The sequence below is a fragment of the Mobula birostris genome, chromosome 6 (assembly GCF_030028105.1).
Source record: "Mobula birostris isolate sMobBir1 chromosome 6, sMobBir1.hap1, whole genome shotgun sequence".
In the NCBI taxonomy this organism is placed as follows: Eukaryota; Metazoa; Chordata; class Chondrichthyes; order Myliobatiformes; family Myliobatidae; genus Mobula; species Mobula birostris.
The window spans coordinates 156,160,910-156,449,267 of NC_092375.1; the positions used below are offsets into that span (position 1 = coordinate 156,160,910).

Consider the following 288,358-nt stretch of genomic DNA (forward strand, 5'->3'; position numbering starts at 1 on the left):
CTTTGTTGCCAAGTTTGCAGATGATATGAAGATTGGTGGAGGGGCAAGTAGTGTTGAGGAAACAGGTAAGCTGCAGAAGGACTGAGACAGATTAGGAGAATGGGCAAGAAAATGGCAAATTAAATACAATGTTGAAAAATGCATGGTCATACACTTAGGTAGTCTTGTGCAGAACCACCTGAAGGTTAACTTGCAGGTTGTGTTGGTGGTGAGGAAGGCAAAAGCCTTGTTATCATTCATTTCAGGAGGTCTAGAATGCAAGAGCAAGGAGGTGATGCTGAGGCTTTATAAGGCACTAGTGGGGCCTCACCTTGAATATTGTGAACAGTTTTGGACCCCTCATCTTAGAAAAGATGTGCTGGCATTGGAGAGGGTTCAGAGGAGGTTGACAAGGATGATTCCAGGAATGAAAGGGTTATCATATGAGGAACGTTTGATGGCTCTGGGTCTGTACTCACGGAAATTCAGAAGGATGAGGGGGGATCTCATTGAAACTTTTCGAATGTTGAAAGGCCTAGACAGAGTAGATGTGGAAGGGATGTTTCCCATGTTGGGAGAGTCTATGACAAGAAGGCACAGCCGCAGGATAGAGGGGAGCCCTTTCAAAACGGAGATGTAGAGAAATTTCTTTAGCCAAAGGTGGTGAATTTGTGGAATTTGTTGCTACATGCAGCTGTGGAGGCCAGGTCATTTGGTGTATTTAAGGCAGAGTTTGATAGGTTCTTGATTGGACATGGCATCAAAGGTTACGGGGAGAAGGCCAGGAACTGGAGCTGAGGAGGAGATAGTAAAAAAGGAGCAGCTGTGATTGAATGGCAGAACAGACTCGATGGGCCAGATGGCCTAATTCTGCTCCTACGTCTTATGGTCTTATGCTATGAATGCATGTCAGGATTTTGTACTTTTCACAAAAATTCTCTAAAATTCAATGGATACAAGCTTTGCATCCCCAATCTTTCCTCATTAGAAAGCCTCATGATTCCAGATAACAATATATAAAACTTTCTGAACTGCTTCCAACATGTTATATTATCCTTAAATAGAGAGAACAGTTCTGTACACACTACTCCAAATTTAGACATGCCAATGGTAAATTGTTTTATTATTCTACTAGTCAGATCTTCTCGTCAAATCAGCGCATCAGGGTAGTACAAGGGAAAAGCAATTACAATATAGTGTTAAACAGAAAGAGGAGACAGAAAGGTGCAAGGCCATGATGGTACTAATTGTGAGGTCAAGAGCCCATCTTATTGTACAAGAGCTTTCCTAATCATTTGCTTTACTGGACACCCCATTTTTGCAAATCCTATACTCGACAACCAGATTTTTCTGTGTCACAAATCTCTTCAATCTCACATCTTTCAGATAATATGCTTTCTTCTCATATTTTCCTGTCAAAATGGGTAACTTCACACTTGTCAGATCCACGTAGAATCACATAATCTTTCTTCTTAATCATTCAAGAGATGTGGGTTTTACAGCCTGAGCCATCATTTAAATACCCATACCTATTGCTCTTGAGGAGGTAGTGGTGAGCTGCCTTATTGAACCACTGCGATCGTTTAGGCTATTAGGGAGGGACTTCCAGGATTTTGACAGAAAGAAACAGCAACATATTTCCAAGTTAAGATGATGTAAGAGATACTTTCCGGGTGTGGCCTTCCCATGCTTTTGCTGCCTTTGTCTTTATAGCTGGTATAGGTCATTGAAGCTGCTGTCTCAGGAGACTTGCTGAATTACTGTACATAGAACATAGAATAGTACGGTACAGTACAGGTTCTTCGGCCAAACTGCCGAAGATAGGACAAACTGCTGTTAAAGATTAGTTTTATTTGTTACGTGTACATTGGCACTTCAAAACATACAGTGAAATGCACCGTTTGCATTGAGAATGTTGCCAGGCTTCCGGTACAAACATAGCATGCTCACAACTTACTAACCCTAGGTACTGTGCATCATTGGTAGAGCGAGTGAATGGTTGTGGATGGGTTGCTTATCAAGTAGGTTGCTATGTCCTACACGGTGTCGAGTTTCTTGAATGTTGTTGAAGCTGCACTCATCCAGGCAAGTGGAATACTAACTTGAGTCTTAGAGATCATGGACAGGCCTGGGGTGTTAGGAGTTGAGTTACTTGCTGCAGGATTCCTAGCCTCTGACTTTCTCTTATATATAGCTGCTCCAGGTCAGTTTCTGGTCAATAGTAACTCCTACGATATTGATAGTGGAGGATTCAGAGATGGCAATGCTATTGAAGGTCAGAGGTTGAAAGCTAGATTTTCTCTTGTTGGGTAATTGTCAATAATTGCTCTTTGTGTGGTGTAATATAACCCATCTGATTTCCTTTGTAAACAAGAAAAAATCTGCAGGTTCTGGAAATCCAAGCGACGCACACAAAATGCTGGAGGAACTCAGCAGGCCAGGCAGCATCTATGGAAAACTGTACAGTCGACGTTTCAAGCCGAAATCCTTTGGCAGGATGCGTTCCTTTGTAACCTCCTTGTGTCCTTTTTATAACTTACATTCCAACTGAACATTGTATCATCAGCAATCTTAGCTTCAAAACCTGCAGTGTATTCATATTAATTGTAAAATGTTGAGGCACTCTACTTGTTATGTTTTGCCAACCAGAAAATGACTCATTTATGCCTGCTCTCTCTTTATTCTGTTAACCAGCCAATCTTCCATCCAAACCAATATATTATCTCCTACAACATGATCTTTCATTTTCTACAACAGCTGTCAGCATTTTTATAAGTGCCATATGGAAATTCAAATATAGTATATTTACCAGTTGCCCCCTTAGCACAGTGCCGGTTACATCAAATAATTGCAATTATTCATTCACACATGAATTCACTTTCCTAAAAGCATGTTGACAGCCTGATTACCTTAAATTCGTCCAAGCACTTCTTAGCTTCTAACATTTGATAACAGCTTCTAACATGATGGATAATAAACTGATTGATCTGAGTTTCCTGTCTTCTGTCTCTCTTTTTTTTCCTTCAAATAAGTTATACATAAGTAACATAAGAAATAGGAGCAGGAGTAGGCCATCCGGCCCATCGAGCCTGCCCCGCCATTCAATAAGATCATGGCTGATCTATCCGTAAACTCGGTTTCATCTATCTGCCTTTTCCCCATAACCCTAAATTCCCTTACTATGTAAAAACCTATCTTAAATATATTTAGTGAAGAAGCCTCAACTGCTTCCCTGGGCAGAGAATTCCACAGATTCACCACTCTCTGGGAAAAACAGTTTCTCCTCATCTCCATCCTAAATCTTCTCCCCTGAATCTTGAGGCAATGTCCCCTAGTTCTAGTTTCACCTACCAATGGAAACAACTTTCCTACTTCTATCTTATCTATCCCTTTCAAAATTTTGTATGTTTCTATAAGTTCCCCTCTCATTCTTCTGAATTCCAGAGAGTATAGTCCCAGGCGACTCAATCTCTCCTCATAAGTTAACCCCTTCATCCCTGGAATCAACCTGGTGAACCTCCTCTGCACTGCCTCCAAAGCCGGTATATCCTTCCTTAAGTATGGAGACCAGAAATGCACACAGTACTCCAGGTGCAGCCTCACCAGTACCCTGTATAGTTGCAGCATGACCTCCCTGCTCTTGAATTCAATACCTCTAGCAATGAAGGCCAACATTCTGTTTGCCTTCTGAATAACCTGTTGTACCTGCAAGCCAACTTTTTGCGATTCATGAACAAGCACTCCCAAGTTCCTCTGCACAACAGCATGCTGCAATCTTTCATCATTTAAATAATAACCTGCTCTTCTATTATTTCTTCCAAAGTGGATGATCTCACATTTACCAACGTTGTATTCCATGTGCCAGACCTTGGCCTACTCACTTAACCTATCTATATCCCTCTGCAGACTCTCCACATCCTCTGTACAATTTGCTTTTCCACTCAGTTTAATGTCATCAGCAAATTTTGCTATGATACGCTCAGTCCCCTCTTCAAAATCATCAATGTAAATAGTAAACGGCTGTTGGCCCAGCACCGACCCCTGCGGCACCCCACTCACCACTGACTGCCAAACGGAGAAACACCAATTTATACCAACTCTCTGCCTTCTATTGGTTAACTAATCCACTATTCATGCCAATGCACTTCCTCCGACTCCATGCATCCGTATCTTATTTATAAGTCTCTTGTGCGGCACCTTATCAAATGCCTTCTGGAAATCCTAGTACTGTATATGATATCCACCTGTTCCCCTCTATCCACTGCACTCATTATGTTCTCAAAGGACTCCAGTAAGTTTGTCAAACACGACCTGCCCTTTCTGAATCCATGCTGTGTCTGTCTAATGGAACCACTCCTTTCTAAATGTTTCACTATTTCTTCCTTAATGACAGAATCATGCATTTTCCCGACTACAGATGTTAAGCTAACTGGCCTATAGTTGACTGTCTTTTGCTTACATTCTTATTTCAAAAGTGGTGTGACGTTTGCTGTCTTCCAATCTGCTGGGACCTGCCCAGAGTCTAGAGAGTTTTGATAAATGATTACCAATGCATTTACTATAACCTCCACCAATTCCCTCAGCACCCTGGGATGCATCCCATCAGGACCAGGGGACTTATCTATCTTCAGGCCCTCTAGTTTGCTCATCCATCTCTTTAGTGACAGTGATTTTATCAAGGTCCTCACCTCCCATTTTGTCCATAACATCCTTCTTTGTCATATTAGACGTGTCCTCCACTGTGAAGACCGACACAAAATAGTCGTTCAATGCCTCAGCCGTTTCCTTATCACCCAATATCAATTTCCCCTTTTCGTCTTCCAAGGGACCTACATTGACTTTAGCCACCCCCTTCCACTTTATATATTTATAAAAACTTTTGCTATCTGTTTTTATATTTTGTGTTAATTTACTTTCATACTCTATCTTACCCTTCCTTATTTCTTGTTTAGTTGTTCTCTGTTGCTTTTTAAAGTTTTCCCAATCCTCCAGTCTCCCACTACTCTTTGTGACTTTGTATACGAGCTCTTAATTTGACGCTATCTTTTATTTCCTTAGTTATCTAAGGCTGGCTCTCCCCACACTTACTGTCCTTACTTTTGACTGGAATATACTTTTGTTGAGCACTGTGAAAAATCTCTTTGGAAGTATTCCACTGTTCCTCAACTGTCCTACCAAATAGCCTGTGCTCCCAATCCACATTAGCCAACTCCTCCCTCATCCCGTTGTAGACTCTCTGGTTCCATCAGCTGAGTAAGTCTACGGAAGACAATCTCCGGCCCTGCCAAATGTGTGAGATTGAGGTACAAGCCCATCCCAAGCCCCTTGTTTGTGGGGATAGCTGTGTGATTTGTTACCCTGCTACAAATATGTGCCATGAAATAATAGAAAGTACATAGCTTACAATTAGAAGATTTAGCTTTATAATTCTTAATTTGACTGAAAGGGATAGTAAAGAAAGAACAAAAAAGAAAAGGGTCTATTTTGATGAAACAGTCTAATCTGCTCACGGTTTCCTCTTCGCCGATTCTCCTTCGATCTCATCCCGGGCTTCATCGAATCACAGCCCCGCTCCGGATTGAATCACAGCCCCGGGATCGTACGACCTCTTCCCTCTGGTGTCTTCTCTCTTCATCTCCTTAACAAAAGACCCCAAGCCCCACTTTAGTGTTCCTCACCATAGAAACCTCCCCTTAATCCGGCCTTCCTAATTAGATGGCACACAATTCTCCCGTCTCTTGTCTTCAACAGTAACCCAAACAAGCAGCTTGCAGAGAACAGCACGAAAGTCAAATACAGAACAGCATATAGTAAAAAATGTGAATCAGGGCATTATGGTTACATTTGCTATTTTTCATTCTAGGAGGCTTTCTCAGCCATGACCTCAACGTGGTTGGACCAGGACAGGCTCTAGGTGATGTTCATACCTAGGAACTTGAAACTATCAATCTCAAAGACCTTTGAGCTAGACAGGAACATATCCACCACCAAACTTCCTGAAGTTAATGACCAGCTTTTTTGTTTTGCTGACACTGAGGGAAAGATCACTGTCATGACACCATGTCATTAAGCTCTCTGTCCCTTTCCTGTCCTTTAGTTGTTTGAAATGTAGCCTACTACGGTGATATCATCTGCTAGCTTTGGGTGAGACAGAAGCTGGCCATGCAGTGATGAGTGTACAGTTTTTAGAGTGGGGCGCTGAGGCTGCAACCTGGTGGAACAACAGTGTTTAGAATAATCGTGGCAGAGCTGGAAATCTGGTGTGTCAAATGGCTGATGACACTGGACAACAAATATTTTGCTCCCTGAATACTTTTGGGTGCATTTATGTATTTTAGGCTGCTGATCATGAGAATCGCCATGACATTTCCATATCCTGTACCATTTTTAAAAATTGCCCACAATGTAAGCTGAAAAGTTTTCTATCTTGTCCAGGCATGCCTGGGCATGCTTAGACAGGATGGATACTGCATGGCTGGACAGGTTTTAGAAAGGCTATAAAAACATAAGACAATAGACCATAAGACAAAGGAGCAGAATTAGGCCATTCAGTCTGCTCTGCCATTCCATCATGGCTGATTCTGAATCCCACTCAGTCCCTTCTCACCATAGTCTTTGATGCTCTGCCCGATCAGGAAAAGGTCTACTTCTGCCCTAAGTTTACCCACAGACTTAGCCTCCACTGCAGTCTGTGGCAAAGCATTCCTCAGATTCACTACTCCCCTGCTAAAAAAATTCCTCGTTACCTCTGTTCTAAGGGGTCACCCCTCAATGTTGAGGCTGTACCTTTTAGTTCTGGATAGCCCCACCAGAGGAAACATCCTCTCAACATCCACCCTATCGAGTCCTTTCAACATTTGGTAGGTTTCAATGAAATCCCCACGCATTCTTCTAAATTCCAGTGAGTACAGACCCAAAGCTGCTAAACGCTCCTCATATGTTAACCCCTTCATTCCTAGAATCATCCTCGTGATCCTCCTTTGGACTCTCTCCAATGATAACACATCCTTTCTGGGATATGGTGCCAGAAACTGTTGACAGTACACTAAGTGTGGCCTGACTAGTTTATTTTTCTAAATTCAAATTTTTATTATTATTTATTCTTATTTTACAAAGCAGCACAGCATATCACAGAGCAGATACAGTACAGCATACTTACACAGCCATGCCATGTCAGGAAAACAAATAAAACTTAGAGACAGAAAGAAGTTCCAATTTAAGTTTAAATTAACATACAACCAAAATTGATCCCATGCGTCTTGCGCTTTTCCCTCACTGTTAGTTCTTCCCAACATGTGTTCATGTGATGAAATCTTAATCATTTCCTCAGTCCATTCCTTCACAGTGGGACATCTGGGTTTTTTCCAGTTTTGCAACATAATTCTTGCAACTGTGATGAGACCCACCTTTAAAATAGTAAATTTGTTTACTATTGTTTACATTAGGTATCATTGATCTACCACCCAAGAGACAACCCCTGGGCACAAGGGCAGTGTGGAACCCGACCAATTCCCTAACAAATCGAGAATTTTACACCAAAATGGATGAACCATGGTAGACTCCCAAATCATGTGAAAATATGTGCCCACCTCATTTTTACATTTCCAGCATAATTATCAACTATCCCCATTTTGTACAGTCCAGTTGGTGTCCAATAATATCTGTGTACTATCTTATACTGAATAAATTTCCCTCTCGCTTCCCTAATATGTCTACCCACATTTGATAATATATTTGACCACTCATTGTCTTCAAAGCGCTTCCAAGATCCTTCTGCCACACTGCTTTGAGATTGTTACACGATTCACCCACAGAGTGCTTGATCACTGATGCTTTATGAACTTCCAGTGGTAATGTGAAGTATTCAGTTAAAGAGTTACCTTGTGGGTCATTGTTCTTAAATATGCTACTGATGCAATGTCTTATTTGTAAATACTTCTAAAAATTCCCTTTATCTACAAAGTTATACTTCCTCTGCAAATCCACATATGACATAAAAATCCCATTCTCATAGAGATCACCTTCTGTATTTATGCCTTTAATCTTCCATTCTTTCCAGTACCCCATTCTTTTCCCAATGCATATCTCAGGGTTATTCCAGAGTGAGGAGTATAACTGGTTTAAATGTGACATTCTACAGGCTTTATGAATTGTACTCCACACACTCCTTGAGTGAATTAGTGTAGGATTTAGATTTGTCTTGTTTTCCACATGTTGTGAGAGGATGTTAAGGGGTGAATGTGGTGAAGCCAGGCTCCGTTCTATAATTACCCAATCTAAATCAACATCAGCCCTGTCCCAATGTTTAGCTAATTTGGTCATTTCAAAGGATAATTTATATGCCCTGACATCTGGTAGACTGAGCCCACCCATGTCCCTGGACATACACATCCTACTCATTTTAATTCTCGGCTTCTTCTTATCCCATAGAAAATCACTGATCATTTTGTTGTATTGCTTGTAGATCAAATCTGATATATTTAAAGGAAGCATCATAGAAAGATAGTTAAACTGAGGTGCTATGACCATTTTAACTACATTGACTTTACCCCAGAGTGACAGTCTCAGTGCCCCCCACTTATCCAGATTACTCCTTATCCTACTCAATAATGGATCGTAATTTAAAGTGATTATTTCTTCCAAATTATGACTGAGTTTGACCCCTAGATATTTCAGTCCAACTGGCACCCATCTGAAATTAAACTGAGATATTGAATTTGAATAACACAATTTTGACATTGGCATAGCCTCAGATTTATTGCAGTTGATTTTATAACCAGATACCTCAGAATTTAATTGAATTGTTTCCATTAGTGGGGATAAGGAATTAGGAGGGTCACTAATCAGTAATAAAATATCGTCAGCATATAGCATCAGCCTCCCTTCGCCCCTCTAATATTTGGATCTGCTCTAATCATGATTGCCAACAGTTCCAAAACTATCGTAAATAACAGTGCGGCCTGACTAGTGTCTTATAAAGACTCAGCATTATCTCCTTACTTTTATATTCTATTTCCCTTGAAATAAGTGCCAACATTGATTTGCCTTCTTTACCAGAGAAACAACCTGTAAATTACCTCTGGGAGTCTTGCACGAGGACTCCTAAGTCCCTCTGCACCTCTGATATTTGAATCTTCTCCCCATTTAGATAATATTCTGCACTACTGTTCCTTTTACCAATTGCATTGTTATGCATTCCCAACACTGTATTCCACCTGCTACTTGATTTTACCCTCATATTTAATCTTTTCCCTTCTTATAGTTTTTTTAGTTGCCTTTTGTTGGATTTTAAAAGCTTCCCAATCATCCAATTTTCCGCTCACTCTCGTACCTTATATGCCCTTTCCTTGGCTTTTATGCAGTCCTTAATTTCCCTTGTCACCTACAGTTGCCTAACCCTGCCATTTGAGAACAACTTATTCTGTAGGACATAACTATCCTGTGCCTTGTGAACTATTCCCAGAATCTTCAGCCACCTCTGTGCTGCCATCCTCCTCAAGTCCACCTGGACAAGGTCCTCTCTCATGCTTCTGTAGTTCCCTCTATTCCATTGTGATACTAATACATATGACTTATGCTTCTCCCTCACAAATTGCAGTATGAAGTCAATCTTATTATGATCATTACCTTCTTAGGGTTCCTTTATGTTAAGCTCCCTAATAAGTTCTGGGTTATTACCACAAAACCCATCTAAGATAGCCTTTCCCCGACTAGGCTCAAACACAAACTGCCCTAAAAAGCCATCTTGTAGGCATCCAACAAATCCCCTCTCTTGCAATACAGCACCAACCTGATTTTCCCAATCCCCTCGCATATTGAAGTCCCCCATTAGAATTGTGTCATTACCCTTATTACATGCCTTTTCCAGCTCCCTTTGCAATCTCAACCCCACACCTTGGCAAGTATTTGGAGGCCTATATATGATTTTCATAATTTTTTTTAACCCTTGCAGTTTCTTAGCTCCACCCACAAAGCTTCAACATACTTTGACCCTATGTCACCTGTTTCTAAAGATGTAATTCCATCTCTTGCCAACAGAGCCACACCACCAGCTATGCCTTTCTGCCTGTCCTTTCGACGTAAAGTATATCCTTTGATTAAGCTCCCGACTATGGCCTTCTTTCAGCCACAAATCAGTGATGCCCACAATGTCATATTGACAAATCTCTAATTGTGCCATGAGTTTGTCCACCTTATTCTGAAAGCTACATGCATTTAAATACAGCACCTTCAGTCCCGCATTCTTCACCCTTTTGAAGTTTGTCTCTGTGGTACAATTTAACTCTTTGCTCTGTCTGCTTTTGTACCCAATCATTGGCTTGTTCTTCCTTACATTCATGTTACACCCACCATCTACTTGTAAACTTGCTGTCTCATCCTCAGCTCTATCATCCTGTTTCCCATCCCCCTGCCATATTATTTTAAGCCACTCCCAACAGCTCTGGTAAATCTGCCCACAAGAATATTGGTTCCCCTCGGATTCAAGTACAACCTGTCTCTTTTGTACAGGTCCCACTTGACCCAGAAGAGGTACCAATTATGCAGAAATCTGAATCCCTGTCCCCACTCCAATTCTTCAGCCATGCATTTATCTGCCACCCCATTCTATTACAGACACACCGTTCTATGCATTACAATAACATGGGGCATAGTTTTAAGGTGCTTGAAAATAGGTACAGAGGGGATGTCAGGGGTACGTTTTTCACACAGAGAGTGTTGGGTGTGTGGAATGCACTGCTGGTGGCACTGGTGGAAGCAAATACAATAGGGTCTTTTAAGAGCCTCTTAGATAGGCACAAGACCAGCTGGTGGCGCAGTGACATCAGCGCCGGACTCCGGAGCGAAGGTTCTCGGGTTCGAATCCAGTCAGGCCACTCCTGGGCACATTTTCCATCCATGCTGGGTTGAGTGTCGAGCTCACAACTCAACCTCGTAAAAAAAAAAACTGCGCTCTGAGAAGGACGTGGGGGACCACGCACAGAATCTTTCCTCCAAGACAACCATTTGAAAAGTGGTCACCGAGGCTCTGGCAGAGTATGGCACACAAAAAAAAGATAGGTACATGGACCTTAGAAAAATAGAGGGCTATGTGCTGGGGAAATTCTAGGCAGTTTCTAGAGTAGGTTACATGGTCAGTACAACATTGTGGGCCGAAGGGCCTGTAATGTGCTATTGATTTCTATGTTCAATGCTCTGTGTTCTATATATATTGGTTTGGAATCACGTTGATGCACATGCGTGGTGCACATGTATATGGAGGAATTTAACACGATGCACGTGTATATGGAGGAATTTAAGGTGGGGGCTTATATGGGAGGCAGGGTTTGAGGGTTGGCACAACATTGTGGGCCGAAGAGCCTGTACTGTGCTGTACTATTCTATTCTATTCTCTATGCGCATAGCATATTGTGTGTATGCATTATAATAAAGTAACTGTATTTTCAAGAGTGTTTGTCATGCCAATGTTGCAAAAGCCGTGACAGTTTCTGTTATATTTGTGACGAGTATACACTTAAATCTCAAAAATGGACCCTGATTCCTCTTATTAAGAAAGCTAATGAGCTCTAGTTTGGGTGTAAAGTAGGTGACCAAGACAGAGCCTAGTCTCCTCACATTTCTTGCACAACATGCGCTATCGATCTTAGAACTTGGCCCAAAGGTACGCAGAAGTCAATGCTGTTTGCTGTCCCGATCATATGGTGAGAGCAGAAGGATCATGTGACAGACTACCACTTCTGTCTGCACAGTTTGTCTGGTTTCTCTGCTAAAAAAAAGAAATTCATTGAATACCCCAATCTCCCTTCAGCCATGAGACCTGTGCTGCATAACGATAGCCTTCCAGTACCTAAGCCACCAGAGACTTGGACTCTGGAAGAGGCAGACGAAAATGCCATGGTGCACAAGCCAGGAATGGAAAACCACACTGATACTGATACAGATTTTGAACCCTTTATGTCAAGTGGGCCTCATTTGCTAACACAATCTGAGTTAAATGACCTGGTCAGAGACTTGGGTTTGTCAAAGGCAAAGACAGAATAACTGGGTTCAAGACTGTAAGGATGGAATCTGCTGTCACCAGGCACAAAAACTTACATCTTTCGCAGCTGCCAAGGAGATTTGATGCAATTCTTTGGTCAGGTTGATAATTGGTGTTTTTGCATCGATATTAATGGGCTTTTGACTGCTTTGGGTTTCCAGCGTGACCCACAACAATGGTGTATTTTTATTGATTCTTCAGTGTTAAGTCTAAAAGCCCTGCTGCAACACTATGGCAATGTCCACCCTTCAATATCAGTTGACTGTGCATTACACATGAAAGTAAACTACCGGAATTTGGAAGTCTTGTTGAAACACAAGCAGTACAGCAACTACAACTGGAACACCTGTGGTGATCTGATAGTAGTGCTGGTACTTGGAATGCTGCTCGGATACACCAAGCACTGTCGTTTCATCTGTGAATGGGACAGCCGTGCTAGAGAATCTCATCACTTTAAAAAGGATTGGCCACTAAGCAGAAGAATGTGGCTCATATTGTCAACCCAACAAAAATATTTTTGCCTCATCTTAGGAAGGTTCAATTGTAAGGCACTAATATCGAAGTAGTAAAATGGATTCAGCAGTGGCTGGATGGGAGATGCCAGAGAGTAGCGGTAGATAACTGTGTGTCAGATTGGAGGACGGTGTGTAGAGTTTGCCTCAGGGGTCGGTACAGGGTCCAATGTTGTTTGTCATATATATTAATGATCTGGATGATGGGGTGGTAAATTGGATTAGTAAGTATGCAGATGATACTAAGATAGGTGGCGTTGTGGATAACGAAGTAGGTTTTCAAAACTTGCAGAGAGATTTAGGCCAGTTAGAAGAGTGGGCTGAAAGATGGCAGATGGGGTTTAATGCTGAAAAATGTGAGGTGCTACATTTTGGTAGGACTAATCAAAATAGGACATACATGGTAAATGGGAGGGCATTGAAGAATGCTGTAGAACAGAGGGACCTAGGAATAATGGTGCATAGTTCCCTGAAGGTGAAAAGCTTTTGGTATGCTTGCCTTTATTAATCAGAGCATTGAGTATAGGAGTTGGGATGTAATGTTGAAATTGTATAAGGCATTGGTAAGGCCAAATCTGGAGTATTGCATACAGTTCTGGTCACCAAATTATAGGAAAGATGTCAATAAAATTGAGAGAGTATAGAGGAGATTTATTAAAATGTTACCTGGGTTTCATCTCCTAAGTTACAGAGAAAGGTTGAACAAGTTAGGTCTTTATTCTTTGGAGCGTAGAAGGTTGAGGGGGGGACTTGATAGAGGTGTTTAAAATTATGAGCGGAATTGATAGAGTTGATGTGGATAGGCTTTTTCCATTGAGAATGGGGGAGATTCAAACAAGAAGACATGAGTTGAGAGTTAAAGGGCAAAAGTTTAGGGGTAACATGAGGGGGAACTTCTTTACTCAGAGAGTGGTAGCTGTGTGGAACGAGCTTCCAGCAGAAGTGGTTGAGGCAGGTTCGATGTTGTTGTTTAAAGTTAAATTGGACAGATATATGGACAGAAAAGGAATGGAGGGTTATGGGCTGAGTGCAGGTCAGTGGGACTAGTTGAGAGTAAGAGTTCAGCAAGGACTAGAAGGGCCGAGATGGCTATTTCCGTGCTATAATTGTTATATAGTTATCTTGATATAAAATTGGGGTATATGAAACATTTTGTGAAAGCACTGAACAAAGAAGGTGAAGGATTTCAAGACAGATGTTTCCCAAAATAACTGATGCCAAGATTAAGGAAGGCATTTTTTGTTGGTCCACAGATCAAACAGGTCACCAATGACAACAATTCGAAGAACTTCTAGTGGGACTGGAGAAAATTGCATGGAAGGCATTCAAGGATGTTGTTGAAAATTGTTGGCAACTAGAGAGTACCAAATTATGTGCAACTAGTTGACAACATGCTTCAAGCATACAAAGCTATAAAGTTGTTTCCCATGATGGGGGAGTCTAGTACAAGAGGGCATGACTTAAGGATTGAAGGGCGCCCATTCAGAACAGAAATGTGAAGAAATTTTTTTAGTCAGAGGGTGGTGAATCTATGGAATTTGTTGCCATGGGCAGCAGTGGAGGCCAAGTCATTGAGTGTATTTAAGGCAGAGATTGATAGGTATCTGAGTAGCCAGGGCATCAAAGGTTATGGTGAGAAGGTGGGGGAGTGGGACTAAATAGGAGAATGGATCAGCTCATGATAAAATGGTGGAGCAGACTCGATGGGCCAAATGGCTTACTTCTGCTCCTTTGTCTTATGGTCTTATGTAATATGTCACTAAAGATTCATTTTCTAAATTCCCATTTAGAGTTCTTTTCTGTGAATCTTGGCACTGTGGTCATGGAGAAATGGTATCAGGGCAAATGAAATCCATCGATGCTGATTGATTATTGTTGGACACATAAGCAAGAAGCCTCTGGCACTGAGTATAAATGAAAATCATCAACAAAATATTTTAGCTCAATTGAACTACTGCAAAATGTCAGCACTGTAATCCAATTAACCGCATTATATTCAATAAAAGTTCATTATTTGTTTCTCCAAATTCCTATGTGATATAAGTAGTCTGAAATTATATTTGTGTTCAGCTTCAAGCAGTCTATCATAACCAAAAAAAAACATTCTGAGGAAGCAACACTTTTGGAAAAATTTGCTGTCCAGTATGATTTACTTCCATTTCATTCAGCAACTAATGTTCGACTGGTTCTTTCAGTTAACATATCACCACTATCCAGTGGAAAACTGTTTGTAGGAAAACATGGAAGTTAGTAATGTGGCATCTATCATGCACTTTTCCATTCCGAAGCTGCTCATATCCATAATTGCAATGACAGGGAAAGCCAGAGGTGGAAAATTTCATCCCACTGAGTTCTGGCATTGAGCTTTTTGTCTCTTTTGTAGATAGAACTTACAGTACTTGCTAACTGAACCTTTTCTACTGTCTCTGGATCAATGGTTTGAACTCCAGCTGATAACCCAGTAAGTCAACCAACATTCTCACAGGCAACCTAGGCAAGAAGAGCTGCAATTTCACTTAATGGTTTTACAAGATACTACATTTATAATACCATCAGTTTAAACATATTCTTTTTCAGTCTATTACCCATATTGGATAAGTGGAGTTAACTATTTTCCATTAGAATTAATTGTAAAGTTGATGTTTCGAGCTGAGACACTTTTTTTGGGTTATGGGCTTTGTAGTAGAGAAGTTGATTGTGGAGCATAACATCGTGAGATGAAGGGCCTGTACTGTGCTGTTCAAAAAGTTTCAAAAGGTTCATTTTATTGTCAAAGTATGCAAGTACAATACAACTCTGATATTTGTCTTCTCCAATTAGCAATGAAATACAGAAAGACCATACATCAACTCCACCCTCTGCATGAAAAAGGAAAGGAAACAAAGCTTGCAAACTCCAAAATCCCCCACCCGCTTCCCACAGAAAAAAAAGTGACAATAACATCAAAATCCCCCCACCCGCAGGAAAACAAACAGCAACAATTGCAGCAAATTTCCACCCCATCACTGCAGAAAAAAATTGACCATAATAATCCCCAACCCCCTCATCTGCAAAAAAGAACAGCCTCTGATCTACCCCCAAATTACAAACAGATCACCTACTCACCAATCAACCACAAAGAAACATTGAAAAACCAAAGAAGACCATTATAAAGTACAGTCTAATCACATAAATCTCAGAATATCAAACAGTCCTTCTGTGACTCAGATCTCATGCCTGGTCCAAACGTGCCAGTGGCCTCTGTAGGAAGCAATTACTGACCGGGTCTGAATGCTGGTAACCCAGCAGCTGACCATCGTCACCTGGTGGAACCATTGGGGGTACATGTCCACAGATCCCTGAAAGTTGCCTCACAGGTGGATAGGGTAGTTAAGAAAGCTTATGGGGTGTTAGCTTTCATAAATCAAGGGATAGAGTTTAAAGGTCGCGATGTAATGATGCAGCTCTATAAAACTCTGGTTAGGTCACACTTGGAGTACTGTGTCCAGTTCTGGTCGCCTCAATATAGGAAGGATGTAGAATCATTGGAAAAGGTACAGAGGAGATTTTCCAGGATGCTGCCTGGTTTAGAGAGTATGCATTATGATCAGAGATTAAGGGAGCTAGGGCTTTACTCTTTGGAGAGGAGGAGGATGAGAGGAGACATGATAGAGGTGTACAAGATAATAAGAGGAATAGATAGAATGGATAGCCAGCGCCTCTTCCCCAGGGCACCACTGCTCAATACAAGAGGACATGGCTTTAAGGTAAGTGGTGGGAAGTTCAAGGGAGATATTAGAGGAAGGTGTTTTACTCAGAGAGTGGTTGGTGCGTGGAATTGGTGCAGTCAATGGTGGAGGCAGATACACTAGTGAAGTTTAAGAGACTACTAGACAGGTATATGGAGGAATTTAAGGTGGGGGCTTATATGGGAGGAAGGATTTGAGGGTCGGCACAACATTGTGGGCTGAAGGGCCTGTACTGTGCTGTACTATTCTATGTTCTATATCACTGATGCCCTCTGCATTCATTTCAATACTTCAGTCTTCCTCACACTTCAATATGGAGTCGTTCATGACCCCGTGTCCCCTCTCTGGTCTTTTCCACAAGTCAGCTCATGCTCTCGTCTCTGAGGTCCATGTGGCAGCTCTCTGGACACAGCAGAGTGCTAGGTCATTGGATCAAGTTCCAAACTTCACATCACAGACTCCAACAATTTCTGTAACACAGACAAGTCAAAAAGAACAAGCAGAAGGTGTAGAAAACATGAAATAATTTAAGAGATTTGCCATCTGGAGGATGTTCTATGAAGTACCTAGAGCTGATGTATCTGTTCCTTATTTGCAGCTTGTAACATGAATAGTCTCAGGGTCAGCTCCTTTTCAGACATATTCCCAATCTTCCCCCACTTGTCAAATACATTAAAATCTTAGATATTCCCAACGTCTTGGCTTCTTAATCAAAATCATCAATGCCATCTTACATGTCAATAAAATTTAGTTCCTCCTTGTTATCTTACAGCGGGACCTCCATTGGTGAGTTTCCAGTCAATTTCATTACTTCTTGTTATCCATTTCAGGAGAAATGCCCTTTTATGATGTGGTGGCCAGCTTCCTGTTTAATGCCATCTAATCCCTGGGCATCTGTAGTTTCCCTTGCGGTCTCATCAATTCAGTGTTTCCTCTCTAATGTTCTTTCCTTTAAACATGCTGCCTTTCAAAGACATCATCTGCTTCCATTGGATCAATCTCCTGACAACTTATGCATTAGACAAGTACCAGCCTCTGCTGGGATGGCCAACTAAGCAAGAAATTACAGTTCTCCTACCAACCTTTGGCAAAATTGGTCATTCATTCTTTTTTCACTGCAGTATTGCACCTTATCATTCTTACTAAATTCTGATCAAAATTAATTCTGGAACAAAGACCAAGAGCACACCAGAGTAGTAAAACAGAGACACAAGTGTACTATGGAGTAGGAAAGACTTTTCCGAAAATCTGAGCACTTACTCAGTTAAATAAATTTGCCAGGGGTTCCTTAAGGTTGTCATAGCCGGGGAGGGGGAGTGTATTGGGGATGAGCTCACACTACCTATTAAATGCTCCCAAATAGCCTCTGGCAACCAAGTCCAGCTCCTGGTTTTTATATGTGGCTTAGCTACTAGGCCCAGCAGAACTGCTTCTACTGAAAGGAGGAGCAAAGGTGGGTTACTGGCACCTTAAAACCAGTCGCTCTGAGAAAATGGAGTTTGTCAGCCATGGCTGCAGTTCATCCAGGAGAAGGAAAACTTTGATGTCAAACCAACACTGCTTTGTGGCTAATCCAATGTTTCCTCTAATTTGTAATGACCAGTGTATGCAAAAATCTTGAGCTGTGCAATTTTTTTGCCCAGTTACAACATGTGTGCACTGAATAATTTTCTCAATAAAAACAGTATAAGCAAACCATTTCCAAAATCTGCAGACAAGTCATTGCAAATTCCACATTGTCAACACCGTCTGTATCAGAAACTGGAAAAGGAAATGTGATTGTGTACAATGGTGAAATGTACTTAACATGCCAAGGAGATAGAGGGTGACAATCTTTTGTGCACAGTTTAAAATTCCTTTGTGCACTAGTAGCAAAGGATGTGTACGTGCACACACTTTAGAAGGAACATTGCTCATGGCGATACCCATTCACCCCGAGAAAAATCCAGAGCTGGAGTCCCTGAGGCAGTCCTACATTGAGCTTACTGCAGACTGGCAACTCTTGTGATGCAGCTAGCGCCAAACTGTGTCAGTCTCGGCTGTTCCTTTGGATTCTTCAGCTGCATGGAGAGGGAGAGCCTGTTGTATGGGCAACAGCTTGCTCACTGCCCTGGCTTGCGTATCCACATGTAAACAGCTAGGATGCAACATCCAAGGTCTACCCTGACCAGTGGAGGGCCTCCAAATTTGTCAGAATTTATAGTTTTTACCTTGGCTTCTTTATCCCACTGTCAAAGAAACTCATGTGCATCTCTAGTCTTGCAGAGTTATCCTTTCCTAAAGTTTTCTCAGTAACTTTCTGAGCTCAGCCTTTGCAAGATTGTTAATAGTTCAGAATGATGCTGCCTGCATCCTTGCCTGTGTTGTGCAAATCTAACTCATCGATCCAAGTCTTACCAGCTTCATTGGCTATCCATTCTCTAAAGCGCTGATCCAAGATTTTCTACTTTCATACCAGCTCCACATCTCATATTAGGACCATAGGTTCATAAAGCATGGAAACAGGTCCTTCAGCTCATGGTGCATTCTAACAAACAAACACAGTTACACTAAACACACAAGATGCTGGAGGAACTCAGCAGGCCAGGCAGCATCATTTCTACAGATGCTGCTTGACCTGCTGAGTTCCTCCACCATTTTGTGAGTTTTGCCTTGGATTTCCTGCATCTGCAGATTTTCTCATGTTTGTGATGTTTACACTAACCCTATTTTATTCTTCGCATATTCTACTCAGCTCCTCAAAGATTCTACCATTAATTTATACCTTAGCAATAAAATTGGCCAACTAACTTACCAGTCCTTAACATTTTTTTTTTGGAGGTTGAAGCACCCACTGGAACCCTATCCAATCAGCAGGAGAACATTCAGCACCTAGATGAGGATTGAACCTGAATCCTTGGAGCTTTGGTGCAGCAGCTCTCCTATCTGTGCACCAGTAGCAAAACACATTGTCTGCTCTTTTGAACAAGGAGGTTCAGACATTCCTCAAACACCTCACTTCAATATTTGGACATCATAGTCCTAACCATTAGAAGTTCTGTTTCTAAGTATTCTGCCTTGTTTCAAAATTGCTATTTTGTGACCTTCCTTCCAACTACTTTCAGTGTCAATCTAGCAGACAATGATAAAGTAATTACCCCTTGCTGGCTATTAATACGGGGTACCCTCTAAATGATGGTCTGATTACATTTTCACAGGGCAAGAGCCAAAAGAGGACAAGGAGACAGGGCTGAAACAGGTACTTACCCCACAAATACAGGACTTTGTGTGTATCTGACCTGACCCAGATTCCATAACTAAGTTACCCAACAAAGCCAGAACATCTTCACACCAAACTTTGGCAAAACTGGTCAATAGTTTGTTTCTCACAAGTGACATGGAACTTCATCATTCGCACTAGAAGCTTACTAAAATCAATTATTGAGTCAAGTTCTCTGAATGACTGAAGTGGTTATTCAGAAGTTAAATTCACCAAGGTTTATCACAAACAAAATTCACATGTATCTATTTTTATCCATTATTATTATTTTTTATCTATTGTAGTCACTCAATATTTGTGTACGGTGCATTGGAGATGTTGCTCAAGACCAGATATTAAAGTTTTCACTAACAATTAGTGAGGGATGAGTGAGTGACTTATTTAGTTCCTCAATTAAACTTAATGATATTTTCAGGTAAATGCTACGATGCATTTGGTGTAATGTTGGCATTGTTGGCAGAAATGTTGGTTTCAGCATAAATGCTCCATTTGTTTTGCTGGTGAAGCAGGACAAGAAATTTAAAGATGAAGAATCAACAATATTTGATAAATAATTTCTTAAACAATTAAAATATAACTTTTACTCAATATGAAAAATATAATTAATAACTTACTATATGAGAACATAATCCAAACAGGTTGATTAGAAATACAGGAAACATTCTCTGATGGTTTGAAAATGAGTATCGTATTGAATTGTCAGAAGTGGAATCCACAGCCTACTTCACAAATACAAAGCATGTTACTGATCAGTCTCACCTTTCACCAGGTAAATTAGAATCAGACTTCTGAGCTCCATTAGTCAATGACTAAATTTATTCAGGAGTGAAGAGATTAAACTAGAAAGCTGTCACCTCAAAGTATAATGTACTAGGGGGGATAAATTTTGTCAAAATGAGTATGCCCTACATCATGTGTGGTACTACCACCATGCCCATCAAAACCTCCGTGAGATGTAAGACATAAGAAAGAGGAGTGGAATTAGGCTATTCGGCTCATTGAGTCTGCCTCGCCATTCCACCAAGGCTGATTTATTATCTCTCTTAACCTCATTCTCCTACCTTCTCCCTGTAACCTTTGACACCGTTATTAATCAAGAACCTATCAACCTCCACTTTCAATATACCCAATGACTTGGTGTCCACAGCCTTAAGTGGCAATAAATTCCATAGATACATCACGCTCTGGCTAAAGAGCAATCCTCCTTGTTTCTGTTCCAGAGGGACCTTCTTCTGTTCTGAGGTTGTGCCCTTTAGTCTTAGACTCCCCCACTATAGGAAACATCTTCTCCACATCCAATCTAAGCCTTTCAATATTCAAATGGTTTCAATGAGATCACCCCTCATTCTTCTAAACTACAGTACAGGCCCAGAGCCATCAAATGCTTCACATATGTTAATTCGCTCATTTCTAGAATTGTTCTTGTGAACCTCCTCTGAAAGCTCTTCAATGTCAGCACATCGTTTCTTAGATAAGGAGCCTGAAACTGCTCATGATTCTCCAAGTGCATTCTGACCAATGCCTTATAAAGTATCAGCATTTACATCTTTGCTTTAATATTCTCGTCCTGTCAAAATGACTTACATTTTCCTTCCTTACCACTGGCTCAACCTGTAAGGTAATCTTTAGGGAATCCTCCATGAAGACTCCCAAGTCCTTCTGCACTCTGATTTCTGAATGTTCTCCCTGTTTAGAAAATAGTCTATGCCTTCTACCAAAGTGCATTGACCATACAGTTCCCTACAATGTATTTCATCTGCTACTTCTTTGCTCATTCTCCTAATCTGTCTAAATCCTTCTGCAGGCTCCATGCTTCTTCACCACTACCTGCCACTCCACTTATCTTCTGATCATCTGCAAACTTGGCCACAAAGCCATCAATTCTGTCATCCAAAGTATTGATGTATAACGTGAAAAGAAACAATCCCAACACCAAACCCTGTGCAGCCAACCAGAAAAGGCCCCCTTTATTCCCACTCTTTGCCTCTTTCCAGTCAGCCAATCATCTATCCATGCTAGTATCTTTCCTTTCATACCATGGTCTCTTAACCAGCCTCAAGGGTTTAGCAGTTATGGGTCACCAGCAGCAGCTCTCAGCACAGCTGATACGATGGAAAATCCATTATGTTTCTTAATCATGCAAGATACTATTTTGATTTCCATGAACTCATTTCTGTCCCTAAAGATTTGTAATAACATATTAACATTTAATCTTGCAAATTTTACTAATGGTAACTTACACCTCACTGAACCATACAATTTGGGGAGAATTCATAATAGTACTGACTGTACATAAATGGGTGGCCAAAGCAGGTTTGCTATACTGAAAAGCCTTTCCACATATCCCATGTCTTAATTTGCAATTTGCAAAGACTGTTCAATGGTAGTATTCTATTAATGAGGATATTCTTTTACAGTCAGCTCATGATGTGACAAATTTCTTATAAAGTAGCAGTGTTATATTTATGACAGAATAAAAATATTCTACAGTAAATTGAGACTTTAAAGTTGTCTCTAAGTTCTCATTCATCTTATCACAATTGATTTATTTTTATTGCTTCCATGATTAATCTCTGCCACATTAGAAGGATAAAAATATTGACATTGGAGTAGCTTAAAATGAGTCACTGGGTAAAGTTTTAAAGTTGGCAACACATCACTGCTGTTTTTCCATGTGGGCATGTAGTTAGACTTATTTATTTTTGGAGAACAGTTTTATTTATTTTGGAGTGGGATTTCTTTATTTAATCCCAAATTGATAATGCTGAAGATCTAGTGTGAAACAAAAATCAGGACAAATAATGAAAGAAAGGTAAAATGTGTGAAATAAAAATCTAGAATGGAACTAAGATGTAAAATTTTGCATCCTCTGTAAGATTATCAGTTCTGTTTAACACTTTCACCATCAACATTTACTGACACAGAACTATAAACACAATGGAAGCACAAAATACAAAATATACTGAAGCTTATGGAGTGGATGACCCACGTGTTAGTTGAAATAAGATAGTCTGTAAATCCTGATGACTCTCAAACTATCCCTATGAAGTTCATGGAATTGAAGAAGTTCAGCTTTGATATTGATTTAGTTCCACAATCACTAAAATTCACAAAATGGGAAGGCTATTGATGTCTATTTGCAGAAGGGTTCTCCATCTTTGGATAATTCTCCAGGTCAAGACAGACATTTAAGTCAACAAGATGTGTAAGCTGAACAAGCATACATATATTTCAAGAGCTTGCTGTTTGTACTGCAAGAAAGCTTTGCCAATTCCTTCTCTTCTCATAATGCTGTCTTTCCTAGAATGGTGTGCTATCTTATCCATTGTTCCTTTTGTTTGGAGGTTCAGATCCACTGTCAAATGGTATTATAAGCTCCTAAGACAAGTAACGTGTGTACTGGTTGCTCAAGGGGTTAGATGTTTCAGTTTTATGCTTTTTAAATGCACATAAAAGAATGTTTAATGCTAAACCCCAGCTAAAGTTCTTAGCCTATTAGAAGCAGACTTACTGAATTATATTGACAGATAGCTTTGTGCCTAAGAAAATCAGCAAGTCAAGGATTCAGTTATAGTAAATAGTCACTGGAATCTTATAAGTGTTTCTTTCTCCGTAATTATTCAACTCTTTAATTCAAACAAAGTGCTGCATTTTCTACCTTTTCAGGTTGCCTGCCCTAAAACTCAATAAATGCTATTCAAGAAGATTGTAATTCAGACCCAATTCAAGTTCAGCTGTAAAAAACGAACATATTTGAAAGTAAAATTAAGAAAATCATTGTACAAAACTTAATTCCATTATGGATGGAGGCAGCAGTTTCTATTGATCTGTGACATGCCTTTCACTGCTCTGTGTGGACTCAACAATGGGAGATTTTTACCCCAGTTTTTATGGCAACAACAGCTTCATTCATTTTGGTTGTATAAGCAAATTGGGATAGAAAAGAAGTTCCATTATATTATTTTAAATGAATTACTTTACTACTGCTACATCTTATTTCTGGTAATGCTATTAAACACTAGCTGACACAGCTATAAAATAATTTCTGACCTAAGTTGGTGTAACAATTTTCAGAAAGAATATTGTGATATCTGGACTTCAGATTTTTCATTCAATATAGGGGAACAATTTATCAACAAGGAAAAGTCCAAACAAGCATATGTACTTGTTGTAACAGCACAAAGTCATCTTAAAAACTTAAGCCAATTCAAAACTCAAAGTATTTGCAATGGCATCCTGAAGCTGAGGTCCATGTTCTCCAGACTATAAATTTAACGGTTTTTAAAGAAAATTGCTAATTATCATTTCTTTGCTTTTGAATTAGCCTTGCCAATATTCTTTTTGTACAAATGGCTGTCTAACTACCCAGTTAAAGAAAAACGGCCAATTGCCGAGACAGTAGCACTTGCACAGATCTGCCCTTACCTGTTCTCATTATTTTTACAAGCAAATTGTAATTTGGTATAATTCAGGGATTTTCTAGTATGGATAGTGCTACAGTCTGTTTGTAGATTGTTATCCTTCTGATCAGATATCTTTGTTGTGATGTCAAATTTTAGCAGAAATACCCATAAACAGTGAGCATTTTATTTGTAAATGCTAAATAACTCTTTGATTCACAGTGAAACTCAAAATGAAATTACCGTTCGAGCGAACGCTGACAATTTGTTACATCCTAAGTAATTGTAAAGCAGAATGGGACAAAAAAAGGCGAAAAAAACACAACAAACCGGTGCATCCCCCAGGATCATTTCAGCAGGACAGTGTTACAGCTGTTTCTTTAATCGCTAAACAGCAAAGGAGATTTGTGGAATTAATAGTATAACTTTTCCACTTCAGCCCACACTTCACAAGAGGGCTAGATGTCTTCTTTTGCTTTTCTCCTGCACCATTCTTTCCTTTCTTCTGCTTCATGGCAAACTGCAGCTAATGGAATATTTCTAATACAGACAACAGTGGAAAATCAGCACAGTAGAAAACAGATACTATTTACAGATAAAAATCCTAGCCAAATGCTAAAGATGGGGTTGTATGAAAATGATGAGTGAATGGGGAAAAATATAACATAATGAAGGCTTGATTGAAACCAAGAGGCAGCATAAAAAATTAATTAGAGCTGAAGGGTTCAAAAGGGAGATTGATTTTTCTAATTATTGGGAATGATTTAAGCATCGGTCAAATAATAGAACCATCCTGGAAATAAGATTTATTGCAACTTATTTTCATTAACATTTCCAAAAGCAACAATAGGGAATTACTTTTGGAAAATTACCCTGTACCACCTCATTAAAGTAACCCAATGTGGATGAAAATATTTGAACAAAAAAGGAATTCAAAAAAAGTTAATAGTGCTTGCCAACTAAGTGATCCTGAAATAATTAGGAACATTTTAGGCCTTCATGCAAAGAAACATTGGCAGATGCTGGCATGACTGTTTCCCAATAATAACATGCACATAGATAAGATGTTGCACTTAATACAAGGCAGAAGGAAATATTTAGGTATGAGCTATCAGATTAATAATGACTGATTTAATAGCATAAACTACACAAAAATATTAGGGCAAGAGGAAGGAAATTTGTTACGAGCATATATGGTACATCAGAAAGAGTGCTGAAAAACACAGAGTCTTAGAACAATACAGCACTGAAACAGGCCCTTTGGCCCATCTAGTCCATGCTGAACCATTTAAGCTGCCTACTCCCATCGACTGCACCCAGATCATACCCCCTGCCATCCGTATACCTTTCTAAGCTTCTCTTAAATGTTGAAATGGAGCTTGCATGCATCACATGCACTGGCAGCTTGTTCCACACTTTTTTGACCTTCTGAGTGAAGAAGTTTCCCCTCATGTTCCCCTTAAACTTTTCACCTTTCACCTATGACCTCTAGTTGTAGTCCCACCCAACCTCAGTGGAAAAAGCCTGCTTGCATTTACCCTATCTATACCCTCATAATTTTGTACACCGTCGTCAGATCTCCTCTCAATCTTCTACATTCCAATGAATAAAGTCCTAACCTATTCACCCCTTCCTTTATAACTCAGGTCCTCCAGAACCAGCAACATCTTTGTAAATTCTGTCTGTACTTTCAACCTTACTTACATTTTTCCTGTAGATAGGTTACCAAAACTGTGCACAGTACTCAAAATTAGGCCTCACCAATGTCTTACACAACTTCAATATAACATCCCATCTTCTGTACTCAGCACTTTGATTTATGAAGGCCAATGTGCCAAAAGCTTTCTTTACCACCCTATCCACCCGTGCTACCACTTCCAATTAATTATGGACCTGTATTTGCAGATCCCTTTGTTCTACCACATTCTTCATTGCCCTACCGTTCTCTGTGTAAGACCTACCCTGTTTGGTCCAACCGAAGTACAACACCTTAAATTCCATCTGCCATTTTACAACCCATTTTTCCAGGCAGTCCAGATCCTGCAACAAGCTTTTATAGTCTTCCCTGCTGTCCACTACATCCCCAATCTTGGTGTCATCCGCAAATTCCCTCATCCACTTAATCATATTATCATCCACATCATTGATATCCGGTCCCTTAGTCAATGACATGGTTGATAGAATTGATCGCTCTGTGGCAAAGTTTGCAGATGAATGAAGATAGGTGGAGGAGCAGGTAGTTTTGAGAAAGTGGAGAGGCTACAGAAGGACTTCGACAGATTAAGAGAATGGGCAAACAAATCAGGAAGTGTATGGTCATGCACTTTGGTAGAAGAAATATAAGTGTAGACTATTTTCTAAATGGAGAGAACATTCAAAAATCTGAGGTGCAAAGGGACTTGGGAGTCCTTGTGCAGGATTCCCTGAAGATTAATTTGCAGGTTGAATCAGTGGTGAGGAAGGCAATTGTGATGTTAGCATCCATTTCAAGAAGAATATAAAAGCATGGATGTAACATTGACTTTTTATAAAGCACTGATGAAGCCTCACTTGGAGTATTGCAGTTCTGGGGGCCTTATCTAAGAAAGGATTTGCTGACATTAGAGAGAGAGTTCAAAGAGGTTCACGAAAATGATTCCAAAATTAAAAGGCTTGTCATATGAAGTGTCTGATGGTTCTGGTCCTGTACTTACTGGAATTCAGAAGAATGAGGGTGACCGCATTGAAACCTATTGAATGTTGAAAGGTCTTGACAGAGTGGATGTGGAGAGAACCTTTCCTATGGTGGGGGAGTCCAAGACCAGAGGACACAGCCTCAGAATAGAGGGGCATCCTTTTAGAATGGAAGTGAGGAGGAATTTCTTCAGCCAGAGAATGGTGAATCTGTGGAATCCATTGCCACAGGTGTCTGTGGAGGTTAAGTCATTGGGTATATTTAAAGCAGAGGTTGAAGGATTATTGATTAGTCAGGGCAGGAAGGGATACGGGGAAAAGGTAGGAGATTGGGGCTGAGAGGGAAGATCGATGAGCCATGATGAAATGCCTGAGTGGACTCGGTGGGCCAAATAGGCCTAATTCTGCTCCTATATCTTATGGTCTTAAAACACTGACATTACTGATGTCAGGCTCACCGGCCTATAATTTTCTAGTTCATTTTTAGAGTCTTTCTTAAACAGCGGAAGAACATTGGCTACCTTCCAATTCTCCGGTACCTCACCTGTCGCTAAGCATGATTTAAATATCTCTGTTGGGCCCTTGCAATTTCTGCACTTGCCCCCCCCACAGGGTCTAAGGGAACACCTTGTCAGGCCCTGGGGATTTCTTCATCCTAATCTGCCTCAAGACAGCAAACAGCTGCTCCTCTGTAATTTGTATAGAGTCCATGAAGTTGATGCTGCTTTGCTTCACTTCTATAGACCCTGTACCTGTCTCCTGAGTAAATACAGATGCAAAAAATTAATTTAAGATCCTCCCCCATCTTTTTTGGCTCCATGCATAGACTACCGTTCTGTAGCATAAAAGTCAGCCTGTGGTCAAGAAATGTCAATGCATGCAGTAACAGTGAGGCATGTACAACAACTTACTTTATAAAAAGATCCCAAGAGGAGTGTAATCAGACAAATATTCATTCCATGCCAAGGAGGGGAATGATTAGCTGCATCACAACAGTATGTTTAAAAGGAAGGTTTAAAAAGTGACAGAGCTGAAAGAAAGTAGTGGAGTTAAGGAGAGAATTCTCAAACATGGCCAATTTGTAGGAATGTAAGAAATCAGAGCAGGCGTAGGCCATCTGCTCTGCAATTCAGTAAGATCATGGCTGATCTAGCCGTGAACTCAGCTCCATCTACCTGCCTTTTCCCCCATAACCTTAATTCCTCCGCTATGATAAAATCTATCCAACTGTGTCTTAAATATATTTATTGGGGTAGTCTCTACTGCTTCCCTGGGCAGGTAATTCCACAAATTCATCACTGTCTGGAAAAAGCAGTTCCTCCTTGTCTCCATCCTAAATCATTTTCCCCAAATCTTGATCTTGTGCCCTCTATTTCTAGTCTCATTTACCAGTGAAAACAAATTTCCTGCCCCTATCTTACCTAGCTCTTTAATAATTTTATATGTTCCTATAAGATCCCCTCTTGTTCTTCTGAATTCTAGTGAGTATAGTCCTGGGGAACTATAAATAATTTTGTCCTTAAAGTCCAGGGATCATACCCTGGAGTGATGGTGAGGTAAGCCCCACAAGAATTTCTATTCCCAACCCTCTGCTCTCAGTGGGAGTATATTGAAATAGATGTCAGAATATGGTATCTCTTGGACTCAGCTGCTCCTGCTGGTGTATGCGTGTTAGTTCTCACAACACGCTGAAGGAACTCAGCAGGTCGGGCAGCATCGGTGGAAACGATGAGTCAATGTTTCGGGCCGGAACCCTTCTTCAAGACTTGCTTTGACCCCAGCATCTGCAGAGTATTTTACGTGTGTTAGTTCTCTTAGTTCATGAGCCTTCGGAACACTTCCTCCAAGGGCAGTGGAAGCAGAGATTATATATTTTTTCTTAAGAGCAATTACTGACAGTATATTGAATAAGCAAGAGGTTAAAGGTTAATGGGAAAGGTGGATAGAGGAAAATGATGATGTGAACAAATCTAATATGATTAAATGATTTGATTAAACCTCCAAGAATATATCAAACCAGAGTTTGCAACAAAAATTAGAATGGATAATGCACTATGTGTGAGAATTGGACTGGAGATTTTTTTTTTAAAATGTGTGATGTTAAGGTCATGAAGAAATTGTTTATAATCTTAAAATTGTAGGTGTGGAGATCAGGAGTCAATGCGGGTCAACAAGAATATGAGTAATGGTTAGAATAAAACCAGGAAGATTTTACAAAATCACAGAATGAATACCTCAAGGAAGAAGGCCATTTAGTCTGAGTGCAAAAGAAATCGAGCTGGTCCCAAACTCTCACTTGTTCCTTCAGTCCTGCAAATTCTTCCTATTCATTTACCTATCCAGATCTCTTCTGAATGCTGCAATTAAATGTGCTTTCATTACACTCCCTAGCAGTGCATTTTTTTTCCCCAAACCTTAAACACTTACTGTGTACAATTTTTCTCATGTCATCCTTGGTACCTTTTGCCAAATACTTTAATTCTGTCTATTAGTCTCAACCCTTCTGTGAATCATTTCTATTTACCTGCTCTGTCTGTAACCTTTATGATTTAAAAAAAATTCAGTCAGGTCCCTACAAAACCTCCTGAACTCAAAGAATAACAATCCCAGCTTCTCCATTTTATTCACATATTTAAAATGCCTCATCTGGAACATATTGATAAAACTCTTTGATGTCCTTGAAATTAAATTCTATGCATTATGCATTCCACCAGCCAGTTTATATCTCCTTTAATTCTATTAATATCTCCCTCACAGATTATCTCAGTAGCCAATTTAGAGATGACAAAGGAATGGCTGACAGTTATGTGGAATGGTTGTGGGAGATGATGTGATAGAGGGTAGGAAAATAGGCAATTTCAGTGAGAAGAGGACAAGATGAGGAGCTCAGTTTCAAATAAAATGCTGAGATTACAAACAGCATGTTTCACTTTGCAGGTAGAATTTTTTTGTGCTGCATATAGTTCAAAGAAAGGTTCATACTATGTCAGATTTTTTTTTTAAGGATTAGAAATTGCAATCATGGTTATAGTTGGACATTTGTAGATTGGACCAAATGGACGTACAATTAGGATTACGCTTGATCAATTATAGAAAGTCATGAAATTGTATTCTAGATATTTAAATATATGAAATAGAAAACAAAAAAAACCGAAGTATTTAGAAATGTAGATTAGTCCAGAGAACCTTGGTTAAGCCATCAGTGAAGGAATACCAATGATCCAAGGTGCAAAATGATGCGACCAATGAAAAGTATAATCACTTAATGCAAGTAGTAAAAAAGAAATACAAGTTTGAAAGTTATAGCTCATTTGCCAAAATAACACATTCCAGTCATACAGGTATAAATGTACAATTTTATGTGAAAGACTTGGGGAAGACAATACATCCAATTTTAGTTCTGAGTACTCCTTAGAAGTATCACATACATATTTGGAAATATTGTATGTAAATTTGTTATTACCTCCAAGAATGTAGATGACACAAAATGAAATAGGAGTACCTGTAATAATGATGTCTCCTCTCTTAAAACATTTGTGTATTACTGACAAATTTAGCATTCATTTCCAGGGGACTACAATATAAAAGCAAGGATATAATGAGCAGTTTTGGGCACTTTATCCAAGAAAGGATGTGCTGACATTGGAGAGAGTTCAAAGGAGGGGGTTCACGAAAATTATTCTAGGATTGAAAGGCTTGTCATATGAAGAGCATCTGATGGCTCTAGGCCTGTACTCGCTGGAATTTAGAAGAATGAGGGGTTACTTCATTGAAGCCTATCGAATGTTGGAAAGCCTCAATAGAATGGATGTAGAGAGGATGTTTCCTATGGTGGGAGTGTCTACGACCAGTGGACACAGCCTCAAAATAGAGGGGTGTCCTTTTAGAACGGAGATAAGGAGGAATTTCTTTAGCCAGAGAACAGTGAATCTGTGGAATTCGCTGTCACAGACTGCTGTGGAGGCCAAGTCATTGGGTATATTTAAGGCAGAGGTTGATGGATTATTGGTTAGTCAGGGCAGGAAGGGATATGGGGAGAAGGCAGGAGATTGGGGCTGACAGTGAAAATCGATCAGCCATGATGAAATTGTGGAGCAGACTCAATGGGCCAAGTGGCCTAATTCTGCTCCTGTATCTTATGGCATTTTGCAGTGGTTCACTAGAGGGATGTCAAGAACCACAAACACTGGGTGTTGTTGAGGTATTATCAAAAACCTATGTAAATTATGCTGGACAGATCTTCATAGAACCTTCATTGATTGTGGCCCAACATTTCACTTTTAACGCAGATGGATTACCAATGAATTTTCCACTTTAGTTGGGAGGATACAATGCATGTTGCATTTGTAGCAGAGTGCATTCCTTAAGCTAAGTCATGAGGCTGCATCAAATAGGTCCCAAAATAATTATTTTAGGGATAAGGGTAAAATCCAAAACAACATGGATATTAGAAATAGAAATGAAAAATGCTGGGAAGGGTCAGCTTGTAACTGGGTTAATGGTGGAGTTCAATAACCATTCATTAAAACCTACAACAAAATATAATTTTTGTCTCCAGAGATACTGCCCAACCTACTGAAATTTTTTCCCCCTTCTGCTTTGGCTTCAGATGTAATAATAAAACGTTTCAGTTACAAATATCTATTAATGAAGAAACATGAAAAATAATAAACTAGAATATAACAAGACAAAGATCCCCCTTCCATTCTGTATTCATGCAATCAAGGAAATAATATAATTTTTTAAACAAACATCTCAATTATTGATTAAAATTATTCAGATTTTTTTTAAACAGTAGAAATAATATTTTATTTATAAATGTGCAAAATACATTTCTTCTCTTTTAATAATCCATGGTCTTTAAGTATAGGCAGGCTAAAAATTCTCTACTATTGAATTTCTGATCTTAGCTTGCTCACCGACTTCCCACGTGTAGAAGAATGAGACACAACCAAACTGGTCCATGACACACTTGTTCTTAAATTAGTTGCTCATTTAGAGCAATGTGATTCAGGAAAAGATGGGGGTGCTCATTTTTTCTATTGAGCAAGGTAAAATGAGAAGGAAGAAAGAAGGAATAAATTCTTCAACTTTTATTGACTGTGAGAAAGCAAAGACACAAGGATTGAAATATGGATCTGCTGATACTGCTTACTTAATTATCTTATGTTCCATAGTTCAAACAACATGCTGGAAATATGCTTTAAGAGTAGGGCATTCTATCAGATACATGTGCTGTATTTTACCATAGACTACCATGTTCAAAAAACAATATAATTTCAGACGGAATTCATCTTGTCCTGAAACTAGTTGTATTTAGAAAATGGAATATTAAAAATTTCACAGTATTTGAATTCAAAAATTCAGATTCAAGACATCAGGATTACGTTTCCATAATTTTGTTTGCATGGACTGAAAAATTATTATTGCTGCATGTCCTTATTTTATTCTCAGTTGCAACAATTGTGTTGCATAATGCTAAATGTTATGTCTGGTCAGTTCGTTTCTGGAATGCTTGCTAAATGATGCAAAAATGGACGACCATGAATACAACTGTTACAGTCTTTTCCCAGTTGTTGCTGCATTCTTAACAATGTATCTTCTATGTCTTCCCTTGAAAATCTGAGCGGCAACTGTCGAGCCAGGCGAACAGCCTCTCCCTTCAGGAGAAAATGCATCAATACACTTGAATAAATATTTAAGCAAAATTGTAATAATGTGCTCTCAGATATATTACATAACTGGTTGCATTTTGCAACATATAATAATTTCACCCCATCCATTTCTTTCCCCGTATACAGGCCCCTCACACAAGGTATTAGAGTAGGAAATTGTGCAAATAGGTTTATGAATTCTCCCATTGAATTTTCTTCACTATGGGTAGCTTCAAAGCACAGCAGTGATATGCAGTCAGTAATGCCAAAGAACAGTTCAGGTTGTCGCCATATCAGGGAATTACTGATATTAAATATATACCTATTACCCATTATTAAGATAAATCGTGAGATTAACAATCTGTGAGCCACTTTGCTTAAACAGTTAAGGTGCTCCAGCGTTGTCAGGAAATAATGTAATTGTGCTTCCCTGGTCTGATGGTGCACTCAGGACAGTTATTTCTTTGCTTTATCTATTATGAAAATATGTTGAACAAACGGCTGTGTATACATGTCACTGGACTCTGCTCTTTGCCCTTAGGTTCTGGCCCTGTAACTGGCAGAAATGAAGGGGCAAAGGACAAAGGTCAAGAGCACAAGTGGACAAACCAGGCATTCCTGAAACTGACCCTAGTTTTGAAAGCTTGAGTACCTTCATAAAAGATCTGGTAAGTTGCATATGAAAACTGAAGGGTAAGTATGAAAGTCTTTGGCTAGCTTGAAACTTTAAAGTTGCTTTCTATAATAGAAAGGTAGTATAGTAAAACAAATTGCACTTTGTGCTGACATAAGAAAATCAACAATGAATTAGTGGGGTTCTGACGGTGATTGGAGGTTTTATTTAGTGTAGGGGGACGGTTTAAATCATCAAACCATAATTCTGCCTTATTCAGATTTCTGAAGGCAAATTAAAACTTGCACACAGCTGAATAGGTGATGATATTCACCAGGAGCAAGTGTATTTATTCCCCAGACTCAGTGTGCGCTTTCTATTGAGTTAGCTAGCTGTGGTTTATCTCACCTGAAGTTACTTTTTCTTCCTCCTCCCCAACTTTTAATCCTGTCCTTATTTTTCAGAGATAACATTCTGCTACATCAGCCAAGTGACCATTTCTCATATGAACCTGGATTATGAATATCAATATCCAAAGAGCCTCACCCAACCTGATCCAGTTGCAACTTGACATCCATCAGCACCGGCTCCCATTTCAGCAAATGCTAATGAGTGGGGAGAGGTAGGAACTTTGCCCTTTCACAGGCTGACAGCTAATGTACTGGCTGAGATTAGCCGATCTGGCAGAGACCAAGGGTCAAACCTTCAGTTATCTTTCACACAAAGGCAAGGTTTAAACAAAATAACAGTGTGCACTAATTGCCATCTTTAGCTCTTTACACATCCATAAAGTAAGCCATCTTGCGGTAGAACTGGAAATCGAGGATGAGGGAAGGAGATCCGAAAACAAAATAGAAGTTTGAATTAATATACAAAAAAAAATGGAAATTCCCAGCAGGTCAGCCAGCATCTTTGGAGACAGAAACAATTACATTGATCATTCCTTTGATTATGACTGAAATATTGACTTTGTTGCTTTCCTCAAATATGCTTCCCAACCTGTTGAGCATTTCCTGCATTCTCTGTTTATTTTAGAAAAAAAAGTGAAGAAATGACAGCTGAAGAGATAAGAAATCTCATATCTGGAAAATGGTACAGCTTACATAAACTGTGAGCTGCTGCCTGTTCTTTTAAGGAATACAGTCAAGGCTGCATTCAAGCTTGCTGATCCTAGCTACAGCTGGCCTGGCTACCAGCTGCCTTCAAATGAGTTTAACTTTGAGAAGCAAGCCTCAAGCAGATATTATGATGTCAATTTGCAACCAGTAAAAAACATCACCGCCTTTCTTTAGGTGTAGTCTATGAAAGGGAGCAGCAGAAATACTTTCCTTCTAAAAGGCACTATAAAAACTTTGTGATTTTTGTGCCAATTCCAAATAACTACTACAGCATTAATAAAAATAATTTACATCAGACTAATTCTATCAAGTATCCGCAACACCCCCACCTATTATTTCAACTCAATTAATCTCAGATGTCTACAGTACAGAATAGAGGCCATCAGTCCATTATGACCATCTTGCTCCTTAGGCTCCTCCCACTGCCCTTCTCATTGTCCACACCTTGTGCTCCAAGTGCTCACTTGTTTCTTTCCCAAATATTAGTAGGTCTCCTGCCTCTACCATTCATTCATATAGCAAATTCCAGACCTTCATCAATCTTTGACGATTTTTAAACATCCTCTTTTTACCCTCCTCAATAACCCTTCTATAAATTTGTGAATTTATACTGTCATATCCCAATTTCAAACCAGTTCAGATGTAATCGCTTGAAACTAATGGCTGGGGAATGAGGCCTGTTGTTTAAGATGGCTTTAAGGTACTGAAAACTTTGTCTTTTTTTTAAAGAAACAAAGAAGTATCTTCATGAATGAACCAATATGTTGTACCATAATATTATTGTGGTTAGATTTGTACCCACAATTCCCTATATTGCTTAATTTCACTTGGAGCTATCAACAGCAGAGTAGAGGGAATGAATTTCCTCTGAGCAAGGAAGCAAAAATAGAGTGAGGAAGACATTCCATCGCTTACAAGCATTCCCAAGCTGTCAAGTTACAGAGCTCCATTGCAAGGAGCATATCGACACCCCTTCCCCCAATCTTGGATAAAGAACAACATACATACAATAATTAATATTAAAAAGTGAAACATAGTATTTGCTAATATTGTACAGTCCCAATTAATTAACTTGACGAGTGAAGATCAAAGCAAATCAAACAAGGAAAGCTACTTTAATGACACTTTTATCCTTTTCATTCCTAAAATATTTAGACCTCCACTAGAATCACCTGCCAACTTGATGTATTAATTTTTGGGGTACTTTCCATAAGTGTCTTACCTCCAAATAATTTACAATCTTTAAAGGTCTGCACTGGTGCAAATGCTGAGCATTTTTATTTAAAATTGCAATCAGGATCTCTCGTAAATCTGATATACCGTAGAAAGGTAAACACCGAGTCATCGCTTGAATTTCCAAATGATGCTCTCCTGTTGCGTTATCTAATCATGAAGAAAGGAAGTTATGTTGTAGACTTGACATTATTTTTTAAATTTTATGCAGCACATATAATTCTTAACTTCTAAGTCAATATTGGTTATATTTGGTTTAGTGATTTAAAAGTTAAATATAGTTACTAACTTAAGAAACTTTCCTGCTGTACCACAATGAAGTGACAAGTATAAATGAGTTATGTTTTGAAATTGAAGTGCTATAGCTATTTCAGCTTAAGTTAACTACAGCTGCAAACCTTTGCAAGGTTTATCAAAAGTTGCCTCAGGCTCTGACTTGCTCCTTGTGTTAACAATTCCCACATGGCCTGAGTGACATTTGGCAACCTCTCGGGGATGGCCATACTAAGCAGATTTAAACAAGGCAGCGTGTCTTTCCCCAAGAAAAGGAATCAGTTGTCAAATATGTTTAATAACAAATTTCATCCAGGGTCAGTGCCTGCATCACCCTGCACAAGGAGCAAGCCCCAGTGGAATGTGTGAGTGACGTACTGCTGAATTGCACATATATGTTAGAAGATCTTCCTAGCAGGGACACTTAAAAACTATCATCTCAGCAAGAGGAAAATAAATCTTCACTTGGTGACCTTTCTTGGAAATAACCATTCTGTTTTAAAGAGTCTCAAGTGGAAATATTCTCCTGTTCCATCCGCTGAGAATCTACTCCCATTAGTAAGATTTATAACCCAGTCAGCAGCTTTTTATTTCAGTTTTTTCCCTCTTTTTTTCCTACTACAGAGAGACTTCTGTTGGGTTTCAGTGTTTCATTATAAAAGCAAAACACTTGTTCAAAAAAAAATTCTATTTTTCAAACACCAAGGATTAATAATTTAACTCATGGCTACAATTGATATAATGGAATCAGCTATATTTGTTTCTTTTTTTTAAAACAGAAACTAAACATATCTTCATAATTCAGGTAATAATTAAGTTCCATCACTTCCCCACATTCTTTCCTTTTCACTAATAACCCCCTGAAGTAAAAAGAGAGATGGTGCAGTCCACTCTGTAGTTATTGCCAATGGATAGAGGTAGCAACATTCCTTTTCAATGCAGCGGCAGGCACACTGAAGTGTCTTTTCCATCCCTACCACTGGATTTATTCAAGATTAATCAAAATTAAGAGCATTATAGCAGTTAAGTGACACATAGTAAATGCTGGAGAAATCGAGCAGGTCAGGGAGCATCTGTGGATCAGTGTTTTGGCCTGGATCCTTCATCAAGACTGGAAAGGAAGGGGCCAGGAGCCGGAATAAAAAGGGAGGACAGGGAGGAGCATGAGAGGGCAGGTAATAGCTGAGTCTAGGTGAGTGTGGCATGAAAGAGCATGTTATAAGAAGCTAGGATGTGGTAGGCAGAAGAAATAAAGGGCTGAAAAAGGAATAGGTTAGGAGAGGGCTGTCGACCACGGAATAAAGAGGAGGAGGTGTGGACCAGAATATAGATGATGGTCAAGTCATGAAGGTGAGGGAGGAGTAGGGGAAAGGGTGAGGAAGGTGATGAGGAATGAAAAATTCCTCATTCCTGTGGCCTCCTCATGACCTGCCCAGCATCACTCTGTGGTTCCTTATCTCCTTCCATTTGTTCCATGATCTACTAGATAGATAAATGGATGCTTCACTGATCCAAAAGGAAATTGCAGTGTCACAATAGCATTACAAGTGCACAAATATACAAATATTAGAGAAGAAGTAAGAAAGAATAATATAAGATGTACAAGATTTACAAGTCAAAGATTACAAGGTCACTTCCCTAGCTATAGGTTGGCTCATTATAAGCCTGGTGGCTGAGGGTAAGGATAATCTCATATAGCGCTCTTTGGAGCAGCACAGTTGTCTTAGTCTATTACTTTAAGTGCCTCTCTGTTCAGCCAAGGTGGCATGCAGAGGGATGAGAAGCATTGTCCAGAATTGCCAGGATTTTTCGGAAGGTCATTTGTTCTACCACAGCCTCCAGTATCTCCAGTTTGACTCCTATGGCAGAGAAAGCCTTGCTAATCCTCTCCTATCACATTCTTCCTTCTTCAGCTCTTTGCTTCTTCCACCTATCACCTGCCAGCTTCTCACATCATTCCTTTTCATCAACCCCTTCAACCCACCTCCCTTCCACTTCTCACCTGGACTCATCTATTTCCTGTCAGCTTCTGCTCCTCCCCTTCCCCTTTCTTTCCAGTCCTGCTGAAGGGTCTCGGCCCTTCATTTCCCTCCATACGTGCTGCCTGACCTGCTGAGTTCCTCCAGTATTTTTGTGTGTTGCTCAAGATTTCCAGCAGAATCTCAGATCTACAGCTGCTAATTGGCATTTTTATAAGAAAAAAAAATCTAAGTTGTTTTAACTCCCAATTGAGATTTAATTGACTGAGTTAAATACACAAAAAGGTGATGATAAAGAAATTATACTACTGATGATCATAGCTTCTTCCGAGGATGGGGATAGTGTTACATCTTATCATGGAGAAGAAACTGTCTGTAGAACACTAATGGAATCCTTGGTACTGTCTTCTGGTGACTTGTGCATACCAGATCAGGTATCCATTGCTGTATTCATTTAAAATATTAGTTTCATAGTATGTCAGTAAACAACAATTGCTAAAGATGTTTTTGCAAAAATCTTAAACACACTGTTATAAAATTCATAAGTTGGGAAAACTGAATCTTTCAGCATTTGTTAATGGGAGATTAATGCAATGCAGTTCTGTCAATGGATATGTTTGTGCTTGTGCCAAAGGCCAAAATTCAACTTTTCCCCCCCAGGTGCACTGCATTGGTTTGATGTGCTGTCACTGGAAATCTGCTGCAAAGGTTAGACCCCTAAAATTTTTTCCATGTGAGGAAGGTGTGCCTGCAAAAACCCTCATGCTCTTTCTTGCACTGACCAGTTACTGACACAGCAATTCTGTCAGAATAATTTATTGCTATTATTGGGTGGAACGCCTTATCTCTGACACATTTTGTATGTTTTATGGATGATTATGTAAAGTATAGATTGCTGGTGACCCAAAAACTGCATTTAGCAGCAAGGAGGTCATGACAGCGGGTGCCTTTACACCTCAAAGCTCATTTTACACCATATGGCTTAAATATAGTTTAATAGGCTGAAGTAACCTTCTCATTTCACCAGCTGGTGGAAAATACACAAAGGACTGAGGGTTATAGTGAAAAATAACCCGATAAAGAATCCCACCCTTGCCATCATTGAGAGGAATTGTGTATGCAATGCTTTGGCTCAATGTTAATGGATCTGGAAAGAGTGTAAATATAATTTACAAGTAACTTGAGAGATGCCCCAGGCCATTTGTAATTAGGTACCAGTTAACTAAATCAATAAAAAAAAGAGTAGAGAAAAAATAAGAATAGCAAGCTCAAAACATGTATAAAGTTGCCCCTAGGAGAAAATAGCAAACTCCCTGCAAAGACTTTAAGAATTCATCCATTTCAATTGTTTGAACAACAGCTAAGCTCTGAATCAAATATTCAAATTAACCAGAAATTTGAAAAATCTGCAACTGTATATTTAGAAATGAGTGCACTGCACATAAAATTCTTAGCACTTAATAAAACTGCACATTGTGACACAATTTCAAATTCTGCAGAATTGGTAGGATACTATATTTTAAGGAATATAACCATTCATCTACAACATACCTGTGATTAGTTGTACCTTGAATCCATTACAGACAAGTCTGGGATCTGTAAGATAAATTATCCTATTCACAGCAGAATTTTCTTTCTGCATATTATAGAGGCAATCTACATACTGGGGTCCTCCAAGCTGGCTGAAATAAATCAAACAACAGGTTAGTCTTGTCAATGATGAATAGCAGATGACAGCAGATAGCTTATACATCAATTCACGTGTCCTCAGACATCCTAATAAGTGTTTCAATCACCAGATATCATAATCATCACTGCTTAATTCTTCCTTAATAAATCTTTAGAAAGAACCAACTCTGATGGGGGGTGAGGGGGGGGGGGGAAACTCTTGAAAAATGCAAAACTAATCTTTTGAAATTATGCTAGGGTTTAGAGCTAAATATTTATTCGGAGTTCTGATGAAGGGTCTCAGCCCAAAGCTTTGACTGTTTACTCATTTCCCTCGATGCTGCCTGACCTGCTGAGTTCCTCCAGCATTTTGTGTATATTGCTTTGGATTTCAAGTATCTGCACATTTTCTCGTGTCTGTGTTCTAAATATCTGTTACTGGTTTCAATTAAAAGTGTACACTGTATTTAATACATTCACAATATGGAAAATAGCAAGAGAATATGTTTAAAAATTTTGTACAATCACTCATCTGAGCTGAAACATGAATGGGAGCACACTAGATTGTTAAAATGAAATACGTGATATTTTCAGAGACATAATATCAAAATTACACTGGTGATGAACTTTAAAAAGTGTAAATCTATACACTTAAGTGCTAATACATTTTCATTGCATTTATTTTACCTGCTAGTTAGCGATATTGGTGTATCAAGGATTTCTGTTGGAAAAATATGATTCTCCATCAGTCTTTTAAATAGCAGAGCCTCCTCCACTCGAAAAGGGTTTAGTAACATCAGCTTCCTTTCAGAGGCAACAACCCATCCACTGGGGGAAGTCAAGGAATTAATGAGATGAAGTCTTTCACCACCTGCTTCATTGTTTTTGGACAGTTGCTCAAGTTGTTTTTTTAAAACACTTAAAGAAAATGGAACATCAATCACCTTACAAGGATTTTCCAAACTGGTTTTGTTATGGATTTGTGACTGAAAAAGTTTATCCAATATTTGCTGATTTGAAAGTGGTGCATTTTGTTTGTGCATCATAGTAACTTTAGATGATTGGGCCAATTTTGGCTGTTTCACTTCTTTGTGAGGAGGATTTTCTTCCATGGCTTTCTTCAGCTGTAAATTGTATCTGTTCAGGTCCTTTGCTGCTTTGTCCTCGAACCTAAAGAAATATAGTCTTATTGAAATACTTGCTGATTAAAAGACATGCAGAGCTAAATCAGGTTTGTTATTTCACATATTTTTGTACACTCAACTACACTACACTTACTCAAAGTGTGTAGAAACTGGGATTTGACCAGTGGCAGCAGGCTAACCCCATCAATGGCATCAAACCTCTTCACTGAGATAAGGGCAGATATTGAACATTTTCTATTAAATGCAGGTTCCACAAAGCAGCAAAACTATTATGAATAGCAAATAATTTTGAGATTTAGCATTCTAACATTAAAAATTGATTTAGCAAGGACCTATCCTTTAAGGTCAAGCTGTCCTATGTATTCATGGGTTATTAATATTTTATAATATGCATTAATTCATATCTGTATGCACAAACTGAAAATAAAAATAACAAACTCTTGTATTAAAGCAAATCTGGACCACTATAGTGAACAATATCTCCTCCATATGTTAGTCAAGTCAATTTATTTATAAAGCACATTTAAAAACAACACATGTTGACCAAAGTGCTGTACAAACCATTACAGGTAGCTAAAATCACAAATACAAGAAACACAGATATAAACCATAGAACCATTACAGCACAGAAACAGGCCTTTTGGCCCTTCTTGGCAGTGCCAAACTATTTTTCTGCCTAGTCCCACTGACCTGCACCTGGACCATATCCCTCCATACACCTCTCATCCATGTATCTGTCCAATTTATTCTTAAATGTTAAAAGTGAGCCCGCATTTACCACTTCATCTGGCAGCTCTTTCCACACCCCCATCACTCTCTGTGTGAAGAAGCCCCCCCCCCGTTCCTTTTAAACTTTTCCCCCTTCACCCTTAACCCATGTCCTCTGGGTTTTTTCTCCCCTAGCCTCAGTGGAAAAAGCCTGCTAACAGCTTATAGGCATAAAATAAACACATGAGCCTAGGCACAAGCCAAAAATCAGCCACATCAGGAAGATTCAAACGCTAGTGAATAAAGGTGTTTTGAGCCTGGACTTAAAAGAGTCAATGGAGGGGGCAGATCTGATAGGGAAGGGAATGCTGTTCCACAGTCTAGGGGCTACAACAGCAAAGGCACGGCCACCCCTGAACTTAAATTTAGATCGCAGGACAGCCAGAAGCCCCAAGTCAGCCGACCTGAGGGACCTGGAAGTAGAATAAGGGGTTAGGAGTTCTGCGATATAGGAGGGGGCCAGCCCATTTAGGGCTTTATAAACAAACAGGAGAACCTTAAAATCAATTCTAAACTGTACTGATAGCCAGTGGAGAGAGGCCAGGATGAAAGTAATATGGTCCCTCTTCCGGGCACCTGTCAGGAACCTGGCTGCGGCGTTCCTGGACCAGTTGCAGGAGGGACAGGGACGACTGACTAATCCCAGGATACAGGGAGTTGGAGTAGTCCAAGCGGGAGGATATAAGGGCGTAGATGACTTTCTCGAGATCTTTGAAAGAGAGAAATGACTTAATTTTGGCAATAGTACGAAACTGGAAAAAACTGGCTTTTACTACTGCATTACTGCATTAGTATGCAAACTAATGCACCTTCACACATAACGATTTGTAAGAAAGCTGGGTCACCAAAGCTCAATTTCACTAAACACAAAGGCCCTTCAGCCCAAGTCTGTGCCAGCCATGATGCTAAATTAAACTAACTCTATCTACCCACAAAGGATCTATATCCCTCTGTTCATTGTCTGTCGAAATGTCTTTAAACATTGCTATTGTATCCACTTCTCACTTCTCCCCTGACAGCACATTCCAGGCACCTACTGCTCTGTGTAAAAGATATTGCCTTGCAACTCTCCTTTAAACCTTCCCCTTTTCACCTTAAAACTATGCACTCTGGTATTTGGCATTTACATCCAGGGTAAAAGATTCTGACTATCTACCCCATCCCTAATTTTATATACTTTTATCAAGCCGCCCCCTCAGCCTCCAATAACAAAGAGAAAACTATCCAAGTTTGTCCAACTTTTCCCTGAAACTAATAGAGTTCAATTCGAACAACATCCTGGTGATCCTATTCTGCAGCCGCTCCAAAGCCTCCACATCCTTCCTATGTTGTGGTGACAAGAACTGCATATAGAACTCAAATGTGACCCAATCAAGTTTTTATAAGGCTGCAACACAACTTCCCTACTTTTATAGTCAATACTCCAACTGATTAAAGGCAAATATGCTATTCATCTCCTGTTCTTAGTGGTGATGCTCACTCAAGTTTCTCTTCACCTGTGTTGAGCCACATGATGCATTGGCCTGTGAAGCATTATTGAGATCAGGAACACTAATGCAATGCACACAGGTTGCAGGGGTCACAGGGACAACAATTTCACTGCAGTTCAAATGGTTTTTCTAATGAAAACTCATAGGAACTGTATTCAGAAACCTAGAAAAACTCTTTCCCAACATTGACGTTTGGATTTAAAGCTATTACATCCCTCACACACTCTTACACATTATAAAGTTTCCCTGTTAGAGGTGTAGAATGATACAGCTCAGATACAGGACATTCTATCCAATGAGCCTGTGTCAACTACACTGCCCACCCAATTTCCTGCATTTGGCCCATACATGCCCTACCCCTCCATGTATCTATCCATGTGACTCTTAAATAACACTATTGTACCTGCCTCAATCACTTTCTCTGGCATTTACTCCATATACTCATCACCCTCTACGTGAAAACAATGTTCCTCAGGTCTTTCCCATAACAGGGTGACCAAAACTGCACACAGCACCCCAAGTGCAATATACCCATTGATAGAATGTGCCTGTGGAAATACTGCTCACTACAAAAAGCATTTTTTGTAACATGTAGCTAAAGCAGATGATAAATTAAAAATTCTGCCAGAAAAGGAGTCAATTATCTTGCAGTAATTGCAGAAGTAGATTTGGGAAGAAGCTGGCACCAGTATATTTCAGAAGAAGATGGCGCCAGTGAACAACGCATCCAAGGGCAGCATCCTCCAGACGGGTCACAACAACAACTTCTTTTAAATCTTCCTTTTCTTTCAAATGTGGCTCTGCTATTGTTGGGGCCTGTGATCTACATTTTGGTGGCGTTCTTTCAGGCCGATTGCGTGATCTGGTACTTTGCTGTCTCCAAGAAGGTTCCGTGAGTCCTCGAGGCCAAGAAGCCTGGAGTCCATGATCAACTCCATTTCTCGCCCACCTAAATGCCTAGGGAGACTGAAATCATCAAGCTGAGAGCAGGAGTCGAGTGGGTATTCAGAACCACCTACTAGCCTCTGACTCACTGCTGGCGGAAGGTGGTGTCTGATGGGCGCTCTCTCCCTCTCACTTGCTACTCCCAAAAGATGGTCCTTGTGGTCAAATGCTCTCTCTCCCTCGATACTGTTGGAGGATGGTGCCAGAGTTCTGGACTTTGGACAGTTTAATTGACGTGGTGGGTGGATTAATCTCTGTAATTCACATTACGATGTGTTTCTGGTTTCTGGTCGTTCCTTTATTTAGTTGCTATTTTGGGTGATTTTCATTTGAACGGCCTGCAGATAGCAAACATTGATCTGACTGAATATCCTTGGACTCTTTTGATTTTGTGTTTTATATTCTATGTTTTTCATTCTTTTTTTTAATTGCCATTTGCCTGATCTGCTTTTTTTGGAAGTGGTGGTGAGGGGTGGGTTGATGTTTTTCTTTGAACGGGTTCCATGGTTTTGTTTGTTTCGTGGCTGTCTGTGGGAAAGACAAATCTCAGGGTTGTATACTGCGGACATAATTTGATAATAAGGGTACTTGGAATCTTTGAATCTTGAATCTTAAAGTGACATTTTCAAGTTAGTACTGAAATCAAGAATTATGCTTGCTCTTTCTAAACTTGGTACAAAAAAGCTAAACACTTTTTTTAGTGTTGGGATGTGTAAATTAAGTTCACATTGTTTAAAACTGTTTGAAATCACAATCCAGAAAACTTTGTGTCACTGTTGTGCTAACGTTTTGAAGTGGGAACATGCATGTATCATTTTAATGCAGTGGACCCCAACCACCAGGCCACAAAGCATGTGCTACCGGGCCACGAGGAAACAATATGATTTGACGATATGAGTCAGCTGCACCTTTCCTCATTCCCTGTCACACCCACTGTTGAACTTGAACGCATGCGAGGTCATCACCCACGCGAGGTCATCAGTGACCCAAGACGTGCAAAGGAATGGGTCCGTGACCCATTTGTAAATGTCCCCGGTGAATCATCCATGTCAGTGCGGGAAAAAGATCAACTCCTTGAGCTTGCAAATGAGGGTGGGCTGAAAAGTATGTTTGACATAACATCTCTGCTGACATTCTGGATCAAAGTCAAGACTGAATATCCTCAGATAGCCACGAAAGCACTGAAAACGTTGCTTCCATTTCCAACATCATATAGCTGTGAAGCGGAATTTTCTGAAATGAACGCAACGAAAACTAATTTGTGGAATAGACAGGACATAAGGAACCCCCTTCACTATCTCCCATCACCCCTCGATGGGACAGTCTTGTTGCAGGAAAACAAGCCCAGGGCTCCACTGATTCAGCGATATTGGTGTCTTGCAATGATTTTATATGTTCATATGAGGAAAAAATGCGCTGTGTGTTTAATATCCAAACGTTACTTAAATTGTTATGATGCTATTGACTTATAAGTGACTTATAATTGACTTATCACCATATTCATGCGAGGAAAATAGGCACTGTGTGTTTAATATTAAATTTGTTAGTTAAACCCTTTTAGAAACGAAATTGAGTGTATTAGCCACTTATAAACGACTTACAGTTGATTTATCACCTATATTCCGGTTGTGTTTAACAGGGACCGCCCCCCCACGGTCAGCCGGTCCGCAAGAATATTGTCAATATTAAACTGGTCCGCGGTGCAAAAAAGGGTGGGGACCCGTTTTAATGAACTAAATTAAAACTCTATCTGATTCAGGATGCATTCTTCACAATAGATCCAAAAATATACACATTTTAAAATCACATCTTTGCATTATTTACTGTTGAAAAAAATACTCACATAGCTGGCATTTCAACATGTTAAGCTCACTTTTTATAAGGAGGTTTGACTCTCAGGAACATGTCTGTGCCTACCATGATGCCAATTTAAACTAATCCCATCTGCCCGTGCATGTACTGTATCTAAGTATTAAGAAGAATGGCTTTTCCCCTACTTTGTGTTATGAGATGAATCTCGTTCATAAAATGCCTAAAATGGGACTCTCCATTTTATACATGTAAAGAAATTTGCTTTCACTGTAAAGCTCAAGAACAATTTTAAAATGTGTTCCTGTTTCTAGTGCAGGGAGAAAGGAAACAATAACTCGCATCTCTGCAATTACTTAAAAATAAAGTAACAATTTCCAACATGCTTTAAAAAAATATAATCAAATATCCAACTTGCTTAAGCAAGTATAATCAAAAGGCTGATAATAATATAATACCTCTCCCTGTAAGCCAAGAATCAATGCAAAATACAGTTTTTAATGACAAACGTTTTACTGCTATTTTCACAGAGCTAAGATAATAGAATGAAAACATTATCTGGCTTTATTGCAATGAGGGGATACCTGGATTACTATGTATATCTTTATTGATGAAACAGGAAATAGATATCTTTCAGTTTGCCATTTAAAGTAAAAAATATTCATATGATTATAATTACAAGCTGCTCCATTAGTAGCTGTATCTTCTTTGCATGTTAAAAATTTTCTTTTACAACAATGATAAACTTCGATTTTGGTAAATTCTGCTGTTCTTCTACCACTAAGTATTCACATTCTCCAATCAATACACTGAACCTGAAGAGAACACTTGCCAAAAAATCCACAAACGCTGGCTAATGATGTTTACAGCTGGAATTCATTAACCTGGCATAAAATTTAGCATCTATATTGTAAATTATAAATATACAACACTATTACATGGCAAATTTGATCATAAGACATTATCTCTCATATTAAGGAAATATCTTAATGTGAATTATATTTTACTGTTTCCTGTTAAGCATTGACAGATACTAACATTTGAATATTCAGTCAATTAGCTTAAAATTGAGAAATATGGACCTTTTATTCAACAGTTGTAACTAATTATGATTTACCCTACTCACATATGGTGCCTTTATTCTGTTCAACCTATTGAATCTAAGTGGGTTCCTGGGACAAGCAATAAATCATATTCAAGAAGTAGAGGAGAGACTGCCTCAACAATAACTATTGAGATAGAAACCATCTGCTACCTGTACAGCTGGAGGGGAAAAATCTCTTCAACAGAAACATAATCCTTTAACAGAGTTACAGCCTTGACCTGACCACTGAGTTATGTACTGTTACCAATTAAAAACTCTGCTTCTTTTTGGATTATGCAAGTCTTTGGTGTGGTCACCTCTAGGCCTTTTACTAATTATCCTCCAAACCCCCATTCATTTTCTTCCACCAGAGGTACAGCTCAAGGTACAACAGAATCCATCTACAATCACCATGATAAGGTAACATTTGGCACAGTAGGATTCAATAATTAAGATTGCACTAAGTGCTTCAATCAAGGAACCATGATCACTTTACTTATGCACCAGGTTATCTACCTTCCTCTTCAATAGCTCAAAGAAAACAAAGCAAAAGATTTTACATGACATACAGTACTTGTTTAATGGAGAAGAATTACAGTTAATAAGGAAGGAGAGAATGAGCTGATTTTAGAAAACTTAAGGTCAATGAGATATCAAAAGGTAGCCAATGGCCAATGTAGCAGTAAACCAGATACTCTGGCTTGTGTGACCTTTTGCTCATCAGTCATAGTCTGTAATGCAGCCAACGTCCTGGTAATTCTCCTCTGCACCCTCTCTAAAGGCTTCCACATCCTTCCTATAATGAGATGACCAAAACTTTACACAATACTCCAAGTGTGGTCTAACCAAAATTTTGTAGAGCTGCAACATTACTTCATAGCTCTTGAAGGCCAACACACCATGCACCTTCTTAATCACCCCATCAACTTGTGCAGCAACTTTAAAGGACCTCAAGATCTCTCTGTTCCTCCACACTTCTCCAGACTGAACTCCATTTACCACTTCTTAGGATTTGAATCCTATCAATTGGCGAGTGCTGTATTGCATGGAGGGAAGGACGATAGGCTGATGAGGAGGGGGAAGTGCATTTTCTGATCATTGAATGGATTCGCCCAACTCGGGTTATGACATCAGCCTCTTCCTCTCGAATTACCTCTCCCAACCTCCCCTGTGTGAAAACCAGAACAAAGAGCACACCAATCTCCTGTTACATACAGAAATCTGGTAGCCTAGCAGAGGAAGAGTTCTCAACAGGGTATTTGAACTGAATGGTGAATTGCAGGAATATTTTTAAGAAAATAGTGGGCCAGATTTTGCTGAGTGCTTTGAAGATGAAGAATGGCTGCAGAAACTACCCTACTTAGCAGATATTTTTCATCATATGAACCAGTTGAACAAGTCTGTGTAAGGCCCTGGAGAAAATGCTTTAACTTCAAGTAACAAGATTCTTGGATTTAAAAGCAAATTGAATCTTTGGAAAAATCATGTTGCAAAAGGAAATCTTGAAATATTTCCACTGCTGCTTGGGCTTGAGAGTGAGAAAGGATATCAGAAAATCTCCAGTCTTATTGAAAACCACCCGGAAGAATTGTAGAACAAAATTGAACACTATTATTCCTCCCTTTCAACACAAGAGTATGACTAGGTGAGGGACCCCTTCTCTGAATCTTCTGCTCAGGCTCAGAACTTGACTTTGAGAGAAGAGGAAGATCTTGATGAGCTGCACTCTGATCATGCACTCAAGGTGAGATTTACTGACCTGCCCCAGGACACGTTCTGGATTTCTGAGAAAGAAGAGTATCCTGCCATTCACTGGAAAGCACTGAACATTTTGCTGCAGTTTTTAACTTCTTACATGTACGAGCAAGCTTTTTCTTGTTTAACAAGCATCAAGAGCAAGGATAGAAATTGTCTTATTTCAGTTGAAGGTGAAATCCGTGTGTGTTGATCTGAAATTCAATGCAGAATTGAGTACTTCTGCAGCAAAAAAAAACAAGCACAGGTTTCACTTGCTAGGCCTATATTTGAGCTTGATAATGTCACAGAAAATGTTTTTTCAAAGTCTTGTATAAAATTGTGACTTAGGCTATATTCGTATTCATATTGCTCTGGCTTATGGTTTTTAGTAACTTTATTATTCAACATTGTCAATAAATTTTCATGTTGTAAATAACACTAATTAAAATCAATTTACAACCTTAATTCAAATTAAATCCACCGAGCCTACCTTCAGAAAAATTAAATCCTATTTTGGCTTAAACCTGTTATTCAACAGAAATTTATTATGTTTACCTTATTTTTAAAACTTATAAAAGGGAAAGAGAGAGATTAATTTCAAGGTAAGCTAAGCTTAACTACCTGCTTTTCTTCCAAGAAATGTTGGCTAAAAATTCATTCTCTACTCAAAAGAACATTGATAATTATTTTTGGATTATTATAGCGACAACTTACTGATCACGCTAACGTACCACGAGGTGTCGATATAATAATTTTTACACAGTTGTTCTCTGCGTCCTGAGAATTATTTCAAGGGTTCCTCCAGGGCAAAAAGGTTGAGAAAGGCTGCTCTACACTATCCACAACACCACTAACCTTTGAGTCTTTGCAAATTTACTAACCCACCCTTCCACTTCCCCATTTAAGTTATTTATAAAAATCACAAAGAGTAAGAGTCCCAGAACAGATTCCAGTGGAACCCAACCAAGCTTCAGGCGAAATACTCTCCATCTACTACCAACTCTCTGCCTTCTGTAAGCAAGGCAATTCTAAATCCATGCAGCTAAGTTTCCTGGATCTCATGCCTCCTGGTTTTCTGAATGAGCTACTTTGGGGTAACTTGGTGAACACCTTACTGAAATCCATATACACTACATCCACTGTTCTGCCTTCTTCAATTTGTTTTGTGACTTCCTCAAATAATTCAATCAGGCTCATGAGGCATGACCTGCCCCTCATAAAGCCATGCTGACAATCCCTAATCAGACAATGCTTCTCCAAATGCTTATAAATTGTGTCTCTAAGAATCCTCTCCAATAGTTTATCCACCACTCTGTAAAACTCACCTCGTCTATAATTCCCAGGATTATCCCCATTACCTTCCTTGAACAAAGGAATAACATTTGCCACTCTCCAGACTTCTGGTACTACTCCTTTAGCCAGTGAGGATGCAAAGATCATTGCCAAAGGTACAGTAATCACTTCCCGTAGTAACCTGAGGTATGTGCCTTCTAGCCCTGGGGACTTATCTACCCTTGTGTTTTCCAAATGTTCCAGCACATCCTCTTTTTTAATATCAACATGTTCCAGCCTGTTTCTAGGCTGTCCACACATTTGTCAAGGTCTCTATCACTGGTGAATACCGAAGCGAAGTATTCATTAAGGACCTCCCCTACGACCTCTGACTCCAGGTACGTTTCCACTTTTATGCCTGTTTGGTCCTACCCTCACTCTAGTTATCCTCCTGTTCTTCTTATACCTGAAAAACACCTTGGGGATTTCCTTAATCCTACTTGCCAAGACCTTCTTATGTCCGCTTCTAGCTCAACTTTCTTAAGATCCTTCTGGCTACCTTATATCTGATCCTTGCATCCTAAACATTAAGTATGTTTCCTTCTCCCTCTTGAATAGATATCCTACTTAGGTGTTGGGGCGTGGCCAAGTGGTTAAGGTGTTGGACTAGTGATTCTGAAGGTCGCGTGTTCGCAGCGTGTTGTGTTCTTGAGCAAGGCACTTAACCACACATTGCTCCTGCACATTTATAGCCCAGCTGTGGCAGTTGGTGCAGTATGGACAAGACAAGACTATTGTCAACCATGGTTCCTTCACCCTACTCCCTTTCCCTGCCTCAATGGGACAAACCTCTCTAGAAACCCATGCAACTCCGGAACATCTCAGATTCAATTCTAGATCCACACTGAGATTCACAATTTAAACAAGTATTTGATCATTAATCACTGTCTCCAAGCGAAGGAAAATTTCTTTATGTAGCCAAATGACCTCCTACCACAGAAAAGTCAACAGACACCTTTTCTTGCAATGTGTTGCCAACTCAGCACAGTAAAGGATTTTTCCACTTACACACAGGATAGGCTCAACTGACTTACTTGAGGGAGATCTGTAAAATAGCTAACTGTGTGGAATATAGACACAAAGCTTCTTCACTAATACATTTTATACATAATAGTCAGGGAACACTAAAATGCATATCTAATCCTCAGGAAGATAAACATTACTATAAATTATTGTTTTAAATTGACAAAATATTTGCCATTTGCTTCAATTGATTGACTAAATTCAAGGAGGAGGAGGAGAAGATGGCAGCGCGATGCAGTGCACGCGGCCACTTCGGTGGTGATGTCTGTTACTTGTCAAGTAGGGGACCGTGCACAATTCTGATTTGACGGAGACAGACGTGAGAGTACGGAGGAACATCTGGAGAAACTTCTGAAATGTCCCCTTCGCTGCTGCTGTTATTGTGTGGTCCAGAATCTCTGGAGGAGAAGGCCCTGAATCCTCGGCTTTGCTTGTTTCGGCAGCCAGGCGAGGTCAAAGGCGCTCGGTAGAGGATGGCGCTCCGGAGGCTGTATCGGAAAGGCTCGAAGTTTTCAGATGGACGGACTCAGTGTCGGCTGTGGTCGGGTGCTTCCAATGCATTGGCAGTTGTCGATGCCTGGAGGTTTATGGCAGGGAGTTGCTCCCTTTGCCGCCTGCTATTGGGGACTCGGGAGTCGATCGACTCAGGACTTCCAGACTTTTTTTTTTAACCGTGCCCATGGTCTGTTTTTATCAAATTATGGTATTGTTTTACACTGCTGTAACTATATGTTATAATTATGTGGTTCTGTCAGCGTTAGTCTTTGGTTTGTCCTGTTTTTCTGTGATATCACTCTGGAGGAACATTGTATCATTTCTTAATGCATGTATGTCTAAATGACAATAAACAAGGACTGAGTGTTCTCATAATCTAAAAAAAATTCCCTATAATATCTCTCATTCCACTTCAGCTGGCTGTCAACAACCACACCTAATTTCTTGACCAAAGGGACCAGTAAGTAGCAAGTGAAATATGTGTGGGCAAAATTCCTTCTCTCAGTATCACAGAGTATGGCAAAAAAAACTCTTAGAAAGAAAACAGGACTTTACTGGGCAACGAATGGTCTTGCATGAATGCGACAACGGAATCATACCGATCCTTGCACTCAATGACACTTTCCCATATTAACATCATATCCCTTCATTCTTTCGTGACCAAAATTATATTGATCAGTTATAAAAAGGGGTCAACTTTTGCTTGTTTCAATCAAGGAATAGTCTCCAATTGTACTGGTCCTAGTGCAGGCAAGCATATTCTGGAAGAATTAAAGATTAACTCTGGAACCTTAGTCTTTATGGCTCAACAGCGCAGCTTCCCATTAAGCCACAAGGGTGATCTGATTTTGGATCCTTAAAGCCAAATCCAGCATCTGAGCATTCTCACATTTTGCATGTCTTTCACTTCCATTTTTTCCACTATAATTTTCTCAGTTCCTTAGTTTATTGGTGTTATTGGTTGAATCACAGTGCCCATCCAGGTGATTACAGCTATAAAACCAAATCCCATTTTCTAGCTCTTGCTTCACGGCCTTGCAGGTTACTGTGACTCAAATGTGAGGATTCTACACCTTCTCAGGCACTAAAATTCTAATCCCCACCAGACTGCAGTGAAAAATAAATATTCTACTTCTTCTCTTTCTCTCTCTAAAGTGGCTGCAGTAATAGAACATAAAGTGTATTTGAGTTGCAATAGATTTTATTTTTATTTAAAATTAACAAGCAAATTGCTGTCAAGAAGGCAACTCAATACCTTCTTTTCAAATACAATTAAGGATGGACAATAAATGCTAGTCTTGGCTGAGACATCTACATGAAGGAAAGAAAATGCTTGGCTTCACGATTTATCCTGCCACAAAATGTGGCATTAAAAAGAACATAAATAATAACATCTCCTGTTGAGGGTGTTGTGTCTCCAAAGGACAACAGATTACACTCAACATTTGCTCAAAAGCCCTTAAAGTTTATAATCACTTCATTATAAAGAAGCATGCTTGAAGGGGAAAAGTGAAAGGCAAATGTAAAACTAAAATAATTTGTTGCTGTGTATTAAGCATTCATAAGCACAAGCAGCTGCTCTTGATAAAAGAATTTTTTGGAAATTCTCCAGTCCATGTATAATTGACATTAAAGAGGGAAACATGGTTGACAATGCAACAATGGAATAAATGGGGTACCCATTGCCTTTTAAAGAACAAAGAATTGAAATGTCAAACAAATGTTACAAAGATCTACAAATTTGTTTTCATTCTTGGAAAGAGAACAATATTGGTAAAGTTCTATTTATATTGTCTGCAAAAATCCAGAATTATATTTTATATGATGTACTTGTTCCAACCAAACTTAATAAAAAGCTAATATATATATAGCCCCTTTTTTCTGAAGAAAACCTAACAGATAACATATCCCAAAAATATTTCAGAACATTTTTTTATTCATTCTATAAAGTGCCAAAGTTGTTAGTGCTCTGAAAACCCCTAACTATATTGCAGAATGATTCTTCAACACTTAATTATGAATTCAGTGAACATACACTCAGTGGCCATTTTATTAGGTACAGGAGGTACCTAATACAGGAGTATTTGTTTATTTATTTATTGAGATACAGCACAGAATAGGCTCAGCTGCATTTCAAAATGCACTGTCCATCAGTCCCCTGACGTAATCCTAGCCTAAACGTGGGACAATTTACAACGACCAATTAACCTACCAACCAGTATGTCTTTGGACTGTGGGAGGAAACCGAGATCTTTTGCTGCTGTAGCCCATCCACTTAAAGGTTCTACGTGTTCTGTGTTCAGAGATGCTCTTCTGCACACCACTACTGTAATGTGTGGTTATTTGAATTAATGTCCCCTTCCTGTCAGCTTGAACCAGTCTGGCCATTCTCCTCTGACCTCTCTCATTAGCAAGGCGTTTTCACCCACAGAACTCTCACTCACTGTATTTTTTTTTGTTATTCGCACCATTCTCTATAACTTTAGAGACAAAATCCCAGGAGATCAGCAGTTTGTGAAATACTCACACCACCCCGTCTAGCATCAACAATCATTCCATGGTCAAAGTCACTTAAATCACATTTCCTCTCCATTCTGATGGTTAATCTGAAAAACTAAACTACTTGACATGCGTGCAATGCTTTATGTATTGAATTGCTGCTACATGATTAGCTAATTAAATATTTGCATTAATGAACATTGTATACAGGTGTGCCGAATAAAGTGGCCACAGAGTGTATACGCAGTGAATTAAAGCTGGTAAATGCAATTACAATTTATAAGATGGCCATGATCTTACTGAATAACAGAGCAGGAACAACGGGCTCAATGGTTTACTCCCACATCCATTCCTTATACACGATTCCTAAATCCTGGGAGCTTATTCAGGACCCAGGCTGTAAAAATAGGGGACAAGCTCTCCTCTACAATCACTCTGAGCACTGGTGCCCTACAAGGCTGTGTACTCAGCCCCCTGCTGTACTCACTGTACACCCATGATTGTGTAGCCAAGTTTCCATTAAACTCAATATATAAGTTTGCTGATGACACAACAATTCTAGGCCATATCTCGGGTAATGATGAGTTTGAGTACAGAGAGGAAATTAAGAACTTGGTGGCATGGTGCGAAGACAATAACCTATCCCTCAACGTCAGCAAGATGAAGGAATTGGTTGTTGACTTCAGAAGGAGTAGCAGACCACACAACCCAATTTCCATCAGTGGTGCGCAAGTGGAATAGGTCAAAAGCTTTAAGTTCCTCGGGGTCAATATCACAAATGACCTGACTTGGTCCAACCAAGCAGAGTTCACTGTCAAGAAGGCCCACCAGCACCTTTACTTCCTGAGAAAACTAAAGAAATTTGGCCTGTTCCCTAAAACCCTCACTAATTTTTATAGATGCACCGTAGAAAGCATTCTTCTAGGGTGCATCACAACCTGGTATGGAAGTTGTCCTGTCCAAGACCGAAAGAAGCTGCAGAAGATCGTGAACACGGTGCAGCACATCACACAAACCAATCTTCCGTCCTTGGACTCACTTTACACCACACGCCATCGGAGCAGTGCTGCCAGGATAATCAAGGACTCGACCCACCCAGCCAACACACTTTTCGTCCCTCTTCCCTCCGGGAGAAGGCTCAGGAGCTTGAAGACTCGTACGGCCAGATTTGGGAACAGCTTCTTTCCAACTGTGATAAGACTGCTGTACGGATCCTGACCCGGATCTGGGCCGTACCCTCCAAATATCCGGACCTGCCTCTCGGTTTTTTTGCACTACCTTACTTCCCATTTTTCTATTTTCTATTTATGATTTATAATTTAAATTGTTAATATTTACTAATTTTAACTATTTTTAATATTTGTAATCCAGGGAGTGGGAAGTGCAGAATCAAATATCGCTGTGATGATTGTACATTCTAGTATCAATTGTTTGGCGACAATAAAGTATAAAGTATAAGAACAACATTTAGACTCTCATCATCAGCCAGTCCTGCCAAAGGGTTTCGGCCCAAAACGTCGACTGTACTTTTTTCCATAGATGCTGCCTGGCCTGCTGAGTTCCTCCAGCATTTTCTGTGTGTTGCTTGGATATCCAGCACCTTCAGATTTTCAGCAGGGAAACTTTTTCATTACTACTTGTTGATGTTCACTTGTACAAAGATTTAGTAAGAGTGAAAGAGAAACAAATGTTTATAGGAGTGCTAGGACTTGCCATTCTGATACCTGTAAGTCCAAGGTTTCTCAGATTGCTAGCCCCCTTCTTAACTACCTCCAGCAGTCTTGTCATGAAACCTTGATGCTTTTGCCTCAGACCTGTTAGGACTGAATCCTGATGTTTCTGCCTTCGATGTTTTCAGTTTTACAGATGAGGACAGGGCAAGGCAGGCAGAAGCAAAACAGCAAGTAAGTTCGAAAAGGCAAAACAGCAGGAAAGAAACAGAAAAAGAACGCTTGAGAGAGAAAAATACAAGTGTTAGAATAGTAAATACGAAGAAAGATAGATTAAAAAATTGAGAATTGAAGACAGTATTTACCTTCTAAATCAAGCAAAGTTTGCTTTCTGATTGTATCAGATGAATCCTACCCACTACTCCAAACATTTACAGCAGACAGCTGGAATATTCAGCCCAACAAATCATTGCCAGTTTTTGTGCTCCACACAAGTCTGCCCCTTACCTTGTAAAAATTATCATTATCTTGATGAGTTTGCTATTTCCAACTGAAAATGTAACAGATGTAATCAATGAAGGGTCTGCTTTGAAGAAGTAGGATTAGCTTTATTTTATATTCTGGCTGATAGTTTTTATCCCCAGTCACAGAAAGCAATTTTTGATTGCCATTTGTTCAGTAAATTGTAAACATGGTTACTTCTCACACTTCCCTTCCCCCAGTTTCTGTTTCTGAAAAGCACCAAGTATTGTGTCATGGTAAAATAACTTCACGGGTCAGAAGCCCAGTGAGAATGAAGAACAATCAGTGAATGACATCAGGAATAGCAGCATAATAGACATTTAACTGAAGGGTAGCAGAAAATTATTTGCATGATCTAATGTGACAAGGGATTATGTTTCAGAAAATATGTGGTGAGTAGATAATATGTCATAAACATAGTATAATAATCAAAAGCATCTATAAGTATTCAGGTTTACAAAATTGGTCACATTTAGGTGCTTTAATTAAAATGTAATTCCACATAGTTACAAAAGTGTGCCCGCAAACCAAATGATTGAAAGCCATCTTGTGGCAAACAACAGTATTGCAAACTTTTGCCATTCACAATTCACCGAAATGTGTTTACTCGGAGCTAGAAAAGCAGCAAAGATCAGAAATGAGCAAGTGGTTGAGATGCCGGCAGGGTACAGCAGCTACAGATCCAAATTCGCCACAGAGAGCATGAAGAGCTAACAATACTTTCCTGTGCGTGGATGAATCTTCCTTCCACAGGAATTCTCTATGGTGTCTTGCGAACATTATAAATCACCCGAAACATTGAGAAGTATTTAGTACCCAGCAGTGCAGCAACCTATCCCAATTCATTATAAAAATGGCCAGATCCATACTGTATCTCAGAACAAGGTGTACTTTTGGGATGCAAGGATGAGAAGTAAAACCATAAGACACAGAAGCAGAATTAGACCATTCGGCCCATTGAGTCCGTTTCATCATTCTATCATGGCTGATTTATTTTCCCTCTCAACCCCACTTTCCTGCCTTCCCTCCCATAACCCTTCATGTCCTTACTAATCAAGAACCTATCAATCTCTGTTTTAAATACCTAATTTGGCCTGCACAGATTCACCATCCTCTAACAAATGAAATTCCTTCTCATCTGTTTTAAAGGAATGTATTTCTATTCTGAAGCTGTGCCCTCTGGTCCTAGACTCTCCTCACTATTGAAAACATTCTTTCCAAGTACACACTATATTTGGTAGGTTTCAACAAAATCCTCCCTCATTCTTCTGAACTCCAGTGAGCACAGGCTCAGGGCCATCAAATGCTCCTCATACATTAACTCTTTCATTCCCAGGATCATTCTTGTAAACCTCCTCTGGACCTTCACTAATGCCAACACATCCTTTCTTTGATAAGGGGCCCAAAACTACTCACGATACTCCTGATGTGGTCTGTCAGGATAATTGGAATTAAGGTGAGAAATATATCCCCTCCTTTTCCAGTATACAAATCTTTTGACTGGTAATATTTATGGATTTAGATGCCTATCTCTTCACCCTTCAGAGTAATTACTGAGGCAGATCCATGGCTTTTGGGAGGTGGGTGAGATCACACACACATTGCCTTAAGGCTTTAACTGATCATGCTCTTCTGTGGAAACACTGGTGGCAGAGTTGTTTGTCATGAAAAGGTTTCTTTTTAGTACAGGCTATGGGGCAAAGTCTTCTGCCCACTTACTCTGGACACCCAGTTTCTCTCTGTTCCACTTTCAGCATTGCCATGAATGACAGCTTTGTGACTGGGACAAAGGTACTATATCTCACACTGTTCTTGACTCATCTGCAATCTATGACGAGGTGACCACATCATCTTTTCCACTAGCCGTGTCCTCCGTTGATGTGAAACTACATTTGCCCAGAAATGATCTTTAATCGCTGGAATTCATTCAGAAGAATGAGAGATCTTAGAGAAACATACAAAATTATGGAAGAGATAGATAAGATAGAGGCAGGAAAGTTGTTTCCACTGGTAGGTGAGAATAGAACTAGGGGGCATAGCCTCAAGATTCGGGGAGTAGACTTAGGATGGAGATGAGGAGGAACTGCTTTTCCCAGAGTGTGGTGGATCTGTGGAATTCTCTACCCAATGAAGCAACAAAGGCTACCTCAGTAAATATATTTAAGGCAAGGTTGGATAGATTGTAGGGAAATTAAGGGTTTTAGGGAAAAGGCAGGTAGGTGGAAATGAGTCCGTGGCTAGATCAGCCGTGATCTTATTGAATGGTGGAGCATGCTAAATGAGCCAGATGGCCTACACCTGTCCCTACTTCTTATGTCCCCACCAAGGACATGTCAGAAATACAATAACAAAATGTTAGGAATATGACATTGATGGCATCACAGAGATAAAGTTGAGAGAGGGGCAAGACAAGAAACCGAACATCCTGGGGCATAGAATCTTAAGGCATGATTTAGGTGGGGGGGGGGTGAAGTAGGGGCAGGTAGAGATCTAGAAGAGGAGGTGATTAAGGAACCAATTACTGCTGTAATGAGGAGAATATACAAGAAGGCATTTCAAAGAAATCCATATGGGTTGAGCTTAGGAACAAAAAAGGGATAGGCCATGGGCTCACCTAACAGTTCAGAATCAGAATCAGGTTTATTATCACCGGCATGTGACGTGACATTTGTTAACTTAGCTGCAGCAGTTCAATGCAATACATAATCTAGCAGAGGGAACTAATAATAATAATAATAGTAATAATAAACAAGTAAATCAATTATGTATATTGAATAGGTTTGAAGAACCGTGCAAAAACAGAAATACCGTATATTAAAAAATAAAGTGAGGTAGTGTCCAAAGATTCAATGTCCATTTAGGAATCGGATGGCAGAGGGGAAGAAGCTGTTCCTGAGTCACTGAGTGTGTGCCTTCAGGCTTCTGTATCTCCTACCTGATGGTAACAGTGAGAAAAGGGCATGTCCTGGGTGCTGGACGTCCTTAATAATGGATGCTGCCTTTCTGAGACACTGCTCCCTAAAGGTGTCAGCTATGTAGAGAAATCACAGAGAGATGCAAGAGTAATAGAGTTATAGCAGATAGTAATTTTCCCAGTATTGCCAATGATCACCTTAGTGCAGGAAGAGTAGAGAGGGTGAACTTTTTAAAGTTTGTTCAGGATAGCCTTTTGAGACAGTACGTGGATATAGAGAAGAAGCAGTGCTGGACCTGATGTTAGGGAATGTAGCTAGGCTGAAGTGTCAATGGGAGAGAATTTCACAGATAGTAACCATAACTTCGTAAATTTCAGAGAGATGAGAATAATACCCCGAATAGGGAGGAAGGCAGACTTCAATATCACATTTGACCTGGCAGAAGTAGACTCAGATAACTACTTTAGCATTGTCTCCATACATCTTACCGGAGTCATTCAGAAGTGATAGTTCATGGTCAAAGTGCTCCCATAAGGGTGAAAGGCAAGGACAGCAAGTTGAATAGCATGGGTTGGACAAAGAAATCAATGTAAGCATACAGCTGGCGTGGAGAACTTGAAACAGCGAGACCTTGCAGGAGTATATAAATTGTAGGGAGTACTTAAAGTTTTTAAAGTTGGGGAGTATTTTAAATTTAGGAGGGCAAAGGGGAATCACAGGATATCACTGCAGTACAGTATATGATTAAGGATAATCCCGAAGTATTTTATGAGTACAGATTCAGATTCATTTATTTAACTACGGGTCAAGATGGTGCTGAGCTGCGATCTCTGTCGAGGCCATGCCTCAGACTTAATTTTTTTTTTTAGGTCTGTAGGGATGATTTTGGGGGCAGGGAGGAATTAGAGATCAGGTTAGGGTTCAGCGACAGGGATGTGGAGGGAATTAGCAGTCAGGCCAGAGTGCAAAGGTCAACGTGACTAGCTGGATTGATCTTATATTGAGCCAGTAGACTCAACAGGGCACATTGCCTCCTTCTGTATGAAAATCTTGTGACACAAGGAAATCTACTGAAGAAGGTCTATTGGAAGCCTTGGGCTTGCTTTACCATCTTGCTGGCATTTTCTTAGTTCACTCCATCCTCACTATTTTACTAAACTTTGAATTTGTGTGAAAAATGAAGTGTTGCTATTGTTTAATATGGATATATTTTTGAGCATTTGTAATTGCTGTTGACACAGGTATGATGCAGTTGTATATCTTACTGGAAAGCAATAAATAGAAAATATGAACTACAATGTTCTTACAGCCTCATTACAATTGCAAGAAGTCTTAAACTTAAATTATGCTCACTGATCCAGACTATTCTTAATGGAACTAAAAATACAATTTATTGTAAATGCCAGCAAATCTCACGCCACTTTGCCAAAAACCTGGATGCACGGCAAAGTAGCTGAGCACAGTATGAGATTTTTGTGGCTACTTCACTAGACAAAAAACATTTTAAACTTGTCAATACTACCCCCTTTTTTAAAATAACCTGTCCTACAGTTTCATTGACCATTCCCTCCACCCCGAAGGTGAATTTTCAAACTACAATGTACCTCTCCTTAGTGAATGCAGATGAGAAGTATTCACTGAAGAAATTGCTACATCCTTTGGTTCCACACGCAGATCGCTTACTTGATCCTTAATGGTCTCTACTCTTTCCCTCTTCGGCTTATGTCCCACTGTTATAGGACAACGGAATGGTTCCTGTGATAAGATGGACTCTGATCCTCCCGGTCTCCCTTGTTGTGGCCTTGTACCTTACTGTCTATCTACACCGTATTTTCCTTGCTCTGCATTCTGCTGTTTTACTTTGTACTACCTGTTATAATTAATTGATCTGTACAGACAGTTGCAAGGCAAGTTTTTCACTGTACCGAGGCAAGCTAATATACCAATTTAATATATTGTAGTTATGTCATATTGGCTCCAGAATGCTTTACGACAATTGCAGGTTGCCATAGGAGATCAGATTCAATTACTTATCACATGTACATTGAAACATACAGTGTCATATGTGTTAATAACCAACATAACCTAAGGATATGTTGGGGGCAGCCCATAAGTGTGGGCACACATTACAACACCAACATTACACGCCCAGCATGTTCACAGATCAACAGAAGAAATAACAGAACACCAGCAACAAAACGACAACAGGAAAACAAGCTCCTTACCTTCCTCCCACCCACACAGACAATACTCCAGCACAGGCCTTCTCTGGGTGTCTAGCCTCTGTACACTCACAGACATTATCCAGGCCTCCTCAGTGGACTTGCAGACTCACAGACCCAGGGGCTTCAGCCATCTGTCTTCGACTTCTGGATTGACCTTTGAGTTTCAGGCTTTGATCTTCAGTATTGAACCCAGGACTCATTAATGACGACGAACGAGACCTTGGATGAGGACCCCGAACTCTAGGGTCTCGAACTCCTGATTCACTGATGATGGAACCCTGAACACTAGGCCTTGAACTCTGGTCTCTCCATCTCGCGTACATATGGGGCCTCCACAAAGGACAGCCATCTTCCTCTGTGAGTTACAACTTCAGCCAGAAGAAGCTTCTCCCTTATCTACACTGACAGGGTCTCCTCGTTTCCACTGCGAGTGAATGCTCCTCAATTTGACAGCTAATGGTATCTTCAACGTAATTAAACATCTCATTTACCATATAGCAGTGGGAGTTAGATTGATAAGGATGGTAGTTTATATTATAAGGAAGGAACAAATGTCTTGTAAAGGACAGAATGTTTGTTAAAGTTCTTATTCAGAACATAGGAGTGAAAAGGAGTAGTAAATGGAGGCAGTGGAAAACAGGACAATCTGCAATTTTTGAAGGGTGGAATCTGAAAGGCATGCAGACAGCATAGCAGTAATCAACCCAGAAACCAGGACTTTCAGTACCAGCAATGAGCTGGATCTGAGACAGCTTCAAAAAAAATCAACAGTAGGAAGTGACAGGCTGAAGCATGGTAGGAATGAAAAAAAAAGGGTAAAATGGGGAGACAGTTATAATTATGAGTAGTTGAAGATATTTATATGTTTCTGCTATAGGAGTGCTACATGTTTTTGCTTGTGATGTTTCCAAGCTTCAGGGTAAAAAGCAACAGCTCCATTGCGAAGAACATCATTTCTCCCTGAAAATGCTGATAATACATCAACCGGTGTGGAACAGAGCCAAACAGATTTGATGGAATCTGAGGTAACTTACAGATTTCAACCAGCTTGATTGTTCAAGACATCGCAAGTAGCCACAGGGTCCAGGCAGGCAGATGGCAGGGGTGGGTGGGGGGGGGGATAGGGGGAGGGGAACACTGGAGATTCCTGCCAGAAGGTATATTGTGGATATCAGGTAATGGTTGACTGCAAAGCACTGCAATACTTATTACAGCATGAAAATAAGCTGATCAGCCCATCAAGTCCAGTGGAACAACTATAGTTGTCCTTTAGGCTTAACTCTGCAACTTATTTGTTCACCATCCGCATCAACTCCCCTTTGATTTTTTGTCACTTAGCTACTCCAGTGATGATTTACAGCAGTTAATTAAGCAGGTGCTTTTTGGGATGCAAGAGGAGCTGACAGTAACAACGAAAACATGCAAACTCACACTGATAACCTGTGTCAGTCTCCAAGTATATTGTTGACTGTCTGACAGTCACCGTGCAAGGCTCATAAATGATAAAGTAATTTGCGCAAAGATACAGGAGACAACAGGTGTGTATGTGTGTGTGTATGTACACGCAATCAAACACAAGATACTGCCTTTAAGGGAGAAGTGAAGAAAATTATAGGTTCTCCTATCTTAGACACTCAATAATATATTGATTATGGCATCCAACAATAATTGATCACATACCTAAATTTTAAATGAAGTGTCAGGGCTTTAATTTACAGGTGGCAACAAGTAAATGTCAAAGCTGAGGGGTGGTATCAGCAAGGGGGCCAAGACTAGTTATTTTAATTTGTGCATGTCAGTGCCCTAACTAACTGCAAATGATTTACTCACTTAGATCCTGCATTCCTGTGCACAATCCATGTTGTGGTTTTGAATCTACAACCATGGGCAGAAAGTCATTAAAGAAATTCATTGGGGGGATGTTTTGCCAAGTTGCCCAGCTCTGGAATTTAACCTTCTGGCTACACCTCTGCCCTGTCAAGGATATCCAACATTGCACACCAATTTGATGCATGACTTACACCACAGACTTAGAGGTGTAGAAAAGGGGTGAATTGATGACAGTGAGAGAAAGGTGGTATCAAAGAAAGTGCAATTAATAATCTTTTTTAAAAGACTAAGCCTTTTAATTTTAATGTGCAGATGCTATTTGTTCTATTTTACAGTGGTAGGGGTTGCAGGAAACTGCTCCAACTAACCGGTGTTCTAACACTTATCAGCTCTCATGGCATCAATACCCAATCCTGTTCATATTGGACAAATGCACACAATGCAACAGTATAGTTACGAGAACATAACAAATAGAAGGCGTAGACCATTTGGCTTTCACGCCCACTTCACTACTCAAAGTTCAAAGTACATTTATTATCAAAGTACGTACACAGAACATAATTCTGATAGTCATCCTCCAGCAGGCAGCCACAAAACAAAAACACCACAGAACTCTTTCAAGACCCAATGCACAAAAAAAGGAAAAAATTGCACAACCAGCAAAAAGCAAGTGAACAACACGTGGAATATCAAAGATCAGACCAGGAGTCCGGTGATATTCAGCTTAGTTTAGTTCAGCCCCGCTAGCCCACGGCAGGCCCGTACCCCATTACGCATTGATTGTTTCGATCAAACCGCTCAGATACAGCAAAAGAAGAATAACCGGAATCTAGTAACAAGTGCAACATGAACCTCAAAGTCCCCCAAAACGAGTCCGTAGCCTCACCAATCAATCCTTGCAGAGTGCATCCCAAGACTCCTGCACTTCCTCCGATATCAGCTAGCGAGAGGGAGAGAAAGACCAGCCAAACGCAGGCAGTTGGCGCCCAATGTCTGCCCATCCTCTACTCTCATCAACTTCAACCTTGATCGATGCCTCAATCGGAGAGAAGCAGTGGAGTCGATCATGGGCTCGCGCCCCATCTCCAGGCTTTTAGCCATCCAAGCCGCACACTCAGCTCCCAGCCTCACTGAACTCACTCGGAGACAAAAAAAGACCCCAGATTGCCCAAAATCACACCAACAAAAATATAAATCACAGGTTCCAACTGCACACAGCTTAGTAGTAGAATCGTATTTGAAAGAAGTAGTTTCATAAACCGTCACCCTTGGTCATTGGCACCATCTTGATTAATCATTAATAAGATGATTATACTTTCTTATACTAATCGCAACTTCCCAATATTCCACTAATATTCAAATGTCTATTGCTCAATAACCAAAAGCGTTTGATTGTTCCCTCTGAATCGTATTGGTCTCAGTGCAGACTGGTATATTCTGAAAGGACTGGGATTAAATCTGGGGCAAGCTTCGTCTTTGCGATATGATACTACACTGGGGCATAAGAGTGACTTGATTTTGGAGCTCAAGAAAATGAAACAGGAGTATTCCACCTATCTTCTCAAGCCTGTCTTGTCATTTAATACGATTATGGCTGATCTACCCACCCTCCTCTGTGCTAGATCCCTGCAGGGCGTATTCTGGAGTTGGGGTATATAGCAAATATTAATTTCAGCAACAGTCTGTCTTCAGACCAGAATGTGGATTGCAGACTGAATCTAAAATGCAGCTCTATACAATGGTTGTAATTCAAAGGAAGCATTGTAGATACATTGTAAATATAGAATTGTCCTGCAGTTACCATTGATCTTTATTTAGCATATAAAAATGTCAAGTAATATTGGATCAGGGAGGCCTCTTCTTCCAAGAGTGTCCCCTGTATGGTTCCTGCTAGTTTGGCTGAATAAAGACTTATATATCCACCAGTTTGACTGTGAACGAAGTCACCAGAGACCTCCATAGCTCCCATTTCCCCTAAACCTTTCAAAAATTTATCTAGTTCCACTTTAAATATTTCTATTGAGTTAGCCTCCATGAATGCAGAGGAAATGGAAGGAAAGGGACACGAGTCGGCAGAAGGAATTAATTTAGTTGGGCATCCGATTACTAATGAATTCGTAACAACAAAATGGGCTGAAGGACCTGTTCCTGTACTATATTCCATGTAACTCTCTGGGGGCATAAACTGCAGCATCTTAGCATTTTATATAATTTTCAGCATTTCTTTGTTCAACTTATTTTTACATGAAATCACAGCTATCCACCCTAATCCCAGTTTCCAGTTCTCAGTCCACAGCCTTGTAGGGTTACTGTAATCCAACTGCACGTTCAACTATTTTAATGCAGGGACTTTACCACCCTTTCAGACACCGAGTTCCAGTCCCCCACCAGATCATGGGTAGAAAAAATAACTTACTTCTCTTCACGTCCCTAAACAGATTTCTGAAATAGCAAAAATGTACTTGATATGAAAATTGTTTTAGCCCAGTAAAAAAAAATAGCAAAGCAACAGTCTCACCACCACATACTAATGTACAATTAGGAATGCACAGTAAATGAGACCCTTGATAGAGACATCCATATCCCATAGATGAACAAATAAAAAAAGCTTTAAAATTAATTACTTTACATCATAAATTACCACACAATATAATCTGTTTATATGAAAATCATAATGAAAAACATCTCCGTCTCGCAAAAGGACAACAGGTCATTAATTTATAATAAAAATTCATTCAAAAATACTGGAAAATCTATAATCACTTCATTATAAAGAAATATGCTTGAAGAAAAAAAAGTGAATGGAAAATGTAAGACATATACTAAAACAATTAACTGCAGAGATCTGGAGAAGATGCACAGAATATATTTTAACAATACCTCCTGCATGGCATCTCAAACATGCCAAAAGAATTTTCCGCTTTATATTTTAAATAGTAATGGGATTTACTCTCTGCGTCCAATGAGTCACAGAGAATGGAAACTATTGGGTTATGAGGTCAAAAGGTTTAATGCGGAAACTTACTTCTTTTTCTCATCCTCATTCAGATTTTTCCACATCTCTTCAAGTTTCATGCTAACATCTTGCAGATTAGCTTTTGGGTTCTCCGCTAACAGTTTGGGTCGAATTTCTTGCATGAAAAGGGCAGGGGCTGGCAGAGACTTTTTGACAGTGCGATTGCTGATCAAGTCGTATAATGTGATCTGCCCAATTTTATCCTGCACCACATTAGAAGAATTTGTAGTTGGGTTGTTGTTTGAATTGAGATTGCTTGGGCTGCGTGGCTTTGTTTCATCACAGGCTAATTGATCTTGACTAGATGCATTGTTAGGTACCAAAAGCTTTACAGGTGAAAATGCCTGCTCCATGGAATCTTTCATCACACCCTTACTCCAATCATCAGCAGTTAGTTCACCGGAATCCTTTGCAGTGGTGATCTCTTCACTTAATGTCAAAGGTACCAAGGACGAATGACCAGCATTTTCATTGTTAATATCAGGTTGACTTTTGGAAAGAATGCAGTCATCGTCTAATGCCAATGCCACATCAAATTCTGGCACAAAAGTTGATTGCACAATCTCAGCAGGAGGTGGCTCTTTGGACTTGGTCTCAAGCATATTTCTGTCAGAACCCTCCTTTTCATCAACCACTACCTCAAAGGTATTGTTAGGAAAAGTGACGTTTTCAGCGCCAGCTTTCACAGTGTCAGCAACCAGGGAAGCTTCTCTTGTTGTTGAGGTGCCAGTGTCATTTACTTCGCCACTTCCACTAAGTCCAGTTTCTGGTAAACATTCAGGGGCTGGTTTATCAGGTTGAGGAAGTTGCCCATAGACTGAAATCAACACCTTCTCAATTACAAATAAGATGGCTTCCTGGTGAGAGGGAACATACCGTAAGGTTTTGAATAGAGAATCACTTACATTATGAATATAGATTAGAACATAATAGCACAGCACAGTATGGGTCCTCCGGCCCACAATGTTGTGATGACTTATATAAACCTACTCCACAATCAACCTAATCCTTCCCTCCTACACAGCCCATAGTCACCATTTTCCTCCCATCCTTGTACTTAGCTGAGAGACTTTTAAATGTCCTTATTGTATCATCCTCTATCACCACCCTCAGTACTGTATTCCAGACACCCATCGCTGTGTGGACAACCTACCTCTGACATCTCCCCTAAACTTTCCTCCGCAACTAGGCTTTAATTAGTCCCAAAATTAGAATAAAACAGCAGCTCCAATATGCAGAGAGATCTGGGTGTTCTAGACCAGGATTCAGAAATGCAGGAAGAGCCAATAAGTAAGGAAGTTGACAGATTGTTATTTCTTTATTGCCAGGGGCTTTCATACAAAAGTAGTGCGGTTCTGCTTTAGTTAGATGGAATACTGGTGGGACTATGAATGAAGTAGTGTGTCTAGCACTTAGCTCCTTATGTGAGGAAGTACATGCATCAAAGCAGTTGAGTGAAATCTTATTACACCAGTGCAACACACAAGATGCTGGAGGAACTCAGCAGGTCAGGCAGCACCTATGGAGACGAGTCAATGGAGTCAATGCTGCGGGCTGAGGCACTTCATCAGGTCTCTCCGAGTGCTGATGGAGGGCCTTGGCCCAAAATGTTGACTGGCATTGGAGAAGGTCCAGAGGAGATTCACAAGAATGATCCCAGGAATCAAAGCGTTAACCACTAGGTTACAGGAGACAGGAAACCGGGTGACCATCAGGAGGAGGAGGGTAATGCACACCCAGTGCAGAGTACACCTGTGGCCGTTCCCCACAACTTTAGATACTATTGAGGGGGACAACCCTCCAGGGGGAACCACACTGAGTGTGCTGCTGTGGCTCAGAACAGCAAAGGGGTGAAGAGGATTGCAGTGTTGATAGGTGATTCCTTAGTCAGAGGAACAGAGACGAAGTTCTGTTCATGCGATAGAGACATCCAGATGGTATGTTGCCTCCCTGGTGCCAGGATCAGGAATGTCTCAGATCGGGCCCATGGTATTCTCAAGGGCGAGGGTGAGCAGCCAGAAGTCTTGGTATATTTTGACACCAAGGTGAGGAGGTCCTGAAGAAATATTTTGAGGAGCCATGTGGAAAGCTGAGAAACAGGACCTGTAGGGTAGTAATCTTTCGATTGCCGCCTGTGCCACATGCTAGTGAGGGTAAAAAAAGAATGATTTGGCAGGTGAATGTGCGGCTGAGGAACTAGTGCAGGGGGCAGGGGTTCAGGTTTATGGATCATTGGGATCTCTTCCGGTATGACCTGTACAAAAGGGACAGGTCACACCTGAACCCAAGGGGGTTCAATATCCTTACTCAATATCTTTAGAGTTGTTTGGGTGGACTTATTTGGCAAGGGAATGGGAACTGGAGTGATAGTGCTGAAGGTGAGATAGTTGGTTTACCCACAGTGGCAATGTGTAGTAATACTCCAAGCAAGGAGAGGCTGATGATAGGGCAAAATTGCATTCAACAGGATGAGTTGCAATGTAAAAGGTGGACAAATTCGAAAAGGGTAAATACTTGAATGTGTGCAATATATGTAATAAGGTAGGTGAACTAGTAGCACAGTTACAGATTGGCATGCATGATGTTGTGGGCATCACGGAATCATGGCTGAAAGAAGATTATAGCTGGGAGCTGAATGTCCAAGGATACACATTGTATCAAAAGGACAGTTAGGAAGGCAGAGGGGTGGAGTTGCTCTGCTGGTAAAAAATGAAATCGAATCATCAGAAAGAAGCGACATAGTGAAAGCTGGTGAATCATTGTGGGTAGAGTTAAGGAACTGCAAGGGTAAAAAGACCCTGTTGGGAGTAGTATACAGACCCCCAAACAGTAGTAAGGATGTGATCTACAAATTACAATGGGAGGTGGAAAACGCATGCCAGAAGGGCAATGTTACAATAGTCATGGGGGATTTCAAAACACAGACAGATTGGAAAAATCAGGTTGGTGTGGGATTCCAAGAAGGAGAATGTCTAGAATGCCTACGAGATAGCTTTTTAGAGCAGCCTATGGTTGAGCCTACTAAGGATCAACGATCCTGGATTGGGTGTTGTGCAAAGAACTGGAATTGATCAGAGAGCTTAAGGTAAAAGAACCTTAGGGGCAAGTGAACATAATATGAATGAATTCACCCTGATTTTTGGGAAAGAGAAGATAAAAGTCAGACGTATCAGTATTACAGAGGAGTAAAGGGAATTACAGAGACACGAGAGAGGAGTTGGCCAGAATTGATTAGAAAGGAATACTGGCAGGGATGATGGCTGAGCAGCAATGGCTGGAATTTCTGGAAGCAATTTGGAAGGCACATGATCACAAGATCACAAGACAAAGGAGCAGGAGTAGGCCACTCGGCCCATTGAGTCTGCTCCGCAGCTCCCCCATGAGCTAAACTATTCACCCATCTAGTTCCAATTTATGGCTCTTTTCCCATATCCCTTGAAACCCTGACTAATTAGATACCTGTCAATCTCCTCCTTAAACACCCTCAATGATCGGGCCTCCACAGCTGTATGTAGCAACGAATTCCACAAATCCACGATCCCCTGGCTAAAAAAATTTCTCCTCGTCTCTGTTTTAACTGGGTACCCTCTAATTCTAAGACTATGGCCTCTTGTCCTGGACTCGCCCACCAAGGGAAACAACCTTTCCACATCTACTCTGTCCAACCCTTTCAACATTCGAAATGTTTCTATGAGATCCCCTCTCATTCTTCTATACTCTAATGAATACAGTCCAAGAGCCAACAAACGCTCCTCATATGTTAGCCCCTGCATTCCAGAAATCATCCTCGTAAATCTTCCCTGAACTCTCCCCAACATCAGTGCATCCTTTCTAAGATAAGGGGCTCAAAACTGCACACGGTATTCCAAATGAGGCTCACTAATGCCCCATAGAGCCTCATAAACACCTCCTTACTCTTATACACTATTCCTCCTGAAATGAATGCCAACATAGATACAGTACACCCCAAAGAGAAAAAATTATTGTAAAGGCAAGATGACAGAACTGTAAATAACAAGAGAAGTCAAAACCAACATAAAAGCCAAAGAGAGGGCATATAATAAAAACAAAATACTGGGAAGTTAGAGGATTGGGAAGTTTTCAAATACTACCAGAAAGCAACTAAAAAAGTCATTAAGAAGGTAAAGATGGATTACTAAAGTAAGCTCGCCAATAACATTAAAGAAGATACCAAAAGTTTCTTCAGATACATACAGTGTAAAAGAGAGGTAAGAGTAAATATCAAACCACTGGAAAATGATGCTGGAAAGGTAGTAATAGGGAAGAAGGAAATGGTGGTCAAATCGTATCAGTATTTTGCATCATTCTTCACTGTGGACGACACTAGCAGTATGCTGGAGGTTTGAGAGCATCAGGGGGCAGAAGTGTGTGAAATTATTACTAAGGAGAGGTTCTTGGGAAACTGAAAGGTTTGAAGGAAAGCCAGTTGCCTGGACCAGATGGTATACACACCAGGGTTCTGAAAAGGTGGCTGAAGAGAATGTAGAGGCATTAGTAATGATCTTTCACAAAGTTGATTCTGGCATGGTTCTGGAGGAATGGAAAATTGCAAATGTCATACCACTCTTCAGGAATGGAGAGAGGCAGAAGAAAGAAAATTGCAGGCCAGTTAGTCTGACCTCAGTGGTTGGAAAGATGTTGGAGTCAATTGGGGCTGAGAGAAAAAAAAATGGGACAGGAAAAGTGGAGCAGACTTAATCGGCCAAATAGCCTAATTCTGCTCCTATGTCTTATGGTCTTATACGAGGAGCGTTTGGTGGCTCTGGGCCTGTACTCACTGGAGTATAAAAAAATAAGGGGACTTTCATTAAAACCTATCAAATATTCAAAGGCCTAGATAGAGTAGATGCGGAGAGGATGTTTTCTATAGTGGGGGAGTCTAGGCCCAGAAAGTGCATAATTTCTTCAATAACTCACTGGTGAATCAAAGATAAATTTTGCTCTATTTATTTGTCTGCCTCTCTTTCTAGAACACATGCATTCCTCATCAGTAGTCACTGATGCTCATTAACTCTAGATGATATGCAAAAACCATAACAGGATGAAGGATGCTTGAGGTTTTGGTCCAGTGGAGGCAGGGTCTGGAATAATGACAGAGGTGAAAATGAGAAACATGGTTTAAACTTGTGTGCATTGAATTTATGGACATTGAACTGAATATCTGGCAACCATGTATACCCCTCACCAATGACTAGAAAACACACAGCCTACTTTACTGACACCAGAGATTCTGCAGATGCTGAAGATCTAGAGAAACACGCACAAAGTGCTGCAGGAACTCAGCAAGTCAGACAGCATCTATGAAAATGAATAAACAGTCGACACTTTGGGCCAAGACCCTTTGCTAGGACTGGAAAGGAAGGGGGAAGACTCCAGTATAATAAGAGGGAGGGAGGGAAAGGAGGACAAGCTAGAAGGCAATAGGTAACACCAGCTGGGTGGGAAAGGTAAAGGGTTTGACAAAAAGGAATCTGATAGGAGAGGAGAATGGATCTTGGGAGAAAGGGAAAAAGGAGGGTCACCTACCACCAAACACATCTTTACTCCCCTCGCACTCCCACCCCCGATCTCCCTCCTGGTACATATCCCTGCTATTGAAAGAAATGTTACACCTGCCCTTTCACCTCTTGCTTCACCTTCATTCAGGGCCCTAAACAGTCCTTCAAGACGAAAATGTTGGGGTCATCTATTGCATCTGGTACTTCCATTGTGGCCTCCGCTACAATGGCAAAAGCCAATATAAATGGGGAACCACTTTGTTGAGCGCCTCTGCTCCATCCGCCAAAAGTGGAATTTCCCAGTAGCCAATCATTTTAATTCCTATCCCATTCCTGTTTTGACATGTTGGTCCCTGGCTTCCTCTTCTGCCGCAATAAAGCTACACTGAGGCAGCCTCCAAGTTGATGGCATAAATATTGATTTCTCCTTCCAGTATTTTTGTTTCCCTACCCTTCCATCTTCTTCTATCCCCCAGCCTGGCCTCTTACCACTTCTGCTAACCTGTCTATCACCGCCCCCCGTGCCTCTCCTTCTTCCCTTTCTCCCAAGGTCCATTCTCCTCTCCTATCAGATTCCTTCTTTTCCAGCCCTTTACCTTTCCCATCCACTTGGCTTCACCCATCGCCTTCTAGCTTGCCCTCCTTCCCCTCCCAGCATCTGTTCATTCTGGTTTCTTCTCACTTCTTTTCCATTCCGGATTATAGGTCCTGGCCCAAAACATCGACTTTTTATTCATCTTCATAGAAGCTGCCTGACCTGCTGAGTTCCTCCAGGATTTTGTACGAGTTGCCTACTTTACTATGCTATTACACTGAGGTATACATCTTCTGCAACTGTGCAATCTGCTTGCAAGAACCTAACTTAAGTCCCACTTTTCTAGATCATAGAATGAGGTATAGGGGTCAGCATGTGGTAATGAAACAGGCACAAGTACATAGGGATAAGGAGGAATATTGGTGGTCACCTAAATAGTTTGACCATTCTCACTTGCACAATGCCTGAACAGCAGCTGAACCAGCTGGCCAATAAAAGAAAGGAGTGTGGCAATAGCACAGGCGTAGGTGGAGGCAGAAGCATAGAGAATGCTCCACATGATTGTACATTATAACAGCACTCTTCCCCATTTTCCCATGATCTCTGGTACTCTGAAACAATGTGAGAAAGTTGTTACAGTGATATGGTTGACAAGATAAATGCAGTCAAGGAAAAACAGAGTTATAAAACTCAATAGCTCAACTAGTAAAGCAATTCTGGCTCCTGACTGGCACTCAGTGCTATCCACTACTATACAAATAGAACCGCATGCCAATTCCCTGTACTCTTGGCATCAAAACCAATCTGTTGGTGCCTTGTAAAAACTATATAATCTGAACAATTTTTCTAACCTAAAATTGCAAAAGTGTGCAAATTTTATGTTTGTTTATTCTACATATTATCAAATCTTAGGGACTAACATTGTTGGGAACGTGAGCATGATATTTTTGTTGCAAAAAGTTCCATTTCAACAAATATCTCAAGTATTTATGACAATTTAATGAGACATGTTTTAAATTGTCTTACCTTGTTTTGAAACATTATTTGAGTCTTATCTGGTGTTAAATTGACATCTATAACTGAGGCTGGAACCAAGATATTTAAGAAGAAAATTGGATAACGAGTATGTGAAGTATCCTTCTGGCATTGAGAGCTGTAATACTGTCGGACTAACTGCAAAATTAAAGCAAACAGAAATTTAAGTAGTATTTTTCCAGGACAAGCCATTAATAATAAAGTTGGACTGCAGTAGTGAAAGCTATTAAGTTGAAGTAGATTTGTAACTATATTAAAATGCTACCCTCACCTTCATCTTTATTGACACTAAACACTCAGCAAAGAAATTTTCAAATCCTTGCCTGTTCAATATGTTACAGCAAGATGTTCCAACAAATAGAACAGAGAAAAGATTTTGAAACTTAGTCTAATGTTGTCATCCTTGTGCAGATGAGGTTGGGTGAAGTCTAATCCATCCATACATAAAACATTGCAAGATTAATTTGTGAATGTTGGATTCTCAGTTTTAAGATCTGGTCTATATTTCATAAAACCAGCAAATATCTCACAATCCATTTATTTCTTGAGATAGTGTGGAATAGGCCCTTCCTAACCTTTGAGCTGCACCTCCCAGCAATCCCCCAATTTAATCCTAGCTGAAGCATGGGACAATTTACAAAGATAATTAACCTACCAACTGGTATGATGTCTTTGGACTACTGGAGGAAACCCACGCAATCATGGGGAGAATGCACAAACTCCTTACAGGATACGGTGGAAATTGAACCCGGGTTGCTTATACTGCAATGCGCTGTGCTAACCACTATGCTACCATGCCACGATGCCACCTAATCTGTTTACCAACCAATTATTACACCTAAATGATAAAAGCCAAATCAGTTCACCTCACAGTAAATGAAATGGATCCTGAAACATTAGAAGATTAGTTGAATTTTCACCCCGAATGTCATGCTATAGCTTTAAACAATTAGACATATCGTTAGAAATAATAAGGATCATATAATACGCGGAGTAATTCACAAACAGCTAAGTATTGACCAACTTTTACTTATTGACCAACAATTACTTCAGCACAAAATGAAGCAATACTTTACAAAAAAAAAATTGCAACTCTGTTAAAATCCTCCTTATCCAATCAGTTTAGCCTCACATCTGTGCTTGATTATAGTATTACATGGCCAGTTTACTGTTTTCCAGTAGTAAGCTACAAAAAAATCTGTTCAAATTTTACTGGATCCACATTGCACCACCAATACCTGATGCAGATATAATTAGCAACATCATACTTTACTGAGTTGTTGTTTTCTTAATCAGACACATTTGAATTAGTCTTCAGGATAAATACAGAAACGACAGGCCAAGATTTTAAACCTGGGACTTCTGCAACATCAAAAAAATCTAACAAGATACATGCAGTAGACTGTGTGCCTATTTTTGTGTATTACCAATTCACTGAGTTTTGATTCCGGAAAGAAAAGCAATTGCAGTAGCATCCATTAGGTAAATACTGAGGTGATGTCGGCATTTGAGAAATTGGAAATCTTGATAACAGTAAGAAGAATCACTAATAATACCATAGCACAATCTACAGAAGATTACTGAACTGCACTATATTATATATTCTTAAAGTACATTTATTACATATACCAAGGTTGTTAATTTACTTTTAATATTTCCTTGTGATGAACAGGTCTGGAGTTTACAGAGATAAGACTTCTGTCAGGGCTCGTGAGACTCATCGAAGAAGGATTAGATCCAAGTTTGGGAAGAAAGCCACTAAGGAAAATCTGTAAACATTGGAGAAAAAGAATACACACACAAATTTAGAAAATACTCTACTATCACAACATAATGTTTCAGAACAGAAACTCATTTTGCAGTGATTGTTCACCAAGAGTCATCTGATTTACACATATTACAGTGAGGACTCAGCAAAGGTCCAGACCCTTCATTTGGTGAAAACAAAAACAAATCACAAGAGGAACCAATTATCGAATTCTCTCTCTGGGATACCAGCTGGCAAGCAAGTTCAGAATGGTAAGGTGAAATAGGAGCATCTTCTCCCATATATAGAAAATGTGCATTCTGCCAAAGAAAAAAGAAAACAAAGTCTAAGTATTTTATTCATTTAATTTTAATTATCCTGACATGCTGGTGGTTCTATAGCAATTTAAAGAATTATAAATCTAATGATGAATAAATTTCATACATACCGGCATTATAATTTTAAATTTCAACAAGGTACCACTCATCAGCCTCTATCCCAATATTTTCTTTTCTCCAATATTATTATGCACAAGGTTACCATTATCTGAGAATTTTCCTAATTGTGCAAATCAGTATTTGTCTACATTAGTAGCAATTACCACCATGTGATTGAATGCTGGAATGTATGCGAGGCAAAGGGTAAAGGCGAAAACTATTTACTGAGTAAACATGCAGGTCAGAATGAAAACATCTGTCAGAAATGATAAATTAGATTTTATGAACCAATGGTTTACAATGTGGCTGACACATTCATCGCGAAAGATTTTTAAAAAATAACAGTACAAATAACGACAATAATGGACAGCCATTTTCTGGCCCACACAACATGAGTCTGATCAAAATGACTTTCCCCTCTGCTCTTCATCTTCCTTTTTGAGAGCAACTCTGCCTTTAGACATCCTACACACTTTACGTAAAAAGTAAACAATGTTTCACTAAGTATAACTACAGGTTGCCATAACCATGGAATTTCCATTATATTTAAATAAAACAAATTAAACTGCTACTAAAGTTACTGTAAAATGTCATACATTACAAACTGAAGCTAATGGCCAACATCCATATACAAATCTGGATGAAAAGAAGTGGACAAGTCTGGCTGATCCCAGAACATGGTACAAACTCACTTTGGCAGAGAGTGTAAATGACAATTGATAGAACTGGCTTGAGTTGTTGGACTTGCCAAATACAAACCTGGAGCAAATAATAACAAAGTAATACAGGCAATTGGTATGGAGACTTTAATCTTTGCCAAACAAAAGACTGCCATGACGACCAGATTGATGAACAGAGTGAAGTGTTAGTGTTTCAGGTAGGCTACTGACTGAAGACATCTGTGAATATTAACACCCACGTCAACTTCTCTGCAATCTTTCTCCGTGTCCACTGCAAGCTTATCTTGTCACTGAGACAGCCTACATATCAGCAGTGAGTTACTAAGGTCTCAGGCTCCTTTCCTGGCACCCACACAAGCTGCTATTACAAATGCCCCCTTTGCCTTGAATATTGCCCCTCTCTTTTCAAATCTGCTGTCATCACCAAAAAGTAGCCAACACCATTCTCCCACCCCAACCCATCCCCTGCAAGAAGTACACCAACATTCACAGGTCTATCACTTGACCTATTGATGTACTCTTTTAGGCTCCACTGGGAAAGCATGATCCCATCAGAATCAGATGTAGTATCACTGACATACAGTATGTCATGAAATTTGTTCTGACTGCTGGGGTCTTCAATGACAGATGCTGCCTTTTTGAGGCATCACTTTTTGAATGTGTCCTCGTGATGGTGCTGGCTGAGTTTGCAACTCTCTGCAGCTTTTCCTGATCCACGCCACGCCTGTGTGGTGGCTGATCCTGCTTCAGTCTAATATCTGAGCCACTACACACCAGCACTGAGGATGTTGCCCACTGACATTTAAATGAAGCTAAATATTAAAACAGCCTCTCACTCTGCTGCAGCAGGTGAGAACTTAAGTCTCCAGCACAGAAACTTGCTGGCAGTCCAATTTAGGCCTTTATCTTTATACAGTTTAACGAATTATTTAAAACTAATACAATATTACTAATTATACTGATGAGCTAGTTTTGGTACGCATCTAATACCGATGTCCTTTAGGGATGTGTACCCATCTGATGGGATGTGTGCATTTTGTACCAAATGCAATGCAATTGCCATTACCGTTTTTCCTGTTACTGTGCATTACCTGTCTAGACCTTGATGTTTCTTTTTTCCAATTTATGTACTCAAAGAACATGGACATCATCAGAAAATCCAACATTTATTATTCACCTGTAACTACTCCTAAAAAGAGGCAAACTTGAAGTCCTGAACAGACCTGAGCAGGTAAAGAAGGCAGATTTTTCTCCCTGAAAATTAGTGAACTGGGTTAGTTTTTAATTCGCAGTTCACTAGTTAATCCTCTTGAAACCCACTGCTAAGTTCCAAGACCTGGGCTTCAATACCTCCCTGTGCAACTGGATCCTCAATTTCCTCACTGGCAGACCCCAAATGATATGGATTAGCAACAACATCTCTTCCACAATCACCATCAGCACTGGTGCGTCACAGGACAATGTGCTTAGCCCCTGCTCTACTCACTTTATACTTATGATTGTGAGGCTAAGTACAGCTCCAATGCTGTATTTAAGTTTGCTGACGACCCATTGCTGCTGGCCAAGTCTAAACTGGTGACAAATTGGCGTACAAAGAGGGAGAATGAAAATCTGATTGAATACTGCCTGAACAACAACTCACTCAAAGGCTGCAAACCCGAAGAGTTGATTATCGACAAGGAGGAAGAAGCTGAAGTTCCTGAGCCAGGCTTCATGAGGGGATCAGAGGAGAAGAGGGTCAGAAACTTGAAATTTTTTGATGTTATCATATCAGATAATCTATTTTTTTGGAACAGCACAGAGAAGTGCCATCACAATGAAGACGTAACAGTACTTCTACTTTCTTAGAAGTTTGCGTAGACTTGGCATGTCACCAAAACTTTGACAAACTTCTACAGATGCACATTGGAGAGTATCCTAACTGGCTGCATAGTGGTTTAGTATGGAAACATCAATGCCCAGGAATGGAACAGAAAGTGGTTGGTACAACCTAGTCCTTTACAGGCAAAGAACTCCCTGACATTGAGCTCATTTACCAGGAGTACCGCCACAAAAAAGAAGTGTCCATCATCAAGGACTCACACCATGCTCTTTTCCCGCTACTACCATCAGGAAGGAAGTAAAGGAGCCTCACGTCCCACACCATCATGTCCTGGAACAGCTGTCACCCTACGACTAACAGGCTCCTGAACCAGTGTGGATAACTTCACTCACAACAACTCTAAACTGATTAACAGAATCCACAGACACACTCTCACTCTATAACTCACGTTCTCAATGTTACTTTTTTTTATTTGCACCATTTATCTTCTTTTGCACATTGGCTGTTTGTCAGTCTCTACGTATTCACTTCGTAAATTTTACTGAAATTATTTTTCTGCAGGAAAATGAATCTCAGGGTAGTACGAGGTAATATATAAGTACTTTGAAAATAAATCTACTCTTACAAGTTTCACGGTTACTGTTACTGGGACTTGCTTTAATTCAAGATTTACTTAATTCAATGGTGAGATGTCAACCAAAACCACTGAACCAATAGCCCCAAATTCCATGTGTGAGTCCAGTAACTTCACCATTGGGCTACTGTACCATATTTTGGTGAGTTATCTTGCTACAATGTAAAATCTACTTATGGTTTTAACTAATTTTCAAGAGGCTATATAAGTTCTTGTTGATTTAATAAAGTGCTGCTATGATATTTACCGAGTTTTCTCTCCACTTTCAAAGCAAAGAAAAATGTCAGCAGTGTTGAGTTTTGTTGAAAGAAACCTGGGGGGAAAATGTATAAACCGACAGTACTGCAGGCTAGAGGGCAGTGCCAAAGGTTTCCCAACAGGGATAAGCACTTTTGTTTGAAACAAACTCCATGCTAAGCTTTAAATTTATGCTGTTTCAAACCAATGAAGAGAATATAAAACAATGTTTGAATGAAGTGGTGTCAGACGATTGAACAAATTAGCATCATAATGAGACTGAGTGCATTGATTTAAGATTATACCTGTAAAAGAAATCAATTGGAAGAAAAATCAGGCTTTATTAAACTAAAATTAAAACTGTATATTTAAGTGGAATGGAGTGCAATTGAATTCACAATTATCCAACCACTCAGAGAAGAGAAAAACAGAGATATATTTTCCATAATGCACTATATCTTACAAAACCCTTATTAAAAATAAAACTATCATTAGCAGTTGAAAAATCATTTGCTTACACACTATGTATAAGCAACTTGCCATTGTTCATTATATATTTTTGGAAATAATTATCAAATTAAAAAATAAATGACAGGCTTCCATGTTTTCATAGTTATTTCTGCAATTAGTAAGGGTTCCATGTTGAAGTCAGAACACATTTGTCAATTCCTAATAATTTGCTTTCCAAGCTGCTGGGGAGCAGTTGGAATGCTGTGTAAGGATATGTACATTGGCAGCTTAAGAGCAAGATTTCTGATTGGTGAAAGGGTTGAAGCTGTAGATTTGTGAACAATGTTCATCGTCCATAAAAGCCATCATGAACAGCCATTGCACAACTTCACCAGATACAAGTAGATTCCAACTTAGGCCAGCAATGATCAAACTGTGTTTACTGTCCCTGCACTGCTAATAGACCTCACATTCTGGGCTTTTGGGTGTCAACTTAGTTGTTGGAGTTCGAAGCACTGCAATTTCTGGGGCATGTATTAACAGTTCAAGCAACAGCGCATTTTATCAATCAATCTGACTTAAGGACCCTTACTGAAGCACACAGTCTAAATCAGGAAGTGCAAGCTATTCAGTGCAAAAACTGTGTACAGAAAGCAGAGAGAAAGAAGTATACTAGAGGAAATAGACAATTGGTAGAAGAACTAAAAGCAGTGACTGGGGATTCACGGGTATTTCTCAGGTTGGCCAGATGTTATCATTGAAATTCCAGAGATCGTTACTGGGCATACATTTTTTTAAAAAATGAATGCAACGTATCCAGGCTAGCTGATAACACAGAAATAGGAAGCGAACTGTTAAACAAGTCCGCATGAAATCAATCGATAGAGTGCAATGTGGCAAACTGAGAGGACGTGCATTTCTGTGAGAGAATAGACAGCAGGAATTTTAAACAGTGAGAAATTTACAAGCTCTTCTGCAGAGGGGAATCTGGGTGCTCCCGAGATATGGAGACCCCTTGTGCAGATACAGCAAATAATTAGGAAGACAAGTTTGGATAGATGCTGGAGTACAAAAGTCAGCAAGTCTTACTGGGATTTTACGGGTTTTTGGTAAACTAGATCCAGTTTTGACCTATGGATATACATGGACCTGAGAAGATGATATCAGACGGATGAGGGATACAGAAGAAGTTGGAGATAAAACAACGCCTACTCTTGGTGGATTACTAAAATAAATAAACATGGTTTCAGGAACTATCCAGGATTGAAAGGAGGAGTAGTTTCTTTATGCAGAGTATTGTAAACCTTGGAAGCTTTATCTCCAAAGACTATGAATGATCAGTTATTAAGTATAGTCAAGTAAGAGATTGACAGATTCCTGGACAACATTGAAGTCAAGAGACACATAGACTGGGCAAAAACGTCCACTTGAGTCACAGCGTCAGTCATGATTCTATTGAATGGCAGAGTAAGCTCCTAGCCCTTGTTCTTATGATAGTACAGTGGATTCCAGTTAATTGGGCCATCGGTTAACTGGGGCATCCGCTTATTTGGAACAACTCTTAAAGAACAAAAACTAATTAAGAAAATAACTGAGATTCTTTTCATTTATTTGGAACTCTATGCCACTTAATTGGGACAGGAAACTGTTGCCGAACAGTTTCTAACCAGTGTCATTCGCATGCACGTGTGTGGCCGTTTACACCACATCATGCTTAGAGCGAACAGTTTTAAAATAGTATCAGTTGGTGAGCTTGTGTTCAAAAAGCAGTGATTTTTGTCACTGATAGTTGATGAGAAATAACCAGTAAAATATTTCAGAGCTGTTTTGCTCACTGCAGTTTCAAGCATTCAGGCTTGATGATGCTAGAAATAGCCAGGGGAGTGAAATTGAAACAGTTTTGCTAATTCAACAAATTAGGTACTATGAGGAATTTAAAGGTATTGATAATCATCTTGAATGTTATAGTGAAAATTACAATTTGGAGGATGCAATCGGCAAGAGCATTGTATGAAGGCTGTTGATTATCTGCACTGGGTGTACGCGCTGATTTCATTAATTTACTGTCATCAAAAAAGCGTTCTTCTATTGATGACTGTTAGGACTTAATACACTGTTTTATAGTACTGTAGTAGGTTTGGTAGTGTTATTTGTTTGGTATTTTATTTAAATACTTAATTTGTTACTCAGTTAAATGGTAGTTTGTCATTTTTATACTTTTTTAACTATTCCATGAAACTGGCTACTTGGGTTAAAAGGTACTGGTCCTGATGTGCCCCAATTAACCAGAATCTGCTGTATATGAAATAAAAAGCAAAGCTGTTATATTTTACATTTATAGATTAATAATCTTAAGGAATAAGGCTCCATCATCATTGTTTCTGTTAAAGGAGCATTATTATTTTACATATTTAATGTACATCTTGAGATCCAGAAAGTGAGTGCTGCCACGTCCCACACACTCCACTGCATTTGAATGGCGGAACACTTTCAGTAAGGATCCTATGTAGCAAAACTTATGTAGTTCAGTTACAATATGGAGACTAATTTCCACTTTTCCTCAAACCGCAAACTAATTTCCACTTTTCCAAAAATCCCGCTTTATTTTATTCTGTGGAAACTCACAACCATGGTAAAATTGGTCAGCTAGTTGTTCTGATTAGTAAAGTCAAATGGCTACTATTTTCTGTTCTATTGCTATCAAGATATGGAACATGGAGGCACAAGAGACTGCAGATGTTGGAATCCTTACCCTCCACCTTTTCTCCATCCACCTCCCCACCTCTTTATACTGGCCATCCCCCTCAACTCTTGCAGTCCAGATGAAGGGTCTCGACACAAAACGTTGATTGTCCATTTCTCTCCACAGATGCTATCTGACAAACTGAGTTCCTCCAAGACATGAAATGTATTCATTTAAAAACAAAAAGGATGCCACTCCGCTCATCAAGGGACTTGCGTCCTTTAAAGCAGGGGTCCCAACCTTTTCTTATGCCGTGGACCAATACCATTAAGTAAGGGGTCCGTGTACAGTGTAAAGGCTATTGTGATAAGAGCAAAATGGTAACAAAGGAGTAAATGAACAATCCTAGCACATTCAAACATGTGGTCTGTATTTGGAATTTATATTGGGATCTCTGATCAGCATAGGAGTAGCATATTTCAACACAGACATAAAGGGGTTTAATAGCAAAATCTGTTAACAGACATCAAATTATCTGAATCATAGACTGCTGGTAGAAAGCAGCAGAAAGAAGGGAGGGAATTGCTTTGTCATTTGATGTGGTCTACGTTGTTCTGCTGAGCATGGAAGGTATGCCATGTTGGCACTGGAATGTGTAGCTTCTTCAGCACAACCTTGGCTGTGATGTTGTTAACGCAAATGACTCATTTCGACATGTATGTGATAAATCAGAACCTGAACCGGAAGATATAAGGCAAGTGACAGAAATGGACAGATACATGGCAAGTGAAGTATATAAAAATGGAATAGGGAATAGAATGAACAAAGATGTAACCTGGAGACAAAATGTATCAGTATAGCTCCATAGATCTCTCAAGCGATTTCAAAGCCATTTTAAAAGGCAAAACAGCATGCCGATTAAATGAAGGCACATCAGCAAAGAAATAAGGAGATATTAATGAAATGGTTAAATCATTTTGTTACTTTTTGTGGATCCAAAGTACATTGGATGCAGAAATAGTAACAAATTGATTTAGTAATATATCAAGCGCGAGGGGGTGGTTTATAAAAGGAAAGCTTGGGAAATTAAGGCTTTGTGATAGAAGGAAACAGGAGGAGAAAGGAAGATCTGTTAAAAGGCGGAGTAATTAAAATATCTCAAACAGCTGTTGAATCATAACAATCATAACCACTGGATCAGTAAGTAAAAATGAAACATTGGGATAAATGTTTTCGAATAAAGAGCCACTTTTCTTTTGAAGTTATCACAACATATGGCTCTCAAGTCCATGTTAAGCATGATATATAAAAGGGACAAAGATAAACTATTGAAGGGCATCAATTCATACATTTGATGAAGTAGTGAAATCATCTTGTTTTCACTCCTGAAAACACAGTGAGCAAAGGGTCTTGGCCTTACACGTCAACTATCTATTCGCTCCCCTAGATGCTGCCTGACCTGCTGAGCTCCTCCAGCATTTTATGCGTGTGTTGCTCTGAATTGTCTAACCTTATTTCTCACCAACTAGCAGTTGAGAAGACTCATTGCTTTTCGAACACAGACACACACAACTGACACTATTTAAAAACCGTTATCTCTAAGCACGTGCAGGTCTAACAGTCAACAAGTGCACACGACTGACACTAGCTAGAATTTGTTTTGCAAGCTTTTTGCCCCAATTAAGCTGCATATTGTCCCAAATAAATGAAAGACATCCTGGTTTTTACTCGATTCGTTTTCATTCTCAAAGAGTTGTCCCAAGTAAGCGGCTGCTCCGATTAACCGATGGCCCATTTAACCAGAATCCACTGCATATCACCAGCCCTTCATCATTGATTGGACTAAACCACGTAACTCCTTATCCAACATCATCAGAAGAATATCAGGGTTCAATTGTCAAAGTTCAAAATTGCAAAGTAAATTTATTATCAAAGTATACTTGTCACCATATACAACCCTGAAATTCATTTTCTTGCAAGCATAGGAACATAGAAAACCTACAGCACAATACAGAGCCAAACATGTACTTACTTAGAAATCACGTAGGGTTACCCATAGCCCTCTATTTTTCTGAGCTCCATGTACCTATCCAGGAGTCTCTTAGAAGACCCTATCGTATCCGCCTCCACCACCGTCGCCGGCAGCCCATTCCACGCACTCACCACTCTCTGCGTAAAAAAACTTACCCCTGACATCTGCTCTGTACCTACTTCCAAGCACCTTAAAACTGTGCCCTCTCATGGTAGCCATCTCAGCTCTGGGAAAAAGCCACTGACTATCCACATGATCAATGCCTCTCATCATCTTATACACCTCTATCAGGTCACTTCTCATCCTCTGCCACTCTAAGCAGAAAAGGCTGAGTTCCCTCAACCTATTCTTATAAGGCATGCTCCCCAATCCAGGCAACATCCTTATAAATCTCCTCTGCACCCATTTTATAGTTTCCACATCCTTCCTGTAGTGAGGTGACCAGAACTGAGCACAGTACTCCAAGTGGGGCCTGACCAGGGTCCTATATAGCTGTAACATTACCTCTTGGCTCTTAAACTCAATACCACGGTTGATGAAGCCAATGCACCGTACGCCTTCTTAATGCACAGAGTCAACCTGCGGAGCACCTTTGAGTGTCCTATGGGCACGGACCCCAAGGTCCCTCTGATCCTCCACACTGTCAAGAGTCTTACCATTAATACTATATTCTGCCATCATACTTGGCCTACCAAAATGAACCACTTCACACTTATCTGGATTGAACTCCATCTGCTACTTCTCAGCCCAGTTTTGCATCCTATCAATGTCTCGCTGTAAACTCTGAAAACCCTTCACACTAGCCACGACACCTCCAACCTTTGTGTCATCAGTAAATTCACTAACCCATCCCTCCACTTCCTCATCCAGGTCATTTATAAAAATCACGAAGAGAAGGGGTCCCAGAACAGATCCCTGAGACACACCACTGGTCACCGACCTCCATGCAGACCCATCTACAACCGCTCTTTGCCTTCTACGGGCAAGCCTACTCTGGATCCACAAAGCACGATCCCCTTGGATCCCATGCCTCCTTACTTTCTCAATAAGCCTTGCATGGGGTACCTTATCAAATGCCTTGCTGAAATCCATGCATGCACAGTAAATTCAAAAAACACAATAGAATCAATGAAACACCACCACCAACAGGAAGGACAAACAACCAATGTGCATAAGACAACAAACTATGCAAATACAAATGAAAATAATAATAATAAATAAACAAGCAATAAGAATCATGAGCGTGAGGTGAAGAGTCCTTGAAAGTGAACCCATAGGTTGTGGGAACAGTTCAGTGATGGGGCAAGTAAGTTGTGTGAAGTTATCCCCACTGGTTCAAGTCTGATGATTGAGGGGTAATAACTGTTCCTGAACCTGGTAGTGTGAGTCCAGAGACTCCTATATTTTATCCCTGATGGCAGCAGTGAGAAAACAGTATGGCCTCGGAGGTGGGGTTCTTGATGATGGATGCTGCTTTCCTGTGACAGCACTTCGCACAGATGTGCTCAATGGTGGGGAGGGCTTTACCCATGATTTTCCTTTCAAAGGCAAAGGTGTTTTCATAGTCTCCACCACACACCCATAGAAGTTTGTCAAAGTTCCAGATGTCATGTCAAATCTTCACAAACTTCTAAGGAAGTAGAGGCACTGCTGTGCTTTCTTCATAATTGCACTTGCGTGTTGGGCCCAGGACAGACCCTATGAAATGATAATACCAAGGAATCTTAAGTTGCTGACCCTCTCCACTTCTGATCTTCCAATGAGGACTGGCTCATGGACCCCTGATTTCCTCCTCCTGAAGTCAATAACTAGCTCCTCGGTCTTGCTGACATTGAATAAGAGGTTGTTGTCGTGATACCGCCCAGCCAGATTTCCAGTCTCCCTCCTATATGTTGATCCATCACCACATTTGATTCGGCTAATGACAGAGGTTTTGTCAGCAAACATAAATATGGCATTGGAGCTGTGTTTGGACTCTCAGTTATAAGTATAAAACATGTAGAACAGGGGCTAAGCACACAGCCTTGCGGTGCTGACGGAGATTGTGAAGATGATGTTATGCCAATCCAAACTGACTGGTGTCTGCATGTGCAGAAATAGAGGATCCAATTGCACAAGGACACAAGGAGGTATTGAGGTGATGGTCTTGAAGCTTATTGATTAGTTTTGAGGGGATGATAGTATTGAATGCCAAGCTCTAGTTGATCCTGATGTATGCATCTCATCTGTCCAGATGTTCCAGGGCTGAATGAACTGCCAATGAAATGGCATCTGCTGTGGACCTGTTGTACTCGTAGGCAAATTGGATCCAAGTCATTTCAAAGGCAGGAGATGATATGCTTCATCATCAACCTCTGAAACACTTCATGACTGTGGATATAAGTGCTACTGGACCATAGTCATTGAGGCAGTTTATCATGTTCTTCTTAGGCACTGGTATAATCCAAACCTGCTTGAAGCAGATGGGTATCTCAGAATTCTGAAGAGAAAGATTAAAGACATTGGTGAAAACTGCAGCCAGTTGATCAGTACAGGTCTAATATTCAGTGAGGTACCCAATCCGGACAGATGCTTTCCCTGGGAACACCCTCCAGAAGAATGCCTCGGAGATCGAAATCACAGGGTCATCAGAGGCTGCAGGAATTCAAAGGTGTTTTAATAGTCAAATCGAGCATAGAAGGCATTGAGCTCATCTGGAGTGAAGCCCTGTTGTCACCTATGTCGTTTGGTTTCCCTTGTAAGAGGTGACAGCATTCAAGCCTGGCACAGCTGTAAAGTATCCTCCAGTGATTCAAGTTTGATCCAGAATTGCCACTTCACATGTGAAATGGCTTTCCGGAGATTGTACCTGGACCTCGTGTAACGTACTTGGTTGGCAGACCTGAGTGCCACAGATCTGGCCCTTAACAGACTGTGGATTTTATGGTTCATTCAGGTCTTCTGGTTGGGGAAGACTGAATGATTCTGTGGGGACACACTTGTCTATGACTGCTTTTATAAAGTCCATGACAATGGTAGTGTATTCATTCAGATCTCGATGAGTGCCGGAAAAGGGCCCAGTCCACCAACACAAAGCAATCCTGCAGCTGCTCTTCTACCTCCTCCAACCACCTCTTTGTTGTCCTTACCTCTGCAGGCTTGTTCCTTCGCCTTGGCCTGTATGCAGGCAGGAGGACAGCCAAGTGATCAGATTTACCTAAATACACTCTAGGCATGGTATGGGAGCCATCCATTATTGTAGTATAGCAGTGGTTGAGTGTGCTGGGGTCTCTATTGCTGCAGATTATATGCTGATGATAACTGGGCAAAGATTCCTTCAAGCAAGCCTGACTGAAGTCCCGGAATATGTTTGGGAATGCATTGGGGTGGGCTGTTTCTTGTCCAGTGATGGTAGCATTCAATATCTCAAATGCCTAATTAATGTTGGCTTTTGGAAGTATATAAACTTCAGTCAGGATCACAGAAGAGAATTCTCCTGGTAAGTACAATGGTAGTCACTTAATCATTAAATGTTCCAGGTGAATAAGAGCAAGACACAACCGCTACATCCAAACACCACATAAAGTTTATTATGACCCACAAACCCCCACCTTTTGGCTTCTCCATACCAGCAGTTCAATCCATCTTGTGTATCGAGAAGCCTTTGGGTCTTACTGACACATTTGGTGCGTAAAGAGTGAGCTATGTCTCCATCAAGCATAGCACACAGCAATTGCTCATTTCCCTCCAAAACAACAATCTTGCCCTTAGGTCCTCAGCTCGTTCTCCAGCGACTGTACATTTGCTAACACGATGTTGTGTAGAGGGTGTTCCATTCCTCTGTCTCAGCCTGGCTTGGAGCCGACCCCTCCTCCCTCTCTCTCAACCATGCTGATGTCTGCTTTTAAGGTGCAGCTCCTTCATGCTTGAGAGTTAAATCAGCTGAGTCCTTCCAAAGATGGTGAAATTGCTAGTTCATTAAGACAGTTCAAAAGTATGTTGCTTAGAGGGAAATTATTGGCTGTAGATTACAGAGAGAGTAATTCATAAGAGGTATAATTATAAATTTTATAAGCAGTCTGCAACACGCCGCCATGGTTTACCAGAGCCATTTGCAAAACTGTTGGCTAGCAGGGTGGTAGAAGAAATGGGTAACAAACGTTGATCTTGCAACAATGCCCTCCTGAACCCATTTGCCATCTATGTTGAAATTAATACAGTGCTACAGAAAATTGTGCTTTCATTTCTTTAAGACTTTCTTCTGTCCATTTTTCTTTCTTGGTTGGGAGACCTGAACATTTCAACCATGCAGACATCCTTTAGCAACCTCCACCACTGAACCAGTCTTGCATTTCTACTCTCAACCCCCTCTCTCACCAATCTTCACTTGAAACGTTTAAAGGAAACATTGTGAACTTAATGGACAATGAGTGTCTTCCACAAATCTCAAGTACACAGGACAATACAGCACAGGAACAGGTCCTTCAGCCCATAATGTCAGTCTTAATTAACTAAGCTAATGAGACCTAATTAATCTTTCTGCCTACACACGTGCACTGGCAAAGCCAGGATCAAGCGATTTGAAGGAAGTGATATTGCTACTTTAATATTGGGATGAAGAATGAAAATTATAAGACAGTATGAAATGGGAGTTCCTAAATTTACTGAATAGCAACAGTTGTTAGAACAGAAGATCATAGAGGACCCTGGGTCCCTCACCTGAATTTGTTTGAAGTATACCAGTAAATTTCTATTCAGTACTGACTCTCTATACATTTAGTTTTACTTTCTACTAACAGTTAAGACATTTATTTTTGTCGTGTGCATGGTGGAAATATAATTCCACACACAACAGTGGAACATTTTGCCAGTTAAGAGCAGATATTAGGAATGCAGCCATATATTGAGCACAATTTCCTAGTCACCTCCTCAGTAATTCTGAGAGTGCAAATCTGTTCTAAATTCCAGTCCCAGTAAGGGAATGCAACATCATAATACCATTTCTTATGTACTTGATAATTTCAGGAAAATCTTCTTTCTCAAAACAATAAGAATCACAAAAAGTTCCAGGCTCATAGATGTACGTAAATGTAAAATGGAATATCTGGGAATAAAGGTCAATCTAGCACAGTGGTAGAATTTTAAGAAGTTTTAAAATTCCCTGAAGTACTTGGCATTGAGCATTTTCCATATTTGTAAATAAGATCAAATGCTTAAGGAAATGTCATTTTACATATTCCTCAACATTCTCAAACAATTAAATTTAATAGACAAAGGGCAAAGTTGTTGATAAGAAAAACTAATTGCATCAAATTGCTGAGCATTGATTTTTTTGCCCTTCCTCCCCCACCCGTCCAGTATAATCAGTGTAACCTTATACTAACCTCAGGTTCTTGCTCATGATGTTGGATAGGTACCATGCTGACCATCACAGCAGTTCCCAGAACTGTTAACAGGGCCATTTTGTGATCCGACACCTTGGCTTTTTGCCATACAACTGCCTGAAATATAATGGCTGAGAATCAAATTCTGTCACTAAATTTAGGTCTGTTTAGGTCAAGTTATCCGCAGTTTTATAAAACTGAAGGTTCTACAAAGGCATTTTGTGCTCAACGTAAGTATGCATTTCATCATACACTGCAAATGTACATACCCATATACACCCAGGTAGCTTATCCCAACAATATGAACAACAGCAGTTAAGAAGAAAATCTGCATTAACTACAAGATGGGTCTTCAACAGCAGCAGCACCCTCTCTGCTTGTTGACCTATACCGGCTCCCAATCCAGCAACACTTCAATTATCTGCAAATGCTTCCATAGTTTTGCCTCTCCTTCACCCTGTGACCCCTTCTAGCCCTACAAATGTTCCTCGGACTCTGACCTCATGCCCATTCCCAATTTAAACTGATTCACCACTAGAGGCTTAGCTCAGCTGCCAGGGGCACTAACACTGGAATTCCCTCCCGAAATCATTCCATCTCCTTTGTCCATCCAAACATCATCTTATGCAGTACTGCGTAGGACAGTATTTTGTTTGCTATTGCTCCCAATTAGCACCTTTGAATATTTCACTGTGTTGCACAAGTAAAGCAGTAAAATTCCAATAATCTACCATTTGACCACTTAATAATCCCAATGGTTTGTTTCCACCTCTCCTTCTACTCACTAGGGCTCCAGTTCCCATTTTAACTTCAATTCACTGGGGCCCAATTCCCGCCTGCTCTTCCACTCACTAGGGCCCCAGTTCCCACCTCTTCTTCCACTCACTGGGGCCCAATTCCCACCTCTTCTTCCACTCACTAGGGCCCCAGTTCCCACCTCTTCTTCCACTCACTGGGGCCCAATTCCCACTTCTTCTTCTTCCACTCACTGGGACCCAATTCCCACCACTTCTTCCACTCACTGGGGCCCAATTCCCACCTGCCCTTCCACTCACTGGGGCCCAATTCCCACCTCTTCTTCCACTCACTGGGGCCTCGGTTCCCACCTCTTCTTCCACTCACTGGGGCCCAATTTCCTCTTCTTCCACTCACTGGGGCCCAATTTCCTCTTCTTCCACTCACTGGGGCCTTGGTTCCCACCTGCCCTTCCACTCACTGGGGCCCAATTCCCACCTGCCCTTCCACTCACTGGGGCCCTTTTTCTGCACTCTCTTTAAACTCACTTGCTTCTCTTTCCAACAGTCTCTTTAAATTTATTGCATTGACTAGAAAATGCATTATTCTACCACATAAAAGTCTTTACATAAATATGAATTAAAATCTATTGAGTGGGCTGCATTAATGGAGTTTTACTGTATTTTGATTGTGAACTATGTGCATTATGAATATTAAATTATTGCATCTTATGCTCCAAACATCTAAGGCAAATCATAAAAATATTGCCCTTCACTCTACATATAGTTAAATTGGCCTTGTGTATACAGTTTCATTATACGATATCATGTATTCATCTGATATATTTACTGAGTCATTTGGACTTCAGGAAATAAAAATAGCACTTCAATAAATACAGCTCAAATAACTTAAAATATACTTAAAAATTCAACAACAGTTTACTCAGAAGGTTCCTCAGATTTTAAAATAAAAGCAGTCCTTGCACATTCTCTGCCTATTGCAATATAAACAGTATTATGACAGTCTGTAATGCCTGGACTAAAAGGAATAATGTCATTCATACACTGTGACATTTACATACCACCCTGGATCACATGACATTCACTCAGTGTATGGGTCTCTATTGAGGAAAACAGAACCGGAAAGCACAAGTAAATAGTTTTGATATGAAACCATATTCTAATTATCCAGGATATCAGCATTAGGTTACTGGCGCAATGCAGAATTTGAATTACAGTGTAAACTGGGACTTTCAGGAACTTTTACAAAACTAAGTGCTGTCCTTCTCATTCTTCATTCACCTTCCCAAAATATTTGCAAGGTAAGACACACAGTAGAACTATTTGATTGTTCAAATTACATCCATGTATAAAGGGAAGGGAAAATTAACATTCTAAGCTAGATTTTAATAAATTTACTCAAAACAGTAACCTCTGGAACAATATAGTTCATGGTAGAACTATCTTGCCTTGGAATGCACCAAAAGAAATGTACAGGTATCCTGAATTGCAGTTTCTCTGTGGAAACCATACTTAATGTTATGAAGTGAGCCTTACTCCTGGCTCACTCAAATGATTTTAATCAGATTCTGCAACACAAATGTAAAAAGACTGCACATGTGCACCCATACACCAAGCACAGCCACAAAGGGAGTAACTTTGTTAAAAGATAAATCAGTGGAAATCATTGGATTTAGTTTGACAATGATCCAAATATTAATTTGCAACTTTGAAACCTGATCATCAAAACACATGAAACAAGATCTGACTAGGGCTACTGAATGACAGCTTTGGTATGAAATAAGGATTTCTAATTAAATGTTCACTGTATTAATATTCTCTCTCTAATCTCTAGAGAAAATTCCACGAAAGTGTTGGTGTTTTTAAAATATTTTGTACATTCATAAGATGAAGGGCAAAGCATATTACCAGTGTTTCAGAGAATCATTTGAAACTTACCTCAAACAGCACTTACTACCAGTGGATACTTGTGCAGTGTCACTATGTTAGAATTAATGATTTATTTCTCACCAAGATCAATTTGTTTCTAATGCTTGCAACTGGCCATTATAAGTGTTTGTTGACTTTATGCTCATTACAGATTTTTGTTGTTTTTCATTATCAGTACACTGTAAGAAAAACAACCTTCAAGTTAGCAGATCAATTTTATTTCATGAAAACTTGAGTTTCTTATGAAGAAAGAAGTTAAAAAATACAACTCAAAAGGTTGATGTTGATGGAGACTTCAAGAACGGCATTGGTAATTGTTCTTTCGTTCATTAACCTAAGGTTCTTGAATGTTCCGTTTTGGAATATGCATCCAATTTATAAGAGAAGTCGGTCTACTTTTAGCAACATCGCTGTAAAGATGTTCTCACTTTGCTTTCTCAGTACCACTAACAGAACAGTGTAACTTAGTAGTGATCTCCCCATGTGACTTGAGTGGAGAACAGCACATGCTCTTGGAATGCTTGACTAGACACTAAATTGGCTTTCACTTCTGGAAGCATACTGCTCTGGCATTTTAACAAATTAATCAAACAATCCAAGATTGTGCAATACTGCAGACGAAAATAAATGAACAGAATACATCCTACAATTAATTTCAAATAATAACTGCAAATAGTATTGATTACTTTTCTTCATATATACATGATCACACTAAATTTACAACACAGAAACATGACATTTAGCCTATATGGTATCAGTTTTGGTTTACAGTCCATACAAGCTTCAACACACTGTGATTTCAACCTGTCAGCATATTCACGTACTGCTTTCTCTCATATGGTTATCTAATTTTCCCTTAAATACAATTATTTATGCAAGCAACTTCCACAGTTTTTAGGTAATAAAGACCCACCAATCCATTGGGGAGAAACATCATTCACGTGAGCAGATTTGACATGCTGTCAACTGAACTTCTTCGGCATTCCAATCTTAGATGGAATGCATCTAAGATTCCACACATGCTAACTAACAAGTTAAAATTTTGTAATTCAATGATGTAAATGTACAAGAAGTGAAAAAATGCTAATAATACTTTGCATACCAGGCAGCATCTGAGCAGAGAGAAACTGAGTTAATGTTTATAGGCAATGATCTTACACTGCTTCCTTTCATGGGTACTTCAAGAATTTTGCTTTTATTTTAGATTTCCATCATTTGCAAAATTTTGCTTTGTCTTACACTTACAGCTTTCATAGTTTTGAATAAAATATGCCAAAAGTATTCTGTTCTGGTCTAAACCAGAGAAATCTGATTACTTGGACAATGTATTAATTGATAACCGCTTGTTTTTTTAAGTTTCCAGCAAGTTTCTTAGAAAAAAGTTTTCCAATTCACAAAAGTAATTGCACTGAAGTATTGCTGCCACCTACAGTATTTCAGTGAAATTTCACAGAAAAACATGAAATAATAAGATGCTGGTTCTCATTTAGATAAATTAATCTTTAGAATTCAGTGGCACAACCCAAAGTATATAAAATAAATTTTGTGAATTTAGGAACAAAGCACTACCTCTCTTTTCTGTCCCATCCCCAAGTCTCAGGCTACTCTAATAGAGGACTGAAAACTTCCTCCAAATTAAGTAACAGAAAAAAAAACGCAGACACCATCTTCAGTTTGCATTACAAGTTCTGTTCTCCAGCAACCAATCTTCATCTTGCACTATAATAACATCTGAAACCACACCATCCACAACTCTGGCATCATACTTGCCTGAATTAACTTTCACGCCGCACCTCATCATCAATAAAACTGCCTTTTTTTTTGTAGCATATCAAGATTTGGGCCTTGCCTCAGCTCATCATCCACTGAGACCCTCATCTATGACTTCTTTTTAAACGTAGAAAACCTCTAGATGTGACTACTCTGACAAACCCGACCATGTGCAAATTTAAAGTTGTCCACAGCCTGCATCCAGACCCTGTTCACCCGTTACCCCTTACCCCTGTGCCTGTGGTCCTACAATGGCTCTAGTTAAGGAACATCTTGACTTTAAAATTTTCATCCTTGTATTTCAAATTTTCCACCAGCCCTATGTCAACAACCAATTGCACAACAACTGAGCTATCAAATTCCGGCCTCTTCAACAACCTTAAATTTAACCCACGCTCTTGGCTGCTAAGCCCACAAAATCTGGAATTCCCTTTCAGTACTCCACCTCTCTTTCTTTCTTTCAGACACTCACTAAACATTAGGTCACATGCTCAAATATCTTTCTAAGCAGCTCCAAATCTATCTCTTGAATGCTGGACAGATCACTGGTTGCAGAATACCAGCACTGCAAGACTTGCAAGTGTCCAGGACAAAGGAGCCAAAAAAGCAGGAAAATCATGGTGGACACTACCCACCTTGCAAGCTGCCTTTTCCAAAAGCTTCCTTCGGGAAAGTGCTAAAGGACTATTCCAACAAAAACTTCCATTTTAAACTTCACTCAAAAATTTCTTCCCCCAGCCAGTTAATCTGATCAATCCTTCTAGTTAGCTCACCCCTACACCTCTGTCTATTATCCCTGTCACGTTACTTCACCATAAACACTTTAAACTACTTTTTACAATCCTGTTTACACTGTAAATACATGCTGGTATTTATGCATGTTTTACTCTATATCTATAACCTCTAAACATCATTTTTAATATAGTTCTTTATAATTGTTGTATGTTGTTTCTTGTTGCATGTCGCACCCTGTCCAACACACAACAAATTCTAAATAATGCAAATGTATATGCAAAATAAAGTTGATCATTTATCCTTGTAATGTTCCTGTGAGGAATCCTGCAAATCTTATGCCAGCAAAGGATGTTCTATCAATGAGAGCTGTTGCCTAGGTTGTAAAATATTGTGATAATAGTCATAGTTAGATAACAGATTAGTTACATCATTAATTTAGCTCCAGGACTGGGTTCTGAATTCATTCCTCACTATAAGGATAAACATTTCATTAGGTTTCTCAATCTTAGGATGATCCTCCTGTAAAAAGTACCAGGAATTTTGAATTTCATCCAAACTGTGTTTTTGCCACTCTGACCAGATACTTTTTCTGCTCGTCTAAATTTTGTTTTCCAATTTACTTCAATTATATTTGAATTACGTACTCTTCTCTATTAATTGCAAATATGCACATGCTTACTCCTGCTTTGATCCACAATGGATTGAAAGCAAGACTGACTGAGCTCTGTCCCACTCTGTTCCGGGAACCACTAAGTTTGTTTGTGGAACATTCCTACCATAATTTTTAAGCTTTTAGAATTCAAATTTGTTGCCTTTTATATTGTTCCCTCTGGATTTACCTCATTCTTATTCTTTTCAGTTGTGTGGCGTTTTTGCCCTTACTTTCAAGTTGGTGCAGGCCCATAGTAGAAGTGATTGCCCAATGTGACACAGACATAATTTTTTAGGAAGATAAGGATGAGGGATAGTGTAGAAGGCAGAACAATCATCATCAAGTAGAGGGGCTTGTGATATAGAATTTTGATATATCCTTTGAAATCACATCACTTAATGCCTATTTTTTCATGCAAAAAAAAAACAAATCAGATCTTTACAGAGTGAAACAAAATAATCTCCATTTTGGGTGATTCCCATTGTTCGTATCCTTCACAGAGAGGTGGGTATACCGAAGGAGCTTTCAGAATTACAAGGTTGAAAAGGTATTTCGATAGGTACATGGATAGGAAAGGTTTAGAGCATTAACAAGTTGGGCCAGAGCACCTGTTTCCACTCTGTACCATTCTACGACTAAAATGTTCAAACGCAGACTTCAGTAAGGTAAGTAGCAGTCTCTTATCATTCTCCTCTGCCCTCATCCCTTCTCTCCCCCCAGCCGTCCACTCCTTCTCTCCTACAATCCAAGGTCTGGGCCCCGAGCAACATCTCCAATCTACAATGACAACAAGAAAAGTTCTTCAATGGTCTCAAGCCTCTGATTCTCCTGGACTAGTGACTTCAAGGTCACCAATAACTAAATCCATCATTCCTGTCATTGCCAATGAGCTGATCACCAGCCTTGCCAAAATGTACTCTGATATCTTCTCTTTCCATTCACTCCCCATTTCCACCACAGCAAAGTTCCCAACTGTGCTTCCCCAATTCTCCTCTCCTTGACCATAGCACAAACCCAAATTGTTCTTCCTCATTTCATACCACAGAACAGGTGTCACTTATTCTTCTTCTTCTCCGGTCCCCCTCATTCGAACCTAAGTTGACCCTGCTCAGGTTCCAATCATGTCTACAGCTATGGGACTGGATTCGCCTTCAATAGCCCAACACTGGACCCAGTGCCTCTCTGCAATATCAGTCCAGTGCAGACTGAGTGCTTAGGACTCTAAAGATTTCTGTTTCTGGCACTGATTTCTTTTGTGCAAAGCAATAAATAAATATTAATCTATTGCACCTACATTTGTTTTTAAAATGCCAGAACTAAATAATGCCAGAACAGAATAAATTTATCAAGTCTAAGAAGACAGATTTATGAAAAAGTCAAGTTTTTCTTACATTGCTTTGCTGGTAACAAAAAATATATTTAGGCATTTTAACAATCTCTTGGCAGCAGAACTCCTTAAAAATGTGTTGTCAGAAATAGATTAACTGCTTCAAGAAATGATCTGTATGGAATGTCAACAAACTGAAGACAGTGATTTATGAATGGAAATTGAGCATAAACTTGTTGAAAAGCTCTTTAAATATCTGTTGACTAAATTCTTGCTCAGAGAGCACAAACCATTCTTTCTTGACAACATTTTATTTAATTGCATTGTGACTCTAGTTGGGGGGGGGAGAAGGAGGTTTCTACCCTGCTGAAAGAAGTGCCTTGACAAATTACGAAAACACTAGTAGTGTTTCTATAAAGTTCTAATTAGTGACATGCTAACTCTCCAGAATTAGATTAATAAAAAGTCATGACTGGATGGTCAAGTGTTTTAAATATCTTCTTATCACATATCCCATTCAGTGCAATTCACAGGAACACAAGAGGCTACAGAGTGTGGTGGACTCAAGCAGCTCTGTTACAGGTACAGCTCTCCCCACCATTGAACACATCTACAAGAGGAGATGTCTCAGAAGGAAACAGCCATCACCAAGGACCTACACCTTCCAGACCATGCCCTGTTCTCATTGCTGCCCTCAGGTAGGAGGTTCAGGGGCCTTAAAGAGCCAACAACAAACCTTCCCCAATGCCATCAGGTTCTAGACTTGACCCAAAAGACCCTTACACTACCTCAGACTATTTCCCTTAACTTAAACAAACGTTATGTTATTTTTTTAATTGTGTAAGTCTCATATAATTTATGATAAGTTTAACTTACGCTTACAATGCTTGTAATGTACTGTGCTGCTGCTGCAAAAGCCAATTTTCATGCACTTATACCCTGAGTATGTATGCCCATGACAATAAGCTTCTGTTTTTACCTCATTTCTTTCCTTGCCGTGCCCCCACTTCTCACAATTCTCTTGGTGTTTTCTTGACTTTCAATTTTATTGGTATCAAGTGGAAGGAAGGTGAGGATGGCCACCTCAGTCAAACTTACTGCATCCAGGCAGGGCGCGGCCACTACTGTCAAAACTCTATTAGGCCACCTCCTGAAAACAGGTAGAGATAGAGGACCACAGCACCAGTGGTGAGGATGACGAAGGTATGATCAAGGGAGGCAGAGGACTGCTTGCAGACCGGTGAAGTGGACAATATTCAGAGATTCATACTCGAATCTGAATGAATATGCCACAATTGTCACCGCCATCAAGACCTGTGTGGATGAGTGCATGCCTTCGAGATCATATTGGACATACCCCAACCAAAAGCTAAGGGTTAACCAAGAGATTCACAGTCTACTGAGGACTAGATCTGTGGCATTCAAAACCGGTGAATCAGACCTATACAAGGCATCCAGGTATGCCCTACAGAAGAGCAGAATAAGAATTCTCATTGAAATTAGAGATGGAATCAGATGCCCTTCAGTCTGGCAGAGTTTGCAAGCCATTACTTCCTACAGGGTGAACCCTACCATCATGAATGATCATGATGTTTCACTCACGGATGAGGTCAATGCCTTTTATTCAAGTTTCGAAAGGGAAAATAAAATTACACCTGTGCACAACCTTGCAACATCTGGTGACTCTGTGATCTGTATCTCAGATGTCTGACCATCTTTCAAGCAGCTGAGCCCTTGCAAGGCCCAAGGTGTACCTGGCAGGGCACTGAAAACCTGCGCCAACCAACTGGCGGGAGTTCAGTTTTCATCTCTCACTGCTGCAATCAGAAGTTCCCACCTGCTTCAAAAGGGTTACAGTCATGCCAGTGCCAAAGAAGAGCAGGCTGAGCTGCCTCAATGACCGCAAAAACATAGAAAACCTACAGCACAATACAGGCCCTTCGGCCCACAAAGTTGAACCGAACATGTCCCAATCTTAGAAATTACCAGGCTTACCCACAGCGCTCTATTTTATTAAGCTCCATGTACCTATCTAAAAGTCTCTTAAAAGACCCTATCGTATCCACCTCCACCACCATTGCCGGCAGCCCATTCCACTCACTCACCACTCCCTGAGTAAAAAACTTACCCCTGACATCTCCTCTGTACCTACTCCTCAGCACCTTAAACCTGTGCCCTCTTGTGGCAACCATTTCAGCCCTGGGAAAAAGCCTCTGACTATCCACACGATCAATGCCTCTCATCATCTTATACACCTCTATCAAGTCACCTCTCATCCTCCGTCACTCCAAGGAAAAAAGACCGAGTTCACTCAACCTATTCTCATAAGGCATGCTCCCCAATCCAGACAATATCCTTGTAAATCTCCTCTGCACCCTTTCTATGGCTTCCACATCCTTCCTGCAGAGAGGTGACCAGAACCGAGCACAGTAGTCCAAGTGGGGTCTGACCAGGGTCCTATATAGCTGCAACATTACCTCTCGGCTTCTAAATTCAATTCCACAATTGATGAAGGCCAATACACCGTACGCCTTCTTAACCACAGAGTCAATCTGCGCAGTTGCTTTCAGCGTCCTATGTACTTGGACCCCAAGATCCCTCTGATCCTCCACACTACCAACTCTTACTATTAATATTATATTCTGCCATCATATTTGACCTACCAAAATGAACCACTTCACACTTATCTGGGTTGAACTCCATCTGCCATTTCTCAGCCCAGTCTTGCATCCTATCAATGTCCTGCTGTATCCTCTGACAGCCCTCCACACTATCCACAACACTTCCAACCTTTGTGTCATCAGCAAACTTACTAACCCATCCGTCCACTTCCTCATCCAGGTCATTTATAAAAATCACAAAGAATAAGGGTCCCAGAACAGATTCCTGAGGCACACCACTGGTGACCAACCTCCTCGCAGAATATGATCTGTCTACAACCACTCTTTGCCTTCTGTGGGCAAGCCAGTTCTGGATCCACAAAGCAATGTCCCCTTGGATCCCATGCCTCTTTACTTTCTCAATAAGCCTTGCATGGGGTACCTTATCAAATGCCTTGCTGAAATCCAGAAACACTACATCTACTGCTCTTCCTTCATCAACGTGTTTTGTCACATCCTCAAAAAATTCAATCAGGCTCATAAGGCACGACCTGCCCTTGACAAAGCCATGCTGACTACTCCTAACCATATTATACCTCTCCAAATGTTCATAAATCTTGCCTCACAGGATCTTCTCCATCAACTTACCAACCACTGAGGTAAGAGTCACTGGTCTATAATTTCCTGGGCTATCTCTACTCCCTTTCTTGAATAAAGGAACAACATTCGCAACCCTCCAATCCTCCGGAACCTCTCCCATTCCTATTGATGATGCAAAGATCATTGCCAGAGGCTCAGCAATCTCTTCCCTCGCCTCCCACAGGGAGGCACAGGGAGGCCTGGGGCACATCTCATCCAGTCCCAGTGACTTATCCAACTTGATGCTTTCCAAAAGCTCCAGCACATCCTCTTTCTTAGTATCTACATGCTCAAGCTTTTCAGTCTGCTGAAAGTCATCACTACAATCACCAAGATCCTTTTCCATAGTGAATACTGAAGTAAAGTAATCATTAAGTACCTCTGCTATTTCCTCCGGTTCCATACACACTTTCCCACTGTCACACTTCATAGGTCCTATTCTTTCACATCTTATCCTCCTGCTCTTCACATACTTGTAGAATGCCTTGGGGTTTTCCTTAATTCTGCCCGCCAAGTCCTTCTCATGGCCCCTTCTGGCTCTCCTAATTTCCTTCTTAAGCTCCCTCCTATTAGCCTTATAATCTTCTAAATCGCAAACTCTCTGATCCTTTTGTAAGTTTTTCTTTTCTTCTTGACTAGATTTGTTACAGTATTTGTACGGTTCCTGTACCCTACCATAACTTCCGTCTCATTGGAACGTACCTATACAGAACTCCACGCAAATATCCTCTGAATATTTGCCATATTTCTTCCGTACTTTTCTCTGAGAACATCTGTTTCCAATTTAAGCCTCCAATTTCCTGCCTGATAGCCTCATAATTCCCCTTACTCCAATTAAATGCTTTTCTAACTTGTCTGTTCCTATCTCTCTCCAGTGCTATTGTAAAGGAGATAGAATTATGATCACTATCTCCAAAATGCTCTCCCACTGAGAGATCTGACACCTGAGCAGGTTCATTTCCCAATACCAAACCTTCCTGAACACTCCTAACAAACTCCACCCCATCTAAACCCCTTGCTCTAGGGAGGTGCCAGTTGATATTTGAGAAATTAAAATCTCCCATCACGACAACTGTTATTATTACACCTTTCCGGGATCTATTTCCTTATCTGCTCCTCAATATCCCTGTTATTATTGGGCAGCCTATAAAAAACACCCAGTAAAGTTACTGACCCCTTCCTGTTCCTAATCTCCACCCACAGAGACTCCGTAGACAATCCCTCCATGGTGTCCATCTTTTCTGCAGCCGTGACACTATCTCTGATCAGCAGTGCCACGCCCCCACCTCTTTTGCCACCCTCCCTGTCCTTCTGAAACATCTAAAACCCAGCACATGAAGTAACCATTCCTGTCCCTGAGCCAACCAATTCTCCGTAATGGCCACCACACCATATCTCCAAGTACTGATCCACGCTCTAAGCTCATCCGCTTTGTTCACAAGACTCCTTGCGTTAAAATAGACACATCTCAAACCTTCGGTCTGAGCGCGTCCCTTCTCTATCACCTGCCTATCCTCCGTCTCGCACTGTCTACAAGCTTTCTCTATTTGTGAGCCATCCTCCTCTTCCCCAGTCTCTTCAGTTCGGTTCCCACCCCCCAACAATTCTAGTTTAAACTCTCCCCAGTAGCCTTAGCAAACCTCCCCGCCAGGATATTGGCCCCCCTGGGATTCAAGTGCAACCCGTCCTTTTTGTACAAGTCACACCTGCCCCAAAAGAGGTCCCAATGATCCAGAAATCTGAATCCCTGCCCCCTGCTCCAATCTCTCTGCCACGCATTTTATCCTCCACCTCATCCTATTCCTATATTCGCTGTCGCATGGCACAGGCAGTAATCCCAAGATTATTACCTTTGAGGTCCTGCTTCTCTACTGCCTTCCTAACTCCCTGTAGTCTTTTTTCAGGACCTCTTCCCTTTTCCTACCTATGTCATTGGTATCAATATGTACCACGACCTCTGGCTGTTCTCCCTCCCACTGCAGGATATCTTGGACGTAATCCGAAACGTCCCGGATCCTGGCATCTGGGAGGCAAACTACCATCTGAGTTTATTTCTTGCATCCACAGAATCGCCTGTCTGACCCCCTAACTATAGAGTCCCCTATCACTACTGCCTTCCTCTTCCCTTCCCTACCCTTCTGAGCTACAGGGCCAGACCCTGTGCCAGAGGCACGGCCACTGCCACTTCCTCCAGGTAGGCTCCCCCCCATCCCCCAACAACAGTACTCAAACAGGAGTACTTATTGTCAAGGGGTACAGCCACAGGGGTACTCTCTAGTACCTGACTCATCCCCATCCCTTTCCCCTTCCTGACTGTGACCCACTTGTCTGTCTCCCTTGGTGCCGGTGTGACAACCTGCCTATAACTCCTCTCTATCACCTCCTCACTTTCCCTGACCATGTGAAGGTCATCAAGCTGCATCTCCATTTCCCTAACTCGGTCCCTCAGGAGCTTCAGCTCGACACACCTGGTGCAGATATGGCCTTCCGGGAGGCTGGGAGAGTCCAGGACCCCCCACATCTGACACAGAGTACAGAAAACTGGCCTCACACTCATATTAGCCCCTTTCCGCAATTAACACTGGTAAACCTACCTCACCTTGTCCCATTAACGCCTCAGCCCGTTGAGCCAAAGCCCTATCACTCTGCTGCCTCTCACTCCGCTGCCCGCTCGATACAGCGGTCACCTTTTTAAACCTTTCGCGCGCTATTGACTGACATCACATGCTTGCACAGTCTCGCCTCTCCTTTAGCCCGAGTAGTAAAAAACTCCCTTCGCCCCGAAAAATCAGCCGTTCGCTCGCAGCCTTCTTGCTCCGAATTGTCCAGTTGCACTCACATCTACTCTGATAAAATGCATTGAGCGGTTGGTTGTGTCCTGTATCAACTCTTGCCTAAGCAGGGAGCTGGACTCCCTGCAATTTGCCTAAAGCCACAATATGTCTGAAGCAGATGTAATCTCTCTGTCTCTCCACTCTGCCTTGCACCGCCTGGGCAGGCTGCTGTTTACTGATTACAGCTTAGTGTCAAATGCCATCATATCCTCAACAAGCAGCTCCAAAACCTGGGCTTCTGTACCTCCCTCTGCAACTAGATTCTTGACTTCCTCATTAGGAGACAACAGTCAGCATGGATCAGAAATAACATCTCCTCGCTGACCTCGAGGATGCGTGCTTAATCCACTGCTCTTCTCCACCCATGACTAATGTGGCAAGGCACAGCTCAAACACCATCTATAAATTTGCCAATGATACAATTAATGCTGGAAGAATTTCAAATGATGACGAGGAGGCATACAGAAGTGAGACAGATCAGCTGGTTGAGTGGTGTTGCAACAGCCACCTTGTACTCAACACCAATAAGACCAGGAATTGATTGTGGATTGTAGAAAGGGGAGGTTGAGGGAACAGCAGTGGAAAGAGTAAGCAGTTTCAAGTTCCTGGGTGTCAACATCTCTGAAGATCTATCCTGAGACCAACATAATGATGTAATTACAAAGGAGGCACGACAGTGGCTATATTTCATTAGGAGTGTGAAGAGATTTGGTATGTCACCGAAGACACTCGCAAGTTTCTACAGGTGTACCGTGGAGAGCATTCTAAATGGTTGCATCACTGTCTGGTATGGAAGGTCCTCTGCACAGGGTAGGAAAAAGCTGCAAACTCAGCCAGCTCCATTGTGGGCACTCGCCTCCCCAGCACCAAGGACGTCCTCAAAAGGCGATGCCTCAAATAAAGCAGGATCTATCATAAAGAACCCCCATCATCGAGGATATGCCCTCCTCTCATTGCTGTTATCAAGGAGGTGGTACAGGAGCTAGGGCTTTACTCTTTGGAGAGAAGGAGGATGAGAGGAGACATGATAGAGGTGTACAAGATAATAAGAGGAATAGATAGAGTGGAAAGCCAGTGCCCCTTCCCCAGGGCACCACTGCTCAATACAAGAGGACATGGCTTTAAGGTAAGGGGTGGGAAGTTCAAGGGGGATATTAGAGGAAGGTTTTTTTACTCAGAGAGTGGTTGGTGCGTGGAATGCACTGCCTGAGTCAGTGGTGGAAGCAGATACACTAGTGAAGTTTAAGAGACTACTAGACAGGTATATGGAGGAATTTAAGGTCGGGGCTTATATGGGAGGCAGGGTTTGAGGGTCGGCACAACACTGTGGGTCAAAGGGCCTATACTGTGCTGTACAATTCTATGAATACACACACTCAACATTTTAGGAACAGCTTCTTCCCTGCCGTCATCAGGTTTCTGAACAGGCAATGAATTCACGTTCACTTCCTCACTATATGATTACGAAGACACGTAGTCCTCTTTTATTGTCATTTAGTAATGCATGCATTAAGAAATGATACATTATTTCCTCCGGTGTGATATCACAAAACACAGGACAAATCAAGACTGAAAAAACTAACAATATCACATAATTATAGTATATAGTTACAAACAGTGTAACAATACCATAACTTGATGAAGAAGTCCGTGAGCACAATAAAGTTCAAAATTTCTCAAATGTCCCACATCTCACGCAGACGGGAGAGGGAAGAAAAACTCTCCCTGCCATGCCGACCACAATCCGGCTCTGAGTCATCCAAAAACTTCGAGCTCTGATCAGCTCTCCGACACCGAGTACTGAGCGCCATCTCTGTCCGAATGATTCGACCTCCTTCTCGGTCGCCAAAAGCAGGCAAGGCCGGGGATTTTGAGGCCTACCCTCCAAAAGATTCCCGACCACACAGTAACGACAGCAGCTAACGGGCGTTTCAGAAACTTCTCCAGATGTTCCTCTGTGCTTTCACGTCCATTCTCCACCAAATCAGAATTGTCCACAGCCCCTATATTTTTCTCTTTCTGCACTACTATTTAAATGTATATATTTCATACTGTAGTTTATAGCTTTTTAATTATATATTGCACTATATTTCTGCCGCAAAGCAACGAATTTCATAACTTATGCCAGCAATATTAAACCCAATTCTGGCTTGAGGAAAGTTAGCACATTATTTAAACCAATATCTTGCTCCAGCAAAAAGGCTGCCCCTCTTCTAGGGCTAACTGTGAAAGCAGTTGAAACACCCTAGTTTCTTTGGCTGCGCAAGTCTAGGCAACAGACTCTCATGTCCTGCCAAATTTGTGAGATTGAGATGGGTTCGTCCCACCCCAAACCCCTGTTCGTGTGGATGCTATGTAATTTGCTACCCTGTTAGTTATAAAAGAATATTTATGAATTTTAACTTAACTAAAGGGTTAATAAAGAATAACAAAAAGAAAAGGACCCATTCTAATTAAACAGTCAAACGTGCACAAGTTGGCGCTCATCTTGAACTTCTCTGTCACTCACGTGCCAGGCCCTCGGTCAACGTGAAAGCGCACACCACCTTCCGAACGCTGCTCCAAATCCATCTCAAACAAACGGGTCTCCCACCAGATCGTATCCTACGACCGGTTTTCCCCAGCATCCTTTCTGTCCATCTCCCGCCGAACAAGAGCCCCAAGCCCAACCTTAGTGCCCCTCACCAGAGAAACCTCCCCTAATTTGACCATCCTAATTGGATGTCACACATTTCTCCTCAGTCCTCATCTCCTATCTTCAACAATAACCAAACAAGCTGAAAGCAGAACATACTACTCTTCCAGAACTGCTAAATGAAATACTACAGCATAACAGTAAAAATATGAACCAGGGAATTACACTGTTTATTTGTAACACAAATCAAGCCCCGAAGCTTTCCAAGCTGGTCGTCCAGCAACACTGGGTTCACTAACAGAAATCTTAATGTTCCAGCAGAAGATTTTATAGAATAAGAATAAAGAGAGCTGCTCTACAGAAGGATCAAAGAATTGTCTGCATTGTTGATGAGTTTTTAAAAATATTTTAAGAGAGGCAGAAGAGGGATCATGGAGTTGCCATGAAATCCAAAGATTATTCTATAATGCAAAGATGAACCTGGATTCTGTCGGCTGTATACCCATGAACTTTAAGCCCTTTCTTCTCTGCTCTGTCCTCACCTCTAATAGTAAGTATGGTAAGTATGAGGAGTTCCCAAAATAAGATAATCTTCTTGTCTTGGATTTACTCATTCTACAGTTTTCTTCTATTCCTGAGCTTGCAGTTTCCTCTCTGATCTCCTGATGACCATTCGAAAATTTTTTTAACCCACATATAAATCCCTGCTCGCACATCTATTTTTCACTGAACCATCCAAATCAAAGTAATCTATCCTTCCTTCAGGCTTCCTGATCTCTCTGCAATCCTTAAACCCACCATCTCAACACCAGCTGCTCTCCACGTATCCCCTGTTATGTGGGACCACTCATCTGGTTCCATTCTCATCTTTCCAGTCACTCGAAAGAAACTTCTGTAGTGGGCTTACTTTCCTGAAGCCCCACCATTATCTCTGGTATCCCCCAAGAATCCCTCCTCAATTCTTCTGTAATTCTCAACTACCTGGCAACATCATCTAAAAACCAGGATCCAGCTTCCCGGTGTATACTGGTAACACACAACTTTGCCTCACCACTACCATCCCTAATCTCTCCACTATCCCCCAGTCATACCAGTCTCCCATGTCCATATTCAGGTAAGCATAAATTTATTTTTGGAATCCTAAAAAATTTAGTTTCCAGCACAAATTCTGTTTCCATAAGACATACGACACAGGAGCAGAATTAGGCTATTTGACCCATCAAGTCTGCTCTGCCATTTCATCATGGCTGATCCATTTTTCCACTCAGCCCCAATCTCCTACCTCTCCCACATCCCCCCCCCACACCGCTGTATTCCTTCATGCCTTGACCAATCAAAAATCTGTCAACCTCTGCCTTAAATGCACATAAAGGCTTGTTCTTCACTGCTGCCTGTGGCAAAGAATTTCACAGATTCACCACACTCTGGCTAAAGAAATTCCTCCTTATGTCCGTTCTAAAAAGACTCCCCATATCCTCTGGTCTTAGACTTCCCCAACATAGGAAACATCTTCTCCACATCCATTCTATCGAGTTCTTTCACCATTCAATAGGTTTCAATTAGGTCACCCCTCATTCTTACGAATTCTAATGAACACAGGCCCAGATAGGACAAGCCATTCAATCCTGGAATCATTTTTTGTGAACCTCCTTTTAATCCAGTTTCAACACATCCTTTCTAAGATAAGGGGCTCAAACCTGCTCACAATACTCCAAGGCCACTTTATAAAGTTTCAACATTACATCCTTGCTTTTATATTCTAGTCCCCTTGAAATGAATGCTAACATCACATTTGCCTTCCTCACCAGACTCAACCTACAAATTAACCTTTAGGGAATCCTGCAAAAGGACTTCTAAGTCCCTTTGCGCCTCATTTTTTCAGTTTCTCTCCATTTAGAAAATAGTCAACCCCTTCACTTCTACCAAAATGCATGACCATACACCTCCTGACACTGTGTTCTATCTGCCATTCCTTTCCCTATTCTCCACATCTGTTTCAGTACTTCTGTAACCTCTCTACTTCCTCAAAACCACCTGCCCCTTCACCTATCTTCATATCGTCTGCAAACTTTGCAACAAAGCCATTAATTCCATCATCCAAGCCATTGACATATAACGTAAAAAGAATTGGTCCCGACACAGATCCCTGTGGAACACCACCAGTCACCGGCAGCCAGCCAGCCAGAAAAGGTTCCTTTTATTCCCACTGTTTGTCTGCTGCCAGTCAGCCACTGCTTTATCCATGATAGAATCCAAGCCCCTGGGGAAAATGAACCAAAGTGTCTGCTATTTTGGTGTTACATTGGTACCTGAGTGGACTTCAGACCACACATCGATGCCATCACAGGACTGCTTATTACCACCGAAGCAACAGTGTCCACTGCATTCCTGTCTGAGCTCATCTGCAACACATACCAAAACCTGTTATCTGAATGATGACAGTCTCTTCCAGATACTGCCTGACCTGCTGAATATTGCCAAGATTCGCTTTTATTTTTGATTTCTAGCAACTGATGAGGTTTATATCTAATGATGCTAATATTACTTATCCTTCCCTCCATTCTCTTTATCCCTCTCTATTCTATCACAAGACAGAAATAATTCAAAGGCCTCTAAATCTCTCTTCCAGTTGATACTAAAGCCATCTGTGTCATCTGGATTCCCGTAGCCTGAATCCTAATACAGACATGTCCTTTGTTCTCTCCACTGCTGCATGTGTTGTTCCCCCTAACCCCCACTGGTTCTCTGCAACTTAAAACACAACTGTTTTCTTACTTTTCCCATCTCAAGTGTCAGATAAACAACATGGAATGCTAACTCTGCTTCTCTTTCTACAGATACTTTTTTAAAAAAAACTTTTTGCTTCTGAATGCCAATTAAGTTTCGGAAGATCTTGTAATGCATCACTGATCTTCACCAATCTGCTTGGTGGGGTGTTGAGGTGGCAGCCTTGGTGTTGGATGATGTTACAAATCATGAGAGTAGGGCAACCAATCACATGGCCACTATTTTTCACCTGCTGCAGCCCTCAAACAGCCTCAAATAGTGCTGAAGAGAAACAATAATTTCTAACACAATAGAATAACAGACAACAGCAACTTTGAAAAAAGCAACAGATTTGTTTTTAACCCACATGATATGTTTTCCTGCCCAGGAGAAAAGGAAACTTCAATAGTCTAAATGTGGCAAGTTACGCCAACAAATTTGTATCACGCTCTTATTCAGAATTATAGAGGATGGACCATTGTCTGCTAGCCATGATATCACAGTACTCACCAGTGTAAGTACCAATGAAGGCAACCATTCAGCCCACCAAAACAAAGTACTCGCTGAGCTTCAATTTCATGAAAACATTATGTCTAACTGGACTTTCAAAAAAAGACAGCTAATATGATTCTAATGTTCTCAATCATAACCCATCGTTTGGGGATGTGCCATGAAAACCCAACCAAATATGCACTTCAAAAGCATCTTCAATAGCAAACTAGCCAAGAAGGACAAAGCAAAGCAATTCAAACAAAAACTTTATGTCCTCCACAGATAAACATAACAGTATAATACAGAGCTGAATATGTATAATCAGTCATGTAAGCTCAGAAATACAAATAAGTAGATGGCTTCTTGAATATCTGGGGAATTGTTATATACTATATATTAGGGCAAACAACTAACAGACATTTTTCAATCAGTGCACAACAATAATACGACCATAAGCAATAGAAGTAGAATTAGGCCATCTGGCCCATTGAGTCTGCTCCGCCAAGCTCCGTTACGGATGATCCATTTTTCTTCTCAGCCCCAATCTCTTGGCTTCTCCCTGTATCCCTTCATGACCTGACCAATCAAGAATCTGGCCACCTCTGCCTTAAATTAAGTATAATATAGGTAGAGAGCTTGTGAAGTCATGTCAATATGGCTGCTATGGGCTGTTATGTTTAAATGATGAAGATCTAATACCACACACACACACACACACACACACACACACACACACAGGGAGTTACCATCAATATACCTTTTCTGTTTATCCACCAAATAATACGTGAGTGACAATGGGAAGATTTAGCACCAATGAGGAAAAGGTACCTACTGATCTGGTTTCAATCATAGATTATAGCTTTTCTGGGCACCAATTCAAGTCATCAAAGATGACTGGGAAGATGTGTGAAATTACAAGGGAGTTGAATCAGGCAGACAAGAGATCCAAACTGGCACCAGAACCAATGCATAAATTAGCATCTGTAAATTAAATTACTAAAGTCAGAAACACTGTGGGCATCCAAGAAACTGAAAGGACTCATTTAAATTACACACAGATTTAAATTAATGTAGATGTTTAAAATACATGTATTTAATTTATAAAGAGAACATGATTTAATCGCAGAATGTTCGAGTAAATATCTTCTAAAATGTAGTGCATCTTGAGATCAAAGAATTTGTGAAAAACAAATAGGGCAAAATTTTAGAATGAAATTTCTTATTTAGCAAACATGTTCTCAACTTGCTTGTTTGGACGAGATCCCAGTACTATCTAGGAATGAAATACCTAAATGCTCTCGTGTTCCTTTACCGTTAGTTGAGTGGAACACAAACAGCACCCTACACACAATCCTGACTATGCAGTAAGATTTCAAGCATCAACCAACTGGTTTTTTCAAGGGAAGGAAAACAAAATGGGGGAACTTAAAAAAAAAAAGGAAATTGAAAACTTGAGTTTCAAAAATTGCCATAATAGGGCCAAATAACTAAAGCTCATCAGTCATTTTAAAATATAAAATATTCTTCCTACCTTATTGTGTGTGAAAATAATCCGAACATCTGGTTTTATTATGCCATATGCCATTAGGAGGTCATGAACTTTTTTCAGCTCATCCTTGCATTTTTTGACAGTTGAGTAAAACTGCTTTCTCACAGGGATATTCTTAAAAAGTTTGAGTACAGTCACAGTCGTTCCTAGGGATGCGACAGTAAATTGAAATTAGCAAGAGAGAAAAGTGAGGAAAAGGCAACAAAAGGATATTAATTATTAAAACATTTCAAATGACTTGAACCCTTCAGTATGTTTTCCTTTCGAGTATAACAAGTACATGTATTGAGGAGCATCATCTGATTTACAATTCATTAACAAATTGAGGGCCTACATTCTGACAGAAGTAACAAAGGGAGCTAATAGAAATACTCCCCATTATCTTGTGATATTAAATATCATTCAAGACTGAGGCACCGTGAAGGTAACACCTTTGCTGAAAAGGGAGAAAATGAAATAAGCTGACATGACATCAGAACTAGCAGTGGTAAACAAACTTCCAACTGGCCATAGTACTAAATAAAATTAATAAGCAGTAGAAATAAGTGGGCCAGCTAAGGACAGAGAGCATAGATTTGTCAAAAGCAAGCCAGGCTGACATCTATGAGTTCATTGAGAAGAAGCAAGTAGAAATGATTGTGAAATGAATTCTTGAAAAGGAAATGCAATTTTCAAACAGTCAATTCCTAACATACAAAAAATATAATTTACACCATTTTTGGGAGACCTACTTTAAAAAGTCAAAAATACTAATGGAACAAGAGACTGCAGATACTGGAATCTAGAGCAACATGCAAAATGCTGGCGGAACTCAGCAGATCCAGCACACCTACAGAGGGAAATAGGCAATTGGTTCCATAGACCCCCCCCCCTCCCGCCATCCCCGGTTAATGGTAGGGGTCTATGGCATAAAATAGGTTGGGAACCCCTAGACTAGAAGAAGAGTTTCAACACAAAATGTTGACTGTCCATTTCCACCATAAATGATTTCCGACTTGCTGAGTTCCTCCAACCTTTTGCATCTAGCTGTAAAAAAATATTACCAGCTCCCTAACGTCAACCATAAATAGAAAGCACAGCATGAAACAGGTCTCAGTCACATGGTTTTTGGGGGGCTATGTGATGGCTTGGGGTTCCAAATGACATACACAGTGCTGATGAACAATTTTAATACGAAGTCTATAGGTGCCACTTTGGTAAAAGTTGTACATGCAATCAACCTCTACCAAGAATCAGAATCAGGTTTAATATCACCGGCACATGTCATGAAATTTGCTGTTATTGTGACAGCAGTACAATGCAATACATAATAATAGTTCCCTTTTGAGAACTGTCTGAGTTTTGTGTGCAACAACAAGCACTCAAACTGCTCATCATTCTCAAAACAAAACTTTCGAAATAGTTAAGAATTGAGAATGTGGGAGTTGACTTTACTTACTGCTCTTATAACAGTATTTAATGATTTGCGTAGCAGATCACTTGGGTTTTTTTGCAACAAAACGTTGTCTATGAATTACACAATCCTGTCATTGATAGTGTCCCATCTATTAAACAAGCAAAAATGTTGGTGAGCAGAATGTCCTACTCTTTGAAAAATTGCACAAGTCTGAAATATTGACTCCCCGTTCAAATCCGTTTCTAGTCCCCTTGCAAATAACAACTCTCCAACCATGCTTTCATCTTTTATGAAGTGAACAAGAAGCAAAGATTCATTGCCTGGAAAAATGATTCATCCAATTGCAGAGCAAATTCTGTTGTTTCAAGTATGTTGCAAAATGTGTCTTCCACATTCTCAGACCTTATTTGTCTGAGTTGTTGCTGAGCGGAATCACTTGGATTATTTGGCCTGGTGACTTATGCAAAACCATACTCAGACCCTCCTTTACTGCTGGCAGAATCAGTATTTCACCAATCGTATGGGGCTTTCCAGATAAAGTAATGATCAACGAAATGCTGTACGAAGCACAGAAACCATCACTGTTTTGTTTGGAAGTGTTGGCAAACATCTTTTGAAGTGTTTTTCATTTCTGAAAGTTTTCACGAAGTGACTGAAAATAAGCCAAGTTCTTGTTTGCTTTACCAGAGTGTGTTCTCTTCAAATGTTCAAGGAGCCTGGATGGTGTCATTGCTTCATTTGTAAAGGAACTGTTTCACATAACAAACACATTGGTTGTTGTTGGCTGTTTGGTGCTGGTATAAATCCATATATCAGACATTCCACACTGTAATGTCCACATTTATTTTTTTATTTGGTCTGCTTCTGCCATTTTTGTTATGGATTAACACCCGTAGTAAATCGCCTATTGTTTAAGTCCAATCTGAAGTCCTGCGATCAATAAAAGGGAAAGTTATCACATCATCATATCTGAGGCAAAGCCTGACTCTCTACCTGAAGGCACATAGCGTGGGGTAGTGATTTTCTCATTTGGGCTGTGGGCTAGAGAAATGTGATAAGATGACTCGCCATACCCTAGTTCACAGGAATTGTGTCACTGTGTGATTGGAGTATGGGAATCACACTACCTAACACTGCAGTGGGTTAGCAAGAGATGATGTAATTACATGATCACTGTAATCAGTTATGAGGCACTGAGGATCAAATGCTTAGAGCAAGTAATTCCTTAAATTAAGCCTGTAATCCCTCAGCTACCCTTCCTTACTACTGATCACCCCCTGCCTTCTCCTTAGAAACTCCCACCACCTGGGGGGGGGGGGGGGGGCGGTGACATTGCCTACTTTGAGAACTACTGTTCTAGACTTTGAGAGACTCCATCTAGTGATCAAAATGGGAAGTGGCAACATGGCTGAAACAGACTGATGATCTTCAACCAAGTACCACACAAAATGAAAGCAGCAACATAAGACCAAATAGAAATGTTTAAAAATTCCAGGGTTCAGCATCCAAAAGAGTGAATGCACAGACGTTGAAGAGTAACTAGCCTATTAATTCTATTATAATTTAGCTACTAAATTCTTGTGCATACGACTGCCATGTCACCTTTCAATTCCTTTAGAATAGTTAATGATCTTTTAATTTATGTCTGGGTGGCAGGGTGGAGAAACCTCTCTACCAAAGGAGGTGTAAGGCATTCCTTCCCTCTGCTTGCTTGCAGCTCACCCACGGGCAAGGTATAGCACCAGCTTAGCCCACCAATCAGAGTCACGTGAAACCACAGGAGCAGGTGGTAGATGGTCGTATGAGCAACTACTGCATATCTCAAGTCCAGGTTGTGCAACTACTGATGCCAGACAGACAATCTCTGAAGAGTATCGATGATGGCTAAGCTCACCCATCTTATATAACCATATAACAATTACAGCATGGAAACAGGTCATCTCAGCCCTTCCAGTCCGTGCCGAACTCTTACTCTCACCTAGTCCCACCGACCTGTACTCAGCCCATAACCCTCCATTCCTTTCCTGTCCATATAGCTATCCAATTTAACTTTAAATGACAACATCGAACCTGCCTCAACCACTTCTGCTGGAAGCTCGTTCCACACAGCTACCACTCTCTGAGTAAAGATGTTCTCCCTCATGCTACCCCTAAACTTTTGACTTTTAACTCTCAACTCATGTCCTCTTGTTTGAATCTACCCCACTCTCAATGGAAAAAGCCTATCCACGTCAACTCTATCTATCCCCCTCATAATTTTAAATACCTCTATCAAGTCCCCCCTCATCCATCTACGCTCCAAAGAATAAAGACCCAACTTTTTCAAACTTTCTCTGTAACTTAGGAGAGATCTTATAAAGACACTGCCCAGAAGAAGGCAATGGCAAACCATTTCTGTAAAAATTTGCCAAGAACAATCATGGTCATCAGATGGAAGACCATGATCACCCATGCCACACAACACAGCACATAGTGATGATGATATTTATGCCAGTATTGGATCAACCTGGCTGGATTTTCCGGGTGGTGGCTGATGGAGTAACAGCAATCTGCTGTTGCTCCAACTCTAATTATCTTACTATTTCCAACCTGTCTTGAAACTTCCTTTTTATGTGTGATATTCTTTCATTATGACTGGGAGGAGGGTCAGAGGTACTAAAAAGGATGATCTCCCTGCTTCTTTGGATTCTATTATGGATTTGCTGCAAAGTCACACACGAGAAACCTCCGAGGAGTTTCAACAATTCAGTTCTGAATTTAAACAAATAGATGGTAAATTGGATTCTATTCAACAAACTCTTAATGAACATGATAAATATATAAAAACTAATGAAGCAATTTTGCCGTCTCTGGAAACGGAAGTGGGTCAATTGCAAAAGCTTTGTGAAAAGCAATCTAAGTCCAACAAAAAGTTAAGACAGAAGATGATCAACCTAGAAAATAGAAGTAGAAGAAACAACCTACGGGTTCTGGGTCTCGAAGAATTAATCAAAGGTAATCATCCTATGGAATTTTTTGCGAACTTTTTTGCAAGAATTATTTCCGGAAATTTTGACATCTTTGCCTATGATTAATCAAGATCACAGATCTCCCGTGTTTAGACCTAAGTGAGATAGACCAAGATCAGTAATAAACTGTTTTCATGAATTTGAAACAAAGGAACTGTTAATTCGCGAATCTCGTCGAAGAGGCATGATTGACCATAATGGTCGTAAGATGAGAATTGTCGAAGATTACTCGCCTGAGGTTATGCAGAATCGTGCTAAGTTCAAAGAAGTTATGTCCATGTTTTTTAACAAGGGTTTCAAGCCTTCCCTTCGCTACCCAGCCCGACTCAGAATCACACTTAAAAATGGATCTTTCCAATGGTTTCATTCGACTGTTGAAGCACAAAGTTTTTTAAAATCCGAAGGCTAGCTGTTTAATTTGTCTCTACATGAAGACACAAGATTAAATGAGAAACTTCTAATTTGCGGATCCCGTCAAAGGGGCATGATTGGTTATAGGTTGGAATATTAAGATTCTCGAAGATTATTCATTTGAGATTATGCAGGAAGGTACTAAATTTAGACAAGCTTTGCTGGATTTTTTTTTAACAAGGGTTTCAAGCCGTCCTCTGGCTACCCAGTTTGACTCAGAATCTCATTAAAGATGGATCCTTCGAATGGTTTTGTTTGAATGCTGAAGCACAAAGAATTTTTAAATTTGAAGGCTAACTGCTTAGTTTGTTTTTTCATGAAGATACAAGATTAATGTTTAATGTCTTTCTGTATGATTAATTGCATCTTCTACTTTTGGTAAGCCTTTGTAACTAATTTCCTTTTGTATTTTTTAATACTGTATTTTTGATATAGAGAATTGATTTTCTTGTTTGGATATTGTTTTGTCTAGGTTGGAATATAAATAACCTTGAAACTAATTGGAGCGATCACCAGGTTTTTTGGGGGTTGTCCATAGTTGTAGATGCCAACTTCCTATTGGTCGGCCTTCTTTCTTTGGGAGGTGGGCGGGGGAATTTTTTTTCTCTCAGAAGCTGTTTTCGAATTTTTAGCCAACTTGTTGCTTGGTATCCATTTCCGAAGGTTTATGGGTTGATTTTAACTTACATTTTAACCCTTCCTTTAAATAATATTAAAAATGGATCAAACTATTAATTTACTCAGTTTTAACATGAAAGGGTTAAATCACCCTGTTAAACGTAATAAGATTTTTGCTTATATTAAGAAATTTAAGGTCTCTAGTATTCTCTTACAAGAAACTCACATACGCAAATGTGATCATTTACGGTTTCTTAGCCGCTGGAATGGACTTCGTTTTCATTCTTCTTTTCAGGCCAAATCTAGAGGAGTTTTGATTCTTACAGATAATACACTTTGTCCAACATAAAGTAGTGGCGGATACCAATGGACGTTTTGTTATAGTTTCAGGAAAACTAGATAATAAATTAATAGTATTTGCCAATGTGTATGCCCCAAATGTAGATGATCCAGGATTCTTTTGAGCATTTTTTTTTTCATTTTTACCAGATCTGAGTCTTTATTCTCTGGTGACGGTAGGAGATTTTAACTGTCGGCTAGACCCAATTTTAGACTGATCATCTTCTAAACCAGTGTCTCTTAATAAATCAGCTTTGTTTATTCAATCTTTTTTTATTGAAGTGTGGTATTGTTGATGTTTGGCATTTTTTACTTCCTTTAGATAGGGAGTACTCGTTTTTTTCCCCATGTCCATCATACATATTCCAGGATTGATTATTTTTTTTATCGATAGTCAAATGATTCCATCAGTTCATTCTTGTGAATATAAAGAGATCGCTGTCTCAGATCATGCTCCTGTATTTCTATGTTTAAATCTCCCTGGTCTTCCTCAAACAAACATTTTGGTGTTTTAATACAACTTTGTCGTCTGATGAGGAATTTTAAAAATTTCTAGAGAGGCATATTGTTTTGTTTTTCTGAAGAGAATCAAAAGGAAGAGACTTCTAATCTTATTGTATGGGATACTTTCAAGGCAAATTATTTCTTATACTGCAAGTGTTAAGAATAAAGCTAATAAAGAAAGAACTGAATCAGCCAATCAATTGAAACAATTAGATCAAAAATATGCTATAGCTCCAGATCCTGTTTTATATAAAAGACTTGTTGAAGTTCAAACTAAATATGATCTTCTGTTAACATATCCAATTGAAACTCAATTTCTTAAAGATAAAACTCAATTTTACATTCATGGAGATAAATCAGGCAAAGTATTGGCCAATCAATTAAAAACTTCTGTATTTAAACGACAAATTAAAGAAATTTGTAAAACTATGAAATAAATTATACCTTTGGAGAATTTTATTCTAAACTTTATAGTTCTGATTCCCTTAAAGATATTACTGTAATGAATAATTCTCTAGATTAATTAAATCTCCCTACACTTTCTGCAGATAATTGCAAACAGATGGATCAACCCATTTCTTATGAGGAAATTGCCGAGGCTATACGTTCATTACACTCAGGGAAGGCTCCAGGACCAGATGGATTTTCTAGAGAATTTTAGAAGGCTTTTTCCTCATTAATTATACCGTAGTTACACTTAGTCTTTTTGGATTCTTTCAAATTGGGTAGCTTGCCTCAATCTTTCTATGAAGCTTCTATTTCACTTATCCTAAAAAAGAACAAGGACCCAACTGAATGCTCTTCATATAGACCAATTTCATTACTCAGTGTTGATACTAAAATCCTTTCTAAAGTTCTGGCTCGTAGGATTGAAAATATCCTACCTTCTATTATCTCTGACGATCAGACTGGATTTATTAAAAACTGATATTCCTATTTTAATGTACGCTGTGTATTAAATGTTATTTACTCTCCTTCTCCGGAGATATCGGAATGTGCGATATCCTTAGATGCTGAGAAGGCCTTCGGTCAGGTTGAATGGAATTATTTATTTAAAACCTTAGAAAAATTTAATTTTAGACTAGATTATATTCAATGGATTACTTTATCTATCATCTTCTGCTCGGGTTCTTACTAATTTTCAAAATTCCAAACCATTTAAACTTCACTGCTGAACTCGACAAGGTTGTCCGTTGAGTCCTTCGCTCTTTGATTTAGCTTTATAACCCCTTGCCATTGCTTTTCGAGAATTTAATGATAATTGTGGTATTTTAAGGAGAGGTATTACTCACAAAATCTCGCTTTACGCTGATGATATATTGCTTTTTATCTCTAATGTTGAGACCTCGTTACCTTGTGTACTTTCTTTACTCTCCCGTTTTAGCCAGTTTTCAGGATATAAATTGAATCTACATAAGAGTGAAATATTTCCTTTAAATAATTTGGTATCAATTAATACTAATCTCCCTTTTAAAATTGTAACGAATCAATTTACTCATGTGGGTGTAACTGTCACTAAGAATTACAAACACCTGTTTAAAAAAACTTTCTTACTTTATTGAACCATGTCAAAAGGATATCATTAAGTTGGTCACCTCTTTCAATATTGTTGATTGGACAAATTAATTCTTTTGAAATGAATATTCTACCTAAATTTATATATCTTTTTCAGGCTTTACCCGTTTTTATTGCTAAATCCTTTTTTGACTCTCTTGATTCTATTTTGTCCTCCTATATATACAAAGATAAACTTCCTCGATTAAATAAAGTTCATCTTCAAAAATCTAAAAAGTCTGGAGGTTTAGCCTTACCTAATTTTAGGTTTTATCACTGGGCAGTTAATATACAATATCTTACATTTTGGTGATATTATATTAATTGTGTAGACTGTCCAGTATGGGTTTCTTTAGAAGCTAGCTCTGTTAATAAATTTCCTATTATTTCTCTTCTTGGATCCTCACTTCCTTTATCTGTAAGTAAACTAACTGATAATTTAATAGATAAACATACTCTGAGGATCTGGATACAATTTAGAAAACACTTTGGTTTATTGAGATTTTCCCTTTCAAGTCCCACTAATTCTAACCTTTTTTTTTAAACCCTCCATGACTGATTTAGTTTTTAAAGAATGGGACAGGTTGGGTATTAAATGTTTTCGGGATCTGTTTGTTGGAGGAAATTTTTTTTCATTTAAGCAATTGTCAGCTAAATATAGCATACCCAAAACTCACTTTTTTAGATACTTACAAGTCAGAGACTTACTAAGATCTCATTTATGCACATTTCCTATAAGATCAGCTAAGAACTTGCTAGACGTAATTTTCAATTTGACACATTTTCATAATGGTTCAATACTTAATATTTATGGCATGTTACTGGAGATGAGAGATGTTCCTTTAGACAAAAGTAAGAATCTCTGGGAACAAGATTTACAGACATCAATATCTGAGGAAACTTGGAATAAAATTTTTAAACTGATTAATACTTTATTGTTATGTGCTCGCCATTCCCTCATACAATTCAAGGTGGTACATAGAGCTCATATGACTAAGGATAAGCTATCTCATTCTTATTCAGATATATCTCCCTACTGTGACAGATGTAATAATGGAGAAGCTTCATTAATTCATATGTTTTGGACTTGTCCGAGTCTTGAAAAGTATTGGAAGGAAGTTTTTCAAACCATTTCTTTACTTTTCAAAGTCAATTTTAAGCCTAATCCTCTGACGGCTCTATTTGGTATTATTGCAGGACAAGATATCAAGCTGAAGACATTTGATTTACATATTTTGGCCTTTAGCTCTCTTATAGCTAGGAGGGCGCTTCTGTTTAAATGGAAAGATGTTTTTCCTCCTACTCATGCTCAATGGTTATACGACGTTATGTCATGTTTAGATTTAGAGAAAATTCGTTGTTCAATTTTTAATTCTCGTCAAGACTTTCAAACATTGTGGGGACCTTTTCTGAATTATTTTCAAAATCTTCAATTCGTTCTTCAAATTCAGATGTTGGCTATTATTATTTTTTATTATATGAGAAGGTATTTTACCTTTTTTCTCCTTAATAAACAGCTTCGGTCTTGGTAGGGGTTAGATTCTTTTTTTTTGTAATAAATTAGTATACTTCAATATAACTATTGATTAACTCACATGAATATGGGGTAATGAGATTATTATTATAAATAGATATAATGTAATTGGTAGTTTTTAAAATCTTTTTTGACCTTTTATATATACTTTCTTGTACTCTGTATTCTTCTAGGTAGAAACTAATAAAACATTTTGGAAAGGATCAACCTGGCAAAATAGGTCAGAAGAGTGTTATATTCCAGAGCCACGAGTATATTATTTAGTATCTAGTGGTAGAATGCTGCATTCATGAGAGACCGGTCTCTCCAGAGAATGCAAAGAAATTCAGTGACACCATTTAAAATAAGATCATGGGAGCTCTTCCCGTATGTCATCATGTGCAAATCACTCAGATTATTTTTGTACCAAATATACTTAAGTGCCCTTTGGAAGTGATTTGAGGCTGTATGAGTTGTTCAAAGTTCAAGTCAATTTATTATCAAAGTACATATATGTCACCACATACAACCCCAGGATTTGTTTTCTTGCGGGCATGCACAGTAAATCCAAGAACCATAATAGATTCATGGAGAAAAACCGCACCCAACAGGGACGACAATCAACCACTATGCAAAAGATAACAAACAGAAAATACAAAATAAATCAATAAGCAATAAATATTGAGAACGTGAGATGAAGAGTCCTTGAAAAAGAACCCATAAGTTGTGAGAACAGTTCAGTGATGGGGCAAGTGAAGTTATCCCCTCAGATTCTAGAGCCTAATGGTTGGGGTGTATTAACTGGTTTTGAACCTGGTGGTGAGTATTATTTTTAAATAACTGTTTTAAATGGCTGCTTAAGAAAACTGAATCTCTGGCTTCAGATGAAATTAGTTCTCAATATTATTGTCGAGAGTTCTGAAATCTGATCATAAATCCAACTTCCACTGTAAACTCCAATTACAAATTTGACTTAGTTCGTTGAAAGTTCTCTGGATATCTTTATCTGTTAGTTTTACCTCTTAATTATTTACCTCCAACTTGAATTTTTGACATGAGATTTGGAGATCTATTAAAGAGACCTTAGCTCTTCCTTACCTAGCCATGAACAGAGGAACATACATTAGTAGAACTTAGAATACCTTGTCCCATGTGAGAAGGCTTCTGTGAAATGATATGACCGGCACTGTCCAAGGTATACTGGGTGCTCACGTCATCAACAGTGGTCTTAGTGGTGATAATAACCTGTGTAAAAGTGGATGCAGAAAGCATTTAACACAGTGAAACGTTTGGAGATGTACAGATGACAATGTGGAATGACTCAATGCTTCAATGTAAGCTTTGTTGTATAAATCATAACAATTCCAGGTTAATGATGGGATGATGCACTGAAATTAACCTTAGGATAGGATTAACAGTTTATTTATTTTTCCTGGGATTCAGAAACCAAAATTAGCAGTCTCATTCTGTTCACTATTGTGAATAAGCCTAGATACTGCAAGAGACAAAATGCTACTTGTTGTGTGTCATCATCTCAGACAAGCAGTCAACCAACATTCATTGCCTAATCCCTTTAGAGAATAATGCTGTCTTTAAAAAATGCATGAACAGTATGCCTATCTGCAGCATAAGCCAGTTACAGAGACATAAGGCAATACAGTATGGATACAAACCCTTTGGCCCAGTGAGTCCACACTGACCACAGTGCCCACCCAGCTAGGTCTAACTTGGCCTTATCCCACTAAACCTAGTATCTCCATTTACCTGTCCAAGTGTTTCTTAAATGATGCTTTGAACCTAGCTCAACCACTTCCTCTAGCAGCTCAATCTTTATAATCACCATAGCCTAAATGAAAAAAGCTGCCCCTCAGGCCTCAGCTCTCTCACCCTAAACCTATGTCACACAGTTCTGGTTTCCCCTACCCTGGGAAAAGTCTGTTACTGCCCACCTTATCAATGACTCTCATTTTTATAAAGTTGCCCCCTCATTCTCCTACATACCACGGAATAAAGACTTCGCTCGGCCAGCCTCTACCTATAACTCAGGACCCCTAGTCCCAGGAACATCCTCATAGATCTTCTCAACAGTTTAACCACATCTTTCCTATAACAGGGTAATCAAAACTGTACACAGTACTCCCAGTGTAGCCTCACCAACGATTTGTACAACTGCACCATAATGTTCCAACTTCTATACTCAATGCCCTGAATGACAAAGTCTGGCTCGCTAAATGTGTTTTTCACCATTATTTCTACTGTGATGCTGCTTTCAATGGAAACAATGTACTTATACTCCTACATCCCTCCGTCTCATGATACTACCCAGGGCCCTCCCATTCATAGTATAAGTTTGACACTGGTTTGACTTTCCAGAATGCACCACCTTACACTCATCTATATTGAAATGCGTTTGCCACTCCTCAGCTCACTGCCCTAACTGATCAAGATCTCTTTGTAATCTACAATAACCTTCTTCACGGTCAACACTTCCTAATTTAATGTCATCCACAAAGATACTGATGAAGCTTTGTGTATTTGCATCCAAACTATTGATATAAATAATGAATAACAAGGGTCCTACATCACAACACTAGTCACTGGCCTCCATCATCCCAAGAAGCAACCTTCAATCACCATGCTCTGCTTCCTACCACTGAACCAAGAATGAATTAGCTCTCCTTGGTTCCATGGGGATCTAATCTTCCCAACCAGCCTGACATTTAGGACCTTGAAGGCCTTTTTACAGTCCAAATTGACAACATCTACTGTCCTATTATCACCCACGTTCTTAGTTTCTTCTTCAAAAAAACTCTTAAAAAGTCTGTCAAGTTGTCCGCAGCTGGTGTACACGTGATACACCACTTTGTGGTGTCAGCATCTGTACATGCATGCTACAAACAGAAAACCAGACAGAGGAATGGATAGAAAAATCCAAAACACAAAAATGCTTTCATCTGTTAGCAATACACCCAGAAAAATGTCAAATAATCATGAAATAATGACATGATTCAAAAATGTGAAAATTCAAAGAAGTTGTGACACAATTGCTTCTTTACTTTTTGCAAAATTTCCAAGATTCATGTCACTAAAGCTGCTCACATCGAAAAAGGAAAGTGATGTGTTCATTGGCTGTGCATGTCAAACATCACAGGAAAATGTTGCTCAACCATCTGCCTTTCATGGAATCTGTTGGTAAAGCTACTGACATAATCAAAGACCTCTCCCATCCCAGACATTCCCCCTTCTAAAAGCTTTAAAACAGGCACCACAGGCTCAAGGACAACCCCTATCCCACCGTTATAAAACTTCTGAGAGGACCGCTTGTACTTTACAGATGAACTCACAATCTAGCTTGTCATGGCCCTAGTACCCCACTGACCACTCCGCTGTACTTTCTCTGTAACTGTAAAACTATATTCTGTATTATGCTATTACCTTTCCCTTGTACTACCTTGACGTACTCATGCTTTTAAATGATCTGGATGATGGCTTGCAAAATTCAGTTTTCTACTGTGTCTCTGAGTGACATCGTTACCAGAGGAAGTGTAAGGTGCTCCTTCCCTCCATTAGCCTACAGGTCACCTTTAGGCAACCTGCAGCACCTGCTTAGCCTCCCCTCCCTGGATCAGGGTCACGAAGCCATGGGGGCAGATGGTGGACAGCCGGTGCATCTCACAACTCCTGGTAATGCGACAACTGTCACCAGGCAGAGAATCTCTGAAGTACTGATAATGGCTGGGGTCACATGTCTTGTAAAGACGCTGCCCAGAAGGAGGCAATGGCAAACCGCTACTATAGAATAGTTTCCCAAGAACAATCATGGTCATGGACATTGATCGCCCATGTCATACGACACGGCACATAATGACTATGATGACTGTATCTCAGTACAGGTGACAATAATAAAACAATTCCAATACTTTGATTCAAGTTCTGAATTTATGGTAACATTTTTTATCCTTAATTAAAATTTTATTTTTTGGAACTATTAACTAAATGTGGCTAACGTTTGGAAGTAACAATCCTAGGTTGAGTAGTTGTGTCACGAGCTAATGTTTAGAACAGGGGCTCCCAACCTTTATTATGCCACAGGGCCTTATCATTAACCAAAGGGTATATGGACCCCAGGTTGGGAACCCGTAGTTTAGAAGAATGAGGGACGAATTCACTAGGAATTCTGTAACTGAATGCCAAGAAGCTTTTTTTTTTCCCACACTCAGGTCTGTCTTGTAAACTGTATTTAAAAGCAACCTTGATTCCTTTCTCACTCTCCACACTAGAATGCAATTCTTTACATAATGGAACTAGTGATTTAGTTGCTGTGGTTCCACAGTCACAGTGGTGGTCTTAAAGGTGCCAGATAAATACGAGTCTCTTACCTCAGACACGGCACAGATAGAAGCCAAAGCTTCACCACGAAACCCATATGTTTCTAGAGCTTCCAGGTCCTCGTGATGAGTAATTTTAGATGTGTAATGCTTCAGCCCCATGACAGGGGTATCGACAGCTTTGATTCCATCACCGTTATCTCTCACTTCGATCCTGTCAAATCCATTGTTCTCCTATTTCATAGGCAGAAGGCTATAACTAGTGATATTCATTTAAGCAAATTTAAATCATCTAAAACACATGCATAGCCTCCACCAAATGAGCTTTTTTTAAAAAGTACCCAACAAGCAAACATTTGACCAACAGTTGGTATGTTTATTTTCAACAAAAAGTTTGCACTGTAATGCAAAATGCTGCTGGACCAGTGTCACAAATCTATAGCTTTATCTCATGTGAGAAGAGAGCCACCTGCCAGGACCTCAGATTCACCATCTTTCAATAAAAGAGACAAATCCAATGGTGTTAACTAAAGAGAAGTCTCCGTGCTGTCTGTCACAGGGAAGTCATTACCAGGTCTTTCTCAACTGGTCCCCAAATAACTTTGTCCAGAGGCACAATGGAGGTGACCATCACTGGACACAATTCCAAGTGAATGCAAGAAGCAGCATTGATATTAAGTATGGACTATTATGATCTCGAGTCACAATGAACTACTCGGCATCCTTCTACACCTGCAGAAATTTGTTACCATCTTACATCTGCTGTATGCAAGCTGTGATCCTAACCAATGGGACCATCACAGACCTAATCTTGGACCACAGGACGTGAAGCAAGATTGCATAATCACCCCAAAACCTTACTCAACCTTTCTTGCTGCAAAACTGCATCTCACCTCCAACAGGAGTGGAGTTAATCTACAAGATTAAGAGAAAACTATTTAACCTATTGTCTCCAGTCCAAAACAAAAGGAACTCTAGATTCACTCTGATCTACAGTATGCATGCAGTATTACACATGTGTACACTGAAAGATGAAATTCCAGGTCTTTGTCATCATGTTTAGTGAGGACCAGGAGAGAAGGGCCTTTACATGTAACAGCTACAAAATAGATCCCACACCAACTTGCGTCTGCTGCAAAACACTGTCTCTCTGCAATAAAGATTGACTGTGAGACCCCGCAAAACTTCCTATACCTTGGTAGCCACTTGTCAACAACAGCAGGTGGCAACAAAGAAATTCACCATCACCTCCACTGCAGGGTCTTTGGCCATCAGAGGAATAAAGCATTTGAAGACGAACAGCCCTGACCAGAACTTCTAAACCACAATAATCCCTCCCTTTTGGACACTTCTGGGTCAAGGACCACTTATGAAGCACCTCGACAGACTGTAGAGATGCCATCAATGCCACCAGTGCAAATGCTCCAAATCCACAGGCAGTGTTAGTGAATCAAAATTAGCATCCTCTCTCAACCAATACTCCCAACACAGAGACATGGCCAATCTGATGGGCAGGCCAAACCATTTGCGTGCCACTCACTGGATTCCCAAAACAGAAACTCTCGTCTAAGCTTCTCCATGGCATGAAATTACTAAGTGAACAATGGAAATGATTCCGGGTACCTTCAAGGTAAAATGTAACATCTTGAAGACATATGGCAATCCTTCTTCGATCAACACTCAAAATAAGGAAGAAACTTCTGGATTCATGTCTATTTGTTGAGATCTAATAGTATATAGCAGAATCACTGAAACATCATTTATGAGGTTAGATGAAATATTTACAACTTCTGAGACCAGACAATCAGTCAGAAATAGTTGCTTCCAATCCTCTATAGTCCTAACGAAATAGGATAAACTCAAGATGGGGGGGGGGGGGAGCTTATGCCTGCCTACGAAGATATTTTGAATCATGCTGCAATTAAAGTAAGTGACTGAGCTCTCACAGTTGGTAATTTCCATTAAACTTCCTCCAAAAGTCAACATTCTAAATATAAATATTACAAAATCTGATATTCACTCCAGAGTTCCACTTAAGTTCTTACTTCAAAAAATGGGATTTTGAGAGCACAGTGTTTGTATGCTCCTGTCAGAATAAAAGACAAAGATAACAGGCTTGACAACCTTACTTTTCGAGAGACATTGAGGCCCTGGTTAGGGAGGAGAAGGAAATGCACAGCAGGTATAGGAAGCAAAGAATAAATGAGGTACTCGAACAGTATCAGAAATGCAAGAGAACACCCAAGGACACCAGGAGGGCTGAAAGAAGGCATGAGGTTGCTCTAGTAAACAAGGTGAAGGAGAATCCTATGGGCTTCTACAGATATAGTAAAAACAAAAGGATAGCAAGGGGCACAACTGATCCTCTTGATGATCAGCATGGTCATCTATGCATGGAGTCATAAGAGATGGGGGAAGTCTTAAATAGGTATTCTGTATTTATTCAGGAGATGGATACAGAGTATATAGAAGTGAGGCAAAACAGCAGCAAGGTCATACGGATTATGGAGGAGGAGGTGCTTGCTGTCTTGAGGCAAATTAGGGTGGATAAATCCTCACAAGGTGTTCTCTTGGATCTTGTGGGAGGCTAGTGCAGAAACTGCAGGGGCATTAACAGAGGTGCTTAAGATGCCCTCAGCCAGGGGTGAGGTGCCAGAGGATTGAAGGATAGCTAACGTTGTTCCATTGTTGAAGAAAAGCTCTAAGAATGAACTGTAAAGTTATTGACCAGTGAGCCTGACATCATTAGTGAATAAATCCTTCAGTCTTCCCTAACCAGAAACCCCGAATGAACCAAGAGATCTGCAACCTGCTGAGCGCCATATCAGTGGTGTTCAGGTCTGGCGATCACGGGAAGTACAAAAGGTCCAGGTACGATCTCCAGAAAGACATTTCACATGCTAAGCAGCAATTCCAGACCAAATATGAGTCTCAGAAGGACGCTTGACAGTTGTGACAGGGCTTGAATGCTATCACCACCCACAAAGAAGAAACAAATGACATATGTGACAACAAGGTTTTGCTCCCAGATTAGCTCAATGCCTTTTATGCTTGCTTTAACTGAAAGAACATGCAGGCACCTTTACAAACTCCCACAGCAGCCGAAAACCCTGTGACTTCAGTCTCTGAAGACAACGTAAGAGTATCCTTCAGGAGAGTGAACCTGGCTGAGTAGTGAAGACCTGTGCTAATCAATGGGCTGGAGTGCTTGCTGATAACATTAACCTCTCGCTACAGCAGTCTGAGGTACCCACCTGTTTCAAACAGGTTTCAATCATGCCAGTGTCCAAGAAGAATGTGGTAACCTGCCCCTATAACTATTGCCCAGTACCACTTACATCTACTGTGATGAAGTGCTTTGAGAGATTGGTGATGAAACCATATCAACTCCTGTCTGAGGAGCGACTCGGATCCTCTCCAACTTGCTTACCATCGCAATAGATCAACATGAGATACCTTTTTATTGGCTCTTCACTCAACTCCGGAACATCTGAACAGGGAAGGTGAATACATCAGGATGCTCTTCATTGACTACAGCTCAGCATTCAAAACTATTATCCCCTCAAAACTAATCAACAGTCTCCATCACCGAGGCCTCAATACCTCCTCAATTTCCTCACTTGCAGACCGCAGTCAGTTCAGAGCAACAACAGCTCCTCCACAATCACCATCAGCACAGCTGCACCACAAGGCTCTGTGCTTAGCCCCCTGCTCTACTGGTTTTATATTTATGATGGTGAGGCCAAGTACAGCTCCATTACCATATTTAAGTTTGCTGATGATACCATTGCTGTCGGCCAAAACAAAGGTAGTGACGTATCAGCATACAGGAGGGAGATTTAAAATCTGGCTGAATGGTGCCACAATAAGAACCTCTCACTCAATGTCAACAAAACCAAAAAGCTGATTATTGATTACAGGAGGAGGAAACAGGTGGTCCATCAGAGGATCGGAGGTGGAGGTCAGTAACTTCAAATTCATCTGTGTTATCATTTCAGTAGATCTGCCCTGGGTCCAGCACGCAAGTGCCATTACAAAGAAGGCATGGCAGCACCTCTACTTACTTAGAAGTTTGCGAAGATTCGGCATGTCAACTAAAACTTTTGACAAACTTCTATAGATGCACAGTGGAGAGAAACAGACTGCTCCCATCCTAGCCTAGAATGGAAACACCAGAGGCTTTTTTCTGGGGCTGAAATGGCTAGCACAAGAGGGCACAGTTTTAAGTTGCTTGGAAGTAGGTACAGAGGAGATGGCAGGGTAAGTCTTTTCACACAGAGAGTGGTGAGTGTGTGGAATGGGCTGTCGGTGACTGTGGTGGAGGTGGATAAGATAGGGTCTTTTAATAGACTCTTGGACAGGTACATGGAGCTTAGAAAAATAAGAGGGCTATGGGTAACCCTAGGTAGTTTCTAAGGACATGTTTGGCACAGCTTTGTGGGCCGAAAGGCCTGTATTGTACTGTAGGTTTTCTATGTTCTATGACACTAACATTGGAGCCATTGTGGACAGTGAGGAAGGCTATCAAAGCATGCTGCGGGATCTGGACCAGCGGGAAAATGGACTGAAAGAAGGCAGATGGAATTTAATAAAATAATAATAATAATTTAGTTATTGAGCACTTTTCATACAGGTGATGTAGTTCAAAGTGCTTTACAATGGGAAAAAATGCAAACTTGAAAATAAAATATAAAAAGATGCTAGTTAAAAGCAAGGTTAAATAAATTGGCTTTGCGCTGGCGTTTAAAATCGTCCTTTTATAGTTTTAGGTATTGAATTCCACAGTTTAGGATCGTAGTTCAAAAAAGCTGTCCTGCCAATTATCTTTTGAGGAAGATTGTTTAACTTTAAGAGACTGGTGGAAGAAGACCTGAAAGCTCGAGCAGGATTATAAAAGGAAAGCGGTTCTGCAATGTACTCTGGTCCCAGACTATTGAGAGCTTTAAAAACAACTAAGAAAACTTTAAAATCAAAACAGGAATTATATGCTCCGTCATTCTGGTTTAGGTTTAAAGTCTAGCAGCAGTATTCTGAATGACTTGAAGTTTGTCAATAGATTACTCTGGAAGTCTAGTAAAAAGTACATTGCAGTAATCTAGTCTCTTCAAGATAAAGGCACGAATTAGCTTTTTAGCATCATTATGTGACATAAACAGGCGTACTATTGCAATATGTCTTAAATGTAGAAATACTGCTCCGGTCTCTGCCTTTTTTTGCATGATTTAAGATTCACATCTGAATCAAGCATAACACCCAGGCTCGTTACCTCTGATTTTATAAAGGGAGCCAAGTTTCCAAGTTTATCTCTTTTGGTTTTGGGACTAAGTTTTAGGAAATTATTGGTCATCCATTTGTTTATTGCAGTAATACCGGAAATCAGAGACGTATTGGTGTTATCATCATCAGGCTCAACCAAGATACATGAAATATATATTTGCATAACTATGGAAATCAGGGTTATGCCTTCTAATGATGTCTCCTAAGGAGAGCATGTATAAGGAGAAGAGCAGGGGTCCAAGACAGCTTCCCTGAGCAATATCAGAAGGTACATTTTATCTCCTAGAAACCTGGTCTCCAACATAGACAAAAATAGCTTCTAATATATATAAGCAAAACCAATTAAGGACACTACCAGAGAGGCCAGCCCGGTTCTCAGGGCCACCTAGTGAATGCTTCGGTCAAAGGCAGCACTTAGATCCAGGAGGATTAGAACTGAGACCCAGTTGGCATCAGTGCTGAGCCTAAGGTTGCTGACAATTTTGGCAAGGGTCGTCCCTGTGCTGTAGTTGGCTGTAAAACTTGACTGAAACGTTTCAAGAATACCGTACTCCAACCTTTCTTGCATTGCGGACTGGTTTAATATTGACAATATTCTTGCGGATCGGCTGACCGGGGGGGGGGGGGGGGGGGGGGGGTAGGGTTGCCAACGGACGAGAATAGCAGTCAAATGCCAGCAACACACATCAAAGTTGCTGGTGAACGCAGCAGGCCAGGCAGCATCTCTAGGAAGAGGTGCAGTCGACGTTTCAGGCCGAGACCCTTCGTCAGGACTAACTGAAGGAAGAGTGAGTAAGGGATTTAAAAGTTGGAAGGGGAGGGGGAGATCCAAAATGATAGGAGAAGACAGGAGGGGGAGGGATGGAGCCAAGAGCTGGACAGGTGATTGGCAAAAAGGATACGAGAGGATCATGGGACAGGAGGTCCGGGAAGAAAGACAAGTGGGGGGGGGGGGGACCCAGAGGATGGGCAAGAGGTATATTCAGAGGGACAGAGGAAGAAAAAGGAGAGTGAGAAAAAGAATGTGTGCATAAAAATAAGTAACAGATGGGGTACGAGGGGGAGGTGGGGCCTAGCGGAAGTTAGAGAAGTCGATGTCCATGCCATCAGGTTGGAGGCTACCCAGACGGAATATAAGGTGTTGTTCCTCCAACCTGGGTGTGGCTTCATCTTTACAGTAGAGGAGGCTGTGGTTAGACATGTCAGAATGGGAATGGGATGTGGAATTAAGATGTGTGGCCACTGGGAGATCCTGCTTTCTTTGGCGGACAGAGCGTAGATGTTCAGCAAAGCGGTCTCCCAGTCTGCGTCGGGTTTCGCCAACATATAAAAGGCCATATCGGGAGCACCGGACACAGCATATCACCCCAGTCGACTCACAGGTGAAGTGTTGCCTCACCTGGAAGGACTGTTTGGGGCCCTGAATGGTGGTAAGGGAGGAAGTGTAAAGGCATGTGTAGCACTTGTTCCGCTTACACGGATAAGTGCCAGGAGGGAGATCAATGGGGAGGGATGGGGGGGACGAATGGACAAGGGAGTTGTGTAGGGAGCAATCCCTGCGGAATGCAGAGAGAGGGGGGGAGGGAAAGATGTGCTTAGTGGTGGGATCCCGTTGGAGGTGGCGGAAGTTACGGAGAATAATATGTTGGACCCGGAGGCTGGTGGGGTGGTAGGTGAGGACCAGGGGAACCCTATTCCTAGTGGGGTGGCGGGAGGATGAAGTGAGAGCAGATGTACGTGAAATGGGGGAGATGCGTTTAAGAGCAGAGTTGATAGTGGAGGAAGGGAAGCCCCTTTCTTTAAAAAATGAAGACATCTCCCTCGTCCTAGGATGAAAAGCCTCATCCTGAGAGCAGATGTGGCGGAGACGGAGGAATTGCAAGAAGGGGATGGCGTTTTTGCAAGAGACAGGGTGAGAAGAGGAATAGTCCAGATAGCTGTGAGAGTCAGTAGGCTTATAGTAGACATCAGTGGATAAGCTGTCTCCAGAGACAGAGACAAAAAGATCTAGAAAGGGGAGGGAAGTGTCGGAAATGGACCAGGTAAACTTGAGGGCAGGGTGAAAGTTGGAGGCAAAGTTAATAAAGTCAACGAGTTCTGCATGCGTGCAGGAAGCAGCGCCAATGCAGTCGTCGATGTAGCGAAGGAAAAGTGGGGGACAGATACCAGAATAGGCACGGAACATAGATTGTTCCACAAAGCCAACAAAAAGGCAGGCATATCTAGGACCCATACGGGTGCCCATAGCTACACCTTTAGTTTGGAGGAAGTGGGAGGAGCCAAAGGAGAAATTATTAAGAGTAAGGACTAATTCCGCTAGACGGAGCAGAGTGGTGGTAGAGGGGAACTGATTAGGTCTGGAATCCAAAAAGAAGCGTAGAGCTTTGAGACCTTCCTGATGGGGGATGGAAGTATATAAGGAAGTACAGCAGTCAAATGCGTTGTTTACCCAGAAAGACTACAATGACCATGAAGCCTTGCGCGTGCACCCCAGTGCACATGCGCGTCGTGACCTGCCGATGGGAGACAGCGATACTCGAAGGGGGTTCCTTATGTCCAGTGTATTCCGCAGTTTAGTTTTCGTTGCATTCATTGCAGAAAACTTCGCTTCACAGAAAAATGTTGGAAATGAAAGCAACATTTTCAGCGCTTTTGTGGCTATCTCAGGATATTTAGCCTTGACTTTGATCCAAAATGCCAACAGAGATGTTATGTCAAACATACTTTTCAGCCTGCCATCATTTGCAAACTCGAGGAGTTGATCTCTTTCCCACCCTGACACGGATGACGCGCGGGTCTGACCTCGCATGCGTAATGGCTGATCAGTGGCCGTGACAGGGAATGAGGAAAGGTGAAGCTGACTCATATCGCCAAATCATATCGCTTCCTCGCGGCCCAGTAGCACATGTTCTGCGGGCCAGTGGTTGAGGACCACTGCTGTGCTCATTCAAAAAGTTACTGAGTTGGTTGAAAATAAACTTACTCAAGAATCATGCCCAGGAAGGGAAGACTTGATTTAGGCCTGTAGTTAGCTATAGGCCTATCAGGGTTTGTTTTTTTTAAACTAGGGTTTTGACAACCGCACTTTTAAAGGCATCTAGGAAAAACTCCAATTTCAAGGGATGTGTTAATAAATTTCCTAACATAATTGAAAACACTATTAAAAGATTCCTTTAAAAGGGACAACCACAAAAGTGAGAAGTTTAAAGTAAACATGAGGGGAGACTTCCTCACTCCCTGGGTTGTGAGAGTGTGAAGTAAGCTGCTAGCACAAGTTGCGGAAGCGAACTCAATTTTAACTTATAAGAGCGTTTTAGAAAAGTACTTGGATGGTAGGGGCATGGAGGGCGACAGTGCCAGAGCAGTCGATGGGAGTAGGCAGTTTAAGTGGTTTGGCATGGACTAGATGGGCTGAAGGGCCTGCTTCTATGCTATGATTCTATGACAGGGTTGAGATAGCAAGCAGACGTTCTACTCCTTGTTACAATCTTGCTGAATTCTGAATTTGAAATACCTGTAAATTACAATGTAGTTCTGTCATTTTACGAAGTTGGCTACAGAGGTTACCAGTTTCTGTAGTTATAATTTCCTTAATGGACATAATTGTGTTGATAAAAAAAATATTGTGAATTCATCACGTTTTGTAGCAGATGCTTGACTGAGGACCTTGCAGGCTGGGTGAAACTAGAGATAGAGGTCATGGGTTTGGGGTGAAATTTGAAATGTTTAAGGGGAACATGAAGGGGAACTTCTTTACTCAGAGAGTGGTGAGAGTGCCAGCTGGTACGCTGCCAGTGGAAGAGGAGGATGTGGGTTTCAAGAGAAATTTAGATAGGTATTTGGATGGGAGGTACAGTATATGGAGGACTATGGTCCAGGTGCAGGTTGATGGAGGTAAAACAATAGTTTGGCAAGGACTAGATGAGCCAAAGGGCCTGTTTCTGAGGGGTAGTGTTCTATGACTATGATTTTATGCACCTTTCACATGACTATACATGAACTAATTTGAGGGCGCACACTGAAAGAACCAAAATAATTTATCCAACATCTGTAGAATCTCGTGTTTGTAATTTATTTGAAAAGTGCTCTTAATTTTCAGTTTGTGATTATCATGGAATGCTAAGGTAACCATTTATCTCCTTATACCCTTCTGCTCTCATCAGTATCATATATGCGGAACTCATGGACCTCTTTGTCACTAAGATCAGGACAATTTGGTCTAGTCTTTGCCCTTTACTTCACCCATCAATTCAAATTTCCAGTAGTCCTCCCTGGTCCAAAGTCCTTCACTTGCATCTTTCCCTCATATCTGCAATCCAAAATAATCTTATATAAAATTAATCAGATGACCAAACAGTTTTGCTTCCTGGCCCCCAAATAGATGTTATTATAATATCCATTATCTCCGTTTCCTTCTCTCCTGTCCTCAAAGAAAGAAATCCCTTATTATGTCAACGTTCTCAAGAATATCTTGGACCCAGTTAAAGACAGGTCCATCTTTTCTCCACCAATGCAGTTCTAGCCTGTCTACCTTGTTCTACTCTCCATAACATAGAGCCCTGCTGCCTGACCAAAATTCTAGTAAATGCATTTCACGCAAGTCAGCTCTTCATTGAATAGCACCGCAAATATAAAATAAGCACCCTCAATTCCAAATCCTCCCATATACGTGCACCCTTTCTATCACTGCAAGAGAAAATATGCAGATTCTGGAAAGCTGAGCAGCTCACACAAGATGCTGGAGGAACTCAGCAGGCCAGGCAGCATCTATGGAAAAAAAGTACAGTTGATGTTTCAGCCCGTCCTTACATGACTTAGCATCAATCGTACCTAATCCATCCGAGAGGTCTCTAAGGATCCTTTGCAGTGTTGAAGACAATGATAAGGAAAACAACAGCAGTGTGTCACTTACCAATTTGACCTCAATGCTTGTTGCATTCGCATCCAATGAATTCTCCACAAGTTCCTTCACAACATTAACAACAGAGGATACTGACTGAGCGCTTGAAAGAAGTCGAATGGTGCTGGGCGGTAGCTGTTTCATGATGGCTCAGTGGATGAACTTATATCTGTAATAAGATGCACGAGTTACAAGAAAATAAGGTCTTCCTTCTAATTACCAATAGAAAACAAACAGCAATATGCAATAAAAGTAGAAAGTGCTGGAAATACTTATCAGGTCAAGCTGTATTTACAACAACTTCGATCTGCATTTCACCACTTGTACACATGGTTTTGCCTACTTTTTCCTCTCTCCAACTGTTGTCATTAAGATATCAGTCAGATAAGAGTTGCTTCGGCAACTGCTTATCACCATGGAAATCCTGGCCTTACCCAATTAGAGATATTTTCTTTCCCACTCTCGTACACCCTTTCTGGAACTTAAAAGTAACTTGCTTTATCACTTCTCCAGAGATGACTGAGGATCGAACCTGAAACAGTAATTCTTTTTCTCTTCCCACAGACACTGCCTGACTTACTGAGTGTTACTAGCTTCATCTGCTCTTACTACTTATGGAACTTTTCCCCATCTAGCAGTTGAGCTTTGGTCAAAGGAACATTTCAAATACTGTATTAGACTCTGATTTTGTTACATGAAGGGATAAAGGCTCAGAGAACCCACTGGATAGATTGGGTTTAAATGGTTATAGCTGTCATCCAACTGAAAGGGAGAACTAACTTGAAGGACTGAATAGCCTGCTCCCATCCCGATATTCTTTTATGTCTCTCTAGTTATAGATTGGGAAAGTTATAGATCAGTTTAATGCTTGTTTTAATTAGAGCATAAGTTTTCAAATTGATCCTTGTCAGTGCAACAACAACTTCAGTGACAGCTCCTTTACAAGTAGCAAAAAGTCGACACAAAACTTCAAAAGAATGAAAAATTGATGTAATGCTGCACAAGGAAATGTTAAAATGTACAGCTTGGTTAAAGAGAATCTTACATGCAGAAACTAAGGTAAAGAACTGGATAACTTGCAGGAAAGAACATCAAAGCTTTGGAAGTTGAAGGTAGAACAACTATGGTGTGCAATTATATTTATGGCTACTTAAATAATATAGGAGAGGCCATTTCAAAGAATTATAGAACTAGAGGAGAATGAAGAAACAACAAGGAGTGAGACCTCAGAAAGAAAACAAAAACAAGGAATGCAATTTTAAAATCAAGAAATTGCTTAACCGAACAGAATTTAAAACAACAGCAAACATTGTCAAATGTTGACAAGGTCAAAGGTGAGCCAACTCATCACAACCTGCCGAGGGCATCACTATTGCCACCAGGTGTGCTGACTTCAATATGCCTCAGAAACTGATAGAAAAGTTACCGACAAAGAAGAACTTCCATTATGACAGAACTTTCTGGGAAAAAATAAAGACACTTAACAGTCAGAAGGATGACAATGAACACGAACCCAGAAAATAAACTTGGTGCTGTTAGTGTCATGAAGGATTTAAGCTCTGAAGAAGGCCACTCTAAACGATTGACTGGAGTAGAATATTACAAACAGTTCTTCATGTGGGACTTAGAAAGTTACATCTTGCTTAATATTACTTAAAAGAATCAAATCTATAGCATTTATGTGACATATTTGTTTGTATGAGATTTATGATGCAGACTGGATACGTTCTAGACCACTTGTCTGATGTAAAGAAATACAGTGGATTACAGTTAATTGGAACACAGTTAAGGACCAGTACATTTTGGCCCAACTAAGCAGCTGCCCCAATTAGCTGAAGTTTCATGGAAATAGTTATAAAGGTATAAAATAAAAACACAAACTCAGCACTTAAATAAAATACAAAACAAATTTAAAAGCTATCAATAGTACCACAGCATTGTAAAACTATGTTCCTAATAGTTCTCAATGGAGGAGTTCAACGCAGACCCCTCGTGCAGATAATGGACTGCTTTATTACAATGCTATCAATGATTGAATCCTCCAAATCTTCATTTTCATTGTAACATTCAAGATGATTGTTGATACCTTCAAATTCTTCATAGTTCCTAACTGTTGAAATATCGCTTCACTTTCACTCCCAGCCATTTTTGGCAACTCCAAGCCTGAATGCTTGAAACCGCAGTGAGCAAAAGAGTTCTGAATTGTCTTACTGCTTATTTCTCAAACATCAGTGACAAAAATCACTGCTTTTTGAACACAAACTCACACGCTATTTAAAAACTGTTCACTCTAAAAACTGTGTAGTGTTGCACGGTCATACAAGTGCACGTGTCTGGCATTAGTTAGAAACTGTTCGGCAGCAGTCTCCTGCCCCAATTATGTGGCAGAGTGTCCCAAATAAACAAAGGTAATCCTGATTATTTTATCAATTTGTTTTTGTTCTTTTAAGGGTTGTCCCAAATAAGCAGCTGCCCCAATTAACCAGAATCCATTATATTTGGGTCAGAAAGTAGTCAATAAGATAAACCAAAGGCGAGGTAATATTTCTACCTAAGATTTTGATTTAGGATGACTAGAGTGCTCTTCAAACAATAAAACAAGAATTGCGATACAACAAATAATTACACACGCACTAATGTCTATCACAAAGAGACAGCTAATGGGACAATTAACCTGTAACTAGATACAAGTAGTAAACTGCTCATCATTCATAAAGGGCAACTCAGCCAAGGCATACAGGGACACGAGAAGAGCAAGATTTCAGTTAAGTAACTTCACAGTGAAACCTAAGGATTAAGTTGAAATTTAGATGGGAAACTGTTGCCAACTAAAAAGGTACCTTGATCTGAAGTTGTTGGAGGGTTGAGCTTTGGAAATGTGTTGGACACTGATATGGAGCACTACAAGATAACACTATCTGAGGAATCATTTATGGTGCAAAGTGACTCAATTAACTTTACACTGGATGGATCAAAACCACAAAAGTAAATAGGAGCAGGAAAAGGAACTGGTTTCTCAAGCTTGTCTCATCTTTTAATATGATTGTGTCTGAACTGCCCAGGCCTCTTCTTTGCCAGTTCCACATAATGCTTAATTTTCTAATCTTCCAAAACAAAAATGTGCATACCCATTCCTTAGCCACATCCAGTCATCTAGCCTCCAAAATCTTTCACTGCAGACAATTACTGGGATTCAACAGCTTCTGTGAGAAGAAATTCCAATATACCTTAGCTTTGTTCTGTTGTTGTGTCTGTTCCCTTATCTCCCACTGGTAGAATCATCTTAACATGTACCTCATCATGCTACCTCAGGATCTCTTAATCAGATCATCCCTTATTCTCTAAATTCCAAAAGAAAACTTAACTAACTACCTTTAGATGTTCATGATACGACAACCCTCTCATTTCAGGAATAAGCTTAGTGAATCTTTTCCAGACCACCACTAATGTCTCATTCTTTCACTGTAGTACATAATTTGCAATTCCCTATCAAAATGATTAGCTGGCAGTAGGATGGGATGAATAAAGCACATCATAGTTCTTCTGGAAAACAAAGACAACTTGGAAAGGTGTTGTTATACTGGAAACACAGGTGATGATCAGGTAAACAAGTGAGAATATTTGAGAATGCAGGAAGAGTGATATAAATATAGCCAGATGTCTCCTCTAGCAGAGAAAACTGAGCAGCAGTTCCTCTTGTGGAATAATGATGCTGAACGCAATCAGCAGAACCCATGCAACAGATATGAAAACAGAGCTTTCAGAAAGAGGCTGGGAAGAAACAAAATGCAAAAGATTACTTTAAACTACTTATTATAAAGACACTGCTAAAACCTAAAGGCATTGAATTTGTACAGCAAATTTGAATGTTAAGTTCATATTGCAAGTAAAAGCAAATTTCTGGCATTAAAACATTCAGAGGACAGTAGAAAAAGAGTGAAATCTGCAACTTAAAGAAACTATGCAACCAGCTCTACAATGAAGGGCTCGCAGCACCAAATTAAACTGTGTATTCCTACTTTGTAATCGCCTCTGCCAAATCTGTAGCCACAACTACAAATTTGCACTTTTATTATATCGCGTTAAAACAAACGAAAATCTATTAAAATGCTCTTCGGCGTTCTTAGAGCTAATTGCAAATTGACACATTTCTCCAATTTCCAACCAAATAAATAATAAATTCTAATCCCTCCCCACCTTCCCATACACAGGAAGAAAATCCTTTCTAATAGTTCTCTGTAGCACAGCTAAACTGGTGTAGCTCTGAACGCCCAAACATGATGCAACTTTTCAGTTTACGTTCAAGTGGGCGATATCCGTGCCTCCTGCTGTCAGTCTGCCCCCAAAACACTACCAGCTCTTTCGGTGAACAGGACACGCTCGCGCCACTCTCCACGCTGCCCCCGCGCCGCATCAACGACGTTGCGGCCCGGGCAATGTGCGCGCACGCGCCCAGCGGCCGGAACGTCCGCCCGGCCTGCTCGTGGAAATCCCGCCCACCCGCCCGGCAGCCGGGGCTCGCAATTGGGTGAACCGGTCCGCTGCGGCTGTCGCTCAATTTGCGTCACAATGCTTCCTTTCTAGGGGGGGGGTTGGGGGTTGGGGGTTGGCGGAGTCTGTACTGGGGATCCGGCGGACGGTGATTCAGGTGTGGAGCTGGCGTGTGTCTCCCTCGGTTGAAATCAGTCCTCCTCCGGACTTGGTAAGATCATCACTGGGCTGGGTATGCTTCTGCTGTTTGTTGCAAAGCACCAGATGAGAACTGCGTATTCTGTGGTTTTCCCTGCGTACGTAGAGTAGTTCACTGAGTAAAGGGCTGGACGTTTCTTGTTTTCCTTTGTGGCCTACTGCAAGGAATCTAGCGCTTTTAACGTTGGCTATTCGTAAGGTATTGTGGACTTATTAAACATTCTTGATGGTTTTCGACATGCTCTGTCGAGTTAAGTCGATATTTGTTCGGAGAAATGAGATACGGTCGCAGCTCCCCTGTAGACGCTGTTGGCATTGTCGATTCGAATAGAAATGGTAAAAAGCTTTGTCCCTGCAAAACAAAAGGACTGTAACTTCAGTTATAAGTTGTCAGGTCAGCAATACACCTTGGCCAAGGGTAAGATGTAAAGCATTTTCTTTTTTTTTAAAGTAAAAATGTAAGTGCCATCAATAAAACTGACGCTGTTTTTTTTCCCCAGTGTTTACTGCCGCAATGATTCAACCTGCTAAAATCCATTTAAACTTGTACGCTGCACTGGCACTTAAGACGTACATTTAAAAAGTAGCCCAACCTTTAAAACTGACCAGAATTTGAAATCTAAGACACATTTCATGGAAAATGCGGGGTCTGCATGCATATTTTGTCATAAAGTGGCACCTTGGGGTTCAGATATGAATATACAAAATTTGACGTGAGATTGGATAATTTGAGGTATTAATAAGTCACGGAGGTAACATTAGAACATAAAAAAAGTTTCAAGTTAAATCTTAGGTAGAAATGAGAAAATATGATAACACTGACATCATTGTATAGGCACTTATGCTTTAAAAATAAGATTTATTTGAATAACAATAGAGAAGAGAGTGGGGTGTTTAGACTGGTACATTTCTTGATCTATATTGTATGCAACCAGACCTTGGAAATGTGACTTAAAAGTAAAATTTGTAGCTACTGGAACAGTAAAGTGGAAATTGATTCTGAACTACCATCCACCTGGGATGGTAATTGCTTCTCTTTTGGCAGATGTTATCTGATATTGTCTATTTCTATTGAAGATGTGATACAGGGGAGCTTGTAGTTATATAGTGGCCTTCACAATTCCATTCTAAAACAATTTTCTGGATGATCCTGAAATCCAGCTCTGAGGATTAATTACTCAAGTTTTTATGGTTGAACTTGTTCCACAATCTTCTGATGTCAGATGATGGTTCTACTGAGCATTTAAGACATGAGAGCAAAATTAGGCCATTCAGCCCATTGTGTTTGCTCTACTCATCATGGCTGATTTATTATCCCTCTCAATCCCATTCTCCTGCCTTCTCCCTATGAACTTTAACATATTTACTGAACCTATCAAGCTCTGCTTTAAATATACACAATGAGATGATGAACATTAAAGTTAAGACAAATTATAAAAGATAAATGTGGAATGATGAAATAATAACATATATATTTAAAATTATGTTTATTTTTTAAAATGTAGTTAAAATTCTACTTCAGCTACAAGAAAAAAATTTTTTAATGAGTAAGTAGAACTTTTGCTGCATGAACCTGCAGGCCTTAATCACTAGCTATTTAATATCCGCCCAGATGAAGTAATGGAAGCTCTGGGCATAGTACACATATGCACTGGCATTGATAAGTTCTTGAACCCCTTCAGGAAGTGGGATATAAATAGCAATTGGACAGAAATTAATCCAATGAGTCTGTGGTTAACTCTTCCTCTTTACCTTTGTACGCATGAGACCACATTATTTTGTATTAGAATAATTTGAATTAATTAAAAATTGTTGCTGTAGAAGATTTGGACAGGTCTGGCTATTAACAGTGAATCTGATCTGAACCCTTCCCTGTATAAATGTTGTCTAAGGCACTGAGTTCCTCTGGCACCTTTTTTTTTAAACAGTTATTGCCCTCGGTTTTATGCTTGTAATGATGGCAGGAATGTTTAGTGTCCATGTCAATATACTGAAACATCTGGAGTTCAAAAACCTCCAAAAAAAAAAGTGCAATTGCTGATTCTCTGCAACTATATGGAGTATGTTGTTTTGCTGCACCTTCAGTATGTAGGCCCTGAATTTACAAGAATACCAGAGCTAAAATACACTTGCCTTTTGCTGGTAAAGCTTGTGGAACTGCCAAAGATGCTCTTTCCACGGGTCCACTTGTCTGACATTCTTACCTGTAGAGATTTGGAGACAAACAGTAGATTAGATCTCTTGCTTTACCACCGCACCCAATGGGAGTGTCTGGAGCAGAAGGACCAAACTTCAGTTCTAGATTAGCATGTTTATCTTCCATCTGTATTTGCTGCAGACGACAAAATCCAGACTCCAGGTTATTCAGTTCAGATTGGGTGGTGGGATGAGGAAACCCATTTAAAAAAGTGTTCAATAAAATATCCAAAAAGATGAAGCTTGCTGAGAAAATTTAATTGGTATATATGGTGGAAAGGGAAAAAGAAACACTAAGATAACTAATATGCAGAAGCAGAGGGTTGGGGAAAGTGACCCACTTAATGTAGTGGTGAAAGTACGGAATGGTTAAGGACTTAAAGCCCAACGTATTGGGGATCGTAAATGGGAATGTATTTGAAGCATAGATAAAGGCAAGTCTACACTAAAGACTGGTTAAACCAGTTGGATCACTGTTAGCAATTTTCTATAGCCAATTATAGAAATGATATTTAAGTTAAAAACTTACTATAGTGACATAAAGGTTGTGAAAATGGAGTAATGAAGAGGAATATTTTACTAAGAGTCGTTATTTGCATCACAACATTTCAAGGTTGAGCTGCTTTTTCACCAATTTCTCCCCCACCCTGTCTGATTTGTCCATTGAATGCTTCCTGACTGACGGTCAGCACCAGTGCACCTCCAGGATGTGTAGTGAACCTACTGTTTTACCCTCTCTACACGTGACTGTGTGGCTCTGATATTGTGTATAAACTTGCTGATGGCACTGTCGTAAGGAAAGTCTTGGATGGCAACAAGGAGGCGTACAGGAGTGAGATAAATCACCTGGCTGAGTGGTGTTGCAACAACAACCTCACCGTCAATGTCAGCAAGACCAAAGAATTGATTGTGGACTTCAGGAAGGGGAAGTCAGGAGAACACACGCCAGTCTCATTGAGGGGGTCTGTGGTAGAAAATGTGAACAGTTTCAAGTTCCTAGGTGACAACCTCTCTGAGATGGGTCCTGGACCCACCATATTAACGTAGTCATGAAGTTGGCTGCTTCATTAGAGTTTGAAGTGGTTTGGTATGTCACCAAACATTTGCAGATTTCTGTAGATCAAAGTGAATTTATTATCAATGTACAAATATGACACCATATACCACCCTGAGATTCATTTTCTTACAGGCATTCACAATAATTACAAAGAAACTGTGCACAACAACAATGGACAAACAATCAATATGCATAAGAAAACAAATTATGCAAATATAAGAAAAGAGAAAATAAGTAAATTTAAAAAAAAAATTCAGAACATGAGTTGTAGAGTCCTTGAAAATAAGTCGGTAGGTTATGGAATAGTTGAGTGTTGAAGTTATCCCCTCTGGAGTCTGAGGAGTAAGAACTGTTCCTGAGCCTGGTGGAATGGGACATGAGGCTCCTGTACTTCCTTCCTAATGGCAGCAGTGAGAAGAGAGCATGGCCTGGATGATAGCTGTCCTTGAAGATGGTTGCTGCTTTCCTGCAACAGCACTCCATGTAGATATGCTCAGTGGTGGGAAGGGCATTACCTGTGATGGACTGGGCCGTATCCACTACTCTTTGTAGGTTTCTCCATTCAAGGGCTGTGATGTTTCCATAGGATGCAATCAATCGTGTACTCTCCACTGTGCATCTTTAGAAGTTCGTCAACATTTTAGATGACATGCTGAAACAGCAAACTTCAAAGAAAGTAGAGGTGCTGCCATGCCTTCTTTAAGAAGCTGATAGTCACATCTGATATGATCGACTGACTACTGAACATCAGGATGACAACATTTACCCACAACGAGCCACATTTTCTACACTGTGAACTCCTGCTTGCGGGATCCATAGGAGACTCATTAATTACACCGGCTCTACCTTGGAACTGGTGCTCGAGGCGAGGGAGAAGGGCCGGCATCCTGGTGAGGTTGGGATGGTGTGCTCCCTAGCATACACCTGGCTAACGTTCAGTCCCTGGCCAATAAGCTGTACGAACTGAGAACCAGAATCTCCAATCAGCAGGAGACAAAGGAATGTAACGTTTTGTGCTTTGTGGAAACCTGGCTGACGGAGGAGATACTGGATCACACCATAGAGCCCTTTGGGTTCTCCCTGTTCTGGATGGACAGGTCTGAAAGCCTCTCTGGGAAGAGTTAAGGAGGTAGGCGATGCTTCATGGTCAATAATGCTTGGTGCGACCCCCAGAATGTACATGCCCTCAAATTCTTTTGTTCACCAGAAGTGGGTACTTTGTGCTGCTGTGTTGACCTTTCTGGCTGTATAGGGAGTTCGCAGCTGTGTGTATTCTGCTGCAGGCTGATACTGACCTGGCTCTCGAACTGTACCCTGGAGACTGTACACCCAGAGGCTGCCTTCATTCTCACTGGAGACTTAAATAGAGTGTCGCTGACTAAAGTCTCCCTTAAATTTTGTCAACACATCCATGTGAGCACACTGGGAGATAGCATACTTGGTCACTGCTACTCTCCCTTTTGCAACACTTACAAAGCGCTCCTCCGTCCGCCATTTGGGAAGTCGGATCACTCCTCCATCTTGCTTCTGCCGATGTACAGGCCGAAGGTGAAACGAGGCAGCCATGGTTAAAACCAACCACTGTTGGTCCGACCAGTCGGTCTCCATGCTACTGGACTGCTTTGATGACATAATCTGGAATGTCTTTTGTGATGAGGATGTCTCTGAGTTCACGGATGGGGTCACGAGCTTCATCTGGAAGTGTATCGAGGATGTTGTCCCCCAAAAATCAGTCAGGGTCTATCCAAACCAGAGACCCTTGATCAACAGTTCCGTGCGAGCAGTACTAACCACATAAGACAGCTTACATTGCCAGTAACCAACAGAAACTCAAGAAATGCAGCTACGATTTACGCAAGGTCATCAAGGCAGTGAAACAACAATACAGGGACAAGATCCAGACACGACTCACCACGAACAACACACACAGCTTATGGCAAGGTCTGCACACCATCGCAGACTTCAAAGCTAAGCACAGTAATGCTGCCAACATCGTTGCCTCTCCCCCAGATGAGCTAGGTCTTTTTTACGCTCGGTTCGATATCGCCGACACCGAGCCCCCGAAGCAACCTGCACCTTGGTCATCTCTGAGGCTGAAGCAAGCAGGTGGTGTGAGTGGACAGTCACAAGGCTGCAGGACCGGACGGCATCCCAGGGCGGGTACTCCGTGTGCGTGGCACAACTGGCAGCTGTGTTTACAGACATTTTTAATCTCTCCCTCTCCAGTATAGAGTGCCCTCCTCTTTAAAACGTCCACCATTATTCCTGTACCCAAAAAGACCAACATGTCTGAACAACTGGAGTCCTGTCACACTCACCTCAATAATCAGCAAGTATTTTGAGAGGCTGGTCAAGAACTACATCTGCAGGATGCTACCATCTACACTGGACCCCCTACAATTTGCCTACTGACACAACTGATCAACAGATGATGCAATAGGCACAGCTGTACGCACTGTCCTTACACATCTGGAGAAGAGGAATGCTGTTCTTGGATTACAGTTCAGCATTCAACACCATAATTCCCTCCAGGCTTCACAAGAAGTTTAGAGACTTTGGCCTTTACCCTGCCTTGTGCAACAGGATCCTGGATTTCCTGTCAAATTGTCAGCAGGTGGAAGAGTGGGCTCCCTCATCTCTGCCCCTCTGACCCTCAATACAGGAGCCAGGGCTGTGCCCTAAGCCCCCTCCTTTACTCTCTGTATACCCATGACTGTGTCACCACCTATTGCTCCAATCTGCTAATTAAATTTGCTGAAGATTCTATATTGATTGGGCTTATCCCAAATAATAATGAGGCAGCCTACAGAGAGGAAGTCATCACCCTGACACAGTGGTATCAAGAAAATCTCTCCCTCAGTGTTGCAAAAGTAAAGGAGCTGGTTGTGGACTGCAGGAGGAATGGAGACAGGCTAACCCCTATTGACATCAATGGAACTGGGGTTGAAAGGGTGAACAGCTGTAATACACATCACTGAGGATCTCACGTGGTCTGTACATACTGGCTGTGTGGTGAGAAAAGCACAACAGTGCCTCTTTTACCTCAGTTTGGTATGGGTCCCCAAATCCTAAGGACTTTCTACAGGGGCACAATTGAGAGCATCCTGACTGGCGGAATCACTGCCTGGTATGGGAATTGTATTTCCCTCAATTGCAGGACTCTGCAGACAGCCCGGTGCATCTGTAGATGTGATCTTCCCAGTATTTGGGACATTTACAGAGACAGGTGCGTAAAAAGGATGATTGGGGACCCTAATTGCCCCACCACAAACTGTTCCAGCTGCCACCATCTGGGAAACGGTACCAACAGGCGTTGGGACAGCTTCTTCCACTAGGCCATCAGAGTGATTAATTCATGCTGATGCAATTGTATTTCTATGTTGTATTGACTGCCCTGTTGTTTTACTATTTATTACAATTACTATAAATTGCACATTTCGACAGAGACGTAACATTTGTACTCGTGTATGTGAAGGATGTAAGAAATAAAGTCAATTCGATTTATAATAGCACGTGTGGACTCAGGACAGATTGTCTGAAATGATAACGCTGGGGAATTAGGTTACTGACCCTCTCCACTTCTGATCTACTGATGAAGCCGGCTCATGAACCTCGGGTTTCCTCCTGTAGTCAATAATCAGCTCTGTGGTTTTATTGATGTTGAGTGAGAGGTTGTTGTGGCACCATTCAGCCAGATTTTCAGACACTGTCCTATGTGATGATTCAGCTAACAACAATGGTGTCATCAGCAAACTTCAGTGTGCCATCGGAGCTGTACTTGGCCTCATAGTCATAAGCCTATATATGGAAACATAGACATAGAAACATAGAAAATAGGTGCAGGAGTAGGCCATTCAGCCCTTCGAGCCTGCACCGCCATTTATTATGATCATGGCTGATCATCCAACTCAGAACACCGCCCCAGCCTTCCCTCCATACCCCCTGACCCCCGTAGCCACAAGGGCCATATCTAACTCCCTCTTAAATATAGCCAATGAACTGGCCTCAACTGTTTCCTGTGGCAGAGAATTCCACAGATTCACCACTCTCTGTGTGAAGAAGTTTTTCCTAATCTCGGTCCTAAAAGGCTTCCCCTCTATCCTCAAACTGTGACCCCTCGTTCTGGACTTCCCCAACATCGGGAACAATCTTCCTACATCTAGCCTGTCCAATCCCTTAAGGATCTTATACGTTTCGATCAGATCCCCCCTCAATCTTCTAAATTCCAACGAGTACAAGCCCAGTTCATCCATTCTTTCTTCATATGAAAGTCCTGCCATCCCAGGAATCAATCTGGTGAACCTTCTCTATACTCCCTCTATGGCAAGGATGTCTTTTCTCAGATTAGGGGACCAAAACTGCACACAATACTCCAGGTGCGGTCTTACCAAGGCCTTGTACAACTGCAGTAGTACCTCCCTGCTCCTGTACTCAAATCCTCTCGCTATAAATGCCAGCATACCATTCGCCTTTTTCACCGCCTGCTGTACCTGCATGCCCACTTTCAATGACTGGTGTATAATGACACCCAGGTCACGTTGCACCTCCCCTTTTCCTAATCGGCCACCATTCAGATAATAATCTGTTTTCCTATTTTTGCCACCAAAGTGCTTAACTTCACATTTATCCACATTAAATTGCATCTGCCATGAATTTGCCCACTCACCCAACCTATCCAAGTCACCCTGCATCCTCTTAGCATCCTCCTCACAGCTAACACTGCCACCCAGCTTCGTGTCATCCGCAAACTTGGAGATGCTGCATTTAATTCCCTCATCCAAGTCATTAATATATATTGTAAACAACTGGGGTCCCAGCACTGAGCCTTGCGGTACCCCACTAGTCACCGCCTGCCATTCTGAAAAGATCCCGTTTATTCCCACTCTTTGCTTCCTGTCTGCTAACCAACTCTCCACCCACACCAATACCTTACCCCCAATACCGTGTGCTTTAAGTTTGCACACTAATCTCCTGTGTGGGACCTTGTCAAAAGCCTTCTGAAAATCCAAATATACCACATCCACTGGTTCTCCCCTATCCACTCTACTAGTTACATCCTCAAAAAATTCTGAGATTCGTCAGACATGATTTTCCCTTCACAAATCCATGTTGACTTTGTCCGATGATTTCACCGCTTTCCAAATGTGCTGTTATCACATCCTTGATAACTGACTCCAGCAGTTTCCCCACCACCGACGTTAGGCTAACCGGTCTATAATTCCCCGGTTTCCCTCTCCCTCCTTTTTTAAAAAGGGGAGTTACATTAGCCAGCCTCCAATCCTCAGGAACTAGTCCAGAATCTAACGAGTTATGAAAAATTATCACTAATGCATCCACTATTTCTTGGGCTACTTCCTTACGCACCCTGGGATGCAGACCATCTGGCCCTGGGGATTTATCTGCCTTCAATCCCTTCAATTTACCTAACACCACTTCCCTACTAACATGTATTTCGCTCAGTTCCTCCATCTCACCAGACCCTCTGTCCCCTACTATTTCTGGAAGATTATTTATGTCCTCCTTAGTGAAGACAGAACCAAAGTAATTATTCAATTGGTCTGCCATGTCCTTGCTCCCCATAATCAACTCACCTGTTTCTGCCTGCAGGGGACCTACATTTGTCTTTACCAGTCTTTTCCTTTTTACATACCTATAAAAGCTTTTACAGTCCGTTTTTATGTTGCCTGCCAGTTTTCTGTTATATATATATAAAAAAAAATTCACCACCCTTGGAAGTTTCATGTTTTATTGTTCTACAACATTGAAATCACAGTGGATTTAATCTGGCTTTTTTGACGCTGATCAAAAGAATCGGACTGTTTCATGTCAAAGTGAAAACTGATCTTTAAAATGACCTAAAATTAATTACAAATATAAAACACAAAACAACTGATTGTATAAGTATTCATCCCTTTAATATGACACACCAAATCGTCACTGGTGCAGCCAGTTGGTTTTGGAGGTTACATAGATCTGTTTTTGGAGACCTGTGTGCAGTCAAGGTGTTTCAATTGATTGTGGTAAAAATACACCTGCATCCAGAAGGTCCACCTGCTTGTGAGTCATTATCCTGCCAAAAACTATACCATGAAGACAAAAGAACATGCCAAACAACTTCATGAAATGGTTATTGAAAAATACAAGTCAGGAGACGGATGCAAGAAAATTTCTAAGTCACTGAACCTTTGGAGTACAGTTAAGTCAATTATCAAGAAATGGAAAGAATATGGCACAGCTGTAAATCTGCCTAGAGCAGGCTGTCCCCAAAAACTGAGTGACCGTGCAAGAAGGGGACCAGTGAGGGAGGCCCCCAAGAGACCTATGTCAACTCTGGAGGAGTTGCAAGCTTCAGTGGCTGAGATGGGAGTGACTGCGCGGACAACAACTGCTGTCCAGGTGTTTCACTGGTCACAGCTTTATGGGAGAGTGGCGAAGAGAAAGCCACTGTTGGGGGGGAAAAATCTCACCTGAAATCTCAGCTGGAGTTTGCCAGAAGGCATGTGGGAGACTCTGAAGTCAGCTGGAAGAAGGTTCTATGGTCTGATGAAACCAAAATTGAAACCAAAAATACACCATCTCTACCATGAAGCATGGTGGTGGCTGCTTCATGCTGTGGGGATGTTTCACTGCAGCAGGCCCTGGAAGGCTTGTGAAGGTAGAGGGTAAAATGAATGCAGCAAAATATATGGAAATCCTGGAAGATTTGTTTTTCAGGAAGACAATGATTCCAAACATAAAGCCAAGGCCACACAGGAATGGCTTAAAAACAACAAAGTTAATGTCCTGAAGTGGCCAAGTCAGAGTTCAGACCTCAATCCAATTGAGAATTTGTGGCTGGACTTGAAAAGGGCTGTTCACTAAAGATGGCCATGCAATCTGACAGAGCTTAAGCAGTTTTGTAAAGAAGAATTGGGAAAAATTGCAGTTTCCAGGTGTGCAAAGTTGATGGAGACCTATCCACACAGACTTAAATGCCAAAGGTGCATCCACTAATAAATACTGACTTGAAGGGAGTGAATACTTGTGTGACGAATTATTTTGTGTTTTATATTTGTAATTTATTTAGATCACTTTGTAGAGATCTGTTTTCACTTTGGCATAAAAGTTTTCTGTTTATCAGTGTCCAAAAAAAAAGCCAAATTAAATCCACTGTGGTTCAATGTTGTAAAACAATAAAACATGAAAACTTCCAAGGGGGTGAATACATTTTATAGGCACTGTAGAATATGCATAAGAGGCACAGTGGAGAGCATTCTGACTGGTTGTGTCACACCCCAGTATGATGGCTCCAATACAATGGTATGGAGGATCACAAGGTGCTGCAGAGGATTGTAGACATAGAAACATAGAAAATAGGTGCAGGTATAGGCCATTCGGCCCTTTGAGCCTGCACCGCCATTCAGTACGATGATGGCTGATCATCCAATTCAGAACCCTATACCAGCCTTCCCTCCATACCCCCGATCCCTTTAGCCACAATGGCCATATCTAACTCCCTCTTAAATATAGCCAATGAACTGGCTTCAACTGTTTCCTGTGGCAGAGAATTCCACAGATTCACCACTCTCTGTGTGAAGTAGTTTTTCTTCATCTCAGTCCTAAAAGGCTTCCCCTTTATCCTCAAACTGTGACCTCTCATTCTTCTCCATCAGCTCGGCCTTCTCCATCAAAGGCATAATCCACCCCACCATCGAGGACATTTTCAAGAGGCAGTGTCTCAAGAAGGCGGCATTCATCACTAAGAACCCTCGTCTTCTGAGATAAGCCCTCTTATTACCTCTCTTAGCTTCTGTTCTCTGCCATCAGATTTCTGAACAGTGCAAGAATGCTACTTCATTGTTCCTCTCCTTTCTTTCTCTTTAAATCTTTTTATTAATTTTCCAAAATTATAAACAGAATAACAATGTTGACACAGAGAGATTGGAACCATCATATTGTTAATAAGCATATACAAAAAAGATTTCAAATAATACAAGTATAATAGACATCCAAACTCATGATATAATTAAACATAGAGAAAAAAGAAATAAAAAGAAAAAAGTACAAAGAAAAACCCCAGAAAGAAACAAAAGAAAACTAAATACTAAACCCAGAAAAACGGGGGAAAAAAACAAGGCTAAACCATTATCTTAAATCAAACACGTTCAATAATGTTGTCAACTCTGCTCCTCTATTCATATATTTTAAGTTAATAAGAAGGATTCGGAAAGGTCAAATTACATCATATGAAAATGTTGAAGTTCCTCTCCTTTTGCATGCTTTGTTTGTATAGAAATTTATTGTAATTTGCCTTTGCACAGCCATAAGACAAATTGCATACTGCTGCCATAAGACAAATTGCGCATCATATAAGACAGTGTTAATAACCCTGCTTCTGATCTGTATTAATTCTTGATGTGCTCCATTGCTAATCAACATTTTTGATTATAAATTTGAAGTGCCTTTCTATTAAGTTACTTTTCCTCTTCCACCTTCTGTTTGGTTTTCATTCCTCAACCACCCTACCCCCACCACCCTCCTTCCAAAACTGTGAAGTGACTTTGGAGTAAACATGTTGATAGGCCTGAGTTCAGGAGTTTAATTTGGTCACTAACTGATGACAATTGAAATTGGGATGGGCAATAAGGGAGGGGAAGAGGAAAGAAAGTAAGTTGTTTTTTTTTTTGCAGCCAGTTGTTGGAGTATGGAATTTTATACCATTGGGTGGAAAAGTGAACAGTTTCATACTACAGATCATAAGACATAGAAGCAGAATTAGGCCGTTTGGCCCATTGAGTCTGCTCCACCATTCATGCTCAACCATTCAATCATGGCTGATCCTTTTATCCCCTCTTCAACCCCATTCCCTGGCCTTCTGCCTGTAACCATTGATGCTGTGTCCAATCAAGAACCTATCTGCCTTAAATACACCCAATGACCTGGCCTCCACAGCTGCCAGTGGTAATAAATACCACAAATTTAACACCCCCTGGCTAAAAAATCTCTCTGCATCTCTGTTTTAAATGGATTCCCCTCTATCCTGAAGCTGTGCCCTCTTGTCCTAAGCTCCCCACTATGCCAAACATCCTTTCCCCATCGACTGTCTAGGCCTTCTTAACATTCGAAAGGTTTCAATGACATTCCCCCCCCCCCCCCACCTCATCCTTCTAAATTCCAGCGAGTACAGACCCAGAGCCATCAAACATCCTTTCAGTCCCGGAATCATCCTTGTGAACTGCCTCTGGACCCCCCCCCCTCCCGCAATGTCAGCACATCCTTTCTAAGATGAGGAGCCCAAAACTTTCACAGTACTCAAGGTGCGGCTTTACCAGTGCCTTATAAAGCCTCAGCATCACAACCCTGCTCTTGTATTCAAGACCTCTTGAAATGAATGCTAACACTGGATTTGCCTTCCTCACCACTGACTCAACCTGCAAGTTAACCTTTTAGGGTGTTCTGCACAAGGATTCCCAAGTCCTTTTGCATCTCAGATTTTTGGATTTTCTCCCTATTTAGAAAATATTTATTTCTACTGCCGAAGTGCATGTCCATGCATTTTCCAACATTGTATTTCATTTGCCACTCTCCTGCCCATTCTCCTAATCTAAGTCCTTCTGCAGCCTACCTGCTTCCTCAACACTATAGCAATAAGACCATAAGATATAGGGGGCAGAAGTAGGCCATTCAGCCCATTGAGTTTGCTCTGCCCTTCAATCATGGGCTGATCCAATTCTTCCAGTCATTCCCACTCCGCTGCCTTCACCCCAAACCCTTTGATGCTCTGGCTAATCAAGAACCTATGTATTTCTACCTTAAATACACCCAGTGACTTGGCCTCCACAGCTGCCCATGGCAACAAATTCCACAGATTTACCACCCTCTGACAAAAGTAATTTCTCCGCATCTCAGTTCTAAATGGACATCATTCAATCCTGAAGTCGTGCCCTCTTGTTGTAGAATCTCTTACCATGGGAAATAACTTTGCTATTTCTAATCTGTTCAGGCCTTTTAACATTCAGAATGTTTCTGAGATCCCCACTTATTCTCCTGAACTCCAGGGAATACTGCCCAAGAGCTGCCAGATGTTCCTCATATGGTAACACTTTCATTCCTGGAATCATTCTTGTGAATCTTCTATGAACCCCCTCCAGTGTCAGTATATCCTTTCTAAACTAAGGAGCCCAAAACTGCACACAATACTCCAAGTGTGGTCTCATGAGTGCCTTTTAGAGCCTCAACATCACATCCCTGCTCCTATATTCTGTACCTCTAGAAATGAATGCCAACATTGCATTCGCCACATTCACAACCGACTCAACCTGGTGGTTAACCTTTTGGGGTATCTTGCACAATGACTCCCAAGTCCCTTTGCATCTCTGCATTTTGAATTCTCTCCCCCATCTAAATAATAGTCTGCTCATTTATTTCTTCCACCAAAGTGCATGACCATACACTTTCCAACATTGTATTTCATTTGCCACTTCTTTGCCCATTCCCTGAAACTACCCAAGTCTCTCTGCAGGTTCTCGGTTTCTTCAACACTACCTGATCCTCCACCTATCTTTGTATCATCAGCAAACTTAGCCACAAATCCATTAATATCATAGTCCAAATCATTGACATACATCATAAAAAGCAGTGGTCCCAACACCGACCCATGTGAAACTCCACTGGTAACCGGCAGCCAGCCAGAATAGGATCCCTTTATTCCCACTCTGTTTTCTGCCCATCAGCCAGTGCTCCACCCATGCTAGTAACTTCCCTGTAATTCCATGGGCTCTTATCTTACTAAGCAGCCTTATGTGTGGCACCTTATCAAAGGCCTTCTGAAAATCCAAGTACACCACGTCTACTGCATCTCCTTTGTCTACCCTGCTTGTAATTTCCACAAAGAATTGCAGTAAGTTTGTCAGGTAGGATTTTCCTTTCAGGAAACCATGCTGGCTTTGACCTATCTTGTCATGTGCCTCCAGGTACGTCGTAATCTCATTCCTAAGAATCGATTCCAGCAACTTCCCAACCACTGATGTCAGGCTAACAGGTCTATAGTTTCCTTTCTGCTGCTTCCCACCCTTCTTAAATAGTGGAGTAATATTTGCAATTTTCCAGTCTTCCAGTACAATGCCAGAATCTATCAATTCTTGAAAGATCATCATTAATGCATCCATAATCTCTCTCAACTACTTCCTTCAGAACCCAAGGGTGCATTCCATCAGGTCCAGGAGATTTATCCACCCTCAGACCAATAAGCTTCCTGCGCAGCTTCTCAGTCGTAATTTTCACTGCACATGCTTCAGTTCCCTGACACTCTTGAATGTCTGGCATACTGCAGATGTCTTCCACTGTGAAGACTGATGCAAAATATGCATTCAGTTCCTCTGCCATCTCTGCATCTCTCATTACAATATCTCCAGTGTCATTTTGTATTGGTCCTATATCTACCCTCGAACTCTGTTTTACCCTTTGGATACTTAAAAAAGCTTTTAATATCTTCTTTGATATTAGTTGCCAACTTCCTTTCATAATTCATCTTTTCCTTCCTAATGACCTTCTTAGTTTCCTTCTGCAAGTTTTTAAAAGCTTCCCAATCCTCTATCTTCCCACTAGCTCTGGCTTCCTTGTATGCCATCTCTTTTGCTTTTGCTTTTACTTTGGCTCTGACTTCACTTGTCAGCCACGGTAGTGGCCTTCTTCCCTTTGAAAATTTCTTCTTATTTGGAATAAATCTGTCTTGCACTTCCTTCATTTTTCACGGAAACTCCAGCCATTGCTGCTTGCTGCCAGTTCCCCTCTCGTGCCATTGTAATCTCCTTTTATTCCACTGAAATACTGACACAATAGGATTTTATTTTTTCTCTCTTAAATTTCAATGTAAACTCGATCATATTGTGATCACTGTTCCCTAAGGGTTCCTTAACCCTAAGCTCTCTTATCACCTCCAGATCATTGAACAACCCCCAATCCAGTACAGCCGATCCCCTAGTGGGCTCCACAACAAGCTGTTCTAAAAAGCCATCCCTTAGACATTCTACAACTTCACTTTCTGGAGGTCCTGTTCTGACCTGGTTTTCCCAGTCCACTTTCATGTTAAAATCCACAACGATTATCATGATATTGCCTTCCTGACACTCCTTTTCAATCTCCTGCTGTAATTTGTAATCCATATCCCAGCTGCTGTTTGGAGGCCTGTATACAACTGCCATTAGGTTCCTTTTACCCTTGCCATTTCTTAACTCAACCCATAGCGACTCTACACCTTCAATCCGATGTTATCTCTTTCTAATGATTTAATATTACTTCTTATACACAGAGCCACACCACCCCCTCTGCCTACTAACCTATCTTTCCGATACACCGTATATCCCTGGATATTCAGCTCCTAATGGCAGCTATCCTTTAGCCAAGTTTGAGATGGTCACAACGTCATATTTGCCAATCTGTAGCTGAATTTCAGGATTGTCCGCTTTATTCCTTAGGCTGCATGCATTCAAATATAACACTTGCAGTCCAGTATTTGTTGCTTTCTGTTGTAACTGCACTATGCCTCTATTGCCCTGTAACTCATCCCACTGGTTGTGATTATGCCTCATCTCCTGCCTGTCCTTTCTATCATCTCTGTTGCATGCTATCTCTGAATTATTTCTGTTTTCCCCTTCCTCAGCCCGATCACTCCGGTTCCCATCTCCCTGACAAATTAGTTTAAACCCTCCCGAACAGCTCTATTAAATGTGTCCGCTAGGATATTGGACCCCTTTGGGCGCAGGTATAACCCATCCTTTCTGTGCAGGTCATACTTCCTCCAGAAGACGCCCCAGTGATCCAGGAATCTGAAGTCCTGTCCCCTGCATCAGTCTCTCAGCCGCACATTAATCCGCATGATCATGCTATTCTTGTACCCGCAAGTATGTGGCATAGGCAGCAATCCTGAGATTACTACCCTAGAGGTCCAGCTTTTCAGCCTCCTACCTAACCCCCTGAATTCTCTCTTCAGGACCTCCTCCCTTTTTCTACCTATTACATTGGTACCAACATGTACCAAGACTTAGAAACATAGAAAACCTGCAGCACGATACAGGCCCTTCGGCCCACAATGCCGTGCCAAGCATGTCCTTACCTTTAGAAATTATGTAGGGTTATCCATAGCCCTCTATTTTTGTAAGCTCCATGTACCTATCCAGGAGTCTATTAAAAGATCCTATCGTATTTGTCTCCACCACCATCGCCAGCAGCCCATTCCATGCACTCACCACTCTACACAAAAAAAAACTTACCCCTGACATCTCCTCTGTACCTGCTTCCAAGCACCTTAAAACTGTGCCCTCTCGTGCTTGCTTCTGACTATCCGTACGATCAATGCCTCCCATCGGGTCACCTTTCAGCCTCCGTCAGATGTTCACCCTCTCCCTTCAGAATACTCCGCACCCGATCCGAGACATCCCGTACCTTGGGAGGCAGCACACCATGCGGGTATCTCTATCAGGCTGACAGATCCTGGCTGTTTCCCTCACTATGGAATCCCCTATGACTACCGCATTCCTCATCTTCCTCTTTCCCTTCTGCACCAAGGAAACCAGGCTCAGTGCCAGAGACCAGATCGCTGTGGTCGTCCTCTGTCAGGTCATCCCCCTCAACCGCATCCAAAATGAGATAACGATTACTGAGGGGTTGGCCACAGGGCTGCTGTCTACAATCTGAGCTCTTCCCCTTGCTTCTCTGACCATCACCCATTTATCTAACTCCTGCAGCCTCGGGGTGACTAACTTCCTGTAGCTCCTCTCTGTCTCCTGTTCACTCCCTTAATAAGCTGTAGCTCATCGAGCCGCAGCTCCAGATCCCTAACACCGTCTCTCAGGAGCTGCATCTCATTTCACCTGGCGCAGATGTGGCCATATGGGAGACTGGGAGATTCCCACGATTCCCACATCCAACACCCAGAGCAAAACCGACATGCTCTCTATTCCTCAAAAAAAAATGCAAAGAAAAACCAAACACGAAGTCCACCTACCCAGTTACCTCACTGAAGCATACTTCCACCGAAGCCTGAACGAGCCAAAGCCTATCGCTTCTACTCTTGCCACTGACCTTCTCCTGACAATGGCCACTCCGCTTATCTCTTCTGTACCCTGATCCACAGTTGCTGCCACTGACAGGCCCCGCACAATGGACTTATGCCCGTGAAGCTCTCGTTTTAAGTAACCGCCTCTGACCTGTGAGAAGCACTCCTTTGTCGAGCTCAGTTGCCGCCACTGGTAGGCGTTGCACAATCTTCATATCATCTGCAAACTTGGCAACAAAGCCATCTATTCCATCATCTAAGTCATTGATATACAGCATAAAAAGAAGCTGTCCCAACACCGACCCATGCGGAACACCACTAGTCTTTGGCAGCCAACCAGAAACTAATCCTTTTATTCCCACTCGCTGCCTCCAACCAATCAGCCAATGTTCTAACCATGCTGGTAACTTTCCTGTAATTACATGGGCTCTTAACTTGGTAAGTAGCCACATGTGTGGCACTTTGTCAAAGGCATTCTGAAAGTCCAAATATACAACATCTGCTGCATCTCCTTTACCTTTAGTATTTGTAATCTCCTCAAAGAATTCCAATAGGTTTGTCATACAAGATTTTCCCTTTAAGAATATCATGCTGATTTTGTCCTATCTTGTCCTGTGTCACCAAGTACTCCATAACATCGTCCTTAACAATTGACTCCAACATCTTCCCAACCACTCAGGTCAGGCTAACTGGTCTATCATTTCCCTTCTGCTGCCTTCTTTTCTTAGAGTGAAGTGACATCTGCAATTTTCCAGTCCTCATGCACCATGCCGGAGTCCAGTGATTTTTGAAAGATCGTTGCTAATGCCTCCACAATCTCTACCACTACCTCTTTCAGAACCCTAGGGTGCAGTTCATCTGGTCTGGGTGACTTGTGCACCCTTGGATCTTTCAGCTTTTTGAGCATCTTCGCCCTTGTAATAGTAACTTCTCTTCCTTCACACACTACAATATCTGGCACACTGCTAGTGTCTTCCATAAATGAAGACACATACAAAATACCCAAAGGAATATGGGTAAATATTGAATATTGAACTGTCATTTCATAAATCTCATGGTGACATCCACAAACTTGCAGTGTAGAAGTGATCACCTGTGTACATCACTATTGTGCCTTAAACCTCCAGGTTCACTGCTCTGAATCAGCTAATTTCAGAACCCCATTGATATGATTCTGCAATTCTATCATGACTTCAGGAAAGTAAAGGTGTATTTTTGCCTTGCAGGTTAAAAAGATGAACGTTGGTGTGGCACACAGTGAGGTGAATCCAAACACGAGGGTAATGAACAGCCGTGGAATATGGTTGACCTATGCACTTGGAGTTGGAATGCTTCATATCGTGCTCTTGAGCATCCCCTTCTTCACCGTCCCTGTAGTGTGGACGTTAACTAATGTAATCCACAACCTGGTGAGTAACTGATGATGGTTTTCATGTTAAATTTTGGTATAATGATTTTCAAATTTGTACTTATTAAGCTTATAGATGTTCTTTTAAAAATCTGGAGAGTTGTATTCAATCTCATTCATCCAGATTTGCCATTCAGATTACTGTGTTCATTTTATTTGTTCTGTTGCTGTGGAGGAAATTTAATTATGTGTAAATGATTAATGTGAAAATAGGGTTAGAGAGGTTTGATTTTTATTTATTGAGATACAGCTGCTACTGCGCAGGTTGACTCTGTGATTAAGAAGGAATACGGTTCATTGGCCTTCATCAACCATAGGATTGAGTTTAAGAGCTAAGAGGTAATGTTACAGCTTTATAGGACCCTGGTCAGACCCTACTTGGAGTACTGTGCTCAGTTCTGGTCGCCTCACTACAAGAAGGATGTGGAAACTATAGAAAGGGTGCAGAGGAGATTTACAGGGATGTTTCCTGGATTGGGGAGCATGCCTTATGAGAGAATAGGTTGAGTGAACTCGGTCTTTTCTCCTTGGAGTGACGGAGGATGAGAGGTGACCTGATGGAGGTGTATAAGATAATGAGAGGCATTGATCATGTGGATAGTCAGAGGCTTTTTCCCAGGGCTGAAATGGCTAGCACGAGAGGGCATAGTTTTAAGGTGCTTGGAAGTAGGTACAGAGGAGATGCCAGGGGTAAGTTTATGCAGAGAGTGGTGAGTGCATAGAATGATGTTGGAGGCGGATATGATAGGATCTTTTAAGAGACTCCTGTATAGGTACATCGAGGGCTATGGGTAACCTGAGATAATTTCTAAAGTAAGTACATGTTCAGCATAGCATTGTGGGCCGAAGGGCCTGTATTGTACTGTAATTTTTCTATGTTTCCATGGAATAGGCCCTTCTAGCCCTTCAAGCGTGCTGCCCAGCAATCCCCTGATTTAATTCTAGCCAAAGCATAGGACAAGTTACAAAGACCAATTAACCTACCAACTGGTAGAACTTGGGACTGTGGGAGGAAACGGAGTGCCTGGGAAGAAACCCACGCGGTGACGGAGAGAATGTACAGACTCTTTACAGACAGCGGTACGAATTGAACCTGGATCACTGATGCTGCAAAGCGTTGTACAGCCACTATGCTATTGTCCTGCTGTTACAGTATCTGTAATAGCAGATATGATCTCCCCATGACAGCATGGGTTTCCTCTGGGTGCCCTGGTTTTCTCCCACTGTCCACAGACATTAGAGTTGGTAAGTTCATTGGTCATTGTAAATTGTCCTGTGATTTGGCTGGGGTGAAATCGGGAGTTGCTGAGTGGCACGGCTCGAAGGGCCTATTCCATGCTGTATCCTGATGAATTTGACTAAGTTTATTTTCTAGAGTACTTGCTGAGGTTTTACATTCTGATATGTTTGTATCAAAGCATGTACTTTCACAATCAAGTTATGAAAATACATCAATATTTTCTGATTATAGATTGGTATGAGGTAGAAACATCAATATATTTTAATAAAGAATATGAATATTATTACTTCAACATCCAAGTGCAGAATCTGGTTGTTTGCGTGATTAACACTTGATCAAGAAAAGGAGATAATACAATCTGCAGCAACATGCTGGAGGAACTCAGCTGACACAATCTGCATTTTGTGTAGCAGATTTATCACATCAGTGTTTAGTGTTGATGAAAGCAGCTCCTTTCTGTATGTTACAATGGTTTAATGACCATGAAGTTGAGGAGGAGTATGCTTGAAGGCAGTGCCCTAAGGTTCTGCTTCTAGCTGGTGAACCTTGTATCCCCCATTGAGCAGGTTAAGTTAGTGTTGAGGAAATGGAATGCTTGCCATTTTGGACATCACATGTAGGTACTAAGCACATTGGTCTTCGCGTTGTGCCTGTATCTCCTCGGAATGTCAATCCATGGATATATACGGGATATGTTTCACTCTGTCGTTGCTGTATCGCTTCCATTATTGGATATTACTTGATTGTCAACTCACATGTACTAAAAGTGGGTTAGTTCTGAAAGTTTAAAGCTTGCAATCCTATGTATTTATCTTGACTTGGTCTGTTTTAAATATTATTCTTTAAAATTTATTCTCCAAGAACTCAGACACAGTGTAACCAAAAAAAATTATGAAGTATAAGGCCATTTGGCCCATTGATTCTGTGGTAGGTCCTAGTAGAACAAACCAGTCAGTCCCATTTTTTTCCCCCATTACACTGTCATTGTAGGAAGTGTTAATTTAAATTCAAAGGTAATTAGATTTTATTTTTCCTTCCTGGGGAAATTATTACACTGCAATGAATCTCAGAACTTCTTTCTGATCTTTTGTTTGGGGTGGAATGATTTTTAAGTATTAACATAACTGATGTTCACTTGTTGCAGGGAATGTATGTCTTCTTGCATGCAGTCAAGGGGACACCCTTTGAAACACCAGACCAAGGGAAAGCTAGACTTCTGACACACTGGGAACAATTGGATTATGGAGTACAGTTCACATCTTCCAGAAAATTCCTCACTATATCACCAATCATTCTGTAAGAACATGTTTCTTTTATGTGCTCTGTTCTGGTGACTTTTGATGAGCTTTAAACCTTTGCACGGTGTTCTTGATGCTTGAGCTTGGACATTGCTCTGGTAGCAATTTCAAAAGGCACCCTCCTCAATACGTGGATTGTGAATGCACTGAAAATGAATGTAAACTTGATTCTTTGACCAATTGATCCTGCACTTTCTCTGAGTGAATTAATTCCATTATACTGTGAGGAGAGAGCACAGTTATATTAATTAGCTCTTCGAAAATCAGTCTGTATTGAACATCCTAAATTTTAAATTTCTTAGCGAATACCATAAGGAAATGTCATAGGTTACTGTTTCCAATCATGTCCTTGCTCCTTTCCTGTTAATAGGATGGCTTCACGTGAGGTTGGAAGCCTATTCTAAGCATTGCATTTGTACTGGTGTATGTACACCGAAATAGGAATTTGGTGAGGCGTCTACCTTGGAGTTGCTCCTGCATTGTTGGCTGAGGAGTTTGATGTAGCAGTATCAGATATTGGGCTGGGGAGCCATTGGACAGGGGTGATGCAGTAGGGGTGGTAATTGTCAGCTGTGGAACAATAAAAGACAAGAATGAGGACTAAATCTTGGAGATCATGGAAACAGATAAGAGGAAAGGCCAGCAGAATTCGATACAAGACAGCAAATGAGTACCAAGGTTTAGACAAAGAAAAAGTTGTGGAGACTGAAGGATTAATAACAGTGAAACATTGAGAAGTTAAGTGGGCACATGATAATGTCATGTTTTAAATGATTCATCTGAAACGTTGACAAACTTCTGTAGAGCATATTGATTGGTTGCATTACAGCCTGGTATAGAAACACCAATGCCCTTGAAACCCTTACAAAAAGTAATGGATATGGCCCTGTTCATCACGGGTAAAGCCCTCCCCACCATTCAGCATGTCTACACAGAGCAGGTCCCCACTACCCATCCCATGCTTTCTTCTCACTGCTGCCATCAGTAAGAAGGTATAGGAGCCTCAGGACCCATACCACCAGGTTTAGGAATAGTTATTACCCCTCAACCATCAGGCTCTTGAGCCAAAGGGGACAACTTCATTGCACCATCACTGAACTTCCCACGACCTGTGGACTCGCGTTCAAGGACTCTTCATCTCGTGTTCTTGATGCTCATTGCTTGTTTAATTTTTTTTAATTTTTCATTTGTATTTGCAGTTTGTCATCTTTTACAATTTGGTTGTTTGTCCATCATGTTGGGTGTGGTCTTTCACTGATTATATTGTGCTTCCTCAAAATGGTTCTCAGGATTGTATATGGTGACATGAATGTACTTTGGTAATAAATTTACTTTGATTCTACATTGATGGGAGCTGTGGTGGGAATTGTATATTGTCTGTGACTTGAGCATGGTTGTGTAGGAAGATGTGGTTAGTGTTAAAACCACAACCAAGATTGCATCAGCCAGTCTGCTGCATTGGTGCATTCACATCAATTAGGAGCTGCCACTACTTTCAGTTGACCTAATTTTGAAGGACGTCCAAGTGCTTTCCGTGGAGGAAATTGAAAATTGATAAGATCTTACAGCACATTTCCATTGAAGGCCAGGCCAACTATACACCCTCACTAAATTTGTAGATGATGGATATATTGAAGAATAATGCTTAAATATTAAACTAAAAAAAAATATATTCTCTCTCCATATCCATGTATCCTGTTAGAGTTGGAGGTGGGGGGGGGGGTGCAGAGGAGATCCACAAATTTTGCAGACTTTTTTTTAAAAGTAATTTAAATACACATTCCAATCAACAAGTATTTTTGAGGTATTGGTTAAGGAACTTAATTACACTGCGTGCATTTTTGTAAAGAAAGATGTTTAGTACTGCATTTGATTCTGATGTTCATTTTGCTGTCTTATTCTTTTCTAGGTACTTTCTGGCCAGCTTTTATACGAAGTATGACCCAACACATTGTTTTGTCAATACAGTATCTCTTTTAACAGTGTTGATTCCTAAGCTGCCTCAACTACATGGAGTTCGGATCTTTGGAATAAATAAATACTGAATTCGAAGTCACCATCTCTGCTCTAATTAGCTTGTTACATTCACTGGGAAGACTTAAAACTGGTTGTCTGCTGTACTGTTAACTGTTATTAGGATGTACTGAGCAGTCCCTATAGGTCTCTATACCATTTTCATTGTTTGTATCCATTTCAAAATGACTTGTATCTTGGTTTTGTAATAGGATAAACAACAAATGAAATCTAGTAATTAGAACAGGTATAATTAATCCTGTAAAAAGCTTCCCAGGAAATAAAAAATCTGGGCGGGCCCAGCTCTGAAATGGGAAGGAACGTAATTATACTTGTTGTCACAGCTTTACAAAGTTGACCAAGTGTATTAGAGAGGAGTTGCATGGAATTACTGCAACTTTGGACGCAGAGTGCAAGCAAAGCTTATTTACTGAGGTACAGAAGATTGGGGCACTGCCACATATGGGTGGCAGTTTTTGAATTTTATGATTATTGTCATTTTTGATTAAGAGCATACTGTTTCTTTGAAGATTCAGCAAATAATGGTACAGAACAAGATTGTTAATTATAAATAGCAAATTCATTAATGTATGTGATATGGATTCACTTTTATCAAATTAATCCAGTTAGTGAAACACCTTTACATGGTATGGTATTTCCAAGATGTCAGAGTTCAGTTATTTCCATATGATCAATTTTGTATTCCAGTGTGCTTATGGGTGCCAGAATTACAAGATAGTATTTTGGAGTGGGGGTGGGGGGGGGGGAATCTTGATGTGGTATGTAATGATTATGTGGTTATTTTGGCTAATATTTTAAGAGGTTCTTTGATACCAAAGGTTCCTCAACTCTTCTGTACCACTGATCTACTTGATTTTAGTGTTGGTAATAAGATTAAAAATGCCATTGGTCATGTACTTAGAACTGCCATGGCAACTTCTTAATGTCTTGCATGCTTTCAGGAAAATTGTATTAAGCAGGAGCTAACTGCATATGTATAAAGAGGATATTAGACCTGTCACCTAGCTGCTATTGCACAGTTCTTCGCAGATGGCTCAATAGTAAACACTTGGGGGATAACTTTTGTTCACCCTCTCAAACATGTATTTTCCCTTGCATCTTCGTGACTCTTGCAGCTAATTTAAGGGCCTGCATAAGTAGCCCAAGTATTGACTCATCTTGTTTGAAGCCCCAGCAAGCTTCTGGAGATAATCAACAGCACAGATGTCAATTGACCTTGGTTTACCATTCTGTATTGTAAGTGCTTACAGAAAAGACTAAGTATGTCATTATCAGAAACTACAAATCTAGTCTATTTCTTTGAATGTATGATTTATATTAAAAAGAACTGGTAAAACATATATTTTTTATTTTTAAATGCTTGAAGAATTGCTCTTCCTGTTAGTATTTCCAGAACTGAAACCATCTGTATGTTCTATGCAACTTTGTCATTGGTGGAGAAATTGATTCTTAAACAAATAAAACAGTTTTGAACCTGCAGAATTATGGCCCATTTTTATTTTATAAAGGTTGTATGATTGACTTAGAAACGTAATGCTTCTGTTTTGAATAGTTGCCTCCTTTTGACATTTGAAGAAGCAGCAACAACTCTACACAACGTAATACGAAATGTGTATATATTTTTGTTGTCCATTTTAATTAAATTCAAAATAAATTTATGTATTGTTTTGGGTTGCTGTTTCCTAATCTGTCATAGGATGTGCATGATGTAAGTAGAAGACTAAAATAAAACAGTACCTATGGAAGCATGGGATTGGAGGCAATGTTCCCTCTATGATGCGCACACACGTTTTATGCTACCAGCGCTCAAAAGAATTTCAACTGCACGATAAATGTTGTCACCCTCTAGCTCATTGGCGTGTTAAGTAAATTTCACGATTGTACACAATCATATTTCCTTTTCGGTTTCTGATCACCATGGTGCTGACAACATGGAATTTGCAATGATTTGTCTGCAGATTATAGAACTGGCTTCTTTATACTGTTTTTATTAAAGAAATTATTCAGTGCCCACGTGTTGCCACTTGGCAAAAAAAATTGCACAGTACAAGATTTTTGTGCACACTGATTGTTATAAATTAGAGGAAACATTGATTGGAGGAAGCATGACGAGAGAATCTTCAATCAGGATGTCTTTTTTTCAACAATGGTTTAAGAATTCAAAAAATGTTTTTGTTTTGAATGTTGGAAGCATATTTAATTTTTCTTAAAGCAGAGAAAAAGTTGATCAAAGCTGTGTAAGGAACAATGATCTTAATGAATGCATGCTTCAAATATAGGATAGTACAACACACAGGCCCTTCAGCCCATTAAATCTGTACTGACCATGATGAAACACTCTATATGGAAAAATTCCCTATTCCTTCATGTTTACATGTCTTTTTAAAAGAAGTCCTTCAATACTTCTATCATATCTGCCACTACCATTCCTGTTCCAAGCATCTACATTTTATTTTTAAATTTTAAGAAACCAAAAAAAAACATCCTGCACATCTCCCTTAAACTCTATCCCTCTTGCTTTAGGGCTCTGCCCTGCAGTATTGGACATATCTGACTACCAATCATATCTGTATCTCATTCCCGCACTAATGTGATCATCAGCAATACTGGGAAAATTGCAATCCCCTACTGCTATAGCTCTGTAACTCTTGCATCTCTGTGATTTCTCTACATACCTGCTAACTGTTAGATGGCCTGGGGTATACCCTTTTTTTTTGTTGTTCCTAAGCTCTTAACTATATGGATTTATTTGAAATGCCTTATTTATCCTTATTACAGCAGTAATTACTTCTTAATCAATATTGTAATGTTCTCTTCTACATCTCTACATGTCCCTACTTCACTCCCCCCCCCCCCCCCACTGCAAGTCATGGTTTAAGATTCTATGCCCCAGGATGTTCCGTTGCCTGTCTGCCCTTCTTTCAACTTTATCTCTGTGATGCCATCAATGTCATCATGTTTTGTAATTGTGTTATCATATTTCTGATATATCCTTGGTAGGGACTAAAGATCATTTCTGGGCAAGTGTTTCACATCAATAGAGGTTGCGGTTAGTGGAAAAGATGATGTGGTCAACCACGTCATACACTACAGATAAGTCAAGAACAATATGAGATAAAGTGCCTTTGTCCCAATCACAAAAATATCCATGGCAATGCAGAAAGTGGAATGGAAGGAAATTAGGTGCTCAGGGGAAATGAGCAGAAGACTTTGCCCCATAGCCTGTACTGAAAGGAAACTTTCATGACAAGCAACTCTGCCTCCAGTGTTTCCACATAAGAGAATGACCAGTTAAGGCCTTGAGGTATTGTGTGTGTGATCTCACCTACCTCCCAACAGGCATGGATCTGCCTCAGTAATTACTCCAAAGAGTGAAGAAATGGGCATCTGAATCCATAAATATCACCAGTCAAAAGATTTGTAAACTGGAAAAGGAGAGGATGTATTCCTCATCTTAACTCAGTTTATCCAGTTAAATCATTGGACAGCCCACGTCTGAAGTATTGTGAGCAGATTTAAGAAAGGATATTCTGGTTTTGGAAAACATCCAAAGAATGTTTATGAGAATGATCGTGGGAATGAAAGGGTTAATATATGAGAAGCATTCAATGGCTCTTGTACTCGCTGGAATTTAGAAGAATGGGCTTGGGGGAGAAAGAACCTCATTGAAAACTACTGAAAATTGAAAGGCCTAGATAGAGTGGACCTAGGGTGTTTTCAGTAGTGGAGAGATGCTAGGACCAAAGAGCACAGCCTCAGAATAAAGGATGTTCTTTAAATAGAGTTGAGGGGGAATTTCTTTAGTCAAGAGGGTGATAAATCTGTGGAATTCATTACCACAGGCTCCTGTGAGGGTCAAGTCATGGGTACCTAAAGGAGTTGATAGGCTCTTCATTACTAAGGGTGTCAAAGGTTACAGGGGAGAAGGCAAGAGAATGGGGCTGAGATGGAAAATAAATCAGCCAGATTCAAATGCAAAGCAGACTTGGTGGGTTAGACAACCTAATTCTTACACTTTATTATATTATAAACTTCCATCAGGTCACCTTTCTGCCTCCAGACAAACAATACGATGTCCAGCTTCTCTCTCTGTAGCTAACACTCTCTTATTCAGCAACAACCTTGCACTCAATGTCAGAAAGACGAAAGAGCTGACTGTGGACTTCAGGAAGGTTAAGATGCGAGCACACAAACCAATCCCTATAGAGGAATCAGAAGTGGAGAAAGTGAGCAATTTCAAGTTCCTGGGTGTCAAAATCTCTGAGGACCTAACCAGGTCCTGACATATTGATACAGCTATAAAGAAGGCAAGACAGTGGCTATATCTCATTAGGAGTTTCAAGAGATTTTGTTTGTCAACTAAAACACTCAAAAACTTCTTTAGATGTACCATGGAGAGCTTTCTGAAAGATTGCATTACTGACTGGCATAGGGCCGGGGGTGAAGTTACTGCACAGGACCCAAAGAAACAACAGAAAGTTGTAAAATTAGTCAGCTCCATCTTGGGTACTAGCCTTCCTACTATCCAAAACATCTTCAAGGAGCAGTGCCTCAGCAAGGCTACGTCCATTGTTAAAGATCCCTATTACCCAGGACATGGCCTCTTATCATCCTTACTGTTTGGAAGGAGATACGCGAAGCCTCAAGGCACACATACAGCAATTCAGGAACAGCTTCTTCCCTGTGTCATCCGATTCCTAAATGGACATTGAACCCATAAACACTACCTCACTATTTTTTTAATATTATTTCAGTTTTGTACTTTTTAAAAATCTATTTGATATACATATATATACTTACTGTAACTGATTTACTTATTTATTTTTTTCTCTTTCTATATTATCATGTATTGTGTTGTACTGCTGCTGCTAAGTTAACAAATTTCACGACCTATGAAGATGATAATAAGCCTGATTCTGATTATCCAGGCAGCATCTTAGTGCATCTAGCGCACAGGTCTGAGTAGAGCCTAAATCCACAACCTTCTGATTTAAAGGGGTGATTCTTAATCAACTAAATCACAATTTCACCCTCGGTTAAATAATGAATAGAAGGGGTGGGGGAAGAAAAGGGCATTTTAAAAACCATTAGGTTTATTTTACATTTAAAATAATATCAAATTGCCTTAAGAAACTTCGGGTTCTTGTCGTGAAATGGTGTATGTGGCACTTAAGCAGCACAGATGTTGAAATAAAGAAAACAATCTTTGCAGCTACTTTTTTCAGTAGCAAAGCAGCTGGCACGAATACTACTTAAAGTGAGGAAAAAGACATGGATCTTTTCTTGGTCTGTGTTGTGTTGTAATGGAGAAAGGGAATGAAGAGACTTGAAAAGGGAGCAGTCATTCAGTAACCCACTGGAATAGCTTCAGCAAAATCATTTGGGCTCGTGAATGGTTAAATCAAAATTGAACAGCTTTCCTGTTGCTTTTCAGATTACAGCAATAGGCAAGAAATTGAGATGTCCTGCAGGCACCTGTGGGCTTAAACTGGATACCCCTAGAAAATGTTTGGATGTGTCAAGTGCAATACAGTGTAATAAACAAGCGAACAGTAAATTTGTAAGAGCAAATGCTTTCAGAAATATTGCCTATAGTCAGGGCTATCTACAGTCCTCATTAGCTACCTTCTTCCACCGGTATCCCTGTCACCGGGTACCACAGCAACAGCCAGTCATGATTTAAATATCTCTCAGTGCACCAACAACCTCCTCTTCTCCCATAGTAATATCTAACACGAGAGATTTATCTACCTTTATGGCTGATCCTAATCTAATCTAACACCTCCAAATACCTCCTTTTTAAAAGATAACTTGTTCTAGAATTCCACAATTCCACCCGCTCCCACCAAATTTCTAGCTACACCGTCCTTGATGGATGCAGAATTATTTACTCAAGGCCTCACTCCAAGCACATATTGCTCCTTTGGTCCCGAATAAGATCTACACTTTCCCTCGTAGTAAACTTGCCATTAATACAGGTATGAAATGCTTTGGGATTATCAAATGGAATGTATTGTGCCATTTTGTTTCCATATTTCCTACTCTACAATAGTATTTATAGCCAGTTAAGAGCATGAGGTACTTCTGAATGCCTTTAGATAAAAAGTCCTACATAAAAGACTTACTAAAAACTAACATGATATACCTAATATGGAAATAGGCACACAGTTCTGTAGCATAGTGGTGGATAGGTTTGAAAACCCTGGTCCTAGGTTTAATAAACTTCAATAGGTGAGCTATTTACTCTTGTAATGGCCCTTAATTCAGAAGTGATGAAATGGAAAAGCCAGCCATACTGTATGGCAGATTCTCTCTTGATTTGTTAGTGATTATCTTTCTCATCAATTAAATCCTGCCCACATTTTGGTACTGTCCCACTTCCATCCATTACCTAATTTCTCCAACACTCACTGATGGTTTCATCCATTTCTGCCCTGCATTCATTTTCACCTTAACCATCCCCTACATTTCCATGCTTTAACGTCTTCTCACAAGTTTCAGTTCCATGTTTGTGCCTTCAGTTGCACAAAATATTTCTTCCCTGCAGTGCCTTGAAACAGGCAGCTTTCTGTTTCCTTTTTGCTGACTCTTTCAACCTCCACATTTCCATTCTCTTTGATACTCGCCTTCCTTCCCACCTCATTTTGCACTTTACTTTCAAAGGTCCCTTAACATTCCTTCCCCTGGACTCCCCTGGGTGGAATTGTCTCCACTGAGTCTTCAAACACTGCCCTATAAAGCCAATAACATATTTTCTATGCAAAGGTCCTGCAGACATTATAAATCATTTTTAAAGTCAGTTCTTACTACAGTACATAAGATTTGTTGCTGTCCAGATCTATTGCTTACAATAGTGATCGTTGTCCACCGTGTCCGACGATAGAAAACCTGCGTGGGAGAGCTTTTAAAGTGGAAAAGCTGTTGCACTGGGGTGGCTCCACTCTCTCAACCTCAGCAGTCGAGGTCCAGTGGTACAAACCTCGGGTGCAGTGGATGACCACCGTGCCTTGCCATGTCCTTCGCTCCCCATGGAGCATTGCAGTACCCCCTTTCTAATCATTGGCTCTCACTGTAGATCTCATCCAGTCTGCAATCCCTACCTCATCAGAGTATGAGGCTGCTGGCTACCCTCACCTTGTTTAGCCTGCCTGTTGAAGTGGTGTACCAGCATATGTGCAACTGCTGTCACATATAGACAGCCCTTGGAGCCACAGGAGAGAGCTGAGTGTCCCTTGGGGGACTAAAGCAGAGTGCGCTGCCCCAGAATGGACATGACAAGCCCCCTCACCCCTCTCTGGACATCCCATATATTCCATTTTAAGAACAGCTCTGCTTTTGCTTTCAGAATGAGTCCTAGATGGGATTTGTACATTAATAGGTTTAGAGTCAACACAACACAATAAAAAACTGTTTAATAAAAGTAATAAAATTCCATAAGGTGTAAAGCTAGTAAGATTAAAATGTAAGTGAAAAAATAATTTCCTCTTTATTTAAGTAAATCTGAAATGATTCCGATACTATGAGAGAAGTTGACATTCCTTTTCCATTAATCCTTTAAAGACAGCGTAATGGTGATTCAGATCTTTTTTTGTATGTACTTTATATTTAGTTCCCAAAGCTCCATCTGGAGAGGAGGTTGCATAAAAAACTCTGTGTATTCTGGAATGTACCAGTGCCATTGCACACATTACGCAGGGTTCTCTGGTAACATATAAATCATACCCAGTACATATATAAGGCAATCCATCTGCCACAGTTCCTTTGGGAATGTGGTCATCCGATAAAAGCAAAGGTTTGGCAGTGTTGACTGCATCATCACCAAGAATAGGTTCTGCAGAGGTAAAATAACACTTAGGGTACTTATCATGATTAAAAGCACCACCGCCTTGGGCATGAGCAACCTGATCAATACACACCATAACTGCATGAAGCAAAGGATTTGGTCCATTTCTGCAGTCATGACTTACAGCAATGATCCTGTCAGACACTGGATCCACCATCACAGCACCAACTGCTTCCATCCCCAGTTCCCTTCCCACTTTTGCAGCTTCGATGGCTTTCTCCATATAAGTCTGCATCTTTGCTTTCTCTTCGCTATTAAACAGCTGGCCTCGGAGGGCTTCTGTCGTTTGCTTGTTTTCATGGAATGATGTAGGCCAGTGCTGGCTTGCTACTTCAAACTGTGGTCTAGTCAATGGTTGGTGTGCTGGGATTTTGACTTGAAAAGGTTCTCCAAGGCCAGTAACATCAACATTTCCTTCAGGAAAGAGATCACGGAGAGACACTTCTCCATTTAGTGCATCTGTACTATTCAAGTCACTGTGTAAGCAAATAATGATTTCTAAAGGATGATCACTTTTCTTGTCCCTGCAAGACCGTACTCTCTTGATATGTGGAAGATTAGTCAGTGGATAGACATCAGCCAGGTATTTAATAAGTGCAGATGTTTGCTTCTTATTAATAATGGAGGCTGCATATGCTTCTATAAGTTCAATCTCACCAGATTTCTCGTCTGAAAGTACAGGCAGCAGCTCCCAAGTGGAAGTCTCAAATGCTTTAGTTTTTCTCTTTTTGCACAGCGGCTCCATTGTATCTTCGACCTCAGAACTGGGGAAACAATTAATCGTTGGTTAAAGTTCAGAAGCCCCGGTTATGACCTGAAACATTAACTGACTCTGGAGTCTAGCATTTTATGTTTCGAAAGCAGACACAGCCAGTCCCGAGAATTACTCTTCAACCAATCATCTATACCTGGAACCATGTCTATGGTACGCAGTCAGTGTGCAACCCGAGGTCCAGCGGGTAACCGAGGGAATCCCGGCGACGGAGCCGGCACTGAATCTGCCGCAACGAGAGCTTCTCTAAATAGTTCCTCTTCCCGTCCCGCTTCGACCTTCTGCACTTCCGGTGTGCCGCCCCTAATTGAATCCCCGCTCCACGACACACTTCGCAGTCACCACTGACAGTTCCGGGGGTCAAGGCTGTCACTATTTTTGTTGGGAAGTGAACGTTGTGTCTGGGCTGAAATATTTTGTATAAATTCGTAATTCTAGACCAAATTTTCCATATGAGCTTTTCGCTATCCTTTATGTAGTTAACTACTTCTTATATAACCAGATCTCATAAACTTTTCAAAAAGTGGAAAGAATATTATATTAATATCTATTAAATTTTGAAATACTGTATTTATCTAAGGGAATTATCCACACACTATTTCTGATTTTCACAGAACAAAAAAAAAATCCAACCCGTAATGGAATGAGAATTGAAAGGCTTTCAGTGGTGAGAAAAGTAGGAAACTATTAAAATGTATTAAGGATATACCCAGAATTGGTCCAAGAGTGGAGGATATTCCAAGAATTTCTGATTTCCAAGAAGTCGGCGGGTCAGTGAACATCTGTAGAAATTGTGCATATCGAGACCAAAGGGAATATAGCTCGCGTAAAGACGTGAGAGAGGAAAGGGTAAAACAGGAGCTGGTGGAACCAATGTCTCAACCTCACACCTTCCTCTCACTGGCTGTTTTCCTTCTATACTGTCAATTTAATGCTACCAACTGAACCGCGGATTAAAGAAAAATATGAATACGCAAATATGATAGCTCGAAATTACGAACAATAAATCAACTGGAAGACGGAATATTTCACGTGCCGGAACTACAGTTGTACTCCTGCAGAGTGGGGAACCGCTAGTTGTGACACAAAAGTGTACTTCCTTTGTGGGGGAGTCCAGCCTGCTGTGCTCTCCTGCGTGGTTGTTGATCTGTTGGGCATTTCGATGAACAGTGCCCGGTGAACCTGGGGTGCAAGTAGACAGTGCGGTAGACGCAGGGAACTCACCTTCAGCGATCGCTGCTGCCGCTCTCCATGTGGTTGGGCTCGGAAGCAGACCGTTGCGCGGGTTTGCGTTGCCATGGCAATACATCTCCTGCGTGTCCGAGGCCTGAGCCGGGTCGCTGCCCGCGGGCTCCTCGCTCAGCCCAGGCTGGTGCTGGGCATAGAAACCAGCTGCGATGACACTGCCGCGGCCGTCGTGGACGAAACAGGGAGAGTCTTAGGAGAAGCCTTACACTCCCAGAAAGAAACTCACCTGAAGTAGGTATTCTCATGAAAATGCTTCCTCCGGTTATTAAATCCTAGAACTTCTATTTGCTAAATACGTAATGCATTTATTACACATGTAATAATCAAGATCATATTTGTTGCGCCCAGTGCACTTACTTAGAAATTCAAGCTTTTGTTTTCCTGCACAGTAAAGACCGCTGGAAACATTCAGCAGGCGGGGCAGTATCTATAAGAAATGCCTGACCTGAAAGTTTTCAGCATTTCCTGTTTTTGTGTTAGATTTCAGCATCTGCATTTTGACAAGTATTTAATACCTATAATATTAATCACAATGTATTTCCTTTGATACAATGACTACTGTCCCTGATGACATTAAAATCAGCCGTAATGAAGTACCTTGAGAGATTGGTTATAGTGCAGTCAACTCCTGCCTCAGAAGCGATCTGGATCCACTCTGTCACAACAGGTTTACAGCAGGTGTTATTTCTCTGGCTCTTCACATACTCCTACATTTATTGACTATATTTTGGAGTTCAACACAATCATTCCATCCAAACTCATCATCGTGCTTCAAGACCTCAGCCTCCAATCTTTGACTTTCTCAGTGACAGACTTCAATCAGTGTTTCCTCCTTGCTGATCTTCAACACAGGAGCACCTCAAGGCTGTGTGCTTAGCCCCCTGCTCTACTCTTCACACACACATAACCGTGTAGCTAAGCACAGCTCCATTGCCATCTTCAAGTTCACAGTTGCTGGATGATTTAGAGGTAGTGATGAGTCAGCCTACCAGAGCAAGATAGGATGCCTGCTGGAGTGGTGTTACAACAACAATCTCTTGCTTGATGTCAGTTAGACTAAAGAGCTGATTGTTGACTTCAAAAAGGGAAAGGAGAGCAAACATATGCTTATCTACATTCGGGGATTGGTGATGGAAAGAGTCAGTAGCTTTACATTCTGTGCGTTAATATATTAGGAACCTGTCCTGTGCCCAGTACATTGATGCAATCATAAGGAAAGCACACCAGTGTTTTTACTTTCTTCGGAGGTTAGGGAAGTTTGGCTTGTCATTAATCACTCTAACAAACTTCTACGGCCATACTATTGAATGTATCCTGACTGGTTGTATTATGGTCTCTCACAGCATCTCCAATACGCAGAAACATAAGAAGCTGCAGAGAGCAGTGGATTTGCCTAACACTTCGCGGGCATATCCCTCCCCTTTTGTGGTCGTATCTACACAAGGAGCTACCACAAAAAGGCAACATCCATCGTTAAAGATCCCCATCGTCCAGGCCATGCCAACTTGTCATAGCTACCACTGGGCAGGAGATATGGAAACCCTGACCCACACTGCCAGTTTGAGAACAGCTGCTTCTCTTCAACCATTCAGTTCTTGAAACAACCAGGAAACCCTCATCACGACAGCTTACCAAAACTATGACCACGTTTATCACTGCAATAAATGGACTTGGTTTTTCTTGTATTCTAATTGTGCTTTTTATAAATATCGTGTATAATTTATTATTCATTTATCATTTTCTAGTGAATGCAGTTTACCGTGTGGTGCTGCTCAATTTGTGTTTCATTGCACTTGCACGTACATTCGACTATAAACATGACTGTGAATTTGATATTTGTAAGTCAGTGCTAAGTTGCTTTAAAATAAACCAGCACTTCTCTGAAAAGTAATTCCCAGGAACATTTCACTTGCACTTCTGTGGCTTGTTACCTTTTTAATAATTCCCTATTTCCTTAAAACAATTATTTTGAAGTGCAAATTTATATTGATGCTAGAGTATTTTATAAATAAATAAATTAAAACATACCTGTAAGTGAATAAACTAAAAAAAATGTTCGTAAGGCATGTGAATATGGAAATAATTTCTCATCAAAAGGAAACAATTATATCTCTGACTAACACAGTTGGGGCCACTGACTTCCTGATATGCTTCATGAGCAGAAGGTATACACAAAGCAGTTTTTTTTGGTGAAATGTAAACAGTTTATTTTTGGAACTGCAGCACAGAACTCAGTCACACAACATGTTTGAATTAAAATACTCAGATGTTACTACTCTGTTTATAAATAATAACTTATGTGCCAGTGACTTCTGTATCTTGTGACTAATCAAAAATGCAAACAAAATTCTTTGGCATGTGTCTTCACTACAAAAAGGAAGAATAATATTTTTGGATTTTTTTTATCAACTTTAAAATCAGACAGAATGAGTGATTTCTTTTGTTTTGTTTCAGGGCAGGTGGAATAATTCCACCAGTAGCACAGAGGCTACACAGAGAGCACCTGGGTAGAGTGGTGCAGGAAGCTATAGATAAGAGTGGAGTCTCCCTCAATGAACTAACAGCAATAGCAACCACCATAAAGCCAGGACTTGCATTAAGCCTACAAGTGGGCTTAGAGTACAGCTTGAAATTAATAGAACAATATAAGAAACCTTTTATTCCTATTCATCATATGGAGGCCCATGCTCTGACCATTAGAATGCTACAGTCAGTGGAATTCCCCTTCCTGGTCTTGTTGATCTCTGGTGGTCACAGTTTGCTTGCCGTTGCTCGTGGAGTAGATGACTTTCTTCTTCTCGGACAGACGATGGATGAAGCCCCAGGAGACACATTTGACAAGGTGTGTACAGTGTGAAATTTTAAAATCAGCAGAATTTTAACAATAGTCTAAAAGTCTTTAAAAAGCCTTTAAGAATTTAAGGATCGCGAACAATGCTTACATTTTAAGATTCAGTTTAAAACAAATAATCAACTGACTTTAATAATAGCACATAATCAATTGATTATTATACAGAAAATGTTTTGAATTATCCAGTCAATTAGATTTAGTATTGCAAACCCCAAAATTCAAAGAATGAATTTTGATTATAAAAAGAGCTGTCAGTTAATAGAATTGTGTAATTTTAAATTAGAAAGTGTATACTGTGCATGAAATTTGTTAGTTTGAATGTATCATTAGGATTTTCAATCACAATTGGCATGGTTGCAGGCTTGTTGACCCTGGTGTCCACCCAGTTAGTCCCAATTTCCGGTGTTTAGCTTATACTCATCCAAATCCTACCCAGACATATATATATCAAAGTACTTATTAAGTGATACTGTTGTACCTGCTTCAATTACTTTATCTGGCAGCTCATTCCATATCCTTTGTATCCCCACATGGAAAGTTGCCTCATGTCTTAAACATTCCATGAGTTACTGCACTGAATAAAATCTGGCTATTTAAAGTTTTTCAACACTATAAAAGAGCGGCAAGCCGAAAACTTTTTATCTAATTGTTAGACTCCTTGTACAAAGAATTGCAGTTTTAGTCATTATAAAAATGTTGTTTCATCTACTTATATTCAATTTGATGTATTATGGGCAAAATCGCTATAGAGCAGTAATTAATAAGTTACAAGTAGCATTATGTAAACACAAGGAATTCTGCAGATGTTGGAAATTCAAGCAGCACACATCAAATTTGCTGGTGAACGCAGCAGGCCAGGCAGCATCTCTAGGAAGAGGTACAGTCGACGTTTCGGGCCAAGACCCTTCGGTAGGATCTCGGCCGGAAACGTCGACTGTACCTCTTCCTAGAGATGCTGCCTGGCCTGCTGTGTTCACCAGCAAATTTGATGTGTGCTACAAGTAGAATTATATCCATCTTACTGAAATCTAAATACAGTTAAATTTCCTGGCAATAAAAAATAGGATAATATGTAAAAATGGTTGTAAATCTGCATGACAAGGGAGAGTCCTCCAGCAGATTGATTGATTGTTGTAATTCTGTATGAACTGTGCAAGTTCCCAGTGGTGACAGAATCGATGTAGTTTCATGCTAAAGGGAGGACTGTTTAGGATTGAGGAGAGAAAGGATTTCTTTTCTACAGATTTCTATGAATCTTTCGTAATTCTCTGCCCTGGTGCACTTACTGAATCTTTATGATTTAGAATGTGAATGATTGGTCAATGGAACCAAGAACCAGATTGGATTCTTTGAGGATGCAACAAAACATATTGATGAAGATACAGCAGTGGATGTGAATTTCAGTAAGGCCTTTGGTAGGGTTCCCCACGCAAGGCTCATTCAGAAAGTAAGAAGGCCTGGGATCCAAGGAGACCTTGTTAAGTGTATCCAGAGTTGGCTTGCCCACAGGAGGCAAAGGGTGGTTGTAGATGGGTTGTATTCTGCATTTCTGCATGAAGGTCGGTGACCAGTGGTGTTCTGCAGGGATCTGTTCTGGGGCTCCTCCTCTTTGTGATTTTTATAAATGACCTCGATGAGGAAGTAGAAGGGTGGGTTAGTAAGTTTGCTGATGACACAAGAGTTGGGGGTGTTGTGGATGATCTGGAGGGTTGCCAGAAGTTACAGTGGGACATTGATAGGATGCAGAACTGGGTTGAGAAGTGGCAGATGGAGTTCAACCAAGATAAGGGTGAAATGATTCATTTTGGTAGGTCAAATTTGAAGTCAGAATATAATATTAATGGTAAGGCTGTTGGCAGTGTGGAGGATCGGAGAGATCTTAGGGTCCATGTCAATAGGACACTCAAAACTGCTGCACAGGTTGACAGTGTTGTTAAGAAGACGTATGCTGTGTTGGCCTTTGTCAACTGTGGGATTGAGCTCAAGAGCCGTGAAGTAATGTTACAGCTGTATAAGACCTTAGTTAAACCCTACTTGGAGTACTGTGTTCAGTTCTAGTCACCTCACTACAGGAAGGATGTGGATACTACAGAGAGAGTACAGAGGAGAGTACAGTGATGTTGCCTGGATTGGAGAGTGTATCTTATGAGAATAGGTTGAGTGAACTTGGCCTTTTCTCCTTGGAGCGATGGAGGATGAAAGGTGAGGTGTATAAGATGATGAGAGGCATTGATCATGTGGATAGCCAGAGGCTTTTTCCCAGGCCTGAAAGGGTTAATACAAGGGGGCATCATTTTAATGCAAACACGAGGAAATCTGCAGATGCTGGAAATTCAAGCAACACACATAAAAGTTGCTGGTGAACACAGCAGGCCAGGCAGCATCTCTAGGAAGAGGTACAGTCGACGTTTCGGGCCGAGTGTTGTTTGGGGCATAATTTTAAGGTGCTTGGAAGTAGGTACAGTGGGGATGTCAGAGGTAAGTTTTTCACAGAGAGAATGGTAGGTGCATGGAATGTACTGCCAGTGGTGATGGTGGAGGCGGATACAATAGGGTCTTTTAGATAGGTACATGGAGCTTAGAAAGATAGAGGGCTATGCAGTAGGGAAATTCTAGGCAGTTTCTAGAGTAGGTTACATGGTCAGCACAACATTGTGGGCCGAGGGGCCTGTAATGTGCTGTAGATTTCTATGTGCTATATAATAAGGGGATCAGGCAGAAAGGTGGAGGTGTGGCCAGGGTCTCATTAGTTATGATTGTATTGGTTGGAAGATCAAGGCTTGAAGTAGAGCCCAGTTTTACTCCAATTTTTTTATGTTCTTATGTAAACACAGTTTTTTCCTGCCATCCAATCATCTCTCACTCACTGTGGGCATGGCATATATAAGAATTTGCAATGGGGAAAAATTAGGCCTTTTGTCCGAGATATTGATGTCCTAAAAATGTGTTCAAGGAGGTGGAAGATATAGTAGAAGTTTAAGGCAGAAGAAAAACACACACAAAAAAAAAAAATCAATGAAAATCAACTTTGTGTCCTGCTACATCTGAGTTTTTGGGTGAGGATTTCCAGATATTTTAGCAGGAGGTTCACAGAAAGCTAGTGTAGGCTTTTCTAGCAATGAGCTGATGTGCACTTGAATGCAGAGAAAAATAATGAGGAGATTTAAGTAAACTCGTTTGTTGAGTTGCAGTTGCGTTTCAATGATTTTCTACACTGGGTATTAGTAATCTTTTTTTAATGAAATATTTAATTATCAGTAGTCTACAAATACTTAAATATTTTTAACCATTTTTAAATGTTCCTACTCATTTGAAATGTTTAGAAATAATTCATAGGTCTTTTGACATAATAAGTGAAAACACTTTCTGATGATAGCCAATTTAAACTATGATGCTGTTTCTTTGTAGGTGGCAAGAAGACTGTCACTGAGAAATCACCCAGCGTGCTGCACCATGAGCGGGGGTGAAGCCATTGAATACTTGGCCAGAAGTGGGAATCGATTGCATATTGAATTAACACAACCTATGAGGCATCACTTAGACTGTGACTTTTCCTTCTCTGGTCTGCGCAATCATGTCAATCAAATAATTACAAAAAAGGAAAAGGAAGAAGGTTAATTGGTCTTTTACATTCTTACTTAATGTGGCTCCGTTCTGATTCACTGTCGTCCTCTCTTGTGTATTGTAAGTTAGGTATATTTCTCAAGCAGGTATCCAGAATGGGCAGCTGCTCTCGTGTGCGAATGACATTGCTGCTGCCGTACAACATACAGTGGCAGTTCACTTGGCAAAGCGTACACATCGAGCCATTCTCTTCTGTAAGATGGAAGACCTCTTGCCTCAATCAAACCCAACCTTGGTTAGTATCTCATTCTGTACCTAAAATATGTGTTGAGCAAGGTGGCGGGAAAAGATCAAGTATGGATTGGTGCTAAAATGGAGCAGTAATGGTGGAAGGAAGGTGCTTTGGAAAAGCAAATAAACACTAACTGGAATTTACAAAGAATACATTGCATAGTAAAAAACCACCAGTCCCTGTAATGTGCAGATACTTATGCTTCACAGGAGTCTCCTCCCATTCAGTCTGCGTGCCTCGGCTGAGCCTTGTGGCATGTTAGTTGATTCTCATGTAAACTTCCTGTTTTGTTCAGTTATGAGAATCTTCTGTGGCTCTGTTGGAAGATGTTGATGAACTGAATCATTTCTTTACTGTTAGATGGAGAGTCATCGAGTCTGCTATTTATATCTGTTAGTGGCTAGTTTGATCCGACCATTTTGTTTCCTCCACTTTCTAAAAGTTGATGACCAACTCCACTTGAAGGGCTAATTAAGGGCAAAAGTAGCCTTTCATTATCAGAGAATGATTGACTAATGTGACCTACACAGTGGGGGGGGGGGTGCAAATTGGGTTCAGAAGGAAAGGTAACAAGATTTGCAGATATTTGAATATGTTGATTTCTTACTCGTTTTATATTCATTAATTTGCAGAGGATACATATGTGCACCCTCCAGGGTTACTAATGAAAACAGTATTGCATTTTTATTCATTGACCTTCTCCCACAGAAGGCAGCAAAAAGAGAGCCTCGTGATTTTGTACACCTCTTTAAGGTCACAAAAAAAAAACATGGGGATCTTAATCAGCTGGGTAAGTGGGCCAAGGAATAGCAAATGGTGTCTGATCCGAATAAGTGCGAGGTGCTGCATTTTGAGAAGTTTCCAGTGAATAGGGCCTGGGGAGGATTGTAGGACAGAGACAAGAGGAACCCAGGAGGACAAGTACATAATTTCCTGAATGTAGTGTCACCGATAGACAGGTAGCGAAGGTGGTGTGTGGCACACTGGCCTTCATCAGTCTGGAGACTGACTGCAGGAGTTGGAACATCAGGCCGCGCTGAGAGTAACATGTACAGTGCTGGTGACCCTGTTGAGGAAAGCTGTAATTAAGCTGGAAAGAATGCGAAGTAGAATGTTGCCAGGATTCCAGGATCTGAGTTAGAGGGAGAAGTTGGTTAGGCTGGGAGTTTATACATTGGAGCTTAGGAGGCCGAGCAGTGACCTTACGCAGGTGTATGAAATCATGAGGGACATAGATGGGGTGAATGTACCCAGTCTTTCTCCATAGGAAAGGGATTTCCAGCATCTGCAAAATCTCTTGTGTTCAAAAATTAGGAGGCAAAGGGTTAAGGTGAGCAAGGAAAGATGTAAAAGGGACCTGAGAAGCAATGTCTTCATCAGAGGGTGGTACATATATAGAATGAGCTACCAGAATAAGTGGATAAAGCAGGTGCAATAACAACATTTAAAATACATTTGGATGGGTACATGGTAGGAAAGGTTTAGAGGGATATGAGCCAAATGTGGCCAAATGGGATTAGCTTAGGTGGGCATCTTAGTCAGTATGGACAATTTGGGCTGAAGGATCTGTTCCATGCTACATTGCTCTATAACTCTCTTGTTAAATAATTAACATTTTATTTTTTAATTTACATAACATCTATTCACATGTATTCCTTCAGGTGGTGTCAGGTGGAGTGGCCAGCAATAAATACATCATAAAAGTTCTGCAGATAGTAGCTGAAGCATATGGGTTCTCACTGAATTGTCCTCCTCCTAAACTCTGCACAGACAATGGCATCATGATTGCATGGTGAGAGGGATATTAACAGTGCTTTTCTTAATCTGAAGTGTTATTTCATACAAAATCACTCCCAATTCCCCTGTACAACAGCAACTACAATCTTTCACCAGTTAAATAAAAATCTGTTCTTCTGTTTTCCCTTCCAAAGTGGATGATCTCACATTTACCAGTGTTGTACTCCATTTGCTAAACCCTTGACCATTCATTTCACTTATCTATATCTCTCTGTAGACTCTCCTTATCCTCTACACAACTTGCTTTTCCACTCAATTTAGTGTCATCACACCACTTAGTCCCCTCTTCCAAATTGTTAATGCATATTATGAACAGTAATGGGCCCAGCACTGATCCCTGCAGCATCCATTCTTACTACTGACTGCCAAACATCCATTTGTCCCAACTCTCTGCCTTCTTTTGGTTAGCCAACAATCCACCATGTTAATTCATACCCCCAACTCCACGCATCGTTATGTTATGGATAAGTCTTTTATGCATCACGTCATCAAGCGCCTTCCAGAAATCCAAGTATACAACATCCACCTGTTTCCATCTATCCACTGAGCTCATTATATTCTCATTGAGGTCCAGAAAGTTTTTCAAATAGGTCCTGCCCTTCATGCTGCGTCTGCCCGATCAAACCACTACCATCCAGGTGTCTCGCTATATTTTCCTTAACAATAGCCTCAAGCATTTTCCCGATTACAGGTATTAAGCTAACTGGCATAAAGTTACTGTCTTTTGCCTGCACCCTTTTTTAAACAGTGCTGTGACATTCAGTGCCTTCCAATCCACCAAGACCTGCTAAGAGTACAAAGAATTTTGATTAATTATCATAAATGCATCTATTATAAGTTCCAGCATTTTTGTCAGTATCCTCGATACATCCCATCAGGCCAGGGGACTTGTCTACCTTTAGGCCCTTTAGTTTTCTCTTCTATCTTCTTTAGTGACAGCGATTGTGTTGAAATCCCCACTTCCCATCATATCCATAACATCTCTCTTTGACTTGTTCTGCAAAATGACTTTCAATATCATGATTAAAAACTTACTCTATCACATTCTCATGATTAGTCTCAGCAGCCTTCGAGCTTGAGTGTGTTGTACAAGTTTTTCATCATTGCACCCCACACTCAAGAACTGAATATAAGATTCAATTATGTGATTGGACAGTTTAAACATTTTGTCCTGTTACTTGTACTCTACCGCATTGCCTGTGTAGATTACTATTTACTTCCTACTTTGATCATTTTTATTCCACACCATTCACCTTGTTTAATGGGAAGTTATAAATGCAGAATGGATAGACCTTTTCCTTTGTGTTTCCATTATTTTTAATTCAATATGCACTTCTTATTAGCTGCCCATTTCCTGATATTAAAACAGGTTCTAAAAATGTCTGTCATTTATCAGGTGACATACAGCAGTTAAAGTGATCTCCTCTGCTGTCAGATTTCTAAACTGTCCGTGAGCCCATGAACACTACCTTGGTTTTTTGTCTCTTGCACTATTGCTTTATTTTTGTAACTTAAGGTAATATTTATGTCTTGCACTGTACCGTTGCCACAAAACAACAAATTTCACTGTATATATCAATGATAATAACACTGATTTGATGTTTATGTGCACAATATGTTTGTTTTTTAGGAATGGTATTGAGAGACTTAGAGCAGGAATTGGTGTTCTGCAGAATCCAAAAGCAATTCGTTATGAGCCAAAGTAAGTAATAGATTTTTGGTTTTTCTTAAAAATCACAGATTAAGTAGCTTTGAGTAAGCATAGATTTTACATTTTTTACTTGTGCTTTTTAAGAATAATGTTCAAACCTATGGAAGACCCATGAATGAATAGTAAGAACATTTTTAAAGAGAGCAGATACAGAATTAGTTAAAAGAAGAATACACTGTTGTTCTTACTTAATGTTTCCCTTTTTGTTTTGTAGAGCCCCTCTCGGAATTAGCTTATCAGAACAAGTCAAGAAAGCAGCATTGAAGGTCCCTCGTCTGAAACTGAAGATATAATTAATAAAATGGGACTCCACTGGGTGGTCGGCTTTTTAAGAATTAATTCTAATAAGCCTGATTTTTCAATGAAATGTGTACAAATTAGATGCTGCCAATTATAACTTGCTATATTAAAATGTGTACAGTATATTTGAAATGATAAACATCAAATGAGTTGAATTGAATGACTGGGTGAATTTCTGTTCTGAAGGAATCTTGCAAAGTTACCACCATTCAAAAGGATCAATGACACCAATCAAAATCAGAAAATGTATGATCTTTCCATGTTTTAATAAAGTATTTTAATGCCTTTTTTTATTGGATTATATAAATCCATTAATTTGATATGTTAGATTGAGTCTTGATCTTTCTGGATTTATGAATCCAAACTATATTGAGAAGAACATTACTCATTCAGAAATCAGAAAAACATTTTACTTAAAATAAGTATTTATTAGCTATGTAAAGGAGAGGGAACTAGTCTGCATTGTCCATAATTACTTTTATATCCAAAAATTCAAAGATTCACCATTTCCTGAGTGAAGGTATTGCTTCTGACCTCAGCCTTAAATAACCTCCATTTCATGTGAGACTATTATCTCTGGTTCAGGACTCCTCAGCCAGGAGAACCTTCTTTCCTGTGTCCTCCCTGATGAGTCTGGTAAAGATACTCTTAAGTTCAATCAGATCTTGACTTGGTCGAATAAACTCTAGAAAATAAATGCATTGTTTCTGTTCATGGATGATGATCAAAATTATTTTTCCGTAACTTCCATTTGTAAAATAATGTGGATTGGTCAAAAAAAATCTTGTAAAGTATTCCTTTAAAATTCCTGGTTACATTCTTAATATTTTGAACCATCTAAAACAATTATAATATCAGCTTACATCAGCTGCAAATATCTCAGACCAGTTTGTGTACAAATTATGTTTTGTACTCCCCTTTATTACATGATGGTAATTGCTCTGATCTTTGAATGCCATTTCTCAAGTCAAAAGATTGATAGATGGCAAACAAATTTGAATAAAATGTTGGCTGCACGTTGAGGTAAATACTTTATTCTTTCTGGTCAAAACATGAGAAATTTATGGTGGGGGCAAATTGCCAACACAAGCTCATATTTCTCATGTTTTGAGTCTCAGTTCTTACATTGCATGGAAGGAGGCCCTTTGACCCAACTCATCCATGCTGACCAAGATGCCTTCCTGTCCCATTTACCCACATTTGCTCCTTTCCCCTCTAAAATGTTCCTATCTATATGCTGATCGTACTTGCCTCTAGCACCTGCTGTTTGGTGGTGTCCCATGAGGACAGTTGGTTGTATTTCTGTTTTTCACTAATTATATAAGTAATCTGGAATCTGAAAATCACAAATTTACTGTACTTACCTTACATATTCATAGTGCATCTGATGCATTAACACAAAGAAATATGCAGATTTGAGGATGGTGTCAAATTGGGAGACTTGTAGAAACTGAAAGATAGAAGACTAATTTTTTTTTTAAATGGGCATGTACCTGGATATTGAGTGAACTGACACATATTTGAATAGAGAGATTAAGGTGGCTTTAGGTGGATGGTTCTAAACTGGAGAAGGGGTAAAACCTATAGGGATCTAATACAATGACAAGGCTGTTAAGCGAAATATATGCAGGTTTAGTAGTGTATATCTTCTCTGCCTATCTGTTCTAATAGAATTGACAAGCAGAGAAGATAGACATCTGTGTATATTTGTTAAACCAAGGCCAATTAAAGAAACTAGATCTATTACAAAAATAAGCATTAAGTTAGTTTTTTTTCCAACCTATTTTAAAAAATAGATATGTTCTTTCAAACTAGAAAAGAGAAAGTTTGGGTGACATATTGGAAATTTTTTAAAATGCAGAAGTATTTGGTGAAGCAATTGTCCTGGAAGGGAGACTCAACTAAGTGCTGGAAAATACATAACTACAACTAAAACATAGTGAATCTAGTTGAGGATTCAGGAGAAACTTATTTATCCAGAATATCTGAGTCTAATTCCCTATCACAAACAATGGCTATCTTAGTTGGCCTAGATGTTTTCAAGAGGATACGTGATGAAGCAGAAAGGAAAAGTATGACAGAGGAGTGGTACCAGTTAAGCTAAATTATGATTTTCTATCCTGCACAATGTTCATAATGTCATTCTTACAGTAATGTGGTGTACAAAAGCTTAGATATTCAAATCACTACTACGCTTGTGTTTTTAGGTACTTGGCAAGTAGCTTTTCAATTAAAAAATAAATTCATAATTCAATTGTTAAAATATTCTAGCTAAATTTTCTCAATCCTTTTTAATTTCATTGATAGTGAGATGCATTACTAAAGGTATTTCCATTCTATACCTTGACTATGAAGGAAGATAGTATTTCCATTTGCTATCAGAAGTTGTGAAAATGCTTTGACTCTGCCAAATGTAAATTAATTGGCTGTCATCATGACACACTGGTAAAACAGAATTGAGGTCCCTACATGTTGTCTTATCCCAGGAACTACCATCTACCAAAATAAACAAACAGACACATTTGTGGCATAACCATTTTAGAGAAGACAACAGGAAACTCACAACAGTACTATCATTCTGCCTGATATTTACCACAATTTAAAAATAGAAATAAAAGAAAATTGAACATCAGTAAGATTCTACATTCTATTTATATTCTAAAGCAAGAAATATATTGCCTGGTCAGAGTTCCAGTAAGAATACCTTTGATTTCATTATCAACATGAATGGATTTTGTTGCAGAACCACGAGTAATATCTTACTCTGAGATTCACCTGTCATAACTGTTTCATCTGGGAGTAGACCTTGTTTGTAAAGCCAAAGCTTTCATCTTTGCATATGGACATGTGGTTATTTTTGTTCTCTCTGATTAAAACAAGAAGATAGATTAATTAAACAATTTAGAACTTGCCTTTATTTAGCTGTCATTTAAAAGGTAAAGAGAATGTACAGTTGAAGTCAGAAGTTTACATACACCTTAGCCAAATACATTTAAACTCAGTTTTTCACAATTCCTGACATTTAATCCTGGAAAACATTCCCTGTCTTAGGTCAGTTACGATCAGTACCTTATTTTAAGAATGTGAAATGTCAGAATAATAGTAGAATAATTTATTTCAACTTTTATTTCTTTCATCACTTTCCCAGTGGGTCAGAAGTTTACATACACCTCGTTAGTATTTGGTAGCATTGCCTTTAAATTGCTTAACTTGGGTCAAATGTTTTGGATAGCCTTCCACAAGCTTCTCACAGTAAGTTACTGGAATTTTGTTCCATTCCTCCAGACAGAACTGGTGTAACTGAGTCAGGTTTGTAGGCCTCCTTGCTAGCATGCGCTTTTTCAGTTCTGCCCACAAATTTTCTATCGGATTGAGGTCAGGGCTTTGTGATGGCCACACCAGTACCTAGACTTTGTTGGCCTTATGCAATTTTGCCACAACTTTGGAGATATGCTTGGGGTCATTGTCCATTAGGAAGACCCATTTGCGACCGAGCTTTAACTGCCTGACTGATGCCTTGAGATGTTGCTTCAATATATCCACATAATTTTCCTTCCTTGTGATGCCATCTATTTTGTGAAGTGCACCAGTCCCTCCTGCAGCAAAGCACCTCCACAACATGATGCTGCCACCCCCATGCTTCACGGTTGGGATGGTGTTCTTCGGCTTGCAAGCCTCACCCTTTTTCCTCCAAACATAACGATGGTCATTATGGACAAACAGTTCAATTTTTGTTTCATCAGACCAGAGGACATTTCTCCAAAAAGTACGATCTTTGTCCCCATGTGCACTTGCAAACTGTAGTCTGGCTTTTTTATGGCGGTTTTGGAGCAGTGGCTTCTTCCTTGCTGAGCAGCCTTTCAGGTAATGTCGATATAGGACTCATTTAACTGTGGATATAGATACTTGTCTACCTGTTTCCTCCAGCATCTTCACAAGGTCCTTTGCTGTTGTTCTGGGATTGATTTGCACCTTTCGCGCCAAAGTACGTTCATCTCCAGGAGACAGAATGCGTCTCCTTCCTGAGTGGTATGACAGCTGCGTGGTCCCATGGTGTTTAAACTTGCATACTATTGTTTGTACAGATGAACGTGGTACCTTCAGGCGTTTGGAAATTGCTCCCAAGGATGAACCACACTTGACATCATTTTCTGAACTCAATCCGATAGACTATTTGTGGGCAGAACTGAAAAAGCATGTGTGAGCAAGAGGCCTACAAACCTGACTCAGTTACATCTGTCTGGAGGAATGGAAAAAAATTCCAGTAACTTACTGTTAGAAGCTTGTGGGAGGCTATCCAAAATGTTTGACCCAAGATAAACAATTTAAAAGCAATGCTACCAAATACTAACAAAGTGTATGTAAACTTCTGACCCACTGGGAAAGTGATGAAAGAAATAAAAGCTGAAATAAATCATTCTCTCTACTATTATTTTGACATTTCACATTCTTAAAATAAAGTAGTGATCCGAACTAGCCTAAGAGAGGGAATGTTTTCCAGGATTAAATGTCAGGAATTGTGAAAAACTGAGTGTAAGTGTATTTGGATAAGGTGTATATTTAGTATTGGTTGAGAGAAACATTTAAAAAAATATCTGGTAGATATAGAATTGATTTAAGTGTTAGAACTTTGTTCTTTGATTTTGAGGTTAATTGACATTGTCAGATAAGATTTGGTGAAATATTTCATTCTTGGGACAATACTTCCATTGATAAAACCTCAGTGTTACAGTGGACTGTGTGCTCTGATACTGAGCTTAAATTCTGACTGAAGAGGAGAGAAGCTTTTAAAAAGAGCTAATTTGATACAAGTGCCTTGGTGTAACTTTGATTTCAATATCTTTCCACCTAACCACTTGTGGATAGTTTGATTAATGTTTCATGAAATGTTTGTCCTCTATTTTTTTCTCAATGGTGATAAAATTATTGATTCATAATTATATAATTTATAAACTTGGAACAAATTTGGTCCTTTGATTTAAATGGAGGTGTAAATTACCTTATAGAAATCACCATTGAATTGAAGAATATGGATAGGATTTACCTTTCTCTTCTGCTCTGACCACAACCAGTTGTCCTTCGATTAATTGCAATCTGGATTTTTTAAAAAAACAGCATATCAGGAGTTTACTAATCCTAGTGAAGCTGTTTTTAAGAAAAGCTGTTCAATTTTTAATTTTTCTCAACAACAGAATGTTATACCTCTCTGATGGCAAGCCAACTAGTTTTTGCACATCGAATTCATCTATAAACTCTTGGCAAATTTTGCCATCGGGACTTATGTTAGATATTAAAAGGTCAAATAATTCTGGATGATTCCTGCATTCCACCAATAGGCGACGATGAGCAGCTCGATTAAAACTCAAGTATCCTAAAGCTGTAGCACAAGACTCACGGACCTGAAGCAACCAAACATTTATATTAAAGCTTATCAAAGTGAAAGACAGTGTAAACATAACTATAAAAATTCTATTTATAGCTGATCATACTGCATCTGAAAAGGAAGGAGAAAGCTGGAGATACTGATGCAGGTTCATCGCAAGAACTGAATGAAAAATCACTGGTCACAATATGGTAGGCTGCAACTAAGTGAATATGAGGGAGAAGCAGGAAGATGGATCAAGTAGCAGGAAGTAGATTCGTACTTAGGGAGCAAGAATAGTAAGCCAGGAGTTGTGCATGAGCTGTAGGCCACAAAGTGGTACACAATAGCTCGAGATAGAGGCATTTCCAAGTAAGCTTCTTTAACATGAAACAGGTTCCAGTTATCAGATTCCAGAGTCTGAAACCTGCAAAGGTAGATATCTTTAAATCTTGCTGAAGAAAACCACAAGAAAACTATGAATGCCAACTTCTGCTTGAATGGCCGTTCCTCCTACCAGTCACACACATGTATGTAATCCAAAAACCCAGAAGCACATGCCTGTGTTCCTTTGAATTAATGCATCAGATACACAGAGAATATATAAGGAAATTAAGCCCATGATTTTCCTTTCCAAGTAATTGTTCGTTGAATTGAAACACACATACTAAACTGTACAAACCAACAATAACATTTCAATATTTTGGGCAACAATTGAAAGTTAAAAATATTACTAATGAATAGAGAATTCAAGAGAAACCACTCCGATTATGATATAAATGTAGGTCATGAATTACTGGGTAAGCAGGTTGGGAGATTTAGGGAAAATCTAGATAGGTGCAGGAGAAAGAAGTGAATAGAAAATAAAGAGCAAACAAGAAAAAAATTGCAGATGCTGGAAATCTGAGCAACACATACAAAATGTTGCAGGGACTCAGCAGACCAGACAGCATCTATGGAAGAAAGTACAGCTGACGTTTCGGCCTGGAACATCGATTGTACTTTTTTCCATAGGTGCTGCCTGGCCTACTGAGTTCCTCCAGCATTTTGTGTGTGTTGTTCAGAAAATAAAGAATGTGCAGAGTGTGTGAAGAAAGATGTGTGAACTGCATTGTAAGTTGGTATGAAGGGTGTTCTGTGTTGGTTTAAGAAGGCAGAGTGTTGGACTTTAGGATGTAGGTACAATGAAAACCGTTCCCATTGAGCATATAAAATGGCAAGTGTTGTGTATAAAGATGGACCAATAGATGTACTCCATTTAGATTTCCAGGAGGTATTTAATAATATGTTGCATTAAAGAATACTGGGAAAAATAAATGCTTATCATGTGGGTTATAACATGTTGGTGTTTGTGATATGAGATAGGTGTGGATCAAAGAGTGGCTGGCTGACAGAAAGCAGGAAAGGCTTAAATGCTGTTTCTCTGGTAGGTAGGTAAGGTAATGGTATGTTACAGGGAGTGGTTCTAGGTCCTTAACTTTTATGATTTATATAGATGATTTGAATGAAAGCAAAAAAAAGGATTGTTTCTAAATTTGCTAATACAAATATGGATAAGAAAATAAGTAGTGAAGAGGAGGTAAGGAGACAGAAGAATATATATTGGTTAACTGAAGCCAATACAGTATCTGACAAACAAAGAAGTAATGTGGGAAAATATGAAATACTTTATTCTGGCAGGGAAAAAACAAAATAAAAGAAGCTAAATTGTGAGAAATAGCAAAGCTCTGAGATGCAGGGATATCAAATTTGCAGAAGGTTTATATGCAATTACAGGAAATAATTTGGAAAGCTATCAGCATGTTACTGTTTATTGCAAGGGGAATTGAATAAAATAAACTTTGGATGTTTTGCTTTAGTTGTATTTTCCAGACAGACATTCATGATTCTGTATGCGTCATAGAGTCATGAGACCGGGAACAGACCTTTTATCCGACAAAGCCCATATCAACCACCCATTTAAATTAATCCTACATTAATCTCTTTCTTTTTCTCCCCCGCAATTTCATCATCTCATCATGACTTGTATCCACTATGGACTTGTGGATTCAGAGGTGGCAGAAAATACCACTGTGAGAACTGCAATTATTTCCACCAATTGAGTACAAAATCTTGTAGGAAGGATGTTTCCAGGGTTGGAGGTTTTGAGTTACAAAAAGATACTAGGTAGGCTGAGACTGTTTTCCCTGGAGGGAGGGAGCTGAAGAATGACCTTATAGAGGTTTATAAAATTATGAAGGTCATATATAGGGTAGACAGTCAGTCATTGCCTTTTTCCCTGGGTAGAGGAGTCTAAACCCATAGGATACAGATTTAAAGTGAGAGAGGGAACATTTAAATGGGGCCCTGAAGAGCAATTTTTTTTTTTTTTTTAAACACAGAGGGTGGTGGGCATATGGAATGAGCTATGAGAGGAAGTGGTAGAAGCAGTTACTATTAGAAATTTTAAAAGACATTTGTAAAGGTTTGGATGGATAAGAGTCAAATGCAGTCGAATGGGACTAGCTCAGGAAGGTACGTAGATTGGCATGTCTGTTGAGCTGAAGGGCATGTCTTTGTGCTAAATAACACTACATTCCCTATAAACGTGTAGGACATAAGGATCATTGCTGCCTGAAAGAACATATGTTTTGTGTCTGAAGTCTTGATCTTCAAATACCCTAGTTCACAATCAATGATGGCCAGTGTTAACACTTTAAATGCAGTGATGATTTTTTTATGAATGGTATCTGCCTTTGCTGACTGGTGGCTTCTGAGAAATGGCAAATGATCCATTTTTCCTTGGTCTTTCCATGAATTTTTATGAATGGAGGGCACAAAGACTTATGCAGTCTAAACTGCTGAAATTAAATACAGGTATCAATGCAATTTCTGCTGAAATTTCACCTCCAAGTCAGATTCAAAACCACATGCTCCCTGGAACAAAATAATATATTCTTTAATTGCCAATGATCAAAGTCAGAAATGTCATTAAGTCCATGTTTAATTGTCACTTCTACATATTGTAGAAGATGAGGATGTCTTCCTATGCATCAATACTATGAATAGTAACGTGAACAAATCAACTTATTCTTTGTAACATTAATGTTTCAATGGAGGCAAAGACTGATTCACTAAGTCTTTACTTCCATTTGTGTTTCCTTTACCTGTTCCCTCTCAGCATATAAATGTGGACAAAGGTTCTCTACTGCTCCCATGGTAATCATGGCATCAGTAATACCTGCTCGAGTTTGTGTAAGAGAAGTCAGCAATTGACCTGCAAGGAGAAAAATTGTATACCAGAGTATATTCAGTCATTTAAAAGACAAGTATACCATGTTCAAAAGTAAAACATTTTGGGAAAAACAGTTTGGATGAACTAATGGGCTAATCAAGAATTAATGACTACAATTATGTCAGGTACTGGTGAGAAATCTGAATGTTCTCTGCCTCCTAAAAGGATATAGTTGTGACAAAGGGAGCACAACAATGGTTCACTATATTGATTCCGTGGGGTAGAGTGGAGAGTTGGGTTTGTTTCTGTTTTGGGGAGAGATTAAACAGACTGGGATTATAACTGCTAGATAAGCAAGTAATTTAAATAAAGAAGGGAGCAGTGTTTCAAAACTGGGATGGGAAGGATTTTCTTCACTCAAGGTTTTTTTTTTGACATTTTTGCTATTCTGTTTATTTTTTTCTTTATCTAGTATTGGACCTGCCCTGTAAGGAGGGGAGTGGGTGGCATTTAAGTCCAGTACTGACAAATCATGTTTTTATTCAGTTTAAGGATAGAAACAAAAACTGATTTTAAATTGTGTAATACTGAAGAAAGTTTAATATCTAGAAGACAGTGAAGATGAGCACTGATAGAAAAAGTATTTAAATCTATTCCTGATGGGCAATATTTTTTATTTGTCTTTTGTCTACTGTTTAGCTCTTAATTAATTTACTCATCTGTCATTTCTTTCTACAAAATAAAACAGTAAAAATATCTAATCAATATTCAGTACATGCTTTTTTGAAACTTTTCAGCAAACAAAGTTCTTCCCACTTCTAAAATGAACTTAAGGAATAGGGCAAACAAAGGAACACATTTAGTAAGGCACTTTAACCCTAGAAAAACGACCAGCATAAAGTAATGATGTAGGGGGATGGAATTTTCACTTATTTCTTCCACGGGATGTGAGGGTCACAAACAAGACATTAGCTATTTAGATCATTGATAATTTTGGTACACAATTAGCACCATGAATTTAGTATCAACCAACCTGCAATTAGATAGCAGTGAATGCCTAATGCAGAGGGTAGATGGATTTCCACTGGTCTAAATTCTATTGGGTTAATAAATTGGTTCATAAGTGTTACGTTGTTAAAAAAAATTATATACAGTGTATAGAGGTTAGTCACTTTGTTGAAAAAAGTTGGGATAACAAATATTTTACCTACTACAATAATCGTGAATGACTTTTCCGACTTAAGAAGATTAACTAAAGTTACAATGCCTGTGGCTGTTAGTGTGACCTCATCCATACCTACGATCACCTTCGCTAGTATTATCATCTGTATCAATTTGAAAAGAAAGAAACTATTATCAGGTCTTTTGGCATGCATTTCACATATCAATAGACTAACAGACATTTCTCATTTTAGGCACACTTTTATTCTTTAGGATTTTGCAAGTTTTATTTACATACAGACTTACACCTATATAAGGCTCTTCGTCATATATTACGTACCTTCACTGAATCATGATTTTATCACTGTAAATATGTAATTATTTTGACACATATGGTAGTTGGTTCCAGACAGCATGTTAAATCATTATGCTAGAAATTAAACTTATCGTGGAGAGTTTTAAATTTAGAAAATAAATTCTATTATAAAGATAGAGGGTAGTGACTTAATCTTCTTTAATGAGAATGCTTTTTTTGAATACATACTTTTTTTCATTTCTGGTTATGCTACCATAAATATTATAATTTTTAATAAAAGACACTGTCAGATAAACCATTCACTAATGGTAACACAAATTCCTACAAGAATGGGGATAAAACAAGACAATGTGGATACAGAATGATTACATCCTTCACTCAGGAGAAGCCCATCAGGGGAGTAAAACCTAGTAACCCCTAGCTCTGGTTTGAACTGAGTGTGTTCTATATAATGTAGTTAATCACTACATTGATTGTCCTTATCTCAAACAATAATGAGGTGCCCTACAGGGAAGAAGTCATCTCTTTGACACAGTAGTGTAAAGAAAACAACCTCTCCCTCAATCCTCTCCCTGGATTACAGGAGGAATGGAGATGGGCTAGCCCCTATTGACATCAATGGATCTGGGGTTGAGAGGGTAAACAGCTTCAAGTTCCTTGGCATCCACATCACCGAGAACCTCACGTGGTCTGTACACACCAGCTGTGTGGTGAAAAAGGCACAATAGCACCTCTTTCACCTCAAACGGTTGAGGAAGTTTGGTATGGGCCCCCAAATTCTAAGAACTTTCAACAGGGGCACAATTGAGAGCATCCTGACTGGCTGCATCACTACCTGGTATGGGAACTGTACCTCCCTTAATTGCAGGACTCTGCAGAGAGTTGTGCGGACAACCCAGCACATCTGTAGTTGTGAACTTCCCATGATTCAGTACGTTTACATGGACAGGTAAAAAGGGCCTGTAGGATCACTGGGGACCCAAGTCACCCCAACCACAGACTATTCTAGCTGCTACCATCTGAGAAGCGGTAACGGAGCATAAAAGCCAAGACTAACCAGCTCCGAGCCAGCTTCTTCTACCAGGCCATCAGACTGATGAACTCACACTGATTTGAGTGTACTCTATATTATATTGACTGCTCTATTTGTTATAAATGACCATGATTGCACATTTAGATGGAGACGTAATGTAAAGATTTTTACTCAAGTGTGTGAAGGATGTAAGAAATAAAGTCAATTCAATTGGACAGAGGGTCTTGGTGATTTTAATAATGTGACAGACTGCAAACTATAACACATCATTAATATAACCTTATTGAAAAGAGTTTGCCACATTAAGGATCATGATTTTATTGACCTTCTTTAGTTGTGAGTATAACAGGTGACATAGCTTGCTGAACAAAAGCACCTCAGACATCACTTCTCAGTAAAATTAATAAAGTATTCCTGTTCCCTGACAAACTGCTAAAATGACAAACTGTAAAATATGGCTCATCCCTCCCACTTCCTCCCCACCCCTAATTATAGCTGCTCCTGCTATACTTCTTTGTTGCATTCTTTGTTGGTCTCTCACTTCCTTCAGAATATGAATCAGGTTAATTATCAGTGTCTTATATGATGTGAATGTGTTGTTTTGTGGCTGTAATACAGTGCTAAGACATACAAATTAATGTTGCAAAATAAATAAATAGTGCATGAAAGGGAATACTAACATTGTGTTCATGGACCATTCAGAATTCTGATTTTGGAGGGGAAGAAACTGTTCTTGCTCATTGAGTGTGGGTCTTCAGGCTCCTGTACCCTCTCCCTGATGAGAAGAGTGCAAGTCCTGGGTGGTGGAAGTCCTTAATGATGGATGCTTCCTTCTTAAGGCACAGCCTCTTGAAGATATCCTCAGCTGTAGGGAGGGTTGAGCCTGTGGTGAAGCTGGCTGAGTCTACAACCCTCTGTAGCCTCTTGTGATCCTGTATATTGGAACCTCCATTCTGTATTGTGAGGCAACTAGTCAGAATGCTCTCCAGCATACATCTATAGAAATTTGCAAGTGTCTTATCAAATCTCATGAAATTCCTAATGAAGCAGATCCTCAGTGATGTTCAAACTTGGAACTTAAAGCTGTTCACCTTTTCCACTACAGGTCGCTCAATGAGGACTTACATGTCTGCTGTTCCAATTTCTCTTTCCTGAGGTCCACAATCAGTTCCTTGGTCTTGTTGATATTGAGTGAAAGATTGCTGTTTCAATACCACTCAACCAGCCAATCTATCTATCTCTTGTATGGCTCCTTGTCACCATCTGAGATATTACCAACATCAGTGGTAACATCAACAATTTATAGATAGCATCTGAGCTATGACTGGCCATACAGTAATGAGTGTAGAGACAGCAGAGCAATGGTCTAAGCACATACCCATAAGGTGTGCTTATGTTGATTCTCGTTGAGTAGGAGATCCTACCATTTCACCCATGAATGGATTCAGATTCAAAGTTCAAAATAAATATATTATCAAAGGACATATATGTCACCATATACAATCCTGAGAATCATATTCTTGCAGGCATTCGTAGTAAATACAAGAAACACAAATGAGTCAATGAAAGACCACGCCCAATGAACAAACAACTAATATGCAAAAGACAACAAACTGTGCAAATACAAAAAGAAAGAATAATAAATAAGCAATACATATAAATGAAGAGTACTTGAAAGTGAGTCCATATGTTGTGGGAAAAGTTCAGTGATGGGGTGAGTGAAGCTGAGTGAAGTTATCCCATCTAGATCAAGAGCCTGATGGTTGAGGGGTAATAACTATTCCTGAGCCTGGTAATGTAGGTCCTGAGGCTCCTGTACCTTCTTGTTGATGGCAGCAGTGAGAAGAGAGCATGACCGAGATGGTGGGGGTACTTGATGATGGATGCTGCTTTCCTGCAACAGGACTCTGTGTAGATATGCTTAATGTTACCAGTAATGTACTGGGCTGTAGCTAGTACTTTTTGTATGCTTTTCCATTCAAGGGCATGGGTGTTTCCATATCAGGTCGTGATGCAACCATTCAATATATTCTCCACCACACATCTATAGAACTTCATCTAAGTTTTAGATAATATGTCAAATCTTTGCAAACTTCTAAGAAGGTAAAGGCTCTTCTGTGCTTTCTCTGTAATGTTTTACATGCTGGATTATTAATGAAGCAGCCAGAAATACCTGCAAAATATTGTTCTCTGGAGAGAAGTGAATTTCCATGTGTTTTAAAAGTCAAGAGAGAAAGGTCCTTACATTAAACAGTAATCTATAAAAAAAAAATGTAAAATCTGTAAATTTTTGATGATGAATAGTCCGGATGAGAAGGGTTCCTTTACCTTTCAGTTCATTGCACAATACCTAATCCAGAATAGCTGATGCCCTAGTGGGTTCAACCATGAGCTGCTCTAAAAAAACATCTTGTAGGCATTCTACAAATTTCCCCCTCTTGGGATCCAGCAACAACCTGATTTTTCCAATCTACCTGCATATTGAAATCTTCATGACTATCGGAACATTGCTTTTTTGACATGCATTTTCTATCTCCTGTTGTACGTTATAGCCCACATCTTTGCTACCATTTGAAGGTCTGTATATAACTCTCATCAGGGTATTTTTACCCTTGCAGTTTCTTAGCTTCACCCAGAATGATTCTACACCTTCCGATCCTATGTCTTCTCTTTCTAATGATTTGATTTCATTTTTTTAACCAATAGAGCCATGTCATCCCCACCCCCACCCCACCTACATGCCTGTCCTTTTGATACAATGTGTATCCTTGGATGCTAAACTGCCAGCTATAATCTCCTTTTAGCCACGATTCCGTGATGCCCACAATATACCTGCCAATCTGTAAATGTGCTACAAGTTCATCTACCTTATTCTGTATACTGCATGCATTCAAATATAACACCTTCAGTTCTATATTTAGCACCCTTTTTGATTTTGTCCACCTTTTACATTACAATTTATCCCATTGACAGCAACTCCGCCCTCTCATCAGCCTGTCCTTGCTAGCAGTCTCACTACACACTAGTTCTGTTTGTAAACCAACTACTCCTTCCTTAGCCCTATCACTCTGGTTGCCATTCCCCTGTCAAATTAGTTTAAACCCTCCCAAGCGGCTCTAACAAATCTGCCTGCAAACTTATTAGTACCCCATAGGTTCAGGTGTAACCCTTCCCTTTTGGACAGGCTGTACCTTCCACAGAAGGGGTCCCAATGATCCAGACGTCTGAACCCTTGCCCCCTGCAGTAGTTCCTCAGCCACGGCAAATCTATCACATGCTCCTATTGTAACCCTCACCGGTGTGTGGCACAGGCAGAAATCCAGAGATTCCGACCTTGGAGCTCCCGCTTTTCAGCTTTCTGGCTTGCTCCCTAAAATCTCTCATGTAGGGTTGTACTGTGTACAGAAATATATCCTGTAAGTCTTTATTTCACTAACTCACCCCAATTCTATCTTCAACTTTCATACACTATCACCAAATAAACAACTAATAATGATCTGGACCAAAGCCAGGTACCCAGGACCGACCATGACCTGGACCCTCAAAAATCAGAAGGGTATGTACCTAATTTGGACACGGGATTATAATAGGTAGGTACGACAGACAGCATGAACATGGTGAGCCAAAGGACCTTTTCAGAGCTGGACAACTCCATGACACTAAGGCTGGAGGTGCATTCTGGATATAAGTTTTTAGAATGTAAAGATGATTGGATTCATTTATCAGCAAACAACAGGAATTCTGCAGATGCTGGAAATTCAAGCAACACACATCAAAGTTGCTGGTGAACGCAGCAGGCCAGGCAGCATCTGTAGGAAGAGGTGCAGTCGACGTTTCAGGCGGAGACCCTTCGTCAGGACTAACTGAAGGAAGAGTGAGTAAGGGATTTGAAAGTTGGAGGGGGAGGGGGAGATCCAAAATGATAGGAGAAGACAGGAGGGGGAGGGATAGAGCCAAGAGCTGGACAGTTGATTGACAAAAGGGGATACGAGAGGATCATGGGACAGGAGGTCCGGGAAGAAAGACAAGGGGGGGGGGGAACCCAGAGGATGGGCAAGAGGTATATTCAGAGGGACAGAGGGAGAAAAAGGAGTGTGAGAGAAAGAATGTGTGCATAAAAATAAGTAACAGATGGGGTACGAGGGGGAGATGGGGCCTTAGCGGAAGTTAGAGAAGTCTATATTCATGCCATCAGGTTGGAGGCTACCCAGACGGAATATAAGGTGTTGTTCTTCCAACCTGAGTTGGCTTCATCTTTACAGTAGAGGAGGCCGTGGATAGACATGTCAGGATGGGAATGGGATGTGGAATTAAAATATGTGGCCACTGGGAGATCCTGCTTTCTCTGGCGGACAGAGCATAGATGTTCAGCAAAGCGGTCTCCCAGTCTGCATCGGGTCTCGCCAATATATAAAAGGCCACGTCGGGAGCACCGGACGCAGTATATCACCCCAGTCGACTCACAGGTGAAGTGTTGCCTCACCTGGAAGGACTGTTTGGGGCCCTGAATGGTGGTAAGGGAGGAAGTGTAAGGGCATGTGTAGCACTTGTTCCGCTTACACGGATAAGTGCCAGGAGGGAGATCAGTGGGGAGGGATGGGGGGGACGAATGGACAAGGGAGTTGCGTAGGGAGCGATCCCTGCGGAATACAGAGGGAGGGGGGAGGGAAAGATGTGCTTAGTGGTGGAATCCCGTTGGAGGTGGCGGAAGTTACGGAGAATAATATGTTGGACCCGGAGGCTGGTGGGGTGGTAGGTGAGGACCAGGGGAACCCTATTCCTAGTGGGGTGGCGGGAGGATGGAGTGAGAGCAGATGTACGTGAAATGGGGGAGATGCGTTTAAGAGCAGAGTTGATAGTAGAGGAAGGGAAGCCCCTTTCTTTAAAAAAGGAAGACATCTCCCTCGTCCTAGAATGAAAAGCCTCATCCTGAGAGCAGATGCGGCGGAGATGGAGGAATTGTGAGAAGGGGATGGCGTTTTTGCAAGAGACAGGGTGAGAAGAGGAATAGTCCAGATAGCTGTGAGAGTCAGTAGGCTTATAGTGAGGCAACACTTCACCTGTGAGTCGACTGGGGTGATATACTGCGTCCGGTGCTCCCGATGTGGCCTTTTATATATTGGCGAGACCCGACGCAGACTGGGAGACCGCTTTGCTGAACGTCTACGCTCTGTCCGCCAGAGAAAGCAGGATCTCCCAGTGGCCACACATTTTAATTCCACATCCCATTCCCATTCTGACATGTCTATCCACGGTCTCCTCTACTGTAAAGATGAAGCCACACTCAGGTTGGAGGAACAACACCTTATATTCCATCTGGGTAGCCTCCAACCTGATGGCATGAACATCGACTTCTCTAACTTCCGCTAAGGCCCCACCTCCCCCTCGTACCCCATCTGTTACTCATTTTTATGCACACATTCTTTCTCTCACTCTCCTTTTTCTCCCTCTGTCCCTCTGAATATACCTCTGGCCCATCCTCTGGGTCCCCCCCCCCCCGTCTTTCTTCCCGGACCTCCTGTCCCATGATCCTCTCGTATCCCCTTTTGCCTATCACCTGTCCAGCTCTTGGCTCTATCCCTCCCCCTCCTGTCTTCTCCTATCATTCCGGATCTCTCCCTCCCCCTCCAACTTTCAAATCCCTTACTCACTCTTCCTTCAGTTAGTCCTGACGAAGGGTCTCGGCCTGAAACGTCGACTGCACCTCTTCCTAGAGATGCTGCCTGGCCTGCTGCGTTCACCAGCAACTTTGATGTGTGTTGCTTCATTTATCAGGTTAGCTTTAGAGATAATTCCCCTGGAAGAATACCTGAAATGCAGCATTGGCCCGATCCACTTCTTTTCCAGATTGCAAAAAATTCTGGTATATTGATGCAGGAATGCCTCCAGATTCATGTATCAGAAGTTGCTGCTTTGGACTGTTGAATGCACAGAGGGCTAAAGCTCCACCTACTCTTAAAATACCATCCTGAAACATGACAGATAAATAATAACCACAATGAATTTAATTGATTATTGAAAAATATATTAACAGAAATGAATAATAAGCAATTTTAGCTACTGTATATTATGGTCATGGAAATAAGTAATACCAAATTTTATCTACTGTACATGAAGTATACATCTGAAATCAATTTATTTGGTTACAAAAGGTGTACCTTTAGTATAGATTTTTAAAATTATACATGACTGTCTTTGAAATATGCACATCTCCATTAAAATGCTGCACATTCCTTTTCATCTTGAGTCATGGCTGATGAACAAGTATAGAAGTGCTCTCTACTTTCATGTGTTTTTTTTTCCCCATGGATGCTTTTACAGCAAATAGTTAACCTGGGATCATCCGGACTCTATGGTTCAGTTTCTGAGGTTCATGTCACTATCGGTTAATGTTTTGTTTATTTGCAGTCACATTTAACATTATATAAAGAAGATTTATTGTTACAGGGATTTTACACAACAAAATATAACAACATAACTACAATATTTAATGAATGAGATAATTCATTTTAATTTACAAAACATTGTGGAATGTCCATTCCATTCACACTTAAGAATGGTCCACCAAAATATTCACAAGATATTCTGATACCTAAAAAGACCAAGGTAACATGTCTGAACGCCTGGCATCCTGTCGCACTCACCTCAATAATAAAATGCTTTGAGAGGCTGGTCAAGGACGGCATCTGCAGCATACTATCACCCACACTGGATCCCCTACAATTTGCCTACTGACACAACCGATCGACAGATGACGCAATAGCCACAGCTCTACACACCGTCCTTACACACCTGGAGAAGAGGGATGCTTATGTGAGAATGCTGTTCTTGGACCACAGTTCAGCATTCAACACCATAATTCCCTCCAGGCTCGGCAAGAAGCTCACAGACCTCGGCCTTCAACTTTCCTTGTGTAGTTGGATCCTGGACTTCCTGTCAGATCGCAGGCAGGTAGTAAGGATGGGTTCCTTCACTTCTGCCCCTCTGACCCTCAACACAGGTGCCCCTCAAGGCTGTGGACTAAGCCCCCTCCTTTACTCTCTGTATACCCATAACCGTGTCGCCACCCACAGCTCCAATCTGCTAATTAAATTTGCTGATGACACTACACTGATTGGCTAAATCTCAAATAATTATGAGGCAGCCTACAGAGAAGAAATCATCACCCTGACACAGTGGTATCAAGAAAACAACCTCTCCCTCAATGTCGCAAAAACAAAGGAGCTGATTGTCAACTACAGGAGGAATGCAGACAGGTTAGCCCCTGTTGACATCAATGGATCTGGGGTTGAGAGGGTGAACAGCTTTAAGTTCCTCAGCATCCACATCACCGAGGATCTCACGTGGTCTGTACATACAGGCTGTGTGGTGAAAAAGGCACAACAGCACCTCCTTCAACTCAGACGATTGAGGAAGTTTGATATGGGCCCCCAGATCCTAGGAACTTTCTACAGGGGCACAATTGAGAGCATCCTGACTGGCTGCATCACTGCCTGGTATGGGAACTGTACTTCTCTCAATCGCAGGACTCTGCAGAGAGTGGTGTGGACAGCCCAGCACATCTATAGACGTGAACTTCCCACTATTGAGGACATTTACAGAGACAGGTGTGTAAAAAGGGCCTGAAGGATCATTGGGGACCCGGTTCACCCCAACCACAAACTGTTCCAGCTGCTACCATCCGGGAAACAGTACCACAGCATAAAAGCCAGGACCAACAGGCTCTGGGACAGTTTCTTGCACCAGGCCATAAGTCTCCTTAATTCATGCTGACACATCTGTATTTCTATGTTATATTGACTATCCTGTTGTACACATATTATAAATTATTATAAATTGCACACTGCACATTTAGATGGAGATGTAACAAAGATTTTGACTCCTCATGTATATGAAGAATGTAAATAATAAAGTCAATTCAATTCAATCTTATAAAATTATTTACATTGTACCAATTAACAGCTGCTTACTTCATCATCATATTTAAGGTGATTCAATACAGTCTTGTAGTTAAAGCCTTTTTTCTCCTTTAACAACTTCTGTAGTTCACTATTTCCCAACATAATGCAAGCCAAGCTGTAGATTACTTCTACCTACAGTATATACAAAAATAAATTGATAAATTATTGGTAGTTACTGTAATTGAGAAATACTTCAGTTTTGTTTTTATTATTCCACGTAATTTCTCACGATGAGTACATTTATGGAAAGTTTTCCTGGCATATTTTTTATTTTTAATTAAATTGCTGACTAAAAACCAAAAAGAATTGCACTACTTGCCATACGAACCCTAATAGAGTTTTGAAAAAAAAACAATTGCTAATATTGCTTTTTATGTGTAAATGAGGGACTTGCTTGATGTTCACTGGAGATCTATGTAAATTATTTGTTAGACTTGAAAGTGTAAATCACTATTCAGTACAGATCCACATGTGAAATTCCAACTTCCTTTCTTATCAACAAGGTGTGATCCTTACATCTCCCTATACACTAATATGAAGTTTTCCCATACCTTGCAAAATACCAAAGAAATCACAGTTAGCTATATGAAAATAAACTGAGAAAGAGATCTCAAAATATTACAAAGCAGAAGAAGATACGTGAACTAACACACAAAATAGGGCAGCTGTCTGCCTCAAGCATCATACCTGAAGCATCAAATCTTAGATGTGGGAATTTTATGACCTCTTATAATGAAAAACATCAAATTTCCATTCCAAATATACTATTTGAATTCATGACTGTTTTATGTACAGTATGTAGCTATAGCAGTCCTCAAGTAAAATCAGATCATCGTTTCATGCAGACAATGTATCCCAAGATAGTGGCTGCACTAATTTTGAAGAAAATAAATCCTTGTCACATGATAACAATTGATCATGGTTCATCCACTCCTCCTTTTGGTGCTAACTGTTCAATAAACTTAGATGATTTGTGTATTTTAGATATCTTTGTGGAGAATGAACCTTGTCATGATCTGTTTTGGGATGATCAGTTTCCATGTTTCTGAATTCATGCTCTGATTTCATATTATAGCCCTCAGAAAGGTGAGGGTGAAGGGCTGGCTAAATTATTTGTGTTTCAAAATACATACAACAAGCTTACAGCTTGGTGCAAAACAAATAAACAAGTTGATTTGCCAGTCAAGATACCATTAGAATGTTTGCCTGACAGGCTAAATGAATTTCAGGCAATTCAGAGGCCCAGAGATATGACCACAACTGATAAGGATGCTCTGAAGGGAGTACTCAGGCCTGTAGCAGTATGTAAGTGTTCTTTCAGTGCTTTCTAGTTCTACCTCCTCAAAATGCTGAACATCTTCCAAGTTCCTGGCTCTTTTTGAGCTTGTAGAATAGGTTGGACCCTTTGCATCATTTCTGAGTTAAACTAACATGTGAGGAACATTGCTTCTAATTGATTTCAAGGTTTACCAGATTGCTGTTCAAGACTGAAAAGTACCAATTGGAGGTTTATATCACAATTTTTAAACCAAGCTATTTGGGATTCCGGGCCTGAAATGAACATAAATGTCTCACTTTAACATTGAAATGAAGTCCAACATTTATTTCAAGAAGCTCCTGGAACTCCTAAATAAAATGCATTGGCAGATCAGGTGTCTGCAGCCACTGCTAAATTACTTTAACCCTGTAAAATTTGACCCTTTTTATTCTAATTGCCTCTGATACCTTTACTCTTCTCCTTATACAATCTTTTGTTTTAGTTCAAACAACTGATATTTTTCTCCTGATACAATAAAGTATAATTAAACGTTAAAGCAGCATTAGTTTAAGTATCTGAAGGCTGCCATGTATACAATGATCTAAGCACTGCAGGCACATGGGTACATGAGACAGGCACATGAGACTTCTTTTCCCCTAATACAAATTGCTCCAATTCTCACAAGTGTATGCAGTTTTACAACTGTAATAATCCATCCAGTGTTACCTGCACTTGGGGAGAATGTGTTGAAAAAAGCAAATAGCGAAGTACACTTATGCCGCCCTCTTCCACAATCTTCTGTTGACTAATTGGATTATTTTTATGTGCAACACCTACACAAAGAAACATATAATTGTTTAAATACATGATATACAGAAATAATTATTTATATTAATAACTTTATTTCTTCTCCGGAAACTGAAGTAAGCGTTGGAGTTCATCATATCCAGGGAAAGGCAAGGTGGAATTTGGCTCTTCCTTTCTCTGTCTGAATCATGCCAGCTCTATCTCAGGGGAAAGGTGAGTCATAAATATTTATTACTGACTCTCACAGTCACCTCAACCATATTTTCTCCTGTCCTTCTTCCTGAAAGAACTACAGTATTCCATTTCCTCAGTTCCTCTATTACCACTGCATTTGCTTTAGCGTTCAGATTTTCCACATGGGTGCATCTGACTCATCTTCCTTCTCTCTGAAATATGGCTTCATCTCTATGAATGCTGACAAAGGCTTTTCTACATTAATTCTTCATCCCACTCCCATGTTGACCTATCTCTCTCTGTGGCTTCCTCTACTATTACAATAAGGCTCAGCAAAAGCTTTAGGAGAGACATCCTTCAGCTGAGCATGTCACCGTGTTTTAGACTCAATGTTGAATTTCTATCTAGTTATGATACATAAAATGACAATAGTATTTTAGTTTAAGGTTTTATATAACATGATAAGAGTCAGTTGTACAAAATGTTGGTGAGATGGTACTTGGAGTATTGAGTGCAATACTGGTTGCAATACTATAAGAAGGATATGATTAAGGTAGAGAGATGCAGAAAAGATTCACACAGATGCTTCTGGGATTGGAGAGCTTCAGTTATAAGAAGGGCCGAGAATTTAGAAAATTATATGGAGTATAGATCAGATTGATAGTCACATATTTTTTCCTGAGGTAGAGGAATTTTAAACAAGAGGGCATACGTTTAAAGTGAGAGGGGTTGTGGTTAGGATTCATATAAACTAAAACATTGAAATTTGTCATTCATCCAAAAAATGATCATTACAAGATTTAAAAGGGATCTGTGGGGTAACTTTTTCAAGTGGACAGTAATGGATATATGGAATGAGCTTCCAGAGGATGTACAAGCAGATATAATTACAATACCTAAAAAAACATTTGGATAGGTACATGTATAAGAAAGATTTAGACAGAAATACACCATACACAGGCAAATGGAACTGGCTTATTTAGGCATCTTGGTGGCTGTAGATGAATTGCTGAAGGGCCTGTTTTGGTGAAATACAACTAAAGAATATTAAATTAATCTATGAGATTTTGGTTTTAGAGCAAGGTATGGAGACAGTAGGAAAAGGCATCTTCTGAAATCTTAATGGAAAAACTTGGTACCTGTATTTACTTTACTGACAGAACCTTTGATCAGAGAGAGTTCTTCTGATTTCTTTTGTTCTGCAATGACTTTGCAGGATATCCAAAGTGTGGCATCTTTATAAGGAGCTTCTAATTTAGGTAAGGCAAAATAATAAGTGTTTCTTTCAAAATAGAGATTGAACGTATCATAGCAATGTAGTTCATAATATCTGAAACTCCTACTTGAAGGGATTATTTGATTTTTGAGAAATATGCAAGGAACTATGGTGAGGTGGAACATACAGATCTCCGTTCGGGGTTGGTTGGCAGTACAGTTGAACCAGTCCAAAGCGTTATGATTATATAATAATATATTTCAAGTAAGAAATGTATTTAAAATTGAACATTGTTATAATTGTCCAAAAGCATATTGAAGGGATGCTGAAATGGATCCAATTATTCCACTTATTGAGCTTTTAATTATATAATGACTGATTTATACCTCAGATCATCTTCCCAATGTATACTCCATATAATTTGACAAGATATCCAAAAACAATGTCCTAACTTGTCTTCATATCATTACTTTACTCCACATCCAAGTCATTGCAAAACAAAAGAAATCAGAAGAACTCTCTCTGATCAAAGGTCCTGTCAGTAAAGTAAATACAGGTATCAAGTTTTTCCGTTAAGATTTCAGAAGATGCCCTTTCCTACTATCTCCATACCTTACTCTAAAACCAAAATCTCATATCTGATTTTAGCCCTTGAAAACATAGTTTTAATTTTATTTTGTTCTCTTGTTCTGATAGTATATGGTCTGCACCCTTTCTTCCATGCCTGTTCATGTGTCTGTCTAAAAGCCTCTTAAACATCACTCATACCTGCTTGTAACATCATACCTGGTGGTGCATTTCAGGCACCTACCACTCTCTGAGTAAAAAAAAACTTGCTTCATAAATCTTCATTAAACTTCTACTCTGCCATCTGGCCTTTACTATTTCCACCCTGGGAAAAAGAATAGCTATCTAACCCATCTATGCTCATAACTTTATATACTTCTTTCCTCAATATCTTTCATGAGGGTGAATCCTCACAAGGTGTCAGGCCCTGATGGTGTACCTGGCAGGGTCTGGACACATGTGCCAATAGGTTGTGTTCAAGGATATCCTCAGTATCTCACTGCTGTAGTTGGAGGTTCTCAGTTGCTTCAAAGGGGCATCTATCATACCAATGTCAAGAGAGCAGGTTGAGCTGCCTCATTGACTATTTCCTAGTAGCACTAACATTTACACACATTGAGAGGTAGGTCATGGCTAGAATTAACTATTGCCAAAGCAAGGACCAGGATTTGTTGCAATTGGCATACCTCCACAATAGGTCTACAGCAGATGCAATCTCACCGGCTCTTCACTAGGTCTTGGACCACCTGAACAACAGCAATACCTATGTCATGCTGTTGTTTATAGATTATAGCTCAACATTCAATACCATCATCCCCTCAATACTAATCAACAAGCTTCAAAACCTGGGCTTCTGTAGCTCTCCCGGGAAATGGAGCCCTGACTTCCTCATCAGGCCACCACACCAGTGTGGATTGAAAATAACATCTCTCCCTCACAGACAAAGCAGATGCAGCTCAAGGATGCCTCTGCTCTACCTTCTCTACATTCCTGATTGTGTATCTACACACAGCTCAAATGCCATCTATAAATTTGCCTATGACACAACTGTTGTTGATATAATCTCAGATGGTGACAAGGAAGCATATGGTTGAGGCCCTCCATTGGTCAGGGTCGAGCATGGATTTTACGTCTAGCCATCTACAGGATACATAAGCCAATATGCAAGAAACGGCAGTACAATATGGAGAGCAAATTGCTGTCCATGCAGCAAGCTCCACCACTCCATGCAGCTGATGAATCCAAAGGAACAGCACACACCGATACAGTTAGGCACCAGCAGCATTACAGGAGTAGCCAGTTAGCGTTGAGCTCATTGTCGGACTGCCTTAGGGACTCCAGCTCTGGATTTTTCATTGGAGTTTACTCCTGAAGCCTTCCCCATGAGTGGGTATAGCCTCAAGGCACCGGAGGTTTGAGATCTGAGTTTTCCTTCTACTAGATGAGCTGCCAATTACAGGTGAAGAGCCTCATCTGCCCGAAGTGACTGGTTTTAAGACACCAGTAACCCTCCTTTGCTCCTTCTCCTGTCAGTAGAAACTGTTCTGCTGGGGTTAGTAGCTTGTGAAGGCCAAGAGCTGGACTTGGTTATTTGAGACACACATCATTGTGAGCATTCAGTAGGTAGTGGGAGATTATCCCCACTACCTCCCCTGGCTATGACCACCTTAAGGAACAAGGAAGCATATAGGAATGAGATAATAAGGGAGAATAATTTTCAATGCAATAATTGTGCATCTCCAAGTGCCTTTAATATAATTTCTAGTAAAAAGAGTGTACTAACCAACACACATGGTACCCAGGGCAGTGATGCCACTCAACATCGTGCGCACAGATATATTTGAGCTCCGTAAAAGTCGAATCAAGGGAGGGATTCCATTTTCTGCACATATTTTGTTTTGTTGTTCCTTGTTGCACTCACTCAGGGCAATTATTGCCTGGCAAGCTAGGTAAATAAAACAATTGTTTTAATTCGATTGTTTGCTGTGGGAATAGTAGTGATCCTAACCCCTTCTGGGAAGAGATACAGAGCATTAAGGACGAAAACAAAGAGACTCCTTAACAGCTTCTACCCACAAGCAGTGAAATGTATAACACCCCCTTCCCATCTCCTGCCCCCCTCCTAAGATGGCGGCAGCTAAGTGCATCACACTTCCAGGAACGGCAGGTGTGCAATAGTCCTACCCCCGCATCCATATATTATTAATTTTGGACTGCACTCCTGAGATTTTAGAGTTTATTTTACGTATATATTCTTTGTCATGCTGCAGAACGTTGAGCTGCTAAACTGTGTTTCATTGCTCAACAATGACAATAAAGATATTCTATTCTATTCTACGTTAAAAAAAAATGTTTGATTCACATAGATATTCTCCTGAAATACAATTCAAATTGATTCATAAAAAATGTTGAAACGTTTGATAGCCAAGGCAGAAAATTCAAAAATCTTTCTGCTTTCATTAACTGTACTTCATAATGTTGTCCCTTATAGTGTATGAAAAGTAATAAAGTGGCAATACCACCTAACCTACATTAAGAAATGACAGCCATGATTAACAACCACAAATATCCTACAAGTATTTTAAGGAACATAATTATTAAAACAAATTTTTAAACAACTGTTTATGTTTCAGATATGATAGCAATTTGATGTTTTACTTACTGTGTTTGCTCATTTCATATACTTACATTCTGCAGAACGTCTAGAAGTCCAAAATTAAATAGTTATGTGCAATAAATCTGAATAAAAACTTCATTTACTTATATCCTAAATAAACCTTAACTTGAAGAATAAACAAAGACTCCTACATTAGATAGCAAATAATTTGTGCCCAAATGAGTTTCCTGATTCTACTTCTACTGATTTCATTCAGTAATTTTATATTTTCAGAGATTCTGCAGACTAGGATATAAACTAACAAATACAGATATTTGTCCTGTAGGTTTCTCTGTGGAGAACACTAATTCAAGTGAATTACTAATTTTTTCATCATTTCCTTAGGGATATTAATCTCTTTTCTGAATTTTCATTTATTTAACTGTTTAACAGCTGCACTCCCAATGAATAATACACCACAGTAGGACGGCATTCAGTGTATTGTCAGTGGTATTGTTCTTTCTCCAAATGCTTGCAAATTTTAATATATATACCTAATATTCTTTTGAACGTTATAATGCTATCTGTCCTTGCATTCTACGTTTATTTTATTTTATTGACATACAGCATGGAAAAGGCCCTTCCGGCCCTTTGAGCCACAATGCCGGTAATCCCATCCTAATCACGGGACAATTTACAATAACCAATTAACCTACCACCGGTACATCTTTGGATTGTGGGAGGAAGCTTGCCACATGAAATAAACTCTATTCACTTCCCCAATTTTCCTTTTGTTTTAATTCAGTATTTCTGGTTGTTCTCTGTCAATGGAAACATTTTTTATCATCTTAAGAAAATCCCACGTAATTTCTAACACTTTGACCAAATATCCCTTCAACAATATTTGTTGCAAGGAGACAATTTCAGCATTATATGTAATCCTAATTGTTTAAAATTAATTATTTTAGAAGGAATGACCTGACCTAGGAATCTTGAGAGAAACCTCATGAATGTGGATATTTAAATAGAAAAATATTCTCTACAAAAATTATAAACAAATGGTACTCTTTGATGCCCTTACTTCCTACACCATAGTGCAACATCTGAAGCTGGCTGAGTGCTTGGACAAATTGTATCCGAGTACTGGAAATGTCACCAAAAAGAGCACACGGGGCCTTTCTTCTTATTAGCTCTCCCTTTTATCCTGAAAACAGAACTGAGGTTCAGAGCTGGTTTGTATAGGTCATTACATTTGCACCCTAACCACAGTTGTACCATACATTAGTATCTTAGCACAATTTATAACCACATTAGAAATCTATGCTTGGTGTTATGTTTTTCATTATTTATTAGAAAACAATTTACCAACACAGTGCATTTTATCAGATGAAGATAATAGAAGATCAATGACCAAATTATAGCCAATTTCCTTGGCCATACGTTTTCGTTGTGTCAAAGTCTGTCCTGCCAGAGCCCAAATAGCTGTTGCAGCCTGTTCTCTGATCTCAATCTCAAAAACCTGAAAAAAATGGAATAACAGTGTTTCAAGTTTTCCGTTATGATATGCACATGAGAGGATTATACAGAAGTAAGTAGCAAAACTACTAATAGTTACTTATCCCTATTGCCTGCAGAAACAAGGTTCCGGTGAGCACTCTTAATCACTGCAGTTCAAACATTTAAGGTATGTTCATGTTGTTCTTGATGGGGAGAGAGGGAGGGGGAGTTTCTACTGCCAGAATGTACAGTATGTATGCTAAGGTGGTCTAAAGTCAGATACGATGGTCTTTGTTTAAAATCATCCCAAACAAGTGTGCAAAGCATGACTCTGGGCTCTAAGGATGTACACAAAAACAAATATTAACTGCTGCTGGAATTTGATCATCTTGGTGAGAGATGTCCCCTACTCTACTCAAAACCTAATTGTTTTCCAGTGCAAAGAGAACAGAGTGGATAACCCCCTTCTATAGTCCACAATTATGTGCTGAGGAACATGATGATATTTGATATAGCTCCTGCAATGGGAAAGTTCACAGTTTAAGGCTCTACACTGAGAGGCTGAAACCTGTGTAAGGACTATTGGAATGTTTGCTCAAGAAACTTATATAAACAAAATTGATGTCATGCTAATATAATGTTACTTATTGAGAATGATAACACATGAATGTACTATATTATACACTCAGTGGTCACTTAATTAGGTACACTTGTATGCCTGCTCATTAATGCAAATATCTAATCAGACAATCATGTGGCAGCAACTCAATGCATAAAAGCAAGCAGACATGGTCAAAAGGTTAGTTTGTTTTTCATGTTCTTCTGCTGCTGTAGCCCATCCACTTCACAGTTCAACATGCTGTGCATTCAGAGATGCTCTTCTGCACACCACTGTTCTAATGTCTGGTTACTTGAGCTATTGTGGCCATCCTGTCATCTTGAACTAGTCTGGCCACTCTCCTTTGACCTCTCTCATTATTTCATTATCAAGGCATTTTTGCCCACAGACTTGCTGTTCACTTGATTTATTTTTTGTTTTTCACATCATTCTTTGTAAACTCTAGAGACTTCTGTGCATAAAAATCCCAGGAAGTCAGTAGTTTCCGAGACACTCCAACCACCCTGTCTGGCGTTAACAATTATTCCACAGTCAAAGTCATTTAGATCACACTTTTTTCCTTATTCTGATGTTTGGTCTGAAGAACAACTAACCCTCTTGACCATGTCTGTATGCTTTTATGCATAAATTGGCTGATTTGATATTTGCATTAATGAGTGGATGTACAGGTGTATCTAATAAAATAGTCACTGAGTGTACAGTATATCTAGTAACTGAACACTGAGCACAGATGGATGAAATGGACTACAGCGGAAACAAAATTCCATTCCAACAAAATCAAACATCTCATGGTGTGGAATATTCTTTTCTCTACCACTACCATCAAGAACAACACTGGACCAATAAAAATGTAGACAAGCATATCAATTGCAGCACCAGACATTCCCAAATGTTAGGTGCTAAGCTGCTGAAATTTCAAGGGCTCAGCAACAGTAATGCTATTGAATGTCAGCAAGACTGTATGAATGTGAAACAGAGGAAGCTGTTTGCTCTAGGCTGAGGTAAGTGATCCAACATGTATCAAATCAGATCAAAGCTTTGCAGACTTACCACATCATGCCAAAAATAGTATAATTAAGCAATTTTAATTATAATTAATCAAGTTATAATAATTAAACCAATAATGGGCAGAGGAAACTCCAAGTACATCCCCATTCTCAATAATGGTAAAGCAGCAAACAAATACTAATGATAAGACAGAGGCATTTGCAACCACTATTAAAGGAGTTAAGTGGATATTCGTCTTGGCTTTCTTTTAAGGCCCCAGTCGTCATATTATTCAAACATCAGGCAATTTGAAAAACATTAAAACTTGTTGCAATTTGCCAAGGATTCTTTGACTAAATGCATGATCTCTACTACCAATAAAACCAAGAAAACGAAATTCCATTATCTGCAGCACCCCCTCCCCCATCTAGTTCACAGTATTTGGACATACAGTACATTGCCGCTATTTTTTGTTGCTGGGTCTAAATATTCGGAACATAATTTAATGACACTATGAAACCAACATCATCACAAGTCTGCAGATGTTCAAGGTGGTGGCTTATCATTAGCTTCCAAGAATGTAAGGGATTGGCAATAAATCTTGGTCATGTTAGAAATGCTCACATCCTCTAATTAAACAAAAAAAAGTCTAGGCTAACTTTAAAAATAACCTTTCGAAATATAAACAACCATGCAAATTATCAGACAGTATGAAGTCGGTGTTTCTAGCAAATTTAATGTGATTGCTAATACATCCAGAGTATTTAGAAGTTTTTTCTCCAAAAAATGGCAAAAACATGGCACCACTTTGAGAAGATGAGGTAAATAGTATAGAGAAAACAGATAAACATAGGATGAAGGATTTTTCACAGTTCTTTAAGACAAAGAATGAAGCTATTCTGTCCATCAAATCTATGCCAACTCAGAGCAATCCCATTTTCCCCATCAATTTTCCTTATAACCTACTCCCATCAAATTCCTCCAGATGGTATTGGATTCCTAAACTGTAGAGGCAATCTACAATGGCCAATTAATAGAATAACTGGCATGTCTCTGGGATGTGGAAGGAAACTGGAACATCCCAACATTAGGGTGCAAATATTCCTCTACCTAGCATCTTGTTAACAAATGTACAGTTACTGGAGAACAAGACAGAGGACCAAAAGAAAAGATTCCTGCATTGGAGGGAAATGAGTGATTACTGCATTTTCTGTTTTACTGAGTCATGGCTCAAAATGGAAATGCTGGATACAGCATTCCAGATAGAGGGGTTCTCAATCCATAAGATGGATGGAACAACTAACTCAAAAAAAGGCAGGAGGTGGAGGATTGTATTTCATGATAAATTCTTTGAGATTCTTGGATGTAGTGGTCTTGTTGCACTGTTGTGCTCCCAACCTGGATCATCTGATGATTAAGTGCCATCTGTTCTACTTACCAAGAGACTTCTCCTCCACAATCTTGACTGCAGTCAGTTTACATACCACCAAATGTGGATGTTAACCAAGCACCCGTAGTGAGTGCTGCAATTAGCAAGCAAGAAACAGCTTATCCGGACACCTTTCAAATTACTGCTGCGGACTTCAATCAGGCCTGCTTGAAGAAATCTCTGCCCATTTATCATCATCACCTGCAGCACCAGGGGTCCCAACACACTTGACCATTGTTACATTATGATTAGAAATGCCACTGTTCCATCCCTAGCTCACCTTTCAGGAAATCTGATTATCTAGCTGTCTTCCTTCTACCTGTATACAGGCAGAGGCTAAAGAGCAAGGCTCCAGAGGTAAGGCCAACAAAGAGTGGTCGTGGGAGGCAGAAGAGCAGCTGTGTGATTGCTTTGAGTCAGGCCACACGCAAGGACTCAACAGAGGGTCTAAACAAATACACCATGGTTGTTATGACTTTATAAAGTCAGCTGTGGATGCATGTGTCCCCAAAAAATCATTCAGCCTTTCCCAACCAGAAACCCTGGATAAACCATGATATCTGCCATCTGCTGAGGGCCAGATCAGTGGCACTCAAGTCTGGAGTAAGTAAAATACAAGAGATTCAGGTATATCCTTCAGAAAGCCATCTTACATGTGAAGTGGCAATTCCAGACCAAACTTGAATCACAGAAGGATGCTCGACAGCTATGGCAGGGCTTGAATGTTATCACCTCCAACAGGGTCAAACTGAGTGACATATGTGATAACAAGGTTTCGCTCCCAGATGAGCTCATTGCCTTTTATGCGTGCTTTGACCAACAAAACATAGAGGCAACTTCATGAACTCACACAGCCCCTGATGACCCAGTGATTTCATTCTCTGAGGGCAATGCAAGAGCATCATTCAGGAGGGTGAACCCATGGAACGTATTTGGTCTAGACTGCGTACCTGGCCAAGTACTGAAGACCTGTGCTAATCAACTGGCAGGAGTGTTCACTGATACCTTTAATCTCTCACTTTGGCAGTCTGAAGTACCGAATGCTTCAAGCAGGCTTCAACTATACCGGTGCCCAAGGAAAATGAGGTAACTTACCTTAATGACTATCGTCCAGTAGTACTTATCCACTGTGATAAAGTGCTTTGAGGGGATGGAGATAAAACATACCAACTCCTGCCTGAGGAGTGACTTGAATCCACTCCAACCTATCATCATAACAGCCAAATAGCAGATGCCATTTCATTGACTCTTCATTTAACTCTGGAACATCTGGTTAGTGAAGATGCTGTTCATTGACTACAGCTCTGCAATCAACACTATCATTATCTCAAAACTAATCACTAAGCTCAAGACCTAGGCTTCAATACCTCTTTTTGCAACTGGATCCTACATTTCCTCACTTGGAGACCCCAGTCAGTTTCGATTGGCAACATCTCCTCCACAATCAGAGTCAGCATAGGTCCATCACAAGACTGTGATTAGTCCCTTGCTCTACTTGTTTTATGCTTATGACTGTGTGGCTGAGTACAGTTCCAATACCATATTTAAATTTGTTGATGACACCCCTGTTATTTGGTGAATCAAAGGAGGTGACTAATCAGCATATAGGAGGGAGATGGAAAATCTGGTTGACTGGTACCACAAAACAACCTCTCACTCAATGTCTGCAAGACCAAGGAGTTGGTTATTGACTTTAGGTGGAGGAAATCAGAGGTCCATGAGCCAGTCCTTATCAGAGGATCAAAGGTAGAGAGGGTCAGCAACTTTAAATTCCTCGTTATCATTTCAGAGGACCTGTCCTGGGGGCCAAGTACGTAAGTGTCATTATAAAGAAAGAACGGCAGCACCTCTACTTTCTGGGAAGTTTGTGAAGATTCAGCAAGTCATTTAAAACTTTGACAAATGTCTATAGATGTGTGGTGGAGAGTATATTATCTGGTTGCATCATGGTCTGGTATGGAAACACCACTGTCCTTGAACAGAAAAGTGTACAAAGAGTACAGGTTGCAACCCAGCCTATCATAGATAAAGCCCTCCCCACAATTAAGCACATCTACATGGAGTGCTGTTGCAGGAAAGTGGCAATCATCATCAAGGACCGCCGCCATCCAGACCATACTCTATTCTTGCTGCTGCCATCAGGAAGGAGGTACAGGAGCCTCAGGTCCCACACTACCAGATTCACGAACATTTATTACCCCTCAACCATGAGGGTCTTGAACCTTACTAAACTGATTCCACACACTATGTGCTCACTTTCTAGGACTCTAGAACTCATGTTTCTCAATATTTACTATATATTTATTATTATTATTTTTTTTTTACCTTTTTTTATTTGCACAATTTGTTGTTTGTTACACGATGGTTATCTGTCCCTCTGATGTGTGCAGTTTTTCATTGATTCTACCTGTATTTCTTTGTATTTACTGTGAATGCCCACAAGAGAATGAATCTCAAGGTAGTATGTGGTGACATATAACTACTTTGATAATAAATTTACTTTGAATTTTGAGCTTTGTGCCCATGCGGTCACAGAGAAGGTGCAAACTCCAAATGGACAACATCAGTGCTCTTCATTGAACCTTGGTTGCTGGAGCTGTGAAGGAAAAATCCTACTAGCTGTGTCACTGGAGAAAGGAGTGGATGAGTGTCATGACCAGATTTCAATAAACTAAATGGGATATGACTTCTTCCCAACCAAAAAAAGATAACATTTGGAGTTTGCACCTTCTCTCTGTGACCGCATGGGCACAAAGCTCAAAATTCAAAGTAAATTTATTATCAAAGTAGTTATATGTCACCACATACTACCTTGAGATTCATTCTCTTGTGGGCATTCACAGTAAATACAAAGAAATACAGTAGAAGGCAGTAAGTCTATGTGAATATATTAACAATTTTTTTTAAATGAATTAAGAAGCATCGTAAAAATATGAGGTTTATTCCACATTTATGATCTCTTCAAACTTTTCAGATGTTGGTCCATAATGAACAAGCTATTGATCAATGCTTTAAACTGAATTTAAATTATTCAAACAAGATTTTGATTATAAAATACCTTAAGAAGCTTCAAAATGTGTTTATCGGCAGACAAAGCAAGAAATTCTTTTTGTACTGCGGCATTTTTGTCAGCTAAAACCTCCACTGCTGCTATAGCCTTTAATTGCATCTTAATTTTCCGTCCACTGAGGATTTTTACCAGAGATGGAATTGCCCCTTCAGCTGCAATTGTATCCTGATTCAATCGATTTCCACGAGCAATTTCAGCCAAAGTAACTGAAGCACAGCTCACCAGATCTTCTACATAATAGAAAATAATTCCACAAAAATGCTAAGAATCTGAGTTTCATTACACATTCTAAATTATTCATCAAAGAATATTGGCTATATATTCATCTAGCTAGGAATATAAAGCAACAGAAACTGCTGGAGGAACTCAGCCAGCTATGCAGCTTCTGTGAAGACAGAAGACAATTGTTATTTTGGGTTGAGACCAAGATCCTGTATCAGGACTGAAAGTTCTAGAAGTTATTTTGGCTATTCCCCCTTTATGCTTCAGTCCTGAGGTAGGGACTTGACATGACATGTCAACTGTGTCTCTGCCTCCACATGCAGATGCTACCTGTCCTGTTAGTTTCCTCCAGCAGTGTCTTTTCCAGCATCTGCAGTTTCTTGTGTCTCTGACTTGCCTAGTGTTGGAAACAAACAGCAGCTCTATGTAACAATCAAAAGACAACTCTTTCAGACATCAACTGATGAGTGTTTTCCAGTTACACAGGCAGTCTTAAGTGACATAAAGGTTCATTTCCTGAGAACTGTCCATTAGCTGATATTTCCACAAGTCAGAATGTCCATTTTCTTTAGCTACCAATAAATTACTTTAGATATACTTGCTATAATTCATTCATTTCATTAAATAATTATCCTGTAGTGACATGTAATTAAACTATTGGAATATATACTGCATCCAATCATTAATAATTATCATGAAACATTTTATTATTATTATTATTATTATTATTAGCTTCAAAAATTCTGTATAGGATAATTTGTGTGGTTGAATTTTCCTAAGTCTGGTCTTTGGTAACCTACAGTACACTTCCAATTTCTTGAACTTGTGGTATTATGATACCATGGTGAAAACATACAGTTGCAATATTTGTTAACATCTAATTAAAGGAGAAAGAGTGTCTTGGAAAATCGAAACTATCTATAACTTTGCCTATATTCATGCCATTTTTCCAATCATAAGGTTATTTAATTAAGGAATATATTCTTTTTCTAATAGTTAAACTGATACTCTGGAAATAATCAGGGAATTATGTATTGTGGGAAGATTGCTTCAGAGCAGGTAACTCACAATTTTCCTCTATCTGACTCATAACAAATATTAGTGGAAAAGTGAGAACTCTACTAGAAACCTACATTATCTATGTGATAAGTTACGGAATACTGTGTTAAACACAACTTACTGCAATTGAGGGGCGATCTTTATGTGTATTCTAGCAAGAAGCTCAGTAATGATATTGACAAAAGATAATATGCTTGGTGCTCTCCACCCACACACATCCAACTGTCTACCTAGATTTCTTCTTCCTTCGTGTTCATCTATCAACTTCTATCCCACCCAACTCCGTACTGTTAGCATCTTTCCTGTCCCCTCTTAGTACTGCTGCAGGGTTCAACATTATTTACACCCGCAGATGTCACTTCACCATTAAGTTCCTCTAGCAATCTGTTGATTTTTCCAGACCCTAGCACATCTTTGGTCTTCAAGTCCCATTTTTTAAAAAAATATTTTATTTATGATTTTCTGCAAACTACAACATAGAAGAAAAAAAAAAGTATAAATAGAAGGATCATTGCATTATAAACAAAAATAACAGTAATACATATCTTAACAAATAAGCAAGTCACCCATATTAAAAAAAAAGAAAAGCACCCAATCTACCCCCCCCCCATCCAACTCCAAGCCAACCGTTATATTATAAGTGTACATATTTGAAAGGACATTTGAGATAAACTTTTATCACCCCAGAACTATATATTGTAATAAAAAGAGAAATGAATACCAAAAAAAGGCAGCCTGCTACCTAATCAAGAAATCAAAGAAAGCTGGAAATGCAGGATCTAATTATCAAGGGAAAAAAGAAAAAACACCTGTCAATCTAGGTGAGAATTATGAAAATGTTCAAGAAAAGGTCCCCACACCTTATGGAACTTTATGTCAGAATTAGAAAGTGAATAGTAAATCTTTTCAAGACCTATACAAGACATAATATCCCTAAGCCATTGAACATGGGTAGGGGGAACTATGTCTCTCCACTTGAGCACTGCACGTCTAGCTAAGAGAGAGGCAAAAGACAATGTTCGTCATTTAGCCGGGATCAAGTGCTTGTCAGGGTCTCGAGAAATACCAAAAAGAGCGATCAAAGGATCAGGTTCCAATTGACAATTTAATATAGATGATAAAGTTAAAAAAAATCTTTCCAAAATTTTTCCAAAGTAAGACAGGCCCAATACAAATGGATAAGGGAGGCCTCACCTCCTTTGCATTTGTCACACCAGGGACTAATATCAGGATAGAACTTTGCCAATTTGGTTTTAGACATATGAGCCCTGTGGACGACTTCAAACTGCAGAAGACAATGACGAGCACATAAAAAAATTGAATTGACTGATTTAAGAATTGAATCCCAAACCTCAGACAACGAAAAACCTAAGTCATGCTCCCAAGCAGTTTTAATTTTATCACAAGGGGCTCATCTGAGATTCATAAATTTAACACGAATAGTAGAAATTAAACCTTTACCCAAGGAGTTCATTTGAAGAAACAAGTCTGCAACATCCTTATCAGGTTGTTCAGGAAAATATGGTATTAAAGGGCTTATAAAATGTCTAATTTGTAAATATCTAAAAAAAGTGAGTATTCAGTAAATTAATCCTTGTAGACAACTGTTCAAAAGACGCAAACCAGTTGTCTATAAAAAGATCTTCAAAACGCCTGATACCTCAGATACCTAAATCCCATTTCTATGCAATTCTGAGAGAGTGGTATTTTGTGTGCTTGTTCTGCTCAATCCACTAATGTTGGGACCTAATACTGACCACTATTTAATGAAAAATTTGAATAAAATAATATCAGTGGAATCCAATCAAATCTAACATCTATTTTCAGTCTCTAAGGATGATGACAGATGATTGTTAACCATTCCATATCGTACGTAAGATAGTTGAGTTGAGATAAAGTACCCTGTGCACCCTCTGTTATAGCTGCTTAGCTATGTTGTTTTGTACCATTCATCATTCTCTGTCAAATAGTGCCTCCTTACTCTACATGATATCAGTGGAAGGAACCTTTCACCTTTGTTAATTAATCTAGTGTCAGCACCCCTTGAAAACACAGAAAACTTAAGCATTCTTAAGGCAAGTTTTCATGTAAACTGCCTTTAGACATTAAATACATTAGCTGCAAATTAATCTCCAACATCTGTAAATTAAGGTCTTTAATTCAGCATCTTGGATACTAATGTGTGTTAAGTTCAGTCCTGGTGATGTAGGCATAAATTGTGTCCCCCATCTCTCAACCATGCACTTGGCATTTTGTTCATGCAAAAGAAAATTGTAGCTAAAATTTTCAGGAACATTTTAAAGAAGATTACCTGATGGGACATTTAAAAGCTCCACCAACAGAGGAATTGCTCCTTCCTTAGCCACTAAGGTCTGATTGTTTGGATTGTTGGTGCATAATATCTGAATGAATTTAATTACATTGATAAGCACATCTTCAATCTCAGAATTTAAAATTTTCACCAGCGGAGGAATTGCACCCTAGAAAATGAAAACAATGTGGTTCCAGAAGGGATAGTTACAAGAAGTTGCACAGCATCTAGTTAGGTAAAGTTAAAGTAACAGCAGAACCTACACATACTGGTTAATCAATAAATGTACAGAATATTTTATCTTTTTAGCAAAATTTTTCCAATATCCTCCACAGTTTATTCATATCTTTTGCCATAATATCCTGCACCAAGATGCATCTAATTTTCATGATTTTTTTTTAATCTTATAGATTAAGGTAAAGTTCTGGTAAGGTTTTAGATTAAAAACACATTACATGCCAATAACTGAATTACATGCCAGCTGAATTAATGTTGGGTGGTTAAACTCAAGTGGAAATGAATTAATTTCATTTTATCCATAATTCATTACCACCCTCTAGTGGCCACTGCTTCAACCAGAACCTCAACCACTTAAATCAAATAATACTTGTTAAAATAGCTGTATTTGATTTCGTATTTCTGTAGATTGCTGTTTTTAACTATGGTAAGTGATAGCTATAATTGGCTTTAATGTTGAGAAAAAAATTATCATCTGGTTCCACTTCCTAGTTGTTATGAAAATTACATGAGCCATGTGATTAGCTTCATTAAAACAGACAGTTAATGGGAGAAAATTGGGACCAAATGGATAAGGACAGAAGTAACTCACCTTTGAGTCATTTATCTGAATAGTGTCTAACACTTATTAAAATACCCACTTGCCCAAAATATCAGGGAACTGCTTTGCAGTTAGCATATCTTTGCCAAGGAAACTGAATAAATAATTCATTTTATGCTAAAGAAAACATCAACTTAAATGTCACACTAATTCCTCAAAAATAAGGAATGGAAGCAGACAATAAGACTCTATCATGAACAACCTTTATAGTGATACAAAGCTAATATTTTTGCATACTATTTTTGCAGGACCAGGCCTGCTGGAAAATCTTGAGTAGATCTAAGTTCGAATTCCAATTCCAATGAAGTCCTGCTTTAGCTGCATCTGCTCCTAATAAATGGTTAAACTGGAGGATATGGAGGCTTAAGAGGGAAACTTGCAGATTGATTAACAAAGGGTAAATGAGTTTTTGGATAAACTTGCCATGAATATACATGACAGAAAATAGGCATGGAATTCATTGCACCAGATAAATTATGATATGATTTGCCAATTATTAATTTTAGAGTGTACTTGGCTCTACAAAACAATAATGTATTAACATTTTGTTCTACAGAGAAATAGATAATGAATTATTGCCCATGATTCCCTGCAGAGTCTAGTTTAAAGTAGAGATTAGCAGAGGTTCAAAAACAAAAAAAAAAATCAAAAAAAAAAAGGAAATGTCATGATTAGTTTGCCTGACAGGCATGGATAGAGCTAGCATAGATATTATTTTTTATTCAGTGTACAAGATTCTGGGCATACACCGCCATTGAAATCTGTTGTTCTTTTGGCTAATCACATTCCTGTGGAAACTACTGTGACATGCAGTGGTACTAAAAAGAGGAAATAATTTTAAAACTGTGACTATTTAACCATATACTAAAATGCTGTGTGTTTTTGTCAATAGATTTGTGATATCTCCATCTACGGTAATGGAATGAACTATACTTTTTAGAACAGAATAAAATAATTAAACGTTACTTACAAGGGAAGCAATTAGACTGGCATTGTTGTCAATCTGGGCAATATCACAGAGAATGACAGAACAACGTGACTGAAGCTCTGGCTGTTGACTGTACAGTAATGAAATAAGAACTGGAATGATCCCAGAATTAATAACTGATTCACAGGCCGGCAGATAGATGGAGAGATTACACAGCACAGCAGCAGCAATACATTGTAGTGTCTCATGATTACTCTTCAACAGATCTATAAGAGGAGGAATGCTACCTATATTTTTAAAAAAAAAAGTGAAAGTTTTAAATAACTGCATAATCTAGCTTCTTAAAAATGTAGGCAAATTTTAATATTTCTGGAAAGTTTGTGATGAAATCATGAAAAGAGAACGGAATAAATCAATTCTCAAAAGGCGATTACATTCCAGATGGTTAAGAAAGATGAAATGGCCATCTCTAATGCTAGAAGTTTCTATGTCTCAGGTCAGCTCGACAAAGCATGGCATTGCTTCAATATACCTAGCTTAAAGCATCTTCAGTTTAGCTGCTTTTAGTTTAGCTAACGTTTTGGGATTCCAAGATGATAGTACCACAGCAAAACCCTGTGTCCTTCAATTCCCTTTCAGTCTTGGTTCTCATATAACATATTTAAACTACCAATTGTGGAGTTTGTATTGTTTATTTTAGGGCTACCTGTAGGACTAGGGATGCATTTTTTTCAGATAGTTAAACCACAGTATACTTACACCTTCCAAATTTTTACGAGCTCCATGAATTATCGCTAACTCTAATCATTCTGTAATGTGCTTAACTTCTAAATGCCCTCTGAAATAGCCCGTTAAGCCACGCAAAGGAAGAATAAAACCAGATGGATATCATAGCACTGACCTAGGCACCAACTTCAGACACAAAAAATTACTCCCAGTCCAGTCTATTTGCAAAACTCTCCTCATGAAAATCTGGGGTGTGATGTATAAATTGGGACAGCTGTACCACAGACTAGTTAACCAACAGTCCAACAAGTCTTTTTTTGGAGAATCATACCTTGCAACCATAGTCCCTGGTATGGATTAATCGGTGAAGACAACACATGAGTAGAAAAGAGCAGCACTGAGAGTTTGTAACATTGACTCCTGACCACATTATGCAGTATCTTTACTCATCCATGTTGAAGTTCACCTGGAAAATTGATTGACTGATAACAGCAAAGACATAGAATGTACTATGGTTGATGGACCCTAATGTCACTCATCGAGCACACCAATGACCAAATTGTCAAAGTCCCAAAGAACTTTGTTGTCAGACTAGGTAGCGGTTGAAATAATTTTCTTTTCCTCATCTTCACTGCAGCTGTGCATCATACCAATAAGAGAAGTCACTACCATGAAGACCTATGTGGTAGTGATTTCTCTTATTGCTATCATGGTCCTTGTAAAGACAAAATTCTATATTCATACGATACCTTCCACCATTTTGTAGAGCACTGTAATCATCCTAAATTAGATGGACTCAAAACTGTGACCTTAAAATTGACATCCATGAGACTCTGAATCCATTAGCAGCAGAAATGTGCACCAATACAATCTAATCTCATAACCCATTTTATCTCTCATTCTATCATTACTATGAAATTAGGAGAGTAACCTTGGGTCAATTATGGTGCAGGACTTGCAAAAGTAAAAAAAATGTTGATGCCAGTTTAGTGAAGCTGCAAGTAAACAGCAAAAATCAGTATGCAATAGATAAAACTAAATCATCTCATAACCAACAGATCTGATTGAAACTCTGAGGTCCTACCACTTCAAGACATGAATCGTGGTGGACAGTTTGGTAGCTATTGGGAGTGTAATGTTCCAATAATAAAACCATATTCACAGATAGTGGGGACTAGTCTGTGACTGCTAAAGGTGAGGTTACAGGATTTGCAATTATGGTCAGTTGGACGTATTGACTTGATTATTTATGTTAGCTTTATTATGAGATCTTAACATTGCACAGTCAATTCTATCCATTGAGTGTGATACCTTGAAACACCACAGAACTCTGGATACAGCAGAGGTTATTGAATCAGACAATATTACTGTAGTAGTACTGAAGACCTGTGCTCCAGAACTAATTGTGCCACAAGCCCAGTTGGTCCTTTACAGTCAATACATTAACATCTACCAACAATGTGAACAATTGCCTATAGAGGTTCTGTTCATGGAAATTCAATCCACAATCAGTGTGCCCTCATTTATCAGCCAAATTAACGGATAATTATAAGGTGGTCTCTACCCATCAATAGCCTTCTCACCACTTCCAGATTTGCATTTCCTGAGGACTACTCTGCTTCAGAACACATCATAGTCTTGGACCAAACATAGAACAAGGAGCTGAATTCTAGTGGCCAGATGTGAGTGAGAGCATGTAACATAAAGATAGCATTTGACTCAGTGGCATCAAGAAACCCTGAGAACACTTGAATCGATGGTCATCATAAGGGAACACTCCACTAGATGGAGTCATACATCATACAAAGGATTATGGTTGGTTAGTTTGAGGTTAATCATCTGAGTCCCAGGGCATCTCGAAAGGAGTTTCTCAGGAGAATACCTTAGGCACTACACCTTTCAGTTACTTTATCAATGATTTTCCTTTCATTGCACAGTCAAAAATGGGAGACTTTGCTGATGATTACGTAATGTTGAATTCTAATTGCAACCTGTCAGAAAACGAAACAGTCTACAATTACATACTGTAAGATCTAAATAACATTTAAACAACAGATTGTAAGTAGCAGTTAAGATTAAAGCGCTAGGCAATGACCATCCCTGGCAAGAAGGGATGTCAGGGATTCTTTCAAAATCAGTGGCATTACCATTATCAAGTCCCCTATCACCAACCCCCTGGTGTCACTATTGATGAGTAGCTCATTCAAACCAGCCACATAAATACTGTGGCTATAAGAACAGGTCAATGGTGGTTGATATGCATCAAGTGGCTCACCTCCTGGTAGCCTAAATTATCTGCAAAGCAAGTTAGGTGACAGAACCCGTTCCACACATGAAAGTCATCACCTACCTGGATTAGTGCTACTCCACCAACTCTCAAGAAGCGCATTGCTATCCTGATCAAAGCAGTTTGCCTCATTGGTTCGTCATCCACCACTTTGAACCTCAATATTGCTAGATACGGACTGCAGTGTGTACCTTCTATAAAATGCATTACACTGCAATTACTCACATCCACTACACTAAAAGAGCTCTCCAAACCTATAAGTTCTACCAATAAGAAGCACAAGGGTAACAAGTGCATGGAAACTGCAGGTTCCTCTTCAAATCATATACCATTTATAAATAAGTTGCTCATTGCTAGGTCTAATTCCTGGAATTACCTACTCAACAGGGCCACGGGAATACCTTCAACAAGACTGTGGTGGTTCACAAAAGCAGCTATCACCTTCTCAATGACAATTAGGAATGAACAATAAATGCCACTTTGTCAAAGTAGCCCATTCCGCCCCCCCCCAAAGTTTAAAAACTATCATTTTCATCTATGTATGGCTAGCATATGCTTTTGCCAACTGAGCATTATGCATTAACCCAAGATGCAAGAAACAAATTTCCTATATCACCTTAGAAGTATTTTTAATATTATGTTGTCTTAAGTTTACCAACATAATAGTTATTCAAATCTTCCTCGATAGAACTGTTATAAATATTACACAACGCAATAGCATACATAGTCATAGTCATACTTTATTGATCCCGGGGGAAATTGGTTTTCATTACAGTTGTACCATAAATAATAAATAGTAATAGAACCAAATAGTTAAATAGTAATATGTAAACTATGCCAGTAATTTATGGTATATTATGATGAATAGACAACATTCAGTTTTGGAAGTAAATGCATTTTATACCTAAGTTGACATTGTTTTAAATTAAATGAGAAATATTATATCAATATTGCAGGACAGTTTGTTCTAATATTCCTTAGCTCATGTCTTAAAATATAACATTTTTATTGAGCAAAAATGCATTACTTTTAAAACATAGAGACAGATATTTAAACTGTCAAAAATTTAATCTGGAAGTAAATTTATCTAAAGAAAAATAGGTGATATTTTGGTTACTTAGATGTTTCAATTATAAAGTAAACAATTGACAAACTATAACGTAACTGCTGTCTGTTGTGTGTTTTATTAAGGCCTTAAAGTATTGAGCTAAATCTTAATGGTAGGTACCAGCAGTTCCACAGTAAACTGCTGGCAATTACCCCTGTAAATGTCAGCAAACTTGGGACTTCAGTGCATGTAATTCAAATGCAGAAATCCTGAATGCTGATGGATTTCAGCTGGTGAATTCTGAGGTACTGCAGCTACTAGACAGCACATGTGGAATCTGCTCACAGATATTGAGCAGGGTTAAATATGCATAGGATCTGTGAATCCATGATTGATTTCAATAGACATAACAGGGGCAAAAAAGGTAAAGGAAGGTGATAATTAGTTAATTATTTGTTATTGAATAATCATTTTTAAATTATTCAAATGTGTTTTGGTACTTTTGAGTTTAATTTATTTATTAAAAGTTTATTTCCTTTCTTAAGTTTTAGATTACCTCTGAACATCAAGAATATTCACAATCATTCCAAAGTTTGGGGGCATTGACAGATATTGGGCACAGGGCTTTGGATAGGAAGAATTGTCTTTGCTGTTTACTGGAAGTTTCTTACAGTTTCATTGTGGGATACAATTATACCATACAAGTCTCTGTTTTCTTGCAGTGCATCACTGACAGGGTCCTGACAGGTCAGAAAACTAGTTCTGACCTTGGGTCTAAACCTCATAAGTCTGAGCCCACTCCGCAAAATTCTGGTTATTAGTACAAACTACATAGATGTCTTCCAATAATTTTCATTATTATTACATTTCTGACAAAATGTTCCAAAATTCTTTATAAGGAACCAAGCTGTAAAAAAGTGGTAATGCACCATGAAGCTGGGTGCCAACCACCATAAAACAAGACGGAGAAGAAGCTGTAAAAAAAAAAAAAAGGTCCTATGGATCAAAGGTAACATCAAGTTTTGAAGTTGCTTTTATATTTATAATAAAGGTCTAAAACAGTGACATAGTACATTTATGATAAATGAAGACTTGCCAGCATCAACAGTTAGGAGAAAAGTACTTTTGCGGAAAAAAAAACAGAACAAAGGGTGAAAGATGGTAACAGGTGTGATTTGTAAGTAGGGACAATGGTTTAAAAATTATGTTATTAATTGCATTGGGTTACTACCTGCCATTTTGTCCATTCTCACCTGCGGAATGAATTGCTTCCCAGTACTGCTTTTTCATCACACTCAGAACTTCAAGTGATCTTGCCCCCATTTCCTGTTTTTGATAGTCATTGCTCTGCAACATCCCTAAAAAGGTAATAAATGATGAGCCTGATTTTTAATCAAAGTTTTGTTCAGATGCAGTGAAAAAGTTTGATACGTTTTTTATAAATTTTTCAATGCTGATAAGAACTGGCCTCATTTAGTGATACATTAAAATTGATTTTAATAAGAAATCTATTTCTTAATGCATCATTTACTTTATTTCAGTTAATTTTATGTCTTTTCTTTTTCAATCTTTTTATTAATTTCAAAATATAGAAACAAAACATAGCAATAATACAGATAATATGAGATGTATTGTTACATTTTAAAAAAAGAGTAATTTCAAAACCAAATAGTGGGAATTACCAAAACTCCCATACATGTAGAACTGATCACGGATAATATAAAGCAAAAAAAAAAGAAAAAGACAAAAAAAAGAAAAAAAAACCATCCCAAAAGAAAAAAAAACAACTAAACTAAAAGACTTGGGCAAAACTAACAACTTAAAAATGGTAAAGAAGAAAACCTCAGCGTCGACGCCTCCATTCCCCTCCAACAACAGTACAGAGAAATAAAACCAGTTTGGAAATGATCAGATTACATCAAATGAAAATGCTGAATAAATGGCCTCCAAATTTTTTCAAACTTAATAGAAGGGTCAGAAACTGCACTTCTAATTTTCTCCAAATTCAGACACACCATAGTTTGTGAAAACCAATGAAATACTGTAGGAGGGTTGATCTCTTTCCAATTCAACAAGATGGACCTTCTAGCTATTAAAGTAAGAAATGCAATCATCCTTCGTGATGAAGAGGTTAAATTATTTGAGTCTATCATTGGTAATCCAAAGATAGCAGTAATTGGATGAGGTTGTAAGTCTAGATTTAGGACCGTTGAAATAATATCAAAAATATCTTTCCAATATTTCTCCAACAAGGGCCATGACCAAAACATGTGAGTTAAAGAAGCAATCTCAGACTGGCATCTGTCACATATTGGATTAATATAAGAGTAATGAGATAGTTTATCTTTGGACATATGAGCCCTGTGAACTACTTTAAACTGTATCAACCTATGCTTAGCACATACAGAGGATGAATTCACCAACTGAAGAATTTTTTCCCATTTTTCAGTCGGTATATTAATCTCAAGTTCTCTTTCCCAGTCAGCTTTAATTTTATTAGATGCATCAGGACATAAATTCATAATTATATTATATACAATTGCTATTACACCTTTCTGAGAAAGATTTAAGTCTAAGATTTTTTTCCGAAGTGTCCATTGGATATGGGTGTGGAAAATTAGGAGAGACAGTAATTAAAAAGTTTCTAATCTATAAATATCTAAAAAAGTGAGATCTGGGTAAGTTATATTTATTATCTGCCATATATTTGGCAGAATAAAAATCCTAGGTTAGGTAAAAGATATTTACAGAAATCCAAGAAGGAGGGGGGACTTGCCCTCCCAAATTTTAGATTCTATTATTGGGCAATTAATATTCGATATTTAAAACTTTGGCTACAAGATTTGGACGCATCTTTAAACCCTCATTGGGTAAATCTTGAATCATTACAAGGGTTTTCCTTGGGTTCGGTTTTAGGAACTTTACTTCCTTTTACTTCTTTTAAATCGTATAAACAAATGAATAATCCAATAGTTAAACATACTTTACGTATATGGTTTCAATTCCGAAGATTTTTTGGGTTTAATCAATTCATTCTAGCAAGTCCCATTATATCAAATTTTCTTTTTCAACCTTCAATGATGGATCAAGCTTACTTTGATTGGAAAACCAAAGGTATAATATCTTTTCGCGATTTATTCTTGGATAACTGTTTTATGTCTTTTGATCAATTTTATGTCTTAATCATTTTGGGTGTGAATTCAGTCTGGCATTAAAATGGTTTAGGGATGATCAACAAAGAAACTACGTTGAAAGTTAGAGCAGAAAAGCAGAGCTTGTGCAGACTCTCGGTGATGTCAAAACATAATTAACTTCCTGCTCCAAATATTTTTGTAGCTTTGTACCTTTGGGTTTACTCTCCACTGATAGCAAGGAAATGCTACTCTCTTGATATCAAGTAGTATTTTACAATAAATCATCATCTTCCATCTTTTCTTAAAAGTAGGTTTAAACACCCTATGTTATTATTTGAATAAAAGCAGAGAACTGTTCTGAATTATATTTATCTGCCAAGCAACATCAGCAAAATACATTATCTAGTTCTTTACTTTATTATCATCCGTCGACCCCTTCTGTGTGGAAAATAGCTGCTGCTTTTCCTACATCAAATATTGATTTCATCTCATCTAATAGTATTTCAGTGACTGCGAAGCTATAAAAATAGAATTATTTTAGCTATTAAACACACTTCCTGCTTGGCCAGATTGTTCTCCTTCAAGTTGACACAGTTCCAGTGGGCCTATGGTGGGCCAACTACACCCAGCGCTCTTTGGAATCGGGGCCAGCCAGTCTTACATGCATTCGCACAACCTGGACTGCTACCACAGGGGTAAAAATGCATAGAAGGAAAACTGACTAACGAGAATAATTTTCTGTTATTATTAGTAGTTTGTAGCTTCCATTTTTACATATTTGTGTTCAATTTTTTATCACTATGGACTCTGCAGTATGAAATATGCAGCAAGTTGAGATGAGGAAACCTCAGAAGTGATGAGCAGCTCATACAAAATGCTTATGCACCAGCATTTTGTATGAGGTGTTCTGTCACTCATACAAAACACTTTTCTGGGAAGGGTAAGGATCATCTATGAAGGTGTTGTGTATTTAATATTTCAGTAATATTTGAGTGATATTGTAAATATATTATTTGATCAAGCATTCTTTGTTAGTTACATAACTCATTATGGATTATATGTAAAAGTATGTGAATGGCACCCATCATTACGCCACCATGTCACAAGTGTGCACCACACTAAGGTAAGAACAAAGTACACATTATCCTCGAGTTCCAGTGTTTTCCTTTCGGTTCTTTTTGGAATTAGAAAACGTGACAGTGGCGACAAGTAAATTTAAAAATGAACTTGAGATGACTACCTACCTATTGAAGCACAGCAAGATGTTTGAGTTTTTTAAAAAAAAGCACCACACATTTTTTCTTCAGAAAAGGACAGAGACGCTCCACTTAAGAATAAAGTGCGGTATGTGTCTCTTTGAAAGAGGACAGAGATGGTTGAGACAAAAAAAGCAGAAAACAGATGAATTTCATGGGTTCATAAACAGTGAGTATTGGGTGATAATTTTTTTTTTAAAAAAGTGGAAATGGCTGGCTACATTGGAAAGATAGATACATTCAATTGCACAAAAGATAAGTGGCTGATGTATACTGAACAAACTGAGCAGGATCTTGAAGCAAATGAAATAGCCAGTGAGAGATGAAGGCCAGTTTTGCTGAGTGCATTTGGTGGAAGAGCATACAGTTTGCTTAGAGGTTTGACTGCTCCAACCAAACAAGCCAAATTGAGCTTTGCTGATATCATGAACATAATGAAACAACATTTAGAATTGAAACCATTGTTGATTGCAGAATGCTTTAAGTTTCATAAGCAGAAACAAAAGGCAGGGGAGTCCATTACAGCTTATGTAAGTGAATTGAAGAGATTGTTCAAGCATTGTCATTTTCATGATGGGCTTAACGATGCTCTGAGAGGTCACTTAGTTTGTGGAAACTTATAAGAAAGCATTCAAAACAGGTCCTCAATAAAGCACAACTCACATTTAAAAGAGCAGTTGGAATTGCTGTATCAACGGAAGCGGCAACCAGAGGTACAATTTAGTTGCAGTCAGAAATAACAGTAGGCGTGAACAAAATTGCATCATCTAAACAGACTGGCCAAACAAATTGTGTTACCATTGTGGCAGGGGCTCACATACACCAGACCAATGCAGGTTTAAAGGTGAAACTTGCAGAAAATGTAACTAAGTAAGACTCATACAAAGAACATGCCAGGCAGTCAAAAATAAATGGATTGCACAGGAAAGAGAAAAGGATAAAAGTCAAGTTACAGTATCAAAAAGAGCACTAATCAGTATGCTGTTGATGAAAAATCTGATAATGATGAGAGTAATGAGGGTTGGGTAGCCTTGAGGTTTACAAAGTGAAAACTAACAAGAGACAAGCAATATGGCTTACACCAGAATTGAATGGTGAATTAATTAAAATGGAATTGGACACTGGCTCAGCTGTTTTAACCATTACAAAAAATGAATTTGAATGGCATTTCAAAGATACCAAACTGAAGACTGCAGATATTTAATTGAGAACTTAGTATGGAGAAAAGATAACTCTTGTGGTAATGACATTCATAACAGTGAAATACAACAACCAGAAGTTACATTGGACTTATATGTGGTAGAAACAGGAGGGCCAGCAATGTGAGGCCATGATTGGCTGAGAGAACTATGACTTGATTGGAGACCATCCACCAGTTGCATGCCATATCCCCTGCAACAGAGTCAACTGAAAGCAAATTAAGAAAAGTACTGCATGATGCCACAGCAGTGTTTAAGGATGGCAGTGGAAAACTCAAATGCCACACCCAAGGTTTACCAGTGATAAAGTAACTAGTGAGCTAGATTGCATGGAGGGAGAAGGAATTCTTCCTTTGGGTGGAACGCACAGGCAATACCAGTGGTCCCAGTAGCCAAGAATAATGGGTCTGTCAGGATCTGTGGTGATTTTAAGGTAATCATCAACCCAGTACTGAAAGTAGATCAATACCCTCACTTCAACAAAGCGGACTTAGCCAAGGCCTACCTACAGATGGAGATGGAAGAAGAGTCCAAAGTGATTCTCATCATAAATACGAAGGGCTTTATCACTATAATACGCTTATTTTTGGAGTAGTATCTACACCTGCAATCTGGCAGAAAACTATGGACCAGGTACAGCACGGCTACCTAGGCACTCAGTGCTACAGTGGTGACATTATTGTTACTGGTGAGGATGATGAGAAACATCTCCAAAATCTCAAGATGGTGTTAAAAAGATTAGAATATTATGGTCTCAGAGCATGATGCGATAAGTGCTGTGCTCTGCTTAAAATCAAGCATCGCTTACTGTGGTCATACCATCGATGTACAAGATTTGTAAGATTTGTTAATTACTGTAACAGGTTCTTGCCAGATGTGGCTGCTGTGCTTCACCTCTTGAACTCATTGCTACAGATCAGAAAGAAATAGCAGCGGACAAAGTAGTGTGATGTGGTTTTCCAAAAGGCACAGGAAATGGTGACATCAGACAATGTACTCATACATTATGATCCACATCATCCAGTGAAGCTTGCCTGTGACCTCTTGCCTTGTGGTATAGGTGCAGTCATGTCACATGTTATGAGTGATGGAAGTGAACACCTCAATATTTTTGCATCACGTTCTTTTACTGCTGCAGGGAAAAATTATGCACAGATTGGAGTGCAACACATTTCCAACCAATACTTGTATAGGAAAGAGTTTACCTTCATCACTGATTGTCAACTACTAGTGTCCATTTTCAGTCCACAGAAGGGTATTCCACTAACAGTAGCAGCACGAATGCAGAGATGGGCTCTGTTCTTTTTGGAGGGCACAAATTACAAGATCAAATTCAAGAGGGCAACTAATCATGTAAATGGGGATGGATTGTGCTATTTACACTTGGAAAAGGAAATACTTTAAAAATTTGTAAATGAAGACACTCCTCTGGACGTATTCTCCCTAACACAAATCAAAAGTGACCCAATTAAGGTAGCGATGATCTGAAGGGAAACCAGAAAAGACCCCTCACTATCTCAGGTCACGTGGCCACCCAAAATGGCTAGAATGTGAAGCAGAACTTCCAAGTTCCCCATTTTTACCAGTGCCAGGAGGAACTTGCCCTTTGACAGAGGTTGCCTTATGTGAGGATTGAGAGTTGTTGTACCATTCAAGCTAAAAGCTAAACTGTTGGAGAAACTATGTGGCAGTCATCTAGCATGGTCAAAATGAAAGAGTTGGCTCGAAGCCTTGTCTGGTGGATTGGAATATATTAGTAGATTGGGCAGCCTGCCGTGCACTGTTCAGAGTGTCAACGTGTCCAGAAGATGCCAAGAGAGGTGCTTCTCCATCCCTGGGAATGGTCTGCATTGCCTTTACAGAGGATTCATGTGGATTTTGGTGGACCATTCAGGGCTACAAGTTTCATGGTAGTAGTGGATATAACTACAAAATGTCCAGAAGTCCCTTGCACTCATGCTTGAATCTCTTCTAAACCCAATTTCAGAAGGAGTATGCAGGACAAACAGCTGAGATAAATTAAAGGCTCCCCAAACAAGGAGGTCTGATGTTTCACTCCTGGATAAACAGTACTGGCAAGGGACTGGAGAGGTGATCAAAAGTGGGTACTTGGAAAGATTAAAGACAAAACTAGACCACACTCTTACTCAGTGGAAATTACATCCAATTTCATCTGGAGACGTCACATCAATCAGTAGAGGACAACAGTCAATTGTTAGAGAAGAATAGTGTACAAAGCTGTCAGAACCACTTCCTGCAATCCCAGAGTCAACTCCTACAACCATCACAGAGGAGACTCCAGATCCTGAGATTGTTTCATAGCCACAATTGTGTATCTAATACTTGAGCAATATTGTAAATATATTGTTTGATTAAGCATTCTTTATTATTTACGTAATTAATATGGGTTTTATGTAAAGTATGTGAATGACATACGTTATTATGCCACCATGTCCTAAGTGCGCACCTCACTAAAGTAGGAACTTAGAACACATGTTATCCTGGGCTCCCATGTTTTTCTTTTGATTAGTTTTGGAATCACAATGCATAATAGATATTTTGGGCTGAGATCCTTCATCAGTGCATGGATCACCTTTAGGCTTTGACAATGAATGGAGTGACTCTGAATGTATCATTGAGTTGAGCTCAGATAATTCCCCTTCTACATCTACACGAAGATTCTGAAGATGGACATTAATCTGTAGAGACTAATCAGTAGTCTATCTTTTTCATAGACAGAATCATTTGCAAGGTTAGAATCAGTGCTAGATATTCTGCTGACAGCTAATGAGCCTTAAGTATTTAGCTGGGAGATATGATGGCCATGGTCCTCCAAAATATTTGCACATGGACTATAAATACTGCTCATGGCTTGGATAAACAAGTACAGGTGCAGTCTACTGCACTTGTAGTTAATGTACTCAGAGAAAAAATATACTACTGCCAAAATAATTTAGTCATAGAATCCCATAGCCGCATGACACTGATATAGACCATTGAGGTCTAAATTATTTACTGCCTGTCTGTGTGTAGAAACAATGGACTGAGAATCTGTTGTGCACCCTAGCAGTATGCTTTGGGAAGGACCTCCACCAACAACCTACTCCTCTTCTAATTCCTACTACATTAAATCTAAATCCATCTCAATGGCAAGGATAAGCAGCATGCAGTGTATAAGAATAAGTACCCACCCTTTCCTGGATAAAATTACAGAGAGTCCCAGATCAGTCTAAGCAACAGAATGAGGAATCTTAAGGTATACTGCAGTATGTTCCTGTGACAGAGGTTATATCATCCTTAATACAAAAATAATATTTATCTAATCCAGTTATATTATTGTGATATACAAAATATAGAAATAATTAGACAAAGCAGCAGATACATGCCTTTAAGAAGATTCCAAACGTGTAGCTCTGGGATATTCCTCTCAATTATGAACGTAAGAATATTAGTGTTGAAGTAGAGTGCTGCTAAATGAACAACATTGCTCCCTTCACTGTCAGTCTTTAATATATTGGCTCCTAGAGATAGTAGATATTGAAGTGCATCAAATGCACCAGCCATTGTAGCAAGTAACAATGGAGTTGCATGGTATCTAAACCAAGAAGCAATAAAATTTAATAATTTAATTTGGAGAAATCAATATCTAGCTTAATATATTTATAACTTAACAACACAGATGTTCTTTTGGACTGGGGTGTACCAAGGGAGTGGTAGAGGTTGAGGACATATGCCCTCAATTCAGCTTTCATTTTGAAAATACCATCCTGTTTTGATCTTTGAACTATCCTTCATTCCACCACTCCAATTATACTACGTTTGCAAACCTGCTGTATTTGATCAGGAGATGAGCTCCCATTTAATTGCATTGATTAATAAACAGTATCCGCTCCTTCCAACTCATTAAAATCACCAGTTCCATTTTTGCCTCAGCACATCTACAGCCTTGTTAGCTCCAAAAAAAACTATTCTACCACTCTCCTGGCTGGCGTCATATTTTCTACATTCTATAAATAACCTCTTCAAAACTCTGCCAACCATGTTCTAATTTGTATCATATTACTCCATTACTCTTAAATTCGCTAATTTAAATTAGCTCCAGTACACAATTTTTTAAAGTGTTTTTTTTGGTTCCTTAAGGTTGTTATAGCCAGGACTGGTAACGGGAACAAGCTCCCACTACCTATTAAATGTTTCCAATGGCGTGCGCCTCAAATAACCTCGACGACCAAATCCAGCTCCTGGTCTTCATGTGTGGCTTAGCTACTAAGCCCGGCGGAACCGTTCCTACTGACAAGGCAAAGCCAGGTTAGTGGTGCCTTAAAAACAGTCCATTCAGGCAGATGGGGCTTGTCAGCTGTGGTTGGCAACTCATCTAGGAGAAGGAAAACTCCGATCTCAAAGCTCCGCTGCCTTGAGGCTATACCCACTCATGGGGACAGTTTGGGAGTAAACTCCAAGGTAAAGATCTGGAGCTGGAGTCTCTAAGGCAGTTCTACATTGAATTCAATGCTGACTGACAATTACTGCGATGCTTCTGGTACCAGACTGTATTGGTTTCTGCCATTCCTTTGGGTTCATCCGATGCAGGGAGAGGAGCTTGCTACATGGGCAACAGCTTGCTCTCCATATCATACTGCCCAGGCTTGCGTATCTAGACAGCTAGGACACAACACCCACGGTCAACTCTGACCGACGGCTGCCTCTATAACACAACTTTAAAGCTGTTATTTTGTAATCCCACTTTGGCTTTACCACTTCCTATATCTGTAGCCTCCCCTACATCACTCTTCTCCTCACTTTGCCTTAACCTTCTGAGGTATCTGCATTCATCTAATAGTGGGCTCTTGCACATCCCCAATAGTAAATCACACCACCTACAATAATTATATTTATTGCTGCCCATCGTCCCCACTCTGGAACACCTTCATTTACCCGTTCTTATTCAATTTTCACGTATAAACTGATCCTTAAAACCTATTTCTTGATTAAGTTTGTTGTTGTTTTTCTGAATAGCTCCAAATGTGGTTCATAGTCAATTTTTAAAATATAATGCTCTTATAAAAGCACCTTGGTGTACTTACTACAGTAACAATAATTGCTTAGAAATTCATCCTCTAATGGAACTGCTAAACACTATATTGATTTCAAAAGAATGAATTTCAGTGCAGATATCACATCCTGATATAGTTAACATTACTAACTGAGGATGAACTTCCAATCAACTCTATAAATGTATTGTTACAGAAATAGCTAGGAGAGAACATCTGTTTTATTACTTTTGCCACCACTCCACCCAACCCTGCTGGTGACTGAGATCAAAAATACACAGTATTTGAAAATTTGACATCTGCGCAAGCGCATTTCTATTTTATAACAATGCTATGTTCGTGTTTTGTGAATCTAGACTTTTTATTCCATTTGTTCCAGAATCATCCTATATTGAGTATAAAGTAAGAATGTATTTACAATTCTAAAGCGAGCACTACAAATGCAAAATAAAAGAATGGACATCACTCCACTTCAGTACATTGTCTCAGCCTTTGAAATACAATGATTCATCAACATTATTGTTGGTGAAAGCCAGACATTGACAGAAAAAAACATTACTGATGTTTCACTCATAATGTAATGTACGGCACAAGCAATTGCAAATAAACAGTCATTTTGTTTTTATTATTTAAATATTTAAATTATTTAATTGTGTTCTTAATTATTTGTCTCCAATATATAGGCAACGGAACACTTACTCAGCTGATGTCTCTAGCTCTAACAGTTTGGGATCCTTTCTATGCAGAGCTCTAATGCAGGAAATGTTGTCAAAAAATGCGGCAAAGTGCATTGCTGTCCACCCTCGTGCATCCGTCATGGTATGTTCTGCCCGCAATGCTATCAGGCAATTCAGAACACCAAGTGAACCGCACTTTGCTGCCAAATGCAAACCTGTTTGACCTACAAGCGAAACAATTACAAGCTGAAACAGAAAATAACCTTGATATTTTGTTAGTTAGATTACAATAGAATCTTAACAGATTTTAAATAACAGGCTGAGGTTGTGGAGCCAGGTTCTATCAGCAACGCAAGTGCTCGGTGAGGTGGGAACAGCAGCAGCTAGTGAACTTGTCACTCGGAGCTGGACCAATATCTGTATGACAAGGTTTGCTCATGCTTTGGGGATGATTTAACTAATTTGGCATGCGTTTGGAACTAGAATGTAGAATCAGGATGGAGAAAAATATATCCGAAAGAATACACAGCACCATAGGAAATAGTGCTGTATTACATAGGAGTAGACAAGATGTAATACAGGAAGACCTTGGACAAATACACTAAGCAAGGTATGTTAATCTACTGAACTGCAAGTGCAATTGATAAATAGGATTATGATGTTTATGTAATAACAAAGACCTGCTCAAAGCAGGTCAGGATAAAGTAATAAACATTCCTGGAGACCAGGCGTTCTGGAAAAATAGGGGAGGGGAGTTCAGGGAGGAGTGGTGAATTGGCAATACTGATTAAGAATATTGAAGAAGAAGAATATTCTGAAGTCCACTGACTCAAGCAATCCCAAATTCACTTTTGAAACAGGCGGGAAGCTCAGACCACTGTGAGAGTGAGAGTTTGAAGATATTCTTGAACACTCCAGCCAGTTGGAGGCATAGGTTTCAGCACCAGTCCCATTGGGGCCTGATGCTTCATAATGGTTTACCCTCTTGTAGATGTTCTGACATTAGTCTCTGAGACAGAGATCACAGGGTCACTGGATGCTGTGGGGATTTGGGGATTCATACAGGTATGGTGTTACTCTTCCTTTTTAAGTGTGCATAAAAGGCCTTGAGCTCATAGAGGAGTGAAGCATTTATGCAATTTATGCATTTGGGGTTTGCCTTATAGCAAAGTACATTAACTGTATACTATTAAATGTTTTGTTAATTCAGTAATACAAAACATTAAAATAATATTTTCTAATATTATTTGCAATGTAATATCTTAGAACTAAAGCACAAATATACATTGGTTTTGAAAGCATTAATGAATTGAAAAATGCTAGTCACAGAAAATTAATCCCTATATATCCTGCTTTTACATGTTTAATAGCTTTAGGAGCCCACCTGAATTCACAAAATTAACATTGCGAGGCTGATTGAATTTCAGACGTATTGTGGTCAGCTGACAGATAATTGGCACATGGTTATGTATCGCAGCATGATGAACAAGTCCATAGCCAGCTTCATCCACAACTCCAAGTTGTGACATTGGATTTTGCTGACAATATGAATAAAGGACAGCAGCAAGTCCACTGTCAGTTACGGATAGTAGACCAAAGGGCAAATTCTGCATTGAAAAAATATAGAAACTAGCACAATTTCATGACATCCATATTTCAGCACAGCACTCTTAAAAATGAGATTTCTGAATGTTTATAAAATAACTTTTGAATAATATGTTTATAATACAGATATAGCATATTGATGCCCAGGTAAATTATGGCTCATTCCATGTAAGGACCACTGTGCACAGCTTTCTAAAAATAACTGCACAATTAATATAGAGGAAGATATGAAAAATGACAGCACTAAGTCTCAGAATATATGTATGATTGGGAACAGGAGAGAGAAATGTGCAAATATTCTAGGCTTGTTGAATTGTGAATTTCTGTGAAAAACCTATAGTTCATTTCTAGAACTGTTGGCAATAATGAAGAATAGTTGGTGCTTTGAAATTTCTTGTCACATATTCAACTTTGCAAAGTTCATGCTCAAAGTTCAAAGTAAACTTATAATTAAAGTATGCGTATGCCACCATATACTACCTTGAGATTCATTTTCTTGCAGGCATTTGCAGTAGAGCAAAGAAATACTATATAATCAATGAAAAACTACACACAAACACTGACAAACAACCAATGTGCAAAAAGACAAACTGTTCAAATATAAAAATAATAATAATAAAATAATATTGCGAACATAAATTGTAGAATTTTTGAAAGTGAGACCATAGGTTGTGGAATCAGTTCAGTATTGAGGCAAGTAAAGTCATCCACAGTAGTTCAGGAGCTTGATGGTTGAAGAGTAATAATTGTTCCTGAACCTGTGGTGTGGGAACTAAGGCTTATGTATCTCCTTCCCAATAGCAGAAGTGAGAAGAGAGTATGGCTTAGATGGCGGGGGTCCTTGATTAAGGATGCAGTTTTCTTATGGTAGTGCTTCTTGTAGATGTGGGGGAAGGCTTTCGCTGTGATGAAAAACCACATCTAGGATTGTATTTAACATTCAGTACCACAGATTAAAAATCCAATGAGATGAAGATTTGCACTGAAATGCCAAAGTGAGAGATCTCCAATAGTTTCTCTTACCGCTACATAACTGGAAGTATAACCAAATATTTAAACAGTGGTAATGGCATTGTCTTTTAACTTCTGTATGGAAGCAATTTCTGGTGCCCTGTACATCGATTGATTTCATGCCTAATCTCTTAAAGGGGAGATGTATACTGGCTTCAGCCACTGCTGGAGGTCGTTAGGCAGCTTAGAGTGCCTTCCTACCACACATGAAAACAAATATTAGACATAGATAGAAAACATAGAAAACCTACAGCACAATACAGGCCTTTCGGCCCACAAAGCTGTGCCGAACATGTCCCTACCTTAGAACTACCTAGGCTTACCCATAGCCCTCTATTTTTCTAAGCTCCATGTAGCCATCCAGGAGTCTCTTAAAAGACCCTATCGTTTCCGCCTCCACCGCCGCCGCCAGCAGCCCATTCCAGACACTCACCACTCTCTGCGTAAAAAACTTACCCCTGACATCTCCTCTGTACCTACTTCCAAGCACCCTAAAACTGTGCCCTCTTGTGTTAGCCATTTCAGCCCTGGGGAAAAGCATCTGACTATCCACACAATCAATGCCTCTCCTTATCTTGTACACCTCTATCAGGTCACCTCTCATCCTCTGTTGTTGAAAGGAGAAAAGGCCGAGATCACTCAACCTATTCTCATAAGGCATGCTCCCCAATCCAGGCAACATCCTTGTAAATCTCCTCTGCACTCTTTCTATGGTTTCCACATCCTTCCTGTAGTGAGGTGACCAGAACTGAGCACAGTACTCCAAGTGGGGTCTGACCAGGGTCCTATATAGCTGCAACATTACCTCTCGGCTCTTAAACTCAATCTCATGATTCATGAAGGCCAATGCACCGTATGCCTTCTTAACCACAGAGTCAACCTGCGCAGCAGCTTTGAGTGTCCTATGGACTCAGACCCCCAAGATCCCTCTGATCCTCCACACTGCCAAGAGTCTTACCATTAATGCTATATTCTGCCATCATATTTGACCTACCAAAATGAACCACCTCACAGTTATCTGGGTTGAACTCCATCTGCCACTTCTTAGCCCAGTTTCATATCCTATCAATTTCCTATCGTAACCTCTGACAGCCCTCCACACTATCCACAACACCCCCAACCTTTGTGTCATCAGCAAATTTACTAACCCATCCCGCCACTTCCTCAACACAAAATACTCTGCAGATGCTGGGGTCAAAGCAACACTCAACACGCTGGAGGAACTCAGCAGATCGTGCAGCATCCGTGGAAACGTTCAGTCAATGTTTTGGGCTGGAACCAAAGGGTTCCAGTCTGAAACATTGACTGATATTTTCCACGGATGCTGCCCGACCTGCTGAGTTCCTCCAGTGTGTTGTGAGTGTTGCCTCCATTTCCTCATCTGGATCATTTATAAAAATCACAAAGAGTAGGCATCCCAGAACAAATCCCTGAGGCACACCACTGGTCACATGTTGTCAAACTTTGCATTGGATGTCTGTGCAAAGAAAACATACAACTGTGCACCAGGTGGCAAATAAATCTTTAAGATCAGAGATGACGCCTCATTGGTAAATGAGGGTGACTGATAAGCATGCCCAAGAATTTGAATTTGACCACATTTTATAGGAAATTTAAACAGTTGCATATTATATGTGTTGATATGATTGACCATTATTGGTAGGGAGGGGTGTAGGGAGATACACAGACATTGGACTTCTCTGTGCATGGTTCTGACAGGAACCGTGCCTAGTGACCCCATCCATTGCTATTAGAAATGTAATAAAGTCATCTGAATGATGAATTTCAGCGAGTGTAAACAACCCATTCATAAGTGACTGTACAAATAGATTCACACACATCGCTCCATGCACCACAGCTTCAGTCTCTATTTAACAACAGTCTCTTTTGATCATTTCTGACACTCATATCTTACAATATACTTACTTACCACAACTTATATACTCATAGAAAAAGATCTCACAATCTACAAGACCGATCTGAGTCATTGCAAGCACATCTCTCAGACACATTGTAACCTACTTTGCTCTCCATAGGCTAAATGATTTTGAAGAGGGTGCTGCTACTTACGGGACCAGATGCTACAAAGACACATGCTAGCAATGGAGAGGAGATTGTGTAAATCACATTAATTCTTATTCTCACATCCCATTTCAGAAGGTTCTAAAGTTGACCTTGTTGAACTCAATAAGCTCTCCATAAACTCATACTTGCTAAAAATTATGATCCTTTTGAACAGTCCTTTCTACTGACTATATTGTGTTTATTTCTAGATCTGAATGTGGTAGGACAGGCATCAAATTAATTATCGCAAAAACTGATGTCACCTCTGCACACTTTTGTCATGCATATGTGATTTGCAACAAATTTCACAGTTTATGGCACAGTGTATCACCTGCAATGGTGACATTGCACTCATCTGCATTAAATATGTAACATCTTGTGATTTTCTATCAATGTCACTGGGACAATCCTTTAAACTACTTACAAACTCACTGCATTGATCACAATAATCGAAGGAAATATTTCACCACCAACTTTCCCCAGGCAACTATTAATGCAAAATAAATACTTCTCATTGTTCTAAATAATTTTATGGGATCTTTACATGTGCATTAAATACGCAACATTTTTAGGCCAATATCTTGTGATTTACTATCAATGTTACTGGGACAAACCCTTAGAAACTACTTACAAACTCACCGCATAGATCACTGTAATTCAACAAAATGTTTCCAAGGCAACTATTGACGTAAAATAAATACTTTTCGTTGTTCAAAATAATTATATGGCATCTTTACAGGTACTTGAGAAAGCAGACTTGACTGTTTAAAATCTCATCCAAAAGACTACTGTGCAATACACTCCCAGTGCTGAACTGGATTGTCAACCAGAGCTTTCTGCTTAAGTCTTTGGAGTATGACATAAAACTACAATCCAGATGTAAAAATACTATTAATAGACAATACAAAGAAGTGATGTATCTTAGCACCTTGCATTTTGCAGCTTTTTTAGGACCAAATTTTTTCTTTAGTCGTTCAGTTATCTGTTCTTCATTTAATGGTAGTTTGCTAGATTTGAACATATGAACTGCTTCACTCATGGCTCTCCACCACTGAAACTTCTGAGCTTTCTGAAGGAGATTTTCTAGTTCTATACAGATTACATAATAACTGTAAAAAAATAATGCAAGACAATTCAGAACATGAACAAAATTTGAAACAGAAATAATCTTGTATAGATCAAAGTAAAATTTAAAAGAAAAGCAAAACACTGCATATGCCAACTTCAGAAATAGAAGTAGAAAGCACTGAAAACATTCAGCAGATTAAGCAACAACTGTGGAAAGAAAAGTGATGTTAACAGTTCAGGTGAACGATTGAATCTTGTTCATCAAATCAATGGCCTGTCATGTTCTTACTTCTCTCTCCATAGATACTGCAGTACCTGATGAGAATTTCTAGTATTCACTGCATTTATTTTAAAAGTTAAAAGATATCAGCAAATAAAATTGTTGCACATAGATTCTTTAAATTACTTAAATCAGGAAATCATATAGTACTGTGCAAAAGTCTTAGGCAAATATATATATAGCTAGGATGCCTAAGACTTCTGCATATTATGGTATTTGTCAACATTGGGTGGAGAGTGAGTTTCCAGGAACAAAAGGTGTTAGGAATGGCTAGGGTTGAGCACTGGGGAGGCGTGTAGAACAGGTAGCAGAGAAGCAATGCCGGGGTGGGAGGAGGGCAGGCATGGCACAGGTGCAAACACACTCAGCCCTGAGACACCAGGCAAGGTAATTTAATTCCAAATGACTGGTTTATTCATCATTACAGAATGTCTCTCTAGTGTTTTCTGCTCCCTCCCCTCTCCTTTCTCTTTTCCCAATCATGGTTCCCCTCGTCCACAATAGAGACCCGTATCAGAATCCTCTTTATCATCACAAACTTATGTCAACAAATTTGTTTTTTTTTCCCCCAGCGGCAGTACAGTACAATACATAAAATTACTACAGTACTATGCAAAAATCTTAGGCACCCTAGCTATTTAAAAATCACAAAACCTTTGCTAGAATAAAAATTACAAAACTACTGTTAGCTTTAGTGCCCTGGGCTATAGAAGATGCAAAAGAATCAACATTAGGTCCCATGATTATGTTTTGAAATACAGAGAACTGGTGCTCACTACATGTTTTTTTTTGTTTTTCGCACCATTCGCTGTAAACTCTAGACTGCTGTGTGTGAAAATACCAGAAGATCAGCAGCTTCTGAGATACTCAAACCACCTTACCCGGCATCAACAATAATTCCATGGTGAAAGTAACTTCAATCACATTTCTTCACCATTCTGCCATTTGGTCTGAACAATACTGAACCTCTGGACCATTATCTGCATGCTTTTATGCATTGAGTTGCTGCCACATGATTGGCTAATTAGATATTTGCATTAATGAGTAAGGGTACAGATGTAGCTATTAAAGAGGCCTCTGAGTGCATAACTACATTTATTATTCAGTTATGCTCTTCATCAATATTGAAGAACCTTAAACTAGCAAGCTCATTAAGTTTGGTGACATTACAATGGTCATCTTCCAGAGATATGACATTGAGTTAGTAGTGAACAGTGAATAGGATCAAACTAGTATTCCCGAGATTTCAAATTTAATTGGAAGCATATACAACCTGATACTTTGTCACCAAGTGCATGTGCAGACTTCAACAACATTATTTCTGGAGTTCAGTTTAGACAGCAAGGCAATGAGCAACACAATCTGATAGAAAAAGATCTACTCATCTTTAAAGATTCCAAAGACCACACAGCTTAATTATTATCTTTTAAGGTTTCTCTGAGGTGGAGGAAAACATAATTCCAAACATAATGACAAATTCATTCTGCATAATGCACCAATCTTCCGTTTTTTTTTAAAAGAAAAGATTGTCTCCTCTCCTAATGAACAGGATAACAAGGCAGAGCAGGTACAAGCTGAGGGGCAAGAGCAAAGTGGAGTACATGTAGAAGCAGATCCCTTGCTTCCAATAAATAGATGACAAATATGTATATGTATGTGAGTCTATGGGCAAGCCACATCATTTCCTAATGTTGAATCTCAGCCAAAAATATTGACCATTCCTTTGCTCCTACAGATGCAGCTTGACCCACTGAAATGAAATGTTCCAGCAAAACAAAGACATTTCTTCTCACCTCAATTATAAGTGACTGCTTCTTTATCCTGAGAGTATACCCAGCAGTTCCAGAATTAATGTTACAAGCTGAAGACTTTCCATTAGTACATATTGTAGCTGTGGGTAACTATAAGACTAAAGAAACTGAGTCGCACAGTCTTCAACCTGAAATGTAAATTCTACTTCGTGTTCCAAAGATGCTACCTCACATGCTGACTGTTTCAGCATTTTCTGATTTTTTTTAGTTAACATTTCAATTTTTCAATTTTCATTCATAGTCAATCTCCTTTTAAAATATAGCCTCTTCATTCCAAGAATCAATTATCGCACCCAGTTCAAAATGCCTCCAACGCAAATACCTCCTTCTGTAGGTAATCCAAATGAAGCTTCACCAAAGCCCTCTAAGATTTCAGCAAGACTTACTTTTGCACTCCAACCCAATTGTACTAGAGGTCAATTTACAAGTTATACTCAAAATTGCTTGTTGTACCCACATCCGCTCCCTGAGGAACAGCACGCTAAGGTTCCTCCAGACATGAGCACGGTCATAACGGGGACGCTGGGAGCAGACCCAAATGCAAAACACAGACACTGAAGTACTAGGAACAGGACAGGACTAGAGACTAGAGTTAGGGACGTGACTGGATGCAGACTAGGAGCTGGAACAAGAACACAGACTTGGGCCAGGACATTGGTTACGCAAGCGGGACCAGGACTAGAAACTGGAAACTAGGAGCCTGGGCTTGGACTCTGAGCCAGAGACTGGACAAGGACCCAGAACCTGGGTCTTGACTTGGACTCGGACCCTGGAACTAGGTGAGGACATGACGTGACTACAGGACTGGACAAGGCTTAGGTTCTTCATGGCTTGGGTACTTCATGGCGAGGTCATGACAAGGCTTGGGTTTGGACTCCGAGCCAGAGACTGGACAAGGACCCAGAATCTGGGTCTTGACTTGGGCTCTGACTCCGGAACTAGGTGAAGACATGACATGGTCTTGGGAGACAGGAACCTCGGAACACAAAGCCAGAAGCCTTGACTTGGTCTTGAGGAGAACAGGAACGCAGAGCACACAGCCTTGGTCTTGAGAAACAGGAACATGGAACACAGAGCCGAGACCCCTCCTTGGGAACAGGACGTAGGGCCGGGACTCATACACAGAATGCTGAACACGACGAGACGGTTCCCAACAATAGGTAGTGGCAGTCAGACCTACCTAGCAAAGGTGTGGACACAGAGACGGTTCCCAAAACAAGGTAGCGGCAAACGACTAGACTTACCTAGCGAAGGCGTGGACACAGAGACGGTTCCCAACACTACGTAGCAGCAAACGGCCAGACCTACCTAGCAAAGGTGTGGACACAGAGACAGTTCCTAACACTAGGTAGCAGCAAACAGCTGGACCTACCTAGCAAAGGTGTGGACATAGAGACAGTTCCAAGCCAACAACAGACAGTTCCTTATCTTGACACAGCAAGGCTCCGGTCTCGCTCTGGTGGTTGAACTTGACAAGGTTGCAAGCAAGGCTCCAGACACAGGTTGCAGGCAAGGCTCCAGAAGGAAGGGGAAGGGAAGGGAACAGTCCAGCCTCAGGGTAGCAGCAAAGACGGCCTGACTTGCCCAACAGAGGCAAGGACAGGAAGGGACAGATCCAACTGCAGGGTAACGGCAAAGACGGCCTGACTTATCCCACAGAGGCAAGGACGGGATACTGACGAGACGAACCAGCAAATACACTCGAACCCAGGGCCACTTATATTCCCAGCCCCAAGACGAGCCTCAGGTGCCTGTAATTAAGCCCAATTGAAACAAGGGACAGCCAGAAGACCCGGTGTCCGGAGTCCACGGACCGGAACGCAGACTTTATGGACCGGACCATGACAAGCACTGATTAATTTCTTGCTGTTTAGAAGCTACACTGATTTTCTGTTCTTACCAAAGCGTATAACCTCACATGTTCCTACCGTATTTTCCATTTGTAACCTTCTCACCTAATCATATCCCTTTATGGACTCTTTTAATGTTCTTCACAATTTACTTACAGATCCAGTCTTGGAAATTTGGATAGTGTATTGCTTAAGGCTTAATTCTGATTTCTGAAGCTCCCTGCAGAGAGCTCTATCAACCTGACAAATGACCCGTTTAGATTATTTCCACTTCTATAAGTTCTTTATCTATATTAATATGTTAGCCCAACCCCATGAGGTCTTATTAATGTCACAGTTGTACTTTCAAAGTTGCTATAAAGGATTCAAACACATTGTACATGATGTTTGCAAAATCAGTAATCGTTTTTGTCTGAATAAAATTTTGAAAATGATATTAATCTGAAATTTGAAGGAAACCTTTACTTTCAGCCCTACCAAATTCACTGACCTAGTCATTTGAATGAATGAGATTGCACAACATGGAAAATGGTCATTTAGCTAGGGTGCCAATGTCAACTCTCTGAAAGAGGTATTAAAATCATACTGATAATGCATTTGCATCAATTTCAGGTGACTCATCTTTCTGAACTGCTGTACTCTGGAATGTGCAAAGGCTCCCATCACATCATTTTATTCTAAACTTTTATCTGTGATATATATATATTTTCAAGTAAAAATGGTGTATATCAAGAACTAAATAATATTCAATTTTAAAGGAAAAAATGTAGATGGTGAAGATCCGATACAAAAACAGAAAATACTGTAAATATTGAACAAGTCAGGCAACATATGCGGAGGAGCAGTTAATACCAATGATTTTATTAATCAAAGTAGAAAGAGTTAGAGAGCAAAAATGCTTTAAATACAGAAAAGAGGAAAGAATGGAGAGACTAAGAAAAATATGAATAAAGATTCCAACTGGTATAAAAAGTGAGAGTTGATATTTCAATCTGATTTTTCTGGAGCAGATGTAAATAGAAGGAGATAAATGATAATAAAGGGAAAACAAAAATAAAAATCCTAGAACTCTGAGATCCAGACACTGAAGTTACGAGAAATCTGAAATACAAGAGAATATTTGAAATACACATCATGTCAGACAGTGCCTGCAGGGTGAGGAGAATCGACTTAATATCAGAGGGGTTAGAGTTTAGAACTTGGGACACTTTGTTACAATTATACAGGACATTGGTGAGGCCACACATGGATAATTGTAGACAGTTTTGGTCCTCTTACCTAAAAAAGAATATGGTAGCATTGGAGGCAGACCAAAAAAGATTAACTAGACTGATCCCAGGGATGAGAGGGTTGTCCTGTAAAAAAGATTGTTAAGTGGGTCTCCATTCTTTGGTGTTTAGAACACAGAACAAGGATCTAATTTAAACATAAGATTCCAAGAGGAAATAACAAATAGATGGCTCATCACTAGTAAGAAATTCAAATTGGAGCATAGTTTCAAGAATTTTAAACTGGAGAAGAAATTTCTTCATACAAAGATTAGTAAACCTCTGAAATTCTCTGCCCCCGAGACTTGTGAAGGGTAGCTCATTAAAAGTATTTTAAAATGGAGGTAAATAATTTTTGTAAGATTTACAGATTGAGAGCTCATGAGCATCTGCTATAAAGGAAGAATTGAGGCGTAGAGAAGATCAGCTATGATCATATTGAATGGTCGGGGTGGGGGGTTAGATGACCTGTTCTTTCTCCTGTTTTCTTATATTATTATGTTCTGCCCGTGCTGATAGACTTCAATGATGAATTATTTTAATTGACTGAATTCAGCATTCATGGCTGTAATGTGCCTAAATAGGAGGTGAGGTGTCCCTCAATTTACATTTAGTTTCAGTGGAACACCCATTACATGCTGAATGAAAAATCATAATTGTAGGATCAGGATTGAGGATTAAAGTAGCAAGTGAGTGGAAGCTCAGGTTCTCACTGAGTCTGAATGTAGTTGTTCTAAAAAGTACCCACACAATCAACATTTTGGCATGTCCAAAACTGAATAGCTCACAATGTAAGCACCAACTGCATTGCACTAAATTGAAAGGAGTACAAATAATTTACTGATTTACCTGGAAAGAATATTGGGTCCCTGTATGGGGGTGGGGGAGGAGGAAGAGATAAAAGGACAGGTTGTACATCTCTCACAGTTACGTGTTGTGAAGCTGTGAGACAGGATTTTAATGGAGACAGAAGAATAACCTAATTTTTTAAAGAGCAAAATTATGAAGAGTGATCCATTGAATGCGAGGATTGGCTGGGTGGAAGGTGAGGAGAAGGGAAATCTGTGCTTACTTTGAAGAGAGGAGAAAGGCTGAGGGTAGAAGTGCAGGATATATAACAGATGCAGTTAACAGCACTGCCAATTATGGTGGAGGGGAAGTCATAGTTAATTTAAAGGGGAGACATTTCAGATTGTGGAAACTTAAAGCTTTAAGTTCCTCGAGGTCAATATCACAAATGACCTGACTTGGTCCAACCAAGCAAAGTCCACTGCCAAGAAGGCCCACCAGCGCCTTTACTTCCTGAGAAACCTAAAGAAATTTGGCCTGTCCCCTAAAACCCTCACTAATTTTTATAGATGCACTGTAGAAAGCACTCTTCTAGGGTGCATCACAACCTGGTATGGAAGTTGTCTGTCCAAGACTGGAAGAAGCTGCAGAAGATCGTGAACACAGCCCAGCACATCACACAAACCAATATTCCATCCTTGGACTCACTCTACACCGCACGCTGTCGGAACAGTGTTGCCAGGATAATCAAGGACATGACCCACCCAGCCAACATATTTTTTGTCCATCTTCCCTCCGGGAGAAGGCTCAGGAGCTTGAAGACTTGTGCGGCCAGATTTGGGAACAGCTGCTTTCCAACTGTGATGAGACTGCTGAACGGATCTTGACCCAGATCTGGGCCGTACCCTCCAAATATCCGGGCCTGCCTCTCGGTTTTTTTGCACTACCTTACTTTCCCTTTTCTATTTTCTATTTATGATTTATAATGTAAATTTTTAATATTTACTATCGATTTGTACTCCAGGGAGTGCAAAGCGCAGAATCAAATAACGCTGTGATGATTGTATGTTCTAGTATCAATTGTTTGGCGACAATAAAGTATAAAGTAAAGATATAACATCACTGAAAACTAGGAGAAAGATATGAATGCTCACAGAAAGTAGAGTAGAAGGAGAAAAATGCAGATGAATAGATGTGAGAGTTTGTGGGCTTGTAACCCATTGTCTGTGATAAAGGCACGGAAGTTAGAATGGGTAGTGAAATACCGGACAAGAACCATTTAAAGAGTAAGAGTAGGGTAGAAATTAGCAGTACGAGCAATATGACTTTTAAGCTCAGCGATCTTTAAATTTTCTAGAACGAAAGTACTTAACTTCACTGGAAGTGGAATCCCCTGATTCCAAAATAAATCAACAATTAGGACAAATTGTCCTGGGAACATCTAATCAATCACTTATTCAATTCAGTCACTGAGCTGTGTGATTTCCCTTATATCCATTTATGTAAGTTTTGTGGTGGGAATACTTGAAGGTCTTTCTCTTCTAGGATGTGACATCCTTTTGATATTACAATAAGATGCTGTATCATTATAATACTTTCAAGATTCCCCATAAGCCATGGAAATCCATAATAATTCATATGGTCAGTTCATTCTTCAAAACGGCACCCAGAATGTATTAGAATCTCAGGAGAATCAAGTAACAACACAGAAATGTCTCCAACAAGCATCTTAAGATCTTATTATAATGCAATCAAAGGTACCGTTCATGAACTCAAGAGAATATCTGCAGATGGCAGAAATCTGAGCAACACACACAAAATGCTGGAGGAACTCAGCAGACCAGGTAGCATCTATGGAAAAAAGTACAGTCAACGTTTAGGGCCGAGACCCTTCGGCAGGACTCATTCAATTGGGAATCTGACGGTGTTCATCCTAAAAGATGGGTTATTGAAAAATGCACACGTCTACAAATGTTTAACTAAAAGACAGATTATATAAAATTTGGCAGCTGTGCATTGGTGGCAATATTCATTTTCTGAAATCTGTATTTGTGAGTGCAACTTATATTTGAAGAAATGATTATCTTGCACTTCAAACTAAATCTGAATTGAGTCGTCTGGGATGCTAAATAGAATTACATTGATTAGAATTGACTTAATTTTAATGTAGCTATGATGGAATATAAATCATGAAATTAGTGAAATTTTCCATTAAACGTAAATTTACATAGATAGTTTTAATGAGTTAATGCAGTCCCAGTAACAATTAGGATTAGACAGAAACAGATATAATTTATAAACAATACATGATAAATAGACCAATTCAACAGAATCAGAATTAATATCATCAGCATATGTCGTGAAATTTGTCAACTTTATGGCAGCAGCAAAATGAAATATATCATATGATAAATAGAGAGAGAAACAACTGAGTTACATTAAAAAAATATATATCCATTAAATAGTTAAGTTAAAATAAGTAGTTAAAGTAACAGAAATAGAAAAGTAGTGAGTAGTAATGGATTCAACGTCCATTTAGAAATCAGATTGTAGAGGGAAAGAAGCTGTTCCTGAATCTTTGAGTGTGTGTATTTAGGTTTCTGTACTGAATTCACTTTATCAATAATAATGTTATTGAATTTTGTTCATTATAACATATAGCACGTATAACATGATGGATCACCACAGAAGAGATATTCTATCAATATAAACTTTAATAAGTAAGTGAAATATATATGAAAGTGCCACACAATTAAAAAATATACATCAACTTTATATTTCCATATAATATTTATATTTTCATTATAAACTTTATATTTTCATATAATCCTGATCCAGTTCTGGGCCGTATCCTCCAAATATCTGGACCTGCTCCTCGGTATTTTTGCACTACCTTACTTTCCATTTTTCTATTTTCTATTTATGATTTATAATTTAAATTTTTAATATTTACTATCGATTTGTAATCCAGGGAGTGGGAAGCGCAGAATCGAATATCGCTGTGATGATTGTACATTCTAGTATCAATTGTTTGGTGATAATAAAGTATAAAGTATAGTAATCTATTGTATCATCTGTCTAAGCTGAAAAATAACACTATCTGATTCTTTTTTGAATTGTGTGCACAATACCAGAACAAAATTTATATTTAATAGTATTAGGAGAGAAAAGAATTGGAGAGAAAGTAAACTAAAAATGAATTGCATTAAAAATGATCAACCTTTGTAAACATTTCAGTATGTACATTTCAGTTTTTACAATAAAATGAGAATTATTTTCTTGTCAGTTTCCCACCTACCTTTTCCCATCAAACTGCATAATTGGCATGGTATATTGGCCTCTGAGTAACATGTCAGGATTGAATAATTGTTTCAGATAGTGTACAGCCTGGGAATGGATATCATCAAAGGCAAACTGTGATAAAAAAGTAATGATTATAAAATATACATATTGAAATTTTATTTGTAGCATTCTAAACATAACTTTGCAGTATTCTAAGTATAACTCAAAATTCAATCACATTTATATACACATTATATTCCTTTAACATTATTCTCTCTATCACATTTGATAATCATTAAATGGGTAAATAGATTAAATATAAATTTCCTTGGCACAAGCTCAATTCAATTCAATTTCAAATTCAGTTTATTGACATCAAACTGTACACATGTATACTGCTAAATGAAATAACATTCCTCCAGACCAAGGTGCACAACACAGTATATATAATTCCATCACATAATGCATAAAGTAATATTACCACAAATAATAATGTCAATATACCATACAAGTTGTGCTGCACTTTTGATAAATATCTCTGATGGGCGGAAGAGAGACCGACCCCAATGATCCTCTCAGCCGTCCTTGCAATCCTTTTCAAGAGGATTGGGGCCAGATGCCTTTCAATTCTGTTATCAGCTGGTGAGTTCTTCTTTGGTACAAAATCTAGTATTTAAATATTCATAATCCAATACATATTGGTGGATAATGACCAGAACTGGGACCATTTTTTTCACTCTAGTCATCACTTTTTATCTGATCCTTTGAAGCCAGCTGAATGAACCAGTGGAAAAGTGAGCAATTATATATGACAAGCAACACACATCAAAGTTGCTGGTGAACGCAGCAGGCCAGGCAGCATCTCTAGGAAGAGGTACAGTCGACGTTTCAGGCCGAGACTCTTCGTCAGGACTAACTGAAGGAAGAGCTAGTAAGAGATTTGAAAGTGGGAGGGGGAGGGGGAGAGGGAGGGGGAGATTTTGAAAGTGGGAGGGGGAGGGGGAGATTTTTGGCCTCACTGTGCCTTACTAAGAAAGAGGTTTATGGTGTGCATCACAGCTTCACAGCTTCCATTAATCATACATCAGGACTTCCTTATTTGTGTTACATTAAAAATAGATCTGAGAAAGTTTGTGGCATTATACAGTAAATACTAGTTAAATATTTCACATAAAATGGAAAAGTTTAAAGTTTTCACTCCTGACACAAAAAAAAGCTCTAGTTTTTCCACCCACGTCTATATAGACAGAATCGGGAAGCATTTTAATTGAGGGTCAATACAACCTAAATTGCTTGATTTCACACTTGATAATCATAGTATATGAATATCAGCAAGGACCAGTGAATAGCAATTGGGACTGAGATGACATTTCTCACCCTCTGCTCTAACAAGAAACCTTATAGTTCGACATGTTAGATCAGTTAAGTGAGCATAAAGCACAATTTGAACCTGGAATAGGCCAAGATTTCTTGCAGCTTTGCAGTCAAGGTTTAAGCCAAGTTTATGATTATATTCATGGGTACATGTAAGCACAGAAGCAATTAAAAACTTACTTGCAACAGCATCACAGGCACGTAGCATCATATAAGAACTTGTCACAAGAAAAATATAAATTACACACAAACTTTTTCAAGAACAAAAAAAAGTCCATTTTGGAGCAACTTGTCAAAATGGCCATAGTGTTGTTAAACTGTAGAGATTAGAGTTGTCCCAGTTAATTCAACAATCAAACGGTTGAAGGGAAGTAACCGTCCTAGAATCTGGTGGTCTGGGATTTCAGGCTTCTGCCTGATGGTAGCTGGGGAATGATAGGTATCTTTGATGATAGATGTTGCCTTCCATTGGTGGGGATGGATGTAACTGTATTGTCTTAAGCAGAATCCACTACTCTCTGCAGCTTCTTATGTTACTGCACATTTGAACTGCTGTAGCAGAACATGACAGACAACCAGTCAGGATACATTCAACAGTACATCTGCAGAATTTCTTGTGTTTATCATCCAATATGTTAATACTCAAGAATTTAAAGCTGCTGATCTCTCCGCAACGGAATTCCTAATGAATTCTGGAATGTTTGTCCTCCTTCTCCTTCCTAAAGTCAACAATCAGGTCTTTACTTTCACTGAAGTTCAGCGAGAGATTGTTTTTGCAATACCACTCAACTAGATGACCTGCCTTACTCTGGCAATCTGACTCATCTCCTTTAGTGGTTATCCAGCAGCAGAAGCACCATGAGTGCATTTGAACATGTGTGTATACAGAATACAAGGAGTTAAGCACATAGCCCTGAGGTGCACCTATTTTAATGGTTAGTGAGGAGATATTGTTACCAATCTGCAATGATTGAAGTCTTTAGACAGGGAAACTGAGTATCTAGTTGTAGGGGGAGGTACAGAGGCTAGTCTTGAAGCTTGATAATGACCTTCGATGGGATGATTGTGTTGCCGATGAACGCCTGTATGAATACCTGGTGTCCTGGTGAACCAGAGCAGAGTAAAAAATCAGAAAAATGGCATCTGCTGCTGACATGTTATGGCTGTAGGAAAACTGGATTCAGATGGAGTTGATCTGTGCTATAACCATATGCCTTTTTGAATCAGATTGGAACCTCAGACCACAGAAGAGACAGATTGAATATGTCTGCAAATACCCCAGTCAGTTTGCCAACACAGATGTTTAGCACTTAGCCACATACACCATCTAGACCAGACTTCTTTCATGCATTTACCCTCTTGAAGAAAGCTCATATGTCATTCTCAGAGACTGAAATTACAGGGTCATCTAAAGATGTGGGGGCTGGTATGAGTGTGCCTTATGTCACCCTGTTAAAATGTGCATAAAAGGCATTGAGCTCACGCTATCCAATCTCATCTTGTAGTAAGATGTATCATACAAGCCCTCCCACAGCTGTTGAACATCTATCTATGATTCCAGTTTAATCCAAAAGTGCCTTTTTGCACTCTGAAAGTAGTACTGGGATTTCTTATAAAACTTTCTTGAGTCACAAGACCTACGTACTACAGATTTAGCCATTAGCAGATTACAAATCTTCTGGTTCATCCAGGGCTTCTGATTGAGGAAGACTCGGAATGTTTTTGTGGGTGCACACTTATCCACACATATCCATATAAAGTCAGTGACAACTATGGCATATTCATTTAAGACCACTGATGAATTCTTGAACATATTCCGCTCATTGACTCAAAGCAATCCTGCATTTACTCATTTGCTCCTGCTGTCCAGTTCTTTGTGGTGCTTCGCACTAATGCCATGCTTCTCAGTTTCTGTCTGTATGCAGACAAGAGAAGCACAGTGGGTGAGAGATGGAGTGGTCAGCATTGTTGATGGTGGTATAGCAGTGGTCAAGTGTATTGAGTCCTCTAGTATTGCAAGTGATGTACTGATAGTTGTTAGGCAAAGACTTCTTCAAGACTTATTAACCATGATGTGAAGGCTATGTTGCTTTGTTTTGTTAATCACAGCAATTAGTTCCTCAAGTGCAAGCTTGATGTCTACCTGAGGTGAAACGTAGACTGCAGTTAGGATGATGAAGAAGAGTTCCCAAGTAAGGTAGAATGGTCAGCACTTTCCTGCAAGGTGTTCCAGTTCAGTGGGAGCAAGAATGGGACAAAAGCACAAGTCAGTGGACTAGGGTGAGTTACTCACAATGTATCAAGCCAAATGATGCAGTTACCCAGTGAACTACAGGCCCTCCCCAGGTCACAGTCAGAAACCTGGCCAAGAACTGAGTTCCCACATGGTAGGGGATCCATGCAGAGGTCAGTTATTCCCCAGGAGTAGATAGTCTAGATCTCAGACTATTAATGATATTATTTTAAAACATTTTAATCCATAAGGTTTTAAATGCTGTTGACAGCTTTAAATAGAATACTACTGCTAGCCCAGATGCTATATCACTAAATTGGATTCAAAAATTGAATATCAATGTGTTAACTAGAATGTGCTCTTCTTGGGTTCTGTATGGCAAAATTCCAGCTAGTATCAAGTAGAGTTTCCAGCTGTTCACGGCAACTGGCAAATCCATCACATCTGTCTCTCAAATGCTCATTTGTATGTATGGACTGTACATAAGTCAGGTGTTTGTAAACTGGGAAGAACCTACTATATGTGTATTGGTAAATTTGATACGTGCAAATCATATGCTTCTAACTGCTTTCTTTCTTTAGAAAAAGAAATACAGAAGTACCTTTATAGCACTAGGCATATCGTCAACTGCAGGAGTTCCTATATCAAATTCAATTCCACCATGCAAATGGAAATATTCATTTGTTTTGTACTGAAAATGTCTACATTTGAAGCCTGGGCCCAGAAGAAGGGGTGGAAACTCACGTTCTGTTTTTAACTTTTCATCTGTAACAAAGAAAGGAGATATAGTGAATGGTGATAGCATTTCTAGCACATCAGTTCAAATGATAATTGTGAAGAAAGCCCGTGAATAACGTTGAAATATCACATTGTTGTTTTAAAATTAAACTGTCTTCATGTGGTTCAATGACATTAAAGACAAATAATTTTGTAAGTTAAAAATGTCTTCATTCTTTTAAACTATTTAATTCTGCAACTGTCAAACTGCAACCAGTTCTTCATCATAAAATTTGCAAGATCAAATCATTATCAGTTGAAAAATGATTTTGTCTATTTTAATTCATCTTGCTAAACTCTAAAATGACCTCCATTATAGCAATTACCTGCTTTCAAAATGTTTTCCAGGATTCTTGCATCCTCTATTCAGTCAGAAAGTTTATTCTATGTAGGGTTCACTCATAAATGATTTTTAAAAATGGCCAATGAGTGTTCTTAACATTTTGCACCTTTCATAATTTTCATTTTACTTTTAGAGTTAACTTCATGTAGTGCTTTAACATTATCAGTACTTAATCAGATTGTATCTTGATTACTTTGAGTTATGGTTAGCAAAATTAAAGAAAAACATTCACACTCTGAAGTAGGTAAAATGTTACATGCCCGAGTTAAAAGCTTGCCACTGCTAGGGGTCTGATTTATGACAAAAGTACTGAGGAGCTTCAGCCCAGAAATCAGGTTAAGCAGCATTGATCTGTTAGGAAGGTAGCTCTTCTCAGAGCAACTATGGATGCATAGTTGACTCTTGCTTTTGCTCGAATTCTGTGAATGAATAAGAAGTGGCACTGGGACAGACAAAACTCAGAATGGATCCAAAAACACGTGCAGGATCCTAGTTTAATTAAGAACTTCCATCTACAATTTTCTGCCAAATGTTCAATACCACTAGAAAATACCAATCCAATACGAGCAGTATACAGTAATCACAACTACAATTATACATGTACTTCTTGCCTGTCAAATAGGAAGAGGTTATTTATGTCTAAAAATCTGGTGCTATACAAATATATGGCATAAGTATATAAAATATATATCTTAAAGGTATGCCTTATTCAGAAAGAGTACAGTATTTATAGAAAGTTTGTACCTCATTGAGGGTAGTTGTGGCATTTGTGGTGACAGAGGTTAGGGGAGTAGCTTCTTTCTATCTGTGAAAAGAAATTGTCTCCTCAGCAAATGAAGCAAGCCCTTGAAAATAGAGCTGAGTGTATACAGCTTTGGAGGAGCCTAAAATACTTTCTTGTCAAAAAAAATGATGGAGTCAACATTTAAGTTTTTGGAACACATGCTTCTTCAGAGCTAGCCACATACTGGCTATACAGAAATTCTATGATGGTCAAGGCACTCAGAAAACTAAGGTGGGTGATACAAGTGGCTCACACTCTGAAATTGTGCAGGGTTGCCTTGGAAGAGCAATTCAAATTTGCTGTTTGCAAACTTAATGTGCTCAATGGATTAGTGCTCTAGTTTTAGAAGTTTTGGTAAATAAATACAAAAAAGATTAAATTTGACTCATGATATTAATAAGAGATTATTTGAGAAGCAACTTTATCAGGCTGCTTTTCTAATATAAAAAAATGAAGAAATCTAATGAGGTTTGAAAACTTTCTTTTTAACTTTGTTTTCTATTTAGATTAGGCTTGAATGGGGACAATTATCAATATCAGTGAATTGAAAGATTCATCAATATAGCTTGGATGTACTTTGGCTTGATACGCTGGATTATGAATTGCAATGTAAGAACAGTGAAATACAACTTCAGTTTCCTCAATTAAATGGGATTAGAATTAACGTAAATGTTGCTTGATGGTTGGCTTCGAGTTGGGCTGTAGGGTCTATTCCTGTTTGACTCAATGACTTGTCTATATTCTTGCTCTCAGCTATTCTGGTGCAGAAAACAGAGAAGAGAAGGCAAAATTATAGGATAATTATAGGATAAAATTTTTTGCTAAATTGTTTTCTTGCAATTTGTTTTGATCTGGGTCCTGGGCAGCTTGTTCTATTTTCTGAGAGAAAGATGTAACACAGGACTCAAGTAGAATGAAGGGATTAAAATATACTCAAGTAATACAAATATTATTAATCTGTAAAACATTATTAATATTATCATCTGTATGCATTAATTAATTAAGTTCTTTCCTTTAAGGCCAGTCTTTTAAATGATCTAGGAAAATAAATTCACAGAAAAAGGTATATATGTATACCCTTTTATAACGTTATTTATAAAGTTTTCAGATTCAGCAAACATAATGTTAATGGTAACCTTTACCAGAAAATGGAGGTAGAAGTCTGCTCAAATCTGGAATTTTCCTCTTCTCCTTCAGTGCGATAAAAAATGGCACAAGGAAGGCAATTAACTTGAGATACGTGATTTCTCTGTGGACCTCTGCTTTCCTTGTCAGATACTTCTCAACAAGCTTCTTGTGAAGAATCAGTCTCTGCTGTAGTCTCTGATATTTTACTAGATCAATTTCTTCTTCTGTAAGTCTAACAGCATTACCAAGAACAAAATCTGCATCATATGTGAACAAATTTTGATGTTGCTTAACACTTATGATGTAGGGGTTGATTTGAAGTAAAACATTGTTCACATATTTCATAAATAACTCCACCTCTTCACAACTGTTGGGATCATATGTTGGATCCGTGTGTACATCAGTACTGTAGATTCCTTCAAAGTCATGATCAGTTGAAATATCTATAAGTCCTATTTTGCAAAGAATAAATTCTAAATTAGAAATATTTTATTATGCTTTTAGAACATAAAATCTATAGATTATAAAACGATTTCTCATTTGTTATTTACATGATATTGCCAGACATACTATTAATTTAATCGTGACTGAATCATAATATATAGCATAAACAGATCCGCAGTAAAGCTTTTCCCACTGTGCTCCAATCTAAAAGTGTTCCTCTAACACATCTACATGAAACTTTGATCTTCCTTGTGGGCATTGAGCTACACAGGCCACGAAAAACCGGGTTCACGGAGTAAAAAGCTACCCAAAAGCAGCTTTACCAGAGCAGCAGCTGAAGGGCTCACTAGTCAGCATGAACCATAGGGCCTGTTTCTGTGACTCTATATCTCACAAGATAGGTCTGGGGCATGAGGTTGAAATAACAGATCATGAACATTAGGTGACAAGTGAACCGGCATCAAATTGTGCTGACGAAACAAAGTAATGAAAGCATCATTGACAAAAATTTCAGCACTTTTGTATTGCTAATGATTCAGCAGTCTGTCAAAATAAAAATTAAAACGCTCTTCTTCTTCAGCTAGGGTCATTAGAGGAAAGATGAGTATTTTGTCAACTCCACAATGCTGAATCTTGAAATTGGTACAGTGTTGATCATACATAATCTATTTGAAATGTTGATGGCTTTCCTGCTAGTTTCTTTCTACCAAAGCACATGTAATCATCATACTATGTCAGATGGAAACAAGCTAAATACCTATCAGGACATGAGATAAGCCTGGAACATCAGAAGTGGACACTGTGGTAAATACGATATGCAAAAACAATGGTCATCGTAGATGCAGAACAAGGATAGCAATTTCAATCAAAACATCACAAATGGAAAGATGTTCCTTAAAATGTTATGATAGTTAACAAGTTCTTTATTGAGCATGGATTTGCATTCCATAGAGGTAATAAAGTTAGGATTATCATATTCCAGAAACTATTTAGAGACTTTTATACTCGTAGACCTGGGACTCACTACTTCCCTTTACAACTGGATTCTTGACTTCCTCACCAAAAGACAGCAATCAATAAGGATAGGTAGCTGCATCTGCGCCACAATTATCCTCAACATTTGTGCTCTATAATGCTGCGTCCTCAGCCCCCACTTTACTCCCCAAACACTCACAACAACATGAACAGATTCTGCAGGTGACATGACCATAGTGGGCTGACTCTTAAATAACAATGAATTGGAGTACAGGAAGAAAATAAACCTTTCCTTTGATGTCAGCGAAACAAAAGAGTGAGTCATTTCCTTTAGGAAGTGGGCGCGATGTACATTCTCCTATTTACATCAAGATGGGTTGAAAGCTTCAAGTTCCTAGGAGGGAACATTATCGATAGCCTGTCCAGGTCCAACCACGTAAACACCATGGCCAAGAAAGCGCTCCAGTGTCTTACCTCCTAAGGAAATTTGGCAAGTCCTCTTTGACCCTCACTAATTTCTATCAGTACTTCGAAGAAAGCATCCTATATGCATTACCGTTTGGTCTGGCAACTATTGTGCCCAACAGAAGGCTGTGGACCCAGCTCAGCAAATCATGGAAATCAGCCTCTCCTGTCTACACTTCACATGTCCTCAGTAAACCAGACAACATAATCAAAACCCCCACCTACCTGGATATTCTCTCTTCTCCCACCTTCCATTAGGCAGAAGATACAAAATACTGAAAGCATATACCACCAGGCTCAAGATCAGCTCCTAATCTACTGTTATAAGACTATGGAATAGTCCCCTGTCATGATAAAATGGACTCGACCTCACAGTCTTGTTATGGCTTTGCACCTTACTGTCTACTTGCACTGAACTTTCTCTGTGACTGTAGCACTTTATTCTGCATTCTGTTATTGCTTTCCCTTGTACACTGGTGTAACAAAATGATCTGATGGATGGGATTCAAAACAAAGGTTTTCACTGTACATTGGTACGTGACAATAACAAACCAAATTACTATTTACTTCAGCACTGATTACTCAACTTCATCGACTCTTAGCTGATCGCACAGGAGAGCAAAGGTAATGCTTAATCTTTCATCAAATACTTGTGAAATTAAATTCATTAATATGGTAGGACAGAATGTGAATGTTAAACACACAAAAGCAGCTGAATAGCAGAGTAAGGTTTTTTTCAATGACTATGGACTTAACATCAGATTTATGAAATGTATCCAGATTTTTAATGAGACGGTGAATTGTAGAATGAACTATGGGATTTGAGTCACTGCGATACATTAATATCTACACTGTTCAAGCCAAAAGACCTGAGGCGGAGAATAAATTAATAGAGAACAAAAATTGTAAAATATGCATTAAAATATTCATATTATTAATTATGTTCCTGCATTCGTTGTTTTATTCAGATGTGTGTTGCAAAATTCGAAATTGCATGTTAGGTTTTATTTATTAATCATTGTGTAAAATATTTAATGGCCTACTTAATATTGTGTTTTGATATTTTCATGTTTTATTGTGGTTACAGTCTACTAACTTTCTGTCTTTCCTGAGCTGCAATATATCTTAATCTGTCTCTGTGTTTTTCTATATTAACTTTGTGTTATATCTTAGTGAGAATTTTTACTTAGTGTAAATGCATTATGAACTCAAAGCTAATAGTCCTTAAAATAATTTTCCAGGGCACCCATTCATCTGAATTCCAGCTTGTCTGAAAATGAAAGAAATGTGAACCGAACTATTTCTGTACTTTCTAAAATAAAAATTACATAATTGTTTGCATGTATTAAAGATTATCCAGAACAGATCTTTCCATATTTATTGCTACACATTTTCCAGTATTTGTCAGAATATTATAGATATAGAGAGGTATAGATAGGGTACATGGAAGTAGGTTTTTTCCACTGAGGTTAGGTGGGACTACAACCAGAGGTCATGGGTTAAGGGTGAAAAGTGAAAAGTTTAAGGGAATATAAGGGGAAACTTCCCCACTCAGAGAGCCGTGAGAGTGTGGAATGAGCTGCCAGAACAAGGGGTGCATACAAGTTCAATTTCCGATGTCTAAGTGAAGTTTAGATAGGTACATGGATGGTTGCAGTCCGGAGGGCTATAGTCCCAGTGCAAGTCGATGGGAGGTAGGCAGTTTAGGTGGTTTCAGCATGAACTAGATGGGCCAAAGGGCCTGTTTCCGTGCTGTACATCATTATATGATTCTATATAATGTTCAACAATTGCAAATAATTACCTGCTTTAAGAAACTCAGAAGATATATTTTCCTTTGTCTCAGGAGTTCCATCAACATTTGTATTGATATTGGAGCGCCAGGACTCTGAAAAGAGCATCCTTTTTTCCTTTGGCATGTAAGCTCCATGCCACAGTGCTTTCATTGTGTAGTCCACATTTATCAACATTTGCCCAATTAGTGTATCATGATAAGCAGGTGACAGAAGGCATGAGGAACTATGATCAAAGTTGCCATCTATATAAATAGATGGAAGTTGATTCATAACATAAATACCTATCACTAATTCCCTCAAAATTTGCTGGAATTCTTTATAATTAAATGGAGCATTTGGTATCACTGGAGCAAGAACAATAGTGTTGGAGTAATTGAAGTCTTTCATTTGGCTTGACAATCCAGTGGGGAGTTGGATTGGATACTGAAATTCTTCAATAGGCTGAAGCCAGCTGCAGGTGGCTGTGGCAAGCAATTCTTGTAAATCATTCAAATTATATTTGCTAAGGTTAATATTTGCATTCATTTGCTCTTCCAAATTGGCTTCCTCATTATTTTGCTTGCCCTGTTTTACTTTCGAGGAAGTCAGTTTCTGATTTCTATGAGAATACTCCTGCAAGAAAAGATACAACTTTAATGCACTTTTATCAAAATATTATTTTAATATTAATGTTTATTGATAATGCACATCTATTCCTAAACCATTATTTTGCTATCTTCTGTAGATTGTAATAGGCCTTTGTGAAAAAAGGATAATTATTTAAAAACACGAGAAAATCTGCGGATACCGGAAATCCAAAGCAACGCACACAAAATGTTGGAGGAACTCCGCAGGTCCAGTCCAGAGTCGACAGAATGTCAACTGTTTACTCTCTTCCATAGATGCTGCCTCACCTGCTAAGTTCCTCCATCATTTTGGGTGTGTTGCTAATTATTTTAAAAGTCTATTTATATTTTTGTTCACTTCTCCTGACATGACCATTACATTTATTCCATTATGCACAAATATTGTGAAATTTATACAGCAGGTACCACCATCACCATCACCATCCACCATCAGCATATTTGAATGGATTGCACTAAACTCACTGAATACAAAACTAACCTTTAGCTTCTTGTCACTATTCGCCATCTTCTTTTTTCACATTATTTTGCTCTGCTCATATCTTTGTTGCTTTCAACAGATGTAATGAGTTCCTAAAGAATCCTTCATCAATTTAGCAGCATCCTTGCCCACCCCATTCAACATTTACCTTTCTACCCAAGGTTTCTCAAAGTAAGCTCAAAATTCTTGAGATTCTCACCTATGTCCATTCCCTCATAGACTTCCTAAAGTCATTTTTTATCAGCACTATACCTGGCATGATACTATCTTAATTCTCTACACACTTGATTGCTGTCCTTCCTAGCCCTCATACCAGCTGGTATTATAAATAGTTCCCTCTCCCTTTGTACTTTAGATAATATAATTGAAACTGATAGTGTTCTGACTATTAGCGTCAATAAGGATAGAGTTCTTCTAAGGTAAGTAATATTACTGAATTTGGCACAATTTTGTTGTGAATGATAGTGTAAACTTAAGTTAATGGAGCAATGCTGAGGTTTGTTAGTTGGAATTACTCTCAGGAGAATTGATAAGATTAGTAAAACTGGAAACTGTCAAAGATTTTGGTAAAATTGAAGGTTGAAAGAGAAGTGTTTTAGAAGTAGTGAGTTGGTTCTGATGTTGCTAGATATGAAACTGAAACTGTGACTAAGATTGGTAAAGTTAGAATATTGTTGGCTTGTTTGAATAAACCAAGGTTAGTATAATTCCACTCTGATGTAAACAGAGAGATTGGCAGATATACTGAAATATTCTATCGCCAGGAGTAACTGTCACTCAACTTGGTAGACTGTTAGCTTGACGGACTTGTAAGGCGGCCTTTATGATTGGGAAGCTGTAAATAAAATTAGTAGTTTATACTATAAGATCGTCAATGAAAATACTATAGTTAAACTGGTGAGTTTGCCCCCGACGATGATCGACAGTCACTGAAGTCAGACGATTGTCACTGAGGAAAAGGGGTAGAGCTGTCTTTGAGTCAGGCAGAGTAAGCCGGCCAAAGATGAATGAGTAGTTACACCCGTGAAAAACCGAGGCTGATAGTAGCCGCTAATTTTAGTAAAATGCTCAGGATTTGGCTGTAGATCCTCCAGCTTGCAGCAATGTTGGAGCCAACACGGTTGCGGAGACCCACAGCGTTGTCAGCCGCACAACTCACACCTCTCCTCCTGCCCGTTACCAACGAGCGCCGTCTCCTTGACAACAGAGCTGGCCGACCATGAGCCCCTGCGCACCCAGCCACTACTTCCTCTTCCGGTTTCTGTCACTTGCCCACGACCGCCGCCGAGCAGCCAATGGAAGGTAAAGCGGTGTGGGGAGGTGGTCTCAGTGCCCGCAGCCGTATCATCCCCCTCTACTCAACAAACGGCTCTTAGTCGACGCCTTCTTCTTGGCTGTGCTGCGTTCTGCCTTTGCAAGTTCTTTTGCAGCCCGTATCTTATCCCAAACTGGGCTGCATTCACTTCATGGTTGTGACACGAGTTCAGTTCCCACCAGAGCAACGGGCGAACTCGCATTGTCTTCAGGAAAAAAAGCTTCGCTGAGCAGCAATGATCATAATTAAAATTTATCCGAAACACTAATGTATTATGTCTAACTCTGGTAATCTATGACCCCACTAGTATTATTGACTCTTCCAAAGAAATCTAGAAAGCTACTCCTTCCAATGGTAATTATTGAAGAGGAGCTGTCAGCCAAATTGGTGAAACAGATATCCTGCGAATCTCTATGCGCAGGGATTCTTGACAGATATACCTCTTTCCAGACACAAGAGATTGTGTAGATGCTGGAAATCTTAAGCAATACACACAAAATGTTGGAGGAGCTTAGCAGGTCAGGCCAGGCCTCATCTCTGGAGGGAAATGAACAGTCGATGTTTCGGGCTGAGACCTTTCATTTCAGCTCAAAAGGTCGGCTGATCATTTTCTTCTATAGATGTTGCCTGACCTGCGGAGCTCATTCAGCATTTTATGTGTGTTGCTACACTTCTTCCCACCTATGGTTTTAGAATGTCACCCGAAGCAGGACTATTTCCGCGTAATGTAGTAACAGTGGCGAGATGTCGGGAGGATTTAAGGAGTCGGTTTTTGCATTTTATAAGTGAGATAAATCGGAAAAGCCTTTATAGAATAAACGTCTTCGAACCTTTCTGAAAAATAAGCACATTGCTTAAAATATTGGTGACATCGCATAATCGCTGTGCTTTAATTTCTCCAGCAGGATAAATTGCACGGATACTATGAAGGCTATTATTCTAGCTGCTGGCTATGGCACAAGATTCAATCGTGATCTACAGAATGATAATAGTGGAGATTTCAAGCATCTCCATGGCATCCCTAAGCCCCTTCTACCAGTAGGCAATCAACCACTCATCAGTCATTGGATGACGACGATAAATAAAATCAAGTCCATCGACGCAGTTTATGTTATTGTACGTCTACATATTGATTTTTTTTTTCTGAAGAAAAACTATCTTTTCGGACTAGAAAAGTTTGGCTAAAATAATGACCTGACTATCTAAGGCATAATTTCAACATTTGCAGATGATACAAAACTTGGAAATATGGTAAAAATCAAGGAACATAATAAAAAGCATGATATGGATGTCAAAACTGTTGATATTGGAAGATAGTTTATGGCAGAAACTGAACGCATTGTTACAAACAGAAAAGGCAATAAAAATGAAATGTACAATTCTGGAAGGTGTAGCAACATGAAGCTTGTGGGCATAGAAAGCCTTCAAAGGTAGTAAAATGTCGAAAAAACCACTATAATTAAGATGAATAGAATACAAAGTAAGGTTTATACAAAATAGGCCTCACCTTAATAAAGTTCCATCTTGGATGCCAGACTTAAAAATATCAAGGAAGGGTGGAAAAATGAGATTTATCCCCTTTAAGCAGAGAAAGTTAAGGAGAGTTTGAAAAACTAGAACAAAACTGGTTATAAATAGCAGATTTGGGAGTTACAGATAGAAGATAACTAAAATAACTAGAGGTGACAACATATATATGTTCTGAATTATTGGCATTTCAGAAAGGGGTTGGAAGCAAATTCAATAACTTCCCACAGGGAAGTGGTGGATAACTGAAACAGAGAGAAAAAAAACAGTTCTGAATTGAAAGAAAATAACTCAAAAAGTTTCTCTTTTTTGGTCTGCAGAAAACATTTGTTGCAAAATCAAATGTATTTTCAATGTTTACATTTATAATCTGGGTCAGTTAGAACTTTCTTCTGATTTTTTATAACTTATTGAATAAGTAAAAATATTATCCTTGCAACTTGTCACTGGTTGCCAATGATCTTTGCAGACCAATGATGTCTATTATGCAAAATTTGAAGATTGGGCAAAGGAGTTCCAACTAGTCACAGTCCTAAGTGATGGAACAACAAGCAATGAGGTGGGTATTCACTGCCGTAGCCAGGATTTTCAATCAATGATTTGAAATTGATGACTTTCAAAAATACTGCATCACAATGGAAATTACAATTTGGATACAGATAAGCTTCAATTCCAATGTAAAAGTGAAAAATACTTGTTCAGAAAATAGCTATTTATGATGGGGATAAAATTACTTTATTCATGAATGGTAAATGCAATTATTCATTTGTTTCCTTTTTTTACTATTAGTATTCAGGTAATGCTTAGAGAGAACATTAGAAGGTTGTAACAGATCTACATGTATAGATTAGGTTATAATCAAGAATGATACTCAGCTAATTTATTGATGTCTTTGATCTGTTTCTAAATGCTAGAACTTCCTGCCAGTATCTACATACATTCTAAGTTATAATTTAGCTCCTTGTGCATGCTCCACCATTCAATAAGATCAGATTGCCTTTATACTTCATTGCCACTTTTCAGTGCTAACCAATTCTGCTCGATATCTAAGACTATATTAACTTCCATCTTAAGCGTAAAATGATAAAAACTTTAGTGTACAGAAAGAAATTTTTCTGGGCCCTCCGAAGATTATATATTGAGACAGGATCCTGTTTCTAGATACTCAAACCAGGGAAGTATAGTTACAAACTTATATTAACCATATTTATTGATTGGAGACTATAATTGCAATGAAACCTGACACAAATCTTGGGTTCATGCCATTATGCATAGTGACCATCTGTAAATTTTAAATACAGCAGGTATTTTACAAATCTTAATTATCCAAGGGACCTCTTTGCCAAGTGCCAAGGAAAGAAACATAAGGGTGTCCCCACATTTATGAGATTTTTGTTTATGAAGTATTATTGTGATTAAAATGTTATATGATGTGTAAATTTTATAATTTACAATTTTTTGGAAAAATTTTCTTGCCTGTTTAAAATCAGCTTGTTCTCTTTATAGAAACGTTTAGGTGCAGTTGCTTGTCTTCAGCTCGTCATTACTCAGTTTAACATCAATGATCATATATTGGTTCTTGGCGGGTAAGCAATAATAAAGAGCACAGTAAATAGCTAGTAAGGGTTTTAAAATAAAATAATGATTTAAAATATGCAATATTTAACCTCAATTTTAATTAACCATGTAAGCTTTTTACAGAATATATTGATATTTAACATCAATTAGTCTATAGCTGCTATTATTCTATGGTATTTGCTTATAACAGTAGTACTCACTGATAAACAATTCAAAGAACAAAATAAGTTAGTCACCAAAATGTAATTTGTTTTGTATTTCTTCACAATTTAACCTTTAACATATCTGTCTGGTCTTTAAATAAGATTGTCTCTTATATTTCTGAACTGTAGAAAGCACAGACAGAGTTTTCTTTACCTGTGCAAATATTACTTAAAGCTGACATGCATTGCTATCATAATCTATCTACCATTCATTTTCCTTTGTTAGTTCTATTTTCATCTGGAGTCTCTAGGGACCTGGAACCAATTTAGGCCATGGTTAGGCCATGAACCTGGTCCAAGTCACAACATAGGCTTCAAAATTTAACTTGAGCTGAAATTTATGCAAGGAGGAGAAGAGTAAAATCTTGCAATAGTTAAATTTGGAGATGACAAAAAGGTTTCAATCAATTTAACCTTTAACTTTTTAAATGAACTGTTCCAGCTTTCACTTTGACTACTTTTCTTTTATATCAGGGACACATTGTTCTATGAGGACTTCAGTCTTTCGGATATCCTTGCAAAATTTGCTAAGCTGCAGAATATTAACTGTGAAAGCAGTTTGGTTTTGTCATACCCATGCAAAGATGAAGGTCAATTCAAAAATTTATTACAAAGATTATTTCTTTCCTGAACCAATCTTTGAGAAAACTAACATAATTTCTCTCCACAGAAACCACAAAATTTGGCATCTTGGAAATAAATGAAAAGTTGCAAGTCACTGGATTTAAAGAAAAACCCAGCTCTACTGAAACAACATCTCGCAATGCAGTAAGATTTTTGATTTCTAACATGACATTTCTTGGTCACATCATTTTTCTTTTAAAAGCTTCTTTTGGAAAATGTTACTTCAAAAGCATCACTTCCTGCTAATGCTGTCTTGTGGAACCAAGTTTATATTCTCATCTTTGAATTCTTTAAGTTAAAAAATTAGATTCAAAACTAGTTTAGTTGAATATTGATAAGAGTTCTTTATTCACATCAATTTTCTATTTTCTAGTGCCCATGCTTTTACATATATTCAAAAAATACAGTTCCATTGATTGCAAAATTTCTTCAAGAGAAGCAAGTAAGTGTCAACATCAATAAGATTAAGTTCAATCTATTCTTTTTAAAAAATATGTTTAAGTCATGTTGTAACTAGAGCAATGTTCAGCATTTATCACATTGATGAATAATTATACCACTTAATTATTAGTACATTTAAGCATTTTAGTGCAAATCCAATTCTACATTACCTGTGTAGATTTAGTAACATATTAACAGTTAGTAACATATTTGAACAGTATTTATATTTTAAATTACTACAACATGGTTCAAATATCCAATGTGTTTTTAAAGACAATTAATTACTATTATTTTGATGGGAAGACTATATTGAAATTATTTGCTTGAATCAAATATGTTGACAGCTATACCTAATCAAATGGCCCAAAAGTTCCCAAGAACATATTTTCCTTTCAATCAATTTATAATTCCTTGGAAAAATATAAGGATTATTTATTTCAGTAATTTATACAAAACACTTCTTTTAAATTATTTATTTTCATTAGAATTCACCATTGGAAGAGAGAGATGCGCCTGGAAATTTTTTGCTTTGGGTCTACACAAGGTAATAATGTTTATTTTCAAATTAATTTAAAATATTTATGCCATTTTGCTACTTCTGCTTTTTATATTGCAGGAAACCAGTGTTTGTCCATCACGTATGTGGCCGATTTGATGTTGGAAATCTTCCATCATACATTGCATGTACTAAGTATTTCCAGAAGTCTTGTGGTGCAATCTGATTGTAAAGTTATTAGTCATTCCAATTAAGTTCTTCTTAAACTTGTGACCATTTCTTTTGTTAGTGTTAATAGAGAACATGGTCTGGCACTTAATGGCATTTAATGAAGCCTAGGAATTACGTGTTCTGAATTATTGTTTAAACTAAATGTAGTACTGAACAACTACAAACCAGAAATACACTTTTGTAGACTTCTCACCTTAGTTAAATTTAAAGGAATGCATTTCTTCCTCAGTTGAACAGTGATAGAATGTCAGAAGAATGATGAAACATCCTCAGCTTTTAAAAATTTTCCATAAAATTTCTCAAGTGTTTATATAATTTTTACTCTTTTTGAATGGTGCGATGAAAATGTATTTGTAAATTATAAACTTTAAGGCAATTGTTTTGGAGAACATGAGGTGAGAAAGGAACTTTTACTGAACTTGCAATCAAGTATAGGGCTCATGTCAGAAGAATTAATCTATTCCAGTCCTACAAAAGCCAAAGTGTCTTCCTCTGAGATGTACCTTCTATTATGCACAATATTATAAAAATTGAAATTATTATTTTAATTGTTATGTTACTTTGGAACAGATTTCATACTGACATTAGAAGTGAGCTTAATAAAATGAAATTCAGAATATTGTTTAGGTAGAGTTGACTGGAAGACTTATAGAACTGAGGCATATTGATAGAATTTCAAACAACCTTTTATATCAGACAAATAATAAGAATTATATTTATACCTTGCTGGCAGTGAACTGTATATCATTAAAGTAACCATACATGACTATCACCAGTAATTTGTTTTAATAAAATAATATACATTTTATAACTACAAAGAGAGATTTATATTTTGCAGGGATGCTTAATGTATTTAGGACAACTTAGAGGTGCCAAATTTCATGTAATTTTTTTGTATCAAATAAACTGGTAGCACAACATTCATGCTGTCTGCTCTCTTATCCTTTAGTATTCATTTGAAATTGATGGGAAACAAAGTGATGCAAATGATCTTGAAAATGATCATTTAATATTTTTAATTTCCAAAAGACCATAATTATTGAAATATTTTGATTATTTTTATAAACAGTAATATATTAATTAGTTAGCAATTCCTACCTGCAGCTCTTTTGCTAATAAAGTACTATTGACACAATATTTTTTTAAACTACTGGCTATAAAGCCCCAATTACTGAAAATGCTTTTATTATATCTGAGTCAGCACCCTTCTCAGATATTCTACCTTATTCAAAAATCACAACAGAAAATATTTCATAGTACAGTATTTCCATTTTCTTTTGATGGATTAAGAATTTGAAAGATGGAAGTTACAATATTGTGTCCTTAAGATCATCTTCTGAGCAGATTCATAGAATCACTACTATTAAATTTTAAATGCACTGGCTCATATTTTGAGGAAACTGCTGAGTGACATCACTTACCACAGAACTCAGGGGAGAAAAACAGTAGAGATGTAGCAGTCTCTGAGACAAGAATTTGCTGTATGTGATGCCCCCTGCTAGCAATTTTATTGAACTTCAAGGCCAGGCAGCTGGTGATATTGTGCTGGCTGGGTAATCATTTTCATTAGATCTCATGGACAGGAGATCAGAAAGAAAATTTCAGGTATGTCTAAACAGAAACATACACTCAATTAAAGCAGAAGATAAAATAAATGTTTTATTTTAAATTTGTATATGAAACATTTCAGGAAATTAACACTACACAAAAGAAAATCTATTTTTAGGATTCAATAATTTGCGAAACTATTGAGGATATCAAAAGTTTCTTTGAATACACAAAGTGTAAAAGAAACGAGTGTGGACAGCTGGAAAATAATGCTGGAGAGGCAGTAATGGGGGACAAGGAAATGGCAGACGAACTGAATAAGCATTTTGCATCAGTCTTCACTATGGAAGACACTAGCAGTATGATGGAAGTTTCTGGTGTCAGGAGTCATGAAGTGTCTGAAGTTACCATTACTAGGGAGAGGGTTTTTGGGAAACTGAAAGGTCTGAAGTCACCTCGACCAACTGGCGTACACCCCAGGGTTCTGAAAGAGGTGGGTGAAGAGATTCTGCCTTAGTAATGATCTTTCAAGAATCACTGGATTCTGGAATAGTTCCAGAAGACTGGAAAATTGCAAATGTCACTCCACTCTTCAACAAGAGAGAGGCGGAAGAAAGGAAACTATAGGCCAGTTAATGGTTGGGAAGATGTTGCAGTTGGTTATTAAGGATGAGGTCTCGGTATTTGGAGACACATGATAAAATAGGTTGTAGTCTGCATGGTTTCCACAAGGGAAAATCTTGCCTGACAAATCTGTTGGAATTCTTCGAAGAAATAACGAGGAGGATAGACAAAGGAGAATCAGTTGATGTTGTGTACTTGGATTTTCAGAAGGCCTTTGACAGGGTGCCACACATGAGGCTGCTTAACAAGTTATGAGCCCATGGTATAACAGGAAAGATTCTAGCATGGATAAAGCAGTGGCTGATTGGCAGGAAGCAAAGAGTGGTAATAAAAGGAACCACTTCTGGTTGGCTGCCATTGACTACGGTGTTCCACAGGGGTCTGTGTTGGGACCGGCTCTTTTTGTTGTATGTCAATGATTTGTATTATGGAATTAATAACATAGATAGAATCCTATGGTGTTACAGGAAAGATACTGCCTTGGATAGAGGAATGACTGCCAGGCAGGAGGCAGCCAGTGGGAATAAAAGGGGCCTTTTCTGGTTGGTTACCAGTGGCTAGTGGTGTTCCTTAGGGAGTCAGTAGTGGGACCGCTACTTTTCACAGTTTGTCAGTGATTTGGATAATGGAATTGATGTTTTTGTGGCAAAATTTGTGGATGATACAAAGATAGATGGAGGGGTAGGTAGTGCTGAGGAAGCAAAGAGATTGCAGCAGGATTTTGACAAACTGGAAGAATGGGCAAAAAAGTGGGAGATGGAATACAGTGTTGGGAAATGAATAATAATGCACTTTGGTAAAAGTAACAATACTGCAGACTATTCTCTAAATGAGAAGGTTCAAACATCAGAGGTACAGAGGGACTTTGGAGTCCTCATGCAAGGCTCCAGAAGTTTAATTTACAAGTTGAGTATGTGGTAAATAAGGTAAATGCAATGTTGGCATTTATTTCAAGGAGAATAAAATATAAAAGGAGATAATGCTGAGCCTTTATAAGACATTAGTCTGGCCGCACTTGGAATATTGTCTTGTCCTACTCCGGAAACTTTTTGGAGAGACATTTTTAATATTATCTCCAAGGTATTGAATATAGATATCTCTCCTCACCCTATTACTGCTATCTTTGGACTACCTAAAATTTCCAGTAATCTTTCTCCTCCAGCCCGTAGAATGATTGCATTTCTTACTTTAATGGCGAAAAGATGTATCTTACAACATTGGAAAGAGCTTAATACTCCAACTACCTTTTTTTGGTTTTCTCAGACGATATTATGCTTGAATTTGGAGAAAATTAGAAGCAATCTTTATGATTCCTCACTTAAATTTGAACAGACCTGGAGATCTTTTATCCAATATTTTCATTTAATGTAATGTTTTTTTCTCCTCTTTCTTTGCTCCATATTTATATACCCTTCTAGTTTTTTTTTACTGTTTTTAATGGAGGTCGGGATTGAGGACGTGATTTTAAGTTTTTTAACTCTGCTTGGTTCCAAGTTAGCCCATTGCTTTGCTTTGCTTTTAGTTAGTTGCACGGTGGGTTTTTTGGAGGTTTTTTTTTCCTTTTCTCTATTGGTATATATATAAAAATTAGTATACTATTATGTTACCTTAGTGTGTTATGTTTAAATTACATTGTTTGTATCTTTTTTTTGTATTAATATCTCCTGTAATTTTATTATATTCTAACTGTGCCTTTATGGCTTACCCTTTTGTATACTTATTCAATAAAAAGATTTAAAAAGAAAAGAAAAGGAATATTGTCAACAGTTTTGGGTGCTGTATCTCAGAAGGATGTGTTGTCATTGGAAAGTCCAGAGGAAGGTCATAAGGATGATTCTGGGAATGAAGGGGTTAACATATGAGGTGCATTTGGCAGCTTTAGGCCTGCGCTCACTGGAATTTAGAAGAATGTGTGAGGATCTCATTGCAACCTACCGAATGTTGGAAGGACTAGATAGGTGGATGTGAAGATTGTTTCCTTTGGTGGGGCTATCCGAACTAGAGGGTACAGCCTCAAAATTGACGGGTGACCTTTTAGAATGGAGGTAAGGAGGAATTTTTTGGCTAGCAAGTAATGAATCTGTGGCAAGAAGGCAGATATATGGGTTTGAGTGGGACCTAGAATCAGCCATAATGTAATGGTGGAGCAAACTCAATGGGCTGAATAGCCTAATTCTGCTCCTATGTTTTATGGTTACAAAGTTTGCAGACGATATGAAGATCAGTGGAAGGGCAGGTAGTTTTGAGAAAGTAGAGAGGCGACAGGAGAATCGACAAAGAAGTGGCAGATGGAATACAATATTGAAAAGTGTATGATCATGCAATTTGGTAGAAGAAATGAAAGGATTGACTATTTTCTAAATGGAAAGAAAATGCAGAAAAAAAACTGTGGCACAAAGGGACTTGGGAGTCCTTGTGCAGCATTCCCTAAAGGTTAATTTGCAGGGTGAGTCAAAGGCAAATGCAATGTTTGTATTCATTTCAAGAGGACTAGAATATATTAATTCAGGGATATAAAGCACTGGTGAGACCTCACTTGGGAGTATAGTGAGCAGGTTTGGGCCACTCATCTTAGAAAGGATGTTCTGAAACTGGAGAGGGTTCAAAGGAACTTCATGAAAATGATTCCAGGATTGAATGACTTGTCATATGAGGAGCGTTTGATGGCTCTAGGCCTGTGTTCACTGGAACTCAGAAGAATAAGGGGTAACCTCATTGAAACCTATCAAATGGTGATAGCTAGACAGTGATGAATCTGTGGAGTTCTTTGCCACAGGCAGCTGTGGAGGCTAAGTCTTTATGTAAATTTAGGGAAGAGATTGTTAGATTCTTGATTGGTCAAGTATTATGGGATATGGGGAGAAGGCAGGAGATTGGGACTGAGGAAAATTAGATCAACCATGATGAAATGGTGGAGAAGATTCGACAGGCCAAATGGCCTAATTCTGCTATCTCTTATGGTCTAAACAGCAGTTAAAAATTGGTACAGGTTGAGTACCCCTTATTCAAAATGCTTGGGGCCAGTAAGTGTTTTGGGTTTTTTTCAGATTTTGGAATAATTGCATCTATAATGAGATAGCTTTGGACGGGACCCAAGTCTAAACAGAAAATCCATGTACACTACATATACAGCTTAGACGTATACCCTGAAGATAGTTTTATAAAATATTTTGTACATGAAACAGTAGTGTGCAGATTGAATCATCATTACCTTGCCTATACAGGTGGGCAATCAGTGGCTGGTCAGCATTTCCATTATCCGTGACTCTGAACTTATGTGCTATCAGTACATAATCTTTGTCATACACTTGTTCATTACACATTTGCACTAATGCAGCAGTTCAGTGTTCGATTTTCATCAGTAGTGATCTTGACAAACTTATCAATGGATTTATTTGTTGCTTCATGATTAGCAGATGTTTTATCACCACAAATCTTTAAAAATTTAATGCTGTGCCTATTCTGAAATTTCTGCAACCGGTTTGCTGAATATTCAATTACCTTCAATGTTCAGTGCGTTGTGATAGATCTTTTGCTTGTTTCATGATCAACAAACCGTCAAATGGCATGTGTTGGGCACAGGAGTACATTCAGCCAGAGACTCATTCCACCGAGATGCAACACTGAGTGTCATAGGAAGTCATTCCTGCCTGTGGCCATCAAACTTTACAACTCCTCCCTTGGAGGGTCAGACACCCTGAGCCAACAGGCTGGTCCTGGACATTTCCTGGCATAATTTACATATTACTATTTAATTATTTATGGTACAACTGTAACAAAAACCAATTTCCCTCGGGATCAATAAAGTATGACTATGGATGAATCCATTCCTTCAATACACAATCAAGTCTTCATTTTTCACTTTATGCAGTGTTTTCCTATTAATTCCTGTTCATTACATTTAACAGGTCACTTCCCAGAACTGTCTGTGTGGGCAGAGACCTGTGCAGCACCTGAGAACCTTCCCAGCACCTTGTGGAATTTTCCATTTGTGACCTCATGTCAGCACTCAAAAAATTTTTAGATTTCGGAATTTCGGATAAGGGGTGCTGAACCTGTATATCAGTGGTCCTCAACCACCGGGCCGCAAAGTGTGTGCTACCGGGCCGCGAGGAAACTATATGATTTGGCGAGATGAGTCAGCTGCACCTTTCCTCACTCCCTGCCATGCACTATTGAGCTTGAACGCACGTGAGGTCATTACCTGTGCGTCTTCCATGTCAGCGCGGGAAGATCAACTCCTCGAGCTTGCAAATGACGATGGGCTGAGAAGTATGTTTGACATAACATCTCTGCCGGCATTCTGGATCAAAGTCAAAGCTGAATATCCTGAGATAGCCACGAAAGCACTGAAAACATTGCTTCCATTTCCAACATATCTCTGCAGTGAATGCAACGAAAATTAAATTGCGGAATAGACTGGACATAAGGAACCCCGTTCGAGTATCGCTGTCTCCCATTACCCCTCGATAGGACCGTCTTGTTGCGGGGAGGCAAGCCCAGGACTCCCACTGATTCAGCGATATTGGTGTGTTGCAATAATTTTATATGTTCATACGGAGAAAATACATGCTGTGTGTTTAATATCCAAACATTACTTAAAATGCTATTGACTTACTTATATAACCATATAATAACTACAGCATGGAAACAGGCTATCTCTGCTCTTCTAGTCTGTGCTGAACGCTACTCTCACCTAGTCCCACCAACCTGCACTCAGCCCATAACCCTCCATTCCTTTCCTGTCCATATACCTATCCAATTTTTCTTTAAATAATAATATCGAACCTGCTTCTGCCACTTCTACTGGAAGTTCGTTCAACACTTAATTGAAGCTCCCCTGATAATTGACTTATCACTATATTCATGCGTGGAAAATATGCACTGTGTGTTTAATATTAAATTTGTTAGATAAACCCTTTTAGAAACGAAATTGAGTATATTAACCACTTATCACCTATATTCCGGTCATGATTAACACCCCCCCCCGAACAGAACCACCGAAAACGATTTGTGGGGGGGGGGATATCAGTAGGTCATGCATGCGCACTGGTGCCCGCGCAAGGCTTCATGGTCATTGTAGTCTTTCTTGGGGTAAGCTCAATGTATTTGACTGCTACTCTTGTCCGCTGGCAACCCTACATCCCCCCCCCCCCTCAGTCGGCCGGTCCGCAAGAATATTGTCAATATTAAACTGGTCCGCAGTGCGATATAGGTTGGGGACCCCTGCTGTATATCACTGAAACTCACTCAGACTTAATGTACCTTTACACAAGATTTTCAGAAATGATAGTGGCATAAGTTCATAAGAAGCTGAAGTTCATGTAAATTATTGAATTTGGCTCACTTCAATTAAAGTTGTAGAGTGGGACCTGCAAAGGTATGCTGAATTGCCCATAAATGATTCGGTATTTCTACACATCTACATGAAACTTCCATCATCTTTAAGGACAGATAAACATGCAGGCCACACGGAACCAGGTACAAAGGGCACGGATCTACCTGAAATGTGGTTCACCAGAGAGAGCTCAATGGACAGTACAAGCCAAAAACCCTGAGTATGTGCTCACAAGATAGAACTAAAATATGAGGTTGAAACAGCAGACTACAAACAGTGGGTAACAGATGAATCAGGACCAAGTTGTGCAGATCAAACAGAATAAATACTAATGTTTGTCAGTTCCACAATGTAATAATGGCAAACACCAATATATTGTGATTACTTCTGCAATATCTAAAACAGTTCATGCACGATTGGTTTTGTAAATTAGTATTTGTATTAATATTGCGAAGTAATACAGCTAATAGTTGTAAAATAAACTCAGCAATATAACACTAGTTTGCACACTAGTTAGAGCAGTAAGTGCTGGAAATCTTACATTTAATTCCCAGCACAAATTGTGTGTCAGAAAATATTTTTAATCCCCATGTTTTTTTCTTGTATCTGTTAAACAGTGGAAATATGAAACTGGGTCACTCAATTAACTGACATTAATGTTAAAAAGTAACATTAGAGATACCAAATGTATATGCAAGTTCTATTAGAAATTCACTGGGATATCCATGTCATTAATGTATTAAAATATTGACGTACCTTGACCATATATAAAAACAAAGTGCCAGATTTAGCATTTATTCAAATCAAATGTAAAGGCACACACATTGCTGAATAAGGCCAACTGCTTCCCTCAGCCTCAAGGAGTTTCCTTAGCATATTTAATTACTTTCTGTCCAAATCAGTTTGAAGTAGGGTGCAGCTAATATTTTCCGGTTGCTTGACTGGAGAAAGGAAAAATAATGAAAGATAAAAAATGCTCCTATCTTTTTTTAACAATCAAGTACTCCAAAATATCTCAACACCTATTTAAATTATTCACTTAACGACATAATTATGTATTATAATAGAAGTCTCAAGCAAAAACAACTAATCCTCCAATTTTTGCTGTGCTTTCAGTTAATGGAGTAAATATTTACTGTTAAACAGCAAAGACAACTAATCCCCCATGTTTTGCAGTAATCTGCTACATTTGTCAGAGGCCTTTTCCTTATGATTTTCCATCTTTGAGATTCTAGATCCAAACTGCATTGCTCTCTTTGGCAGAGTGGCAGATGCCGAGAGGCCCAATTCTTTTGCAGCCATTCGCAGGAGTAGCTTTTCGCCAATCCCATGAGGCAGAGTCAAATCTGCTTTATCCCACACAGGAAGTGAGTTTAGAAAGGAAACAACAGCTTCATCCAAAAATGGAAACCTGAAGTGATACAAATACAAGAATTATTTTTAGTACTTTTATTCCAATGGCAAATAGAATTTCCTGGTAATTTTGTAACTTGTACGCAAACAACAGGAATTCTGCAGATGCTGGAAATTCAAGCAACACACATCAAAGTTGCTGGTGAACGCAGCAGGCCAGGCAGCATCTGTAGGAAGAGGTGCAGTCGACGTTTCAGGCCGAGACCCTTCGTCAGGACTAACTGAAGGAAGAGTGAGTAAGGGATATGAAAGTTGGAGGGGGAGGGGCAGATCCAAAATGATAGGAGAAGACAGGAGGGGGAGGGATGGAGCCAAGAGCTGGACAGGTGATAGGCAAAAGGGGATACGAGAGGATCATGGGACAGGAGGTCTGGGAAGAAAGACAAGGGGGGGGACCCAGAGGATGGGCAAGAGGTATATTCAGAGGGACAGAGGGAGAAAAAGGAGAGTGAGAGAAAGAATGTGTGCATAAAAATAAATAACGGATGGGGTACGAGGGGGAGGTGGGGCCTTAGTGGAAGTTAGAGAAGTCGATGTTCATGCCATCAGGTTGGAGGCTACCCAGACGGAATATAAGGTGTTGTTCCTCCAACCTGAGTGTGGCTTCATCTTTACAGTAGAGGAGGCCGTGGATAGACATGTCAGAATGGGAATGGGATGTGGAATTAAAATGTGTGGCCACTGGGAGATCCTGCTTTCTCTAGCGGACAGAGCGTAGATGTTCAGCAAAGCGGTCTCCCAGTCTGCGTCGGGTCTCGCCAATATGTAAAAGGTCACATCGGGAGCACCGGACGCAGTATATCACCCCAGTCGACTCACAGGTGAAGTGTTGCCTCACCTGGAAGGACTGTTTGGGGCCCTGAATGGTGGTAAGGGAGGAAGTGTAAGGGCATGTGTAGCACTTGTTCCGCTTACACGGATAAGTGCCAGGAGGGAGACCTGACGTAATCCCTTACTCACTCTTCCTTCAGTTAGTCCTGACGAAGGGTCTCGGCCTGAAACGTCGACTGCACCTCTTCCTACAGATGCTGCCTGGCCTGCTGCGTTCACCAGCAACTTTGATGTGTGTTGCTTTGTAACTTGTATGTTTTTTTTCTCCTTGCTTACTTGGACCAGTGTTAATTTGGACATATCTCTAGCCCCAAAGGCCTATCATTATTCAATGGGCAATGCCGGTTGAATTCCTGACTATGGCAGTTCCATCCAGCTTTCTTTCTTAATACTGTTGAATTCAGCAGTCTGATCTTATGCCTATCCACTCATATCAATGCTACTTATTATGCTATCAAGTATTGTTTACTTCATTATGTAAGGTTAAGTTGTATTCATTTAATCCAAGTACGAAAGCTGTGAAAAATTTGAGAACCAGATTGATAGGGAGAATTAAAGTTGCCTTTCACTGACATAACTAGGCCCAATGGAAGCCTGCGGAACAGCGCCCATTTCTGACGACAGCATATCCCTTCTGAAAGACCTGAACTGCATGTTTTGAAGAGGATTGGTATGTCACCATCCACTCTGACAACCTCCTATTTTACCTTGCGCTACCTTGATACACTGAGTAAGGAATTGCTCTCCATTAACAGTACGCAAGACGTTTTCACTCTTCCTTAGTACACGTGACAATAATAAACCAATTCCAATGTAACCTTCCAGACTCAATAATGAATTTTCCATCTTCAAGTAATTAATTTAAGATTTCCAGCACCTGCAGTTTTTTTTTTTAAATTTTCAGGCAACTCACTTATTCTCTCCTTCATCAGACTGGTCATGTCTTCTGTAATGTATGTAAGATATTAGCTCAGTTTTTCTTTCTCCTATAGCAAAATTTTACTTTCATGCATATCCCACACCCCTGCAAGACATTAAAGTTACTTTGTTTGTAATATCACTCTCCATCTGTCCCCTTTAACCATTTGACCAGAGGACAGCACATATTTCCCCTTGACAACCCTGTCTTCATTCATGGATACTCACTTGCTTTTGTGCATCTCCTCCTCACCTTATCTGAAGCTCAAAACTAAATATTTTTTCTTTTTCCCGGTCTTATGAATCAACCTGAACAGTATCACGATTTTTGCAAGCGGAACAAGTGCTTCACCTGCCCCTACACCTCCTCCCTCACTACCATTCAGTGCCCCAGACAGTCCTTCCAGGTGAGGCCACACCTCACCTGTGAGTCTGTTGGGGTTATATACTGTGTCCAGTGCTCCCAGTGTGGCAACTCATATACTGGTGAAGCACGACATAGATTGGGAGGCTACTTCGCCGAGCATTTACACTCCATCCGTCAGAACAAGCAGGATCTCCCAGTGGCCACCCATTTTAATTCCACTTCCCATTCCCATTCTGGTATGTCCATCCATGGCCTACTCCACTGTCAGGATAAGGCCACACTTCGGTTGGAGGAACAACATCTTGTATTCCATCTGGGTAGCTTCCAGCCTCATGGCATGAACATCGATTTCTCAAACTTCCAGTAATGTCTCCAGCACTCCCATCACTTCACCATTTCCCATCACCTTGCTTCTTTCCCGTGGTCACCAATGACTCTGTCGTCTCTTCCAAGATTACGTGAGGAGATGCGATCAAGTTCCATCTCCAGTTCTTTGACCAGGCCTTCAAATCCTGATGTTTTGTAGCGGATGCGGTGACGGGAGTAACCTGCAAGTTGTTCATCAGCACCAATCCCAGTCAACACCACCTAGAAGCAAATATTTATACAGCTTTTCATTCCCAAGCCTGCTAACACCAGTTAAATGAAAACGCACTGTACTACCCAAAACCAATTTTGGTTAATACAGCTTAAGTTAACAAAGTATTACATTTCAAACAGAAGTTAATTCTAACATAACTGGGTTAACATTAACACGAGGAAATCTGCAGATGCTGGAAATTCAAGCAACACACATCAAAGTTGCCGGTGAACGCAGCAGGCCAGGCAGCATCTCTAGGAAGAGGTACAGTCGACGTTTCGGGCTGAGACCCTTCGTCAGGACATTGGGTAAACATTAATCTCAGTAATGTTTACAGCATTTTCTGTTTTTAGTTCATATTTTTATCATTTACAATAATTTGTGGTCTGTGTTATGGGCAAAGATCAATGTGACTCCGTACTTGGAGGCATTTGGAAAATAAATAGAATGCAGAAGTTGTTTAAAAATTCATAAGATTGAAAGTCAAGGTACTTCAAAACAAGCAGCATTTGCTTTAAGGATACGTGGGTATACAATAAGAGATGGAAGCAAAAATATCACAATGAGAATAACTACAACTTAAGAGAAAAGATCACTGACTAATGAATGCAGGGATAAGAAATCAGAAGAGATTAGGTCAGCAGCAACATAGGACTTAGTAGTAGATCAACTCAACCTTACAGGATGTAAAGTTTTTAAAGGCCCAAAGGTAACCTTACACCAGGAAATGTGGTTTTTGAAAAACAATGGGAAATCTGCAGAAAACAACAATATGTGTTTGAAGCGCAAAAGTACTCAACCAATTTATTCCAATTCTATTTCTACGTCAGGTCACAGTTGAGGTTAGAATTATTTTAAAGTGAGGGTACTTGAATGTGCTTTTCAGGGAAGTTACAACACCCAGGTCAAGCCTTATTCTCATTGCTACCCTCAGGAAGGAGGTAAGAGAGGCGCAAGGACACACTCGGTAATTCAAGAACAGCTTCTTCCCTTCTGCCATCCGATTTCTGAATGGACATTGAAACCATGAACACGACTTCAAAACTTACTTATTTATATGATTTGCACTACTCATTTAACTATTTTATACACACACATTATATATGCAGTAATATTAATCCTGACTCTGCCATTCTATTTAAATGCAGTTAAGTAATAAAGTAAAGAACAATGACTTCTTCATTAAAATATGCATCTGATCAATGTTTATACTCCAAACAGTGTGTGCAAAAATAAAATTTTAAGAATTTAACTCCTCACCTTAGCAGTGCTGATATACTGCTGGATGTCTTCATTGCTGGTGTTAATACCAATACCTCTTGCTGCAAACCATACCGCACAGCCAATGCTGTCATCCAAAACAGTGTCCAGGGGTTGTACCAAATGGCTAATCCGGTGTTGTCTCATTTCTTTCAGCTCTTCTAATGTGATATTGATTTCTACAAAATTCCAATGTCTGGAAGGATTTATAATTTGTAATTCTTTTAAACCAGCCTGGCCAGTGATCCGATCAGGCACATTAAAAGCAGTATTCTCCTTAATAGTAACATTGTCATTTTTTGAAGTCTCCATTTCTGATGCATCAGCAGTATTGTTTTGTCGCTGCTTTTTCTTTGAGATTTTTTGCATTTTCCTTTCTCGCTGCTCAAAGGCTACATTCAGTAAGTCAATAGGTTCATCTGCAGGAACATGTCGGTCAGCCAAGGCAGAGAGGACCATAGAATCAACACCTCCAGAAAAAAGAATTGCTACTTTTGCTTTATCAGAATTCATTTTATGCACTGCACAATCAGATGGATTTAGGTTCCTTGGTAAAAAAAGCACTCGTCGTCTAACAGATTCATTCAAAATATCAATAAATTGATGAACAATTTTTTTCTTGTGTTCATCTGAAAGACACATGTCAACATTTGTCAAATTTGTTGCAGAATAATTACTTTCTGTACATGGATCTGGAATACTGCAATTCATAGGAATGATGGGGGCTCTGAGGAAAATCCTTGATTCATTCAAAAGCACAGAAACAAAATTAGGAAGTTCTTCAGTGAACTGAGCTTGTAAGTGAGAAGCCATTTCACATTCAGTCGAAATATGTTTCCAAGGGTACCACGTTATTGCCAGAGAGCTGGGATTGGGATGTTTTTGTAGGTCAATTTTATAAAGTCCACGTGCTGGTACCTCATACCAAGGGACACTTAGACAGTTTGGGAGAGAAGCACTCACTGATACAAGACTAAGGTAGGGATTTTTAAACTGCCATAGTAAACTCCGGCGACCAAAATAGTCTCGACCAAACCACAAACAATGAGTGGATGGTTGGTAATAGATAAAAGCCCAAGGTCCTCGAATAGATGAAAAGACAGATAGAATGTCTTCTTCACTGTAACATGAAGACAAATGCTGAAGAATAATCTGAGTGTCATTGTCTTCAGGTTTCATTTCAATACCCCCAAACACCTCCCCATTCCAAAGGAGGAGATTTCCTTGAGCATCCTGCATGGGCTGTGGATTTAGGCTTCCTCTCATATGCAGCACATGACCAGAAAAGCAACAACTATAGCCCAGATCAGGCACCACTTTGAATAACTGTTGACTATAGTTAGGACCTCTTCGTCGAAGGCATTCAAGCATTTCCTCTCCCAAAATAACAGGAGCATTTTGGGGGGACAAAACTAACATACAGCAAATTCCACACATTTCATGCTTTTTATTTATCCATCCATGTCAATCAATAGCACTAATGTTCATTACTTCTTCACTTCCTCAGTATTTTCCAATTCCTGGTATTCCCTTCTCATCTCATCAAGGGAACCTGTAAAATTACATACCAATAATTAGATTCTTTGAGAGTCCTTTGAACCTTCTCTGGCAAAGCAAAACACAGCAGCCATCACTTTCATAGCAAATTTGATACAAAGTAGTACCAAATTGATTTGAACTTCCTCATGCTTTAAGAATACCCAATTTTAAAAAAATCTTTTGAAGATAGAGACTGCCATCTTATTAACTTTATGATTAATAGGCAGAACATGCATTATTTTCTCCTCATAGGTAAAAGACTTAGAATTGAATAATGGATAGAATAATAAATATATTTAGTAACCAATCATAATATTATTAATATCTTCATAATTGTTAATTAATTAATTGGGAGAAAATAATTCTCTTGCCAAATATTTTAGTAGTGTTTGTTCCAGATTGGGATATTTAATCACATTCAAGCTTTTAAAGTCCAATAAGTTCTAAAAGTATAACTATAACAGTTAAATTTTCTGTTAAAATGTCCAATTTGACACACATCATGTTTCAGAACCATCTGACACAAAAAGTACCACTGAGTAACAAGGTGGTGAATTTTACAAGCACTGTCAATGGCTATTTGTTTCTGACAGATGAAAGTAGAAGAAGGATATTATTAAATGACCTCATTCCACCCACGTAGATAAAATACTACTCATGAAGGTGACCAGTATGAACACAAGTTAATAGACAAAGCAAAGGGAACATGATTTGAAAATCAGTAAGGAAATTAAAAATAGGATTAAGTGTCTAATACAGAAATAATACAATACAGCTTCTTATGAATATAGAAAACAAAAACGTTGAATCTGATAACTTACACAACAGATTCACCAACCCTATTTTACAAAATATTCTTTCAAAATAAATAACTTACATTTACTTTCACTTAGAGTCTCTGTTTGATCTGCTGCAAAAAATATATAGCTATTTGGCTGCTGCTTATAAACTTTCTGAAATAGAATGGTTAACAATTATTGTAAAAAGGAGAAACAATTAATGTATTAAAAAAGCAAAGCATTTGGCTCTATGCATGCATTTGGTTCATTAAAGTGTTTTTATTAAATTTTATTTCCTCATTTTCACCAAATCATATTTTGAACTACTTTCCAACTTTAAAGAAAGGAAATTCGGTTTATTGTGAAATTATTCTACACTATTTCTGAAGGAAATTCCATTAGCTGCATGCACAGTGCTAATACATTTACCATTACAAATGGATATTCAATAACCTTGGAGTGTTTTTCTAATATGCAATTTATTAGAATATAACCCTGCAGGCAGCAAAACTCTGGGCTGATAAGTGGCAAGAATCAGTTGAACAACACAAGTATATTGCAACAATCATCTCTAGTAATCCAATTTAATCATGTACTTGCAATCAAAGCATCAGATTAAGAAACTCTCAGAAGTCATCACTGAGCACAATGCAAATTGTGATAACAAGACTAGGTCCTATGCTGGGAAAGTAACCAACTTCCTGACTCCCTGAGTTTGTTCCACAATCCAGAAAGATCATGTAGCCAAACACTACTCAGCACTAACTCACATGACGAGCACATCATATATCACCCTAAGACTTTAGCTTGTAGTGGGCAAAGTGTTGATTCTGGTGATGAGAAATTTGGAAAATGTAAAGAGCAAGGACAAAGCTATAGCACAAGGTACCAAAAAAAAACCAGGTAATATTAACCAGAGCTCGTCAGTGTAGGACAGTACACTGCATGTGTTTATCTTCACTTGAGTCACAGTAAAGAAAAAAGGCAAAAATAGTAGTATTTGCAGCTAATTGCACATCATATTTATAAATCCACAGGCAGATTAACAACACAGAAATAAATGTGTATAATTTTATAAGCAGCATTCCAAAGGTGTGCCTGTAAAGTGACCATGGTTGGGAACTGAAGTTTACAGGATGCGTGACCTCTAGAAGAAATAGGCCAAGATGACAAAAAGTAAGGTGGCCCTTACAGTACAAAGTTAAAAGCTTAGTATTGAAAATTTGTGAAATAGAATCGATTTAGATGGATGTAAGACACAGCAAAAGCTGGGGAAGTAGAACTGAAAGTTGTACAAAAGCAACTACAACAGAGTGGTAATGTAGGGTATAATCTCCATCAGAACAGCTTCTCGCCCTCTGCCATATGATTTCTAAACCCAGGAACACCACCTCACTTTTTTTATATATATTATTTCTACTTTGTACTAGTTTTAAATCTATTTATATATATATTTAGTACCACAGACTTATTTATTTTTTTCTTTTTGCATTGCATTGAACTGCTGCTGCTAAGTTAACATATTTCATGTCACATTCCAGTGATAATAAACCTGATTCTGATGTGAATAGCAACAGAAGATTCTATGACAACATTAATGCCATTTAAGCGTCATTAGTTACAGGAAAGTGTCTTGGTTATAGGCAACTTACCCGATTTTTCTTCAAGTTGGAGAGTTCATCAATGAGAACAATTTGTTCCTTTATCTATAAAAACAAAATGATATTGCACATTGGAAAGGCATTTGGAAAAAAAATACGCAGGCATGTTGCAATTTAGCTTTGGAGTTCTCTTTGGAATCCAGCTAGTTCTGATACTAATACGTGTTTTATTTGCAGGCTGAATTGATTCAAACAAGAACTAGAGAACCACTTTAAGAATTTCCTTAGAAATTGACAGGCAGAACAAATCTGCTGTCTTGGAAGAAAAACCTGTTTGCCTGTAACCTCCCTGCAGTTATCAGACCATTATATCAGAATAGGTCTATTCGGCCCTTCAAATCTACTCACTGCTGATTTATTATTTCCTCCAAACCCATTCTCCTGCTTTCTCCCAATAAGCTTTAACACCTTTACAAATCCACCATTGTCTCTTAAAGCACAGACTGCTAGTTTTATCACAGGTAGGCACTGAAAATTAAGCAGCAATTACAGTGGATTCTGGTTAATTGGGCCATTGATTAATTGGGGCAGCCGCTTATTTGAGACAACTTTTAAAGAACAAACTAATCGAGAAAATAACTGGGATACCCTATGTTTATTTGGGACATTATGCCATTTAATTGGGGGAGGAGAATGTTGCTGAAGTTTCTAGCTAGCATTAGGCGTGTGCACTTGTGTGGCTGTTAAGACCCTACACTGTGCTTAGAGCGAAGAGTTTTTAAATAGCGTCAGTAGCATGTGCTTGTGTTCAAAAACAGCAATTTTTGTCACTGATAGTTGACGAGAAATAAGCAGTAAGACAACTCAGAACAATTTTGCTCACTGCAGTTTCAAGCATTCAGGCTTCGAGATGCCAGAAATGGCCAGGAGTGAAAATGAAATGATGTCACAAGTTAGAAACTATGAAGCATTTGAAAGTATCGGCAATCATCTATGATGTTACAATGAAAATAAAGGTTTGATGGATGCAGTCATCAAAAATTGTAGAAAACATTCCATTATCTATCCGCACTGATTTTGTTACTGTAGTCAATCAAAAGAACACAGCAGTGTAATTCCTCTGTCGATAACTAATAGGAACTAATATATACTTATATTATTTATTTTATATTATTTTGTAGTACTATTGATGGTGGCTGGTGGCTCAGTGACATCAGCGCCAGACTCCGGAGCAAAGGTTCCCAAGTTCGAGTCCAGTCAGGCCGCTCCCGGGCACGCTTTCCATCTCTGCTGGGTCGAGCTCGCAACTTGGCTTTGTAAAAAAAACACTGCGCTGTGAGAAGGATGTGGGGGACCACTCACAGAATCTTTCCTCCAAGACAACCACTCGAAACAGTGGTCACCAAGGCTCTGGCAGAGTATGGCACACAAACACACACAGTACTATTGATAGTGTTCTAACATGTTCTGTGTTTCATTTAAATACATAACCTGCTACTCAGTTAAATGATAGTTTGTCTTTTTTATACTCCTTTAACTATTTCCATGAAACTTCGACTAATTGGGACAACCACTTAATTGCAGCAAAATGAATTGTTTCCGACCTGTTCCAGTTAACCTTAATTCACAGTACCTCTATCGATACTTCTGCAAGGAACAATGTAACATACAGCCCTTAGTATTTTTAGCTTGTAGAAACAAAATGCACATCTTGATATTTGAAAATCGTTCGGGAAAGTAAGCTTGTTATTGCAAGCCACAATGCTTTAGCCCTTAACCCTGTTTTTCCCCCATTGATACAATTGTCTTTATAGCACAATTATTGTGTTATAGCAGAACTACAATGTATTGACCTGTATTTCACAGCAGTATTTACACTCACTGTTTACCCCACTAGCCTAAGTCTATAATAACCCTGAGTGGATTTTTCACAGGTAACTTGGTCCTGTAAATCACCTCCAACCTGTTTGGCATAGTCCTGCAGATTGCAGGGCCTTTTGGACATAAACTGGATATATGACATGCAAAACACCCACAAAATAGTTAAAACATTAAAATTAATCATACCATTAAATGTTAGAAATGAAACAATAGACAATTTAACAATTAAAAATGTGAGGATGCATTATTTAAATTTTCAACCGAGTTATCAAAATAATAAGCTCCATGAAATGTTCCTCTCTTCCTCAGCTCCACTCATCTCTGTTGAAATGATGGAGTTGCTGTACTTTACACCTGCAAATCTTGTACGGGCAGATTTTCTAGGAAAGCTTCAGAAAAGTGTTCTATCACTGCGAATCCACCAAGAAAATCACTAGTAATCAGCAATGACAAAGTTCGAGACTATGGAACACATGAGGAAATGCTAACAGTTTCATGTTGGATTGTGGCATTTTTCAGAAAATCCAAACAATTCTTTTAAAATGAAAGCTAATACAATTATTCATTACTATGAAACACTAATACTCCCCTTAATCAGAAATCCAAAATATAAATTTCTAGAAGCTGCCTATTGATGGAATTCTCACAAAGTATGACTACTATTATTAACAGAAAATAGACCCACATGGCTAGGAAAAATACAAATGCCCATCTGAACAACACTGAGGGTTCAAACTTAAGAAACACCTTCAATTTAGACTTTTAAAATCTCTGTATTCCAATCCTTTCTTGATTTTCTATTCCAGTTCCAAATCTTCTGCAACTATTTGCATTCTTCACTCCAATGCATTCCCAAATTTCCCCCCATTACTAAACGTGTTTAGAGCTAATCCAGGCCCCAATTTCAAAATTCCCTTACTAAAAGTGTTCTCTTTCCAGCCATAGAAACCTCAATGACCAGTTATTCATTTCTCTTAATTTTACATTACATCGTTCAATTTCAAATCCTGTTTGCTAATTCTAGCAAACTTTAGGTTCTGCACCACCAGGCTCAGGAACAGCTACTATCCCACAAGCATCAAACTCTGAAAAGGCATTGGTAAATTCACTCAACAATACTTTGATCTGATTCTATGACC

The 288,358-nt window shown here is 39.4% G+C and overlaps 8 protein-coding genes across 16 annotated transcripts in view; 3 read left to right on the forward strand and 5 right to left on the reverse strand.

Moving 5' to 3' along the window:
• Positions 1 to 30,033: 30,033 nt before the first annotated feature.
• pms1 (PMS1 homolog 1, mismatch repair system component) lies at positions 30,034 to 137,802 on the reverse strand. 6 transcript variants are annotated; one of them, XM_072261688.1, is made up of 13 exons: positions 137,691 to 137,802; positions 133,349 to 133,505; positions 123,211 to 123,393; positions 119,974 to 120,076; positions 109,471 to 109,634; positions 88,806 to 88,922; positions 74,367 to 74,489; positions 72,712 to 72,858; positions 65,641 to 66,488; positions 39,814 to 40,296; positions 39,010 to 39,140; positions 35,196 to 35,356; positions 30,034 to 32,248 (listed from the first exon to the last, which is right to left on the reverse strand). In XM_072261688.1, exons 2-13 carry the CDS (start codon positions 133,478 to 133,480, stop codon positions 32,084 to 32,086), a joined length of 2,757 nt encoding a protein of 918 aa, XP_072117789.1. In that variant the 5' UTR covers positions 133,481 to 133,505; positions 137,691 to 137,802; the 3' UTR covers positions 30,034 to 32,083. The 6 variants fall into 6 exon arrangements, 5 of the variants coding, with proteins under 5 accessions (XP_072117789.1, XP_072117788.1, XP_072117790.1 ...); XM_072261687.1 differs by having other exon boundaries at positions 137,636 to 137,802; XM_072261689.1 differs by lacking the exon at positions 137,691 to 137,802 and adding an exon at positions 137,534 to 137,569.
• Positions 137,803 to 137,956: 154 nt separating this feature from the next.
• ormdl1 (ORMDL sphingolipid biosynthesis regulator 1) lies at positions 137,957 to 162,775 on the forward strand. Its single transcript, XM_072261694.1, has 4 exons — positions 137,957 to 138,038; positions 156,540 to 156,722; positions 159,106 to 159,257; positions 161,169 to 162,775. Exons 2-4 carry the CDS (start codon positions 156,549 to 156,551, stop codon positions 161,302 to 161,304), a joined length of 462 nt encoding a protein of 153 aa, XP_072117795.1. The 5' UTR covers positions 137,957 to 138,038; positions 156,540 to 156,548; the 3' UTR covers positions 161,305 to 162,775.
• A 5,956-nt stretch (positions 162,776 to 168,731) lies between these two features.
• Positions 168,732 to 170,199, reverse strand: adat3 (adenosine deaminase tRNA specific 3). Its single transcript, XM_072261693.1, has 2 exons — positions 170,045 to 170,199; positions 168,732 to 169,900 (listed from the first exon to the last, which is right to left on the reverse strand). The coding sequence occupies exon 2, from the start codon at positions 169,879 to 169,881 to the stop codon at positions 168,811 to 168,813; it is 1,071 nt and encodes a 356-aa protein (XP_072117794.1). The 5' UTR covers positions 169,882 to 169,900; positions 170,045 to 170,199; the 3' UTR covers positions 168,732 to 168,810.
• Positions 170,200 to 170,979: 780 nt separating this feature from the next.
• Positions 170,980 to 181,962, forward strand: osgepl1 (O-sialoglycoprotein endopeptidase-like 1). 2 transcript variants are annotated; one of them, XM_072261696.1, is made up of 8 exons: positions 171,298 to 171,387; positions 172,500 to 173,321; positions 173,611 to 173,998; positions 177,416 to 177,620; positions 177,718 to 177,866; positions 179,525 to 179,655; positions 181,291 to 181,362; positions 181,586 to 181,962. In XM_072261696.1, exons 2-8 carry the CDS (start codon positions 173,209 to 173,211, stop codon positions 181,662 to 181,664), a joined length of 1,137 nt encoding a protein of 378 aa, XP_072117797.1. In that variant the 5' UTR covers positions 171,298 to 171,387; positions 172,500 to 173,208; the 3' UTR covers positions 181,665 to 181,962. The 2 variants fall into 2 exon arrangements, with proteins under 2 accessions (XP_072117796.1, XP_072117797.1); XM_072261695.1 differs by lacking the exon at positions 172,500 to 173,321 and having other exon boundaries at positions 170,980 to 171,387.
• A 2,498-nt stretch (positions 181,963 to 184,460) lies between these two features.
• Positions 184,461 to 262,152, reverse strand: ankar (ankyrin and armadillo repeat containing). Its single transcript, XM_072259767.1, has 23 exons — positions 262,126 to 262,152; positions 261,030 to 261,633; positions 257,356 to 257,793; positions 254,911 to 255,074; positions 250,719 to 250,834; positions 241,283 to 241,463; positions 237,059 to 237,281; positions 235,697 to 235,898; positions 233,333 to 233,541; positions 225,611 to 225,715; positions 220,339 to 220,583; positions 218,531 to 218,699; positions 214,927 to 215,168; positions 208,702 to 208,855; positions 206,524 to 206,685; positions 202,703 to 202,809; positions 200,728 to 200,850; positions 198,567 to 198,725; positions 191,455 to 191,572; positions 190,180 to 190,289; positions 186,874 to 187,070; positions 186,716 to 186,765; positions 184,461 to 184,537 (listed from the first exon to the last, which is right to left on the reverse strand). Exons 1-23 carry the CDS (start codon positions 262,150 to 262,152, stop codon positions 184,461 to 184,463), a joined length of 4,182 nt encoding a protein of 1,393 aa, XP_072115868.1.
• Positions 262,153 to 263,384: 1,232 nt separating this feature from the next.
• Positions 263,385 to 269,475, forward strand: LOC140198623 (glucose-1-phosphate adenylyltransferase). Of its 3 annotated transcripts, none has more exons than XM_072259622.1 (9): positions 263,385 to 263,427; positions 264,343 to 264,556; positions 265,437 to 265,526; positions 266,474 to 266,553; positions 267,223 to 267,338; positions 267,419 to 267,516; positions 267,746 to 267,814; positions 268,299 to 268,357; positions 268,430 to 269,474. In XM_072259622.1, exons 2-9 carry the CDS (start codon positions 264,365 to 264,367, stop codon positions 268,533 to 268,535), a joined length of 810 nt encoding a protein of 269 aa, XP_072115723.1. In that variant the 5' UTR covers positions 263,385 to 263,427; positions 264,343 to 264,364; the 3' UTR covers positions 268,536 to 269,474. The 3 variants fall into 3 exon arrangements, with proteins under 3 accessions (XP_072115723.1, XP_072115725.1, XP_072115724.1); XM_072259624.1 differs by lacking the exon at positions 263,385 to 263,427 and adding an exon at positions 263,483 to 263,727 and having other exon boundaries at positions 268,430 to 269,475; XM_072259623.1 differs by lacking the exon at positions 263,385 to 263,427 and adding an exon at positions 263,712 to 263,794 and having other exon boundaries at positions 268,430 to 269,475.
• Positions 269,476 to 276,818: 7,343 nt separating this feature from the next.
• asnsd1 (asparagine synthetase domain containing 1) lies at positions 276,819 to 282,856 on the reverse strand. Its single transcript, XM_072261697.1, has 3 exons — positions 281,420 to 282,856; positions 279,986 to 280,167; positions 276,819 to 277,461 (listed from the first exon to the last, which is right to left on the reverse strand). The coding sequence occupies exons 1-3, from the start codon at positions 282,854 to 282,856 to the stop codon at positions 277,206 to 277,208; spliced, it is 1,875 nt and encodes a 624-aa protein (XP_072117798.1). The 3' UTR covers positions 276,819 to 277,205.
• Positions 282,857 to 282,881: 25 nt separating this feature from the next.
• The window catches only part of asdurf (ASNSD1 upstream open reading frame), a 6,681-nt gene continuing 1,204 nt past the window's right edge, over positions 282,882 to 288,358 (reverse strand). Inside the window, exons 2-4 of the mRNA XM_072259768.1 lie at positions 285,390 to 285,443; positions 283,836 to 283,911; positions 282,882 to 282,971 (exon numbers count right to left, since the gene is read on the reverse strand). Coding sequence (XP_072115869.1) covers positions 282,907 to 282,971; positions 283,836 to 283,911; positions 285,390 to 285,443 — 195 coding nt within the window. The 3' untranslated portion in view covers positions 282,882 to 282,906. The remainder of the gene's footprint in view (positions 282,972 to 283,835; positions 283,912 to 285,389; positions 285,444 to 288,358) is intronic.

Excerpts from the sequence above, each read along its gene's own strand:
- pms1 (XM_072261688.1), bottom strand. The coding sequence starts at position 133,480 with ATGAAACAGCTACCGCCCAGCACCATTCGACTTCTTTCAAGCGCTCAG. Across the intron at positions 109,635-119,973 it reads GCCTTCTCACATGGGACAAG|GAACGACTGTGACTGTACTC; the intron begins GTATTCTAAGTT and ends TCGCATCCCTAG. Across the intron at positions 66,489-72,711 it reads AAATAATGTTTCAAAACAAG|GAAGCCATCTTATTTGTAAT; the intron begins GTAAGACAATTT and ends CCCTCTCACCAG.
- ormdl1 (XM_072261694.1), top strand. The coding sequence starts at position 156,549 with ATGAACGTTGGTGTGGCACACAGTGAGGTGAATCCAAACACGAGGGTA. Across the intron at positions 156,723-159,105 it reads CTAATGTAATCCACAACCTG|GGAATGTATGTCTTCTTGCA; the intron begins GTGAGTAACTGA and ends CACTTGTTGCAG. Across the intron at positions 159,258-161,168 it reads ACTATATCACCAATCATTCT|GTACTTTCTGGCCAGCTTTT; the intron begins GTAAGAACATGT and ends ATTCTTTTCTAG.
- adat3 (XM_072261693.1), bottom strand. The coding sequence starts at position 169,881 with ATGGAGCCGCTGTGCAAAAAGAGAAAAACTAAAGCATTTGAGACTTCC.
- osgepl1 (XM_072261695.1), top strand. The coding sequence starts at position 171,206 with ATGGCAATACATCTCCTGCGTGTCCGAGGCCTGAGCCGGGTCGCTGCC. Across the intron at positions 171,388-173,610 it reads CAGAAAGAAACTCACCTGAA|GGCAGGTGGAATAATTCCAC; the intron begins GTAGGTATTCTC and ends GTTTTGTTTCAG. Across the intron at positions 179,656-181,290 it reads AATGGCATCATGATTGCATG|GAATGGTATTGAGAGACTTA; the intron begins GTGAGAGGGATA and ends TTTGTTTTTTAG.
- ankar (XM_072259767.1), bottom strand. The coding sequence starts at position 262,152 with ATGGCGAATAGTGACAAGAAGCTAAAG. Across the intron at positions 218,700-220,338 it reads CCAGTCTAATTGCTTCCCTT|GGTGCAATTCCTCCGCTGGT; the intron begins GTAAGTAACGTT and ends TTCATTTTCTAG. Across the intron at positions 206,686-208,701 it reads TGATAAAATGCACTGTGTTG|CTTGCCAGGCAATAATTGCC; the intron begins GTAAATTGTTTT and ends TTATTTACCTAG.
- LOC140198623 (XM_072259622.1), top strand. The coding sequence starts at position 264,365 with ATGAAGGCTATTATTCTAGCTGCTGGCTATGGCACAAGATTCAATCGT. Across the intron at positions 266,554-267,222 it reads CATATATTGGTTCTTGGCGG|GGACACATTGTTCTATGAGG; the intron begins GTAAGCAATAAT and ends CTTTTATATCAG. Across the intron at positions 267,815-268,298 it reads AATTTCTTCAAGAGAAGCAA|AATTCACCATTGGAAGAGAG; the intron begins GTAAGTGTCAAC and ends TATTTTCATTAG.
- asnsd1 (XM_072261697.1), bottom strand. The coding sequence starts at position 282,856 with ATGTGTGGAATTTGCTGTATGTTAGTTTTGTCCCCCCAAAATGCTCCT. Across the intron at positions 280,168-281,419 it reads AGTATATCAGCACTGCTAAG|GTGGTGTTGACTGGGATTGG; the intron begins GTGAGGAGTTAA and ends ATTTGCTTCTAG. Across the intron at positions 277,462-279,985 it reads GACCACGGGAAAGAAGCAAG|GTTTCCATTTTTGGATGAAG; the intron begins GTGATGGGAAAT and ends GTATCACTTCAG.